The 288,358-nt window shown below is 44.4% G+C and overlaps 1 protein-coding gene across 1 annotated transcript; it reads right to left on the bottom strand.

The window, feature by feature from the left end:
* Window positions 1-17,953: 17,953 nt before the first annotated feature.
* Window positions 17,954-141,735, bottom strand: THEMIS (thymocyte selection associated). The gene is made up of 6 exons (XM_073575780.1): window positions 141,596-141,735; window positions 101,108-101,254; window positions 95,659-96,111; window positions 93,235-94,247; window positions 75,629-75,737; window positions 17,954-20,676 (listed from the first exon to the last, which is right to left on the bottom strand). Exons 1-6 carry the CDS (start codon window positions 141,687-141,689, stop codon window positions 20,654-20,656), a joined length of 1,839 nt encoding a protein of 612 aa, XP_073431881.1. The 5' UTR covers window positions 141,690-141,735; the 3' UTR covers window positions 17,954-20,653.
* Between the last annotated feature and the right edge of the window lie 146,623 nt (window positions 141,736-288,358).

The following is a 288,358-nucleotide window of genomic DNA, read 5'->3' on the forward strand; positions in this document are numbered from 1 at the left end:
TCAGGTTTTTGATAGATGATATAATGGAATGAAATCCTTAATTTAAACAGATTTCAAGCAGGAACTACTAGTTTATAAATCAGGAAAAGAATAATTGGAGCTCGATTCATCATTGTATTTTTGACAGTTTTTTGGCATTAATACCTCTCAATTGTTGACTTTTTCATTTGTGACCAATACATCAAACGGCTTGCACCTTTTTCGAAGTAGATTATTGTTGTTATGTTAGTGTTCTGATTTTTATGTCTATGTAGCTTATCCAGATATTTTAGACTGATTAATCATATGTGATTTTTTTTTTTAAATCTCAAAATTTGGAGCCAATGTGCTTCATGTCACCCCTCTTTCCCCCACCCCAGCACTGCTTTTATGTGTGCCAGAAATTTTGGCACAATTATTGCATCATTTTGTAAAACATATGACTTTTTGCACAAAAGTTGTTAAAAAAAAAAATCACTTTTTATTTGCTCAAAATTCAAGACCCACGTGCACCATATTGAAGACTTTGCCAAAAAAACAACAATGAAAACTTAAAGATGAAAAAGTAACTGAAAAAATGGAAATGATGAATCAGGGCCATATTGCTTGGAAAACACAAAACTCCTGTGGCTTAAAGGGAACTTGTCAAAAAAAAAAACTATTAACCTACCCGGCACTTAGCCAAATACTGCGTGGAGAAAATTAACTTAATTCTCCCTGGCAGCTTTCTGCTTGCAGCCAAGGGGCTGAAAACAGAGTCAAGGTTAATAAAGCTTTTAACCTGCAGATTAACCCCATATCTGAAGGTTGATGCACTTATTTCTAATGACAGGTTCCCTTCAATAGTACAACATTTGGGCCACTCCATGCCTCCAAACCTTCTTAAATCTCCATATTGCAAATTGCTCAATAATATTTTTACTACCTCCATTAGTTGTTGTGTGTTACCTATACTAAAATAATGTTGCATCAGATAGATCATGGCAATCTTTCCTTCAAAATGTATATAACAGCCATCATAAAAAATCTTCTATGCTTGCTTTAGTATGAAATCATAGGCATAAGAAGGTATAGTATAGCTCCATGGACATCTTTGAGTGCCATATTACAGCTAAATACAGATCATAAATTGTACAGTGCCAAAATCAGAATAATACATATCTGTCTCATTACTGTGTTTATATCCCTCACCTTACAGAGCACATCTCAGCATCTTAATAGCTCTATCAGCTGGTGCTTTGTAAAACCATTTATTAGTTTTCTGCTTGCTAGTACAAGTAAAATATATTCTTCTTCAGGTTTCTGCAGTTATTTCAAAGCTAATGGACAAACATCACAATATTTGATTACAGCTTAGATCCTTAGCTGTACACATTTTTTATTAAAATAGATGCAATACATCTTAAGAACTAAGGCCTGTTTCACACATCTGTCTTTTAGATCAGTTGTTAACCGCCAAAATGGCAGAAAATGGATCCGTCGTCGCCGGACTGACAGGAACGTGTGGCACCGGACCTTTATTCAGACGGATCCGGCGAAGGCTGAATTTTAAAGGAACCCTGCCCGGAAAAAAGGAGAGAGAGAATTTTTTTCAGCCGCCAGACCTCGCATTTAGGGTTAAATTTCCACCAGAGGCAATCCTTCCCGGCATGCGCAGTGTACAAATGCGGATCCGGCAAGCAAAAAAAGTTGCATTGTCCGTCCTGTCATGTCTGCAAACGCCAAAATTTTGGCGGATCCGTAAAAAACGGATCCAACGGATAACCATCCATCAAGATCCACCGATAATGCAAGTCAATGGGGAAAAAAACGGATCCACCAAGAAAAATGGCGGATCCGTTTTTTTGCAAAACGGCGGATTTTGACTGATGGTGACAGACGGATGTGTGAAAGAGGCCTAAGAAGTACAATACAGATCTATAACATATCCTGTTACTATGCCTCATAAGGCTATGAAGACAAGTATTGCAGCTTTAGATGGTTAAATCTTATAAAAAATGTATTTGCAAGAATCTCAAATGCATTATAATATTTTAATTAGAGATTAATGGATTTGTTAAAATTTAAATTTACCTGCGTCGTTGAATTTTTTTTCAAAAATTCGATTTGCAGTGAACAAATTCACTGTGAAACTCAATACTGCAAAACCTCTAATTGCTTGGAAAATATGTGTATAACAATCTGAGATCTCCTAGGATTGTATTGAACAACTTTTGAGCTCTTTAATGTAAAGCCTTAGCAATATCAGTGTGGCTAGGTTAAATCATTTAAAAACCATTCAATAATTATCCTTTTTTCTTTGCAAATTCCTGCCTTACAGGTGTTATAGAAAGAGATAAGCGAACTTTTCAAGGTTTAGTTCGGCAAATGTCTAGATGTTCGCCGAATGGTTCGTCGAACATACCAGTGTAAGGTTCAGCCAGAGCGGTAGTCGTGGCTGAAGTAAACGGCTCAGACATGCCCTGGTCTTCCCTCACATAGACATGACAGCACGTTGTCAGCACACCTGTAGCTCCAGGTCCAGCGCCTTCAGAGTCTCCTCTCTGCTGCAGGGGACTCTCTGCAGATGATTTCACACAAACTGAGGCACAGTTCATTGCAAATTTTAACTGGATGACTTTACTAGATTCTTTACACAGCACGTCCTTGTACTCCACAGTTTTTATCACAGGTTGCATAATACATATATCTTCATCTTTACCTGCACTTCTCTCATGGCTACTCAGTATGTACCCAGGTCGAACCGTCCCAGTCGGTCTATCGGCGTCCTCCCTGTTTGCCTCTGCCACGGTTAGACACTCCTTTATCTGTTTCGCCATATAGCAAGCGACCTGTCCTTCTGTACTGTCTTGGCTTCTCCTGAGGTACTTTCTATGGCTTCCAGTACATTGCTGGGGACTACAACCTTTAATGGTATTGCAGCATCCTCTCTGCTCACACACTGCGGTTGGGAACTCCGTCAGCCATTTAGCCCCAGTACCGAAGGCATCAGTCCATGCAATAAGCTGCCACTTCATGGAGTCTCCTGCATCCCTGCACTCTCCTGGCCTTTCCTTCAGCCTCTGTACCACACTGCTGTAGCCCACTGTAGCTCTATCTTGCTGTTTTCCTGGCCTGTTGTTGTCCTGACCTGTGCTAGGGATGGCTGGGCTCTTCCTTAAACGTTACCGGGCTAAGTGCCCTGTCAGGGCTACCTAGCCCAACTGACTAAAATGCCAGATGCTTCTTGGCTTAACCACAGTTAGCCCCTCCTACATTAACTATTTATATTCTGAGCATAACTATATCCCCATCTAGTGGGTCTATTAAGGAAATATGCTTGCCCTACATAAGTACAATAATAGCAAAGCATACAGAGCATTATACGGTGGACATTAATCAACATTAAATATACATAACATAAATAAATGGCACGTATATCATTGCTTTAGACATCCCTTACGCCCAGAACCCCATTAAATTAAATGGGAGGCAAAACCAAGTGCATAGACAACACCTTAAGGGTGGCCAAAAACATTCCCAATCAGCTGAAATTAGGGACAGACACCAGGAAAAGTGGCATCAATTGACCCACTGTACAAATAGTATAACTGCACAGTATGGATGCATGGGACAGGGCTTGAACCAGCATTTGAAGCTGAAACATTGATTAGTAATAGGTGGATGAGTGATAAGTGTAGGCCTGGTGCTCTGAGAGGTTTGCGAAATACAGGCAACACACATGAAGGAGACCCAATTTGGAGTCCAAATATTGCCTAAAATTAGAGGCAGACCTGAGGCAAAGTGACCTTAATTAACCCACAGTAGAAAGTTTAGAATGGCACAGCAGCAGTCAGCCATGGTCCATGCATGAGTTATCAGGGTTTGGTCCAGCTTTTAGAGCTTCGAATTGAAGTTTTAATTAAGACAAGGTGGATGAGGAAGCCATGTAAGCCTGCTGTGCTGGGAGCCCTGATATCATGCTACAGCTCAAACTGCTTTTTTGCTCAGCCACACTAAGGTGGCACAAATATCAGTTTGGTAGACCACAAATGCATAACATAGTAACATAGTTAGTAAGACCGTAAAAAAGACATTTGTCCATCCAGTTCAGGCTATAAAATTCTGTCAGAATAAATCCCCAGATCTACGTCCTTCTAAATAACCTAACAATAACTGTAAGATACAATATTGTTATGCTCCAGGATGACATCCAGGCCTCTCTTGAACCCTTCGACTGAGTTCGCCATCACCACCTCCTCAGGCAGGGAATTCCAGATTCTCACTGCCCTAACAGTAAAGAATCCTCTTCTATGTTGGTGGAAAAACCTTTTCTCCAGACGCAGAGAATGCCCCCTTGTGACCGTCACCTTCCTTGGTATAAACAGATCCTCGGAGAGATATTTGTATTGTCCCCTTATATACTTATACATGGCTATTAGATCGCCCCTCAGTCATCTTTTTTCAAGACTAAATAATCCTAATATTGCTAATCTCTCTGGGTATTGTACACTCACTGGCCACTTTATTAGGTACACCATGCTAGTAAGGGGTTGGACCCCCTTTTGCCTTCAGAACTGCCTCAATTCTTCGTGGCAGAGATTCAACAAGGTGCTGGAAGCATTCCTCAGAGATTTTGGACCATATTGACATGATGGCATCACACAGTTGGCGCAGATTTGTCGGCTGCACATCCCTGATGCGAATCTCCCGTTCCACCACATCCCAAAGATGCTCTATTGGATTGAGATCTGGTGACTGAGGAGGCCATTTGAGTACAGTAAACTCATTGTCATGTTCAAGAAACCAATCTGAGATGATTCGAGCTTTATGACATGGCGCATTATCCTGCTGAAAGTAGCCATCAGATGTTGGGTACATTGTGGTCATAAAGGGATGGACATGGTCAGCAACAATACTCAGGTAGGCTGTGGCGTAGCAACGATGCTCAATTGGTACCAAGGGGCCCAAAGAGTGCCCAGAAAAAATTCCCCACACCATGACACCACCACCACCAGCCTGAACCGTTGATACAAGGCAGGATGGATCCATGCTTTCATGTTGTTTACGCCAAATTCTGACCCTACCATCCGAATGTCGCAGCAGAAATCGAGACTCATCAGACCAGGCAACGTTTTTCCAATCTTCTACTGTCCAATTTCGATGAGCTTGTGCAAATTGTAGCCTCAGTTTCCTGTTCTTAGCTGAGAGGAGTGGTACCCAGTGTGGTCTTCTGCTGCTGTAGCCCATCTGCCTCAAAGTTCGACGCACTGTGCGTTCAGAGATGCTCTTCTGCCTACCTTGGTTGTAACGGGTGGCAATTTGAGTCACTGTTGCCTTTCTATCAGCTCGAACCAGTCTGCCCATTCTCCTCTGACCTCTGGCATCAACATGGCATTTCCGGCCACAGAACTGCCGCTCACTGGATTTTTTTTCTTTTTCGGACCATTCTCTGTAAACCCTAGAGATGGTTGTGCGTGAAAATCCCAGTAGATCAGCAGTTTCTGAAATTCTCAGACCAGCCCTTCTGGCACCAACAATCATGCCACGTTCAAAGGCACTCAAATCACCTTTCTTCCCCATACTGATGCTCGGTTTGAACTGCAGGAGATTGTCTTGACCATGTCTACATGCCTAAATGCACTGAGTTGCCGCCATGTGATTGGCTGATTAGAAATTAAGTCTTAACACACAGTTGGACAGGTGTACCTAATAAAGTGGCCAGTGAGTGTATATTCCCCATCCTCTTTATTAATTTTGTTGCCCTCCTTTGTACCCGTTCTAGTTCCATTATATCCTTCCTGAGCACCAGTGCCCAAAACTGTACACAGTACTCCATGTGTGGTCTAACCAGAGATTTGTACAGAGGCAGTATAATGCTCTCATCATGTGTATCCAGACCTCTTTTAATGCACCCATGATCCTGTTTGCCTTGGCAGCCGCTGCCTGGCACTGGCTGCTCCAGGTAAGTTTATCATTAACTAGGATCCCCAAGTCCTTCTCCATGTCAGATTTACCCAGTGGTTTACCATTCAGTGTGTAATGGTGATATTGATTCCTTCTTCCCATGTGTATAACCTTACATTTATCATTGTTAAACTGCATCTGCCACCTTTCGGCCCAAGTTCCCAACTTATCCAGATCCATCTGTAGCAGAATACTATCTTCTCTTGTATTGACTGCTTTACGTAGTTTTGTATCATCTGCAAATATCGATATTTTACTGTGCAAACCTTCTACCAGATCATTAATAAATATGTTGAAGAGAATAGGTCCCAACACCCACCCCTGCGGTACCCCACTGGTCACAGCGACCCAGTTAGAGAATATACCATTTATAACCACCCTCTGCTTTCTATCACTAAGCCAGTTACTTACCCATTTACACACATTTTCCCCCAGACCCAGCATTCTCATTTTGTGTACCAAATTCTTGTGTGGCACGGTATCAAACGTTTTGGAAAAATCAAGCTATACCACATCCAATGACTCACCTTGGTCCAGTCTACCTCTTCATAAAAACTGATTAGATTGGTTTGACAGGAGCGATTCCTCATAAACCCATGCTGATATGGCGTTAAACAGCTATTCTCATTGAGATAATCCACAATAACATCCCTCAGAAACCCTTCAAATATTTTACCAACAATAGAGGTTAGACTTACTGGCCTATAATTTCCAGGTTCACTTTTAGAGCCCTTTTTGAATATTGGTACCACATTTGCTATGAGCCAGTCCTGTGGAACAGACCCCGCCGCTATAGAGTCTCTAAATATAAGAAATAATGGTTTGTCTATTACATTACTTAGTTCTCTTAGTACTCGTGGGTGTATACCATCCGGACCCGGAGATTTATCTATTTTAATCTTATTTAGCCGGATTTGCACCTCTTCTTGGGTTAGATTGGTGACCCTTAATATAGGGTTTTCTTTGTCTCTCGGCATTTCACCTAGCATTTCACTTTCCACCGTGAATACCATGGAGAAGAAGGTGTTTAATATATTAGCTTTTTCCCCATCATCTACAACCATACTTTCCTCACAATTTTTTAATGGGCCTACACTTTCACTTTTGATTCTTTTACTATTGATATAGTTGAAGAACAGCTTGTGATTAGTTTTACTCTCCTTAGCAATGTGCTTCTCTGTTTCCTTTTTGGCAGCTTTAATTATTATTTTAGATAAAGAATTTTTCTCCTTATAGTTTTTTAGAGCTTCAACGGTGCCATCCTGCTTTAGTAGTTTAAATGCTTTCTTTTTACTGTTAATTGCCCCTCTTACTTTTTTGTTTAGCCACATTGGGTTTTTCCTATTTCTTGTCCTTTTATTCCCACAAGGTATAAATTGCTTACAGTGCCTATTAAGGATGTTCTTAAACATTTCCCATTTATTTTCTGTATTCTTATTTCTGAGGACATTGTCCCAGTCAACCAGATTAAGGGCATCTCTAAGCTGGTCAAACTTTGCCTTCCTAAAGTTCAGTGTTTTTGTGACTCCCTGACATGTCCCCCTAGCGAAAGAAAGAACCACGAAAGAATAGAGAGAGAGAAAGAAATAACAGAGAGAGAAAGAAAAAGGGGATAGAACAGAGAGAGAGAGAAAGAAAGAAAAAGAAAGAACAGAGAGGGAGAGAAAAAGAAAGAAAGAACAGAGAGAGAAAGAAAATAAGAGGGGAAAGAAAGAAAGTACAGAGAGAAAGAAAGAAAGAACAGAGAGAGAAAGAAGAAAGAAAGAACAGAGAGAAAGAAAGGGAGAAGAAAGAAAGAAAGAAAGAAAGAAGGGAAAGAAAGAACAGAGAGAAAGAAAGAGAACAGAAAGAAAGAAAAAAGAACAGAGAGAGAAAGAAAGAGGGGAAAGAAAAAAAGAACAGAGAGAGAAAGAAAAAACAGAGAGCACAAAAGAAAGTGAAAGAAAGAAAACAGAGAGAGAAAGAAAGAGGGGAAAGAAAGCGAGGAAAGAAAGAAAGAAAGAAAGAAGGAAAGAAAGAACAGAGAGAGAAAGAAAGAGGGGAAAGACAAAACAGAGAGAGAAAGAAAGAGGGGAAAGAAAGAGAACAGAAAGAAAGAAAGAACAGAGAGAGAGAAAAAAAGAACAGAGAGAGAGAAAAAAAGAACAGAACAGAGAGAGAGAAAGAAAGATTTGAGAGAGAAAGAAAAAAGAAAGATTAGAGAGAGAAAGAACAGAGAGAGAAAGAAAGAAACAGAGAGAGAAAGAAAGATTCTATAAAGATACTATAGCAGCCTGGCTCCCATTGTAGTGCCCACCTGAGCCTCCTGGGGCAGGAAATATGATGATCCGCTCACATGGCAGGCATCCCCGATTCTAAGGCGATCCCGCTGTCCGCACTGCCAGAGGAGGACACGGTGATGGATCTGAAGAATTCCCTGAAGTGCCTCCATGGTTCCGTCACAATCTCCTCTGAAAATTACCTCATTTCTGGTCAGCTTCCAACACATCACTTCCGGTGGGACGTCACATGCAAGTTTTAAAGTGCTCCTCGGGGCTCCGCCGTGTACTCCTGTGTCCATGGGAAAAGTAAGCTCCTGGCCGGGACAGTGGGGCAGACTCTCAAAATCGGGACTGTCCCGCTGGATCTGGGACAGTTAGGAGGTATGAATGCTCCCCACCATGCACCTTGTACACGCACGGCTCTGCACACCTCATACACACACATTTTAGCTTTGTATGCCTCATACACCCACGGCTCCACTCTGTACACCTCGCACACACACAACTAAACTCCGTAAACCTCGTACACACGGCTCTGTACATCTTGTACACACAGCTCCGCTCTGTACATCTCGTACACACACAGCTCTGCTACATCCACCCTGTAAACCCCTCCTGACCCCACACATAAACTTCCCCTCATCCAGCACCATGACAACCAGCACAGCAGAGTCCTGCATACACTGAGGCCCCTGATCATGTGACCCCTGACTCCTCCCCTCCTGTGACCTCATCACAGGTCCTGTGCATACAGAGCAGCCTAGTGACATCATTGCTGGGATTTATTATCAGTGAGTGGTTGTGGTGGGTCTCTCTGGGAGGGCAAGGAATGGATGGGGTTGGTACATTGGGTGGGCATGGTGGCTTATCAGTGAAGTGTGGGAAAAGTAAACTCCCGGCCAGGACAGCGGGGCAGGCTGAAAAAATCGGGACTGTCCCGCTGGATCCAGAATGGTTGGGAGGCTTGCAAATGTTATAAAAATTTAAGCATAGTAACACAATGAGTTGACTGATGATCAATTCACCCACAGTGGAAATTTTAGTATGGCACAGTGTTGGAATATGTTTTGTGTAACAACTCCATTCCTGTCTATGAGTGTTTAGTTGCTAGATTTGAATGCTGTTTATAAAGCTAGAAAAAAAACTCCCAGAGGATCACACAGGGAAAGCATGTGACTGTAGTTCCTGTTTTCCTGTGTCTGTGTGTGAGAGAAGCAGACTGCTGTAGATGCTGCACAGATAGAGACACACAAATGATTTATTCCTGATCTATTAAGCTGATCATATATTGTTCCTGTTTGTTCCTGAATAAAGAAGCTCTGGAGAGTATCCTGAATAATCCGTTGCCAACACACAGCAGCAGTCAGCCATAGGCTATGCATGAGTCCAGCATTATTAGTTTTTAAATTAAGTTTTTAATTTAAGTTTACATTAAGTTGAGGTGCATGAGGGACGGTGTAAGACTGCTTTGCTGGGAGCCCTGATAACTCAGGCAACAGCTCAAACTGTTTTTTTGCTCAGCCACACTCAGGTGGCACAAATATCAGCTTGATAGACCACAAATGTTATAAAAAATTTAAGGATAGTAACACAGGCAATTGACTGAAAGTAAGTGCAGGCCTGCCAGTCTGGGAGCCCTACTGCCACAGGCAGCAAACATAAAGGAGACCCAACTTCAAGTTCAAGCATTTCAAAAAATTAATGCCACACACCACTAAAGTGTCATCAATTTCCTCACAGTACAAATAGTACACTGGGCCTCTGAAACCCTTTAACTACGGGAAGCACATCAGATGGAGACCCAACTTGGAATCTTCATTAGAGTTGAGCAAAACGGGTCGGTTAATTTAAAAAATCGCCAACTTTCGCCAAAGTTGGGTTTCATGAAATGAAACCCGACCATAGCGTGAGGTCGGCCATGATGTCGGCGACCTGAGCGCCAAAGTTGCGTTTAAAATGATGCTTCCAGCGCCTTTTTTCAGCCAATGATGGAGGACGCACACTGTGGGCAGCGCGATGACATAGGCAGCGGCCACCATCATCTTAGAGAAGGGCATTGAAGTGATTGGCTGGCTTTGTGTGGCATCACAGTGGGTATAAAAGGCTGTGACCGCCGACTGCCATCTTACTTCTGCCGATCTTAACATAGGGAGAGGTGCTGCTGCTGATTCTGAATAGGGAGAGCGTTAGGCAGGGAAGAAGAAAAAAAACTGCTTCTGCTGATAGCGCTTTTCACTGAACAGTTAGTGTGCAGTGAAAGGGGAGGATTTTTGCCATTGTGCAGCAGCGCTGGTGGTGATTAGGCTGCATTGTAAGGCTACCTGCTAGCGGCAATGCTTTGTGCACACTGTTGTTCAAACTGCTTTTTTCAAAGCACTCCAACTTTTATTATTTTGTCCTGATGAGTTACTGAGCGTTCATTTTTTCACACACCGTATAGCGGTGTACGCTCCTCGCACACTACCGTGTACCAGCTGGTATCACGGACAAATAGAAGCTATCTGGGTGTGACTCTGGAAGAAAAAGCAGAGGAGTTTGTCCGTTTTTCCAGACCTACACCTTAGAGTGCTGTCCGCTTTTCAAACAGTTTCGTATATCTGCTGTTTGACTACAGTGAAAACTAGACAGAGACAGCGTGTGTCAGTCCCTATACAAATAGACAGAGATTGACAATTTTCCATACAGACACCGTGTAGCAGTGTACGATCCTCACACACTACCGTGTTCCGGCTGGTATCACAGACAAATAGAAGCTATCTGTGTGCTACTCTGGAAAAAAAAGCCGAAGAGTTTTTCCGTTTTTCCAGACCTTAGAGTGCTGTCTGCTTTTCAAACAGTTTCGCATATCTGCTGTTTGACTACAGTGAAAACTAGACAGAGACAGCGTGTGTCAGTCCCTATAGAAATAGACGGAGATTGACAATTTTCCATACAGACACCGTACCGTATAGAGCTGTCTAATTCTCAAACAGTATTGTATATCTGCCGTTCGCATTATAGTAACACCTATACAGAGTCATACATATACGGAGATTGTTAGTTACACAAAAAATGTATACAGCTGTACACTTCTGATACAGTTCCGTATATCTGCTTGTTGGATTACGGTCCAATACATACTGTGAGAGCGTCTGTGACTAACAAAATATATACGTAGATTTAATTTTTTTCTTACACCTTACACAGCTGGACGCTCCTCATACAGTACCATCTCTCTGCTGGTATTTTTGGTACATTTCCCCAAACATGAGGAAGTATGGTTTAAGAGTCCACGGACATGGGCAGGGGGGCGCAGCTGGTACTGATGGTGGTGGTGCATCGGCTGGTTCTGGCAAAAGCACAATAGCAGCTAAGGCAGGAAGTGTTGAGCCTGCGTCATCGTCTGGCCCAAGAAGGCCTGTAAGGTTGCCTTTTCTTGGAGTAGGAAAACCGCTTTTGAAGCCGGAGCATCAGGAACAGGTTTTGGCGTACATTGCCGAAACAGCCACCAGCTCTATTGCCTCCTCTTCTGAACGTTCGAAACCTGCAAGCACGGAGTCGTTAGTGCAGGGTTCTGGTCAGGAAAAGCATCTTTCCTTGTGTCCTTCACCCCCACCAAAAGTTAAGGATGCAGCAGCCCACACGTCAGATTACTCTATGGAGCTCTTTTCACATACTATGCCTGGGTTATCCAGTCAAGTCCAGAATTCCCGAGTCCAAGATGAATCTGACATGGAGTGCACTGATGCACGGCCACTGCTAGATGATTCTGCTGGTACATTGACCCAGAGCATTACATTGCCCTCGCAGTCTATTGAGCCAGAATCTGACCCTGATGAAACTCAGGTGCCCCTTCCCGCATAATATACCACCTTACAAGGTGACACAGAGGAAGGTAAAAAGGAAGGTGCAGATGACTTTGAAGAGGAGGTGATGGATGACCCAGTTCTTGACCCAGATTGGCATTCATTGGGGGAGGAGGGTGGCGCTGGCAATAGTTCAAATAAGGAGAAGATCCGCAGCAGGCATTGACATCTCAGCAGCGGTTATCTGGCAGGCCCGTAGCTGTCCAAAAACGTGGACCAAAAACTAAAATGGCTGCAGGACAGCTTGGCCAGACGGTCAACTTAGCACAGCGTGCAAAGCCAGAAAATGTTTACCATAGTAGGAAGAATGCAGTGTGGCACTTCTTTGTCCAAAATCCTACTGATGAGGCAAAGGTTACCTGTAAGAAGTGCGGAAGGACCTTTAGCCAAGGTAAACAACTCAGAAATTTGAATACCAGTTGCATGCTTAGACATTTAACCAACATGCACTTGCAAGAGTGGCCGGACTACAAAACCTCAGGTAGCACGTGTGCACCTGCTCTGACTCAAAGTAGCCAGCAACGCTCCATCGCTTCCCCCACTGTAAGACCACCGCCACTGTTAAGCACACCACCAGCACTAAATGTGGAGGTGTCGTCGCAAGGCCAAAGCACTCAGGGAATCACAACGGTTTTGCAACACAACACTGAATCTAGGCCATCACCACCAATACCATCACCAACTCCCTCTCACTTCGTCCGGTCCACCGCTTCTTCCCCCATATTCAGCTCTCAAGTCCAGCTCACCCTACCAGACACTCTGAGTAGGACTAGAAAGTACTCATCGTCTCATCCGCGTACACTTTGTTTGAACGCCTACATTGCCAAACTAATCTCATTAGAGATTATGCCCTACCGCTTGGTTGAAAGCGAAGCTTTCCGCGACCTCATGGCCTACGCTGTCCCACGCTATGACCTACCCAGTCGGCACTTCTTTTCTCGAAAAGCCATCCCTGCCCTCCACCGGCATGTGAAAGACCGCATTGTCCATGCACTAAAACAGTCAGTGAGTGGAAAGGTGCACCTCACAACAGATGCATGGACCAGTAGGCATGGCCAGGGCCATTACATGTCCATTACCTTGCCTTGCCCACAGTATAGGAAAAGTTTGGCTGTAGGCTTTTGCTCCTCCTCCTCCATCAGCGAAAGCTCGTCCACAGAGCACAGTCGCACGAGCACTCCATCTGCAGCTGGCAGTGTTGCACACGAGGTGTCCCACTATCGAACAGCTACTGGTAAGCGTCAGCAGACTGTGTCTTTGGGCGACAACAGACACACCGCGGAGGTGCTGGCCGACTACTTGCAGTGACAAGAAGAGTCATGGCTGGGCAGTCTACATCTAGAGGCAAGCAAGGTAGTCAGTGATAACGGCTGTAATTTTGTAGCACCCATAGCCCGTGCAAAACTCACACACATACCTTGCCTGGCTCACACTTTGAACCTGGTGGTGCAGTGCTTCCTTAATAATTATCCGGAGTTAACATCCCTGCTCCATAAGGTGCGAAGACTGTGCTCGCACATCTGTCGCTCGGCCGTACAATCCAGTCGTATGCAGAAGCTGCAGCAATTGCTCCACCTCCCCAAGCACCGCCTAATCATAGACGTTGCAACAAGGTGGAACTCCACCCTGCACATGGTTGAGAGGCTGTGCGAACAGAGGCAGGCTGTAATGCATTTGTGGGAGGATACACGGGCAGGCAGTTTGAGAGAAGACATGGAATTGTCGGGTATGCAGTGGTCAAAGCTGAAAGACCTCTGTAAAGTCCTTCAGTGTTTTGAGGAATGCACACGGCTGGTAAGCGCAGACGACGCCACCATAAGCATGAGCACCCCACTTATGCGTCTGCTCATGCAAAGTTTGACGCACATTAAGGATCAGGCGTCTGCAGAGGAGGAGGGAAGCCTTGATGACAGTCAGCCATTCTCTGGTCAGGGAACTGTACTGGACGAGGTGGAGGAAGAAGAGGAGGAGGATGACGGGATGATTATTTTGGGCAGGAGGATGCTTCGCAGGGGGCAAGAGAAATTGTTGGTGTTCCAAGGTCAGGTACAGCGACTGTAGGGATGTGGATTTGCCCGAAAGTGCTCCTCCACCCACCACTGGCAGTGCATCATTGACACCTGGAACATTGGCCCACATGTGTGATTATGCCTTGCGGATCCTAAAAAGGGACCCCTGCATTTCCAAAATGATGAGAGATTATGACTACTGGCTGGCCAGCATCCTCGATCCATGCTACAAAGGCAAGTTACACAACATCATGACACAGGAGAACTAGAGATAATATTGGCTAACAAATAAGCAACTCTGGTAAACAGGTTGTTTGATGCTTTCCCAGCACACAGCAGCGGTGCTGTTACTCCCACGAGCCGTAGGGGGCAAAATGGAAGAGGTGTTCGTGGTGCACACAGCCGAAGTGATGTTGGAGACAGGGATTTAATGACCATGTTGTAGAATGATTTCTCAAGTACCGCTCACATGACTGCTAATACTGCATCGATTAAAAGTGACAGGAGACAGCAGTTGTCAAATATGGTTACAAACTACTTCTCCCCCCATATCGATGTTCTCCCTCACAAGTCATTCCCCTTTGACTATTGGGCCTCTAAACTGGATGCCTGGTCTGAATTGGCACAATATGCTTTACAGGAGCCTTCAGTGCTGCTGGATCAATCCTGACAGAAAAAAGGACCCGTCTGTCTACCCAAAATGTTGATGATCTAACCTTCACTAAAATGAACCATGCATGGGTTGTAAAGGATTTTGTCCCACCTTCCCCTGATGACACATAGGTTCTCAGAAAACTGCCTCGCTTTTGTCCTCCTCTTCCTCGGACTTGCCCAATTCCGCCCTTTGCAGCAGCTGAATGTCCAGCCAACACATCAACGTATGCCATTTTTTAAACCTCCCTAAGTGGGCTGCCCACCCCCCCAATGGCTGGGATCACCACCTGGCGCACTCGGGCAAGTGCCGTTGCTCTGAACAGGTGGATGGGCCCACAGATGGCCGACAGCACTGGCACAGGGCCCCTCATAGTACAATACAGTGTCTCTGACAGTGGGGGGGCCCACTCACCGTCAGACACCCCAAAGTACTATGAGGGGCCATGTGCCAGTACCGTCGACCACGAGTGTGCCCCCCCTGCTTGGTCATGGCCACAGCACTTGCACGTTGCAATACTTACCTCTCTTTGCTCCATCTGGGCAGTTAAATTCTTCACAGGGGCGGCCACTAAAAATTTGGTGTATTGATTGATGATGGTTAAGATGTAGCTATGCCCTGTTCTGCTGGCCTCTACCTTCAGATGATCAATGGCTAACAATTGTAATGGACATCAACTTACAAGCGGATGCAGTGGTGCTTTATGATCACCTTTCACAGTTGTGATAGTCACAGACATGTGACATTCCTGCCACCACCATTTTTCAATGTCTCCTCTCATGCCAATCCAATAGAATCGCATACGGCCTGTGGCTTCTGTCTTTAGCACTCCAAAATGACCAGACACATCATGATAGGTAGTGAGGACCATGTGTACATCTCTCCCTGTGATCACAGTTTGATGGAGATGAGTAACGGTGATGTGATCCACGCTACTGCAATAAAGCAATCCTTTCTTCACAAAGAACCATTTTCGCTGTCTCCACAGACACAGTAATTGAGGGTCTGCATCGCCTCTGCAACATCTACCGGGAGGTTTTCCCGCAATGAGTAATTCCCAAATTTCTGATAACACTCGAATTTCCGTCTGTACTTGTATCCATGTAGTTTCCAGTAGCGGAGAGTCTGGACTGGCTTACTGAGATTGAAATATATGCAAAGATTTAAAAGTACCACAACACTGTATACTGTTGTACGCTTCGACTACCTTTCCCTTTTTCTACTTGTTAAATTCTGGTGTAATACATACTGAGCCTGTGTCTGACTCCAGAAGTATAGATGAAAATTTACAATTACCCCTAGACTGGATACACCTGGTATGTGCCGATACAGTACCTTTAGATAAGATAGAAGATAATATACACTTGTTATTTTTCAATCTTAATATAAGGATTATGCAGCCATTCTGATATGGATTTTCAAAGCAAATACACTAGCCTCATCCGGTCAAACACTTATTAATACAGTAGCATGCAAAAGTTTGGGTACCATTGGTCAAAATTACTGCTATTGTGAACAGTTAAGCAAGCTGAAGATGAAATGATCTCTAAAAGGTCTAAACTTAAAGTAGACACATTTCCTTTGTATATTAGATAAATATATACAGTATATACTATATATATATATAGATATACAGTAGAACAATATACCGCAACTCCAGAGTCTGCTAAATCTTTTTGGAGGTCTTTTGTAGTCAAGCGGGGATTTTGATTTGCCTCTCTAGCAGTCCTATGAGCAGCTCTCACTGAAATTTTGCTTGGTCTTGCAGACCTTATCTTGACACCTCCACTGTTCCTGATAACTGCCATTTCATAATTATGGTACATTTCGAACTGAGGAAAGGGCAACTTGAAAATTGTTTGCTATCTTCTTATAGTCTTTTGCTGCTTTGTGGGCCTTCACCATTTTCAATTTCAGAGTGCTAGGCAGCTGCTTAAAAGAACCCATGGCTGCTGTTTTTTGACACAAACTTAGATGAGGCTGGGTTTTCATAAAGTTAGGAAATTTGCATCACCTGGCTTTTCCTAATGATGATAATGAACAAGCCATACCCCTAATAGGCTAATTAAGATCTGAAACCTTGGTCAAAGCTTTCTGAGCATACAAATCTCCAAGGGTGCCCAAACTTTTGAATTTTCCTTTTAGTATTTTTTTATTCTGACAGAATTTTATAGGCTGAACTGGATGGACTAATGTCTTTTTTCGGACTTACTAACTATGTTACTATCTTACTATGTAAGTAATTTTGAATTTGCCTTTTAGTAATTTTTAAAATATAAAAAATAACTATCATTTTTGTGCCTAAAATACAAAGGAAATGTGTCATCTTTACCTTTAGTCCTTTGAGAGATCATTTGATCTTCAACTTGCTTAGGCCTGTTTCACACATCAGTTTTTTTGTGTCAGTTAAAATCCACCAAAATGGCGGAAAGTGGATCCGTTGTTAACTGATGTGAACGGATGCCACCGGACCGTTTTTTTTTACGGATCCGCCGAATGAAAAATTTTAAAGCAACCACTGCCTGGGAAGGAGAGAGAGAGAGAGAGAATTTTTCTGTCCGCCAGAATTGATTTCAGGGTTAAATTTCCGCCTGACTTCATTCCTCCGGGCATGCGCACTATAAAAATGCGGATCCTTCAGCACAAAAAAGTTGCAGGGTCCGTCCAGGCATCTCGGCGGATGCAAAAAAAATTGACGGATCCGCAAAAAAAACGGATCTAACGGATGGCCATCCGTCAAGATCCGCTGGTAATTCAAATCAATGGGGAAAAAAACGGATCCGCCAAAAAAATGGCGGATCCGTTTTTTGCAAAAACGGCGGATTTTGACTGATGGTCAAAAACGGAAGTGTGAAACAGGCCTTAACTGTTTACAATAACAGCAATTTTGACCAGGGGTACCCAAACTTTTACATGCCACTGTAATATATACAGTTTGCATCTTCAAAGCTGATGGCAGATCGTTTATAATAGTAATTATATAATCTTAATATGTTTTTATTTATATTGATTTTTGTATTGCAAACTGTGTGTTAAAGTATTCTGCAGTTCACTCCTTCTGTCATGTTTGGTTGTACATAAGCTTTGCACCAACTCTAATAAAAATGCCCTGAAAAGTGACTTTTAAAACCAAGAATAAAATAATGTGTTATGAATTAAAATAATACACATTGAATAAACAATAAAGCACTAAAGATCTTACCTATGAAGTAAAAAAAGTCAGAAAAGTTCATATATATTTTTATGGAGGGATATTTTTAATTATAAATACATGGACAACAAATAGAACAATAAAATATTATGTCTCAGGCATGTCTAAGTGCATACACATATAAAAAATGTAAAAAAAAAGTAAAGCGTTAAAGGCATCTCACAGTCATTAATGAGTAAAGTTCAAAGTGCTTATAAAAACTAGCAACTTTGTAATTTACCTCTTATTATAAATCCTCTTCATTCTCAGGAACCCTGGAATTTTTAATTCTATTGCGTACTGGTAGTTGCCTAGATTACCGGCCACTTCACAGTCACAGAGTGGCCGGTTGCCTTGGCAAGGACTGTGCACCATTTGCAGTAAGCATTAGTGCCTCCAAGAACTTCTCTGAAGCTGGATCTGTCCAGCTTCGGTGCTCCTGCCCTCCTTTGATGCTACAGAGGTAATGTTGCCTCTGCTAGCAGTATGGAAGAGTGCTCAGTTGAGACCAGTGGTGCAATCATTCTGCTACTCTGAATTTTCAAACTTTAGGAGCGTCCCACCACCCGGCAAACAAGAAGCAGGGGAACGGTGTACTCCTGGAAAAACAAGATTAGAGAATAACCTCTAAAGGTAAGTATATATATATAAAATAACTCAAGGTTATACCATCAATTATTAATCAATGGTAGTCCCAAACTTTCCATACAGTGATGATCACAGCACCACGCTGTCCAAGTAACTGTCACACATTCTTGTACACTGGAACAATGTACAATGTGTAGCAGGGAATGCCACGGTGCATGAGAAGAGTCTGTGGGAGTTAGAACATTTCCTGAAATTAAGAAAATCAAAAAAGGACAAAACCAAAAATAAAACTCTGAGTGCATTGTATAGACTATCTCTGCTTCTTCAGCTGCTCAATCTCTATGCCTTTTTGCTACTAGCTACTGAATTATTTTAATTATTTTTAAGTTGTGTATATAGGCCTGAATAAATGCCTACAAGATAAGCATAGAGGACAGTAAAATCAGTTTTCTAAACAATTTGTGCCTTATATTGAAATTGCATTTTTATAATTGTAGACACTTTACATAAATCTTTTCTAATAATTCGCTATAGTCATCCATAACATTTTAGCTCTGCCTAAATTGGATTGAATATATCCATGTAAAACTCTTTAGGGCTATGTGCACACAAAGTCTTTTAAACTCAATCGAACCCATCAAGGCCTTTCAAGCCGAAGATGCTTCAGGAAACTGTGGCACTGTTTTTCCCTGAAGCATCTTTTTATGTTGCTTCTTTTTAGCCATTTCCTGAGCATTTTTCCTATGGTTTTGGCAAGTGGCATTTTTTTGTGGACTCATTTTTACTATAATTTTCGGGTTGCTTTTATTTTTTCTCTCCATTGAATAATAAGGGAACCGCTAACATGGTTATTAAAGGAAAACTATGGCAGAACGCTCTATAAGACATCCGGGCGTCTTTTGAGCTTTCCCATTGATTTTTATTGTAAAGCACAGAGTGTCTTTGGAGCAGAAAATTCCAGATGAATTGGTAAGGACACATCTTTTAACTGCGTTGTGCTTTTTAGAAACCTGAAGACATTCAAAACCGTGAACATATGCACAGCAAGTCGTTGGCAGGGCTCGTGCAGACAATCATATTTTCGGATCACACTCAGACCAATGATATTCTATGGGGTCGGGCACATGTCCAATTTTTTTCCTAGGACAGAACTAGTCTGAGGAAAGAAAAATCACAACATGCTCGGATCGCACTCGACCATGCAAGTCAATGAGTCCATTGAGAACATTGGACTTGCTCTCAGATGACCAATGAATGAAGAAGATAAATTGTTCTTTTTCCATCTTCTCATCTGAGAAAATCGGATCCCAGTGTGATCATACTCTGATCAAACTCTTGGATGAGAGAAAATACACTGGTGTGACCAGAGCCTTACATAGAAATGCATATGTACATTTTTTTGAGTGTTTTCTAAAAGGTTTTTCAGGCGATTTTTGCCGTTGGAATCCTCCTGAAACAGATGTTGTGTGAACATACCCTTAAAGAAGTTTGCCATATCATAGTAAAAATATCAGGGGAAAGTCAGTTATATATATATTTTTTCTAGCAACTTTGTTGAGAGTTTGACATTTGTGCGGAAACTTGTGCAAGAGTGACAAATAATAGGAACTTTGACGTTTACTCTAACCAGGGCTGTGGAGTCAGAGTCATGGAGTCGGAGCCCATTTTGGTGGAGTCGGAATCAGAGTCGGTGTCATGGAAATTGAAGAGTCGGAGTCAGAGGTTTGGCTTAAGGACTCCACGGCCCTGGCAGGGCTGTGGAGTCAGTGTTGTGGAGTCGGAGCCCATTTTGGTGGAGTCAGAGTCGGTGTCATGGAAATTGAAGAGTCGGAGTCACAGGTTTGGCTTACCAACTCCACAACCCTGGCTCTAACTTCCCATTTAGTATCGAAAGTTCATTTTTAAATGTCGGACTGAAATATTAATAGCCTCTAACAGTTCAATTAACAGCATTACTACACAATACATTCTTACAAGACGGCCGTTGCTGCCAATGGGTATATCATTTTGTATCAATATTTAATACTATGAGTAATTTATTAATAGCAGATGAGAAGAGACATACATTATATATATGTACAGATGGCACAACCTATAGATTTATCAAGATGATGATATATTTTCAATGCCCCTCCGCTGGCAAAGATCCAGTTGCAATGTCTGCTTTCTGTCACAAAGTTGTCTCAATGTTGCTCTGAAACTTTATCTGAAAGAGAAATGATAAATAGAAAAGGGTTAAAGTTTCCTTCTGCAATTATGGCTGATGACAAGACTGGTTCATGGAAATTGTGGACTAATCACTTTCAATTTGCAAAGACATCTATTCAGAAAAGCCCTTTTTAATCTGTGTATTGACTTGTCATGGGGGATTCTAAAGTAATATCAGTACATGGACATAGCCGCATATATAAAGCCTATAAACCATTAGATCTAAACGATTGACATCTGCGTGTAATTACAAGATTATACACAGGAAGTAAAGCACTCACAACAATGATTTAATATAGTAATGCGTGGTGCGTGTGCTCTTTTTGTCATGAATCGGCTTGTTTTTCAATCAGCATTTCAACCTAAATGTAAAATATGCACCGTAAAGTCACCATTAAACAATAGTTTGCTTTCTGTTTAATCAAAATAGGTACAAAATTCAGTGCTGATCAATTTTTTAATATATCATTATATTGGAAATTGGCTTTTATGATGCAGATCTCGAAATATGCCGCATATTTACATTTTTTTTTATATATATTTAATACCTCTAGGCACCGGTAGAGAGAGCTTAATAGCTTATAGTGTACTATGATTTGCACACACCTAATTAGCATTAAAGGAGTTTTTGGGTGCAAAAAACTGATAAGTCTGCAGTCACTCTGTGTGACTGCAGACTTATGGATCCCCCCATCGCATGCACTGTGCGTTGCGGGGATTCGCCGGTTTCAGATCCGGGAACGGGAGGGTATATACCCCCAACCAGTAGGTGTGGCCTCGCTTCATACACTTGTATAGAGCCAAAGCCTCACTTCATAAAAGTGTATAGAGCGTGAGGCTGTGCCCACTGGCCAGGGGTATGTATAACTCATACATTCTCTCCTCCCCCTGTCCATAGAGGATAATGGGTTCTCCATAAAGGATAATGTGAGGCCCTTATATTATTTGGATGGTTATGAGGGGGTCATTATACTATTTATAGGACTTTTTGGTGGCCATTATACTATTTGGAGGGTTATATGGGAGCCATTATACTATTTGGAGGGTTATGTGGGAGCCAATATACTATTTAGAGGACTACATGGGTGCCATTATATTGTTTGGAGGGCTATGTGGGAGCCAATTATACTGCGTGGAGGGCTATGTAGAGGTAAGTAAAATGTTTGGAGGGTTATGTTGGAGGCATTATACTGTATGGAGGACTAGTGGGGCCAATTATACTTTGTGTGGGCCTATATACTGTGTGGAGGGTTGTGTGGGGCCATGATACTTTGTGGATGGATGGGGAGGGCATTATATTGTAGGGGAGGGCATAATACTGTATGGAGGGCTTTTATACTGTATGGAGGGCTGTGTGGAGGGCGTCATATTGTGAGGAGGGCTGTGTCAGGGTCATCACACTGTATGGGGATTGTGGAGGGCATCATACCATGTGTAGGGGACTATGGAGGCCATTATAATGTGGTAATATCATACTTTGAGGGAAAGGTGTACTATAAGGTCATCACACTGTGTGTGTGGAGCGTACTGTGCAAGAATTCACTGTGGAGGTATCAAACTCTATGTTGGATGACATTTTTGTTGGCACCATACTTTATGGGGGCCATTAAAGGGGTATCTTGTGTAATGAGCCCGAATGGGCTTCAATAGGAGCAAAATTACTTTGCAAGGGCTGCAAAATTGTGAGATTGCACTTCTATGAACCCACCAAATATTTTTTTTGTTGGGGGGGAGCCTAATTAAGACTTCTGCTATGGGTGTCTTGATTTCTATGTTTAACTACTGTATAAAAAGTGGTTTTACTTAACAGAAGATCTGAGATGCTAAGTTGTACTTCATTCCCCAGATAAAAATCTGCCTCTGTACAAACATGTTATATTATGCTACAATATACAAATCAACACACAGAAACCATAAAGGGGTGACCTAATTTCATAAGCCACTTCCAAAATGCCATTAAACCTATAAATTACAAGAAGTATATGCCAAATAAATTTAAAATTCAATCTTTATTAACATTATTGACAAACAATTGTTAAAAATTAATTCTATTAATTTAGTGGGTAGACACACAAATGGACCTGAAAAACCAGATCAATAATACCCAATTAATGAGCTAATGATCAAAGTAAATAAAAAAGAGAAAAAACATGAAAAAATAAATACTAATACAAAAAAGTACTATCTGGTACAATTGGTGCTTATATGGTTCAATGGATATTATTTTCCAATCAATGTGTGAATAATGGATTAATCCTAACGTTCAAACTGAACTAGAAAGCATCTATAAGATGTATCCATAATATATGAGCACTTATGCTAAATTACACTATAGACACTTAAATGAACCATAAGGATGATAAATTTATTTTCTCATGAAAGCTATAGTTTTTGTTATATAGAGCTCATAACAGCGTAGAAAATAGAATAATGTATTTATATATACCATTCCTCAAATAAGTTTCAGAAAAAATGACAGATAAACAAATGAATAAAATTCAATAGTGCTCAAAATGTCTTAGTGTATTCCTGACACAAACAAAATATATATGTATATGTATCTGCTTAAAAGATAATGCTATGATAAAGCCATAGTGTATAATGATAAATGTGCAAGTATGCTACTCAAATACTATAAAGAGTGAAACAGCATTGTGCAGAAGAGAGGAGGAGGATAAATTATATTCTAATTAAGAGGGTATACATGACCTGGTTGCAGGAGGGCTCCCTGGACGCACGTTTCGCGTTAGTTTCTTCTTACCTACCCCCAGGTATTACTGATCCTGTGTTTTCAGGTCCATTTGTGTGTCTACCCACTAAATTAATAGAATTAATTTTTACCAATTGTTTGTCAATAATGTTAATAAAGATTGAATTTTAAATGTATTTGGCATATACTTCTTGTAATTAATACACAAATCAATCACATCACCTGTAATTTCCCCAGGGATATTTATTTCCCATGCATAAGCCTATGTGGTAATTGCTGTTACTGTGATAATCTAATTTGTTCATTAAGTGCATGCATCTTACGACTTAGGATGCTATAAGTTGCATCGTAAGTGTTAAGAGCATTTCAGGTCTGTGCAAAGTTTTAGTACTAATTAACAAATTCCATCTATTCTTAGGTAGCCCTGAATTATCTTGTGCAGACAGGAATTTAATCAAATTCATATTAATTAATTTGATGTGCTTTTATTTGCGCAATCACAAATTATCCTTAACAGTGAAGTCCAGGGTCTGCACTTTTCAGACCTTGCTTCTCATCAAGCCTTGAAAATGGATTGTTTTAGAATGAAAAGTTCAATTCTAAGGAAAATAAAACCTTTTAATTAATTATTATGGCATTATAGAAAATCTTATAATCCATTAATCAAAACATTTCAAAAGTTCCAAAGCAGAAAATATGAAGGTAGACATCAATAAGTTTAGACTCTCACCAGTGGATTACATTTACGAAAGTGGAAACAAGTATTAAAGCACAAGAACAGCAGTTGATTGCCTTAATTTCTTTTTACGTCATAACATTTCACCATGTGCATGTTACTAAAGGGGTATCCCAAATCTCTACATGGTTATTGAACTTTTCTCCTGATATTAATAGGTGCAGCATGATTTATAATCATAGCAAGAGGAGTACAGATGTGTCTGCCCTTCACTTCCCTAAAATGGATTGAAAACTTCATTTTCTAAAATAAACAAATTCAATAAAATATGACTTGTTCACAAAACAATCTACGATTCAAATCACTAACACTGGTGGCTCCACATACACATATAGCGTCTACATCTTGTGACAGAATTTCACAAGATCAAGGGTTTTATCTTTAGTTGGTAACTGCGCACCACACATCCTAGGGTATGGTTAGGCAGCCGAAAAGGTATGAAAGGACACAATTGTAAATCAGCAATGTTTACTTGGCTTAGAGACATTGTTAACACTAGTTGTAATGTGTTTAAGCAGCACCTGCAGCGGAATTATGGGTCTGAGGCCTACCCTTTGCCTCAACTAGAGGGTCCATTTGCAGCTTTGGCGAAGATGCGCCTTGGAGTCCCTGCTGGGGAGCAGGACTTGCTTATACAGGCGGATGTACCCAGGCAGGTGGGAGGAGTTGGTGTCCCCATGGTGCTGCCTGGTGTTCCCCAAGGTGACGGGATACGTCCATGTAGTGAGCCTAAAGATTTAGTCCTTGGCACTGACGCCGAAACTTCGGTAATATCAGTGAAGCCGTGTCCCCCTGGTTGTGTGGTGGAAGATGACCTGGGAGTGTATATTTCCTCCTCGCCCTCAGAAGGTACTATGTCAGCAGAGGTGATGGATGGGGAGGTACCTGAGGGCATACCGGTGCTTGCTAACAGTGGAGCAGAAGTCAGTCTGCTGGATGCTCAGTTTGTCCAGACTCATGGTCTGAGGTGTGAGACGCCGGACAAACCCATTAGCGTCCAAGCCATTGACTCTGTCCCACTGAGCCAGGGGGGTTAAACCAAGTCGTAGAAGACATTGTGCTGCATACTGGACATCATGATGAATCCCAGTCATACTACATCTTGGAGGGAAAGCTAGCACCTATCGTTTTGGGCCCCCCCTTGGTCTAGAAAACACAACCCGGTCTTAGATTGGCGGACTAGGGAAGTAGTCAGCTGGGAGCAGTCGTGTGGGGGCTGCTGCTTAGGGGCTACTGTCTCTGCCGTCTCTCTACAATCGCCTCCTTCCTCTCCAGTCAGGGCAGCAGTGGTGCTGCAGGAGAGTAGGGGCAAGGCTCAACCCTCACCATTAGCCAACCCTGAGAGGCGCAGACCTCGTAGTAGGAGGGGTTAGGGGGTGGTGTTTCCCTTGGTGAAATGCGGGGGTGTGAGTGTGGTGACACAGGGGGACGCCTCTGTTGTCAGCTCCAGAAAGAGTTCACCGTATTGTGACAAACGAATGTGTGGCAATAAACGTTCAGGTCCACCTCTCAGGGTTGGATAATGGTGAGGGTTGAGGGTTGAGTTGCAGAGCAAGCCTAATCCACGTGCTAACGTCCCTGTGACGTGAACAGGGATTAGGACTTAGCGCACTTGGTACAGTGCCTCTCGGTGGAGTAACTGAGCTTGGTACTCGGCATTCCAATCACACTGTATGGCGTTAACACAGTGTGTTTAAAGTAACTCTCACTGTTTTGTTCCATCATTGTTCACACTAGCAGCAGGTTACGTCTCTGTACGGTGGACCCCGAGTTGCGATTGCACTTTAATTTATTATTTTATTTAGTGCAATACGTGAAACCTAACACCCACATAGTTCTCCATACAGAATAATAGAGCCGACATAGTCCTCCATAAAGAATAATGGCCCCACATAGTCCTCCATATAGAATTATGGCCCCACATAGTGGTGGAGATTTTGGTGTTGTGAGCCAAATATAACCACCCTGTAAGCCAGATTTGGCATGTATGCCTTAGGGTAATAATTCAAAATATAGTATATAGACAATCCAAACAGTGCTATGGCCAGAAATGGGGATGCACAAACATGAAAGGACAATAGGGAAGTAATCTGTTTAGGCTTGTAATGAGAAACTCATCCCAATTACTTCCCCATTGTTCTTTCATGTTTGTGGATCTCCATTTCTGGCCATAGTGCTGTTTGGATTGTTTAAATGCTTTATACATGCACTTTCCCAGGCAACAGATGGTAGCTATTCACCAAACTAGGCAGCTGGGTGGTTACTATAGTGTTTAGCGCCTATGATATATTGATTTTATCCCTCTTAATAATTCAAAATAGGAGAAAAAAGTTTAGGTAACACAACAACCATCACAATGAGAAATTGGTGGAAAGCAAATCATACAATTATATTATAACTAGTGTTGAGCTTTCCGATACCGCAAGTATCGGGTATCGGCCGATATTTGCCGTATCGGAATTCCGATACAGAGTACCGATACTTTTTTCGTATCGGATACCGGAATCGGAAGTCCAAAATGCAATGAGCCACTTTTGTGGCTCTGATTGGCTGCCGAAATGACGTCATCATGATGCGCTGTCTGTGCGCATCATGATGCGCCGTCAGTTCGGGCCTTTGGGGGGGCTGTGCCGACTGTCCGGGGGTCTGTACCGGCCTGCCGGTGGTCTGTGCAGGCTCCGGGGGTCTGTGCCGGCCTGCCGGTGGTCTGTGCAGGCTCCGGTGGTCTGTGCCGGCCTGCCGGGGGGCTGTGCCGGCCTGCCGGTGGTCTGTGCAGGCTCCGGTGGCCTGTGCCGGCCTGCCGGGGGGCTGTGCCGGCCTGCCGGTGGTCTGTGTAGGCTCCGGTGGTCTGTGCTGGCCTGTCGGGGGGCTGTGCCGGCCTGCCGGTGGTCTGTGCAGGCTCCGGTGGTCTGTGCCGGCCTGCCGGGGGGCTGTGCCGGCCTGCCGGTGGTCTGTGCAGGCTCCGGTGGTCTGTGCCGGGCTGCCGGGGGGCTGTGCCGGCCTGCCGGTGGTCTGTGCAGGCTCCGGTGGTCTGTGCCGGGCTGCCGGGGGGCTGTGCCGGCCTGCCGGTGGTCTGTGCAGGCTCCAGTGGTCTGTGCTGGCCTGCCGGGGGGCTGTGCCGGCCTGCCGGTGGTCTGTGCAGGCATCGTCCGATGGGACTACAAGTCCCATCGGGCGATGCCTGCTACCATGACAGTGATTGACACATTAGCCAATGATGGGACAGTAGTAGTCCCATCATCCGGCTAATGTGTTGAATGTAAAAAAAAAAAAACTTTTTACATGCTACATACATGCTACATACATACAACATGCATACTACATATATACTACATGCAACATGCATACTACATACATGCTACATACTACATGCATGCTACATACATACTACATACATACTACATATATACTACATGCATGCAACATACATACTACATATATACTACATGTAACATACATACTACATATATACTACATGTAACATACATACTACATACATGCTACATACTACATGCATGCTACATACATGCTACATACTACATACATGCTACATACATACTACATATATACTACATGCATGCAACATACATACTACATATATACTACATGTAACATACATACTACATACATGCTACATACTACATGCATGCTACATACTACATACATGCTAAATACATACTACATACATAATACATATATACTACATGCATGCAACATACATACAACATATACTACATGCATGCAACATGCATACTACATATATACTATATATACTACATGTAACATACATACTACATATATACTACATGCTACATACATGCAGCATACACACTACATGCTACATACATGCAACATACATACTACATACATGCTACATACATACTACATGCTACATACATGCAACATACATACTACATACATACTACATACATACCACATGCATACTACATATATACTGCATATATACTACATGCATGCAACATACATATATACTACATACAATACATACATATAGACATACAGTACATATAACATAGAGTACATACTTACCGTCACTTGTCACTTTGATCCCCGAAGCCATTGTCACCTGAGGGATAAATATCAAAATAAAAAAACACCAATATACTTACCCCGATCCGCAGAAGTCCACGAGTGTCCCACGTCCATCTTGCGTGGAGAACAGCAGCATCAGCTGATGCTACCGTTCTCTACCAGCTCCAGGAATACAATGACGGAAGGTAGGTATCCTTCCGCACTGTATTCCTCCACCACTTTTAAAAAAAAAAAAAAAAAGTCCCTAGTCTCACTTTATGCCATTGCTGCGTGGGAATTTGCTGCATATCTGTACAACAGTGATTAAAAATGCAATATGCTAGCATAAAAATTATATATGACTTTAAAATGTAACATTTGTCTGCAAATAAAATTAAAAGGAAGGAAATAAAAAGTCTGCTAGGATTGAAAAACCTTGTTTTGTAATATTTTCTTATCTTAATTGCAGACCAGGATTAGAACCTACCATCCTTGGAAACATGGTGGAAGTGAACGGACCTCAGGGAACAGACCTCTGAGCTATTCTGTTAATTGAGTCTTTGCGCTTAAAAATTTTTTGAATACCTAAAGAACCATTGATATTAGTAGTATAAAAATCAATTGCAATGTACCGTATATACTCGCGTATAAGCCAAGATTTTCAGCCCATTTTTTTGTGCTGAAAGTCCCCCTCTCGGCTTATACACGAGTCATATACCTGGGTGTCGTTGAGGAGGGGGAGCGATGCGTCTCTGCAGCCCCCCTCCGCTTCTCCCACAGTCTCCCTTCCTTCCTTCAGCGGTCACCCGGTACCGCTCATTAAGCTCATGAATATGTGCATATTCATGAGTTTAATGAGCGGTATCACGTGACCGCTGAAGGAAGGAAGGGAGACCATGGGAGAAGAGGGGGGCTGCAGAGACCGCACTAGGAGGGGGTAAGTATATTCACCTGTCCCCGGTCCATCGCTGCTTGCTGCTGTCTGCTGCATCCTCTGTCAGTGACGTTTAGGCAGCAGAGGGCACGATGATGTGGTTAGTGCGCGCCGTGCACTCTGCTGCCTAACAGTCACTGACAGAGGATGCGGCAGACAACAGCAATGGACCGGAGACAGGTGAATATCTCATGTGCTGGGTCTTGAGTGATCGGCGACACCGGCACCTGTTTCCCATAGCGCGCCAGTGTCTAAGCCTGCTCAGGACCCGATACCTGGCCTCCAGCAATGGAGAGATGAGTATGTCATTTTCTTTCAGCAACAGCGGCAGCAGCAGCATATGGGGGAATATTCTATGGAGCAGCATATGGGGCAGCATATGGGGGATATTCCATGGAGCAGCATATGGGGGCATATTCTATGGAGCAGTATATGGGGGCATAATCTATGGAGCATCTTATGGGTCATGATCTATGGAGCATTTTATGGGGGCATAATCTATGGAGCAGCATATGGGGGCATGATCTATGGAGCATCTTATGGGGGCATAATGTATGGAGCATCTTATGGGGCATAATCTATGGAGCAGCATATGGGGGCATAATGTATGGAGCATCTTATGGGGGCATAATCTATGGAGCATTTTATGGGGGTATAATCTATAGAGCATCTTATGGAGGCATAATCTATGGGGCATTTTATGAGGCATAATCTATGGAGCATCTTATCATTCAATCAATCAATCAAATTTATTATCGCCAAGTACATATTACATATATACAAGGAATTCTTTGTGGCAAAGAGGCAACATAATATATAACAACAGATACAACAAGTAACATCTAACAAGACAGATACAGTATATAGTCTACACATGACGATTTAATTGTTGAACAGAGAGTGGATAGAAGCTGTTCATATGGCGGTTGGTGCTGCATTTGGGGACTCTGAAGCGACGTCCTGAAGGGAGTAGTTGGAATGAGGATTGTCCCGGGTGAGAGGGATCGGATGAGATTTTCAATGCGTGGGATCGAATACTCTTATCATAAAGATCCTGGATTTTAGGCAGGGGGAACCTATAATTCTCTCTGCTGTTCTGAAAGTCCTTTGTAAGCGGAGTTTGTCATGCGCAGTGGTTCCCCCATACCAGACTATCAGAGAGGAACAAATCACAGATCTGATGACAGCAATAAAGAATAAGATCAGCAGATTCTTAGACAAACCATATCTTTTCAGCTGACGCAGGAAGAACATCCTCTGTTGTGCTTTTCTTATAACAGCATCCATGTTTTTCCCCCATTTAAGATCATGAGAGATGATAACACCAAGGAATTTGGTCTCTGTGACCATAAGAACCACTTCGTCATGGATGTAGATTGGAATTATCTCATGTTGATCTTTCCTAAAATCCACAACCATCTCAGCAGTTTTTTTAGTGTTGAGTACAAGATTATTGGCTTTACACCAGTCACATATTCTTTTCACCTCACTCCGATACAAGTCTTCAGCATTTCCCCTGATGAGACCAATCAGTGCCATATCATCAGCAAATTTCAAGATTTTTACTGAGTCTGCTGAAGAGATGCAATCATTCGTATAGAGAGAAAATAGTAACGGGGACAAAATACACCCCTGAGGTGCCCCGATGTTTGTGACCAAGGTGTCCGAAGTGAATGGTCCAACTTTTACACTCTGTATCCTGGCTGTCAGGAAGTTATAAATCTACAAGCATAAGTTGAGAGGGACTCCAAGAGCTACCATTTTCTTATGAAGTAAATTTGGATCAATGGTATTGAACGCTGAGCTAAAGTCCCTGAAAAGAATCCGGACATATGAGTGCAGTTCATCTGAATGATCCAAAATGTACTTCAGTGCCAGATTGACAGTGTCGTTTGCCGAACGATTCTCCTTATAGGCAAACTGAAGCGGGTCCCATAGCTTCTGCGTGAATTTTATCAGGTGGGACATCATTATTCTTTTGAAGACTTTCATAGCTACAGATGTGAGTGCTACTGGTCTATAGTCGTTCAACTCAGAGGATCCCACTTTCTTGGGGACAGGGATAATTGTGGAACTTTTCCAACACTGAGGTACAACGCACTCTTTCAGTGACACATTGTATATATTTGTCAGTATAGGGGCAAGCTGGGTAGCACATACTTTCAGACACATTGGAGATGCACCATCAGGGCCAGGTGCCATTTTGACCTTAAGTCCCTTCAGGATGCGTATCACCTCTGCCTCGGAGATCACTACTTGGATGTTGCACAATGAATGATCTTTATATGAACAGACTGAGGAGCTTAGAGATGAATAGCCACTGTGTGTAGAGCTTGCCTCAAATCTGCAGTAGAATTCATTTAACTCTGCTGCCAGACTTCTGCTGGGGTTCACTATAGTGGGGTGGCTTTTATAATTGATGACCTCTCTTAATCCTCTCCATGCAGATCTAGTATCTTTTGATGAGAACCTTTCCTCCAGAATCTTTGCATACTCATGTTTGGCTAACTTGATCTCTTTAGATAGCGAGTTCCTAAGTTTCTTGAATTTAGTAATATCGCCTGCTTTATAAGCCTCCTCTTTTCTCTTACGGATCAACCTGACTTTATTTGTAAACCACGGCTTGTTGTTTCCCCGAAAGTGGACAGATTTGGATGGAATAAACGTGTCTTCACAAAAACGAATATATGAGGACACTGCATCAACCCATTCATCCAGACCCGAGCATGTTTCCTGGAATACCTCCCATTCCGTGCATTCAAAGCATGCTTGTAGTTGCAATTTTGCCTCCTCAGACCATGTCTTCTTTGTATAAACTGTAGGTTTGGATGTTTTCAATCTTTGCCTGTAGGCTGGAATTAAATGAATTAGACAATGATCTGAAAATCCCACTGCTGCTCTCCTCACTGCCCTGTAGGCCCCTTTTATGACTGTATAGCAGTGATCAAGCGTATTGTTCTCTCTCGTGAAGCAGTTTATATGTTGAGTAAATTTGGGGAGATCCAGGTTGAGTTTTCCTTTGTTAAAGTCCCCCATAACGATCACAAATGCTTCTGGAGATCCTTTCTCCCATTCTGATATTTTGCAAGCTAATTCACCAATAGCAGCTGTAACAGATGCTTGAGGGGTAATATATACTGCAACCAGAACCATAGATGAAAACTCTCTTGGAGAGTAAAATGGTCTACAATTAAGTGCAAGGTACTCTAGATCTTGAGAGCAACCTTTTCCCAGTATGTTAATAACACAGCACCAACTAGTGTTGATGTAGAGACATACCCCTCCCCCCCTTTGTTTACCTGAAGCTACACAATCACGGTCAGCTCTGTAGATAACAAAACCAGGTAGATCCAGACTGCAATCAGGGATGGTGTCATTCAACCAGGTCTCAGTAAAACAAAGAGCAGCTGAATTGGCCATATCAGATCTCATGTTACAAAGTAAGCTCAGATCCTCCATTGTGTTAGATAAGGAACGGACATTAGCTAAGTGGAGTGAAGGAAGAGCTGTTCTGAACCCTCTCCTCCGAAGGCGTGCCAGGACGCCTCCTCTCCTACCTCTCTTGCAGTACACCTCCACAGGTTTCACAGAAGTAATGGATTTTATGTACTCAATTGTTGAATTAGCAATCATGCTCCAAGAAGGGGAGTCCATGAGAAATTGCGGATGATTCCAGAATAATAAATTGTCCCTTGAAATCATAAGAGTAGGTTTACAGAGTGCAGTGGCCATGATTACACTCAGCTTGTAGCTATAAAGACTGAACAGTCACAGCTTAGCAGAGTTAAATGTACAACTTTCCATAAAGGGTGCTCCCAGCACTGCTGGGGGGGAGGGCATGGGTGCAACAAGACAGGGACATCAGGGGACACGCCAACAGTCAGTCCAAACCTGCCCAGCTCACCCCTACAGCTCCACATGGACCACAAGATCTCCAGAACAACTCCAGCACCGCACACTCCACCAGGTTTCCTATCCTGGGATCATCTGCTTTCTGGAAATGGGTACAAGTTGTAGGAAAGTTGGCAGGCAGCCAGCAGCTTCACTCTCTCCCAGCTGGATCCAGGCACGGAGCTCCACGAGGACAGAAAGACACCGGTCCCAGCTGATCGCAGTCTACACACTACTCCCAGCTCTGCCGAATCCTGTAGCTACGCAATGGTGAGTGAACCAAAGGGAGAATTAACAATTAAACGGGGAAAAAAAACTAAAAAACTCAGGAGCCTCATGCCAGAGCAGCCATCTCTCGGCTCATCTGGGGCATATTCTATGGAGCATTTTATGGGGCATAATCTTTGGAGCATATTTTGGGCATAATCTATGGAGCATCTCATGAAGCATCTTATGGGGGCATAATCTATGGAGCATCGTATGGGGCATAACCCATGGGGCATTTAATGGGGCATAATCTATAGAGCATTTTATGGGGCATAATCTATGGAGAATTTCATGGAGCATCTTAAGGGGGCATAATCTATGGAGCATTTTATGGGGCATAATCTATGGAGCATTTTATGGGGGCATAATCTATGGAGCATTTTATGGGGGCATAATCTATGGAGCATCTATTTTTATTTTTGAAATTTACCAGTAGCTGCTGCATTTCCCACCCTAGGCTTACTAGCGAGTCAATAAGTTTTCCCAGTTTTTTGTGGCAAAATTAGGGGGGTCGGCTTATAATTGGGTCGGCTTATACTCGGGTCGGCTTATACTCGAGTATATAAGGTATATTGAATAAAATTCATTTATTAAAAATGTATGCAAAAAATAAAAATGTACATAATCTTTAATAATAAAAAAAATTTCCATACAATAAATATATATTTGAATTAACATACACATTGTAAATCGATTTAGTGAAGACCTTATTTAATGTGAATTTTTTTAAACTTTTTGAGTGTGTTTTGCTCTATTTATTATAAAAACCTTATAGAACACTATAGAAATACTTCTGATATTTCATTTAGCCCTTGTTGTTTCAGGGTGTTGAGTTTATATATCCAGAAAACCTCCTTTCTGTTGAGACATTGCATTCTATTGGAACTCTCATTTGGAATATGTTCCATGGGTGAGATTTTTATACACCCAAAATCTTGCTTATGGTGCATGCAAATATGATGTGACAGACCATGCTTTAGAAACCCAGTAACTGCATTGTGTCTATGGAAGTTCAGTCTCTTGTGGAGCTGCTGGGTAGTTCTACCCATATATTGTTTGGGACAGGTGCACTCTATAGCATATACAGTGGGGCAAAAAAGTATTTAGTCAGTCAGCAATAGTGCAAGTTCCACCACTTAAAAAGATGAGAGGCATCTGTAATTTACATCATAGGTAGACCTCAACTATGGGAGACAAACTGAGAAAAAAAAATCCAGAAAATCACATTATCTGTTTTTTTTTCATTTTATTTGCATATTATGGTGGAAAATAAGTATTTGGTCAGAAACAAAATTTCATCTCAATACTTTGTGATATATCCTTTGTTGGCAATGACAGAGGTCAAACGTTTTCTGTAAGTCTTCACAAGGTTGCCACACACTGTTGTTGGTATGTTGGCCCATTCTTCCATGCAGATCTCCTCTAGAGCAGTGATGTTTTTGGCTTTTCGCTTGGCAACACGGACTTTCAACTCCCTCCAAAGGTTTTCTATAGGGTTGAGATCTGGAGACTGGCTAGGCCACTCCAGGACCTTGAAATGCTTCTTACGAAGCCAATCCTTTGTTGCCCTGGCGGTGTGCTTTGGATCATTGTCATGTTGAAAGACCCAGCCACGTTTCATATTCAATGCCCTTGCTGATGGAAGGAGGTTTGCACTCAAAATCTCACGATACATGGCCCCATTCATTCTTTCATGTACCCGGATCAGTCGTCCTGGCCCCTTTGCAGAGAAACAGCCCCAAAGCATGATGTTTCCACCACCATGCTTTACAGCAGGTATGGTGTTTGATGGATGCAACTCAGTATTCTTTTTCCTCCAAACACGACAAGTTGTGTTTCTACCAAACAGTTCCAGTTTGGTTTCATCAGACCATAGGACATTCTCCCAAAACGCCTCTGGATCATCCAAATGCTCTCTAGCAAACTTCAGACGGGTCCGGACATGTACAGGCTTAAGCAGTGGGACACGTCTGGCACTGCAGCATCTGAGTCCATGGTGGCGTTGTGTGTTACTTATGGTAGGCCTTGTTACATTGGTCCCAGCTCTCTGCAGTTCATTCACTAGGTCCCCCCGCGTGGTTCTGGGATTTTTGCTCACCGTTCTTGTGATCATTCTGACCCCACGGGGTGGGATTTTGCGTGGAGCACCAGATCGAGGGAGATTATCAGTGGTCTTGTATGTCTTCCATTTTCTAATTATTGCTCCCACAGTTGATTTCTTCACTCCAAGCTGGTTGGCTATTGCAGATTCAGTCTTCCCAGCCTGGTGCAGGGCTACAATTTTGTTTCTGGTGTCCTTTGACAGCTCTTTGGTTTTCACCATAGTGGAGTTTGGAGTCAGACTGTTTGAGGGTGTGCACAGGTGTCTTTTTATACTGATAACAAGTTTAAACAGGTGCCATTACTACAGGTAATGAGTGGAGGAAAGAGGAGACTCTTAAAGAAGAAGTTACAGGTCTGTGAGAGCCAGAAATCTTGATTGCTTGTTTCTGACCAAATACTTATTTTCCACCATAATATGCAAATAAAATGAAAAAAAAACAACAGACAATGTGATTTTCTGGATTTTTTTTCTCAGTTTGTCTCCCATAGTTGAGGTCTACCTATGAAGTAAATTACAGACGCCTCTCATCTTTTTAAGTGGTGGAACTTGCACTATTGCTGACTGACTAAATACTTTTTTGCCCCACTGTATAAAATATTCTATGTCACTAGACATTGGAGTGGTTATTTTGAATTCTTCACCTGTAACTCCAGAGCTGAAGTTATCGGCAGTGTGTGTAATGGATTTACAGCACAAACAACCCCTTTTACCACATTTGGTAATACTACTTTTAGGGTTGCTCATGAGGCTGCCCCCGGATTTATCAGGGTCTCGTAATCTGCTGGGCGCTATTATGTTTTTTTTGTGATTGGGCTTTTCTAAATACAAGAGAAGGGTATTTAGGTAAAGCTTTTTTTAATAAAGGGTCATTTACCAAAATATGTCAATTTTTTTCTTAATATCTCCTGAATTTCTTTGTGTTGATGGTTAAAAGTGGTGATAAAATTACAACTATGTTCAAGGGTGTTGTCACTGCCTTTCTTGTTGGAACCAGATAAGGGGGAAATCTGGTCATTGTTCTCTTTTACATTTTTAAATGAATTATGGACCAGATTTTTAGGATATTTTTGTTTTAAAAATCTCTGTTTGAGAATATCCAATTGTTCAATAAAATCAGATTCAATAGTACAGTTTTTCTGATTCTTTGAAATTGGTTGTGAGGGATATTGTCCAACCATTTCTTGTAGTGCACATTGGTATAGTGACTATAACTGTTAGCATCAACTGGTTTAAAATATATTTTAGTGATAATCTGTTCATTTTTAGTGAAAATAGAGATGTCTAGAAAATTAATATACTCGTCATTAATTTCTGAATTAAAAGTGATACCTCAGTTATTGTTATTTAAAAATTGGATAAAAACTAGTGGGTCAATCATATCCCTGTCCAGGATAAAAAAAAAGGTCATCAATGAATCTTATGAAAAAAATAATACCATTGTTAAAAACCCCTCCATAAATAAAAACTTGCTCAAATACTCTCATAAAAAGGTTTGCAAAAGTGGGCACGACTTTCGAGCCCATTGCTGTGCCCCGGGTCTGATGTTAAGTTCTTTTTAAAAAATTAAATAATTATTTTTCACTATAAAGATAAACTTTCTAGAATAAAAGATTTATGTGCAGGAGATAGCTGATTATCAGTGGAGAGATAAAATTTGACGCATAAGAATCCAATTTCTAATTCAATATTAGAATATAAAGCAGTTACATCCATACTTACAAAAATATACGATTTTTTCCATTTCAAATCCCTGATTAAAGTTACTAAATGGCTGGAGTCCCATAAATAACTGCTTAATTTTTTGACATGTGGTTGAAGAATGATGTCCAAGTATTCAGCCAGATTGCAGGTGAGGAATCTGATGCCAGATATTATTGGTCTTCCTGGAGGGTTCAAAGGGTTTTTATGGATCTTCGGCAAATGATAAAAAAAATGACATCGATGGACTTTGAATTGTCAAAAAAATGTTCTCTTTATCATTGAGAATATTTTCTGTGAAACCTTGTGTAATGAGTTTTTTATAAATGGGTATTATTAATGGTAGAGGATCATGGAAAATCTCCTTATAATACTTAGCATCATTTAATATTCGCTGGGCTTTCTCAATATAGTCACAATAATTTTGGATAACAATGCCTTCCCCTTTGTCCCCTTTGTCCGCTGCTCTGATGACAATATTTATATTTGCCCTCAGATTATTTATTGCAACGCTTTCCTTTTTGTAAGGTTTTTGTTTTTTTTTGTAGTACGGGAGTCTCAATTACTTTCTTTAAGTCCTTCAATTACTTTCTTTAAGTACTATAGTGTAATTTCATAGAAAGTTTCAATCTGATGGCTTCTGCTTTCAACTAGATAAAATTTTGACTTACTCTTAAAATCAATGTGCATCGTAGCATTAAGTGAACAGACATGCATATCATTGCTGTCACATTTGTTAGTGTTTTCTGGTTTTAATATAAAATGTCTCTTTAAAGTCTTGAAGCACTGAATGTCCAGAAAAATATCAAAATCTTTAACTTTAAATGTTGGGCAAAAAGATAACCCTTCAGATAAAAGTAAAATTTCATCATTGTTTAGTGAGAGGGAGGATAAATTGAATACATTTGTTTTTTCTATGGGTTGATTCGTTCTTTGTCTTTGATTCTTTTTATGTTTGTTTCCTCCTCGGCAGCCTCTGTGGGACGTTTTCTTTTCCCTATTTTGTTGAAAATCAGTCTAAAGTTTCTTGTCCTGGGGCCACGGCCCGGGGTAAAAAAATAGTTATACTGGTGGTGTTACCCGATTCGGTATTATCAACCAAAATTTTTGGGGTTGGTTGATAATAAAGTTGTGCTATTTTTACCAACCGAAGAAACCTGATCATCCGGTAATGAAGGGGTGAAAGTCATAGGAGTGCAGTGCTGGGATAAATTCAATAAATCACATGTCTGTAAGCATTTGTGTTTGAAAAGAATCATCAATGATTAGGTTATTGGTAGCAGTGAGAGACTTTCTTTTTTCCTCTTGAATTAAATTTATCTGTGCCTGGATTTCTTCTAGAATTTTTTTTAGCTTTTATTAAAGTTTGGTAGGCTGTCAGTGGATTTAATACAGTGGATGGTTCAGTGGATGTGAGTTCAGATGAAACAGATTTATTGGTAAGTGGTGAGGACATCGTGCTTGGAGTGAGTTTGGAGTTGCTCATAGTCCTTGGAACATGGGTGGAAAGAGGGGATTCAGGTGCAGAGACAAGATTCACCTGAGCTAGTGAACTTTAGGAAGATAGTGGTGTCTAGGGCACCAGGTGTGTTTGACGCCCATTTTTTCTATGTCCAGCCCACCCTATATATGTAAGTAATACCATGTGGTTAGCATTGGCTATGTACCGGAGGAAGTGGACAGGACATCCACGAAACGCGTAGTTTTATAGCCCTGAATAAAGTATGCAACTCTTCTGAACTCTGTGATTCCCTTGCCTGATTTTGGAGGAGAGCGGAATTGTCAGCATCTTGAATATCCTATCCAGAATTGCTTAGCTCATATTACATCCAAGTAAAGAAATAAAGCTTATATATTATAGAAATCAATCTTTTTACTTTCTTCTTCCACTTCTCGCAATGCTAATATATTCAAGACAAATTTGACTTTATTTTAGAATAAAAATACAAATAAAATCCAAAGCCAACAGAAATGTATATGAATAATAAAGAAACATATAAATGCTGCTGCTTTGTGCCTTTGGTTGCAGGGGGAACACTTTGATGATTTCATGGGAGTTTTTCAAGGTATGTATTAATTTATAAAGTCTTAAAGTATGTCTCGGTATAAACCACAAACTAGATTCTTGCTACTCCAACCTTTAACCCAATTTTGCTTTTTCACATTTTGCCAATTGTTAAAGTCAATATAAATTCTGATATAATATGTGCTCTTACGTATATTTCTCTAGCGTCAAAAATGATATAAAATCTAATATTACTAAAAAAAGAATTCATTTTCAGTAATTAACTTTACATCTAGTTTCCTCAAGACTAAGAATGAATTGTAATGAAATGCAGATGCCAAATAACAACTCTGCAACAATAAGCAACTGACAAATGCACAATGAAGTGGAAATGTTATAATAAATCCCACTGACAGCCAGACACAGGCAGTTTTCACTTTTGCTGACTGTATCCTTGAAACCTCTTGCAATGTCATGCTCAACTATAAGAGATAAATTATGTGTAGGTCAATAAATACAAAAATAGATGATATAAACATAGAAAGATAGGTTAATATAAAGAGATAGATAAATACATAGATAAATTTAAAAAAAGGGCAGCAGTACCATAATTATACAATTGGTGCAGAACCTATTCAGCAGTGTCCAAACAACCGAATTAATAAATAAAAAAAAATAGGCAGCACTCCAAATTAAATGTGAAAAAAGTGGATACTTTACTGATCCTCAGGTGGCGACGTTTCAATGGTGACCCGTCTTTATCAAGCTTGATAAAGACGGGTCACCGTCGAAACGTCGCCACCTGAGGATCCACTTTTTTCACATTTAATTTGGAGTGCTGCATATTTTTTTTTATTTATTAGATAGATAGATATGTAATAGATAGATAGCTCCGTGCTCCTATTCTCAAGATGTCTTTACCTGTGAGCTGGAATTTCCTTTATTTCTATTGTCCCCTCATCCCTATCCTGGTATGCATGGCTCCTCATCCCTTTCCTTGTCTGCATGGCTCCTTATCACTATCCTTGTCTTTATGGCTGGCCTGAGAGAGACATGCTTTGTCCATTTAACTGTAGGCTGATACTGTAGCTCAAGAGAGGTATGTACAGTAGAACAGGGACCCATCAGAGGGAGGGCACCTTGCCACAGTTGATTGGCATACATGAATTGGCCAATTTGTGCACTAAGAACTTTCATTTTTGTAAGCTTATGACAGTCTTTTGTTATTTCTATGTTAGCTCTTTGATCAAGCACTCTGCCCTTCAACATGTGGTGGTTTTAATTACAGCAGGATCCTACCTACCCATAAATACAGGCTTTAATTAAAGAGGTGTCCACATTATCCCAGGAATTCAGACATCAGTTAAGAGAGGTATTCACATTGATATGTAGGTACCATCAGTTTTAAGACCACCTTGACGTTAGTTCATGGGCAGGCATGAATTGGACAAACTATGTGCAAAGCGTCTCATTTTTCCTAGTATTCAGAATTAATATTTCAAATATTTCACATTGACATGCTTTAGCACAATATAATGAAACTTTTTTGTAAATTTTATATGGAGGTGGCTGCTCCTAGTATGCAACTATTCACACTAGCTTGGATGTGCCAGTCAGTCTTTTGTTATTTCACATTTGAGGCAAGTTTCTGGGGTCTATATAGCAGAAAATACCCAAAAGTGCCAACCTTCTAAAAACTGCACCCCTCAAGGTGCGCAAAACCACATTCAAGTAGTTTATTAATCCTTCAGGTGCTTCACGAGAACTAAAACAATGTGGAAGGAAAAAATGAACATTTTAATTTTTTCACGAAAATTTTACTTTGGAACCAAACTTTTTTATTTTCACAGGGGTATCAGGAAAAAAAAAATCACAGAATTTGTTGTGCATTTTCTCCTGAGTACGCCGATACCCTATATGTGGGGGAAGTTCTCTGTTTGGGAGTATAGCAGGGCTCAGAAGGGAGGAAGCATCATTTGACTTTTTGAATGCAAAATTGGCTGGAATCAATGGCGGGCGCCATGCCACGTTTGGAGACCCCCTAATGTACCTAAACAGTGGAACCCCCCAATTCTAACTCCAACCCTAACACAGCCATAACCCCAACCCTAACCCCCACACCCCTAACCCTAATCCCAACCCTTACCATATCCCTAACCATAACCCTAACCACAACCCTAATCTAACACCACCCTAACCCCAACACCATAACCCTTACCCCAACACAACCCTAAGCCTTACAAAACCCTAGCCCCAACCCTAACCCTAGCGCCAACCCTAATTTTAGCTCTGACCCTAGCCCCAATCCTAACGCTAGCCCAACTCTAACCCTAGCCCAACCCTAATCCTAGCTCTAACCTCAACCTTAACCCTAACCCCTAAACCTAGCTCAAATCCTAACTTTAGCTATAACCCCAACCATAATCCTAACCCTAATGCTAACCCTAACCCTAATAGAAAAATGGAAAAAAAATACATTTTTTTAATTTTTTTTATTTTTTTTATTATGTTTACCTAACTAAGGGGGTGATAAAGGGGGGTTTGATTTACTATTTTTTATTTTGATCACTGTCATAGGATCTATCACAGTTATCAAAATGAACCAATAGGAAAAATCTGCCAGGAGCCAGCAGGCAGATCTCGGAGGGTGCACTGTGCATGCGCCCACCATTTCCTTCCTGAAAGAAGATGCTGAAGGCCGTGGTACAGGACTGGGGGATGCAGGACGTACTGGAGGTACCGGGGGGCCTCGGGGGACCCCATTTCTATCTCTTCTGATGTGCTAGACCATATCAGAGGAGAGAGAAATAAATGGGAAAAATGACTTCTTTTGCGGTCGCCGAGACCCTTGAGATTTGCCGACGCTGAGGGACACTATAACCTTATTTCTCAGCGCCTTTAAAAAGCAGCGCTGAGGAATAACTACCCTTAACTGCCACCGTTAAAAGGCGTATCAGAGGTCGTTAAGGGGTTAAACTATATATTACATCCATCACAATAGCCTGGCCTTGCAGAATAAGAGTTTGGGTGATGAACTGGCCACCATAAGTCCAGACCTTTCATCAATATTAATTATTTTATTTATTTTACTTATATAGTGCCATTAATTCCACAGTGTCATGGTTCCACCCCTCAGTGTGTCTGGGATACAGTTAGTGCTGTGGGGACATCTTACTTAGTGAAAGGCTGACATTGGGGGCCAGCATATTGAGTAAGGGGCTGTGGGAGCATCATACTGGGAGGCAATCATATTGTGTAGAGGGATGTGGGAACCATGATACTGTGTGAGATGCGTGGCTGAGGGCAATCATACTGAGGCAAGTGATCATACTGAGTGGGGACTTTGTGAGCATCATACTGAAGGGCTGTGGGAGCATTTTACTGAGAGGCTGTCATACTGTGTGACATCCTATGGTGCAATGATAATGTGTGGGTGTATTATACTGAGTGATGGCTGTAGATGTATCATACTGAGTGGAGGTCATTATACTGACAAGTGTGGGAGAATTATACTCTTTGTGTATGAGTGGTGGCATTTTTGAAAGCAACAAACCCTATAATGGCCATGAAAGGGATTTTGTGGGTGAGAACACTAAGGGATTTCAATAGGGGCATAATTTCTGTGCATGTGTGGCACCCCTGAAGGTCCAGTCACCACAGAGGTATTGCACCTCAGCCAGAGGTGTGATACTCCGCTCTCGGGTAAGGAGGGGGCACTACCCAGTACCGACACACTAGCACCCAACACTAGACCTCTTTAGGCCAGGGAGGAACTAGGTAGAGGGTGTGGGTGGAGGAAGTAGATAAGGGTAGGACAGCTGGAGAGAAATCAGTTGGGAGTTAAAAGTGGTCATGGTAACAGGAGACAGTTTGTGGAGGGAACTGAAGGAGTTAGGAGCTCGTCCCAGGACTGAAGAGTAAAGTGGAGTAAAGTGGAGTGAAGAAGGGATCCTAGGGGGCCACAGAAGTGAAGAATCCACCCGTGGCGCCCGAATCCACGCTGACCGTAGATGGATGGAGGGACCAGATCCAGACTAGTGGAGAGACTGTAGGACTCAGCTAGCAAACTGGAGGCTGAAGTATCTGTAATGCGACAGCCAAATCCACACACATTTGCGGAAAAGGCAGCCATATAGGGTCAAGAGGACCAGGAGACTATCGCCCGACAGGATCCGAGGCTGCTGGCTTGGGACACTGTGTGTGAGGGGCAGGAGAGGCGGGAGCCAGCACAGGGAGACTACCAGAGAAGGAACATAAGAAGCCGGTGTACCCCAAATTACCTGAGAGCTAGCTGGACCACCGACCCAGAGGACACAGCTGGGGATTGTAACTTGAAAGACCGTGACTAAAAGTGTGAAGACTGCACTCCGCTGTGTCCTCAGATTTATTTGCTGTGTCACCTACCCTGCACTACAACAATTACCATCACCTTTAACACTATAACTGCCCTGGGGCCTAGCTCTACCCGTTGAGGGCTGTACTAACTCTGCTGCACCACCAACTGCCCTAGTGGATCTGAACTGCAGCGTTGGTCATCTTCTTATTGCTGAACACCACGGGTGGCGTCACAAATTAATCCGCTAAAAACATTCCCCAAAACCATTTTATTGCAGGGCCATGGACCGGGTCATTGCTGCCGTGACATTGCCTGAAGAACTGTCCGACCCAGACAGAGTAGCTCCAGTCCTAGCGGGCGTCGCATATGTGCTGCATAGCATGTCCTTCTCCCTTTTTATAAAAGTTGGAAGATACACTGTGCTAATTTTTTTTAGAGGTATATATGTGTGTTTGTGGGGAGGAATTAAAATCTTTGTTATGGGAATGTCACGATTTCTACTCTGTTTTTGTCTTTTTGTTACTTTGTGTTGGCGCTGTCAGTCTGTGTTGGGTCTGTGCTGCAATCACCTGTGTTCATTTTCCTTAATATGGATTCTACTTAAGCATGCTAGTTCATCCCCCCAGTGTCAATCATACACTTGCTGTTGCCTGTGGAACATAGATCCCTCTGTGCTCTGTGACTGACCCAGCTTGACTTGATTCTCTTCCCGGACTCAGACCCTTTGCTTGTGACCTAACTTCGCTTGTGCCTGCTCCCTGTAAACTGTTTTGTCTCTAGCTTTCCTGACCTCGGCTCATGTATTGGACTTCGTCTCTGATTTCCCTTTGTTGTACTGCGCCATTTCCTGGACCTGACCTCAGATTGTTTGCCCTCCCTTTACTTACAGTAAGTAGTATATATATTTACCACTGTTACTTTCATCACAGGGTCACAGGGAACTGATAAATGATATGTACGCTTCTGCTACCACCATTTCCTAGATGAGTTAATATTTTGAAATGGAAAAATGCCTTTCAGCTTCTGAAATGTGTACAATGTTCTGTTTTTAATAAAATATGGCTATAATAGATTGCCCAATCATTCCACTCTAGTTTTCTTTATATTTTACACAACATCCCAACTTTTTTGAAATTGAGGATTGTAATATTTGAATTAGATTCATGATAGCAATATGAGTCAAGGTTAGCATCTTTCTGTACGTTTTACAGAAAAATTTACCTTTTTATGTATACGTTATCCATTTAAATTATGAATGATAAAAGAGAATCACTTTATGCAAATACTTGAGGGCAGATATTATATGAATGCATGGCGTCATTAGCAATAATGCAGCAATGATGATGGCACACATGTAAAGTATCCCACCATTAGGTTTTAAGTTGCTTAAAGGGATTCTGTCACCCCTTTTTTCGAATATGAGCTGCCGGCACCGATATCAGGGGCTTAACTATGGCATTCTGTAACGCTGTAGATAAGCTCCAGATGTAACCTGAAAGATAAGAAAAAAGAGTTAGATTATACTCACCCCGTCGTCCGGTGTGGCCCGATGGATGTCGCCATCCAGTCCGGCGCCTCCCATCTTCATACGATCCCGTCCTCTTATTTGCTGCCTGTTGTGGCTCCGGTGCAGGCACACTGATCTGCCCTGTTGAGGGCAGAGCAGAGTCATGCAGTGCGTAGGCCCCGGAAGAGGTCCGGCGCCTACACACTGCAGTATTCTGCTCTGCCCTCAACAGGGCAGAGCAGTGTGCTTGCGCCAGAGCCACGACAGGAAGGAAAGAAGAGGACGGCATCATATGAAGGTGGGAGGCGCCAGACCGCAACACACATTAGACCAAGACCGGATCGCCCCCCGGTGAATATAATCTAACTCCTTTTTCTTCTCTTTCAGGTTACATCGGGGGCTTATTTACAGCATTACAGAATGCTGTAGATAAGCCCCTGATGTCGGTGCCGGCAGCTCATATTCGAAAAAAGGGGTGACAGATTCCCTTTAAGCACTGTACTTCTCAGTTACCAGTAAGAGGTTATATGAATATAAAGTATATTCTAGTCGATGCTCTTTCTTCTATTAATATATATACCAGGGTGGACTCTGACAGCTTGGGGACCCTGTGCAAGAAATGTGTCTAGGCCTCCTCCCTGCCAGGTACATTGCTTATGATGAGGGCAATCTGGCATTGAGACCCCCTGGAGACACGGGCTCTGATAAACAAGCCATATTTCCATCATTATTACTGCCCTGCAAGCAGGGGTGTACATAGCAATCAGTCCTAGCAAAAGTCCTTCCCACACCTCTAAAAAATATGTATTTATATTTTTTCACTGAGATGGAGATATATATACTGTATGTACGTGTGATACATAAATATACTGTTTATCGGTTAGTTTTCGGTTCTGCTGGTTACAGCGCAGTCATACTTGCAGTCAGGTTGATATGGCACACAAAATGCGTGTGTCGTCATCTTAATTGTCTGTGGCTGAATTGGATCTCTGGCAGAGATTATACGTGCATGGAGAAAAGAATACACAAGACAAGGTATATCATGTCAAATGATTCTTCCCTACTTTTAATCAGAGATGTACAGTTTTTATAACAGAAATCGAGCTGTCTCATTGTATTACATCATTGTATTACATCAAATTACTTTTTACTCCAAATAGCAAGTTAGTATTGATCTCATATGATCTCATATGTACTATATAATCATTATGCAACTGATTATTGTTTCTGGCCTAGCCTAACCCAGTTTTGATGAGACTAGGTGGATACAGATACAAGTCTCAGAAAATCAGAAGTATCTTAAAGCTACATGATTCTTAAAGCTATATGATTCTAATATTTGAGCAAAAGTGTCCATATAGTGGTATAATTTTTGATTCTTGTATATATTCATATGCCATATATTCTCCCTTTAACAAGGTGACAACTAGTGTCAGTGAGGTTAGTGAATGGAACACTGCAGACGTGGCTGATGCTCTAGCTGACACATGACAGCAAGTGTGCAAAGCGCATCCTTGTGGGTACGTGATAACTGCTGGAACTGGCAAAGCCTGACCACGTATGTATTATACTACATTATATGTCTGGTATCTGTATCATCTGGTATCTGCTCTATTCATTGTTTATGGAACTGATGGAAATAGTCAAGTGCAGAGCTCAGCAGCTCTACAGATGATGAATAGAGCAGAGGCCAAGTATTAACAACACTGCTCTATCCAGGTCAAGACTGCAGACCCCTGTTCTCAGAATCTCTAGGGAGCACAGTGGTGAAATACCCAGTGATCAGCAAGTTATCCATGATCACACATACATCATACATATACCGTACAAACATACACACATACAACATACTGTACATACACACACAGATACACATACAGTCATGGCCAAAAGTATTGACACCCCTGCAATTCTGTCAGATAATATTCAGTTTCTTCCTGAAAATGATTGCAAACACAAATTCTTTGGTATTATTATCTTCATTTAATTTGTCTTAAATGAAAAAACACAAAATAGAATGAAGCAAAAAGCAAAACATTGATCATTTCACACAAAACTCCAAAAATGGGCCGGACAAAAGTATTGGCACCCTCAGCCTAATACTTGATTGCACAACCTTTAGCCAAAATAACTGCGACCAACCGCTTCCGGTAACCATCAATGAATTTCTTACAATGCTCTGCTGGAATTTTAGACCATTCTTCTTTGGCAAACTACTCCAGGTCCCTGATATTTGAAGGGTGCCTTCTCCAAACTGCCATTTTTAGATCTCTCCACAGGTGTTCTATGGGATTCAGGTCTGGACTCATTGCTGGCCACCTTAGAAGTCTCCAGTGCTTCCTCTCAAACCATTTTCTAGTGCTTTTTGAAGTGTGTTTTGGGTTATTGTCCTGCTGGAAGACCCATGACCTCTGAGGTAGACCCAGCTTTCTCACACTGGGCTCTAAATTATGCTGCAAAATTTGTTGGTAGTCTTCTGACTTCATAATGCCATGCACACGGTCAAGCAGTCCAGTGCCAGAGGCAGCAAAGCAACCCCAAAACATCAGGGAACCTCCGCCATGTTTGACTGTAGGGACCGTGTACTTTTCTTTGAATGCCTCTTTTTTCTCCTGTAAACTCTATGTTGATGCTTTTGCCCTAAAAGCTCTACATATGTCTCATCTGACCAGAGAACATTCTTCCAAAATGTTTTAGGCTTTTTCAGGTAAGTTTTGGCAAACTCCAGCCTGGCTTTTTTATGTCTCGGGGTAAGAAGTGGAGTCTTCCTGGGTCTCCTACCATACAGTCCCTTTTCATTCAGATGCCGACGGATAGTACGGGTTGACACCGTTGTACCCTCGGACTGCAGGGCAGCTTGAACTTGTTTGGATGTTAGTGGAGGTTCTTTATCCAACATTCGCACAATCTTGCGTTGAAATCTCTTGTCAATTTTTCTTTTCCGGCCACATCTAGGGAGGTTAGCCACAGTGCCATGGGCTTTAAACTTCTTGATGACACTGCGCACGGTAGACACAGGAACATTCAGGTCTTTGGAGATGGACTTGTAGCCTTGAGATTCCTCATGCTTCCTCACAATTTGGTTTCTCAAGTCCTCAGACAGTTCTTTGGTCTTCTTTCTTTTCTCCATGCTCAATGTGGTACACACAAGGACACAGGACAGAGGTTGAGTCAACTTTAATCCATGTTAACTGGCTGCAAGTGTGATTTAGTTATTGCCAACACCTGTTAGGTGCCACAGGTTAGTTACAGGTGCTGTTAATTTCACAAATTAGAGAAGCATCACATGATTTTTCGAACAGTGCCAATACTTTTGTCCACCCTCTTTTTTAAGTTTGGTGTGGAATTATATCCAATTTGGCTTTAGGACAATTCTTTTTGTGTTTTTTCATTTAAGACAAATTAAATGAAGATAAAACTACCAAAGAAATTGTGTTTGCAATCATTTTCAGGAAGAAACTGAGTATTATCTGACAGAATTGCAGGGGTGTCAATACTTTTGGCCATGACTGTACATATACCGTACATGCATACACACTTGTATACACATATAGTATAAACACACCGTACAAATACAGTATAGACATACACATATACTGTTCATACACACACATACATACACAGATATACACACATAGATAAACGCATATACTGTACATAGATACACACACATAGGTACACATATACGTATACCGTAAATACACACACATAGATGCACACACATAGATACACACACATGCATATGCTGATCAAACACACACACACACTAATTTATGACCTCAGGTGTTCAGATGAGCCATAGAGGTTGTCGGCCACATAGTGCAGAGATTAGCTGGAGAGGACTGCAGAAATGACTATGGGGGATGAGGACACAGAGCAGAGAGGACTGACATCAGCTCCCGAATGCTGTCCCGTGCAGTGAGCCTCCTCCCCCGATGTCTTCTCTGTGAGGAGATGCTGCAGCCTGCTGGGAATAGAACAGTGGAAGCAGCACAAGACACGCTGTAAGTCCTGTTCTTCCTCTACTATTGTCCCCTGAGTGCTATGCAGCCTGGATCCCTGACTACAGGAGAGTACTCCCCATTCACCATTGGGACATGCCATGCAGGAGGACAGAGATGGCAACCAGTGAGCGCGTTCCTTAGTCTGTTGGGGAAAGCATTCATTGGCCAGTGTCTCTCCCTGCATGACACACCCCCTTTTTGAACTCCTGCACTCTGGGCACCACTCTCTCCCCTCCTCTGGGTATTCGCATGATTAAAGGAGGGAGTGAGAGGGGCCCTCAGCTGCATGACACCGGGTGCCTCTTACTCCCGCCAGTAATCTTGACTCAGTGTCCCCATAGCAGCTACAAACTCTGAGGTGAGGATGCTACCTTTAGTAGCCATTTAAACCCATTTGTGTCAACTTCTGTGCATGTTATCAGGCCAAAATCACCAGAGTATGTGAACTTTTGATCAGGGTCATTTGGATGTTTTGGGTTGTCATTATGATTTAAAAAGAGAAAACATAGTAGTTTGACATTAAATGGCTTCACCCAACCACTAACCATGAGTGGAGAAAAAGTTTTGGTGTTATCATTCATATTATCTAAAAAAAAGGCCAAGAAAGCAGAAATTCTGCCAGGGTACGTAAACTTTTGAGCATAACTGTAAAAGAAATGTTACACTAATCCTACCTGTATGCCTCATATTAGTGGTCTTGTTGCTGAGAAAAGATATATTCTCTCTTTATTCTAATGATTTCTTCCAGGCTCCAGGACGTGCGGTACCTTGAAGGAATCCCTGCCCCCTATCCTTATTACAATACTATCCATCTCCCATGCATGTCAGTTATGGCCCTGAAATCCTGTGCCTGAGCCCTGCACTTCCTCAGAAATACATACCACATCCTCCCTCCTGTGGGCACTGTATTCAGGGATTTTCTGCGCCGGCGATTCATTGTGACCTTCGGCATGTGCACCAATAAGGTGCTCTCCAAATTTCCTCCCTACACAGTTACCACTATGACAATACATGGAGGAAGTGGGGAGAGCACCTTATGGGCACGCAAGCCAGAGGTCACTGTAGTGGAAGTTGCCGGCGCCTGCGCAGAACAACTCTTAATGCAGTGCCCACAGATGGGAGGAAGAGGTACGTATTGTGGAGGGATTGCAGGGTGCAAGCGTAGGATTCCAGGGCAGTAAGTGATGTGTATGGGTGGGTAGTATTACAATGAGGAGAGAAGGCAGGAATTTCTTCCAGTCACTGGACACCCGAGAGTTTGGAAGAAATCATTAGCATAAAGACATAATATAACATTTCTCAACAACAAGACCACTAATATGAGGCATAGAGGTAGGACTAGTGTAACATTTCTATTACCTGTATGCCCATATTAATAGGACAAATTCGTCCCGAGGCGTGACATATTCCCTTTACGGTTCTATTACACTCTGTTTAAAAATTCCTATATTTTGTATTCTTACAGCTTATATGCAACTTGTGTCTGTATACATAATAAATAATCTTATGATATTGTGTTTTTGCTTTAATTTAGTCTTGAACAATATATCAATTTAAAAAGTCAGATTGAATTTATATGAATTGCATTTGTCTATTTGAAGATCGTTTATACTGCATTGTATTTTTCATTTTTTTTGCTTAATTTTTTATAATGGTATATTATTTTTTTGCTATATGTTTATCTGTTTTTTTAGTGTACATCTAATGAAGGTCAGGGAGATTGAAACATCAGAAATCTTTTTAAACACAATTCTTGGTGTGAACAAATCACAATTAATTGAGTGCAAGATATTTTTTCTATCTATTTTGAAGGGTTGAGACCCTATCAGTGTACCTACCAATACTAGAGTGCCATACTTCCTCAAACATTTTATTAATATGGCTTTGTTTGCATTAAAGAGCAAAACAGGAGTTCAGTATAGTTCTGGGAGACCTATGTTATGCACTCTATTTTCTGGGCAATTAGATGTTTTGCATTATTACAATTTGCAGCAAATTTATTCGCCATGAATTGAATTTTGGGGTAAAATTTGGTGAAGCTGGTGAATTTGAATTTGATAAGATTTGCTTTAGAGATGAATGGATAAATTAGCAGACAATCGACTTTGAATCAATTTCCTGAAATTTGTGCTCTTACGAGAATTTGAAAATTTTGAGATTCTATTTGCGGTTCTCAAGAAAAAAAATCTTTCCCACTAGCATTTGCCACACTGCTGAGGCATCACAGAGCAGGCTAATGTCATTTGCATTGCTGTGGTAGACTCCACAAAACACCCTGCAGCCTTTACATCTTACAGCTTGTCATAATATGTAGGTGGTGGTCAGTACCTTGGCTATCACAGATCAACGGTTGCCAGTGATGCACAGTTTGTATGGCAAAGTCATTTCCCATCACCAGTGTCACTAGCTAATTCTCCCTCTTCTGTACAGTGTAAGTATAAGCAGGGTCCTCTCTCTCTTGTAGAGTGTAAGCTCTTAAGATCAGCTGGGTTCTCCCTCTGCTGTAGTCTTTAAGCTTTATGGTCAGCTGCGTCATCTCTCTCTGTTCTGTAGAGTGTAAGCTTTTTTGGTCAGTTGGGTTATGTCTCTTGCCTGTAAAGTGTGAGCTCTTATGGTCAGATAGGTTCTCTTTCTCTACTTTACCCCATGTATATTTTCCAAGAAATTATACCCTTTCCAGAATTGAGATTTATGCAAGATTATTCACTACAAATCAAATTTTTGGGGAAAATTTGTTGCACTCAACAAATTCAAACTTCACATTAGAGGCTCATCGCTAATCTGCTTGTTTCTTATCCCAGCCATTTAACAATAGAACTCTCCAAACATTACATGATTCATTTGGCTTAATTGCAGAGGAATCAGGGAGTTTCTTATTGTAGATTGCTACCAGACTTTGCAATTGTAGTGCCTGTAGTCCAGTTTCTATATGGTCAATTTTAGATCTTTTAGCGATTACACTGCACGGTGTGTTAGAACTCAGTGATTGATAGCTCAGCTGTCCAGTCTGGTGCAGGGGCGTGCTGAGCTGTCTGTGCAGTGACTGACAGCGCAGTCATTCAGCCTGGTGCAGAAGGATGCTGAGCAGTCTGTGATGTGATTGTCAGCTTCATTGTCATCTGGTGAAGGGGTGTATTTCAAAGTTCGGTTCGGATTACGATCGCCGAATTTGAAATATTCGACGATTAATTCCTCGAATATTTGCAGAACATAACTGAAATGCCATTCATGTCAATAGGAGGAAAAAACAAATGCATGCAAAACACCTTATTACGGCCCCAATGCTGCTAAAACACATGAAGTTAGAGGCAGACGCGAGGAAAGTGGCCTTAATTCCCCCACAATACTAATTGTAGCATGGCACTGCAGCAATCAGCCAGGCATGAGGTATCGGGGTCTGGGATAGCATTTACAGCTTCAATTGAATGTCACAGCAAGATGAGGTGGGTGAAGGATCAGTGTAGGCCTCCTGTGCTGGGAGCCCTGATACCACATGCAACAGCCCAACCTGCTTTCATACTCAGCTACACTCAGGTGGCACAAATATCAAATAAATTTCATAGACTAATATTGAGATTAACGCCTTAACCCCCAAGGGTGGTCTGCACGTTCATGACCGGGCCAATTTTTACAATTCTAACCACTGTCCCTTTATGAGGTAATAACTCTGAAACGCTTCCATGGATCCCGGTGATTCTGACATTGTTTTCTCGTGACATATTGTACTTCATGTTAGTGGTAAAATTTCATTCTAATAACTTGCGTTTATTTATGAAAAAATGGAAATTTGGCAAAAATTTTGAAAATGTCACAATTTTCCAACTTTGAATTTTTATGCCCTTAAATCACAGAGATATGACACACAAAAACTTAATAAATAACATTTCCCACATGTTTACATCAGCACAATTTTGGAACCAAAATTTTTCTTTGTTAGGAAGTTATAAGGGTTAAAATTTGACCAGCGATTTCTCATTTTTGCAACACCATTTTATTTTTAGGGACCACATCACATTTGAAGTCACTTTGAAGGGTCTATGTGATAGAAAATGCCCAAAAGTGACACCATTCTAAAAACTGCACTCCTCAAGGTGCTCAAAACCATATTCAAGAAGTTTATTAACCCTTCAGGTGCTTCACAGGAATTTTTTGAATGTTGAAAAAAAAATGAACATTTAACTTTTTTTTTACAAAAAAATTACTTCAGGTCCAATTTTTTTTTATTTTACCAAGGATAACAGGAGAAATTGGACTGCAAAAGTTATTGTGCAATTTCTCCTGAGTATGCTGAGACATGATATGTGGGGGGAACCACTGTTTTGGCGCATGGCAGAGCTCAGAAGGGAAGGAGCGCCATTTGACTTTTTCAATGCAAAATTGGCTGGAATTCAGATCGGACGCCATGTCACGTTTGGCGAGCCCCTGATGTACCTAAACAGTGGAAACCCCCCACAAATGACACCATTTTGGAAACTAGACCCCCCCAAGGAACTTATCTAGATATGTGGTGAGAACTTTGAACCCACATGGGCTTCACAGAAGTTTATAACGTACAGCCGTACAATTAAAAATCATATTTTTTCCACAAAAATTATCTTTTCACCCCCAATTTTTATTTTCCCAAGGGTAACAGGACCCTAAAAGTTATTGTGCAATTTGTCCTGAGTATGCTGTTACCCCATATGTGGGTGTAAACGACTATTTGGGCGCATGGCAGTGCTCGGAAGGGAAGCAGCGCCATTTCACTTTTTTGACTGGAATTGAGATCGGACACCATGTCGCGTTTGGAAAGCACCTGAAGTGCCAAAACAGTGGAAACCCCCCACAAATGACACCATTTTGGAAACTATACCCTCCAACGAACTTATCTAGATGTGTGGTGAGAACTTTGAACCCCCAAGGGCTTCACAGAAGTTTATAGCGTACAGCCGTACAATTTAAAAAAATCATATTTTTTCCACAAAAAATATCTTTTCACCCTATATTTTTAATTTTCCAAGGATAACAGGACAGCAAAAGTTATTGTGCAATTTGTCCTGAGTACGTTGATACCCCATATGTGGGGGTAAACCACTATTTGGACGCATGGCAGAGCTCGGAAGGGAAGCTGTGCCATTTGACTTTTTTGGCTGGAATTGGGATTGGACTCCATGCCGCGTTTAGAAAGCCCCTGATGTGCCTAAACAGTGGAAACCTCCCACAAAAGACACCATTTTGGAAATTAGACCCCCTAAGGAACATACCTAGATGTGTGGTGAGCACTTTGAACCCCCAAGGGCTTCACAGAAGTTTATAATGCCCGGTGTTGTGAACTCATTTCTGGTTTACCTCTGGCTTCTGGTGAGGGTGGTGGAGCTGACTGTGTTGACAGAGGAGTCATGAGTTCTCCATCTGGGCTCCCTCTAGTGGTGACAGTAGGTAATGAAGCTGATCTAAATGGCAGAGACCTGCCACCTGAGGAGGAGGACTGTGAGTGGACACCAGGAGTCTCTGACTGGATTTAAGTCAGCCGATTCCCTAATTTTGTGCTGGTGATTTTTTCCTGCCCTGAGGTTCTGGTTTCCAGGTCTGTTCCTGCCTTCTCAAGCTAAGTGTGCTCTGCTATTTTTTCACATGAGATTTTATTTGGTTTACTCAGTTTTTGTGGTCAGCCAGCCCCTGCTGGGGTTGTGCTGAATTTCCATTCTTATGTCTCTGTATATGCCAGTTTGCTTTATGTCCCTGATCAGATTGGTCTCTTTTTGCTCTGTCTTCAGAATATACCAGAGTGCTGATATAGGGAATTGAAGTCTAGCAACTTCAGGGTTTTTGTTATCAGAAAGTGTTGGACATTTTTGGCAGGGTTTTGTGCGTGATTGCAGACAGCATCTTTCCTTTCCTGTCCTTTCTAGTTAGTGTGGGCCCCATCGTTTGCTCAGCCTATTTTTCTATCTGTGTTTGTGTTTTCATCTTGTCTCACCGACAATACATGTTTGGGGGCTGTCTATTGCTTTGGGGTCTGCTCTGGGGCAGTTTAGATTTCCCCTTTTCTTGCTTTAGGCTTACTTAGTTCTCCGGCTGTGACGAGGCGTCTAGGATCATCGTAGGTATGCTCCACAGCTACTGCTAGTTGTGTGGATAGGATCAGGGGTCTGCAATCTGCTTAGTTACCAACCTCTCTGGTTTTCTGTGGCTTAGCTTTTTTTTGTTTTTCCTCCTGGGTGACTCATTCATAACAGGGTGCAACCAGGTGGCCTACCAAATTCCTACTTGGACAAGTGGCAGCAGGTGAAAACTGCGACCCAAGGAGGGACAAAGAGGTGGCACCAGGTGCTACTCCATGGCTGACCTACAGAAGGTGGCAGCTGACCCCCTACAGCGGGTATGCTGCTACGGCCCAAAGGAGGGATGAAAAATGCAGGCAGGGACTGTAGGGACTTTGGGACCATGGGTGCAGATGGGATCGGCTGAGGAGCAGAAAAGCACTGGCAGGTGGGGGCTGGACCAGGTGTTAGACAGATGGTAACTGGCAGGTACGATCTGGACTGGCTGATGGACAGAAGAGCACAGAAAGGTACAAGCAGATGGGCACAGAGAGGTAAGAGCAGATGGGTACAGGGTACCTGACAACTAGCAAGCATGCAAGGCAAACTAACAACGTAGCTCAGGCACCTCCATATTGGAGGAGAAGCCTTAAATAGAAGGTGTCGCTCAGCTATAGGCTGGAAATACCTTAGGTTGATGAGGACTGTCCACTTAAGAGGGAGGGAGCATGTGCGTGCACCCTCTAAGCATAGTTCCCGGTCCTACAACTGAACCTTGGTGGATACCGACACATAGGGGGCATGATGAGGAGGTGGTGTGAGCGGGAGACACTGAATGTCCGATTTGTTAGGTACGAGGAGATCCAACAAAGGGCCAAGTCTGTAATGTCAACAGATCGGAAAGTCTGTAGTAAGAGGGAATGGTCCACTGTGTCAAAGTCAGATGCCAGGTCCAGACCATCTCCTGATGAAGGCAACTTGTGTCGGGGTGTGCGCCGCACCTGGATCCGGGGACCACCACTTTACCACCACCAGGTAATGCTTTTCCTTATGACTTATATCATTATAGTTGGTGTATATTGGCATACTGTATATACCCCTTTTTTCTATTCTTTGACTCAGGCATTCGATATTGTATCTGGATATTTTTACTATGGGTTATGGACCTGTGTATTCAAATGATTTTTTCTTTGGGATATGATATTCTTATTTTGGAATGGACTTGATATCATTAGGGACCTTATCCATATGATTACCATGTATTTTTTAATGGGGATCTATTATTAATGACAGGAATATAGTCCTTTTATAACCCAATTTGTATGTGGTCCCCATTCTGTCTATATTAATGACTTACATGTGTGTTTTCTCCTCTTTTTAATTGTTTTTTATTTTATGTGTGTGGGCACTCTTGCTTATAGTGCCAAATTCTTGCCAAATTACTGTTAATAAAGGCATTTTATATTAATATTGTTTTCCCTATTTTTTATACATTAATGTTTTTTATATATTTATTTTTATATTTTTTTATAAAATCTCTCATTCATTGTATCCATATCCAGAATTTTTTGTTTAGATAAGAAAGTCTGTAGTAAGAGGGAATGGTCCACTGTGTTAAAGTCAGGTGCCAGGTCCAGGAGAAGGAGGAGGACAAACTCACGTCGCTTTCATTTGGCAGTTATTAGGTCGTTGGTGACTTTAGTCAGGGCAATTTCAGTGGAATCGTGCTGTCTGAAGCCAGATTGTAAGTGGTCAAAGAGTGAGCAAGAGGATAGGTGTGAGGATAGTTAAAAATTGACGTGTTGCTCCAGTAGTTTGGAGGCATAGGGGAGAAATAATATGTGGCGATAGGTAGACACAGAGGATAGGTCAAGGGTGGGCTTTTTGAGGATGGGTGTGATCGAGGTATGTTTCAATCAGAATGGAAGACATCAGTTGTTAGTGACAGGTTGAAGAGGTGGGATAGGCTTGTGATGAAGACTGTGGTTAAGTTTGGAATGAGGTGGGACGTTATTGTGTCAAGTTCACAGGTGGTGAGGCAAAGTATTCAGCTAAGATGAGAGAAGAGGGAGGGGAAGCTGTTGGACGCAGGAAAGAATTGAAAGTACTGAATAGCTGTTTAGGGTTGTGAGACAGGTATGACATGAGGGGTGAGAAGTCGGTTTGTTTTGCTGCAGTGAGAAATTGCGCAGCATTTTTACAACTTCTGCTACTGGATGGGCAACTCCAACCCCCTTTTTTGGCAGCCGTACAACAGTATGCTTTGTAGATGAGGGCCAGAATGAACATGTGCTCCAGTAGATGGCAAGAGCTGCATCAAGTGGCCTCTGCTCCTCTTCCTCCACCTTAACATCTCACACAGTACCAGTCCTCAGTGGTGGCACCCCAATTACCCTTTTTCCCCCCCACATCCCTACTCTCCAGGCACTCAATTGACTATTGGGAACCACAGATGGTTGAGTCTGCAGATCTTTTCACACATTGTATGCCATGGGCATAGGAAGTCTACTCTAAAGATTCACAGAGTCAAGAGGAGGAAATCATCTGCACCAATGGCCACATTTTTTTACACTTTGATCCATGGAAGGACGAAGTTTGGTCCAAGCATACACCAAACTCTCGTCGACAGACATTAACCCCATTGGATGAAGGTGATCCATTTGTGATGAAACTCAGATACTTTAGGCGCCCGTGGACTGTACTGTGCTGCCAAGGTAGGAAGAGGAAGATGACTCTCAGCATGAGGAGTGGGAGAACACACAGGATGACTATGAGGTAGTAGATCACACTTGGTGTAAACCCAGAGGCATGCAGCTGAGTAACTCAGCAGAGGAGGACAAGGGGGAAAATGAGGAGGTTACGTAGACATAGAGTTATGCAACCACAACAACCAATGCATCCTGAGCCCCAAATCTGGCAGTGGACAGCAGCGTTCGTGGTTCTGCAGTTGCCTATCTTGGATCTTTTTTTCAGACCGGCACTTTTTTTTACTATACTAGGTCTTTTTAAAAAAAGTTAACAGCTAAAGTGATTTTTTTAGATCAATAACAGGGTGGCTATGGGAAGTACAAGATCCAGGATCCAAGATCCAGGCTACAACGGTTACTCATTTACCCAACACCAATTACCAGAGAGCATTTGATGCTCGTCAGAAGATAGGTGTAACAGATGCGCGTCTCAAGCTAGACATAAAAGATGCCCGTGAGAAATTGGATCCGAAAGATGCACATAATCTAGAAGAAGCTGTATCACGTTTGTAAAAAAATAAAGTAAATTAATTTTAATGTCCAACAGCTCTGCGCACAGAACAATTTCAACGCCACTAAATGAAAAGGTTGGATATAGCAGGCTGTATCACGTTTATCAACAGAAAAAAATAAATATTTTAATGTGCTTGTCTTCTGAAGACAGCTTCATATCACTGCCATAAAATTACAATGTGAGATACAGCAGGCTCTATCACATTCAGCAACAGGAAAAATTATAGATTTTTTTAAAGCTCGTTAGGTCTGCTGACAGTATCATATCACTGCAACAAAATGACAAGGTGGGATACAGCGGGCTGTTTCACATTTAGCAACAGAAAAAATTATATAATTTTTTAATGCGTGTTAGGTCAACAGACAAGTTCATATCGCCACAAAATGACAACACGGAATACGACAGGCTGTATCATATTCAGCAAAAGAAAAAATATAATTTTTTTTTAATGTGCCTTAGGTCTGCAGACAGTTTCATATCACCACAGCACTAAATAACAAGATGGGTTACAGCAGGCAGTTTCACATTTAGCTAGTGAAAAAAATATTATTTAGAATGCTATGCTAGTGCATGGAGCACTATAGAAGCAGTGCACAATGCACTTGTAGGACATGTGCCCTGCTAGCTTTGTCTGTGGGCCTCAGTAATGGGCCAAAAAAAGGGCTGGAATGTAAATTTAACAGCCACATTGGACACTAGCTAGCTATACTATCTGACTGATATACAACTGCCTAGCTAAATAGCTAAATTCTTGCTGCTAACAGTGCCAGCATCAGGAGCAGCCGCTCTGCACTGTTACGGTGTCAAAATGGCGTTAAAACAAGATGTCCACTGTTTACATGGAGAGACATGAGATATCTGCAGCCAATGACACAAGCCGTTGTGTCAGGACATTGTGGGTGTTGTCCTAATTGGCTAGTCGCAATGTGCACACATAAAGTTAAGAAACAAAATTACTGTTTACAAGAACACCGGGCCTCTGAGCTCTGCAGACACCCTCCCCTCATCAAACACCTGCCAAATGTTCATGATACACCACCATTATGATTGCTAAAATGCTGAAAATACTTTTGTGGCAACGCACATATTTTCCCGCACTTTTAACCTAATGTTACTGATTTTTCTGATTTTATAAAATTTTGCTCGTGTTTCCGATCACAAATACGAATACGCCATATTCGTGCCGAATTTATGTTTGGCAATTGTTTTCTCAACAAATTCACTCATCACTAGTACTGAGCTGTCTGTGTCGGCCATCTAATCTGAATCTGGGAGATGCTGAGCTTCCTTCAGGTGTTCCCTGTTCCAGTGATTACTTAAAGTGGCCTTGCCATTTTTCGTGTTTCGCTTCCTCACAGCCTGAAATTTCACAGTTGTTTTTTTTTTTTTGAGGGTTTGCATCAGTTCATGTAAAGAACATTTGGCTTTCTTTTTATTGTCAAGCAAACAACAAATAGGAGAAAATTTCAGTGCATAACTATTAACCCCCCCTAAAGTTAGTACTTGTAGCGCCTACTTTTGTGCCAATTACAGCTGCATTTCACTTTGAACAAGTCTCTATGAGGTTTCCACATCTTACCACTGGCATTTCAGCCCATTTCTGCTTTTTCAAGTTAAATGGTTTCCTCTGGTGAACAGCAATCTCCAAGTCTGACCACAGATTCTCAATTTGATTAAGGTCTTGGCTTTGAGTAGGACACTCCAAAACCTTTTCCATGTCCCTACTGCCTAAAAACATCCCCACAGCATGATGCTGCAACCACCATGCTTTACTGTGGGTGTGGTGTTCTTGGGGTGATGAGTTGCGTTGGCCAGACATAGCGCTTACTTTGGTGGTAAAAAAATTAGTTTTTGGTCTCATCTGACCACAGCACCTTCCTTCATACATTTGGGGAGGTTCTCACATGTCTTTTGGAAACCTCAAAATGAGCCTTACAATTTTGTGTGTAAGTAAAGGCTTTTTTCTTCTCACTCATCCTTTATGAAGTGTATGGCTCATTGTGATCGTATGGACAGATACTCCAGACTCTCTCTGTACTGTGGTCTCACTGAACATTTTCACAAGAATGGCCCAACTTGTCCTCAGGCAAGCTAACCGTCAGAAGAATGTCTGGGTGATAGCAAAGGAGGCCACTCAGTCTCCCAAGTACCTTTGCTTCCCCTGATAACGTACTGGTGAATACAGGGTTATCCTTCAATGACCATGTGCTATTGTCGTTCATTAACTGTGGATCTGCTGCTAAACTTTATTTATTCAGGACTGGCTTTAACCCCTTCCCGACCCATGACGCCTATGTAGGCATCATGAAAAGTCATGCCATTATGACCCATGACGCCTACGTAGGTGTCATGATAGAAATCGCATACCTGCGGGTTGGGTAAAAGGGGTCACTGAAAGGTCATCCAACCCGCAGATACAGGAGACTTTGTACTTCACCCCTTGGTGAAATATTACAATCCAGCCATGGCCGATGCTGAAATATCATCGGCCCTGGTGGAGACCAAGATCTGCCCCCCCACCGACTGATGGGGGATGATCGGCCCCCACCACCGACTGACGGTGGTGATCTGCCACCATCGTCAGTATTTGCTTCCCCTCCCCTGCCCTCCGCTCCCCTCGCCTTCCGATTCTCCCCTATACCTCCTAGTTCCCGGTGTCCTTCCGTCTTCTACAATGGGTGCCGCCATCTTCCAAAATGGCGGGCGCATGCGCAATGCACCCGCCAAATCTGCTGGCCGGCAGATTCATTCATTCATTCCAGGTACATTTTGATCATTGTGATAAACTCTATCACACTGATCAAAATAAAAAAAAATTGTAAATAACACCCCCTTTATCACCCCAACAGTATTACGGTACTGCAGCACAGGACTAGGGAAAACTGACCTTGCACTGCAACTAGGCTGATACCCTATGATGGAGTGGGCAACCCATTCCTAGCGAATAGACCCACCGACGATCCTAGGTTAATCTCAAGCGAAGACCTATAGATAGGGGGAAAGGGATCCCTGAAAGATCTAAGGACTGAGTACAAAAACGGGTCACCTCCTAATGGAAAACAAAGAGAAGGCTACAGAAACAAACTGAAAACAGAAACTAATACTAGCAGAACCAGAGGTCCCAGCACTGCACTAATTAAACACACAGAAGGCAAACCAAGGCTCCAAGCCAGACTTGAAGCAGATTAACAATGTTGTCCAGCAAGGAATGGGAGACAGGTGTAGGTTAATAAAGGGTGATCAAATCACCTGACCCAAGACAAACCCAGCACCAGGGGAAAAAGACCATCAGCCAGAACACTACAAGAAAATGGTGGATAGTCACAAACTGAACAGATTCTAACAGTACCTCCCCTTTAACGAGGATCCCCAGGATCCTCTAGGCCAAGCCTTATTCAGAAATCTCCTGTGAAAAGCCTTAATTAATCTTGAGGCTGAGACGTCCACAGCTTCCACCCAGGAATTGTCCTCGGGACCGAAACCCTTCCAGGACACGAGATACTGTAAGCCTCCTCTGTGCCACCTGGAATCAAGAATGCGTGAAAGCTCAAACTCACAGTCCTCATCAATTGGAGGAGCAGATGGCATAGCCACCTTGTCAGGCGTGTCAACTTTCTTCAGCAAAGATACATGAAAAACTGAATTAATTTTCCAGGACGTAGGAATGTCCAATCTGACTACTGCCGAGTTGACAATCTGAACTACTTTGAAGGGTCCTACAAACTTAGGCCCCAACTTTTTAGAAGGGATCTTTAAACGCAGATTCTTAGAGGACAACCAAACCATGTCCCCAATCACAAACCTCGCCTCCCTTTTATTATTTTTTTATTATTATTATTTATTTATATAGCGCCATTAATTCCATGGTGCTGTACATGAGAAGGGGGGTTACATACAAAGTTATAGATATCGTTAACAGTAAACAAATTTACAATGACAGACTGGTACAGAGGGGAGGGGACCCTGTCTTTGAGGACTTACATTCTACGGGATAGTGGGGAAGAGACAGAAGGACGGGGGTGCAGCAGCTCTGGTGGTGATGAGGCGGCAGCTCAGGCGGTGGTGAGGCAGCAGAATGGTCATTGCAGGCTGTAAGCTTTCCTGAAAAGATGGGTTTTCAGGTTCCGTTTGAAGGATCCGAGGGAGGTGGATAATCGGACATGTTGAGGCATGGCATTCCAGAGGATAGGGGATATTCGGGAGAAATCTTGGAGGCGGTTGTGTGAGGAACGAATAAGTGTGGATGAGAGTAGGAGGTCTTGGGAGGATTGAAGATTATGTGAGGGAAAGATATTGGGAGATTAGTTCAGAGATATAGGGAGGGGAAAGGTTGTGGATGGCTTTGTAGGTCAGTGTTAGTAGTTTGAACTGGATTCGTTGGGGAATTGGGAGCCAATGGAGGGATTTGCAGAGGGGGGAGACAGGAGAGTAGCGAGGAGAGAGGTGGATTAGTCGGGCAGCAGAATTGAGGACAGACTGGAGTGGTGCAAGAGAGTTAGCAGGGAGGCCACAGAGGAGAGTGTTGCAGTAGTCAAGGCAGGAGATGATGAGGGCATGTACAAGAGTTTTAGTAGATTGAGGACTGAGGAAGGGACGGATTCAGGAAATATTTTTGAGTTGGAGGCGACAGGAGGTGGCAAGAGATTGGACGTGTGGTTTGAAGGACAGGGTAGAGTCGAAAGTTACTCCGAGGCAGCGGATTTCACGTGCTGGAGAAAGCGTGATGCCATTTACCATAATAGATAGATCGGGTAGGGAGAGAGATGGAGGAAAGATAATGAGTTCAGTTTTGTCTAGGTTGAGTTTTAGGAAGCGAGAGGTAAAAAAGGAGGATATGGCTGATAGACACTCCGGGATTCTGGACAGCAGAGAGGTGACATCTTGCCAGAGAGGTAGATCTCAGTGTCATCTGCATACAGGTGGTACTGGAAGCCATGGGACTTTATGAGTTGCCCTAGGCCAAGAGTATAGATGGAAAAAAGTAGGGGCCCCAGGACAGAGCCTTGGGGGACTCCAACAGAGAGGGGGCGGGATGAGGAGGTATTGTGGGAGTGGGAAACTCTGAATGTGCAGTCAGAAAGGTATGAGGAAATCCAGGACAGGGCAAGGTCTTTGATACCAAGGGAAGAAAGAATCTGTAGCAGTAAGCAGTGGTCAACTGTGTCAAAGGAAGAGGACAGATCAAGAAGGAGGAGGATGGAGAACTGTCTGTTAGCTTTGGCTGTGAGTAAGTCATTAGTAATTTTGGTCAGGGCAGTTTCAGTGGAGTGGTGGGGGCGGAAGCCAGATTGCAGGATGTCAAGGAGGGAGTTAGATGAGAGGTGGGAGGAAAGTTGAGCATGGACATGCTGTTCAAGGAGTTTGGAAGCAAACGGGAGCAGTGATATGGGGCGATAGCTGGGCAGAGCATTTGGGTCAAGGTTTGATTTTTTGAGGATGGGTGTTATGGTGGCATGTTTGAAGGCAGAGGGGAAGGTACCAGAAGTTAGGGATAGGGTGAAGAGATGGGATAGGGCTGGAATGGTCATGTTAGTGAGGTTGGGGAGCAGGTGGGAAGGGATGGGGTCAAGTGCACAGGTGGTGAGGCGTGATTTGGAAAGGAGATTAGTAAGCTCTCCTTCAGTGATGTTGGAGAGGGAGGTTATTAGGGAAGGTAGAGGTCTGGTATGTGGAGCAGTTGGGGTGGTGGAACTGTAAAGGTTTGCCTTGTTTGGTCAATCTTGTTTTTAAAGTAGGTGGCAAAGTCCTCAGCAGAGATGAGGGGAGTTGGAGGTGGCAGTGGTGGGGGGAGGAGAGAGTTGAATGTGCTGAACAGTTGTTTTGGGTTGTACTATAATGAAGATACAAGGTTTGTGAAATAGGTCTGTTTAGCAGAGGTGGGGGCTGATTTAAAGGCAAGTGTAGCTTGGTTGAAAGCAGTGAAGTCATCTGGCAGGCATGTTTTCTTCCAACGCCGCTCCGCGGCCATGGATGCTTGTCGAAGTTTTTTGGTGAGGTTGTTGTGCCAGGGTTGCCTATTGGTTTGTCGCACTTTGCCATGCATGAGAGGGGCGACTGAGTCTATGGCTGATGTGAGGGTGGTGTTGTAGAAAGTGGTGGCACTGTCCATGTTGTGGAGTGAAGATATGGAGGACAGAGGTAGAAGAGAGTCTGAGAGTCTGTGGATGTCTAGGTGTGCGAGGTTTCTGCGAGGATGTGCTAGTGGCTGGACATGGGGGCAGGTGAGAAGGACAAGGATGAGAAGGTGAGTAGATGGTGGTCAGATAGGGGGAAGGGAGAGGTTGTGAGATTAGATAGGGAACAGAGGCGGGTGAAGATGAGGTCTAGTGTATGTCCATCTGTGTGGGTGGGTGTGGAGGACCACTGAGTAAGTCCAAAGGATGAGGTAAGTGACAGGAGTTTGGAGGCTGCTGGCTGGTGGGTGTCAATGGGGATGTTGAAGTCCCCCATGATGATGGTGGGGATGTCAGAAGAGAGAAAGTGGAGGAGCCAGGTGGAGAATTGGTCGATGAAGGCAGTGGCTGAGCCCAGTGGTCGGTATATAACAGTCATTTGGAGATTAGAGGGAGAGTAAATACGGACAGAGTGAACCTCGAAAGAAGGGAGGATAAGGGAGGGTGGGGGTTGGATAGGGTTGAAGGAGCAGTTTTTAGGAAGGAGGAAACTCACTCCTCCATCTTGTCTGTTGCCAGGGCGAGGAGTGTGAGTAAAGTGGAGGCCGCCATAACTCAGTGCGGCCGGGGAGGCCATGTCAGGGGGTGTCAGCCAGGTCTCAATGAGGGCCATGAAGGAAAGGTTGGGGGAGGTAAAGAGGTTGTGGATCACGTGGAGCTTGTTGCAGATGGAGTGAGCATTCCAAAATGCTCCAGAAAGAGGGTGCGGGAGGGAAGGGGTCAGTGGCACAGGTTTTAAGTGTGAGGGATTGTGGTAGTTTCTCTTAGTGTGAGAAAGATAGGGGTGAGTATTAATGGGATATATGAGGCAGGGGGGACCAGGATTGGGGGATATGTCACCAGCAGTGAGAAGAAGCAGAGAAAGGGAAAGCAGGTGGGTGAAGGAGAGTGATCGTCTTGTATTGTATGTTAGTAGGAGAGGTCTGAGGTTAAGGAGTATGTCTGCAGATAAAGCGAGGTGGAGGCGTAAGAGAGAGGGGGAGATAGTTATTTGGTTCGAGGGTGCAGGGGTTTGGGGATAGCGAACGAGAGTGAAGAGTAGTGGAGCAAAAACAGTGATGGCAAATGTGAGCATGGTTAAAGAGCAGAGTGAAAAAAAAACCAAGTAAAGTAAGAAAGCAGTGGTTAGTCTTACCGTCTGATCAATTTCTGGACTATTTCTGGTATATTTCTTATTTATCACTTTAAATATGTCACTTCAAATGATGGCACATCTGACCCAGGTCATATCTGACCTTCTCTGTTCAACTTATACCATTCAAATGTCCATGAAATGAAGCCAGGTGAGTGAGGGAGGGAGGAGGAGGGGGTTGGAGGATGGTTCACAGCAGGGGGCAATTAACAGATTGCAGTTAATGGGACATTTGACTAGTATCAAAGTTGAAGAAAGAGCTGGGATAACATGGAAAGATGGAAGGTGTGAGGAGCATGGGTATATCAATATGCATACAGTCAATTTGAAGTATGATACATGGAATTAAAGTCAGGAGAAAAAACAGAGTACAGACGTATCAATTAAAAAACAGAGGGTGAACAATGCATGAGGGTTCAGGGGTTCAGTGAGTATTCTGAATCAAGAAGCGGGTTCAGCAGAAATACCAATTAAAAACAGAGTGTGAACAATGCATGAGGGTTCAGGGGTTCAGTGAGTATGGCAGCATGAAGGAGAGTATACCATGGTTTATCAATCTGGTATATTTCTCATGTATCACTTTAAATATGTCACTTTAAATGATGTCACATCTGACAAAGGTCATATCTGACCTTCTCTGTTCAACTTATACCATTCTTTTCTTGTCAAAATATTTCTTAGACCTCCTATTAGCCTGATTCAGATTATGGTGTACACTGGTTCAAACCCTTTCCAAATTTCCAGAAAAACTCTCCTCCTCAGGCACCGCTGCCCCAATCCTACAAATAGGACCGAAAGATGGATGCTTCCCAGAACAACCAATAAAAGAAGAACACCCAGCCGAAGAAGACGTATGATTATTGAGAGCAAACTCAGTTAATGGTAGATATTCCGACCACATCTCCTGATTGTCTGCTACAAAACATCTCAAAAACTGCTCAACGTCCTGGTTCTTCCTCTCGGTCTGTCCATTGGACTCCAGATGATAACCCGATGAAAATGACAAATGAACCTTAAGTCTGTCACAGAAGGCACGCCAAAATCGAGCCACAAACTGTGGTCCCCTATCAGAGACAAAGTCTGTGGGGACACCATGGAGTCTGACAATGTCTTTCACAAATGCCCTGGCAAGTGTCTTAGCGCAGGGTAATTTATTGAACGGGACCAGATGACACATCTTACTAAACCGGTCTACCACAACCCAGATGAAAGAAAAATCCTCAGAGAACAGCAGGTCGGTGATAAAATCCATTGCAAGATGCATCCATGGGGAACTAGGAATCTCTAATGGGCACAGCAACCCTGCCGCTGGAGCATGAGAAGCCTTAGACCTAGTGCACATGGTACACTGACGCACCCACTTCCCACTTCATGATTTCTAGTTTCGGCAATCCCTGGATGACCCGCCAAACAAGACTCATGACATTCCGTAAACAAAGCTCTCCTCAGGGCTTTAGGCACAAATAATTTATCATACAGAGTGTTGGTTGCTGCATCCTGGGCTTTAAGAATGCTATTTTCCAACTCAGAACCTAAAGCTGCCACCACCACCCCTTTCTGCAGAATAGATTCCTCCTTTTCAGTATTAACCGCTGGGGAGAAACTTCGAGACAAAGTATCAGCTTTAACATTCTTTGTCCCAGGTATATATGTCACAGAGGAATGGAACCAGGAAAAAAACAATGCCCACCTAGCTTGACGAGCATTCAAACGTTTAGCAGCATCCAGATAGATCAGATTGTTATGATCAGTAAAGACTTGTATAGGATGTCTATCACCCTCCAAAAAATGTCACCAATGCTCAAACGCAAGCTTAATAGCCAGTAATTCTCCATTCCCAACATCGTAGTTAAGCTCCACCTCCAAAAATTTATTTGAAAAGAACGCACAGGAATGTACCTCATTCTCTCCCTCCTGTGACAGAACAGCCCCCACTCCTACTGATGAGGCATCCACCTCTACCATAAAGGGCTTAGTCTCGTCTGTCTGAATCAAAACAGGAGCAGAGCTAAACTTCTCCTTGAGTTGCTCAAAGGCCTTAACAGCCTCAGGGGACCATTGGACAGTATTGGCACCCTTCTTAGGCAGATCAGTAATGGGGTTTGGCGATCACAGAAAAATTCTTTATAAATTTTCTGTAATAATTAGCAAACCCCAAGAATCTCTGAATTGACTTCAAGAATTCAGGTCTAGGCCACTCCAATACCGCCTGAACCTTCACTGGGTCCATCTCAAACCCATCACTGGAAGCAATGTACCCCAAAAAGCTATTTTTCTTACCGCAAACTTTAATTTCTCCAGTTTAGCAAAGAGTGTGTTTTCTCTCAGAATCTGCAGAACCTCGCGGACTCTGCCAATGCGACTCCAGATCGGGCGAGTAGATCAAATATCATCCAAATAAACGTTAACACTCCTACCGATCAACGGCCTCAGAATGTCATTAATGAAATTTTGAAAGAACACCGAAGCATTTGTAAGGCCGAAAGGCATTATTAGACACTCAAAATGACCTTCTGGGGTATTAAAGGCTGCCTTCCATTCATCGCCGATGAATATCCCCCATGGAGATCAATCTTAAGGGCCCGTCACACTAAGCGAGATCGCTAGCGATGTCGCTAAAGCGTCACAGAGTTTGTGATGCAGCAGCGATATTGCTAGCGATATCACTATGTGTGATACTTACCTCCGACCGGCTCCCCCGCTGGCTATCGCTGATCGTGCGAGAACGTCCTGGACCTGATAAAATCACTAGGACAAAAATATGCTTTATCTATGAAGTTTTCTGTGAATTTGTTAAAGTTGCTGCAGCATTAATTGTTCAAGGTAACATCTGTTTATGGTCATCTAATTGATATTTGACTTATGCAGTTGTAATGGCCCTTTCCCACTAACGTATGTTACAAAAATGCTCAATGAGTAAAAATGTTATTTACTTTGTTCCAGCAAACAATGTAAAGTTCAAAAACCTGTACATTGGTACACAAAATAATTGGGGAGTGTGTATTACAAAACCATAGCACTTGGGGATCAAATCATCCCCACTGGATTTTCTAGTGAAAAACTGCGGAAATGTCACAATTTTGTTGTGCAATTCGTAGATGCAAATTTAGGCATTTTTATACCAGTCCCAGCCAACTTTCTGAACTATGGTTGAAACTCGGTAGGGAGCATGGCCGCGCATGCTCAACAAACCATCATAATTTAATTGATTGTAATTAAGTCCTTAACTACCGGGCCAGTTTCCATTTTTGCATTTTTGTTTTTTTCTCCCCTTCTTCCAAAGCCATCATTTTCTAATTTTTTGTCAATATGGCCATATGAGGGCTTGTTAGTTGCTGGACTAGTTGAAATTTTGAACAACACCATTGGTTTTAACATATCGTGTACTAGAAAATGGGAAAAACTTGCAAGTGAATTGAAAAAAGTGCAATTCAACGATTGTTTTGTTTTGTTTTTTCACCATGTTCACTAAATGCTAAAAATGACCTGCCAGTATGAGTCTCCAGGTCGTTTTGAGTTCACAGACACCAAACATGTATAGATCCTTTTTTATTTAATTGATGAAGCAAAATACAAAATTTTTTAGCAAAAAAAATTGCGCTATATTCTGAGATCTGTAGCATCTCCATTTTTCATGATCTGGGGATGGGTGAAGGCTTATTTTTTTGTGCACCAATCTGCTATTTTTATTGAAACAATTTTGGGGGAAATACTATGTTTTGATTGCCTGTTATTGCATTGTATTGCAATGTAGCAAAAAAAACATAATTCTGGCATTTTTTTATTTTGCTTTCGTTGCGCCGTTTTGCAATCTGGTTAATCATTTTTTTATTTTGATATATCGGGCTATTCTAAACTTGGCGATACCAAATATGTGTATATTTGATTTTTTTTAATTGTTTTATTTTGAATGGATTAAAAGGGGGGTGGATTTGAACTTTAATATTTTTTAATTTTTTTAATATTTTTAAAAACATTTTAACATTTTACTATTTGCATGCTTCAATAGTCTCCATGGGAGACTAGAAGCTGCAGTACTTTATTCGACTCTGCTACACATAGGCGATAATCAGATTGCCTGTGTGTAGCAGAAATGCTTACTTGCTACGAGCGCTTACCACCGGGCGGTGCTCATAGCAATCTGGCAATGACAACCATAGAGGTCTGCTGGAGACCTCTAGTTGTCATACCGACCCATCAGTGATACACGATCATGTGGCGGGGTCACTGATCGGCAGAGCCAGTAACTCGCTTCCTGTAAGCACAAGTTAAATGCCACCATCAGAGATTGACAGCAGCATTTAACTAGCATCAGATGTGTAGATCAGATGCCATGTGCCTGGAAAGGTGTGGCTCAGCCCCTCAACAGGGGGGATTATGACATTTGTGTACTATTACATGTCGGAAAGCGGTTAAAGTTTACAAAAGTGACATACTGTATGACAGAAATATACTGGTCTGTGTCTGGTGTAAATTTCTTGGGAGGGCACATAACAGCTAAAATATATACCAAAATTCATTAAAGCATAACTAAGCCTTTAAAATATTTTTTCACATTTCATTACCCTAATAATTACAAGCTCAGGTGCACAACTCACGAGGCAGGAACAAAGCCTATTCTTTCTACAGAATCCGTACCGCACTCTATGTGCGCACGGATACAGGAGATGTGCGCTCCTCTCTTCTCAACTGTACTTCTGTTAGGGGAATTTTTCAGGGTTTCTTGTGGGCTCAGGACCTAGCACCCCATTAATCTGCATATAACTATTAGGCCAATTAAATGTGAAAAAAATAAAAACATTTCAAAGGTTTAGTTACTCTGTAAGAGATGTATTTGGTACATTTTACTCCAACACTCGTTTCATCAAGCCTGGTGTTCAAAAAGCCAATCTTGATGAATCTGTGCCTTTATGTCCCACTGTATGACGCCTCTGTGGGAGAAAGGGATGTATACAACTATAACACAGCATGCAAAGAATTTCTTTCACTTGGTTTCCAACATTAATCAGTGAGAAATTACCTTTGCTTGCTTCCATGTAAAGTCACAGGACAGCAGAGTATAAATCCACAGGAGTCTATGAGGAAGTATTATACAACCCAGAAATGTAATATGGCATTATGCATGAGACTTTAGTCTGATATTACATGTGCAAATTCAAAAATCAATGAGGCATGAGTTGGGCTGGCTCGTAAATATATTTTATTGCTCTCAGATTTTCAATAATAAAAAGTATTTTATTTAAATTTTAAATAAAAGAATGGAACATGCGCATAAAAATATCATAACACTGACACTAGAGAAAATGTAGAAGGTGAGCTACTTAATTATTGAAGCAACTACTAATCGAGCAAATGAAGGTGTTAAAAATGTCTAGAAAAAACAGATGCAAGATGGAAATAAATCAACAGCAAGTCTGCAGACAGGACAAGATGTCACTGTGGCTAAGGCCGTTTTCACACGTTCTGATATTTCCGGTACCTGAAAAACCGGCACTGGAGATATCAGTGTCAATGTGTGTACTATGTATGGCATGTGTGTGGCAATCATGGGTCACCCATGTGCCTTATCAGTACCACAAGGACTGCCGCCAGGGAAGAAGCGCTACTGTAAGTGCTGTTCCCTGACAGCAGGTGCTGAACATGGCTTTCATCCATTCTCCCCTGCTCTGCCACGATCAGCGTGAGCAGAGGAGAATGAATGAATGGAAAACTGACCTGCTGTACATCAGGACCAAGCTTGAACTGCCGTGAACTCATCACTTGCATTCTCCCAAGGTCCTGAGGTCACAGGAGTTCATGCTGGCAGCGAGCACAGACTCAGTGATTTCACCGCTAGTTACTGAGCCTGCGCCCGCTGCTTCTCATTTATTCACCAGTAGTTTACAGCTGGGGCTGTCACATTAGCACTGCTCCAATTGTAAATTGATTATTTCCCAGATATGGATTACGGCGTAGGACTGAACGCCGGACGAGTATGGTATATTGTTGCTTTATTATTTAAAATTTTATTACAGGAGATCGAGGGGGTCGCTTGGATTAGGAGAACAATAAAGATGGCAAAACTGTGTGGTGTTTATTTCATTAAAAGACTTTATTCATGCTGTGTGTTTATTTAACCCCTTCACAACTATAGGATTAGTAATGGAGAGGTGTCTTATTGACACATCTCCATTACTAAGTCAGGCTTGATGTCACCTTACAATAAAAAGGTGACATTAGCCCCCCATTACCCCACTTGCCATCTCTAAAGGGCAAGTGGGAAGAACCAGGCAAAGCTCCAGAATTGGCGCATCTAATAGATGCGCCTTCTCTGGGAAGCTGCGGGCTGCTGTTTTTAGGCTGGGGGGGCAATATTCATGGCTCCTTACCAGCCTGAGAAAAGCAGCCCACACTTGTGAGTTTTGCCGGGTTGGATCAAAAACATAGAGGGACCCCACGTCAGATTTTGCTTTCATTCATTCTCCTCTGCTTGCGCTGATTGCAGCAGAGCAGGGGAGAATAATGACAGCCGCGTTCAGCACCAGCCACAGGGGAACAGCGCTTACAGTAGCGCTACTTCCCATGTGGCCATCGGTACGAATGGAGGATATCAATGTGTGTTCTCCGTGGGCATGTGTGCGGGTCATTTTAAATGGACATGTCAGCGTGTTTTGCACACGGACACATGGTCCGTGAAAACACGCTGACATGTGCATAGACCCATTCATTTGAATGGGTCTACGTGTGTCTGTGTCTCCGATACGTGAGAAAACTATCACCACACGTACCAGAGACATGGATGTGTGAAAGGGGCCTCAAATAGTAAGTTAGGAATGAAATCTAGATGGCCATGGCTAGTAACATTGGAGCAGATAAAATGTAAAAAGGAGCACATAATTTTGATAAGGTAAGACATTGAGATGGTATAATTTGTGTAGGCTACTGTAAATGAAATTGTCTGTTATTTTAGCTTTTACTACTGGGGAGTTGTGTTCTATTTTTGGTGTAAGCAAAGGGACCTCATTCTGACAAAAAAGTGACACTGAGGTTCTAGCAGATGATAACATGGAAGAGTCTACAGTATGTGTAAAGCTATACATTCTCAAATAAAAGTTATCTACTCTAGGGTATGTCAACCCCATGGTAAACATGTCTCCAGGTAAAAAAGAAGTGGTGCATAAAAGCTACCAGGGTAAAAAAAATCTTGTAGGCGAATGCTAGAAAAAAAAATTGATCAAGTATTTTGATCTGGTCGGCCACAGGGTGTCACAAAAAGAAAATTCTTTGATAAATTTCAGACCCATTTCCCAAAACACTGATATACTGTATATGTGAGAAGTACAAGAGAAAAAGGGCAATGGAATGTTTTATACAAATATCTTATAAAAAGTGAACTGTGCAAAAAAGTGGAGTTCCCGGACTTCAGTTGAATATAGAACTTCAACCAACACCTATGAAAATTTTTAAAGGGAATCTACAGTATATGGGCATGTAGGATGAAATTTGAAAGTTGAATAAAATGATGCCTTGATATCTGAAATGCGATGTGTTATTCCAGAAAGGTCCATGTGTTTCTTATATGTAAATGAGATGTTAAGATCTCACAGACAGCCAGTGTGGGGGCTGAGGCACAACTAAGGATACCGTTACACTTAGCGATGCACCAGTGATCCCAACAACGATATGGATCGCTGGTGCATCGCTAAGTGGTCGCTAGTGAGCTGCCACACAGGCAGATCTCACCAACATAGCAGCAGTCGGGGGTCGCTACTTACCTGTCAGACGCGGCGATCCTGGCGTCCTCCCGCCCGCGTCCACGCGTCGCTCGTCGGCGCCACAGGAAGCGCCCGACAAGAAATGATCCAGGACGTTCTCACGCGACCAACGATGAGCAGTGGGGGAGCGGGTCAGAGGTAAGTATCACATGCAGCGATATCACTAGCAATATCGCTGTAACGTGACAAAATCGGTGACTTTACAGCGATATTGCTAGTGATATCGCAGTGTGTAACGGGGGCTTAAGAGCACTGTGAGAGAAGAACTACACCTGCAGATATGTTTGCAATGAGACAAAGTTCTCCTGCAGTCCCTTTCCCCACACTGACTGCCCGTGAGATGGAAGCTGAAGAAGTGTTAGATGTAACCAGGCACAACTCTGCAGCAGAGCTGATAACACTATGAGAGGACACCTGCAATTGTAGATGCGTTTGTAATGAGAAAAATATTAGTTCTGCTGATTGTAATTATGTCTAAAGATGGCCAGACAACTGGATATTCAGGTCCGGTGGGTTCAGCTGAACAGTTACAAAAAGTTCGGGTTCGGGCTCCAGAACAGTACCCAGACCCGAACCCGGACCACTTTCACTTGAATGGGGGGCCCGAAAATCCAGTGTTTGCCATGCTGTCACATCAATGACAGTGCGGCAAACACTGCTTCTGATAGGCAGTAAAATCATTACCGCTGGTCAGACAGCCACAGTTCCCACGCTGTCAAAAGACAGCGTAAGCGCACAGCTGTGATCGGAAGTATAAAATTTACCTCCGGCCACTCGTGTCAGCTGGTGGAACTACTGCTCCAATCATGCAGCACCCGAGATGTAAATAAATACTTTAAAAAATGGCGTTGGTTCCCCTGTATTTTTGATAACCAGCTAGTCAAAACTCACAGCTGGAAACTGCAACCCTCAGCTGTCAGCTTCAGCAAGGCTGGTTATCAAGAATAGAGAGGTCCCCATGCCGTATTTTTAATTATTTAAATAAATCATTTAAAAAAACGGCATGGGGTCCCAACATTTTTGACAACCAGCCTTGCAAAAGCAGACAGCTATGGGCTGGTATGCTCAGGCTGGTAAGGGGCCATGGATATTGGCTCCCCAAGCCTAAAAATGGCAGCCCACAGCCACCCAGAAAGGCACATCTATTAGATGTGCCTATTCGAGGGCTTTGATGGAATAGGCGTTAGGTGAGTTTAACTGCATTTGCTATTTTTAAATAACAAAGTAAAAGTGTGTTTTGTTTTATTTCAAATAAAGGACTTTATTCTGGCTGTGTCTTTATTTACCATATAGATATAGGATTAGTAAGGATAGGTGTCTTATAGGCGCCTCTCCCTTACTATGCCATAGGCTTGATGTCACCTGACAATACAAATATGAATCCCACTTGCCACCACTACAGGGCAAGTGGGAAGAGCCGGCATAGCGCCAGAATTGGAGCATCTAATATATGCGCCTTTTCTGGGCTGCTGCAGGCTGCTACTTACAGGATTTTGGGCCAATATCCATGGCCCCTTACCAGCCTGAAAATACGAGCCCCTAGCTGTCTGTTTTATCACGTCTGGTTGTCAAAAATGGGACCCCAAGCTGTTTTTTCAATTTATTTATTTAAATAATTAAAAAATACAGTGTGGGGACTCCTCTATTCTTGATAACCAGCCTTGCTGAAGCTGACAGCTGATGGTTGCAGCCCCCAGCTGTGAATTTTGCCTGGCTGGTTATCAAAAAAACAGGGGAACCCACACCGTTTTTTTTTAATTATTTATTTACAGCACAGGAGCTGTGTGATGAATACTCCTATCAGCCGCTCTTACTCTCACTGTTATTAACAGCAGCAGGTGTTGGATGATGGGAGCAGTAGTCCCATCAGCCGACACCAATGACCAGAGGTAAATGTTATACCTCCGATCATAGCAGCGGTGTCACGCTGTCATTTGGGAATCGTGAATATCTGACCAGTGGTGCTGATTTTACTGCTGATCAGAGCAGTGTTTGCATCGCTGTCATGCACATGACAGCATGACAAAACACCTGGTGCTAGGTGGCAGCCGAACCCAAACAGTAATACGGACGTCCTGGTGAAGTCCGTGTTCGGTGTCCGTGCCCAAACAGTAGGTGTTCTGATACGGACACCGAACTTTACTGTTCGGCTTCTCCCATCTCTAATTATAACTGTCAGACATTACATGTCCCTTTTCATTTAAAATAGGCTCTAGGGATAGTCTCTCATGGAGATCTATGTACACAATACACATGAAAAGCCACAACAAATCTGCCATATCTGATGAATATGGTATAATAAATTTATTGCATCATTCTTATAGAACCAACAAAAATTTTACAGATGTAATTAATATAAAACAATCATTTTAAGATAAATTACCTTTGCTGGGTGTTGTGCTCTTTAAGGAATTTTCACTGCATTCTTGCAGCCTGTCTTTCTGGTTTTCTAATAGGAAAGTTTCTTCAGCATATTCATTTTTTGGGAGCATCTAAGAAAGTGCAATATAACTTACTCAGCAATAATATCGATATTATATTTATAAAGAATATCACAAATTCATTCTGTAATGGTGTAACACTAGACACCCTCATAAATATAAATAATACTGGTAATAAACATCTGTGAGAGTAGAGGAGATACAGTAGCAAGGCATTTTTCCAACATCACTAATGTAGCATATGTAAAATTAACTTGAGCTGTCTGTTATAAAGTCTCTGTCAAAAGTGGAGGAGTCTTTAGGCTATGGTCATCCAATTTAATTTTCACTGCTTTTTTGCCGCAATTTTACCAAAATTGCAGTAAATTTGCCAAATTGTTACAACAAATTTGGAATATTGCAGAAAAAAATTAGCACAATCGCATCATGTGAACATGCCATGGACTTCAGGTTCTACATAATTAATATTAATATGAATGCTAATAAAGATGTTTATGAGATTAGAAACAGAGTTATTATGTTGTCAGAAACGGCTCCAATCGAGGCTGGTCACCAACCAAAAATGTGTGATCCAAAAACGATTAACTTCAGTGATGACGAAAGTATAATGTTTTTAATATACATGTGATGCAGAACAGCCATTTCCACAAAATTATGTTAGTTATAAATAATGTTAGCAATTTGCACCAGTTTCACAATTAGTGATTTATTCCCAGTATAACACTGAGGTTAGCAATAAAATAAACATGATTTCCCTACCACATTTGAATCATATTTTCACAAGGGAGCATGTTTTATTGCTAATGAATAAATTATAGCATGTATAGTTTTACCAGAGCAGAAACAACCAATTAAGATAAAAATAATTATATATTTTAAGACAAAAGTAGAACACAAATCTAACACAGGTCATACAGACTAAGCAGCATAAGCTGTTTGCTGACAGTGGAAAATTATAGTACTCTCAAGGTTTACCAAAAAATTGGAAAATCTGTCAGTAATTAAACGGATTTAATTAAACCAGTTAAGTGAAAAGTATGGAAATAGGATCATATCTTGTATACCCTTTCAAATTCTCCTAATATGTAATATGACCTCATCCACACACCTTAAAAGAGAAGAGAGCAATTTTGTGTTTTGTTGGAAAAGGTGGTATGCATCGGCAAACTTTCTTAACCCCTTAGTGACAGCGCCATTTTGCAGCTTAATGACCAGGCCAATTTTTACAATTCTGACCACTGTCACTTTATGAGGCAATAACTCTGGAATGCTTTAACGGATCCCGCTGATTCTGAGAAGGTTTAAGGCTAGTTTCACATTTACGCTTTATAGCGCTGCGATGGCCTGCGCACGGCTGCCGCTAAGCCCCGCCCCCTGCCGGCTCCCTGCCCGCCCCATCCGGTCATTGCCTCCTACTAGCGCACATGGACGCTTGCAATCTGTGCACCCTATCTTTAGCAGATCGTGCGCTGGCCATGTGCTAGCAGGATTTTGCCATGCTCTGCGCACTTTTGAAGGTGCGCTGTGCGCGCCGAAATGCAACATGCTGCATTCGGCGCACACGGGCGCACCTTCAAAAGTGCGCAGTGCACACCAAAATCCTGCTAGCGCACGGCCAGCGCACGATCTGCGCACCCTATGCTAAAGATAGGGTGCGCAGATCGCAAGCGTCCATGTGCGCTAGCAGGAGGCGATGACCGGATGGGGCGGGCAGGGAGCCGGCAGGGGGCAGGGCTTAGTGGCAGCCGTGCGCAGGCCGTCGCAGCGCTATAAAGCGCAAATGTGAAACTAGCCTTATCGTGACATATTGTACTTCATGTTTCACCTGATGAAGATGGTTTAACCATTGAAACGCGTTGTGGTTCAACACTAAAATCCTTTTCTTGGTCTCATTTCCAGCGCTCCTAGGGCCGTTATTATTTTCTACTGAAATAATAAAATGGAAATACAACTTTATATATTTGGTGTCACCATAGTTTCACTAACCCCCAGGAAAAGTTAACACTTTATTGATGCAGCACGGTGAACAGTGTAAAAAATGAAACTTAAGTAAAAAATGTCCGAATTGCTGTTGTTTTTTGTTTCTTCTTTTAAAAAGTTAATTAAAATTTATACGCTAAATATTCTAATAAAGCTGCATAAAAAAATGAAAATGTATGAGTCTTGGAAAGGGATTATAATGATATAAAAAAAAATTGTCCTGTAGGCTGAAAAAAGGTCGTCCTGAAGGGGTTACGGTCCAAAATACTTGTAGTGTTTAAGGGTTAAAGGCGGAATTCTTTCTGGTTTCATAGTGCATCACAAAAAAAGGATTATATCAACACATTGGTTAAGAAGTTTTTTTTGCTTGCAAATCTCTTGCAAGGGAAAACCACAGGTAGGTTACTTTGAGAATAAAAGTTTTAAGCTACCCAGAGATATGGTGCACGCCCCAGTTTTCTGCTCACCCACTTCCTGAATGAAGCTTTAGTTTGTCTATGATTCCGCTACTAGTAGTTGACTGAATTCTGATCTATTTCATACAGTAGTTCTAAGCAAAACCTTTTTCCTAACAAAGGGACTAGGGCCTAGTATTTGTAAGAATCTTTGTATTTAGTTACATTAAAAAGATACATAAAATGTTCTCCTAAAGCTACAAACAGGCACCTAGGCCCCACTATTGGAGGCGCATTGGCTGTACATGTGAGGCCATTCTCCCCTAAAGAAGCAGGACTAGTTTTGTCCTACCTTTAAACATAGAAAGTTTACTTTTATTTTTATAACATACATAAAAGATGAAAACATACATTTATATCACTACTTGATACATTTTGAAAGCATACATTAAATTGTATTAATTATTATTGAGTCAGATTTATCAACATATTTAAATCTATTTTCTTGTGTAGATCCATTAAAGAGAATCTGTCACCAGCCTTTTGCTACCTCATCTGAGATAAGCATAATGTAGGATAAGAGACCCTGATTTCAGCGATGTATCGCTTAGTTTACTCGGTGCAGCAATTGGGACATAAGCAGAGTTTTTAGATGCAGCAGAGCTCAAAAAGCTAACCCTGCCCACACCACTGATTATCATCTTTCTGTGTACACTGTATATTGATAGTAAGCTTCTAATCAGCCCTGGAGACATAGTTGGACAATGATGTACATGGGCATCTAGGTCGGCAGTAATAATTAGAAATGGGCGAACCCGAAAAGTAAAGTTAGGGGTCTGTACGGAACACATACTGTTCGGGCATGAACCTTCAAAACAGACTTTTTCTCACTGTGCTAGCAACACTCTCACCGAGGTCCCCGCAATTCAGGAGTCTGGCTGAGAATGCACCCTCAGTGACCTGCGGTAACTTCAATGACGTCACTGCTAACCATTGATGTTGCGCTCACAGCAGCATTGCTCAGTGGTTCTCAGCCAGGATGGTCACATCTTGGCACCGTCAAGGTTGAAAATTGCTTATCCCCCAAACATGGATTATGGCATGGGATAGAACAATGGACAGGTGAGGGATATGGTTGGTTCTTATTTTTGTTTTTTTACAGGAGACATGGGCTTCAGTGGAATAGGTGTTAGGTGAGTATAACTGTGCTTGTTATTTTTAAATAAATGTGTTTTTTTATTTCAAATAAAAGACTGTTCTGGCTGTGTGTTTATTTACAATATAACTATGGGATTAGTAATGGATAGGTGTCTTATAAACACCTCTTAATTAGTAATCCATGTTCTTGATGTCACCAGACATTACAAAGGTGTCATCAACCCCATATATATGAACTCCACTTGCCACCGCCACAATGCAAGTGGAAAGAGTCATGCAAAGTGCCAGAATTGGTGCATCTAATAGATATGCCTTTTCTGGGTGGCTGCATGCTGCTATTTTTAGGCTGGAGGGGTCAATATCCATGACCCCTCAACAGCCTGAGAATCCCAGCCCCCATATGTCAGTTTCAGCTTGGCTGGTTGTCAAAAATAGGGGGACCCCATGCCATTATTTAAATTATTTATTTAAATCATTAAAAAACAGTGTGAAACCCCTCACAAAATGGGGGCTGATATTTTTAGGCTAGGGGGCAATATCCATGGCCCCCTTACCAGCCTGAACATACCAGCCCCCAGCTGTCTGCTTTAGCAAGGCAGGTTGTCAAAAATGGGGGGACCCCATGCTGTTTTTTTTAATTATTTATTTAAATAATTAAAAAAATCAGAGTGGGGACCCCCCTATTCTTGATAACTAGCCTTGTTTAAGCTAACAGCTGAGGGTTGCAGCCCCCAGCTGTGAGTTTTGCCTGGCTGGTTTTCAAACATACAGGGGAACTCGCGCCATTTTGTAAAATAATTTAGAGCGCAGGCACTGGTTGATGATTACTCCCATCAGCCACGCCTGCTCTTGCTGTTATTAGCAGCAGCAGTTGAAGGTGTAGTAGTTCCATCAGCCTATGCCAGTGACTGGAGGTAGCTCTTTACCAGGTAGATTATGGACAATTATTCTATTTGGCAGCACTATATGGAATGAGAGCACTGCTCCACAACATTTTGTTATTAGCGACAATACATATTATGAGCGGCCTTTATGCTATCTTGCCAATATGTGCACATGTGACTATGGCGATTCCCCTATATGTCAATATTTTGGACAACAATAATAATATATAGTCCAACACAGCGCTGCATCACTATAACATCCCATTACTCTTTTCTCTATATATGGAATAGATATAAAAATATATATAACCATTGTACATTTAGCACATATAAGCTAACTATAATTATGACTATTCCTTTCAGCCACCCTTCTTGGGCACTTTCTTGGGGGAGTTCTACTCTTCCGTCTGCACCTTTTTCAATGATCGAACTTTGGATTAAGGTAATCCCTCTTTTTTCATTCTCAAAATGGTGCTAGTTCGCTAGGCTGTTTTTCATTATTATGTATTATTGTAACATGTATATATGTATGTTTCTATCACTATGACACTCCGGGACAGCTATTATTATTTTTGATGTTGTAAAAAAAATTTTTGCGGTGAATTAGATTATTCTGGATTTGGGACCTATTGCTCCATTGCACCTGCACCTCGCCATTAGACAAGAGTGCATGCTAAAATTCTATTTGAAAGTGACTGGAGGTAAACTTTTTACCTCATTTGACAGCGTGGGAACCGTGGCTGTCTGACTGATGGTAATGATTTTACCGCCAATCAGAGGCAGTGTTTACCGCACTGCCGTGCACATGACAGCGTGGCAAACACTGGATGTTCGGGCCCCCCATTCAAATGATTGGGGTCTGGGTTTGGATCCGGGTAACTGTTCTGGTGCCCAAACTTTTTTATAACTGTTCAGCCGAACCTACCAGACCCGAACATCAAGGGATCCGCCAATCTCTAGTGATAATCTCCTCTGATTAAACCTTCATTGTATTGAAATAACAGAAGACACCCTAAAGGTACTGTCACACTTAGCGATGTACCAGCGATCCCGACCAGCGATATGACGCGGTCAGGATCGCTGGTACAACGCTAAGTGGTCGCTAGTGAGCTGCCACACAGGCAGATCTCACCAGCGACATCGCAGGGGTCGGGGGTCGCTACTTACCTGTCAGACGAGGCGATCCTGACGTCCTCCCGCCAGCATCCACGCATCGCTCGTCTCCACAGCAGGAAGCCCCAAAAGGAAGCTGATGACGAGAAACGGCTCAGGACGTTCTCGCGCGATCAGCGATAACCAGCGGGGGAGCGGTCGGAGGTAAGTATCAGACATAGCGATATCGCTAGCAATATATTGCTAGCGATATCGCTTAGTGTGACAGGCCCTTAATAAGTAATGCATCACTGAAATCACAATACGTAGCAAAAACATGCTGACAAATTCCCTGTAAAAAAAAAGTTGGACCTCGTATTTATGAAGCTTATGCACCACCTTTTATAACATATGACATTAGAACTTATTTAGAAAAGTTTTCTGAAACTTTTCTATGATTTTTTTGATGAATCAGGTGCACATTGCATTAAAGAAAAGACAGGCATACCACTTATATGAAGCGTCAGTATTTATATATTTTCCCTGTTGTATTGATTTGGGGATCAAAAACCTACTAACTCTTATGGCTTATATAAATCTTCCTTTCAACTGACTCAGTCTTGTAAACACACACAACGCTAAAAATTCAGCCACATCAGAAAGTTCTGTATCATTTTGTAAAAGCCTGGAAGCAATATTCCATTTTATTACATTTCTCCTTGTTGAAATTCTCATTTTCTTCAAGTAAGTCGAATGTCAGTTTTATTTATTTTTTTTATTTTTAAAAACAATCAATCAAAATCATTTGGAGAATGTGCAAGCCTCTAGAAATGTATTGCCATTGTAAAGCAATAAAGAAATGCTCGATATTGTCCTCGTATGTGTTGTAAGCAGTGGAGCTTAGAAGGTAGCTGATAAAATAAAAATATAGCTTTGCATTGCTGAGCACAGAGGGTGATGATGCAGTTATACTTACTGGGGGAAATATAGAATAGTAAATGTCTTGATTGGCATTGCTATTCGCTGAGTAATTGGGAGGAAAATGGGTGTACCATTGTATATAACAAAGTAAGTAAATATAAGTAAAATAAGCTAAGAAAATTGCAGGATCTGTAATTGTGACGATTACCTTCTTTAACAATCGACGTCTAGCAACATTATTTTCAATATAAAGAACATAGACAAATGCAACAGAACAGAGACAAATAGATTTCTTGTGGTTTGAATAACAAATTGTTTGAGTGGAGCTGTTCGTAACATAATTCACGCTGGAAAAATAAGATATAAGCAGCTTTTTTACTATTTTATCTGAGAGCAGCATAATGTAGGAGCAGAGACCCTTATCCCAGCGATGTGTCACTCACTGGGCTCTCTGCTGTCATCTTGATAAAATCACTATTTTCTGCTGATCTACCAGTTCTCTGAATGCAGAGCCCTGTATAACTCAGGGCACACCGCTGATTGGCAGCTTTCTGTATGTACTGTGCAGAGGCAGAAAGCGGCTAATCAGTGGTGGGGTTACACAAACCAGGAGGATTACAAGGCAACTAGTCTCCTAGTGATAGTCTTGTGCTCATAAAATGCTGATTTTATTGAAACTATAACAAGCAGCACAGTAAATGACATATCACTGGAATCAGGGTCTGTACCCCTATGTCATGCAAAAGGCCACTAGGGCTATTTTATACTCATACTTCCTGCTCCTTACAGAAGACTTTTCAGAAGTCTCGCTATCAGCAGAGGCAGTATTACAATGACAAATGACACTTCCGTACACAGCTGATAACAGGATCCACTATTCACAGTAGATGATGCTTCTAATGGACATGTGAATTTCATGAATGAATGGGAGGTATGAGTTTAGAACTTTCCCTGTTTCATAGTGTGAAAATTACAAGATTTATATTTTATTTAATACTAGCTGAAGAGCCCGGCGTTGCCTGGGCATAGTAACTAACTGTGGTGTATTTGTTATAACAAATTATAATGATTATATTGTACATAAATTTTTGCTGCACATCATCTTCTCCTATATATAGTGTATATCTGTGAGTCATCTCCTCCTGTATATAGTATTTACCTGTATGTCATCTCCTCCTACATATAGTATATACCTGTATATTATATCCCCTGTTTAGAGTATACACCTGTATGTCATCTCCCCTGTATATAGTATATACCTCTATGTCATCTCCACTTTTTATATACACTGCTCAAAAAAATAAAGGGAACACTCAATTAACACATCCTAGATCTGAATGAATGAAATATTCTCATTGAATACTTTGTTCTGTACAAAGATGAATGTGCTGACAACAAAATCACACTAAAATCAACAATGGAAATCAAATTTATTAACCAATGGAGGCCTGGATTTGGAGTCACACTCAAAATTAAAGTGGAATGTAATGTCCTTAAAACAAGTCAAAATGATGCTCAGTAGTGTGTGTGACCTCCATTGGCCTGTATGACCTCCCTGTGCCTGTATGACCTCCCTACAATGCCTGGGCATGCTCCTGATGAGGTGACGGATGGTCTCCTGAGGGATCTGCTCCCAGACCTGGACTAACGCATCCGCCAACTCCTAGACAGTTTGTGGTGCAATGTGACGTTGGTGGATGGAGCGAGACATGATGTCCCAGATGTGCTCAATCGGATTCAGGTCTGGGGAACAGGCAGGCCAGTCCATAGCTTCAATGCCTTCATCTTGCAGGAACTGCTAACACATGAGGTCTGGCATTGTCCTGTATTAGGAGGAACCCAGGGCCAACCGCACCAGCATATGGTCTCACAAGGGGTCTGATGATCTCAGCTCGGTTCCTAATGGCAGTCGGGCTACTTCTGGCGAACACATGGAGGGCCTGGATGAGCTGTACTACCTGAGCCACTTGTGTGGGTTGTAGAGTCCGTCTCATGCTACCACGAGTGTGAAAGCACAACCAACATTCAAAAGTGACCAAAACATCAGCCAGAAAGCATTGTTACAGAGATGTGGTCTGTGGTGGTCCCCACCTGCAGAACCACTCCTTTATTGAGGGCGACTTGATAATTTCCATCTGTTGTCTATTCCACTTGCACAACAGCATCTGAAATTGATTGTCAATCAGTGTTGCTTCCTAAGTGGACAGTTTGATTTCACAGAAGTTTGATTTACTTGGAGTTATATTCTGTTATTTAAGTGATCCCCTTTATTTTTGCGAGCAGTGTATATACCTGTATGTCATGTCATCTCCCCCTGTATAGAGTATCTAGCAATGTTCAATCATCAGCCATGGCAACCATTATGACATAATGACATTATCTTTGCCATGGCAACCTATTATGACATCATAGTCACCATGGCAACCATTATGACATCATCTTCACCATGGCAACCTATTATGACATCATTTCATACATGGCAAAACATTACGACATCATCACCATGGCAACCATCACAACATCATCATCGATACACACAAACATACTAACACACATACCCACATACACTCGTTTTTATATTTGAGACTAGCTGAAGACCCCAGCGTTGCCCATGCATAGTAATTAACTCTGGTTAGTTATAACAAATTACAATGATTATCCTCCATATCATAGTCCAGTGCCCATATACCCATCATACATATCCACCATCCCATAGTCCCATGCTGATATCTATCCCAAAGTCCAGTGCCCATAAACCCATCACACATCCTTCATTCCATAGTCCAGTGCCCATATACCTATCAAACATATCCTCCATCCCATAGTCCAGTGCCCATATACCCATCATACATATCCGCCATCCCATAGTTCTGTGCCCATATACTCATTATACATATCCTCCATCCCATAGTCCCGTTCCATGGTGACTATGATGTCATAATAGGTTGCAACCATTCTGACATCATCGTCGTCATGTCAACCATTATGACATCATCTTCACCATTTCAACCTTTATGACATCATCGTCAATACACACACAAATACATACACATATACACACATACACTCGTTTTTATATACTGTATATAGACTAGCTGAAGAGCCCGGCATTGCCCAGGCATAGTAACTAGCTGTAGTGTGTTTGTTATAACAAATTATAATGATTATATTGCACATAAATTGTTTTTATTTAAAGATTTAATATTTGCGCTCAGAGATAGATCTGTATGAATGGTAAACTCCACCTAAAAATGAAGATGGAAAACTGAGTTCAAGACAAGACAAAGAGGCGTTAAGAATCAGGCACCGCCCCCTTGGCACTTTCACATACACATAAAAATAAAATATGGAGGAGTGTACTCAAAATTACATGCATACACAGCATATGGAAAATTCACTGTTGGACTGAATGAAAGAAACTATCCACAAGATAGTAAAGAAATTACCTTGAGATCAGCAGCTTTATAATAAAAGTGCTTAACAGCACAGGTCCTATGAAGGAGAGGTTCCAATGTGGAAATAGCGATATCCCGTATAAGGTCCAAGGATGTAGTCACCAGATGAAGAAAAGAAAACTGATGCTTTGGGTAATGGACGCTGTCCCGGCCGGAGACAAGCTTCCTGTCTGCAGTGCGCCCACTCAGCTTAGGAGCGGTAGCGTCGCACGCAGGGTGTAGCTGACAAGGTTCACAGGACCTTGCGTGACGTCACAGTCACGTGATAACTCACGTGACTAGCTATGGAGAGCGGGGAAGCTCAAAAAACCATCCAACGCATTTCTGAATCAACGGATTCCTTCTTCCCCGCTCTCCATAGCTAGTCACGTGAGTTATCACGTGACCGTGACGTCACGTTTCTTCATCTGGTGACTACATCCTTGGACCTTATACGGGATATCGCTATTTCCACATTGGAACCTCTCCTTCATAGGACCTGTGCTGTTAAGCACTTCACTATAAAGCTGCTGATCTCAAGGTAATTTCTTTACTATCTTGTGGATAGTTTCTTTCATTCAGTCCAACAGTGAATTTTCCATATGCTGTGTATGCATGTAATTTTGTGTACACTCCTCCATATTTTATTTTTATGTTTATGTGAAAGTGCCAAGGGGGCGGTGCCTGATTCTTAACGCCTCTTTGTCTTGTCTTGAACTCAGTTTTCCATCTTCATTTTTAGGTGGAGTTTACCATTCATACAGATCTATCTCTGAGCGCAAATATTAAATCTTTAAATATTATTTATTTGGATTAATTTTGTGGTATTGTCCTAATATTTTGCTGCTGAGTAGTCTGTAGCGCTAGCGCTGTCGGCTAAGATATCTATTTTTTGTTTACTTTTTTACCACATAAATTGTTGCTGTATGTCATCTTCTCCTGTATATATTGTATATCTGTGAGTTATCTCCTCCTGTATATAGTATATACCTGTAAGTCATCTCCGCTTTATATAGTATATACCTGTATGTCATGTCATCTCCCCCTGTATATAGTATATACCTGTATGTCATCTCCCCTGTATATAGCAATGTTCAACCATCAGCCATGGCAAAGATTATGACATCATCTATGCCATGGCAACCTATTATGACATCATAGTCACCATGGCAACCATTATGACATCATCATCAACATGGCAACCTATTATGACATCATTGCAGCCATGGCAATCCATTATGACATCATATTCGCCATGGCAACCTTTATGACATCATCGTCGAAACACACACATACACTTGTTTTTATATATATGGTCTTGTGCCCATATTCCCATCATACATATCCTCTATCCCATAGTTCCGTGCCCATATACCCAACACACATCCTCCATCCCATAGTTCCGTGCCCATATACCCATTATGACATCATCTTCACCATGGCAACCTATTATGACATCATCATTACCATGGCAATCATTATGACATAACTGTCATCATTGCAACCTATTATGACATCAGCGTCGTCATGGCAACCATTATGACATCATAATGTGGGGGGGCTTGATACATACACACATACACTCACTGGCCACTTTATTAGGTACACCATGCTAGTAACGGGTTGGACCCCCTTTTGCCTTCAGAACTGCCTCAATTCTTCGTGGCAGAGATTCAACAAGGTGCTGGAAGCATTCCTCAGAGATTTTGGACCATATTGACATGATGGCATCACACAGTTGGCGCAGATTTGTCGGCTGCACATCCCTGATGCGAATCTCCCGTTCCACCACATCCCAAAGATGCTCTATTGGATTGAGATCTGGTGACTGAGGAGGCCATTTGAGTACAGTGAACTCATTGTCATGTTCAAGAAACCAATCTGAGATGATTCGAGCTTTATGACATGGCGCATTATCCTGCTGAAAGTAGCCATCAGATGTTGGGTACATTGTGGTCATAAAGGGATGGACATGGTCAGCAACAATACTCAGGTAGGCTGTGGCGTTGCAACGATGCTCAATTGGTACCAAGGGGCCCAAAGAGTGCCAAGAAAAAATTCCCCACACCATGACACCACCACCACCAGCCTGAACCGTTGATACAAGGCAGGATGGATCCATGCTTTCATGTTGTTTACGCCAAATTCTGACCCTACCATCCGAATGTCGCAGCAGAAATCGAGACTCATCACACCAGGCAACGTTTTTCCAATCTTCTACTGTCCAATTTCGATGAGCTTGTGCAAATTGTAGCCTCAGTTTCCTGTTCTTAGCTGAGAGGAGTGGTACCCGGTGTGGTCTTCTGCTGCTGTAGCCCATCTGCCTCAAAGTTCGACGCACTGTGCGTTCAGAGATGCTCTTCTGCCTACCTTGTTTGTAACGGGTGGCAATTTGAGTCACTGTTGCCTTTCTATCAGCTCGAACCAGTATGCCCATTCTCCTCTGACCTCTGGCATCAACAAGGCATTTCCGGCCACAGAACTGCCGCTCACTGGATTTTTTTTCTTTTTCGGACCATTCTCTGTAAACCCTAGAGATGGTTGTGCGTGAAAATCCCAGTAGATCAGCAGTTTCTGAAATACTCAGACCAGCCCTTCTGGCACCAACAATCATGCCACGTTCAAAGGCACTCAAATCACCTTTCTTCCCCATACTGATGCTCGGTTTGAACTGCAGGAGATTGTCTTGACCATGTCTACATGCCTAAATGCACTGAGTTGCCGCCATGTGATTGGCTGATTAGAAATTAAGTCTTAACACACAGTTGGACAGGTGTACCTAATAAAGTGGCCAGTGAGTGTACAAACATACACACACATATACATACATACACACACATACACTTGTTTTTACTGTATATATGTATAGACTAGATGAAGAGCCCAGAGTTGCCTGGGCAAAATAACTAACTATGGTTAGTTATAACAAATTATAATGATTATCCTCCATCCCATAGTCCAGTGCCCATATACCCATCATACATATTCTCCATCTCATAGTCCCGGGCCCATTTACCCATCATACATATCCACCATCCCACAGTCCCGTGCCCATATACCCATCATAGATATCCTCCATCCCATAGTCCAGTGCCCATATACCCATCATACATATCCTACATCCCATAGTCCCGTGCCCATATACCCATCATACATATCCTCCATCCCCATAGTCCTGTGCCCATATACCCATCATACATATCTGCCATCCCATAGTCCTGTGCTCGTATACCCATCATACATATCCTCCATCCCATAGTAATATGCCATGGTGACTATCATGTCATAATAGGTTGCCACCATTCTGACATCATCGTCACCAAGGCAACCTATTATGACATCATCATCGCCATTGGCAACCATTATGACATCATTTTTGCCATGGTAACCTTTAAGATATCATCGTCGCTATGGCAATCTATTATGGCATCATAGTCACCACCATCACCATGGCAACCTATGATGACATCATCTTCTCCATGGCAACTATTATCGTCGCTACACACACACACACTCGTTTTTATAAATATATAGACTGTAGTAATATGAAAAATACAAAAAAAAATTTTTAAAAGTTTAAAAACGTTATGACCACTGTCCCTTTGTGAGGTAATAACTCTGGAATGCTTCCATGGATCACAGTGATTCTGATGTTCTTTTCTTGTGACAAATTGTACTTCATGAAAGTGGTAAAATTTCTTTGATATTACTTGCGTTTGTGAAAAAAACAGAAATTTGGCGGAAATTTTGAAAATTTCACAATTTTCCAACTTTGAATTTTCATGCCCTTAAATCACAGAGGTATGTCACAAAGAATACTTAATAAGTAACATTTCCCACATGCTTACTTTACATCAGCACAATTTTGGAACCAAAATTTTTTTTTGTTAGGAAGTTGTAAGGGTGCAAAGTTAAACAACGATTTTTCATTTTTACAACAACATTTTTTTTTTTATGGACCACATCCCTTTGAGGTGTCTATATGATAGAAAATACCCAAAAGGGCACCATTCTAAAAAACTGCAACCTCACATTTGAAGTCCCTTTGAGGGGTCTATATGATAGAAAATACCCAAAAGTGGCACCATTCTAAAAAACTGCAACGCTGAAGGTGCTCAAAACCACATTCAAGAAGTTTATTAACCCTTCAGGTACTTCAAAGGAATTTTTGGAATGTTTAAAAAAATGAACATTTAACTTTTTTAACCAAAAATTTACTTTAGATCCAATTTTTTTTATTTTCCAAAGGGTAACAGGAGAAACTGGACCCCAAAAGATGTTGTGCAATTTCTCCTGAGTATGCTGATACCCCATATATACAGGTAAACACTGTATGGGCACATGGAAGAGGTCAGAAGGGAAGGAGTGCTGTTTTACTTTTCAATACAAAATTGATTGGAATTGAGATCAGATACCATGTCGCGCTTGGAGAGAGCCTGATGTGCCTAAACAGTGGAAACCCCCCACAAGTGACACCACTTTGGAAACTATACCCCCAACAAACTTATCTTGATGTGTGGTGAGCACTTTGAAACCCCAAGTGCTTCACAGAAGTTTATAACGTAGAGCCGTAAAATTGAAAAATCATATTTTTTCCACAAAAATGATCTTTTCACCCCCCAATTTTTTATTTTCCCAAGGATAACAGGAGAAATTTGACCCCAAAAGTTGTTGTGCAATTTGTCCTGAGTATGCTGATACCCCATATGTGTGGGAAACCACTGTTTAGGCACATGGCAGAGCTCAAAAGGGAAGGAGCTCCGTTTTACTTTTTCAATGCAAAATTGGCTGTAATTAAGATCGGATGCCATGGCATGTTTGGAGATCCCCTGATGTGCCTAAACAGTGGAAACCCCCAACAAGTGTCACCAATTTGAAAATTAGACTCCCTAAGGAACTTACCTAGATGTTTGGTGCGCACTTTGAACCCCCAAGTGCTTCACAGAAGTTTATAATGTAGAGCCGTAAAAATAAAAAATCAATGAAATTTCGCCCCAATTTTTTATTTTCCCAGGGGTAACAGGAAAAATTTTACCCCAAGAGTTATTATGCAATTTGTCCTGAGTACGCTGATACCCCATATGTGGGGGTAAACCACTGTTTGGACACATGGCAGAGCTCAGAAGAGAAGGAGTGCCAGATTTTACTGTTATGGTTTGCAGGTGCTGTGACCCACTGGGCGAGCCCATGAGGTGCCATAACAGCAGACCCCCCTTAAGTGACACCATTTTACGAACTACACCTCTCAATGAATTCATCTAGGTGTGCAGTGATCATATTGATACCATGGGTGTGTCACAGAATTTTATACCATTGGGCAGCCATGCAGAGAGACTCGGGAGGAGCGGAGCGCTATTGCCTATTCAAGTGAATGGGTCTGTGCACATGTCAGTGTGTTTCCATGGACCATGTGTCCGTGGGCAAAACACACTGATACAGTGGGGCAAAAAAGTATTTAGTCAGTCAGCAATGGTGCAAGTTCCACCACTTAAAAAGATGAGAGGCGTCTGTAATTTACATCATAGGTAGACCTCACCTATGGGAGACAAACTGAGAAAAAAAAATCCAGAAAATCACATTGTCTGTTTTTTTTCATTTTATTTGCATATTATGGTGGAAAATAAGTATTTGGTCAGAAACAAGCAATCAAGATTTCTGGCTCTCACAGACCTGTAACTTCTTCTTTAAGAGTCTCCTCTTTCCTCCACTCATTACCTGTAGTAATGGCACCTGTTTAAACTTGTTATCAGTATAAAAAGACACCTGTGCACACCCTCAAATAGTCTGACTCCAAACTCCACTATGGTGAAGACCAAAGAGCTGTCAAAGGACACCAGAAACAAAATTGTAGCCCTGCACCAGGCTGGGAAGACTGAATCTGCAATAGCCAATCAGCTTGGAGTGAAGAAATCAACTGTGGGAGCAATAATTAGAAAATGGAAGACATACAAGACCACTGATAATCTCCCTCGATCTGGTGCTCCACGCAAAATCCCACCCCGTGGGGTCAGAATGATCACAAGAACGGTGAGCAAAAATCCCAGAACCACGCGGGGGGACCTAGTGAATGAACTGCAGAGAGCTGGGACCAATGTAACAAGGCCTACCATAAGTAACACACTACGCCACCATGGACTCAGATCCTGCAGTGCCAGACGTGTCCCACTGCTTAAGCCTGTACATGTCCGAGCCCGTCTGAAGTTTGCTAGAGAGCATTTGGATGATCCAGAGGAGTTTTGGGAGAATGTCCTATGGTCTGATGAAACCAAACTGGAACTGTTTGGTAGAAACACAACTTGTCGTGTTTGGAGGAAAAAGAATACTGAGTTGCATCCATCAAACACCATACCTGCTGTAAAGCATGGTGGTGGAAACATCATGCTTTGGGGCTGTTTCTCTGCAAAGGGGCCAGGACGACTGATCCGGGTACATGAAAGAATGAATGGGGCCATGTATCGTGAGATTTTGAGTGCAAACCTCCTTCCATCAGCAAGGGCATTGATGATGAAACGTGGCTGGGTCTTTCAACATGACAATGATCCAAAGCACACCGCCAGGGCAACGAAGGAGTGGTTTCGTAAGAAGCATTTCAAGGTCCTGGAGTGGCCTAGCCAGTCTCCAGATCTCAACCCTATAGAAAACCTTTGGAGGGAGTTGAAAGTCCGTGTTGCCAAGCGAAAAGCCAAAAACATCACTGCTCTAGAGGAGATCTGCATGGAGGAATGGGCCAACATACCAACAACAGTGTGTGGCAACCTTGTGAAGACTCACAGAAAACGTTTGACCTCTGTCATTGCCAACAAAGGATATATCACAAAGTATTGAGATGAAATTTTGTTTCTGACCAAATACTTATTTTCCACCATAATATGCAAATAAAATGAAAAAAAAACAGACAATGTGATTTTCTGGATTTTTTTTTCTCAGTTTGTCTCCCATAGTTGAGGTCTACCTATGATGTAAATTACAGACGCCTCTCATCTTTTTAAGTGGTGGAACTTGCACTATTGCTGACTGACTAAATACTTTTTTGCCCCACTGTATGTCTGTTTTTTAATGTCATGGGCAGCCCATTCTCAACCCCATTGAAAACCTCTGGAATGTAATCAAGGAGATGATGGATAGTCACAAGACATCAAACAAAGAAGAACTGCTTAAATTTTTGCACCAGAAGCAAGCATGCCAAGACGCATGAAAGGTGTTTTTAATAATCATGGTTATTCCATAAAATATGATTTCAAACATGTATGTTTAACTTTGTAACACTACAGCATTTCAAAGAAAAATATACTTTTTAGATTGGCTGGGGACCAGTCAAAAGGCCGGTCAAGTAACAAGTCAAAAATGGCTGTCCCCATCGGCTTCTCCCCACCCACTCTCTTTGAGTGACAAGTCTTTTCTGCATGCTTCTATAGGGAGAGACCTGTGACTCACTGGTAGCAGACAGGGAGAAGTCATCAAAGACCTGACTGTGTGACTAATCGCCTGTGTAGCTTGGTCCCTTGCAACCTTTAAAGTATGTTTGTTTTTTTTATTAAACATTGTTTTTGGATTAATTGGAAGATATTTAGTATATAGGTAGGAATTTTTTCAGCCCCAGTAAATTAGATAACTTTTGCTGCTTCAGTTTTTTATTGCTGAAATAGATAGATGTAAGCAAGAAAGAAAACAAACAAAAAAGTACCTCTTGCATGAACATTGGCCTGGATTTATTCACATACACTGGAGTCTTTGGTGGCCGTGGTGGTGGGAGCTGAACATGGTTTTCATATCTTCTCACCATATAATACTCCTCTTCATTAATTTCTTCTATGTTAGTTTTTGTTGGTGAAGAACATACTTTGCCATTAAACTGACCAACAACCTGAAAAGACATACTTATCCGGTAGACTGGAAGTTCCCAAACATCTTCAGGTTTGTCATATAAACTAACAAGCAAGTATGAGTCTGTAATCTGCTCTTCCAGGTTTAATACTGATGTATTGGCCAGTATATCCTCTCCCACAGTAAACAAGTCCCTCACTGAGATCTTTACATTCAAAGGAAGCTGAAAAAAATTGCAAAGTTCTGATAGGGAATATTGTTTGCAGTCATGCACGATCTCCATAAAGCCACCTTCTCCATACAAGGGAAGAATGACTTCTACAGAGTCACCATCTTTTGATTTTGTACATTCCAGGGAATCTACAATAGTTTTTGTTCCCTCACAGAGGACTTCATAAGACTTGAACTTCTTCACCTGCAACAGGTCTCCGACATTTAGAGAAGAAAATTCATCATGTACTGGATTAAATGATTTTGTTGCTACCACATATAAGTCAACCATTTCTCTCTTGGCGATATTTAGGTCATACACGGTGGGGAAGAAGCGGGGCCTCCTTTTGAATTTTCCCTTGTAGGTGGATGGGATAAGGAAATGTCTTTTTGGAGTATCACTTCGTGACTCTGAGGCAATAATTCTATCAGCTTGATATTTTTTGTGAACAACAATCCTCCTGCCACATTTCAGTACTTTATAAGCTTTGCAATGTTTTAATGGTCCTTCTAGAATTTCTACAACTAATGGAAATTCATTAGTAGTTTTTTCAAAGATATCTTGAATATTTAATATGGGGCTGAAGAGCTTTAAATCACAATGTTGAGTAATATCCAAAACTTCTACGTCCAGGTCTGATGAGAGGTTAAAAAACCCTCCATCTGAAAGAAGATAGAGAAAGCACTTTATTATTTAACACTTCCAAAATTATTGCTCTTCTTCATTTCAAACAGTAAGAGTTGACCCTTTAATTATGGCGCTTATTATATGCATAAACCATGAATGACATACCATATGTGCTACCAGTGCTACTGTCTGGAACAATGCAGGCCCACTGACATCTTAACATCTAGCAATATTTTACAGTCTAATAGATTACATTCAAGGGACAGTGTTATTGATCCTCATGACTTAAAATTACTGAAGGATTGACCTACTCCAGCTCAGACTAGCCGGCAGGGAACGGTGCATACCCTTGTTGGCCTCTGTACATCAGTGAGTTCCCCATTTCCTTATATGAGCAGTAGTGGGCACAATACACTTGATTCACTATGTACAGACAAAGCCAGCATCCCCTCATTCATTTAACAAACTGCCTAATTTATTATTCTATAGAAGCATAAGTAACTGTGTGAATGAGGAGTAGCAAAGTCAGGTAGGACTGGGTTAAATCCTAGCACTGCAGGTCTTAATTAGATGCACCTGCCAAGGTTTAGCTAAGAACCATGGCCTGTGTTCACTAGGAGTGTCCGACTGCTGGATGAGTCTACTGTGCTGAAGCTGGTGAGTGTCCAGCCAAAATGTGAGCTGTAGCTGAGAGAGAGACAAGCCATGGTCTCTGTGAATGGAGACTGCATGAGTCAGCTAAGAAAGATGAGCAATCTGTGTGCTGGAGCTGCAGGCAAACATGTGGAAGCTGAAGCCTGTTCAGTGGGAACTGTGACCGGAGTTGAACACTTCTGTTTGTCACTGGGAACTGCTGGAGCTCCAGATACAGACTGATGGTATCATGCCTCTTCTGTGTATAAAATTTGCTCCTGGAGAAAGAACAGTAATCTGTTTAGGTGAGCCCTCACTGACATATGTGCCTGCTGAATGAGCTGTTTATTTGCTATGATACCTTTGTGCCCAGAAGAGGATGTTTTTTCTTTTTTCATCCCTTGCAGTTTTATGAAAGCAATAAAGCTGCACCTGTCTGGACCAAACCGCATTGCCTGTATGAACGCTATCTAATGCCTACCTGAGAGTGAATCCCTACAGAGGGTAATGTAATATTTGTATGTAGCTACTGTGTTAGCCCAGAGTCAATGTTACTGGTGGGCGTTTGGCATCTCAATCCAAAACTGTATCTTCCAGTGAGGGATTCTGGCTCTCCTTAGGTTGACTGTTCGACTGGAATAGGGCCATAGACTGTTCTTGCACTGGGACCTTGTGCTTTCCACAGTCTCCCCAGGCACATTGCTATAGTTATGTATTATTATTTAAAGCTATACATTCAAGTCAAATAGTACATAAGAATTTAAGGGAATAATGCTCAATAGATTAAACAAAATACCTCTCCACCACACTTACATTGAGTCAGGGTCTTTACTTCGTAGACAGGCTTTAGAACCATTCCTTTGGCACTGCAGAAAAGGTTTTGACTTCTGCAATTGCCTATAATTTCTTTAAGTATCACCATCCTAGTCCTGTTCTTTGGAATTTTCCACTCCACAATCTCTTTGAGTGTATAAATCCTTTCATCCTGGCACTCATAAAACTCTCCAGTATGAGACAAAGGTAAAACAACTGAATGGTTTATTCCGTCTACTGTCACTTTACATGATACGGACGTGACTTCATTTACGTCTTCTACAGAGTTAAATATGATGGCTTTGCCTTTATCAATGACTATGCCTCCTACTTCAAGTTTAGAATGGCTATAAATGGTGGGCTTGCCAAACGGTAAGGAACCGATATGTAGTGTCTGTACAATTTCTTCAATGGAGTGATAAGGGTTCTTATCAGCTACTATTGTGAACAAACCTACAAAGAAAAAAAAATATATACAAAACATTTATATATGGCAATGTTGTAATGTCACAATATTAATTTAGTCTTTATGACAATCTTGCTCCCTACCTTTGTCGTTCTGAAGCTATTCCACTGTCTGTTGTTGGACTGGTTGTCGAGCCAAACCCACCATACGCGGGGCCGAACCAAACCGGGAGCACCATGCTCTGAGCAGCCTACAGCTTCCCACCGGCGCGCACACCACATGACAACTCCTTTCTGGTTGGGCTAGGTCCACCCGGACTACTCTACGGGTGCGTACCTCCCACTGCTCTCCCCTTCCATTCGGACTGCCATGACCGAGGCCCTAACCTAACAGGTCATCGTCAGCGTCCTCCTATCCTTTTTGGGGTGTACGTGGTACTCGGGTCTGACCTATGGACCACTGTCTGTTTCTATTCCACTGGTCTCTTAGTCCTGTTAAATTTAAATGGTCATGGTCGGCGTTTTTCTTCACACTAAGTACCCGTGACCTGTTGAACATTTTCATACATTTTTTCAACAGGTAACATTCTAAACCTACTATATTTACTATACATAGTTTAAATTATACTATTTGCGATAGGTACAAAAATTACCTCTTTTCTTACAACATTCTACCTTAATTATCAAGCTAATATGCTATATTTAAACTATTTACTAGTTCTGTTACCCGCCTACTAACAGATTAATTTTATCTACATCCATCACTACTATGTAACACTCCAAACATTATCAAAACATTTTTTCCTTTTGTTAGTAACGGTGCGCCCCCTTCCTTTGTGGGAAGTATTCCCATACATCCCTGCAATATCAAGAGGTGGGGTGTCTTACCCCAAAGGGACGTGGAACACTCCCTATGCTGTGCAACAGCACACAGCAGTCCCGGTAGTCCATATTTCCATTGGTACTCCAGGTCCTCTCCTGAGGGCCGTTGTTCTGCCAGTAGCAAGGAATTCATCAGCTGTGGAGCTCCCGGGATGTCTCGACTGTTCCTGGGCCCCGCGTGTTCTTTTTGCCCAGGGCTCAGGGGTCATCTCCCTCCTGAGAGATGTGTCAAAAGGGGTAGAAGGGGCCGAAGGTAGTTCCACGGCACGCATCTTGCTCCCTCTCTTTACTTAACAGCCAGGCCCTGGCATGGGCTGAGAAGAGCTCCGCTGCAGCATCTTTGAGCAGCAGGGGCGTGCTCATCTCCGGCGATGTGATGGCTCCTCTTCCTCCGGGCCCCAGCCCCCGTAGATCCAGCTACAGGTGCGGCGCCGGGGATGTCGGCCGGTGTGAGGCAGAGCGGGGAAGCTGGGGCCTGATAATGTGGATGGCAGTCTGCCCCGCATAGGCCGCAGAGCCCGGCGACCCAGCCACAGGCCCAGCATAGGCCGCAGGGCCAGGTGACCCGTCCGAAGCCGCGATCTGGAGTGGGGCCGGAGCGGCCGCGGACCTTGATGGGCAGGCCGCAGCTGGAACTGTGAGTGAGGCAGGGGCGGCCGCGGGTGCTGCCGGGTAGGCCACGGACGGCGCCGCGGGTGGACCAGAGGCGGCCGTGGAGCAGGCCGCAGCCGGGGACGAAGTAGCAGCAGCCGCGGAGGTCGAAGGGTAGGCCGTGGAGCCTGGCAGCCTGGCCGCCGCGACGTTCCAGAATGGGGTCGAAATGGCGGCAGGTCTCGGATAGGCCACCACTGGAAGATGGAGCGCGGCAGGAATGGCCACGGGTCGGTTCCGCGCCAGCGACGCGGGATGTGGCGCCACCGAGCGGGGTGGCTCGGGATCGTTGGCAAAGGCGTCGGTCAGCCAGGCAGGGGCCGTGGAGTCATCCGGAGTCGGGGTCACTGGAGAGCGGGAGGCCAAGTGGGGAGGCTGAGGGCCGGTGTCGGGGCCCTGGGGCCGGTCTCGTGCTCGGGACGTGCGGCGCCACCGGCTGTGCCAGAGGTACTCTCACCTTTCCCGGCGCCGCAGCTTTCTGCAGGTTGTTCCTCCGCTCTCCCAGAGTTCGGTCCGGGGTGTAGCTGGCCTCCGCTGCTCCTCCGCAGCTCCCACTCCCATCATCTGGTGTCCACCGCTGCACTTCATCCTGCCCTTTGGCAGGACCGGCCTCCAGGCCTGATGGGTCAGCAGGGATGATCAGCCACAGTTCCTCCAATGGCTGCTCCTGGTAGTCCACTCCAGCGCCAACCTCCTCCTGACCGGAGGTCAACAGCGCTGGGGAGGTGCAAAGTCTCCTTTGGGTTTTCTTTGGATGGGTCCAGCCACAGTCCAATTTGTATTCCACTCGGGCACCATCTTGCAAAATTTTCCTTTTCAGGATCTGCTCGAGAAAAGCCATCGATCCACAGTCCAGACTTCGTAATCCACAAGGAAAAAATCTTCAACCCACTTAGCTTGGGTCCTTTGAATCTTCGAGGCAGGTTTACCGCAGAAGATGGTGTATTGGCGGCAAGTATCCTGCCGACTACGCCAAATGTAGGTACGTGAGCCGACCGGGGGGTGGTCCGCTTTAAACTGCGAACAGACTCGAGACGGAGACAGAATTGCGTCCAACAGGTCTTCTTTATTGGCTGTCCTCACGACAACCATAGCAATACACCGCAGCAACTTCACAGTTCTCCGTACACAGGCCTGGGTACCTGCTCCTTTCTTCCCTTTAGTAGTGGCGTCCCTCGCGGCTCTTCCGCTGTGGCTGCCCTAGGCCTATCTACTGCCAGCATCTCACCAGTCCGAGTACGTCGTCCGTCTGGTACCCCCGGGGCCTTGTCTGTCCTGCGGTACTTCTTGTCGGGCCACCCCCCCTTGAACGTCTGTTCTCCTCAGTCCCTTCTAGAAGCTCTCCTCCGTTGTCCGTCTTGTCTCTCTGCCTCCTCTCTTCTAGAGCTCCTCTCCCTGGACTGGAACCCTCTGGAACCCTCTCTCTCCTTTTTATCCCCTCTCTCACACTGGGGATTCCCCTCTCAAGTTCCTGTAACCCCACCCCCATGACTGTGCAGTTTCCTAAGCCCTAAGCTGTTGTTTAGCCCTGTTCTCACAGCTCTCTCCTGCCATCTTGTGGTCAAACCCTGGTATTACACTCATTCTCCACTTTTCCCAGCCATTCCCCTTCTGCTAATACAAACATCCATCTAAAGTGCACAAACCACCTCTTCTTCCTACAGACAAGTTCGTACGTCAGGTCACCTTCCCTACACAGTCACAGTTGAATTCCTGAGAATTGCTTATGGCGCCTAAATTATGACACCGTGGGGGGTCTGAGGCAGTCTGGAGGAAGACAGTGTCCTGTATCTTACGATGGTGGTGTTTCCCATTGTTCCTGACATTGGTGGTGCTTCCCGATAATCCTGACGTCGACGGGGATTCCTTGTGGTCCTGAGGCGGGCATTGGGCACAGCAGTTGCGGAAGCAGGGAGTCCAAAAATGCCCTTATTATAAGCTGTGATTGTCCCACCATAACAGGGGTACGCAGCACTGTCAAGGCACAGTTCACAACCAACAGTCCGGTTCATCGTTCTGTAAGGGTTCGTGCCTGCATCCCATACACCGACCTTGTCACCCTAAGTCAGTGATCTCGGCGAAGTCAACAGTGGCAGCTGTGGCAGCGGTTTCCATAATGTCAGCGATGTCCGCAGTGTTAGGGAAGTCGGATCAGAAGTCCGTCGACAGTCTCTAGTCCTCTCACTATTTCCTCTCAGACTCCGACCTAAATCACCTCACCGCCTCACAGCTTGAGCCTCTTCATAGGACCCCCGCTTGCTTGAAGTTTCTGCCCTAACTGCCTGGTTACTCGTGCGCTGCAGCCCCGTCAGCTTAGCCACGCCCCCTCTTTTCAAATACAGAGTATGAACTCAAGATCTCAAGTCTCAAGCTTTCTACCCTGCAATATAGGTGACAGCCCCAACAGTTCTGGACCCGTCATGGAGGGGGCACGCCTTGCTGAGTTCTTCTCCTTACATTTACTAGACCTTCAGTAATAATCTCCTGCTGACAAAATAGTAATTTTATCAAAACTGCAGCAAATAGCTTAGATTAGGTGGCAAAGACTTGGTGAAAGATTGCTTTTTAACTTATGGATTCAGTCAAAATTTTATTTTTTTTTCCTTTCTTTAAGAGGTATTTCACATAGAAGAGTTTAGTTCATCATCATCATCATCATCATCATCATCATTTCTTTTTAGAGCACTATTGGTTCCATGGGGGTGTACATGAGAAGAGTCTAAATACAATACAAAATAAATTACTGAGAACAAACTAACAATGACAAACTGGTACACAAAGGAGAGGGCCTTGTCCTTGTGGGTTTACAGTCTACCGGATAACGGGGAATGAGTCACAGAATTCCAGAGGATGAGGGATACTCAGGAGAGGTTTTGGAGGAGATTGGGTGAGTAACGTGCTAGTGTGGAGATGAGAGAGATGTCTTGAAAGGACCAGATATTACTTGTGGGTAGATATTGAGAGATTAGGTTGTAGATATATGGAAGATACAGAGTATGGACGACCTTGTAGGTCAGTGTAAGTCGTTTGAACTGGATTTGTTGGGGAATTGGGAGCCAACAAAGGGATTTGTAGAGTGGATAAGCAGAGAAGTAGCGAGTGAAGAGGTCGATTAATTGGGACAAAGAATTAAGGACTGGAGCCATGTGAGAGTGTAAGCAGGGAGGACACAGAAGAGTATATTGCAGTAGGCAAGCCAGGAGATGATGAGGGCATGCACTAGCATTCTGGTAGATTCAGGGTTGAGGAACAGATGGAGTTGGATGTGGCAGGACGTGGTAAAAGCTTGGATGTGCGATTTGAAGGACAGGGCAGAGTGGATGGTTACTCCGAGACAGCGAAATTCCCATACAGAGGACAGTGTGACATAATTTATTATGATAGATAGAGTAGTGGGGTTATGTTAGCAGTCCTTGTTACCAGTTCAGACAATCAATATACACCAGGTGATATTAGAAAACCTTGCAGTTCGGATAATAAAATATATCAAATGACTATGATTGTAAGATACCTGGGAAGTCAGGGGGAAACTCTGCTGCAGGCAGCCTGTTGTATTCGTTGTAAGTTGCAATGACTTTCTTGACTTTTATCTCAGTGATTTTGATAACATCTCCAGTTGAAAGAGAGCATTCATTTCCAGAGAGTTCATAATGGGAACCTACATAATTACAAGTGCAATACAATCAAATTTAATGTTAAAAATTGCCCTAAATAAAAATTCCATTCTACATATCTGCCGCTATATTACTTCCGTTACAACATTACTGAGTGGTAAGATTATCAAGTCGGGCAACTTTGTATGAATCTAAATGTGTATGTACAGTATATATAAGATGTATGCTCACATTGAATACATGAAATTCAGACTGCATTACTGCTATATACCGTTGTTATAAAATGAAGGTACTTAAAATTGGCCAATTCATGAGAGACAACTAGCTGGGTTAAGGATATCCTTTTTTGATGTGACCTCAAACCTAATATTTATCAAAAATGCTTCTCCTGGACTATATGCCTATTAATTTAAAGGGCAAGTAGGATCAAAAACAAATTAAAAAACAGACTTAGGCTCATGGGAAGAGTGCACAGTCAGAAAAGAAGGCAATCGCAACCTCCAATAGTAAGCTAAAAAAAAAAATAAAAAGCTGACCAGCATCTCTGAACAGAATAAAGCAACTGTGAATAGGTGCAAGCTGCCATGACTGCATAATATACAAACAAGAGAATACAGCATCACACTGTAAGCCCTAAGATGTATGCAAACATAGAATATATGACATTTGGATGACATTACTGCTATATAAAATATACTTATAAAATGAAGATACTTAGCACACTAACTGGCTAATTCATGAGAGCCCACCAGCCTTGTCAAGTCATGTCTTTCTTTGATGAGAACCTAAACCTAATATTTATCAATCATGCCTCTCCCAGGTTAAAAGCCTACAAATTTAAAGAACAGTTAGAATCCAGCTTTAAATATAGCCTTAGGTTAGTAAATACTAGTGCATTCTAACAATTCCAGCCATCTTCAGTACAGTGCTTACAATCTCAATAGAAAAGAGCTTGTAAGCACTGCAAACAAGTCTAGCAGTGATAGCTGGATCCTTTGCTAATTAGTAGTAAAAAAAAACTGAATTATTAGGGAAAAGAAGGGGGATTTTATTAAGTAGTAAATGATAAAAGTGATTGTTTTTCCATGAACTTGCCACCAATGCCCATGGGAATATCCATTTTAATTCTGTCCCACCTTATTAGTTAGCTAATTGCAAGGTCCATTTTTTTATGCAAAAAAAGTTCTCTTTATGAGACAAAAACTATTAACCACCAAGTTTTTTTAAAAAAACAATGTGATTATTTTACAAATTAAATGAGGAAATCGCCAATGATGGATTTTGGCTAGCACTGACATGTAACCAGTCACTGAACTAGGACACTGCCGAGGGTGCATTTAAGATAATACATTTTACAAGAATTTAAGACTACGTAAAACTGGGTCTTTATTGACAAGAATATGATATTTATTTGTCTCCTAAAGGACAGATATAACTGATAGAACTACTATCTGTCTTAAGAAGTGATAGCTTATCTCTGCATCATGACAGAAAAATTAGATACCTCATATATGACACACTTTCTACAAGTAGATTAGTTCAGAGGATTTTAACTTGTTCTAGCCTGTTATATAAGAATATATAGTCAGAGAAAAGAGGGAGACACAAAAGCGCAAATAGGGTCTTATCAAACTTTACACAGAGTTGCCCACCAAGAGAACTACAGTACTCACCTGGTGAGAGTGAAGGAAAGACTTATATTAATGGCGGCTGTTGCAGATCCACAGGTCAGTGCAGGTCAGTTGAAGCATACACTTAGGTAGGAAGGAAGGATCATCCCCGTGCTGCCGCAAGAAGAATTCCAAAAATTGTAGAGGTTTCAGCGTGGTTTATTCTGCGCGTTTCAGGGTTCAGGTGACCCCTTCACCAGGACATACCACAAATATTGTACAAGAGTCATAGGCATACAGGGTTTAAGTACACATCAGCCTTTGAAAATGATGTCCAATGGATCAGATGACACCCAGTGTCAAAGTTCAGGCTCATCAGAAAGTTCACATGAAGATTAAAATTCATCAGAGAAATACAAATTAATATCTTACACATTTAACCTTATTTTTGTTTGTAGGATAACAAAATTGAAAAAGAGAGATATCATGGAAAGAGAAAAAAAAAAAGTGGAAACCTCTACAATTTTTGGAATTCTTCTTGCGGCAGCGCGGGGATGATCCTTCCTTCCTACCTAAGTGTATGTAAGAATATATAAAATGACGCTTTCCTGCACATATAGCTAGAGAATTGAATTAGACAACTCCATTCTTCACAAATACTTCACTAAGGCTAGTTTCACACTTGCTTTTTTTTGCAGCGCGTTTTTCCCGCAAAAAAACGCATTAAAAAAACGCATGCAAATGCATACAAACGCTGCGTTTTTTTCAAGCATTTTTATGCGCATGCAGGAAAAAAACGCAGCGTTTTTGCGCGTTTGTATGCGTTTTTTGTGCGTTTGCGTTTTTTTACAGATTTTGGAAAAACCCCACAAAAATGAAAAAACAACCATTCAACAACACACAAGACCAATGGGACTTCATTGTGGGTGTGGTATGTTAATATATAGACCCTGTCTACAGTATTCTTCACATTTGCTTGATTCTTCTCGTGACCATGGATCTGCGCTGGAAGAGTTTTCACTTCAACTTGGATTTGGACATCGCGATGGCTCAGGCGTATGCAGTTGCTTGCCATGAACAAAGGAAGAGAGAGAGGCAGCGAAGACGGCGGCGTATGTGGATACATCCGATTGTTGAACTCCGGGAGAGCCGTGGGGCATACCACACCCTCTACAGCGAGCTACAGGCAAACCCGGAGAAATTTACAGATTATATCAGGATGTCCCACGAAAGTTTCATGGATTTGCTTGCTCGTGTCCAACAATCCATCCGGAGACAGGACACACAGCTCCGTCGTGCGATTCCTCCTGAGGAACGGCTACTGGTGACATTACGGTATGTTTTAAAAACCAAGGGGTGCGGTCTGATGTTTTTTTTTTAAATTTAGTATTCAAAACCTTGGGTAATTAGTTTTCGTGAATGTACTAATATTTTATTTTATAGTTTTTTAAAATAATATACATAAATATTAATTTTACTTCTTTGTCTGTTCACAGATTCCTGGCGACTGGAGAAACCCTATCTTCACTACACTTCCAGTACCGTATTGGAATCTCTACCTTGTCTGGAATTGTTGCTGACACCTGCCGGGCTCTCTGGAATGTTCTTTGCCCACAATTTATGCCCCTGCCCACCGCTGAAAAGTGGATGGAAATTGCTGACAAATTCTGGACAGTATGCAATTTTCCCAACTGTTTGGGAGCTGTTGATGGTAAACACATACGGATCATCAAACCCCAAAGAACGGGATCTGAGTACTATAATTACAAAAAGTACTTTTCAATAGTACTCATTGCGATTGCGGATGCCGGATGTATGTTTGTAGCAGTGGACATTGGAGCATTTGGCCGTGGTAATGACTCACAGGCTTTTAAAAACTCAGACATGGGCCGGAGGTTGTATGGCAACCAATTTAATTTCCCTATGCCACGGCCTCTTCCTCACACCGAAGCTCCGCCACTGCCCTTTGTAATGGTTGGCGATGAGGCTTTTCAAATGTGCGGAAACTTACTGAAACCCTACTCCAGCCGGGACTTGGACCACACCAAAAAAATATTTAATTACAGGCTGACCAGGGCCAGAAGAACTGTCGAGTGTGCTTTTGGGATTCTTGTTTCCAGATGGCGAATTCTGGGCACGGCCATTAATCTTAAACTTGAAACAGTCGATGAGGTGGTGAAGGCCTGTGTGGTTCTACATAACTTTGTGATGGCTAAAGAGCACCCGACCTTTGAACTGGACGATGATGCTCCTAACCCATTGCCTGAATTCACTCAGCACACTCTCAGGTCATCCGTTGAAGTTGGCCAAATGAGGGACCAATTTGCGGCCTACTTTATTTCTGATGTAGGACGGGTGCACTGGCAAGATGAAATGGTGTAATGTTTTTGTTTGTTTATGGTAATAAAAAACCTTATTTGATACCATTACTGAGTGCACTATATTTTTTAAACTCCAATTAAATAAAAAACTTCCCATGTATAACTGAATTTTTTGATGTTCACACACCTGGGCAGGTAAATACACATATGAGTTAAAATGCAGCATTGCTAGTCTGCGTGAAATATATTGGAACGAGCAAAGCTGCAGGCCATGAATCAGGAAACCATTTTTTTTCAAGAGAAAATTGTGCAACTAGTTGAAAACAAAGTATGTGATTTTCTCAAAACACAACCCTCAAAACCCAACCCCAATGAAAGTAAATGGGGAATACAAGTCAGCATTGAGTGGATGAATGTAATCTGCTCCATTCCAACTTAAAAGTTATTACACTAGGCCTTGGAATGACTATACTAGGCCGTGGTATTTCAAATATGAGTATAGTAGGCCTTGGGCCTACTAGTATAGTAATATGTGAAATACCACGGCCTAGTATAGTCATAACAAGGCCTACTCGATTTTTGCCAACTAGGATCTTGTTTCACGAAAAACAAACGGGTGAAACTTGACAAGTTTCAACAGTTTGTTTTTCATGAAACCAGATTCTAGTTGGTAAAAATAGAGTTATTACACTAGGCCTTGTAATGACTACACTAGGCCGTGGTATTTCAAATATGAGTATAGTAGGCCTTGGGGCTTGTAGTATAGTAATATGTGAAATACCATGGCCTAGTATAGTCATACCAAGGCCTACTCGAATTTTACCAACTAGGATCTTATTTCACGAAAAACAAACTGGTGAAACTTGACAAGTTTCAACCTTTTTTTTTTCATGAAACCAGATTCTAGTTGGTGAAACTAGAGTTATTACACTAGGCCTTGTAATGACTATACTAGGCCGTGGTATTTCAAATATGAGTATAGTAGGCCTTGGGGCTAGTAGTATAGTAATATGTGAAATACCACGGCCTAGTATAGTCATACCAAGGCCTACTGTAATAACTCGATTTTTAACAACTAGCATCTTGTTTCACAAAAAACAAACTGGTGAAACTAGAAAGAAACTTATTTTTAAGACAAGTTTCAACAGTTTGTTTTTCATGAAACCAGATCCAAGTTGGTAAAACTCGAGTTATTACACTAGGCCTTGGTATGACTATACTAGTCAGTGTTATTTCACATATGACTATACTAGGCCTTGGGTTGGTTTTTAACATGTATTTACCCATCAGTGTGTGTGAGCGGCGCAAACAACATTAATGAAACTTAGTAATGGTGAACCACAAATGTAAATTTATTTTTTATCACAAAAATAAACCAAAAAATTATTTTTTCCGGCGTTTGGGGGCAGATGGTTTCAATTTGGGGGTGTGCAGGGAATATGCAACACTTGCAGTTGAAGACGGTGTTTGAGGGGAAGGGGCAACAAAACTTGTGGGGGAAGGTAGTCCAGTTAAGGGAATTAAACTAGGAACACTTGGAGGAGAGGAAATCTGTTCAGGTACATTAGTTGTAATGGCATGTCGCCGTAGGCTTGTGTGCCTGGACCGACTTTGGCCCAATGCCCGCCTTGATAGATTTCGCCTTGAACTAGGGGCAAATATTGAATGTAGGTCCCCTGTCTGCTGGTATGGCTGCTGCTGCTGAGGTGGCGGCTGCTGCTGAGGTGGCGGCTGCTGCTGAGGTGGCTGCTGCTGCTGAGGTGGTTGCTGCTGCTGAGGTGGTTGCTGCTGCTGCTGAGGTGGCTTCTGCTGCTGCTGAGGTGGCTGCTGCTGCTGCTGAGGTGGCTGCTGCTGAGGTGGCTGCTGCTGCTCTTCGTTGTCAGTGCTCGTCCTTGCAGGAGGACTGGTGGCGGCAGTGATGGTCCAGGTTTGCAGAGTGGTGGTGGCAGGGCTACTACATGTTGTTGTAGCGGCAGGGCTGTTCCATGTTTGCCTAGTGGTGGCTGAGCTCCACGCATGCATGGGAGTGGCGGTGGTGCTCCAGACAGGAGCAGCGCTTGCCATGGTGGTGTCGGTGAAGTGACCAGCTGCACTCAGACTTGTGGTGGTGTAACGGTGGGTGTCCTGGCTTTGAATAGAGGTGTCCGTGCAGTGGTATGCAGCACAAGTCGGTAGTGAGGTGAAGCGAGTCAATGGTGGCACAGGTGGAAAGGACACCACTGACTGCTGACCGTACCGATTATGCTGCATAGCCTGCAAGAAAGCATTGTTGCAGGCCTGCAGCACATTCAGCTGTTGATCAGGACTAAGGTGTTCCGCCATGCCCTTTTCAATCTTACTAAAAAAATGGTGTGCTGGTCTGTTGAGGTCGGCCTCCAGACGGTCAAGGCGCTGTTCTACAGAATTGAAGCGGTGTTCAAAGTGGTTAAAACCACGTTCCATGAGTGCAAAACCGCTTTCAACTCTGTCGGACAGTGACTTGAGGCTGGAATTAAATGTCTCGCTCAAATGCATAAACTCGGGCAAGACATTCCTGTCCAAGGCCCTCTGCCGCTGGCAGGTAGTGCCCGCATAACCAGTGGCAGAGACCTGGGACAGGGGAACACCTGATGGCCCAGCTTCCTGGTCACCAGCTGTGTGTGTGGTTGACCTGCAAGGTGCTTCCTGGCTGTCGGATGGCTGGGACGGGTCAGAGGACGTCCGAGGAAGGACCGCTCCAGGGCCAGGTTGCAGGGTGCTGCTCCAGGTGCTGTTGAAGAAAGGAAAATCATTACTACCATGCCTTTACAAGAAGCATCAGCTGTGGATTAGAAAAACACAGATTAATAAAAATAAAAACCCAAAATTTATAATACTTACGATCTCGTGGCAAGGACCGGTCTTAGGAACTGCAACGCGTGATAGTGACGGTATCTAGTTCTGGTCCTTGACGCAGATCCACTGCGAACCTGGCCCTCAGCACGAACATCACTGTTGAAGCGGTCCTTGATCGAACGCCAACGTGTTCGGACTTTGTCCACTGTTGATAAAAAAAAAACAGTGCCGTCAAGGACAACAGTCACTGCGGCACAATGTAGCAATACAATACTCAAAGCAGTCACTGTAGACCCCGATGACACTGTTGGGTTTCCTGCTAGAATACACCTAGCACGAAAACCAACAGTGCCGTCAAGGACAACAGTCACTGCGGCACAATGTAGCAATACAATACTCAAAGCAGTCACTGTAGACCCCGATGACACTGTTGGGTTTCCTGCTAGAATACACCTAGCACGAAACCCAACAGTGCCGTCAAGGCCAACAGTCACTGCGGCACAATGTAGCAATACAATACTCCAAGCAGTCACTGTAGACCCCGATGACACTGTTGGGTTTCCTGCTAGAATACGCCTAGCACGAAACCCAACAGTGCCGTCAAGGACAACAGTCACTGCGGCACAATGTAGCAATACAATACTCCAAGCAGTCACTGTAGACCCCGATGACACTGTTGGGTTTCCTGCTAGAATACGCCTAGCACGAAACCCAACAGTGCCGTCAAGGACAACAGTCACTGCGGCACAATGTAGCAATACAATACTCAAAGCAGTCACTGTAGACCCCGATGACACTGTTGGGTTTCCTGCTAGAATACACCTAGCACGAAACCCAACAGTGCCGTCAAGGCCAACAGTCACTGCGGCACAATGTAGCAATACAATACTCAAAGCAGTCACTGTAGACCCCGATGACACTGTTGGGTTTCCTGCTAGAATACGCCTAGCACGAAACCCAACAGTGCCATCAAGGACAACAGTCACTGCGGCACAATGTAGCAATACAATACTCAAAGCAGTCACTGTAGACCCCGATGACACTGTTGGGTTTCCTGCTAGAATACACCTAGCACGAAACCCAACAGTGCCGTCAAGGACAACAGTCACTGCGGCACAATGTAGCAATGCAATACTCAAAGCAGTCACTGTAGACCCCGATTACACTGTTGGGTTTCCTGCTAGAATATGCCTAGCACGAAACCCAACAGTGCCGTCAAGGACAACAGTCACTGCGGCACAATACAGAGCAGGGAAATACTCACTAAACGCCTTTTTGGAGGATGCTGTGGCGCTGTCCCAGCCATCCATCAACGCTGCGGCCACCTCATTCCATAGCCGCCGGGTCACCACAATGTCCTTGTGCAGCCGGTCACGGCTGTCCCACAACGGCGAACGCTCCTGGACCAGGCTGATGAGCTGCTCATTATCCAGGTAGACGTCTTCATCCCGTTGTGGAACCTAGACAAAACACATTCATTAGAATAATCAAATTTAAATTGAATAAAAAGTTACAAAAAAAGAAACATAAAAAAGACTAAAAATAGAAGATAAAAAATAAAGAACATTACAAATCATTTGATACTTACATTCCGTATCACCACCGGGACTTGGCTTCGCTGCTCCTGCTCTTCGCCCTCACTAGTCCCGTCCGCAGAAGATGATGATGACGATGTCTTAAAAAAGTTGAAAAAAACGTAAGAGATTTGGAGAAGCAGCAGATATACTTACCAGATGCACGAAAATAATCACCTCACGGTCTGCTTGCGCCAATTCCTGCCGCGATGGGGAATACTCTGATTCTGAAGACATACTGCATGTAAAAATAATAAAAATCATTAGTACATACATAATTTAAAAGGACAGGCATATAATGTAATATACTCACATTCTTCGCTGATATAATGGGTTCTTGGTTGACTGTCTGCTCTTCAATCTGTCAGTGTAGTAGTGGCAGAGTTTTGGCAGGCACCTCCTTTATATAGACTTTTTTTTTTTTACTTTAGAAGATTATAACTAGGACAACAAGTGGACACCACCAAAAAAACGCAGCGCTAAAAAAACGCATACCTGCGCATGCCAGTGCGCACGTATGCGCATCCATAGGCTATAATGGCCATTTTTAGCGCAAAACGTGCGCATACGTGTGCATGCGCTTTTTTCCAGGGCCAAAAAATGCAACATGCTGCGTCTGGAAAATACCAACGCACACCCCAAAAAAACGCAGCGCATGAAAATCGCATACATGCGCTTACCAGCGCGCAGGTATGCGCACCCATGTTAAATATAGGGGAAAAAACGCATGCGCACGTATGCGTTTTTTTCCAGCGCAAAAAAACGCAAATGTAAAACCAGCCTAAACCATGCAAATTGTCTCTTCAGAGTAAAAGAGGACTGAACTCTATGGCCACTTATAGGAAGTAGTAATTGTGGTGCCCCTAAGGGTCCAGTCACCACAGAGGTACTGCACTTCACCCAGAGGTGTGGTATCACACGGCCAGGTAAGGTGGAGACACCCGACCACATTCCATAGAAAGCTCCCTGAAGGGAAAATGGTTCTTCCAGAGGTACGGGTAAAATATGCTCCCCGTGGGTCTTGTTCCACGCTGACCGACGTCAGGTGGAGGAAGGAACCAGGTTGCAAAAGGGTCTCAGTCCCTAGCCTAGCGGAGTGTACATCGAACTCAACTAGCAAGCTGACAGTTATGGTCACTTTATGGGCCACAGCAAACTACACAGTTACTCTCATCAGAAAGGCAGCTATATAGGATCAAAGAAGCGGATTGTACCCTACGTCTGACAGGATTCGCTGCTGCTGGCCTGGGACATTGACTGTGAAGTGCTGGAAAGGAAGGAAAGTGGAAAGCAGCATTGTGGAGACGGCCAGGGACGGTACATACTGACAGGGAGTGCTGGAAGGGTGTACTTCATCTTGCCTGGAAGTTGGCTGGACCCTTCACCTGGAGAACATAGCACTGAAGTGGGCATCTGTACTGCAGACAGAACTGTGAGTAAAGTATTAGAACTGCATTCAACTGCGTTATCTGCTTTCTTCCTGCATCATCAACCCAGCCCTGCTACATCCTTTTCTCCACACTACATCATTATCTCTAAATTCCTCTCAACTGCCCTGGGACTACAGCTCTGCCTGTGGAGAGCTTTACCAACTCTGCTGCATCTTATCATCTGTCCCAGAGGATCTGCACTGCAGCGCTGGTCACCACTGACCAGATACCACAGGTGGCGTCACGACTTATACATAAATTTTATTCCTATTCAATTCCCTTAATTTTACATGAATGCCTGGGGCCACGGACCGGGTCACTGCCACTGCGACACATCCCTTTAAAAACACCGGCCCGGTACCGAGTAACCCACGGCCCCTGGGGCACTTCATAATCCTAAAAGCAAATATCGCCCCTTTAACGAACCTTTTCATATGACTTAAGATAAATCCTAACCATATCAGTCTCCTTACACTGGCATGCCAGGCATGTCACCCTACACACAGAAAAATGTTACCCCTTAGACTTTTACTAAATCATATACTCTTCTTAATCTCTTTTTTTTCTGAAAATTACTCTATATTAGTCAAATAAGTGCACAAGTGCAAGAGGACAGGGTCTATTACATGCAAGGCAGAATGTGAGGCTGCATTGCTGGAAATATGAAGCCCAAAAAGAGCATGAATTGATGAAAAAGAAATACTTCCAATATTTTTTATTAGCTAAACCTGTGTAATTGTGTACGTAATGTAGTGGAAGTGTGTTAATATACACACCAATTTTCTCAGGTTTGCAGCACATTGCCGTTACGGACCTCTTCTCACTTTCTTGACTTCTGTTCCAACTTGCCGGTTAACACTGGGGTATGTGTGTGAGCCAGAAGTCGTTTTAAGCCACGTTCACATGTTCAGTATTTGGTCAGTATTTTACATTAGTATCTGTAAGCCAAACCCAGGAGTGGGAACAATCAGAGGAAAAGTATAATAGAAACATGTCACCACTTCTGTATTTATCACCCACTCCTGGTTTTGGCTTACAAACACTGATGCAAAATACTGAACATGTGAATTTGGCGTTACAGTATAAGCCTATGGAGCATCAGAACAAGGCTCCATAGGATGACATTTGAAAAGCACCTAGACCCTAGTGTGAACCGACAAATCAGAGTAGCCATCATGGGACACAGAAGAGGACTGGAGCGGCACTAGAAACCAAATAAGACAAATATGGGTGAGTAAAATAACACATTTACACTGCATTACATACACTTTTGCACAAGTTTAGTTTATAAAAAAAATATTTGGGGAGCTTCTTTATTTACGGGCATGGTACAGTAAGGTCAGGAGATGGAACATTATAGCTAGCTAGGGCTGTGTAGCTACAGACAGATTAAAGATTCCATGCTGACCCTTGTTAACGGCCATAAATGTCTACTGTACAGAGGAGATGTGAGTATCAGAACTGAAGCATGCAGCAACTGATGAAGGACTTCTTGTTTACAACACTCAGGCTGGATAGTCAGAGAAGAGATGGCACCAGGATCATTATGGATAGAAAGCCAGCTGTCTACGACAATGTGAGGTTCTGAGCAATGCTAGGCAATGGCATGCAGCAAAAACTTGGAACTTGACTATCATGTGAATGTTACTTGAACAGTTTCACTTACTATATCAATGTTGCAGCCAAGTAAACCCCTTAATGGCAGTGATTTTCTTGATTATTATTATTTTTATTATTATTAATTATTATAGCGCCATTTATTCCATGATGCTTTACATGTGAAAAGGGGTATACATAATAAAAACAAGTACAGTAATCTTAAACACTACAAGTCACGACTGGTACAGGAGGAGAGAGGACCCTGCCTGCGAGGGCTCACAATCTACAAGGGATTGGTGAGGATAAAGTAGGTGAGGGTAGAGGTGATCATGCAGTGGTTTCGTGGATTGGTGGTTACTGCAGGTTGTAGACTTGTCGAAAGAGGTAGATCTTCAGGTTCTTCTTGAAGATTTCCACGGTATGCGAGAGTCTGATATGTTGGGGTAGAGAGTTCCAGAGTAGAGGGTAGTAGGCAGTGACCTCTCTCAGCAAGATAATGCAAACTTGCACTCAGGAAAAAATAGTCTGTAATAGTTTCCTACCCCTGAAGACAACAAACGAGCCATGTAAATACTGTCGTACAGTTTTGTATGTAAAAGTAATGTGCATCCGATGTAATGTATTATGGTGATGTACAGTATGTAAAGTGTTAATGCATAATGTGAGTATAGCACAAGGATGCGCTTTGGACAGTATGGGGTATAGAATAAGGATAATAGATCTAGCATGTAAAATAGGAAATGGTTAAAGGGGTTGTCTGGGCTTTTCACATAATCTCAGTACATATCTGGGCTGCAGAATTATGACAATAAGTAATTTACTTTCTGTCACTAGTTTGCACGGTTTTCTAGATATTCTGAACAGAACGTCCAAGGGGGGGTGTTATGGCATTGAAATGAGAACTGGTCGTAACCTCCTACTCTACTCCAAACATGCCCTCTATAGCAACAACCCCACCCTCCATGGCTACAGGCCCTCCCCGTCCACATGAAGAAGCCCTCATCACACAGTAACAAATCCTCCCCCTGTAGCAGCCTCACTGCAGAGAGCAGACCACCCAGCTGCTCCTCCCCCAGACACACGCTGAACAGTGATCTATGGAAAGTAAAACTACTGAGGAGGGAAAATCGTCCTGTATTCTGGGCCACTCCATGATTACAATACATAACTCATTATCAGTAATTCCTTCCCTCACTGTCCCAGGCTGCTGGCAGCAGTGAGAACAGACTGTGTGATGGCCAGTGATGGGGGTCTGCAGCTTCTAATCTGCACAGGGGATGGCAGTCACTGATGTAATCTGTTGTGTGACTTAGTCTCTGCTGTGTGAATAGGACAGCTCTGTGTCACTGATGTCTTCACACAGCAGCAGATTTGGTGCAGTGTATGTGTGAGCACTGTGTCTCTAATGAAACAAATACTGATGGGAGCAGCCTGTCCCAGAATACAGGACGATTTTCCCTCCTCACTAGTTTCACTTTCCATAGATAACTGTTCAGCGTGTGTCTGGGGGAGGAGCAGCTGAGTGGTCTGCTCTCTGCAGTGAGGCTGCTAGAGGGGGAGGATTTGCTACTGTGTGATGAGGGCTTCTTCATGTGGACGGGGAGGGCCTGTAGCTATGGAGGGTGGGGTTGTTGCTATAGAGGGCATGTTTGGAGTAGAGTAGGAGGTTACGACTAGTTCTCATTTCAATGCCATAACACACCCCCCTTGGACGTTCTGTTCAGAATATCTGGAAAACCGTGCAAACTAGTGTTGAGCGACTTTTGGTTTTTTAGGGTCGAGTTTCGTTTCATGAAACCCGACTTTTCCAAAAGTCGGGTCGAGCAAAATCGGCCGACTATAGGGAAAAGTTGGGGTCGTCACGAAACCCAATGTAAGTCAATGGAGAATTAAAGTCGGCAGTGAGAGGAGGACAGGAAACACACCAACAGTGCCCATTTGAATGCCAAAAGCATAAATTCTTGTTACTGAAGCTTGTCAACATTAATTAACTTCATAATACTAGTTACGCACTGAAAAATGGGGGTTATTTAGCAACAGTTGTGGGGGGGGAGGGCTGGCTCCAGGTTTTCGTGGGCCCAGGGCCAAAGAGCGCCCCTTTAACACATACCACAACTCATGATGCTCCGATACGGCAGAGAAATAGCAGTATAGTACAATGAAACATACTTCACTTCTTACATCTCATGACTGATATCCATTTTAAATTCTCCAATACCTCCAAAAACGGACAGTATATATCTCCATACAGTATTATGGCCAGCGCTTAGTGCGCTATACAGAGTAATGAGGCCCATATATTTCTCCTTACGGAATCATTATTCCCATATAATGTTTCAAACCGTATATGATGAGCTCCACATAATGCTACAGTATATGTTGGTCCCAATGGATGAAGCTCCACTGTCTTATGGGCCCAAATAATGCTCCATATATAATGGGCCCCATTTCTACTGCTCTAGTGTATAATGGGCCCTGTAAATGCTGCTCCAGTGTCTGATGTCCACCTTTGGAATGCTCCAGTGTATGGTGGGCCCCATATATCATTCACCAGAGTATAGTGCTCCCCAAAAATTGCTGTCCCAACATTGAAAACAATTACATAAGTCTCCTTGCTAGGGAATCCCTGCACTACTCTGAACTCCTTGTCGTCCCCATCTTCCATCTCACTGCACTTGGCTATTTAGGCCCTCACACCGGCAGAGACACTTTTGCATACTATGCGGTGCCCTGTGCCAGTGCCATCGCCCATGAGTATGCCCCCCACCTGCTCAAGGAACCTGCACTTTCATCTGCACCTTCCTCTTTGTCACCGTGTAAGGTGGTACAGTATGCGGGAAGGGGAACCTGAGTTTCCTCTGGGTCAGATTCTGGCTGTGTAGAGTGCGAGGGGAATGTAGTGGTCTGGGTCAATGTACCAGCAGCATCATCCAGCAGTGGCTGGGCCTCAGTGTACTGGTGGCGTCCCCAAGAGTACGGTCGCCACTGTGGCATTGCCTTTCTCCTAGGGAGTGTGTTCTCAAGCTTGGGAGCAACGAAGGATCTCTCTAGCAGTGAAACCAACACACAACACATTTCCCACTCCAGGCCAGCAGGGAGACCTCTGAACCTGACTGCTGAGGAGCTGCTCTCTGTGGTCGGGAGGAGGTAAGTTAGGGCACTCTGTGCAGGGAAGGGGAAGTGTGTAGACGTGAGAAGGGGAGCTGGAGGATGAGCAGAGTTAAGGCTCACTCCTAGCTGGAGCGCATGGTCCGGATTCCGGTCTCCGAGTTTGTAGGGACACTGACGTTCCTGCAGCAGAAACCGGGGGAAGTAGCAGCTATAAATGCTCTGTACCCAACTAAGGCTCGGAGGCCCCAGCATCGACGTGTGCGAGGCAGAAGGAAAAGGCTACAGCTGTCTGCCATACAAGTAAAGTCTGAGGAACATCTGTTAGACAGGAGGCGTTTCAGTGAACCACGGTCCTGTGAGTGCTTCCCCCACAAGCGCTAGAAAGGAGACGTTCAGGAAGGTACATGTTGGCGGAGTGTTGGAAGGGAGCTTTCCCTTCTGGTCCCGGAGGTTGGCAGAGGTCCTAACCCGGAGGACACAGCACGGAGGCAGGCATCTGTGTAACCTGCAGACTGTGAGTAAAGCTTTGGAACTGCACGCTCTGGTGTCCTACAGTTATTCCAGCACCGCTACATCTGGGTACCAGCACCTACACCGCCTGTGCCTTTCCCCCATCACTACATCTACACTTCCCTGGGACTCCAGTTCCACCTGTAGGGAGCTTCACCATCTTTGCTGCACAACACCATCAGTCCCAGAGGATCTGCATGCAGCGTCGGCCTAACATCTATGTTGCCGAACACCACAGGTGGCGTCAAACTATCTATATAAACTCTTTACCATTATACCACGCCATTTACATGGGCGCCCAGGGCCACCGTCCGGGTCACCGCTGCTGTGACACATCCCACTGACACCGGCCCGGTACCGAGTACCCCACAGCCCTGGGAGGGCGACCCATATGCCGACTGCTGATCGGGCGGCGTTATTCCTACGAACCTCCAAACAGCGTCCCTGAAGGCAAAGTTTTTGGTTTCCGGGGGCAGTATGATTGCAAAGCTGAACATTAAAGGAATGTCCAAAAGGGCACCACCAGGAGTGGAGCCTGTGGCTTAATTGGACTGCACCCGGGAAACCACTACCATACAAGCTACAGAAAAGATGGACAGATTGCAAGCTTTGTCGATTCTGTGTGTGGCGTGGTATGTCCGTTTTTAGTTGTGCTAGCGATTTCTCAGCTTTATTCCGTTAACGACCGAGACTCCGGCATGGCCCCGCGGTACGCGTCAAGCTTACTAGAGGGATACGCGAGGCTGTGGCACGTGAGATCGAGCAATAACAGGTCTAGCATTCTAGTACATGTCCGGGGCTGCATGCACGCTACACTGAAAGGACCAGCTTTTGTCGCTTACAGGTGCAGATAACCTGCTGAACTCCGTTAGTGATGGGGATCTGGGATTCAGATTATTCCCCGCAAACGATGATTTCCCAGTAAGTTCAGGTCAACCGCAATTCCGGAGTTAGGCCTAACCGTCATTCCTGAAAAAATTATGTGTCCAAACCACAGGTGCTGTAGCTTGCTTAACAGCTCGGCAGCCGTTCTCAGGCCCAGTATAGATTCAACAACATTGTAGAAAGTTGATAAAGGGTACAGTTTCACTGGATAACACGTATATATGTAGCCTAGTTTACACATTAAAAATATATGTCTATAGATCAGGAGGCAGACTCAGATGTTCTCAGGCCCAGTATGGATTTGACCAGATTGTACAAAGTTGAGAAAGGGTACTTTATCACTGGATAACAGGTATATATAGCATAGTTTAAACATGTAAAATCTCCGTGTTCTCAGTATGGATTACACAGCAATCTAAAAAGTGGAAAAAAGGAAATGCATTTGAGGCGTACACAACTATATACTTTTGGTGTTATTTTTAAATCTTCATATATATTTCTGTCTCAGTAATACAGTCCAGCCTCTCCGCAATAGGAAATGAGATGCATACAATTAGTGACATAAAAGCTATTGATTGCAGAAATCTAGGAATTTTTATTCACGGGAAAAACTTCCGTCACAATTCTCATAGGCGACGCTGACCCTCAATTAATTTGTGTGTTGAGACAGTGAAAACATTTTTTTGTGAATAAAGTCTTGCTGTATCGCACTTCCGTTGATTCCATCACTGTTACTCATCTCAATCCAATTTTTATCACAGGGAGCGATGTAAACATGGTGCTCACTGGCTATCATGATCTGTCACGTAACTTTGGAGTGCAAAAGACAGAAGCCACAGGCCGTAGGCGATTCTATTTGATTGGCATGAGAGGGCACATTTTGAAATGTGCGCCGGAATGTCACACGTTTGTGAGTAGGATAACTGTGAAAGCTGATGATAAACCACCACTGCATGTAATTCTGAGTCGACGTCCATAAGAAATGGAAGCCACTGATCATCTGGAGCTAGAGCCCGGCCAGCAGGACAGGGCATAGCTACATCTTAACCATCATCTTTCAGTTCAATCAATTTGTAGTGGCAGTCCCAGTGAAGGATTTGACAGCCCAGACTACACAGCGGAGGAGCAGGGAGGGGTAAACATTGCAAATGCTGGGTCCCTGCCCAAGCAAGGGGGGCACACTCGTGGGCGTCGGTACTGGCACTGGGCCCCTCATAGTACGGACGTGTGTCTGACGGCGGGTGTGCACCTCCACTGTCAGAGACACTTGATTGCACTATGAGGGACCCTATGCCAGTGCCCGCGCCCAAGAGTCGGCCTACCCACCTGTCCAGGGCAATGGCACTCGCACGGTTTTGTTCGCTAGGTGGTGACCCCGGCCATGGGGGGGCTGCCCACTTAGGGAGGTTTACAAAGTGGCATATGTAGATGTGGGTCATTCAGCTGCTGCAAAAGGCAAAATAGGTCAAGTTCGCGGAATAGGAGTTGGACCAAAGCAAGCCATTTTTCTGGCAACCTATGTGTCATGAAGGGAAGGTGGGACAAAATCCTTGGAAACCCATGCATGGTTCATTTTAATGAAGGTTAGATCATCCACATTTTGGGTTGACAGACGGGTCCTTTTTTCTGTCAGGATTGATTCAGCTTCACTGAAGACTCTTTCCGATAGCACACTTGCAGCTGGGCAAGCGAGCTCCTGTAAGGCATATTGTGCCAATTCAGGCCAGGTGTCCAGTTTAGCGACCCAATAGTCAAAGGGGAATGACCTGTGCGGGAGAACATCGATATGGGAGGAAAAGTAGTTTGTAACCATAGTTGACAACTGCTGTCTCCTGTCACTTTCCATCGATGCAGTATTACCAGTTGTGTGAGCGGTACTTGAAAAATCAGTCCACAACATTGTCATGAAACCCCTGTCTCCAACGCCACTTCTGCTGTGTGCACCACGAACACCTCTGCCAAGTTGCCCCCGGCCCGTACGGCTCGTGTGAGAACCATCACCGCTGCTGTGTGCTGGGAATGCCTCAACCAACCGGTTAACCAGAGTTGCTTGTTTAGTAGCCAATATTAGGTCAAGGTTCTCCTGTGGCATGATGTTTTGTAATTTGCCTTTATAGCGTGGATCCAGGATGCTGGCCAACCAGTAGTCGTCATCGTTCATCATTTTGGCAATGCGTGGGTCCCTTTTTAGGATCTGCAAGGCATAATCTGACATGTGGGCCAATGTTCCCGGTGTCAATGATGCACTGCGAGTGCTGGGTGGAGGAGCACTTTCTGGCAAATCCACATCCCTCCACTCACGCACAAACCCTGTACCAGACCTTGCCACGCCAACATTTTCACTTGCCCCACGAGATGCATCCTCCTCCCCTAAGTAATCATCCCCATCATCATCCTCCTCCTCCTCTTCTTCCTCCACCTCATCCAGGAGAGGTCCCTGAGCAGACAATGGCTGAATGTCATCAAGGATTCCCTCCACCTCTTCCTCCTCGTCAACATTGGCTGCAGACGCCTGCTCCTTAAGGTGCGTCAAAGTTTGCATGAGCAGACGCATAAGTGGGATGCTCATGCTTAGGATGGCGTCGTCTGCGCTTACCAGCCGTGTGCATTCCTCAAAACACTGAAGGACTTTACAGAGGTCTTTCAGCTTCGACCACTGCACACCTGTCAACTCCATGTCTGCTCTCAAAGTGCCTGGTCGTGTATCCTCCCACAAATGCATTATGGCCTGCCTCTGCTCGCACAGCCGCTCAACCATGTGCAGGGTGGAGTTCCACCTTGTTGCAATGTCGATAATGAGGCGGTAGTTGGGAAGGTGGAGCAATCGCTGCAGCTTCTGCATACGAATGGAGTGTACAGGCGACCGGCGGATGTGCGCGCACAGTCTTCGCACCTTCTGGAGCAGGGCTGCTAACTCCGGATAATTATTGAGGAAGCACTGCACCACTGCACCACTGTGAGCCAAGCAAGGTATGTGGCTGAGTTTTGAAAGGACTATGGCTGCCACAAAATTACGGCTGTTATCACTAACTACCTTCCCTGCCTCAAGATGTACACTGCCCAGCCATGACTCAGTTTGTCGCTGAAAGTACTCGGCCAGCACCTCGGCAGTGTGTCTGTCGCCCAAACACATCATCTGCAACACAGCCTGCTAACGCTTTCCACTAGCTGCTCGATAGGGGGACACCTCATGTGCAACAGTGGCAGCTGCAGATGGAGTGCTCGTACGACTGCGCTCTGTGGACGAGCTTTCGCTTCTGGAGGAGGAGGAGGAGGAGGGTCGAACGCCTACAGCCAACTGTTTCCTATACCGTGGGCTAAGCAGCACTGTCCCACCACCGCTGTCCCCTGTGGACCCTGCATCCACCACATTAACCCAGTGCGCAGTGATGGACACGTAACGGCCCTGGCCATGCCGACTGGACCATGCATCAGTTGTGAGGTGCACCTTTCCACTCACTGACTGCTTGAGTGCATGGACAATGCGGTCTTTCACATGATGGTGGAGGGCTGGGATGGCTTTGCGAGAGAAGAAGTGGCGACTGGGTAGGTCATAGCATGGTACTGCATAGGCCATGAGTTCGCGGAAAGCTGCGCTTTCCACCAACCGATAGGGCATCATCTCTAACGAGATTAGTTTGGCAATGTGGGCGTTCAAACCCAGTGTACGCGGATGAGAGACTGAGTACTTTCTTGACCTACTCATAGTGTCTGGGAGGGTGAGCTGGACTTGAGAGCTGCATATGGTGGAAGTAGCGGTGGACAGGGCGGACTGAGAGAGGGTTGATGATGGTGATGGAGTTAGTGTTCTTTCTGATGGCCTAGATTCAGTCTTTCATTGATATAACAGTGGGATTCCCTGACTGCTGTGGCCTTGCAACGACACCTCAACATTTGCTGCTGTGCTAACCGGTGGGCTTACAGTGGGGGAAACAATGTAGCGTTGCTGACTACCTTCTTTGTGATCAGTTGCACATGTGGTACTTGAAGTTTGGTGTTGTGTCCACGCTTGCAAGTACATGCTGGTTAAATGTCTAAGCATGCAACTGGTATTCAAATTTTTCAGATTTTTCCCTCGGCTGAAAGGTCTTTGCTCACTTCTTACAGATAACCTTTGCCTGATCATGAGGATTTTGTTCAAAAAAGTGCCACACTGCACTCTTCCTACTTTGACAGACATTTTGCGGCCTAGCACGCTGTGATATTTTGACCCTCTGGACAAGCTGTCCAGCAACTCTTTTGATTTTTGGAACCTGTCTTTGGAGTGCTCCGGGCCTGCCAGATAACAGCTGTTGCGATGTTGATGTCAGCTGTGGATGCTCCTCCTCCTCATCTGAGCTATTGGAAGCAGCACCCTCTTCCCCCAATGGATGCCAATCTGGGACAACAACTGGGTCATCCATCTCCTCCTCTTCAATGTCATGTGCACCTTCCTCTGTGTCACCGTGTATGGTGGTATAGTGTGCGGGAAAGGGCACCTGAGTCTCATCAGGGTCATAATCTGGCTCTGTACACTGCGAGGACAATGTAGTGCTCTGAGTGAATGTACCAGCAGAATCATCTATCAGTGGCTGTGCATCAGTGCACTCCATGTCAGATTCATCTTGGCCTGGGTAATTCACCATTTCACTTGATAATCCAGGCATGGAATGTGAAAACAGCTCCATTGAGTAATCAGTAGTATGGCCTGCGTCATCCTTCAATCTTGGTTGGGGTGAAGGACACAAGGAAAGGTGTGGTTCATGAACATGAGCCTCCAATGATGACTCAGTGCTTTTATTTTCTACAACTTCAGAAGAGGAGGCGATAGAGCTGGAGGCTGAGTCAGCAATGTAAGACAAAACTTTTTCCTGAAGCTCTGGCTTTAAAAGCGGTTTGCCAACTCCTAGAAAACTAAGCCTTCGAGGCCTTGTGGAGCCAGACGATGACGCAGGCTCAACACCTTCTGCATTCGGTCCTATTTTGCTTTTGCCACTACCATCAGATCCACCACCAACACCATCATTACCAGCTGCCAACCCCCACCCAATTCCACGGCCTCTTCCACCAGCCTTCCTCATTTTTGGTAGAAATGTAGACAAAATCCAACAAACTATATAGTATTGTAAAACAAGGTACAAGGTGTATATAGGACAGGGGAGATTTTGAATTTCTGCACACGCTTGTGGACACTGGACACTTTTGGATTGTGTGAGGCCCACTGAATATCACAGCACTATGTCACATGTGAAAAATGAGGATGAATGAACTCATGGAGATCAACATCCAACACTGCGGAGACACCATCACATGTTTCTCAACGCAGTGATTCTAGAGCAATGCTCCCATCCCTTATTGGAAATATGCAAAAACATGCAAAACCGTGGAGACACCATCACGTGTTTCTCAACGCAAGCAATGACTAGCCAGGTCTTTCCCCGGGAAGGAACAACCACGGGAAGGGCAGTCTCCAATGAAGGAAACCACCTATGCCAAAACATGGTATCCATCCACAGACAGCTGTTTCGGGGTATTGCCCCTCATCAGTGTGGAGTAGGAAACTGGCTAGTAGGAGCAATCCCTAGTAAAAGACTGTGAAAAATGAGGATGAATGAACTCATGGAGATCAACATCCAACACTGCGGAGACACCATCACGTTTCTCAACGCAGTGATTCTAGAGCAATGCTCCTATGGGAAAAATGTCACTAGAGGATAACGGAGATTTTGAATTTCTGCACACACTTGTGGACACTGGACACTTTTGGATTGTGTGAGGCCCACTGAATATCACAGCGCTATGTCACAGGCTCGATGTCGCAAGTGTGAAAAATGTCACTAGAGGATAACGGAGATTTTGAATTTCTGCACACACTTGTGGACACTGGACACTTTTGGATTGTGTGAGGCCCACTGAATATCACAGCGCTATGTCACAGGCTCGATGTCGCAGGTGTGAAAAATGTCACTAGAGGATAACAGAGATTTTGAATTTCTGCACACACTTGTGGACACTGGACACTTTTGGATTGTGTGAGGCCCACTGAATATCACAGCGCTATGTCACAGGCAGAAATTGGCTAGTGTATGACAAACTACAAGGTGTATATAGAATTGGGCAGAATAGGAATCTCCCTAGAGTGTAGGTCTGTAAGAACGGAACAAGTCCTCGACTTATCCTTACAGAGCGACACACAGATAGCTTCACTGTGGCCGTGATAACAGCACGGTACTGAGAGAGGAGCGTGCACGTACACGGCTGTCCGGTGTACGTAAAATTGTCAAGCTCGGTGTTTTTTAAGTATACAGACTGACACACGCTGTCTCTCTATAGTTTTGAATGTGATCAAACAGCAAATATATTTAACTGTTTGAAAACTAGACAAAACTAGAAGGTGCAGGTCTGTAAGAAAGGAACATGTCCTCGACTTATCCTTACAGAGCGACACACAGATAGCTTCACTGTGGCCGTGATAACAGCCGTTACACGGTACTAAGAGAGGAGCGTGCACGTACACGGCTGTCCGGTGTACATAAAATTGTCAAGCTCCGTGTTTTTTAAGTATACGGACTGACACACGCTGTCTCTCTATAGTTTTGAATGTGATCAAACAGCAAATATATTTAACTGTTTGAAAACTAGACAAAACTAGAAGGTGCAGGTCTGTAAGAACGGAACATGTCCTCGACTTATCCTTATAGAGTGACACACAGATAGCTTCACTGTGGCTGTGATAACAGCCGTTACACGGTACTGTGTGAGGAGTGTGCACCGCTGTATGGTGTGAAAAAATGCACGCTCAGTACCTCACCAGGGCAAAAAAAAAAAAAATTGGGATTGCTTTTAAAAAAGCAGTTTGCAGAGCAGTCGGTAAACAGCAATGCAGCCGTCAGGAAGCCTTAGAAGGCAGCCTAACAACCAACACCGCTGATCCAGCAAAATATAGCCTCCACTTGCACTGCACACACAGTGACTGGTGTGTTGTACAGGCAAAATCGCTAGCAGCAGAAGCAGTTTTTGGTGTCTTCTTCCCTGCCTAACGCTCTCCCTACAAAATCATCAGCAGCAGCAGCTCTCCCTATTCTGAGATCAGCATGAGTAACATGGCGGTCGGCGTGCACGCCCTTTTATACCCCCTGTGACGCCCACCAAAGCAAGCCAATCACTTGCATGCCCATCTGAAAGATGGTGATGACCCCTGCCTATGTCATCACGTTGCCCACAGTGTCCGTGGATCCTGATTGGCTGAAAAAGAGCGCAAAACAAACTTTTGAAATGCGACTTTGGCTCTTAAGTCGCCGACCTCGTGGCCGACCTCATCCTAGGGTCGGGTTTCGTTTCATGAAACCTGACTTTGCCAAAAGTCGGCGACTTTTGAAATTTCGACCCGTTTCGCTCAACTCTAGTGCAAACTAGTGACAGAAAGTAAATTACTTATTGTTATAATTCTGCAGCCCAGATATGTACTGAGATTATGTGAAAAGCCCAAACAACCCCTTTAAGGATAGAACTAACCCTGTGGGTGGCCAATAGTGATGATAAAAGGCGGGCAGCAAAGCTTTCCTCTAGACTGTACAGCTCTTTGGTGCACAAAATGACAAGAGATGAAGGTGCGTATGACCACTCCTGTCCATCAGTTTTTTCAGGTGGAAGAGGCTGATGGACATGTTTGGTCACATGTTTAGTCAGTCATTTTAAGAACAAGAGATGTGTCGTTTGTGAGAAAAGCTGGAATAACAAGTGCAGAAGGAGAACCTGTAATAATTATTGTGGAGAAACAGGGTCAGTGGATGCTCTCTTTCGCTGGCCCGGCTGTCTTTAGAGTACAGTATGGACCAATGCTCATCCCACTGAATGCCCAAACTCTTTTCACATGTGCAGAATACTAATCAGACAACACAGGGTGAAGGAAAAACAGGGTAGCAAAAATGTATTGATCCAACAACAGACTATAACCTATAGATCAGTCCTAGCAAATACCCAAAATAGTGCAAATTACAGAATCTCACCTTTCGACTGGCTCACAGTGATTGGGGCAGCTGCGACTTTGGGGCTTCTAGAGCTGACTACCCCTACCAGCGGCATCCTGCTTTTGGCTGGAAACCACAGAGAAGAGGTAACAACAAATTTAGGAAGCTGATGGTCTATTGAGGTACATGGCCAGGTGACCTGATTATCCCCACCTGGATTCTGCAAACGTCTTTGACGGTTCATTGGTGGTCAATGGAGCAGATCTACAGTATATTTTTCAAGCTAACGCAGTGGTCTATTATGCTGGCATCCTGGTGAATGGTTCTGAGAACAGAGGCAGATCCCCTTTTATAGTTCACAACTGTCCTACAGGCATCATTCACAGGTCAGGAAGGAGGTGGGATGGGATTCATTCTCATTGTTTGAGTATTTAATCAATCTGCATAGTTTGACCTCCTCCATTTTGAAGGTAAACAAACTAGCTGGTCTTAAGGCCCCGTCTCACATAGCGATATCGCAATAGCGATCTCACCTGTGATCTCGCTACATGTGACACGCAGCAGCAACCGGCCCCCCTGCTGGATATCGCTGATCGTGCAGGAATGTCCTGGGCCATTTTTTCGGCGTTGGCGTCCCGCTGGCCAGCATGCATCACTGTGTTTTATTGCTGGATCGTTGCTGTGTCGCTGAAGTGATGTCTGTTTGACAGCTTACTAGCGATCATTTAGCGACACACCAGCGATCCATACCAGGTCGTATCGTTGTCAGGATCGCTAAGTGAAACGGGACCCTTATACAATGACCCTATGTCCCTGTCCTCCAAAGATAATAGTACAATAAACTGTAGGAGCTGATAAAAGAAATAAACAGCAGTCATTCATAAATTCACAAACATTAATTCAAGAGTTCAGAGTCATATGACAATAGTTCATGTCTCCTAGCCTACTGAAAATATCTGACTGGCACAATTAAGATTTAATGCTGTGTTGTCACATTTATATATTAAAAAGCGTCACGAAACAATGTCTACAAAACATCTGTAAAATAAACAGATAAAAGGAGTCAACCATTGTAAAGGTTTCTGCCTGTCCAGAGGCTGGACAGAGATCTGTGAGGTGGTTTAGTGAATCCTACATTGAGCATGTGGTTGGATACACTGACCCTGGAGGTCTCTTCCAACTGTAACATTCTATGATTCTATGTAAAAAAGGCCTATCCCAATATTGAAACATGACTTAAAGAGAATCCTTTTCTTCCATTACTTCATCTAATAATTTATGAATAAATTAAAAACTGTTTTTTATTACCATTCCCCTTATCAAAGGGTGTTTCACTTCAGAATCTGGCTCTGTCAGGTACCCCCAACTGATAGCACCTAGTTGTCTATTTATTCATAAATGATTAGCAGGAATAATAGAAAACTGGCATAATTTCATAAAGAATACAATAATTAAAAAAACAGAACTCAGGAGTAGTAACGGGTTCCTTTTAAAGGTCCTTGGGCTGAATGCTTAGTGTCAGATACACCAATACACCTTCAAGTATTGTAAAGTCTGGAGCTCAATGGATTTAACTTTAGTGGCAGAAGGTGGTCCCACAAGTTTTTAGACAGTTGTGTTGAATGCTATATCTGTTCAATGTAGACATATGTTGTTATATCTGCAAGTATCACTTCCAGCATTTGTAAGGACATTTTTCAATACAAGACTTCATTTCTACTTTGTCAGTGTTGCAAGAAAAAATAATGAGAGAATGGAATGATTCAAAATTGTATCTATTGTGTTTTTCTTACTCCTTGAAACATCATTTTTCTTGTTATCTTGTTTTCTATTTGTGATGCTTCTGTACAAATAGCTGCAAGGGCTTTTATATATTTTCCATTGTTCAAGATTCACCTGAGAATTTCTGTTTTACCGACTCATCAGGTAAGGTAATATGATTCTAGGATTCTAGAAACAGTTGATAAACATGAAAAGTTACCCTAAAGCAATGTTTCTCAGTCTGTGTCTGGCTAGTTTATAGCTCTCAGGAAAATAAGGGAATAGTACATTTGAAACAACTGGAGAGCTACAGATTGGGGAACACTGCATTAGAAGATGATAATGTATAGTTTGGCATTATTTTACTGTTTATATATCATGTCATATCATATCTACACACTTGCAATAAAGATTGACTTTCCTTTTTAGTAAATACTTACAATCTCCATAAAATATGCCAGTGTTGTCGAACCTTTTAGAGACCAAGTGCCCTAAGTAGAGTTGAGCGAAACGGATCGAAAAATTTCAAAAGTCGGCGACTTTTGGCAAAGTCGGGTTTCATGAAACGAAACCCGACCCTAGGATGAGGTCGGCCACGAGGTCGGCGACTTACGCGCCAAAGTCGCGTTTCAAAAGTTTGTTTTGCGCTCTTTTTCAGCCAATCAGGATCCACGGACACTGTGGGCAACGTGATGACATAGGCAGGGGTCACCACCATCTTTCAGAAGGGCATGCAAGTGATTGGCTTGCTTTGGTGGGCGTCACAGGGGGTATAAAAGGGCATGCACGCCGACCGCCATCTTACTTCTGCCGATCTTAGCATAGGGAGAGGTTGCTGCTGCTAATTCTGTAGGGAGAGCGTTAGGCAAGGAAGAAGAAAAAAAAACTGCTTCTGCTGCTAGCGATTTTGCCTGTACAACACATCAGTCACTGTGTGTGCAGTGCATGGGGAGGCTATATTGTGGTGGATCAGCGGTGTTGGTTGTTAGGCTGCCTTCTAAGGCTTCCTGACGGCTGCATTGCTGTTTACCCCCTGCTCTGCAAACTGCTTTTTTAAAAGCAATCCCAATTTTTTTTTTTGTCCTGCTGAGGTACTGAGCGTGCATTTTTTCACACCATACAGCGGTGCACACTCCTCACACGGTACCGTGTAACAGCTGTTATCACAGCCACAGTGAAGCTATCTGTGTGTCACTCTAAGGACAAGTGGAGGACTTGTTCCGTTCTTACAGACCTACACTCTAGGGAGATTCCTATTCTGCCCAATTCTATATACACCTTGTAGTTTGTCATACACTAGCCAATTTCTGCCTGTGACATAGCGCTGTGATATTCAGTGGGCCTCACACAATCCAAAAGTGTCCAGTGTCCACAAGTGTGTGCAGAAATTCAAAATCTCCGTTATCCTCTAGTGACATTTTTCACACCTGTGACATCGAGCCTGTGACATAGCGCTGTGATATTCAGTGGGCCTCACACAATTCAAAAGTGTCCAGTGTCCACAAGTGTGTGCAGAAATTCAAAATCTCCTTTATCCTCTAGTGACATTTTTCACACCTGTGACATCGAGACCTGTTATTGCTCAATCTAACGTGCCACAGCCTCGCGTATCCCTCTAGTAAGCTTGACGCGTACCGTGGGGCCATGCCGGAGTCTCGGTCGTTAACGGAATAAAGCTGAGAAATCGCTAGCACAACTACAAACGGACATACAACACCACACACAGAATCGACAAAGCTTGCAATCTGTCCATCTTCTCTGTAGCTTGTATGGTAGTGGTTTCCCGGGCGCAGTCCAATTAAGCCACAGGCTCCACTCCTGGTGGTGCCCTTTTGTACATTCCTTTAAGGTTCAGCTTTGCAATCATACTGCCCCCGGAAACCAAAAACTTTGCCTTCATGGACGCTGTTTGGAGGTTCGTGGGAATAACGCCGCCCGATCAGCAGTCGGCATATGGGTCGCCCTCCCAGGGCTGTGGGGTACTCGGTACCGGGCCGGTGTCAGTGGGATGTGTCACAGCAGCGGTGACCCGGACGGTGGCCCTGGGCCCACGAAAACCTGGAGCCAGCCCTCCCCCCCACAACTGTAGCCAAATAACCCCCATTTTTCAGTGCGTAACTAGTAATATGAAGTAAATTAAGGTTGACAAGCTTAAGTAATAAGAATTGATGCTTTTGGCATTCAAATGGGCACTGTAGGTGTGTTTCCTGACCTCCTCTCACTGCCGACTTTTATTCCCCATTGACTTACATTGGGTTTCGTGTTTCGGGACGACCCCGACTTTTCCCTATAGTCGGCCGATCTTGCTCGACCCGACTTTTGGAAAAGTCGGGTTTCACGAAACGAAACTCGACCCTAAAAAACCAAAAGTTGCTCAACTCTAGCCCTAAGTGCAAGTGGAAAAGGCCGGACATGTGGTTTGAAGGAGAGTTCAGAGTCAAGGGTTACTCCGAGACAGCGAACTTGCTGGACTGGGGAGGGTGAGCAGTCATTGACTTTGATGGATAGTCTGTTGGGCTGTTTGAGTGAGATGGGGGAAAGATGATGAACTCTGTTTTGTCCATGTTAATCTTTAGAAATATAGCAGAGAAGGATGAAATAGCAGACAGACATTGTGGGATTCTGGTTAGTAAGGAGGTGATATCAGATCCAGAGAGGTAGATCTGTGTGTTGTCAACATAGAGAGGATACTGAAAGCTGTGGGCCTATGAGCTGTCCTGGGCCAAAGGTGTAGACAAGAGCAGGGGTACTAGAACTGAACCTTGGAGGAAACCAACAGATAGGGGTCCAGATGAAGAGATGGTGTGTGAGTGGGAGATGCTGAAAGTCCAGTCAGTGTATTTATGAAGAGATCCAAGATAGGGCCAAGTCTGTGATACCAAGAGATGAGAGAATCTGTAGTAAGAGGGACTGGTCCACTGTGTCAAAGGCAGAGGACAGGTCCAGATTTAGGAGGACAGAAAAGTGTTGCTTAGCTTTGGAAGTTAGTATTTCATTGGTGACTTTAGCATGGGCAGTTTCGGTCAAATTATGTGGTCAGAAGCAAGATTGTAACTGGTCAAGAGGGAGCAGGACGAGAGGTGGCAGGACAGTTAATATGGACATGCTGTTCCAGTAGTTTTGAGGCACAGGGGATAGGTAGATCGCTAGACACAGGGGATCGGTCAAGGGAGGACTTTTTGAGGATGGGTGTGATCGAGGCATGATTGAAGCATAAGGGGAAGACACCATTTGTTAGTGATAAGTTGAAGAGATGGGTTAGGGTTGGAATGAAGACTGTGGTGAGGTTTGGGATGCGGTGGGACAGGATTGCGTCAAGTGTGCAGGTGGTGAGATGTGATCTGGAGAGTAGAGAGGAAAGTTGATCTTCTGTAATGTTGAAGAAGCTGGTTTTGGAGGAGGAGGGCTGAGTAGTTATAACTAAGGGGTGAGGGAACTTTAGGCCAAAGCTTTGTCTGATATTATCAATCTTCTGCTTGAGCAATGAGGCAAAGCCTTCAGCTGAGATGAAAGCAGAGGGAGAAGGGGTTGGGGGATGGAGGAAAGAATTGAAATCTGGTATAATGTTCCTTGTGCTGGTACTATGCCCCCAAAGCTGGCATAATGTTCCCCATGCTGGCATAATGTCCACGTTCTGGTATAATGTCCCCCATCTTTGTCCCTTCCATTTTAGTCCAGCACATTTTAGAAAGAAACAAATGATTCTACTCACCTTCCCCTGTTCCTACACAGCGTGTAGCTAATGCAGGAGCCGGAAACTGATTTTAGCATGCCATTATGGGCAGCGGAAGACGCCACTGCCAGACTATACGCATGGGACAATTTATTACAGATCAATCAGTGCAGATCTTTAAGTGAGGGTTACATTTGCAAACAAGCTCTAAGACGACCATTGCTTGATAAATATTTACCAATCAGCAGTGTTTAACGCCACTGGTCAGTTTGTGCAAACTCTTAGAAAACCATATTGTGCTGTTCATCTGTTATTCTTCCCAAATATGCTGACAACTGAGTGTCACCATTCTCCTTGATAAAGTGGAGTGTCTGTACACAGTCTGGCACTGTCCAATCTATATTGACCATGTTGGACTGTGGAGAGATGCAACTTATGGGTAATGAATGATTTGTTGTCAATTAAGTATTAGTAATTCACACATTTTCATTAGAAATAGCAAATTAACAGCATATTACCCAATATCATACTGATCATAATTTGTCTATGAAAACTGTCAACAAACAGTAAAATAGTGGAGTTTCATCCTGGGACAGTGAAAGTATGGTATATAAAACACATGACCCAGTTCCCCATATAGCAGAGTTTTTGCCAGGCAAAGATTTAGAAGGCTATGTGCACATGTTGTATATTTACAGTAAACTTTTCTCCTACAAAAACCTGAGTGTTGGCAGGAAAAAAAATGCTGCATAAAATACACATTTTTTGCATGCATTTTTATTTGCGTTTTTACTTGCGTTTTTTCCCCTATTAATTTGAATGATTGAAAGATGCTGCAAAAATGCTGAAAGAACTGACATACTGCAGAATTAAAAACATGCTATAAAGGTTCAAAATAGTAAGTATGAAATAAGCAGCATATGCCAGAGATTTCAGGGATCTCATTGACTTTGTTGGTATTGTGAAATGCTGAGCTTTTTCTGCGGCAAAAATGCAACTTGTGAAAAAGCCCCAATGTGGTCGAAGTTCTCATAGATTTGGAATCATCTTCACTTTGAAGACTCAATAAAGAAGCACATTTCATTTGCATCCCCCACTGGCTCAGCTTTATAGGATGTAGGCAATAATTCACGAGGTTTGATATTCACAGAAAACGCATTCATACAATGAAAGATGAATCATATCAAGTGGGAATTCTATTAGGAGATTTCCATTAGCATTACGTGTAAGCTTTATAACAGATCTGATAAATAGGATTTTAATAAAGCTGTCCTCAAAGCTATGAATGGCAACTAACAATTCTGAAATACAAATAAGTCTATGTTACACTTCTATAAGTCATAATACATCCCAAAATCAGATTAAAAAATAATGGTTACAAGAATAGTTGCTAAACCAGCATAAGTGTGACTGATTGCAATAGAAATTTTAAAATTTTATAAATAATGGAAATAATTTGTGTTAAGGCCCCATCACACTAAGCGATCTCGACAACGACACGACCTGGCAAAGATCGTTTGCGCATCGCTACATGGTCGCTAGTTAACTGCAGATCTCCTAAACGACGCAGCAGCGATCAGCGATCTGTATAATGACCTCGGCGGTCGTTGGGACCTTGTCACACAGCATGTAGTGTTTTAACGATTCAACCTAGTCCCGCCTGCGCCGCAGAGATATGGGTCGCCAATGAGGTCGCTCGTCGTTTATAAAGGGTGTCAAACTCAGCGATTCAGGCGCACCAGATGCCAACGATCAAAAAACGGCCCACGATCAGCGACATCGCAGTGGGGGCCACATCGCCGTTGCATGTCACTGTTGCGTCATCAAATCTGTGACGCTTAAGCGATCTCACTAGCGATCTCGCGTAGTGTGACGGAGCCTTTAGTTAACTTAGGGCACACACAAGATTGGTATATGGGTAAGAAAATCTGGACCTAATAAGCTATAAAGAATAGAAATATGTTCTAATAAACTGGCTTTCATGCCTATTTCTGTACCTAATTTCAGAAGCAACCTTTGGCACTCAAAATATGACACTTCATATTTCCAACAGTTCGGCATTGAAATATATCACCAGACACTAACTGTCCGGTACGAACACCGAACTTTTAATTTAAGGTTCTCTCATCTCTAATTATGGATCAATCATATACACTGAGGTTCACTTTCTTCTAAGGCACATGTCTAGGTGCATAAATAGTAAAGAAGGTCAGAGGTTTTTGCACTCCTGTGTGAAGATGTTGGTACTCAGAAGGAATAACAGTAGTAAATTTCAGAAGCTACTTTCGGCACTCAAAATATGACACTTCATGTGTAGATGAATATACTGAACATTTTAATTCACAAAAGTTGACCAGCGATTTCTCATTTTTGCAACACAATTTTTTTAGGGACAACATCACATTTGAAGTCACTTTGAGGAGTCTATATGATAGAAAATACAAAAAGTGACACCATTCTAAAAACTGGACCTCCGAAGGTGCTCAAAACCACATTCAAGAAGTCTATTAACCCTTCAAGTGCTTCACAGGAATTTTTAGAATGTTTAAAAAAATGAACATTTAACTTTTTTTCACAAAAAATTTAATTCAGATACAATTTGTTTTATTTTACCAAGGTTAACAGGAGAAATTGGATAGCAAGTTTTGTTGTACAATTTGTCCTGAGTATGCTGATGCTCCATATATGCAGGTAAACCACTGTTTGGGCGCACAACAGAGCTTGGAAGGAAAGGAGCGCCGTTTGACTTTTCAATGTAAAATTGACTTTAATTGAGATTGAAATGCCATATCGCATTTGGAGAGCCCCTGATGTGCCTAAACAGGGGAAACCCCAACAAATAACACCATTTTGGAAAGCAGACCCCCTAAGGAACTTATCCAGATGTGTGGTGAGCACTTTGAACTCCGAAGTTTATAATGTAGAGCCATAAAAATAAAAAAATCATATTTTTATTCACAAAATGATATTTTCGCCCCCAATTTTTTATTTTCCCAAGGGTAAAAGGAGAAATTGGACCCCAAAAGTCATTGTCCAATTTGTCCTGAGTATGCTGATACCTCATATATAGGAGTAGACCACTGTTTGGGCGCATGGCAGAGCTCAGAAGGGAAAGAGCCCCTTTTGACTTTTTCAATGCAGAATTGGCTGGAATTGAGATCAGACGCATGTCACATTTGGAGAGTCCCTGATGTGCCTAAACAGTGGAAACCTCCCAATTCTAACTCCAACCCTAACCCCAACACACCCCTAAATCAAATACCATCCCTAACCATAACCCTAACACACCCCTAATCCTAATCCCAAATCTAACCCTAATTCCTAACCTAAAGCTAACTTTAGCCCCAACTGTAATTCTAACTTTAGCCCCAACCCTAACCCTAACTTTAGCCCCAACCCTAAACCTAGCTTTAGCCCCAACCCTAACCCTAATCCCAACCCTAACCCCCAAAACCAACCCTAATGGGAAAATGGAAATAAATACATTTTTTTATTTTATTATTTTTTCCTAACTAAGGGGGTGATAAAGGGGGGTTTAATTTACTATTTATAGTGGGTTTTATAGCGGGTTTTTATGATTGACAGCTGTCACACAATAAAAGGCGCTTTTTTATTGCAAAAAAAAAAAATTTCATCACCTCATTTTGAGAGCTATAATTTCTCCATATTTTGGCTCACAGGATCATGTGAGGTCTTGTTTTTTGTGGGACGAATTGACTTTTTTATCGGTACCATTTTCTGGCACATGACATTTTTTGATTGCTTTTTATTCTAATTTTTGGAAGGCAGACTGAACAAAAACAAGCAATTCATGAATTTCTTTTGAGGGGGCATTTATACCATTCAGCGATGTCTCATTTATATCTTTTTATGTTTTAGCAGTTTTATACAATAAAACTATTTTATAGAAAAAATAATTATTTTTGCATTGCTTTATTCTGAGAGCTATAACTTTTTTTTTGCTGATGATGCTGTATGACAGCTTGTTTTTTTGCAGGACAAGATGACGTTTTCAGCAGCACCACGTTTATCTAAATCTGTCATTTGATTGCGTGTTATTCCACTTTTTGTTCGGCGGTATGATGATAAAGCATTGTTTTTTTGCCTTTTTTTAATGGTGTTCACTAAAGGGGCTAACTAGTGGGACAGTTTTATAGGTCGAGTTGTTACGGAAGTGGCGATACTGAATATGTGTACTTTTATTGTTTAGTTTTTTTATTCAAATATTGATTTAATGATAGAATAAATATTGTTTTATTATTATTTTTTATTATTTTTTTATATTTTTACAATTGTTTAGAAAAACATTTTTATTTCATTCTTACTTTTACGCTGTGTCCCGCAATGGGACACTAATTTTGTGCAGGTTGATCGCTTATATGGCATGTAGAGCTGCATGCTATAGAAGCTGTCAGCGCTGCAGTTTCTGTGCACAGACCTTAGAGACTTCCTGACATGCACTGTGCATGACAGGAGTTCTCTCAGCTCTGGAAACCTGGATGTTGTCATGACAACATTGGGTTACCATGGGAGCCATCGGGACCCCTGCGTCATGCCGCGGGGTCTCTGATTCACAGGTAGAGGGACTGCCAGCCCCTCTGCCGGCTCCAGAATGCTGTGATCATGTTTGATCACAGTGTTCCAGGGGTTAAAGCGCCGGGAGTGGTCTGTGACCACTCCTGGCACTTAGTGCCGGATGTCACCTGTGAGAATCAGCTGACACCCGGCCGTGATCAGCCGCACTCCCCCCGTGAGCATGGCTGATCGCGTATGATGTACTATTCTGTACATGGGCACTAAGTCCCAGGGCACAGGGACGGAATAGTACGTCCATTGTCATAAAGGGGTTAAAGGTTTTTTTGTTGTTTATTCGGTTCCCCAACATTTCTAAGACCCTACTATATTTTCTTTGCTTTTTGTGAAGTTAGAAAGAAAGCATTTTCCAGCTCAAAAGTTTGGGTCCCCATTCATTCAATTGGGGTTTGGGTTGAAGTTCAGATAAAGTTCTGGTACCCAACCGAACGTTGGAATTAAGTTGGGGTCGAGTACCAGAACCTGAACTTCCACGGGTCCGCTCATCTCTATCCATATTATTTGCATGTTTGATAAATCTGGGATGTTCTTAACGGGACATCAAACTAAATTATGGTAGGGCCAATCATTTAATTTCACCTTCCACCTGCTTGTTTTCCATCTATCTCCACCCCCCTCTTCTTGATTGACAACTTTCACTTAATAGAGCCATATAAGGGCTGAGATCGATGGAAAACAAGCTGGTGGGCTAATAAATGTGTCATTTTATTAGCAAAAATCTGAAAAAATTATGTGTAGTCTTCTCGCCCAGAGCAGCATGATTGACAAATCAGTGTGTGCAGAGAAGAAGAAAAGAAGTTCCTCTTCTCTTCCTCTCTACTCCCTTTGGGTTTCAATAATGTTAATATGGGAGTGATACCAGCAAGCTGAAGGGATGACTAGACCAGGTGCAAGTGCACCGGGATAAAACATTATTTCACAGACTACAACAGTTAGGTTCAATAAAGGGATCATTAAAAATGTTATTAAGAGGCAGATAGAGCTTTCCTTATACATTATAGGGGAGAATAACTAGACAGGTTCTCTTTAATGTTAACATAGCCCTACACCATTTTTAATCCAGAAGGAAGCAAAACAATCATTTTGACCAATTATTTCCTTTTTTTTTCCCTTAGGATGGAAAAAAAATCCTGTCCCATACAAGGGAGTAAGGTATTTTTCCTACATAAATCAACATTATCATTTTATTTACCACTTTATATAAATGTCCAGCCCGTTTAATGCTTTGGTTGTATCTACCACTGGATATTTTAAGGTTTGACAACAACTATGAAAAACAATTTCTTATTGAATGCTATTTCTCCCCTGTAGAGAACGTCCCCTGGTCAATTGTACAATTCCCAGAAATTAATAAATCATGTGCCAATTCTTTGTGCTATTTCCTACATTCTAGATTAATAATAAAAAATACAAAATTGAGAGTCCACAAAATATCCTTAGCCTATCAAATTACCTTATCCATATAATTAGATCAGACTAGCAAATCTGAACACCTACAATACAGTATATGAATGTATTACTTATATTCCTTACTTTGAGCAGAAATATAAAAGTAGAAAAGTTCCAAAAATATATCCATTAATGGGGAAAACATGAAAATTAAAGATAGATTCTAGTGAAATTTCATAGAAATAGCAATTTGTCACATGCTGTAATTAATATGTATTTTGCAGAATAATATAATGAATTCCAAAAACCCTTTCCAGAAAGATGACGGACAGTGGATGACAGGGAACATTAATTGTTGCGGAAGACAGATGCTCGTACCGGCAGCGCATAGAGAGATTTTTCTGCATGGTAGATAAGTAATAGAATTTCTTTTTTCAGGACATAATCATTAACTAGGTTTAAAAGAAGTTCAGATACAGCAAATGCCACCTGCAGTTTTATTAGTGTAGAGAGTAATAAAGGGATATTCAATCCAGGGAATTTTTCAGAATATGTTCATCCTGTCAGATAAAGTTGAATAAGCTCATCCATAATAATAGTAATAAAAGTGAGCCAGTACATTACATGTATATCTGTAATCATAATGACGCTCCGTACTAGGAGGTGCTTTTTTTTCATATATATGTAACTAATACATCTTTATTAGAATGACTTGTATTATTGTGCGTTACAGTTTAAGGATCCATGATTGCTCGTTACCTTGCCATGGTTTGTGGTTTTTATTATTTAAAGTTGGCGGTACAGTCATTGGAGCAATAAAAACAAAACAAGTAAAAGGTAATAATGAAGCTTTAAGTGTCTAGATTGCTACCACTGCCTCACTAACTGCAAAATAAGAGTATTCCCGAGTCACCTCCAATGGACGCTTCATTAACATGTCATTGAGTGACTTTTTACATGACACATATGATGCAGTAGTACAAAGTAAGGCACATTCCCTTACAGTGTGTTGGTTCTGACTATCAATTCCTCATAAAAAACACACACTCGCAACAGATATAGATTAACCGTCACCAATATGTTGGTGTTGACATTATGCACTAAATTCATAAAGGAATATATAATTGGTGCTAATTACATAAAGTTATTACCAAGAATTGTAAAATGTTGACTTTAATTTACAGCTGACTGCGACAATAGGACAAGTAACTGACTTTCAGAAATTTGTCTATATACAAGGTGGGATTTGTGACACAATTGTGCTCAAAAGTTTGCATTCCTCCACAGAATTTTTGCTTTCTTGGTGTTTTTTTCAGAGAATATGAATGATAACACCAAAACTTTTTCTCCACTCATGGTTAGTGGTTGGGTGAAGTCATTTATTGTCAATCTACTGTGCTTTCTCTTTTTAAATCATAATGACAACCCAAAACATCCAAATGACCCTGATCAAAAGTTCACATACCCCATTTCTTAATACCATGTATTACCCCCTCTAACATCAATGACAGCTTGAAATCTTTTGAGGTAGTTGTTTATGAGGTTTTTTATTTTCTCAGATTGTAAAGCTGCCCACTCTTCTTGGCAAAAAGCCTCCAGTTCCTGTAAATTCCTGGGCTGTCTAGCGTGAACTGCGTGCTTGAGATCTCCCCAGAGTGGCTCAATGATATTGAGGTCAGGTGACTGAGATGGCCACTCCAGAACCTTCACTTTGCTCTGCTATAGCCAATGGCAGGTTTACTTGGCCTTGTGTTTTGGATCGTTGTCATATTGAAACGTCCAAGTATGTCCCATGCGCAGCTTCCAGGGTGATGATTGCAAATTTGTCTCCAGTATTTGCTAATAACATGCTGCATTCATCTTTCTGTCAATTTTGACCAAGTTTCCTGTGCCTTGGTAGCTCACACATCCCCAAAACTTCAGCGATCCACCTCTGTGCTTTACAGTAGGAATTGTGTTCCCGTCATCATAGGTCTTTTTGACCTCTCTCCAAATGTAAATTTTATGGTTGTGACCAAAAAGTTAAATTTTGGTTTCATCGCTTCAAATTACCTTGTTCCAAAAGTTTTGAGGCTTGTCTCTGTGATGTTTTGCGTATTGTAGGCAAGATAATTTGTGGCATTTGTGCTGTAATGGCTTTCTTCTGGTGACTCGACCATGCAGCCCATTTTTCTTAAGGTGTCTCCTTATTGTGCATCTTGAAACAACCACACCATTAGTTTTCAGTCCAGTATTTCAGCTGATATTATTTGTGGGTTTTTCTTTGCATCCCGAACAATTTTCCTGGCAGTTGTGGATGAAATTTTTGTTGGTCTACCTGACCATAGATTTGTCATTACAGTGCCCCTGATTTTCCATTTGTTAATCACAGTTTGAATGCTGCTGACTGGCATTATCAATTCCTTAGATATCTTTTTGTATCCCTTTCCTGTTTTATACAGTTCAACTGTCTTTTCCCATAGATCCAATAACAATTCTTTTGCTTTCCCCATGACTCACAATCCTGAAACGTCAGTAGCTGGATGAAAGATGCAAGAGTCTGTCTGGATCCCAGAAACTCACCCATCTTATATGCACACACACTGATTACAAGTAAACAAGTCACAGGTGAGGATGTTACCTTTAGTTGCCATTCAAACCCAATTGTACCAACTTCTGTGCATGTTATCAGGCCAAAATCACCAAGGCATGTAAACTTTTGCTCAGGGTCATTTGAATGTTTTGGGTTGTCATTATGATTTAAAAAGAGAAAACACAGTAGTTTGACAATAAATGGCTTCACCCAACAACTAGCCATGAGTGCAGAAAAAGTTTTGGTGTTATTATTTATATTTTCTGAAAGAAGGCAAAGAAAGCAAAAATTCTGCCGCGGTATGTAAACTTTTGAGGACAAATGTACGTTACTCAATTTTTAAGACACTGGAAATGAAATATTCAAAATCAAATCAAATCAAATTTATTATCGCCAAGTACATATTACATATATACAAGGAATTCTTTGTGGCAAAGAGGCAACATAATATATAACAACAGATACAACAAGTAACATCTAACAAGACAGATACAGTATATAGTCTACACATGACGATTTAATTGTTGAACAGAGAGTGGATAGAAGCTGTTCATATGGCGGTTGGTACTGCATTTGGGGACTCTGAAGCGACGTCCTGAAGGGAGTAGTTGGAATGAGGAGTGTCCCGGGTGAGAGGGATCGGATGAAATTTTCAATGCGTGGGATCGAATACTCTTATCATAAAGATCCTGGATTTTAGGCAGGGGGAGCCTATAATTCTCTATATAATTCCTAGAACAATGACATTTTCCCAGTGTAACTTTTTTAGTACATTGCATTACTAACATTTATCCGGGTCAAACAATCACCCTTCTCCAGCAGTAATATACATTTCTATCACTTTACAAGATGATGATATCTACACATGTAAACTCCCCAAAATGTTAATCTTCTGACATGTCTACAGAACATTTATGAAAATGGAAATCCTTGGTACTATATAAAATTTGTAAACTGGTAGAGCACATCGCGTCTGAACAATCCAATAACTTTATTCGCTATTCTTAAACATGCTCACTTACAGACAAAAATATACATTTATCTATTACCATGACAGAACCACTTTACGATATACTGTAGGAGAACAAAGATTTATTGTAGTCAACAAGATGTATACTTTCACTACATTAATGGATTAGTCTGTACGGTACATTAGGTGACCATTCCATGATAGAGATATATATAGACAGGGATGTATATCTATCTCTCTGTCTCTCTTTACATAATTATTACATGTCTTTTTTGTTTAATGGGCTATAATGTTGAACTTGACATGTATGACCTTGAGAATATATAAATATATATAAAACATTAATATATAAAAATAAATTCATTTAGCCTATTGCCCATGTGGAATGAAATGTTAATTTAAATTATTTTATTAGTTTCTTGAACTCCAAAAAAAGTCTTTATTTTGCTTATAATACACCATACTTTGTAACAAGGTACTATCCTATCAGTATGGGTGGCAAAAATTATGTTATTGATGGTCAACACATTTCTTTATAGCTTTCATAAACATTTAAAGAAAAAAAAAAACAGAAAACGTGCCACTGGTAAGATGAAATCTGCCAATTGAATACAATAGAAAGAATTCCTGTAAATAAGCACATGGAAAAGAGGAAGTTTCTAGTGATGAGCAAACATGCTGAGATAAGGTGTTATTATCGCATGCTCTGGTGCTAACAGGATAGATTCAGCATGCTCGAAAAATATGTTTGCGCCCCCACGGCTGCATATCTCATGGCTGTTTGACAGCCGCAACACATGCAGCAAACAGAAGCGAGACAAGCAGCCGAGGGAATCGAACATAGTTTTCGAGCACGCCGAATCTACTCTGTTAGCACCTGAGCATGGTCGCTCAACACTAGAAGTTTCCAAATTAATTCTTCTTCTAATCTGGGTTGTTAATCTAATGTATTCAATTCTATAAGAAGAAACAAATGAAACAAACCAAAAATAATATATACATACATATTGTTATATTTAATTTATTCTGTAGTTAAAAATGTATTTTTCTTTTTTTCAGTATATAAATATTTGAGCAGCATGGTAACTCAGTGGTTAGTACTGCAGTCTTGCAGCGCTTGGGTCCTGGGTTCAAATCCCACCAAAGAGACTGTTTGTTCTCCCCGTGTTTGTGTGGTTTCCTCCCACCCTCCAAAGACATACAGATAAGGAATTTGGATTGTGAGCCCCAATGGGAAGAGCAATGATAATATCTGTAAAGCGTTGTGGAGTTAATAGCATTATATTAGCAAAGCATAATAATACTAATAACTCTTACATCCCCAAAAAACATTAAATATTATCTCAAAATGAAATCCTGGACATGTTCCCTATTTTATCATTATACAGTAAAATGAAGCCAAATACCAAAGGAGACAGTGACTGATCAAGTTACTGCACATAACCATTGAATAATCCTTAGATCTTACATTTCTGGATTAATTGTCATTTTTGTAGACAACAAGTATAAATTGACTCCCAACTTCTAAATTAAACTGCATTAATATGATATCCATTTGTCAGTTACTGTACTTAAACCATATTTTTTGGAGCTTAAAGAAAAACTAATGGATTTGCAGCTTTACCTCCATGATAAAATCCAGATTGTACCTGCAGGACCCGGGGTAAAGTTTTGGGATCCAGGGACTGGACAAAAGTCTGAAGCGTCGTAGTCATCATCTAAGGCAAGACATACAGTCAGCTAGGAATGTTTGAACTGATGTGACTATGGTGAGGTGCACAATAACCAGATATAGAGTTAACCTTTGTTTTTTAGCGATGCAGACAGGAAGAGGCTTTGGTGTCAGATATCGATGTATAGTTCCTGTTCTTGTGCACTTCACAAACAGAGAAATGAGTTCAACCAACAGCTCATCATTGCTAGCATTTCTTAAATGTCTGGTTAAAAAACCTTTGTGATAAAAGGAGCATTTTCACTTCCAAGTTCCTACAATACATGCTCACGGCGAAAGCTGGGACACAATAGTGATGCAAAAACACGTATGGAGGATTATAAATTTTAAATTTTCTTCCTTTCTAACATACTGTATTTCATATTTTTATTGCTAGTATCTGTCAAAAGCACAGTCAGGTGAGTTGTATCATTTTATTTGCTGCTCAAGAGTAGTCATTGTTGTGTTTCAGAGCGGTTCACAGACATAATCATACATGTGCAGTCAGGTGACAACATCGCTCCCAACCTTTCCAGATTCAGCAGGGGTTTTATCCTGGCTTCTAAGGCCGGGATCACACTTGCGAGAAACTTGGACTTAATAGCCGGCACTGCCGCTGGCCCTCGGGAGTGGAGCGTGAGGCTGCATAGAAATACATGCAGCCGCATGCTCCACTCGCGAGTGCCGGCGGTAGTGTCGGGAATTAAGATGCGAGACTCGTCCAAGTTTCTCGCATGTGTGATCCCGGCCTAATACGTACCTGCACCTCTTTCCTACTTAGTTCCATTGCTCCTCCTCCTTCGGGAGTGGGGCAGCATCTCTCTGCTCAGAGCATAAATTAAATTATAACATTCATCTCTCTCCTGTGATCAGGTCTCCCCAGGACTCAAATTCACATATTTAACATAAATAACTGCAATCAATCGCTTCCTATAACTATCAACAAGCTTCTTACACCTCTGAACTCAAATTTTGGACCACTCTTCTCTTGCAAACTGTTCCAGGTCTTTCATATTTGAAGGGTGCCTTCTCACATCAGCAATATTAATATTTCTCAATTTTTAGTAAACAGCAGAATGATGTGCTTTTCCAAAAAGCTCAATATTAGTCTCTTCTCCCCAAATGACAATTTCCCAAAAGGATTTTTGCTTACTCACATACATAAATCAACAGTGGGGTTCGCATGGGTCTCTTGCCATACCATTTCATTTCATTCAAATGTCAGATAGTTCGCACTGACACTGATGCACACAAAGCCTGCAGGACAGCTTGAATTTCTTTGCAACTTGATTGGGGCTGGTCATCCACCATCCAGACTATCCTGCATAACAACCCTTCATTCATTTTTCTCTGCCATCCACATCCAGATTAGCTACAGTGCCATGGGTTGTAAACTTCTTGATTATCAACAAAGGAACACCAAGAACTCTGGAGATGGACTTGTAACCTTGAGATTGTTGATATTTTTCAACAATTTTTGTTCTGAAGTCCTCAAACAGTTCTCTTATCTTCTTTCTGTTCTCTATGCTCAGTGTGGCACACACAGACACACAATGCAAAGATTGAGTCAACTTCTCCCATTTTTATCTGGTTTCAGGTGTGATTTTCATATTGCCCACACCTGTTACTTGCCACAGGTGAGTTAGAACAAGTATCACATACTTGAAGCAAAGTTGTTTACCCACAGTTTTGGAAAGGTGCCGACAATTTTGTTCTCCCTTTTTGGGAGTTTGTGTTAAATTATATCCAACTTGCCTTTTTTGCTCAGTTTTTTTCTGTTGTTCCAATACACACAAATGAAATATACATGGGTATATCAAGACATGTGCAATTGTAATAATTTTCTGGGTGAACTGCATAATTTTCTGAAACCATTTCAAGGGTGCCAACACTTTCGGCCATGACTGTATTACCACCACAAAGTGACTGAATAATACTTAATGATGCTGATCATTAAAAAAATAAAGACTGTAATAAGCCAAATATTAGCCTCATACTCATACAGTGACTATTTAGAATTGGATTACCAGCTCTGTAGACCGAATTAGTATACACCTTATAAATATATTGATAGACTCAACAGTGATATCTCCAATGAATTGAAGCAATCAATTTTCTATTTTCCTCTTAATTTGCTGGAGACCACAATAGCTACTTCCAGCAATGACTTGTCTCTGCAGAATGTAGCACACAGACAATTATGACTGATCACTTCTAGATCACCCTCCCCATCATTTCCATGGGTTAGACCACCTTTACTCATGATACAAGACACACACTGTAAAGAATACAATAATGACCTTTCTTTAAATTCAAATTTGTACAATTAAGATACATCAAATAATGCAGTGCAGTCATTATAACCTTAAAAATATTACTAAACTTTCCATTTGTGGCCCCCACATTCATAATGTCCCAATTTGTAGCTCTATACATTACCAATGTCACCTTTGTGGCCCACAGATTACCGTATTTTTCAGACTATAAGACGCACCCGACCATAAGACGCACCCCAAATTTTGGGGTGGAAAATAGCAGAAAAAAAGTCAGAATTTAAGGTATCTTACCTGAGGGCCGGCAGTGGCAGAAGTGGGGCAATGCTCCAATCCCAGGGTGCGATGCTGCGGGTCCGGTGTCGGCGGTAAGTCAGAGCATGGAGCAGGGTCCCTTCCTCAGGATGCCGGCGGCAGCAGAAGTGGGGCAATGCTGCAGTCCCGGGGTGCAATACTGTGGGTCCGGTGTCGGCGGTGAGGCAGAGCATGGAGCAGGGTCCCTTCCTCAGGATGCTGGTGGTAGAAATGTGGCAATACCGTGGCCCAATGTCCATGGTGAGCAGAGCCGAGTGCATCACCGGTTTCTCGGCAGCCATCTTCCTGAGGCCGCGCGTGCGCAGATTGAGATCTCGGTGTCCCTCGGCTTTAGGAAAATGGCTGCTGAGATCTCAATCTGCGCATGCGCAGCCTCTGGTGTTCCTTTTTTTGAAGCTGAGGGCCACAGAGATCTTAATCTGCACACGAGCTGCCTCCAGCGGCCCCCGGCTTCTGGAATATGGCCGCAGGGAAACCGGTGATGCACTGTTTGTTGGGCTCTCCATGCATGTGCTGTGACTATGACACAGCCAAAACACATGCAGCTGCAGCACCGCTCAGCTGATCAGCCAGTGCACTTCATGTATCCAGGTTCCCTCTGCAGCTTATTCGGTAAGAGCTATAGCTTGCCAAATAAGAGAGAACACGAACAAATTTGCTCAACACTAGTAATTATGCCCCAGAGCCTCCCTTATATAGTATAATGCTCCCTGAGTTTCCCCATATGTAGTAAAAACGCCCTCTGAGTTTCCTAATACAATAATGAGGCATAATCATTTTAAGCGCTTGACAAATTATCAACAATCCTTTACATACGCAAACAATACAACAAGCATAGATGAAATGAAGGACTTATTACAGAGTGTCAAGATGGAAACTTTGGCACAGGACTCTTACTCAATACAAGGAAGACAAAGATATTGACTACTTCCATGTATGACCAGTACACATTTACACTCGGATCAATGATCACTAAAGATGCAGCCACAACATTGGAAGTCAATAGGAGAATAGTTAGGGGAAAATCAACAATGAAATCACTGACGTTGGTCTTCAAATTGAGGAACATTTCGCTGGCAGTGATGACACGGCTTGTACATAGTCCGGTCTTTTCTGTAGTAACATATGGATGCGAAACCTGGACGATAAAGTAACAAAGCAGTAGAATAATCATCACTTCTAAATGTGGTGCTGGAAAAGAATGTTATCAATACTATGGATGGTGTGGCGCCCCCAGGAGTATGGTCGCCACACTGGCATTGCCTTCCTCCAGGGAGGGTGATGTCAGGCTTGGAAGCGATGAAGGGTCTCTCTAACAGTTAACCATGTCATGCAACACCGTTCCCACTCCAGGCCAGCAGAGGGATCTCTGAACCAGAAATGGGTGAGGAGTGCTCTCTGAGGGCCAGGAAGGGAAATTAGTTAGTGTGAGGAGGGCAAAGAGTGTAGACATGTGGAGAGAAGCTGGAGGTTGAGCTGAGGATAGAGAGCTCCCTCCCAGTGACAGTGCATGATCTGGAGCCTGGTCTCCACGGTTGTATGGATACTGAAGGTCCTGCAGCAGAAACCAGAGGAATAGGAAGCTGTAAATGCTCTATTCCCAACTAAGACTCGGAGGCACAACAGCGAAGGGTGAGCCAAGAGAGATAGAAGGCTACAGCTGTCTGCCATACGAGGTAGATCCAAAAGGGAAGAAGAAGGAGGAACTTCAGTGTAACACTGTACTGCATGTACCTCAAGTAAGCGCTAGAGAGGAGACTACACAACCCATCTGACAGAGAAATTCCCAAGTTGCTTCCAGGCTAATCATCTCCTGTGCCATCTGTAATCTGGACCCTGGACTGCACTTACAAGTAAAGGTAAAGAAACTACATTCCGCTGTGTCCTTGTCTTCTTCCTGCAACTTCCTCAGCACTGCTACATCTCTGTGCCAGACACTGCACGCTCTTCCCCAACACCTATCTACACTGCCCTGGGACCAACAGCCCTGCCTGTGGAGGGCTACAACATCTTTGCTGCACTACACCATCTGTCCCAGAGGGTCTGTCTGCAGCGTCGGCTTAACACCTTCATTGCCGAACACCACAGGTGGCGTCACGAATCACTCATAAACTTTATTTCACCACTCAAACCCCTTTTTACATGGGCGCCCAGGGCCACGAACCGGGTCACCGCTGCTGTGACATTCCCCTCTGAAGGACCAGCCCGGTACCGAGTACCCCACTACCCTGGGAGGGCGACCCAATGACAAGAAGAACAAACTTCAATTTTGGAACAAATCAAGCCAGATATGTCACTAGAAGCAAGGATCACCAAGCTTTGTCTTGCCTACTTTGGACACATCATACAAAGAGAGCAATCACTCTAGAAGGACATCATGGTCGAAAGAATAGAAGGAACAAGATGAAGAGGAAGATTAGCAACTCGATGGCTTGATACAATCAGGCTATGTGCACACGTGCAAAATTGCCACAGAAATTTCCCCGGCAATTCCGCAACTTCCTGCCGTGGGAAACACACGAAAAATCCACATGCGTAATTCCCACGAAAAACTAGCATTTTGCAAGCGTAATTAGCTTGCAGAATACTAGCGTTTTCCAAGCGATCTGTAGCATCGCTTGGAAAACTGATTGACTAGTTGGTCACACTTGTCAAACATAGTGTTTGACAAGTGTGACCAACTTTTTACTATTGAGGCTGCCTATGCAGCATCAGTAGTAAAAGATAGAATGTTAAAAATAATTAGAAAAATAAAAAATCATGATATTCTCACCATCCAGGGTCTCCCACAGCCTTACCGATCCTCGTGATGATCCCGGCAAGTCCCGTTCCCAGTGTTGCCTTGCGACAATGACCCCAGATGACGTAGCATCATGCAAGATCGCTACGTCATCACATGTCATTGTCGCAAGGCATCCCAGGGAACGGGACTTGTAGGGAGCATTGCTGAGGCCTGGGAACGCTGGGGGGGACGCCAGAAGGAGAGAATATCACGACTTTTTATTTTAATTCTATTTTTTACAGGGATATGATACCCAGAGCCTGGAGGATAGTCTCCTCTCCTCCAGACCCTGGGTACCATCCGCACATTTTCCGCTTACTTTGTGCATGGTGGGCATAGCCACATGCGGAAAGTAAGCGGAACAATGCATTCCTATGTATGCGGAATTCCCGTGATGCCGCAAAAAGAATGAGAATGCTGCGTATTTTTCCACGGTGCGATTCCGCTGCAGAAAAATACGCAGCATTAGCACAGCATGTGCGGAATGCCATGGAATTCAATGGGTTGCTTATTTTATGCATTTTCGCAGTGTTTCCGCGGCGAAAAAATGCAGCAAAAACGCATAAAATCTGTGGGAATTCCACACGTGTGCACATAGCCTCAAGATAATGTAGAAGAAAACCATGGTGGACCTATCTAGGCTTGCAGAAAATCTTCTTACAGGGCGTTCGTCCAACAAGTTGCCATGTCTTGAGATCCAGCTGAAGGCTGTTAATAGTAATAATAATAATAATAGTAATAATAATAAGAATAAGAAGAATAATTAAGTCATGAAAGACACGACGAATAATAGATGTTAGAATGAAACCAGTGGAAATCAATAGAATTGATACAGCTAACATTAAAGAAAGTTCAGAAACAATAATTCTTTCTTGGGAATTTCTTTCATAGATCCACACAAAATATTTATCAAAGGAGCACTCTGATTTTTTAAATTTCTCCCTTTGTGTGCAATCATATCTATGTGTAATGAGTGTTGTAATATTCTCACCGGTTGGCATCTTCTACTGTTTACAACAGTGTTCTGGTCCACGCATGCATCTCGTGGCCAAATTGGTGACTCGTTAAATCACACAGAGTCTGCTCTGTGGAGTAAAGGTCATTTTTGGAATTTTTCCAAAAACTGACCACTCACTGCTGCTGTGACCTGCCAAATTTCACTATGGAGGAGAGTTCGAAGCTGTAAATGGCAGAACACGGTGACTGGTGAGTATGTTTCTGCACACATTGCACATATACTAAGGGGAAAGCTAAGGGAAAACTAAGGGGAACATTTTAAACAAATTCACTAGAATGTTTATTTAAGAAAACGTCTTTCATGTGTAGTGCAGTGGTAACAGACTTATGCAGTGATGAGGCAGTGACCCAGCAAAGTTCAAAGCAAATCGTCTCTTTAATGCTCAGCTCAGCAAAACACAGCACACGATATCCTTTGGATCACAGCCAGGAAACAAATCCTCTGGATTAGGCTAGTTTCACACTAGTGTTTTGGCCCGCATGCGCACGGCGCCGCTAAGCCCTGCCCCCTGCCGCGCCCCCTCCGGTCATCTCCACCTAGTATTGCACATCGCTGCATGCGATCTGCACACCCTATCTTTAGCATAGGGTGCGCAGACCGTGCTCTGGCCGTGCGCTACTTTGATTTTGCATGCGCTGCGCCCTTTTGACTGTGCGCTGATGTGCGCCGAACGCACCATGTTGCATTTTGGTGCACTTGGTGCACCATCAAAAGGGTGCAGCGCACGCAAAATCCTACTAGCATACAGTCTGCACACCCTATGCTAAAGATAGGGTGTGCAGATCGCATGCAGCGATGTGTGACACTAGGTGGAGATGACCAGAGGGGGCGTGGCAGGGGCGGGGCTTAGTGGCACTGTGCGCTGCGGGCCAAAACGCTAGTGTGAAACTAGCCTTACAGTCACTAAACACGCCAGTCCTCTTTTGACCGGTTGCCGTGAGCGACTGCACCGCCGTGTTAATGTGCTACTCACAGCTTTACAAGGTACACGATATCCTTCAGTTTACAGTAACTAAACACGCCAGTCCTCCTCTTGAAACCAGTTGCCAAGAACAACTGCAAGACGGTGTTAATGTTCTACTCACAGCATTACACAGTACATGATATCCTCCGGATCGCAGCCGGTAACCATATCCTCCAGTTTACAATCACTAAACATGCCAGTCCTCCTTTGGTACAAGACAGTCTACCTCTGGTTCACCACCCTGCACAAGACAGTCCACCTTCGAGACCAGTTACCATGGGCAACTGCACCACTGTGTACACTGTTGGTGCCAGGCCCCTGAGCTGCCCTGGCTGCTCTAGCTCCACTTGTCCATGTTGTCTCACACAGATATAATACAGCAGAGCCGACTACTCTGCTCTCTAACACACACCAGACTGACACAGCCTGACACACCCAAACCCTATACTGCAGGGTTTTTAATTAGCAACCTGTGGCCTTGGGCCACATTGAAAGCCCAGGCCAGGAATGAAACGGACTGCAACACTACCATCTGCAGTCTGTTTCAAAACACCAAAAACCCAGAGCAGGTTTTCAATAATTCTGCCTTTTACAACTAGCCTGTCCAAGACCTATACTCACTTTAGTCTGCATTGCAACCACAGCCATGCCTGTCACTGCAATACCCTCTTTTGACCTCAATACGCCTCCGTGCACATCTTGGGGGAACATACAGTGACCCTCACATGTAACAACAGTCACTGCCTCATACATGGTGTGACATTCATTCTCAGTTAAAATAGGCTTTGTGCACTTTGTTTTAATATCTGAATATATCGGACCTGGGTAAGAGGGAAAAACAATGTAGTGGTTTTCAACTGTTCATTAGTTTGTAGGTCTGAGGAGAGATTGTTGTGAATGCCTCCTCAGACACCCAGACTAATGAACACTCTATGGGCAGCAAGGATTCAGGTACCTCCAGTGACTATTTGCATCTGACGGTGCACTTCTATTGCTCCCTGCTTTATCAGGACCTAGCTATTTTAACAATAGCCAGTAGCTATTTCAACAATCTATATGTACTTGATCCTTTTACCAGTGTACCTTATTTAGCATTTATTGTTTCATATTTGCATTGCTTTGAAAACACTATGTTTTGTGTATACAATACAACCCATTTACTATTATATAAATTGCACCTTACTTTATTTTGTGCACAGTGTTCACCTAGCAATTTTTAGACTCCTATCTAAGGATTTCTTATTAGAGTCAACAATTGGTTTCTGCTTGCATATCTGGTTTTGCATTTATTGTCCTTCTTTACAGTGGTATTTCCAAACAGTTTGTGAGATCCTCAACTTTCAGGATATCTTTGCATCTGGAGGTCCCAGCCATCATATTTCCTATAGCAATTTTACCTTTCTATAGAAATGAAACATGGCATGGATAGCATCATCCATTGCTGATATTAAGTTGGAGGGATTAGAATGGCCTTACGGTGTTGTGAGTGAATATGTTATGTTTGTCCTGTCATTGTGATGCCTAAAATGTATCTCCCATAAATAACAGATAGATGCAAACCTCAATATTCATCATTGACCACTGGCCTCAGAAAGCATGGGGATCAGTGCTTTGATCAGAGGAAACTATTTCAATGGAGGTTGAAGTTTCATATCTTTCTCACTTCCCCAATTATAATTAATCCCATATGTTCAATGTTATTGTGATATGTCCTCTCTCCAGAGATGTTTTTATGGATTTTAATTTTTTTGTATGACAGCACGCTATATCAAAAGAAAACATTTTTTAAATTTTAATGAATCTACTCCAGCATGGCAGGCAGCAGTAACAATGCGGCAGAAGTATAATTATACAAATTCAATTTATTCTTGGTTTCTTATTAACCTGATGAGCTCATCAGTGCTGTCATCAGCACTGCTGCCTATGTCGCCACAAGAGAGTGCCATCGGTCCTGGCATCTCTGAGCTTCGCTTGGTGCTGCTTACAACCTGAGCGCCAAGCAGTGTTCAACAGTCAGTCTGCAGCGTGCTGGTGCAGATTCATTCATTATTAAACAGCATACTGACTCTCTCTGACACAGACTACAGCACACACTGGTTTAGTTAAAAGAAACAAAATGTGACAGGCCAGTGGTATTTCCGGTCTGTGGACACCCTGGAGGTGTCACTAACAGGGAATCAGACTTAGGCTACCGCAACACTTAGCGATGCACCAGCGATCCCGACAACTATATGGATTGCTGGTGCATCGCTAAGTGGTCGCTAGTGAGCTGCCACACAGGCAGATCTCACCAGCGACATAGCAGGGGTCGGGGTCGCTACTTACCTGTCAGACGTGGCGATCCTGATGTCCTCCCGCCCGCATCCACGCGTCGCTCGTCGGCACCACAGGAAGCCCAGCAGGAAATGCCCGACGAGAAACAGTCCAGGACCTTCTCGTGCGATCAGCGATAACCAGCGGGGGAGCCGGTCGGAGGTAAGTATCAGACATAGGGAAGTAGTGATGTTTTGGAATGCAGACTTTGATGGAATGGTCTGCGGGTGTCATGTTGTTTTTGGAGAGCCCCTGATGTACCTAAACAGTGAAAACCCCCCACAAGTGACCCCATTTTGGAAACTAGACCCCCTAAGGAACTTATCTAGTTGGTGTGGTGAGCACTTTGAACCCCCAGTGCTTCACAGAAGTTTATAACGACCAGGCGTGAAAATAAAAAAATCGTATTTTTTCCACAAACATGATCAATTAGTCCCCAATTTTTTCTTTTTCCCAAGGGTAACAGGAGAAATTGGACCCCAAAAGTTGTTGTCCAATTTGTCCTGAGTACACTGATACCCCATATGTGGGAGAAAACTACTGTCGGGTCTCGGAAGGGAAGTAGTGACGTTTTGGAATGCAGACTTTGATGGAATGGTCTGCGAGTGTCATGTGCGTTTGGAGAGCCCCTGATGTACTTAAACTATTGAAACTCCCCACAAGTGACCCCATTTTGGAAACTATAGATGCGAAAAGGAGATGAATCCAGCGAGCCAGGTTTGAAGTACGTAAAAAATCTTTTTCTTTATTTCAAACGTAGATTAAAAATGATAAAAGGCAATGATAAAGGTTTAGCCGAAACGCGTCTTGCCGTGCGCTTTACAGCAGTAATTTTTCCTATCTCTGCCTATATTCATAATATGCTGCTATGGATAAATATTTTTAATCTACGTTTGAAATAAAGAAAAAGATTTTTTACGTACTTCAAACCTGGCTCGCTGGATTCATCTCCTTTTCGCATCTATTGTTGGCAAGAGCTCCTGTCTTTTATCCGCTGCTGAGAGCCTATACAGTATAGCAGCTTATGGTTTGAACCAACTGGGTAAGCTGGCATTTTTTCCTTTTTTTTCATTTTGGAAACTAGACCCCCCACGGAACTTATCTAGATGTGTGGTGAGCACTTTGAACCCCCAAGTGCTTCACAGAAGTTTATAATGCCTGGGCGTGAAAATAAAAAACTCATTTTTTTCCACAAAAATGATATTTTTGCCCCCAATTTTTTATTTTCCTAAGGGTAACAGGAGAAATTGGGCCCCAAAAGTTGTTTTGCAATTTGCCCTGAGTAGGCTGATACCCCATATGTGGGGGTAAAACACTGTTTGGGCGCATGGCAGAGCTTGGAAGGGAAGGACCACCATTTGACTTTTTCCACTCTGAATTGGCTGGAATTGAGATCAGACGCCATTTTGCATTTGGAGAGCACCTGATGTGCCCAAACAGTGGAAACTCCCAATTCTAACTCCAACCCTAACCCCAACCCTAACCCCAACACACCCCTAACCCTTATCTCAGCCCTAACCCTAGCCCTAACCCTAACCCTAGCCCTAACCCTAGCCCCAGGGCCGGATTATAGGCAGGGCAGGCGGGGCTTCAGCCCCGGGGCCCCCACCACAAGAGCTTCTAAGGGGGCCCCCACCACATTCCTGCTGGCTGCTGCAATGGCACTCCATCTTCTCCCCACCTAAAAGTGAGTGACCGTGGGGGCGGCATTATGTGCTCTGCTACCAGCAGCATCTACAAGTAGCCTGAACGCTGGTGCTGCTGGTAGCGTGCAAAGGCTTGTGATGAGATCACAGGAGGTAAGGTGTCAGGGCCCCCGATCATGTGACCCCTGTCTCCTCCCCTCCTGTGACCTCATCACAGGTTCTGTGCGCATAGCACAGAGCACTGAGAGCAGCCATGTATGTGGAGTGCGGCTCTGCGGGTGGAGGTCGGTGCTGGAAGCTCCATTATTCTCTATGTAGAGTGCGGCTCTGCGGGTGGAGGTCGGTGCTGGAGGCTCCATTATTCTCTATGTGGAGTGTGGCTCTGCGGGTGGAGGTCGGTGCTGGAGGCTCCATTATTCTCTATGTGGAGTGTGGCTCTGCGGGTGGAGGTCGGTGCTGGTGGCTCCATTATTCCCTATGTGGAGTGCGGCTCTGCGGGTAGAGGTCGGTGCTGGAGGCCCCATTATTCCCTATGTGGAGTGCGGCTCTGCGGGTGGAGGTCGGTGCTGGTGGCTCCATTATTCTCTATGTGGAGTGCGGCTCTGCGGGTGGTGATCGGTGCTGGAGGCTCCATTATCCTCTATGTGGAGTGCGGCTCTGCGGGTGGAGGTCGGTGCTGGTGGCTCCATTATTCTCTATGTGGAGTGCGGCTCTGCGGGTGGTGATCGGTGCTGGAGGCTCCATTATCCTCTATGTGGAGTGCGGCTCTGCGGGTGGAGGTCGGTGCTGGTGGCTCCATTATTCTCTATGTGGAGTGCGGCTCTGCGGGTGGAGGTCGGTGCTGGTGGATCCATTATTCTCTATGTGGAGTGTGGCTCTGCGGGTGGAGGTCGGTGCTGGTGGCTCCATTATTCTCTATGTGGAGTGCGGCTCTGCGGGTGGAGGTCGGTGCTGGTGGCTCCATTATTCTCTATGTGGAGTGTGGCTCTGCGGGTGGAGGTCGGTGCTGGAGATTCCCCATTACTGGGCAGAGGGGGCAGTAACCTTTTCAGAGCTGAGACTATCTTGGTGCTTTTTTGTTGTCACTTTCTAAGAATCATAGCATTTTGTTCCTTGTACATGTGACCCAAGTATGGAAAACAGGAAGTAACAAAACACATATTGCAATGTCCCTTTCCTGTCCCCACATACAGTTTAATGTTCCCCACTACCGTCACCCCCACATACAGTACTGCCATCCCCCACACAGTATAATATTCACACAGTATAATGTTCCCCCAGTACCGCCATCCCCCCCATACACAGTATAATGTTCCCCCAGTACCCAGTATCAGCCCTTGGTTTATGCAGGACTCTGCTGTATGTGTTGGTTCTCATCGTCCTGGATGAGGTGAAGTTTGTGTGGGGTCAGGGAGGGTTTACAGGGTGGATATAGCAGAGACGTGTGTGTGCAAGGTGTACGGAACGGAGCCGTGTGTATGAGGCATAAAAAGCGGAACCATGTGTGTATGATGTATGCGGTGCCATACGTGTACAAGGTGTATGGTGGGGAGCATTCATACCTCCCAGCGAGACAGTCCCGATTTTGAGAGAGATACTTCCCCGGTTGGGAGCTTACTTTTCGTGCGGACACAGGAGTACACGGCGGAGCCCCGAGGAGTACTTTAAAATTCGCATGTGACGTTCCACCGGAAGTGACGTGCTAGAAGCTGACCGGAAACTAGGTAATTTCGGGAGGAGATTGTGACGGAACCATGGAGGCACTTTAGGGAATGCTTCAGATCCATCACCATGTCCTCCTCCAACAGCGCGGACAGCAGGATCGCCTTGAACTTGGGGATGTCGGCCATGTGAGCGGATCGTTATATTTCCTGCATCGGGAGGCTCAGGTGGGCACTACAGTGGGAGCCGGGCTGCTATAGTATCTTTATAGAATCTTTCTATCTCTGTTTCTTTATCTCTCTAATCTTTCTTTTCTCTCTCTCTCTCTCTCTGTTCTTTCTTCTTTCTTTTCTTTCTTTCTCTGTTCTTTCTTTCCCTTCTTTCTTTCTCTCTCTCTGTTCTTTCTTTCTCTGTTTTCTTTTTTCTCTGTTCTTTCTTTTCCTCAGTACCAGTCAGCGTGCCCACAGTACCAATAGAATAAGGGGGGTAGGAAACTAGGTGGCACTGGTCACTTTGAGCCTCTCATACTTTTTACTAGTGTATAATCATATGCCCTGAGCACCCCCATAAAGAGGGCCAGCCCCAGACAACAGGCAACAAATCACTATTACCATCAGTCCAAGTGGACAATTATATACGTAAAGTTAATGATGTCCCTGTGCCAAGCAGTGCGGAGGATCAGAATACACTGAGGAGACTGAGTAGCGGGGTTTGGGGAGAAGAATTATATGGGGCCCATTATGCTGTATGGAGCATTGTATGGGGCCCATTATACTGTACAAAGTAACATATGGGGCACATAATACTGTATGGAGCATTATGTGGGGATAGGGGATGACTTTCTGTTTGTTGTGGATCTGACCGCTGGGACCCCCATGATCCTGGGAAACATAGCTTTGAAGAGCACCATGTAAATGGAGCTGTGGTCGATCATACGCACTGTGGTGCCATTCACATGTGGCTCTTCAAATAACTCCTTAAAGAGAGTGATGAGGAGACGACAAAGTATAGCAAAAATTCACTGATCAGGGTGAGGAGTGTAAAAGTTTGTGGGCTGGTGGTGGGGTTTGTGTGGCAGGGCTGATTTTTTGTCCCATTCCGGCCCTGGTAGGCAGCGACCGCCATTTTATTAATGCAGCGCGAGGAATCGGATAAATATTAGACGGCGTCACGCTGAGAAGAGCTAGGTACCGCCTCCTCTCCTGTCACGCCTCCTGTCCTGTGGATCTCCTCTGCCTGCTCGCCGCGTTCACGAGCATCGTGCGCCCGCCGCCTGCTGTGTACCCGCCAATCAACTGCAGCGCCACGGTGATTAACCCCCTTGCCTCCAGGCTCCAGCTAGCTATATATTGATCGGGGGAGCTGTATGCGCGAGAGGGGAGCTGTACACTTGGGCCTGTATACCTGGAGGAGGGAACTGTATAAAGACGAAACATTGGAGAACTGTATAACCTTGGGGGGGGGGAGCTGCCTGTATACCCTTGTAGGGGGCAAGAGCTGTATTATACAGCTCTTGCCCCCTACAAGGGTATACAGGCAGCTCCCTCCCCATGGGAATAAAGCTCCCCCCCACGCAAGGGTATACAGCCTGTATTCCCATGGGGGGGACAGCTGCCTGTATACCCGGGCAAGAGCTGTATACCCGTGGGGGGGAAAGCTGTACTCCCATGGGGGGGAGAGCTGCCTGTATACCCATGTAGGGGGCAAGAGCTGTATTATACAGCTCTTGCCCCCTACAAGGGTATACAGGCAGCTCCCCCCATGGGAATACAGCTCCCCCCCACGCAAGGGTATACAGCCTGTATACCCCTGCGTGGGGGAAGGGGAGCTATATTCCCATGGGGGGGAGATGCCTGTATACCCTTGTAGGGGGCAAGAGCTGTATACCCTTGCGTGGGGGGTGGTAGCTGTATTCCCATGGGGGGGACAGCTGCCTGTATACCCTTGTAGGGGGCAAGAGCTGTATACCCGTTGGGGGGGAAAGCTGCCTGTATACCCTTGTAGGGGGCAAGAGCTGTATACCCTTGCGTGGAGGGGGGAGAGCTGTACTCCGGAGATAATACTAGTAGAGAGCATATTGTTATACAGTAGTTAGCAACAATTGCTGCCGGTGAAAACTTTCCCTTTCTGCATTTTTATTATTCCTTGGCTGTCTTAACATTGGGTTCAATAAAAAAAATGTGAGTAACTCTTTCTGTCTATAATTGGACTGCTTTGAGTTATCCTGGACTGTATCTCTATTGTAGTACTGTAAATCTGAATGTGGCAGAACAAGAGGATAAGATTAGATTGTACATCTGAGTGCTACTGTTCGCGCTCTACTGTTATGGCTAAAATGTTAATGATATGGGGGCCCCCACCAGATTTTCTGCCCAGGGACCCCCACCAACCTTAATCCGGCCCTGCCTAGCCCTAAACCTAGCCCTGACCCTAAACCTAGCCCTAGCCCTAACCCTAATGGGAAAATGGAAATAAATACATTTTCTTTTAATTTTATTATTTTTCCCTAACTAAGGGGGTGATAACGGGGGGTTTGATTTACTACTTATGGTGGGTTTTTATGTTTGGCAGCTTTCACACGCTAAAAGACGCTTTTATTGTAAAAATAGTTTTTGCATCACCACATATTGAGAGCTATAATTTTTCCGTATTTTGACCCACCGAGTCATGTGAGGTCTTATTTTTTACAGGACGAGTTGACGTTTTTATTGGTACCATTTTCGGGCACGTGACATTTTTTGATCGCTTTTTATTCTGATTTTTTGGGACGCAGAATGAACAAAAACCTACGTTTCATGAATTTCTTTTGGGGGGGTACGTTTACACCGTTCCGCGTGCGATAAAATTGATAAAGCGGTTTTATTCTTCGGGTTGGTACGGTTACAGCGATACCTCATTTAGGTCGTTTTTTTATGTTGTGTCGGTTTTATGCAATGAAAACTTTATATAAAAAATAATTATTTTTGCATCGCTTTATTCTGCGAGCTATAACTTTGTTATTTTTTCGCTAATAATGCTGTATGGTGGCTCGTTTTTTGCAGGACAAGATGACATTTTCAGTAGTACCATGGATATTTATATGCATCTTTTTGATTGCGCGTTATTGCACTTTTTGTTCAGCGGTATGATAATAAATCATTATTTTTTGCTTCGTTTTTTATTTTTATTTTTTAAGGGGTTCACTAAAGGGGTTAACTAATGGGACAGTTTTATAGGGCAGGTCGTTACGGACGCGGCGATACCAAATATGTGTACTTTTATTGTTTTGTTTTTTTAATTTCCAAAAAATGAATTAATTGGGGGAATATTTTTTTTTTTTCTAATTTATTTGGCGATTTTTTTTAAATTATTTTAACACTTTTGTTTTATTTTTTTAACTTTATTACATTGTCCCAGGTGGGACATCACTGTCCTGTGACAGATCGCTGATCTGTCACATCACAGATCACTGTGACAGATCTGCGATCTGTCACAGGCAGTGCAGCAGGCTTCCTCATGCCTGCGCTTTGCAGGCACTGAGGAAGCCGACTCCCTGCAGGCCCCCGAAGGTCCCCGTCGCCATCTTGAATTTGGGGGCCTGCAGGGAAGGAGCCCTCCGCAGCAGCGCTGCACATTGCGCTGCCTTGGGGGGCTCAGGGAAGCACGGAGGGAGCCCCCTCCCTGCTGATGCTTCCCTTTAACCCGCGGGAAACCGCGATCGTGTTTGATCGCGGTGTGCAAGGGGTTAACGTATCGGGGGCAGTCCGTGACCACCCCTGACACATTGTGCCGGGTGTCAGCTGTGATAATCAGCTGACACCCGGCCGCGATCAGCGGCGCTCACCATGTGGGCGCCACTGATCGCTATGACGTACGTTCCCATCCCTGGGAACGGGATAGTACGTCATATGGGATTAAGGGGTTAAGCAACCAAGATGTGAACACTTAGGCTATGTGAACACTTAGGCTATGTGCACACGGATCCGCAGCGGATTTGGCCCTGCAGACCCGCAGCGGTGTACAGTACCATGTCAGCCTATGCAAAACAAAAACCGCTGTGCAGATGCTGCGGATTTTTCTGCCCGGTTTTGACGCGGATTACAATCCGCAGCATGTCAATTGTTTGTGCGGAATCCGCAGCGGTTTCACACCTTATCCTTATGAGGTGTGAAACCGCAGGGCAAAACCGCAGACTAATCCGCAGATAAACCGCAGGACTTTTGTCCTGCGGATTTCACCAAATCTGCACGGAACAATCCGCAGATCAATCCGAAGCGTGTGCACATAGCCTTAATCTAAAGAGTAAGTTAACTACATAGAAATAAGGTCACCATAAAAAGATGTTAATCAATAGTACAACATTTATTAGAAAAATACTTACAATATATTTAATAATAGATCATTACAATAATTGTGAGAGCTGATACATAATATGAGACAACATAACAGGAACAACTGGGACTACAAAATAGAAGCATAAACCTACTGGGGTTCAATAGAAATATGACTGGTTTGCTAATACACAATTCCATATAGTAAAACAACCAGATCAATGAATAAAAAAAAACCCAGCCACCCATCCTATCCTAAAAGGATTTTATAATGCCAAAAATATACAGCATACAGGTTAAATGGTAATGTGGCTACCACAAAAATTTTATGTGAAGCAATTAGCCTATTCTCATTTAATAAGTGGCAACCTATGCTATAATGCAAAAAAACCCTTTAGAAAAGGGGAGAAGGTATACCTGAAGTCATTGTGTTAGCAGGTGAAGGTAGGTGCCCCTACAGGAGTCCCACTCAGCAGCCTCGACACGTGTTTCGCCAAAAGCAGCTTCGTCAGGAGGTGTGGCTTGATGATAACATGGGTGTCTTATATAGCAAATGTGGATAGGACGATATGGAACAGCTGAGAAAAAGCACAGCCAGTATATGTTAGCCTTAGGGTGTCGTCCTAGGCTGCAATCAACATGCAATCCTGTACAGCTGCACAGATGTATAATTAATTACCTTAGATGAAAGGTGAAGGAGCTTGCTATGGCATGTGAACGCTGGGTACATCAGTCGGCGAGTGTAGCCATGATGCCACTCCCCCGACGCTGACATAGGCGGTCGGCACCCCATGTGACCGGGGGGAGGATGTTATAAACGTTTGGATTGTAATCCAATTAATACATTTAAGAATTCACTAAGGGACATTCTAGATGAGGGATTTGAAAAGGGGATTATCACAATCAAATTAAGAGATTCACTGCTCCAAGAATGCCCCATAACACCCACCTTTTATCTACTTCCGAAGGTTCACAAGGACCCCCTTAACCCACCAGGCAGACCTATTGTCTCGGGAATCGGGGGTCTTTGTGAACCTATATGTAGATATGTGGATTTCTATCTTCAGAAATGTGTAGAAACCTTGGCCTCATATATCAGGGACACAACTGATATGCTAAAAAAATTAGATGGGGTGCATTTAGAGGATGACATGATAATGGCCACATGTGACGTGGAGTCCCTGTACACCTCGATAGACCATGACCACGGGATGAGAGCTGCCAGATTTTTTCTTAAGACGATGAATCTTGACTATGAACTGATGGAATTTGTCATTACCTTACTACATTTTGTTCTAACACACAACTTTTATGTGTTTAAGGACCGTCCATTCCTACAGCTCCAGGGAACAGCTATGGGGGCTACTTGAGCGCCCTCATATGCTAATCTTTTCCTGGGGCTGTGGGAAAGGGAGGTGGTCCTTGACACACCTGATTATGGCAGCCTCATCTCGTGGTCTCGTTATATTGATGACATATTCTTTATCTGGCAGGGCTCCACGTCATGTCTTGACACCTTCCTTAATGACCTTAATACTAATGACCTAAATATTAACCTTACTTGGAAATATAGTGAGAACAGGATGGAATTCCTGGATATCCTGATTTCCAAAGGACTAGATGGTAAGGTAACCACTGATATCTATCGTAAAATCACGGCAACTAATGCGCTACTGCACGCAGAGTCATCCCATCCCCCCAACTTATACGATCTACACCAATAGGGCAATTCCTGAAGACCTGTCGCATTTGTTCTGACAGTCATACATACCATAAACAAGCCAAAAACCTTTCAAATAGGTTCCAAGAAAGGGGATACAAACTCAGGGATATCCAGAAAGGTTACAACAGGGCTACCAAAACAGATAGGCAATCCCTTCTATCATATAAGTCCACTCATAATAGACCAGAAAATCTAGATATGAATCCACGTTTTATATCTACTTTTAACTCCAATTGGAGACAAATTAAAAATATCCTTTCTAAAAACTGGTCCATCCTTTTGACTGACAGGGATTTGAAACATCATTTGTCCCCTACTCCATCCATCACGTGGAGGAGATTGCGTAATTTGAGCGATATGTTAACCAAAAGTCACTATGTTCCACCTAGAGCAAGTCCTTTCCTTTTTGGTAGTAAGGGACCACCATGGGGATCTCTTCCCTGTGGCTCTTGCTCCATATGCAAATTTATTCCAAGAAGCACACAATTTTTGAATGACAAGGGTGATAGGACATATAATATTGTCCAACACATTACCTGTAATACAGAGTCTGTTATATATCACCTCACGTGCCCCTGTGGTTTGATCCGGTATCTAGGCTGGGCGCCTGGTTGCCTGGTGACCCGGGGGGATGACGACACGTCCTCCTCCTGATCACACGGGATGACGACTGCCTATGTCAGTGCCAGGGGTGAGGCATCACGGCTATACACGCCGATTGATGTACCCAGCGTTTACATGCTATAGCAAGCTCCTCTGCTTTTCATCTAAGATAATTATATAGCTATGCATAAATGTGAATCGAGACATATGTAATTGTTTAATATGTTGATTTCTTATATGTCTTGTTTTGTATAAAGTTAATAAGTGCCCATTGTAAGAAATGACCAAAATTGTAAGACATATACTGATATTTGTTGTGGCGCTTGATATCTAGGCTTATTTGGGCTAGAACCTGTACACATTGTGTCCTATTTTCAAGAGCGCTGCTTGTAGCTGGCAGCTCCATCCAGACATGTCATTCCAGTGCGTTGCTGCGGTCCGGTATCTGGACTGGGTGTCTTGATTGCTTCGATGACAGGGGAATGATGACACATCCTCCTCCTGATCACATGGGGTGCCGACCGCCTATGTCAGCGTTGGAGGCGTGGCATCATGGCTGCACACGCCGACTGATGTACCCAGCATTCACATGCTATTGCAAGCTCCTTGACCTTTCATCTAAGGTAATCAATTATACATCTGTGCAGCTGTACAGGACTGCATGTTGATTGCTGCCTAGGACGACACCCTAAGGCTAGCATATACTGGCTGCGCTTTTTCTCAGCTGTTCCATATCATCCTATCCACATTTGCTATATAAGACACCCATGTTATCATCAAGCCACACCTCCTGACGAAGCTGCTTTTGGCGAAATGCGCGTCGAGGCTGCTGAGTGGGACTCCTGTAGGGGCACCTACCTTCACCTGCTAACACCATGACTTCAGGTATACCTTCTCCCCTTTTCTAAAGGGTTTTTTTGCATTATAGCATAGGTTACCACTTATTAATTGAGAATAGGCTAATTGCTTCACATAAAGTTTTTGTGGTAGCCACATCACCATTTAACCTGATTATTTATCTGATATGCTGTATATTTTTGGCATTATAAAATCCTTTCAGGATAGCATTTGTGTCTGGGGGGGTTTATTCATTGATCTCGTTGTACTATATGGAATTGTGTATTAGCAAGCCAGTCATATTGCACTGTCTTTCTATTGAACCCCAATAGGTTTATGCTTCTCTTTTGTAGTCCCAGTTGTTCCTGTTATGTTGTCTCATATTATGTATCAGCTCTCACAATTATTGTAATGATCTATTATTAAACATATTGAAAGTATTTTTCTAATAAATGTTGTACTATTGATTAACATCTTTTATGGTGACCTTATTTCTATGTAGTTAACTTACTCTTTAGATTAAGTGTTAACATCTTGGTTGCTTGATTAAAGGCTGTTGTGAATTCTCTCTCTGGCTTCCCTCTGGTGATTACTGAAGGTAGTGGAGCTGATCAGATTGACAGAGGGGTTGCGAGTTCTCTTTCTGGGCTCCCTCTGGTGGTTACTGGAGGTAGTGGAGCTGATCTGATTAACAGAGGCTTGCCACCTGATAATGAGGAAGACGATTGGAGATCTGGGGTTTCAGATTGGGATTTAAGACAGCCGACTCCCTCTATCCCTGCTGGTGATTTTCTTCCTGTGCCTCCTGAGGTCTGATGTCTCTGCTTTGTGCGGGTCAGCCAGCTCCGGCTGGGGCTGTGCTGAATCACCGCCCATATGTTACTGCTTGTGCCAGTTTGTTTTGTTCTGTTATATTGGTCTCCTTTTGCTTTGCTTTCAGAATATACCAGAGTGCTGATGTAGTGGGGGCGAAGTCGTGCGACTTCAGTGTTTTTGTGCATCAGTCGTGTTGGACTTTTGCAGGTTTTTTTGCGTGATTGCAGACAGTGTCTTTCCTTTCCTGTCCTGTCTAGTCAGTGTGGGCCCCATCGCTTGCTCAGTTTATTTTTCTGCCTGCGTTTGTGTTTTCATCTTGTCTCACCGACAATATATGTTTGGGGGCTATCTATTCCTTTGGGGTTTGCTCCGGGGCTGTTTAGATTTCCCCTTTCTTGCTTTAGGCTTAGTTAGCTCTCCGGCTGTGCCGAGACGTCTAGGATCATCGTAGGTACGCTCCACGGCTACTGCTTGTTGTGTGGGCAAGATCAGGGGTCTGCAATCGGCTTAGTTACCAACTTCTCTGGTTTTCTGTGGCTTAGCCTTGGCCTGCTATCCTCCTCAGGGACCCATTTATAACAGAATCACCAGCCTAACTGTAGACTCTAGGGTACTCTAAAAAAGGAAAGAATTTAAAAAAAAAGTCAGATTTTTTTTTATTCATATATTTTTTCCCCTTTTTTCTCTGAGGCTGTAGTAGGATATTTTTTGTCTAAATGGAGACTAAGCAATTGTCTGATCGTGTTGAGCAGCTCGCTGCTGAAGTGCGGGGAATTTCTGCCTATCTCGCTCAATCATCTGCTGTTGAACCAAAAATCCCTACTCCTGATGTGTTTTCTGGGGATTGGTCTAAAGTTTTGAATTTTAAGAATAATTGTAAACTATTTTTTGCTTTGAAATCTAACTCATCGGGGAGCTCTGTGCAGCAGGTTAAAATTGTCATCTCCTTGCTGCGCGGCGATCCCCAGGATTGAGCCTTTTCTTCGGCACCCGGAGATCCTATTCTGGCTAATGTGGACGCGTTTTTTCAAGCCTTGGGGTTGTTGTATGATGAACCTAATGCTTTTGATCAAGCTGAGAAAACCTTATTGGCATTGAACCAGGGTCAGGATTCTATTATATTAGAAGTTATATTGTTAAAAATTCCAAAAGTGGGCGGTCCTTACTAAATGGAATGACGATGCTCTAGCAGCTCTCTTTCGGAAGGGTTTGGCAGAAACCATAAAAGATGTTATGGTGGGATTTCCTGTTCCCACTGGTCTTGACGACTCTATGTTATTGGCCATTCAAATTGATCGATGTTTACGTTAATGTAAAACTACACGAGAGGCGTTGCCGCCTTTCGAACGAACTTCTGAACCCATGCAATGCGATAGGGTTTTGTCTAGGGTGCAACATCAGGAGTTTAGAAGGCGTAATAAGTTGTGTTTTTTCTGTGGGGATGCCTCTCATACGATTGCTGTCTGCCCTAAACGAGAAAAGCGTTTTGCTCACACATTTGCGGTGGGCATTGTACAGCCTAAGTTCCTTTTGACGATTACCCTGATCTGCTCCTTGTCTACATTCTCCGCTAAGGCTTTTGTTGATTCAGGAGCAGCTTTGAATCTGATGGATTTGGACTATGCTAAACGTTGTGGTTTTCCCATGATACCCCTGCGGACTCCTATCCCTTTGAGGGGTATTGATGCTACTCCTTTGGCGGAGAATAAACCCCAGTTTTGGACCCAGGTGATAATGCGGTTCGCCCCGGACCACTAAGAAAATTGTAAATTTTTGGTGTTGCATAATTTGCATGATACTATTGTCCTGGGTTTCCTTTGGTTGCAAACTCATAATCCTGTTTTAGATTGGAAATCTGTGTCTGTGGTGAGTTGGGGTTGTCAATGTGTTCTTAGTGACATTCCTGTTTTCTCTATCTCTTCCCAGTCTCATGATATTCCTGACTATTTGGCTGATTTTTCTTATGCATTCAGTGAGCGTAAGTCTGCGTCTTTGCCTCCTCATAGGAGTTATGACTGTGCAATTGAGTTAATGCCTGGTGTAAATTTCCCAAGGGTCGGCTTTTCAACTTATCGGTACCCGAACATGATGCTATGCGATCTTATGTCAAGGAGTCGTTGGAGAAGGGTCATATTAGACCATCCTCTTCACCTTTAGGTGCTGGTTTTTTGTGGCCAAGAAAGATGGTTCATTAAGGCCATGTATTGACTATTGTCCCTTAACAAAATCACTGTTAAATATCAGTACCCGTTGCCCCAGATTTCTGATTTATTTTCCAGAGTTAAAAGTGCCTGTTGGTTTACCAAGCTTGACCTCAGGGGGGGCGTATAATCTTATTCGCATCAAGCACGGGGATGAATGGAAGATGGTGTTTAGTAGAGTTGAGCGAAACGGGTCGAAGAAATTCAAAAGTCGCCGACTTTTGGCAAAGTCGGGTTTCATGAAACGAAACCCAACCCTAGGATGAGGTCGGCCACGAGGTCGGCGACTTACGCGCCAAAGTTGCGTTTCAAAAGTTTGTTTTGCGCTCTTTTTCAGCCAATCAGGATCCACGGACACTGTGGGCAACGTGATGACATAGGCACGGGTCACCACCATCTTTCAGAAGGGCATGCAAGTGATTGGCTTCCTTTGGTGGCGTCACAGGGGGTATAAAAGGGCGTGCACACCGACCGCCATCTTACTTCTGCCGATCTTAGTATAGGGAGAGGTTGCTGCTGATTCTGTAGGGAGAGCGTTAGGCAGGGAAGAAGACAAAAAAACTGCTTCTGCTGCTAGCGATTTGGCCTGCACAACACACAAGTCACTGTGTGTGCAGTGCAAGGGGAGGCTATATTGTGGTGTATCAGTGGTGTTGGTTGTTGGGCTGCCTTTTAAGGCTTCCTGACATGCTGGCATTGCTGTTTACCCACTGCTCCGCAAACTGCTTTTTTAAAAGCAATCCAATCTCCCTTATCCTCTCGTCACTTTGGTCACAGGCAGCTGTGCCATCGAGCGTGTCACATAGCGCTCAGATATCAGTGGGCCTCACACCATCCACAAGTGTCCAGTGTCCAAAAGTGTACGCAGAGATTCAAAATCTCCATTATCCTCTCGTCACTTTGGTCACAGGCAGCTGTGCCATCGAGCGTGTCACATAGCGCTCAGATATCAGTGGGCCTCACACAATCCACAAGTGTCCAGTGTCCAAAAGTGTACGCAGAGATTCAAAATCTCCATTATCCTCTCGTCACTTTGGTCACAGGCAGCTGTGCCATCGAGCGTGTCACATAGCGCTCAGATATCAGTGGGCCTCACACCATCCACAAGTGTCCAGTGTCCAAAAGTGTACGCAGAGATTCAAAATCTCCATTATCCTCTCGTCACTTTGGTCACAGGCAGCTGTGCCATCGAGCGTGTCACATAGCGCTCAGATATCAGTGGGCCTCACACAATCCACAAGTGTCCAGTGTCCAAAAGTGTACGCAGAGATTCAAAATCTCCATTATCCTCTCGTCACTTTGGTCACAGGCAGCTGTGCCATCAAGCGTGTCACATAGCGCTCAGATATCAGTGGGCCTCACACCATCCACAAGTGTCCAGTGTCCAAAAGTGTACGCAGAGATTCAAAATCTCCTTAATCCTCTCGTCACTTTGGTCACAGGCAGCTGTGCCATCGAGCGTGTCACATAGCGCTCAGATATCAGTGGGCCTCACACAATCCACAAGTGTCCAGTGTCCAAAAGTGTACGCAGAGATTCAAAATCTCCATTATCCTCTCGTCACTTTGGTCACAGGCAGCTGTGCCATCGAGCGTGTCACATAGCGCTCAGATATCAGTGGGCCTCACACAATCCACAAGTGTCCAGTGTCCAAAAGTGTACGCAGAGATTCAAAATCTCCATTATCCTCTCGTCACTTTGGTCACAGGCAGCTGTGCCATCGAGCGTGTCACATAGCGCTCAGATATCAGTGGGCCTCACACAATCCACAAGTGTCCACTGTCCACAAGTGTGTGCAGAAATTCTAAAACTCCCCTGTCCTATAGACACCTTGTACCTTGTTTTACATTACTATATAGTTTGTTGGATTTTGTCTACATTTCTACCAAAAATGAGGAAGGCTGGTGGAAGAGGCTGTGGAATTGGGCGGGGGTTGGCAGCTGGTAATGATGGTGTTGGTGGTGGATCTGATGGTAGTGGCAAGAGCAAAATAGGACCGAATGCAGGAGGTGCTGACCCTGCGTCATCGTCTGGCTACATAAGGCCTCGAACTCTTAGTTTTCTAGGAGTTGGCAAACCGCTTTTAAAGGCAGAGCATCAGGAAAAAGTTTTGTCTTACATTGCTGACTCAGCCTCCAGCTCTATCGCCTCCTCTTCTTCAGTTGTAAAAAGTAAAAGCACTGAGTCGTCATTGGAGGCTCATGTTCATGAACCACACCTTTCCTTGTGTCCTTCACCCCAACCAAGATTGAAGGATGACGCAGGCCATACTACTGATTACTCCATGGAGCTGTTTTCACATACCATGCCTGGATTATCAAGTGAAATGGTGAATTACCCAGGCCAAGATGAATCTGACATGGAGTGCACTGATGCAAAGCCGCTGATGGATGATTCTGCTGGTACATTCACTCAGACCACTACATTGTCCTCGCAGTGTACAGAGCCAGATTCTGACCCTGATGAGACTCAGGTGCCCCTTCCCGCACACTATACCACCATACACGGTGACACAGAGGAAGGTGCACATGACATAGAAGAGGAGGTGATGGATGACCCAGTTGTTGACCCAGATTGGCATCCATTGGGGGAAGAGGGTGCTGCTTCCAATAGCTCAGATGAGGAGCATCCACAGCAGACATCGACATCGCAACAGCTGTTATCTGGCAGGCCCGGAGCACTCCAAAGACAGGTTCCAAACATCAAAAGAGTTGCTGGACAGCTTGTCCAGAGGGTCAAAAGATCACAGCGTGCTAGGCCGCAAAATGTCTGCCAAAGTAGGAAGAGTGCAGTGTGGCACTTTTTTGAACAAAATCCTCATGATCAGGCCAAGGTTATCTGTAAGAAGTGCGCAAAGACCTTTAGCCGAGGGAAAAATCTGAAAAATTTGAATACCAGTTGCATGCTTAGACATTTAACCAGCATGCACTTGCAAGCGTGGACACAACACCAAACCTCAAGTGCCACATGTGCAACTGATCACAACGAAGGTAGTCAGCAACGCTACATTGTTTCCCCCACTGTAAGCCCACCGGTTAGCACAGCAGCAAATGTTGAGGTGTCGTTGCAAGGCCACAGCAGTCAGGGAATCCCACTGTTATATCAACGAAAGACTGATTCTAGGCCATCAGAAAGAACACCAACTCCATCACCATCATCAACCCTCTCTCAGTCCGCCCTGTCCACCGCTACTTCCACCATATGCAGCTCTCAAGTCCAGCTCACCCTCCCAGACACTATGAGTAGGTCAAGAAAGTACTCAGTCTCTCATCCGCGTACACTGGGTTTGAACGCCCACATTGCCAAACTAATCTCGTTTGAGATGATGCCCTTTCGGTTGGTGGAAAGCACAGCTTTCCGCGAACTCATGGCCTATGCAGTACCACGCTATGACCTACCCAGTCGCCACTTCTTCTCTCGCAAAGCCATCCCAGCCCTCCACCATCATGTGAAAGACCGCATTGTCCATGCACTCAAGCAGTCAGTGAGCGGAAAGGTGCACCTCACAACTGATGCATGGTCCAGTCGGCATGGCCAGGGCCGTTACGTGTCCATCACTGCGCACTGGGTTAATGTGGTGGATGCAGGGTCCACAGGGGACATCGGTGGTGGGACAGTGCTGCCTAGCCCACGGTATAGGAAACAGTTGGCTGTAGGCGTTCGACCCTCCTCCTCCTCCTCCAGAAGCGAAAGCTCGTCCACAGAGCGCAGTCGTACGAGCACTCCATCTGCAGCTGCCACTGTTGCACACGATGTGTCCCCCTATCGAGCAGCTAGTGGAAAGCGTCAGCAGGCTGTGTTGCAGATGATGTGTTTGGGCGACAGACACACCGCCGAGGTGCTGGCCGAGTACTTGAAGCGACAAACTGAGTCATGGCTGGGCAGTGTACATCTTGAGGCAGGCAAGGTAGTTAGTGATAACGGCCGTAATTTTGTGGCAGCCATAGCCCTTTCAAAACTCAGCCACATACCTTGCTTGGCTCACACCTTGAACCTGGTGGTGCAGTGCTTCCTCAAAAATTATCCGGAGTTAACAGCCCTGCTCCAGAAGGTGCGAAGACTGTGCGCGCACATCCGCCGGTCGCCTGTACACTCCGTTCGTATGCAGAAGCTGCAGCGATTGCTCCACCTTCCCAACCACCGCCTCATTATCGACATTGCAACAAGGTGGAACTCCACCCTGCACATGGTGGAGCGGCTGTGCGAGCAGAGGCAGGCCATAATGCATTTGTGGGAGGATACACGGCCAGGCACTTTGAGAGCAGACATGGAGTTGACAGGCGTGCAGTGGTCGAAGCTGAAAGACCTTTGTAAAGTCCTTCAGTGTTTTGAGGAATGCACACGGCTGGTAAGCGCAGACGACGCCATCCTAAGCATGAGCATCCCACTTATGCGTCTGCTCATGCAAACTTTGACGCACCTTAAGGAGCAGGCGTCTGCAGCCAATGTTGATGAGGAGGAAGAGGAGGAGGGAATCCTTGATGACATTCAGCCATTGTCTGCTCAGGGACCTCTCCTGGACGAGGTGGAGGAAGAAGAGGAGGAGGAGGAGGAGGATGATGGGGATGATTACTTAGGGGAGGAGGATGCATCTCGTGGGGCAAGTGAAAATGTTGGCGTGGCAAGGTCTGGTACAGGGTTTGTGCGTGACTGGAGGGATGTGGATTTGCCAGAAAGTGCTCCTCCACCCAGCACTCGCAGTGCATCATTGACACCGGGAACATTGGCCCACATGTCAGATTATGCCTTGCGGATCCTAAAAAGGGACCCCCGCATTGCCAAAATGATGAACGATGACGACTACTGGTTGGCCAGCATCCTGGATCCACGCTATAAAGGCAAATTACAAAACATCATGCCACAGGAGAACCTTGACCTAATATTGGCTAATAAACAAGCAACTCTGGTAAATCGGTTGCTTGAGGCATTCCCAGCACACAGCAACGGTGATGGTTCTCACAAGAGCCGTACGGGCCGGGGGCAGCTTGGCAGAGGTGTTCGTGGTGCACACAGCAGAAGTGGCGTTGGAGACAGGGGTTTCATGACAATGTTGTGGACTGATTTTTCAAATACCGCTCACACAACTGGTAATACTGCATCGATGGAAAGTGACAGGAGACAGCAGTTGTCAACTATGGTTACAAACTACTTTTCCTCCCATATCGATGTTCTCCCACACAGGTCATTCCCCTTTGACTATTGGGCCGCTAAACTGGACACCTGGCCTGAATTGGCCCAATATGCCTTACAGGAGCTCGCTTGCCCAGCTGCAAGTGTGCTATCGGAAAGAGTCTTCAGTGCAGCTGGATCAATCCTGACAGAAAAAAGGACCCGTCTGTCAACCCAAAATGTGGATGATCTAACCTTCATTAAAATGAACCACGCATGGGTTTCCAAGGATTTTGTCCCACCTTCCCCTGATGACACATAGGGTGACAGAAAAATGGCTTGCTTTGGTCCACCTCTTCCTGGTACTTCACCTATTTCGCCTTTTGCATCAGCTGAATGTCCAACATCAACATATGCCACTTTCTAAAACTCCATAACTGTGCTGCCTCCCCCCCCATGGCCGGGGTCACCACCTACCGCACGACACCGTGCGAGTGCCGTTGCCCTGGACAGGTGGGTAGGCCGACTCTTGGGCGCGGGCACTGGCACAGGGTCCCTCATAGTGCAATCAAGTGTCTCTGACGGTGGTGGTGCACACCCGCCGTCAGACACACCGCTGTACTATGAGGGGCCCAGTGCCAGTACCGACGCCCATGAGTGGGCCCCCCTTGCTTGGCCAGGGCCCCAGCATTTGCAATCTTTACCTCTCCCTGCTCCTCCGCTGTGTAATCTGGGCCGTCAAATCCATACTGTGCCTGACACCGTCTGAGCCTGCCTCCTGAGACATATATTTTGAATGTGTACGCTATCCATACATGTTATCCAGGGATACGGTACCCTTTCTAACCTTTGTGCAATGACGTGCAATCCATACTGGGCCTAACACCGTCTGAGTCTGCCTCATGCTGTATAGACATATATTTTGAATGTGTACGCTATCCATACATGTTATCCGGGGATACGGTACCCTTTCTAACCTTTGTGCAATGACGTGCAATCCATACTGGGCCTAACACCGTCTGAGCCTGCCTCATGCTGTATAGACATATATTTTGAATGTGTACGCTATCCATACATGTTATCCGGGGATACGGTACCCTTTCTAACCTTTGTGCAATGACGTGCAATCCATACTGGGCCTAACACCGTCTGAGCCTGCCTCATGCTGTATAGACATATATTTTGAATGTGTACGCTATCCATACATGTTATCCAGGGATACGGTACCCTTTCTAACCTTTGTGCAATCACGTGCAATCCATACTGGGCGTGAGAACGGCTGGCGAGCTGTTAACCAAGCTACAGCACCTGTCCAGACAAGTACAGGGATTCCCTAGCGAGGAGACTTATTTGATTGTTTTCAATGTTGGGACAGCAATTTTTGGGGAGCACTATACTCTGGAGAATGTTAGATGGGGCCCACCATACACTGGAACATTCCAAAGGTGGACATCAGACACTGGAGCAGCATTTACAGGGCACATTATACACTAGAGCATTAGAAATGGGGCCCATTATGTTTGGAGCATTATTTGGGCCCATAAGACAGTGGAGCTTCATCCATGGGGACCAACATATACTGTAGCATTATGTGGAGCTCATCATATACTGTTTCAAACATTATATGGGACCAATGATTTTGTATGGAGAAATAGATGGGCCTCGTCATGAGATGTAAAAAGTGAGGTATTTTTCATTGTACTATACCGCTATTTCTCTGCCGTATCGGAGCATGATGAGTTGTGGTATGTGTTAAAGGGGCGCTCTTTCGCCCAGGGCACATGAAAACCTGCAGCCAGCCCTCCCCCCCACAAATTTAGCCAAATAACCCCCATTTTTCAGTGCGTAACTTGTATTATGAAGTTAATTAAGGTTGACAAGCTTAAGTAAGAAGAATTGATGCTTTTGGCATTCAAATGGGCACTGTAGGTGTGTTTCCTGTCCTCCTCTCACTGCCGACTTTTATTCCCCATTGACTTACATTGGGTTTCGTGTTTCAGGACGACCCCGACTTTTCCCTATAATCGGACTATCTTGCTCGACCCGACTTTTGGAAAAGTTGGGTTTCACGAAACGAAACGCGACCCTAAAAAACCAAAAGTCGCTCAACTCTAGTGTTTAGTACTCCGTAGGGACATTTTGAGTACCTGGTGATGCCTTTTGGGCTCACTAATGCCCCTTCTGTCTTCCAGTCTTTTATGAATGATTTTTTCCGGGACTTTGTGGATAAGTATTTGATCATTTATCTGGATGATATTTTGATCTTTTCCTGTGATTGGGATTCTCATGTGGAACTTGTCTGGACTGTGTTCTGGATTTTGAGGAAAAATTCTCTGTATGTTAAGGGATCGAAGTGCCTCTTTGGTGTACAGAGGATTTCATTTTTGGGATTCATTTTGTCCCCGTCTGCTATTGAAATGGACTCGGCCAAGATACAGGCCATTTATGATTGGGTTCAGCCCACTTTTTTGAAGGCTCTCCAGAAGTTTTTGGGTTTTGCTAATTTCTACCGTAAATTTATAAGTAATTTTTCTGGTATTGTTAAACCACTGACTGATTTGACCAAAAAGGGCGCTGATGTGGTGAATTGGTCTCCAGAGGCAGTTTTGGCATTTCAGGAGCTTAAGCGAAGATTCACTTCTGCTCTGGTTCTACGGCAACCTGATGCCTCACTTCCATTTCAGGTGGAGGTAGATGCTTCTGAGATTGGTGCAGGAGCCATTTTGTCCCAAAGACATCCGGTGACTTCTAAGATGAATCCCTGTGCCTTCTTTTCTCGAAAATTCTCCCCATCTGAACGTAACTATGACGTGGGGAATCGGGAATTGTTGGCCATGAAATGGGCATTCAAAGAGTGGAGACATTCGTTGGAGGGAGTGAGACATCAAGTTGTGGTCCTCACCGACCACAAGAATTTGATTTATCTTGAATCAGCCAAACTCTTGAATCCTAGACAGTCTAGGTGGGCCTTGTTTTTCACACGTTTTAATTTTGTGGTGTCTTTTCTTCCGGGCACTAAGAATGTTAAGGCGGACTTCCTTTCTAGGAGTTTCTTTGCGGATTCTCTTGATGTGACCGAGCGTACTACCATTCTAAATGAGGGAAAATGAGGGTGTAGTTCTTTCCACCACCTCACCCGATTTGAGACGTGCCCTGGAGGAATTTCAGGAGGACAAACCTGAACGTTACCCTATGGGAAAAGTGTATTTCCCTGACCAGTGGAGGAAAAGAGTAATGTCTGAAATTCATTGCTCCGCATTGGCTGGTCATTGAGGTATTTTTGGTACCAGAGATTTGGTGAGTCTGTCTTTTTGGTGGCCCGCCTTATCTCGTGATGTCAGGAATTTTATGCAGTCCTGTGGGACTTGTTCTCGGTCCAAGCCCTGTTCTCGTTCTAGTGGGTTGTTTGATGCCCCTGCCGGTGCCCAGGAGGCCATGGACTCATATTTCAATGGATTTTATCTCTGATCTTCCTGTCTCTCAGAGGATGACTGTTATCTGGGTGATCTGTGATAGATTTTCTAAGATGGTCCATCTTGTACCACTCCCAAAGTTGCCATCTTATTCTGAGTCGGTGCCCTTGTTTTTACAACAGGTGGTTTGGTTGCATGGGATTCCAGAGAACATTGTGTCGGACAGAGGAGTCCAGTTTGTTTCCAGATTTTGGAGAGCTTTTTTTTCCAAACTGGGAATTCAGTTATCTTTCTCCTCTGCATTTCATCCTCAGACCAATGGGCAGACTGAGAGAACAAACCAGACTATGGAATCCTATTTGAGATGTTTCATATCTGCTGATCAGGATGACTGGGTCTCATTTTTGCCCTTGGCCGAATTTGCGCTAAACAATAGTGACTTTGATGTCACCCTTTTTCTGTAACTTTGGGTTTCATCCTCGATTTTCTTCAGGGCAGGTGGAATCTTCGGCCTGCCCAAGTGTGGATTCTGTGGTAGAGAGAATGCAGCAGATTTGGGGCCAAGTGGTGGATAAGATGTCTCACTCTCAGGAAAAAGCCCAATGGTTTTCCAACCGGCATAGGACCATTGGTCCCCGGTTTAAAGCGGGTGATATGGTTTGGTTGTCTTCAAAGAATATTCCTATGAAAGTTGAATCTCCAAAATTTAAGCCAAGATTCATTGGACTTTGTAAGATTTTGGAAATCCTTAATCCCGTTTCTTTCCGTTTGGCTCTTCCAGTTACGTGTAAGATTCATAACGTGTTCCATAAATCCTTGTTGAAGAGGTTTGTAGAGCCAGTAGTTCCGAAGGCGGTGCCTCCTGACCCTGTATTGGTTAAAGGTAATTTGGAGTATGAGGTAGAGAAAATATTGGATTCTCGTTTGGCTAGACGGAGACTCCAGTACTTGGTCAAATGGGAGGGATATGGCAAGGAGGATAATTCTTGGGTCTCTGCTTCAGACATTCATGCCAAAAGATTGGCTCATGCTTTTCACCAGGCCCATCCTGACCGGCCTGGTGGCGTGGATGAGGGTTCGGTGACCTCTCCTCAAGGGGGGGTACTGTTAAGAAGTCTCTCTCTGGCTTCCCTCTGGTGATTACTGAAGGTAGTGGAGCTGATCAGATTGACAGAGGGGTTGCGAGTTCTCTTTCTGGGCTCCCTCTGGTGGTTACTGGAGGTAGTGGAGCTGATCTGATTAACAGAGGCTTGCCTCCTGATAATGAGGAAGACGATTGGAGATCTGGGGTTTCAGATTGGGATTTAAGACAGCCAACTCTCTCTATCCCTGCTGGTGATTTTCTTCCTGTGCCTCCTGAGGTCTGATGTCTCCTGCTCTTTCCCTGCATGTTCAGCTAAGTTAGAGATGAGCGACTTTGCCTTTTTTCGGGTCGAGTCGGGTTTCATGAAACCCGACTTTTTAAAAAATCAGGTCAAACGAAATCGGCCGACTATAGGAAAAAGTCGGGGTCCGACTGAAACACGAAACCCAATGCAAGTCAATGGGGAAGCAAAGTCAGCAGGGAGTGGAGGACAGTAAACACACCTACATTACCCATTTCAATGCCAACAACATCAATTCTTATTACTTAATCTTGTCAACCTTAATTTACTTTATAATAATAGTTACTCATTGAAAACTGGGGGTTGTTTGGCTAAAGTTGTTGGGGGGTAGGGCTGGCGGCAGGTTTTCGTGTGCCCTGGGCCAAAGAGTGTCAGTGCGCCCTTTTAACACATACCACAATTAGTGTTGAGCATTCCGATACCGCAAGTATCGGGTATCGGCCGATACTTGCTGTATCGGAATTCCGATACCGACTTCCGATATTTTTTCAATATCGGAATTCGGCATCGGAATCGGAAGTTCAGTTGATTGACAGCCTGACGTCATCATGATGCGCGGTGTGTGCGCATCATGATGCGCCGTCATTTCGGGCCTTCCGGGGGTCTCTGCCGGCCTGCCAGGGGGCTGTGCCGGCCTGCCGGGGGGCTGTGTGGACTGCCCGGGGTCTGTACCGGCCTGCCGGGGGGCTGTGCCGGCCTGCCGGTGGTCTGTGCACCCTGTGGGGGTCTGTACCGGCCTGCCGGGGGGCTGTGCCGGCCTGCCGGTGGTCTGTGCACCCTGTGGGGGTCTGTACCGGCCTGCCGGGGGGCTGTGCCGGCCTGCCGGGGGGCTGTGCTGATGTCCGGGGGTCTGTGCAAGCATCGTCCGATGGGACTACAAGTCCCATCTGGCGATGCCTGCTACCATGACAGTGATTGACACATTAGCCAATGATGGGACAGTAGTAGTCCCATCATCCGGCTAATGTGTTAAATGTTAAAAAAAAAAAAAAAAATACTACATACATACTACATGCATGCTACATACATACTACATGCTACATACATAATACATACATACTACATACATACTACATACATGCTACATACATACTACATACATACTACATGCATGCTACATGCATGCTACATGCATGCTACATACATACTACATGCTACATACATACTACATACATACTACATACATACTACATGCTACATACATACTACATATATACTACATGCATGCTACATACATACTACATGCTACATACATACCACATACATACTACATACATGCTACATACATACTACATGCATGCTACATACATACTACATATATACTACATGCATGCTACATACATACTGCATGCTACATGCATGCTACATACATACTACATACATACTACATGCTACATACATACCACATATATACTACATACATACAATACATTCATACAATACATACATAGACATACAGTACATATAACATAGAGTAACATACTTACCAATACTTGTCACATTGTTCCCCGAAGCCATTGTCTTTTCCGGAATAAATATTAACATAACAAACCACAAAAATACTCACCCACGATCCGAAGCAGTCCACGAGTGTGTCCCACGACGATCTTGGGTAGAGAACTGCAGCATCAGATGATGCTGCCGTTCTCTACGGGCTGCAGGAATCCAATGACGGAAGGTAGGTATCCTTCCGCACTGTATTCCTCCGCCACTTAAAAAAAAAAAGTCCCTAGTCTCACTTTATGCCATTGCTGTGTGGGAAATTCCGGTGGTCTGTGCCGGCCTGCCGGGGGGCTGTGCCGGCCTGCCAGGGGGGGCTGTGCAGGCTCCGGTGGGCTGTGCCGGCCTGCCGGGGGGCTGTGCCGGCCTGCCGGGGGGCTGTGCAGGCTCTGGGGGGCTGTGCCGGCCTGCCGGGGGGCTGTGCAGGCTTCGGGGGTCTGTGCAGGCATCGTCCGATGGGACTACAAGTCCCATCGGGCGATGCCTGCTACCATGACAGTGATTGACACATTAGCCAATGATGGGACAGTAGTAGTCCCATCATCCGGCTAATGTGTTGAATGTAAAAAAAAAAAAATTACATGCTACATACATACAACATGCATACTACATACATGCTACATTCATACTACATACTACATACATGCTACATTCATACTACATATATACTACATGCAACATACATACTACATATATACTACATGCAACATACATACTACATATATACTACATGCATGCAACATGCATACTACATATATACTACATGCAACATACATACTACATATATACTACATGCAACATACATACTACATATATACTACATGCATGCAACATGCATAATACATATATACTACATGCAACATACATACTACATATATACTACATGCAACATACATACTACATATATACTACATGCATGCAACATGCATACTACATATATACTACATGCATGCAACATGCATACTACATATATACTACATGCTACATACATACTACATATATGCTACATACATACTACATATATACTACATGCATGCTACATACATACTACATACATACTACATATATGCTACATACATACTACATATATACTACATGCTACATACATACCACATACATACTACATACATACTACATACATACTACATGCTACATACATACTACATATATACTACATGCATGCTACATGCATGCTACATACATACTACATACATACTACATGCTACATACATACCACATATATACTACATACATACAATACATTCATACAATACATACATAGACATACAGTACATATAACATAGAGTAACATACTTACCAATACTTGTCACATTGTTCCCCGAAGCCATTGTCTTTTCCGGAATAAATATTAACATAACAAACCACAAAAATACTCACCCACGATCCGAAGCAGTCCACGAGTGTGTCCCACGACGATCTTGGGTAGAGAACTGCAGCATCAGATGATGCTGCCGTTCTCTACGGGCTGCAGGAATCCAATGACGGAAGGTAGGTATCCTTCCGCACTGTATTCCTCCGCCACTTAAAAAAAAAAAGTCCCTAGTCTCACTTTATGCCATTGCTGTGTGGGAATTTCCCACACAGCAATGGCATAAAGTGAGACTAGGGACTTTTTTTTTTTTAAGTGGCGGAGGAATACAGTGCGGAAGGATACCTACCTTCCGTCATTGGATTCCTGCAGCCCGTAGAGAACGGCAGCATCAGCTGATGCTGCCGTTCTCTACCCAAGATCGTCGTGGGACACACTCGTGGACTGCTTCGGATCGTGGGTGAGTATTTTTGTGGTTTGTTATGTTAATATTTATTCCGGAAAAGACAATGGCTTCGGGGAACAATGTGACAAGTATTGGTAAGTATGTTACTCTATGTTATATGTACTGTATGTCTATGTATGTATTGTATGAATGTATTGTACGTATGTAGTATATATGTGGTATGTATGTAGCATGTAGTATGTATGTAGCATGCATGTAGCATGCATGTAGTATGTATGTAGCATGCATGTAGTATGTATGTATGTAGTATATATGTAGCATGCATGTAGTATGTATGTAGTATGTATGTAGTATGTATGTAGCATGTAGTATGTATGTAGCATGCATGTAGTATGTATGTAGTATTTTTTTTTTTTTTTTTTTTTAACATTTAACACATTAGCCGGATGATGGGACTACTACTGTCCCATCATTGGCTAATGTGTCAATCACTGTCATGGTAGCAGGCATCGCCCGATGGGACTTGTAGTCCCATCGGACGATGCCTGCACAGACCCCCGAAGCCTGCACAGCCCCCCGGCAGGCCGGCACAGCCCCCCGGCAGGCCGGCACAGCCCCCCGGAGCCTGCACAGCCCCCCGGCAGGCCGGCACAGCCCCCCGGCAGGCCGGCACAGACCACCGGAGCCTGCACAGACCCCCTGGCAGGCCGGCACAGCCCCCCGAAAGGCCCGTACAGACCCCAGAGAGGCTGTACAAGGGCAGGAAAGGGTTTTTCTTATTCCGATACCGGAAGTCCCATAGACTTGAATGGGACTTCCGGTATCGGAATCGGCGATACCGATACTTTTTTTAAAGATCGGCCGATACCATCCGATACGATACTTTGAAGTATCGGACGGTATCGCTCAACTCTAACCACAATTCATAATGCTCCGATACGGCACAGAAATAAAAGTATAGTACAATGAAAAATACTTCACTGCTTACATGACATGACTGATATCTATTTTAAATTCTATAATAGCTCAAAAAACGGACAGTATATTACTCCATACAGTATTATGGCCACCACCTAGTGCGCCATATAGAATAATGAGCCCCATATATTTCTCCATACAGAATAATTGGTCCCATATAATGTTCCATACAGTATATGATGAGCTCCACATAATTCTACAGTATATGTTGGTCCCCATGGATGATGCTCCGCTGTCTTATGGGCCCAAATAATGCTCCATAGAGTCCATATATCATGGGCCCCATTTCTAATGCTCCAGTGTTTAATGGGCCCCGTAAATGCTGCTCCAGTGTCTCATGTCCCCCATTTGGAATGCTCCAGTATATGTTGGTCCCCATGGATGATGCTCCAGTGTGTTATGCGCCCAAATTATGCTCCATATATCATGGGCCCCATTTCTAATGATCCAGTGTATAATGGGCCCCGTAAATGCTGCTCCAGTGTCTGATGTCCCCCATTTGGAATGCTCCAGCATATGTTGGTCCCCATGGATGATGCTCCAGTGTGTTATGGGCCCACATTATGCTCCATATATAATGGGCCCCATTTTTAATACTCCAGTGCATAATGGGCCACATAAATGTTGCTCCAGTGTCTGATGTCCCCCATTTGGAATTCTCCAGTATATGATGGGCCAAATGGATGATGCTCCAGTGTATGATGGGCCCCATATATCATTCTCCAGTGTATATTGCTCCCCAAAAAATGCTCCCAACATTTAAAAAAAATTAAATACCTCTCCTCGCTGGGCACTGCTCTACTCTGGACTCCTCAGCATTGCCATTTTAAAGCTCTCTGCAGTTGTACTGTTTCGGTAGAGGGCATACAGACATGATGTCATCACGCTCTGTAACCTGAATGTCACTATCAGGAAAGGCGGAAGACGTCACGGCGGTGGAGCATGGAGAGGTAAGTATTGCAAGTGCTGTGGCCCTGAGCAAGCATGGGGGGCCCACTCGTGGGCGACGGCACAGGCACAGGGCCCCTCATAGTACGACGGTATGTCTGACAGCGAGTGGGCCCTCCCACCGGCAGAGACACTTTTGCGTACTATGAGGGGCCCAGTGCCACTGCCATCGTCCACGAGTAGGACCCCCCCATGTGCTCAGGGAACTGGCACATTCATCTGCACCTTCCTCTGTGTCACCGTGTAAGGTGGTATAGTATGCGAGAAGGGGCACCTGAGTTTCATCAGTGTCACATTCAGGCTCTGTAGAGTGCTAAGGGAATGTAGTGCTGTGGGTCAATGTACCAGCAGAATCATCTAGCAGTGGCTGTGCATCAGTGCACTCCATCTCCGATTCATGTTGGACTGGGGAATTCAGAATTTCACTTGATATCACAGGCATGGCCTGTGAAAAGAGCTTCGTGGAGTAATCTGAAGTGTGGGTTGCCGCATTCTTCACTTTTAGTGGGGGTGAAGGAGACAAGGAAAAGGGTGGTTCCTGACCAGAGCCTGCACTGACAACTCAGTGCTTGCATTTTTTTAAACTTCAGAAGAGGAGGCAATAGAGATGGAGGCTTTTTTGGCAATGTAAGGCAAAACCAGTTCCTGATACTCCAGCTTTAAAAGGAGTTTACCTACTCCCAGAAAAGGGAGCCTTAAAGGCCTTCTTGTGCCAGCTGATAACGCAGGCTCAGCACCTCCTGCCTTAGCTGCTATTGTGCTTTTGGCACTACCAGCAGATGCACCACCACCACCACCATCAGTACTAGCTGGCCCCCCCACACCCACGTCCGCTGCCTCTTCCACCATACGTAATAATTTTTGTGAAAATGGACTCAAAATACCAGCAGATATATGGTACTGTTTCAGAAGCGGACAGCTCTATACAGTCTAGGGATAATTGTAAATCTCCATATATATTTCATGAGTCAGACACAGATGGTCACAGGCTCAGTATGGATTAGACAACAATATAAAAATTTGCAAAAGGGTACAGTATCACTAGATACAAGGTATATAGTATAGTTTAAACAGACTAAATCTCCGCATATATTTCAGGAGGCAAACACAGACGCTCTCAGGCCCAGTATGGATCCAACAACAATATAGAGAGTTGAGAAAGGGTACTATGGCACCCCTGAGTGTACGGTCACCACAGAGGTTCTGCACCTCATCCAAAGGTGCGGTATCCCACCCTCAGGTAAGGAGGGATCACCACTCAGGACTCCTAACCCTGCACTCAACACACACACACTAGTTAGTCAGTGCTTTCTGTGTGTACCCGGCGGGATGATGGCCTTATCCCAGACTGACTAGGAAAGGGTGTTAGGGGTTAGTGTGGAAGGTAGGTACAGAGGGAGGAGCTTAGGTAGTGGAGTGATTGTGGGCATCCAATCAGAGAGAGCAAGCTGACAGTTGATGGGTGGAGCTAGTCTGAGGTAAATGGATCTTTCTAGAGAGTTGTCAGTCGGTGACAGGACAGAGTAAGAGCAGGATTGCTGTGAGAGGGCTGAGGGTCAGAGAAGAGTGAAGAATCTTCCTTCTAGCTCCTAGACTAGAAGGAAGGGGTCCTTGGGGCACGGGAAGTGTAATAAGCCACCTGTGAAGCCTGTTTCTGGAGAAGGAAGGACCAGGCCTCGTTGGGGAAGGTGGCTCCTGAAGGTAGTGGAGAAATACAGGGCTCAGCTAGAAAGACAGAAGCTGAGGTATCTTTAAGTGCCTCAGTCGCAGCCACATTCAATACACAAAATGGCAGCAGTTGGAATAAAAGACCCCGGAGCCTGACCCACGTCGCCCAGTGTGATCTGTGGCTGACGGCTTGGGACACAGTTTGCGAAGGCGCACAGCAGGAAGGAAGGGAGAGATCAATGCAGAGACACGGCCTAGAAAGGATACACAAGGAGGAGTCTTGAGCAGGTGTTCCTGATCTACCTTGGAGTTTGCCGGTCCCCTCCCTCGGATGACACAGTACCAATCGGGTCATCTTGCGCACAAACCTTTTGAGGAAAAACTCAGAAACTGCACCCAACTGTGTCTTTGGTGGCTTTTACAAACTTGCCTGCTACACACGCTACACTCACCATCACCGTCAACGGCTCACAAACACTATCTCAACTGCCCTGGGATACAGCTCTGCCTGTGGTGAGCTTCATCATCTTGGCTGCTTTAACACCGGCCCAGAGGATCTGCATTGCAGCGTTGGCTACCCTAGCCGAGTACCACTGGTGGAGTCACGATCCCCCTTTTCCAAATTAATTATCATACCATCTTCCCCCTCATCTGAACTGTCATCTTCTTTATTGGACACCCAGGGCCACGGACCGGGTCCCAATCACAACCGTGACATATTTCCCCATTAAAAGAGCCTGAAAGACCCGGTACTGAGTAACCCCCGGCCCTGCGTGGCATCTCATTTGAACACCAAGTAACAGGGATATATTGTATAGTTTCAACATTATAAATCTACGTATATATTTGTGGAGGCAGACGCTGTCATGGCCAGTATGGATTCGACAACAGTCTAAAAAGTAGAAAAAGGGTACAGTATCACCAGATACAAGGAATATATAGTATAGTTTCAACATTCAAAATCTCCGTATTTATTTCAGGAGGCAGTCACAGCCGCTCTGATGCCCAGTATGGATTACACAACAATATAAAAAGCAGTAAAAGGGGAATGGATCCCAAGCGTACTGCTGTATACAGTGTTGGGGTCATTCGGCGATCTACATATATATTTCAAGAGTAAGACACAGCCTCTCACAGGCTCAGTTTGGATCACATCATAATATAAAAAGAAGATCCGCAAGAAATAATCACACATTTGGGCCAATGTTCCAGGTGTCAATGATGCACTTTGAGTGGTGGGTGGAGGATGAATTTCGGGCACAAAGGGTACTGGATCAACAGATACAAGGAATATATAGTACACTTAAAATACACAAATATCTCTGTATGTTTTTCAGGAGGCAGACACATGCTCACACGCTCAGTATGGATTTAACAATAATGTAACAAGTTGCAAAAGGGTACAGTATGACCAGATACAAGGTATATGTAGTATAGTTTAAACATTCTAAATCTCCGTAGACATTTCATGAGGCAGACACAGATGCTCTCAGTCCCAGTATGCATTAGCCAAGAATATAAAAAGTATAAAAAGGTTACTGTATCACCAGGTACAAGGTACATATAGTATTGTTTAAACATTATAAATCTCCTTATTTTTTTCAGGAGGCAGACACAGACGCTCTCAGGGTCAGTATGGATTACACAATATAAAAAGCAGTAAAAGGGTAATGGATCAGAAGTGTACAGCTGCATACAGTGTTGGAGTAATTGTAAATCTCAGTAGATATTTTCAGAGTCAGAAACAGACTCTCACAGGCTCAGTATGGAATACACGAGAATATAAAAACTTGAAAAAGGGTAATGTTTTACAAGCGATCAGCTGCATACAGTGTTGGTGTCATTTTAAATCTCCTTATATTTTACCAGAGTAAGGCACAAACTCTCACAGGCTCAGTATGGATTACACTCGAATATACAAAAGAGAAAAAGGGAAAAGTATTCGAAAGGTACACCAGTAAACAGTGTTGGAGTACTTTGAAATCTTCGTTTATATTTCAGTGTCAGTCTGCCAGTCCAGACTCTCCGCTAGAGGAAGGTAGATGGATAAAAGTAAAGACGTAAAGTCGAGTGATTTTAGATGTTTTTGAATTAGTAATCACGGGAAAACCTCCTGGGAGAATTCGCAGAGGCGATGCTGACCCTCAATAACTTTAACTGTGGATACAGCTAAAACACAAATTAGTGAAGAAAGGGTTGCTGTATCGCAGTAGCGTCGATCCCATCACCGTAACTCGTCTCCATCAAATTGTGATCACAGGGAGAGCTGTAGACATGGTCCTCACTGCCTATCACGATCTGTCTGGTCACTTTGGAGTGCAAAACACACAAGCCACAGGCCATAGGGGATTCTATTGGAGAGGAGAGGAGACATTGAAAAATGGTGGCAGGAATGTCACATGTCTGTGACTATGAAAAGTGTGAAAGGTGATCATAAAGCACCACTGCATCCGGTTGGGAGTTGACGTCCATTACAAATGGTAGCCATTGGTAATCTGAAGGTAGAGGCCAGCAGGACATAGCTACATCTTAACCATCATCGATCAGTACACCAAATTTGTAGTGGCCGTGCCTGTGACAGATTTAACTGGCCAGACTACACAGCGGTGGAGCATGGAGAGGTAATTATTGCAAGTGCTGTGTCCCTGAGCAAGCAGGGGGACCCATTCGTGGGCACTGGTACTGGCGCAGGGCCCCTCATAGTACGCCAGTGTGTCTGACGGCAAGTGAGCCCCCCCACCGTCAGAGACACTTCATTGTACTATGAGAGGCCCTGTGCCAGTGCCGTCGCCCAAGGGTGGGGCCACACACCTGTTCAGGGCAACAGCACTTGCCCGGTTGCGGCAGGTGTTGACCCCGGGCCTGGGATGGGGGGGCAGCCCATTTAGGGTGGTTTAAAAAATGGCATATGTTGATGTGTAGGCTGGACTTTCAGCTGCTGCAAATGGAGGAATTGGAGAAGTCAGAGGAAGAGGAGGACAAAAGCAAGCCTTTTTTCTGGCAACCTATGTGTTATCAGGGGAGGGTGGGACAAAATCTTTTGAAACTCATGCATGGTACATTTTAATGAAGGTTAGATCATCAACATTTTGGGTCGACAGACGGGTCCTTTTTTCTGTCAGGATTGATCCAGCAGTACTGAAGACTCTTTCAGATAGCACACTACCAGCAGGGCAAGCGAGCTCCTGTAAGGCATATTGTGCCAATTCAGGCCATGTGTCCAGTTTTGAGGAACAATAATCAAAGGGGAATGACCTGTGAGGGAGAACCTCGATATGGGAGAAGTAGTTTGTAACGATAGTTGACAACTGCTGTCTCCTGTCACTTGCAATCGATTCTGTATTAGCTGTCGTGTGCGCGGGACTTGAGAAATCAGACCACAACATGATCAGGAAATCCCTGTCTCCAACGCCAGTTCGACTGTGTGCACCACGAACACCTCTTCCATTTTGCCCACTACTGCTCGTGGGAGAACCAGCTCCGCTGCTGTGAGCTGGGAATGCCTCAAACAACCTGTTTACCAGAGTTGCTTGTTTGTTAGCCAATATTAGCTCTAGGTTCTCCTGTGGCACGATGTTGTGTAATTTGCCTTTATAGCATGGATTGAGGATGCTGGCCAACCAGTAGTCATCATCCCTCATCATTTTGGCAATGCGGGGGTCCCTTTTTAGGATCTGCAAGGCATAGTCACACATGTGGGCCAATGTTCCAGGTGTCAATGCTACACTGCCAGTGGTGGGTGGAGGAGCACTTTCTGGCAAATCCACATTCCTCCAGTCACACACAAACCCTGTACCTGACCTTGGCACGCCCACATGTTCTCTTTCCCCCTGAGAAGCATCCTCCTCCCAAAAAAAATCATCCCCCTTGTCCTCGTCCTCCTCCTCATCTTACTCTTCTTCCTCCACCTCGTCCATGCCAGTTCCCTGACCAGACAATGGCTGACTGTCATCAAGGCTTCCCTCCTCCTCCTCCTGTTGCTCCTCAGCTGCAGACACCTGATCCTTAATGTGCGTCAAAGTTTGCATGAGCAGACACATAAGTGGTATGCTCATGCTTATGATGGCGTCGTCTGCGCTTACCAGCCGTGTGCATTCCTCAAAACACTGAAGGACTTTACAGAGGTCTTTCAGCTTTGACCACTGCACACCCGACAATTCCATGTCTGCCCTCAAACTGCATGCCCATGTATCCTCCCACAAATGCTTTACAGCCTGCCTCTGTTCGCACAGCCTCTCAACCATGTGCATGGTGGAGTTCCATCTTGTCACAACGTCTATGATTAGGCGGTGCTTGGGGAGGTTGAGTGATCGCTGCAGCTTCTGCATACGACTAGATTGGATGTTTGAGTGACGGATGTGCGAGCACAGTCTTCGCACCTTATGGAGCAGGGCTGTTAACTCTGGATAATTATTTAGGAAGCACTGCACCACCAGGTTCAAGGTGTGAGCCAGGCAAGGTATGTGTGTGAGTTTTGAAAGGGGTATGGCTGTCACAAAATTCCGTCCATTATCACTGACTACCTTGCCTGGCTCAAGATGTAGACTGCCCAGCCATGACTCAGTTTGTCAATGCAAGTAGTCGGCCAGTACCTCCGCGGTGTGTCTACTGTCGCCCAAAGACATCATTTTTAAAACAGCCTGCTGCCGCTTACCACTAGCTGTTCGATAGTGAGACACCTCATGTGCAACACTGACAGATGTGGATGGAGTGCTCGTGCGACTGCGCTCTGTCGACAAGCTTTCGCTTCTGGAGGAGGAGGGTCGAACGCCTACAGCCAACTGTTTCCTATACCGTGGGCTAGGCAGCACTGTTCCACCGCCGCTGTCCCCTGTGGAGCCTGCATCCACCACATTAACCCAGAGCACAGTGATGGACACGTAACGGCCCTGGCCATGCCTACTGGTCCATGAATCTGTTGTGAGGTGCACATTTCCAATCACTGATTGTTATAGTGCATGGACAATGTGGTATTTCACATGCCGGTGGAGGGCAGGGATGGCTTTTCGAGAAAAGAAGTGCCGACTGGGTAGGTCATAGCATGGGACAGCGTAGGCCATGAGCTCTCAGAAAGCTTCGCTTTCTACCAAACGGAAGGGCATCATCTCTAATGAGATCAGTTTGGCAATGTAGGAGTTCAAAGCCAGTGTACGCGGATGAGAGGAAGAGTACTTTCTTGTCCTTCTCAGAGTGTCTGATAGGGTGAGCTGGACTTGAGAGCTGCATATGGGGGAACTAGCATTGGACATGACAGACTGAGAAGGGGTTGGTGATGGTGAGGGTGTTGATGGCCTAGATTCAGTGTTTCCTCACGAAAATATTGTGATTGCCTGACTGGTTTGGCCTAGCGACGACACCTCAACATTTCTTGAGGGTGGTGTGCTTAGCGGTGGCCTTACAGTGGGGGAAGCGATGGAGCAATGCCGGCTAACTTCAGTCAGAGCAGGTGCACATGTGCTACCTGAGGATTTGTAGTCCGTCCACGCTTGCAAGTGCATGTTGGTTAAATGTCTAAGCATGCAACTGGTATTCAAATTTCTTAGATTTTTCCCTCTGCTAAAGGTCCTTCGGCACTTCTTACAGATAACCTTTGCGTCATCAGTAGGATTTTGTTCAAAAAAGTGCCACACTGCACTCTTACTACTATGGTACAAATTTTCAGGGCTTGCACGCTGTGCTAATTTGACCATCTGGCCAAGCTGTCCTGCAACTCTTTTAGTTTTCTTGCCAAGTTTTTTGACAGCTATGGGCCAGCCGAATAACTGCTGCTGCGATGACGATGCCTGCTGCGGATCCTTCTCCTGTTCTGACCTATTGTCACCAGCACCCTCTTCCCTCAATGAATGCCAATCCGGGTCAACAACTGGGTCATCCATGACCTCATCTTCATTGTCATCTGCACCTTCCTCTGTACCTTCCTATGTGTCACCATGTAAGGTGGTATAGTATGCGGGAAGGGGCACTTGAGTTTCATCAGGGTCTGATTCGGGCTCAGTAGACTGCGAGGGCAATGTAGTGCTGTGGGTGAATGTACCAGCAGATTCATCTAAAAGTGGCTGTGCATAAGTGCACTCCATGTCAGATTCATCTTGGACTGGGGAATTCAGGATTTGACTTGATAACCCAGGAATGGTATGTGAAAAGAGCTCCATGGAGTAATCTGAAGTTTGTGCTGCAGCATCCTTCACTTTTGGTGTGGGTGAAGGACACAACGAAAGGTGTTGTTCCTGACCAGAGGCCTGCACTGACGACCCTGTGCTTGCAGTTTTTGTAACTTCAGAAGAGGAGGCAATAGAGCTGGAGGCTGTTTCAGCAATGTAAGCCAAAACCTGCTCCTGATGCTCAGGCTTTAAAAGCGGTTTACCTACTCCTAGAAAAGGGAACCTTAAAGGCCTTCTTGTTCCAGACGATGACGCAGGCTCAACACCTCCTGCCTTAGCTGCTATTGTGCTTTTGCCAGAACCAGCCAATGCACCACCATCACCATCATCAGTACCAGCTGCGCCCCCCCGCCCACGTCTGTGGCCTCTTCCACCAGACTTCATCATGTTTGGGAGAATGTACCAAAAATACCAGCGGAGAAATAGTACTGTATGAGTAGCGTACAGCTGTGTAAGGTGTATGTAAGAAGTGAAATCTTCATATATATTTTGTGAGTCACAGACACCCACCCAGTATGTATTTCACCGTAATCCAACAAGCAGATATACAGTACTGTATTAGAGGAGTACAGTTGTGTACGTTGTTGGTGAAACTGTCAATCTCTGTATATGTATTTACAGAATGTCACACACACACGCTGAATCTGTGTAGATGTGACCTTAATAAGAACACCAGATATCCGATACTGTTTGAGAATCGGATAGCTCAATACGGTGTATAGAGAAATGGAAATGTCCATACATGTATTTACGGAGTGTCACACACACACGCTGACTCTGTGTAGATGTGACCGTAATAAGAACACCAGATATCCGCTACTGTTTGAGAATCGGACAGCTCAATACGGTGTATAGAGAAATGGAAACGTCCGTATATGTATTTACGGAGTGTCTCACACACACACGCTGACTCTGCAGATGTGACTGTAATAAGAACACCAGATATCTGGTACTGTTTGATAATCGGACAGCTCAATACGGTGTATGGAGAAATGGAAATGTCCGTATATGTATTTACAGAGTCTCACAGACACACGCTGACTCTGTGTAGATGTGACCGTAATAAGAACACCAGATATCCGATACTGTTTGATAATCGGACAGCTCAATACGGTGTATGGAGAAATGGAAATGTCCGTATATGTATTTACAGAGTCTCACAGACACACGCTGACTCTGTGTAGATGTGACCGTAATAAGAACACCATATATCCGATACTGCTTGAGAATTAGACTGCTCAATAGGGTGTATAAAGAAATGGAAATGTCTATATATGTATTTATGGAGTGTCACACACACACGCTGACTCTGTGTAGATGTGACCGTAATAAGAACACCAGATATCCGATACTGTTTGATAATCGGACACCTCTATACGGTGTATGTATGGAAAAATGTTAATCTCCGTGTATTTTTTTACGGAGTCACACACATATAGCATGTATTTGTCCATGATACCAGCCGGTACCCGGTAGTGTGTGAGGAGCGTACACCTCTATACGGTGTGTGAAAAAATTTACGCTCAGTATCTACTGTGCAGAAAAAAAGTAATAAAAGGATTTTTGCTTTTAAAAAAGCAGTCTGCACAGCAGTGTGCAAACAGCAATGCAGCTATCAGGGAGCCTTATAAGGCAGCCTAATAAAAAACAGAGCTGCTGCACACAAATATATCCTCCCCTGTCACTGCACACTATACTGTTGTGTTGTACAGTGACATTCGCTATCAGCAGAAGCAATTTATTTTTTTGGCCTGCCTAAACACTCACCCTATTGAGAACGAGCAGTAGCAACCTCTCCTTATGCTAAGATCAGCAGAAGTAAGATGGCGGTCGGCAGTCACGGCCTTTTATAGGCAGTGTGACGCCACACAAAGCCAGCCAATCACTTGAATGCCCTTCTTTAACATGGTGGGGGCCGCTGCCTATGTAATCGCGTTGCCCACAGTGTGCGTCCTTGATGATTGGATGAGAAAAGGCGCTGGAAGCATTGTGGGTAATGCGACTTTGGCGATCAAGTCGGCGACCTCATGGCCGACCTCACGCTATGGTCGGGTTTCGATCGTCAAAATCCGACTTTAGCCAAAGTCGGTGGATTCTGAATTTGGCCGACCCGTTTCACTCAACTCTAGTGCTAGGTAATTGATCACAAGTCATTTTTCAATGGGGTTGTCTTATGATGCACCCTTGTGGACTAATATACTGCAGTGCCTGAATCCACATTTTCTATTACAATAGTGGTCTATTCTGAACCATTTATTCCAGAAGGAGCTATAATTATTGTGAAACATTGTAAAGGTAGATACAGAGAACATTAAGATAAGTTCTTAAAATTCAGAAGCAAGATGTTAAGAAACCAATATAGATGAAGAAAGGTATGATGCGGTGTATAGCTGGTTACATACTATTTACACAATTGAAACAGAATTTTCACTTTTTTGCCATAGAACAACACAAAGCAGACCTATTACAATCAGATGCGAGAAACTTCATTACTACCTACTGTTTCCAGAATGCAATCCAGAAATTTATTGAGACAGTGAACAATATAATCTAATAGCCATTGCTAGCCTGAAGTTACAAGCTCTTATCTGTATTGAGTTATTCTCTGTCCACTAATATGTGTCACAGCTCCATAAAACAGCACAGCATCCATTTTTAAAGGCACAAATCAATTTATATATCTGCTATAAAATTCTCTTATGCTGCTAGTTATTGTTGCCATCATAAAGGAGAGAAATAGCAGGACAGACGTTACAGTTCCCACACTAATGACTCAAGCCACACGCTGACAGAAGGTGAATACATTTACACCAAAACCAAGAGAGCGGCCTTCTCCCAAAGAGGTCAATACAGCTGTAACTGAGCAACTCGTGGCAAACATTTATATCCTGCAGATTAAGCCAAGGAAAGAGAATCAGTGATTTTTTTTACTTAAAACAGTTTACTATAAACTTTCTCTCATTCTCAAAATTGTGGCTTGATTCTTCAACTAAAATAAAAATACATTTCCTTTGTAGATATGTTAAACAGTATTTTTTTATATACTGCAAATGTAATTTCAGAAATGCTGAGTTAATTACCCCATTTTGCCTCCTTCTGGAAGAAAATTCATGCAAACGTGCGATAAAAAACTGTCCAAATTGTTCATTCCTTGGAAAGACTCCTACATCATATCCAGGTAAGCTGTGCAGCCTGCCAAATCCTGACATCTATAACTAGATACTAGAAGACAATATCACCATGCTGATTATTAGCTAAAACCACGCTACTGAAACTCATATTACCACCATATTGTGGCCATATAATGGTACATTTCAGTTCTACACCAGTGCTCTGCATTTTATACAGTGGGGAAAATAAGTACCGTATTTGATAAACTGCCGAATGTCAAGCTCGGGATGGGAAAGTCCGGCGGAGGGAACAACACAAACAACAAGATGGAAAAAGGGAGAGGAAGGCCCTAACAGTAGGGAGTGAGGGATGGGGCACCTCCTAACAACAACATGTGCCTATCCCTAAGTTTCTCTAATGCCCTATGCGGGCACCTTAGCTGCCTCCACCGAAGAAGAAGGGGTAGATTCGAGAAGGACGGCAGAGACCGTAGCTCCCAGGCAACACTTTTTGCAAGACTGGTCCCAAATAACTACTTCCCTGGACCACCAATCTATGACAAGATTGTATATCTTCAGCCAGGGAAAGCCTAAGACAATGGGAGTTGTCATACTCTACAAGACGTAGCACGACAGGGACTCTTCATGAAGAGTTCCTGGGTCGCCCTCACACCAAGGGCTGTGGGGTACTCAGTACCGGGCCGGTGTCAGGGGGAAAGTATCATGACAGCTGTGACCCGGTCCATGGCCCTGGGCACCCAATGTCAATGGTGGTGTGTGGTTAATGGAATTGAATAGTTCGTGATGCCACCTGTGGTGTTCGGCAAGGGAGATGTTAAGCCAACGCTGCAGACAGATCCTCTGGGACAGATGGTGGGATGCAGCTATGGTGGTATAGCCCTCCACAGGCAGGGCTGTTGTCCCAGGGCAGTGTAGATGTGGGGACACCTGATGGTGTAATGTCTGGCTCAGGGAATGTAGCAGTGCTGGCAGACGCAAGAAGGAATGGAGGACACCAGGGCTTGCAGTTTCAACGCTTTACTCACAGTTCTTGGTAACCACTGGTGCCCGCTTCCATGCCGTGTCCTCCGGGGCAGAGACTCAATCAACCTCCCGGGCAAGTTAGGCTTCTCCTCTCCAACACTCCGCCAACATGTACCTGTCCTGAACAACTCCGCTATTGCGCCTTTTAGTGTGAAGCACTCCTGTACCGTGGTTACTCTGAAGTTCCTCCTGTCAGATGTTCCTAACAACTCTACTTGTATGACAGACAGCTGTAGCCTGATCAGGGACCTCCTGGATCCCGGCTCTCTATCCGTGTTGCTGTTGTGTTCCAAGACTTGGATGGGAGTAATGCATTTACAGCCAACTACTCCACCGGTGTCTACTGCAGAACCATAAGTGTCCATACAACCTCGGGGACCGGGCCCCGGCCTTGCGCTGAGAACCTATAGGCAGGGTTCCTCTTCCAACCCACAACTCCTCTCTGTTCTCCTACTCCTTCGTTCCACGCTGTTCCTTATCTCTCTTATGGAAGCTTAGGTTGCAGTTCTACGTCTTTCTCCTTCTGTTCCTTTCCTAGGGAGCTCGTTCCACTAAGACCAGTCCTCAGCCTCCCCTGACTGACTGTCTTCCTCCGCCTTGAGCTCCACTCAGGCTGACCTTCTGTCAGCCTGCTCTCAGCCCCTCCTCCAGACTGATCTGAACTGAACTCCAATTCTAAACCTTCTCACTCTTTTATATCTAACTCCACCCACCTCCCAGCACATCTCGTGTTACGAAGCAGGGACCCAAGAAAGGTGCTCTGCTACCCTCTAAGCATGGAGCCGCAATCTGGTCCATTGCTGAACTATCCTGTGTGTGGGTGCAGGTGTTGGAGTGTGGAAAGGAGTTCCCAACTTACCTAGTTGGTGGGGCACTACACCTTAGGAGAAGGTGCAGTTCCTCTGTGGCCACTGAGCCTCAGGGGCGCCACATTCCTATAAGCAGGTTTATATTGTTTACGACTTAAGTCAGACTCCTCTGTCTGAGAGGGACAGAGTCATTCGCATGAATGGAAATGGGTCTTTCCAGCATCCTACCAACCAGACCATAAGTCGGAACAAAGTGAGAATTCACCAAATTGACCCTAGCTCCACTATCCACAAGAACCGGTACCATCTCAGTCTCCCCATTAACCACCACTTCATCAGAAATGGAAAACTGAGATGTGAAGGTGGAGGAAATGGACACACCCTGGTCGTCCCCCTACATATGACCAGGGGAATGCGGCTTTAGTGATGAAGTACCAACATTTGCGCGAGATGGGCAGATATTGATGTAATGATCTGTAAGAGACCACAGTAGAAACATGCCCCCATCCCATGGCAAACCGCAGGCAACCTAGAAGAGACTCCTCCCACCTGCATAGGTTCGCCCATCTGCACCAGTGTGTCCTTGTGTCCTCCTCCCTAGAAAGAACAACAGGGGGTAGATTGAGTTTATGTCTCTCCCTGAGGCGTCTATCCACCTGGATAGCAAGGGCCATGGTGGCCTCCAAAGACTAACAATGACTAATTGATTGCATGTAGCATGTCCTTTATTGTATTTAACATGGCGTATATTGTACGCAATCCCCCATGGATCCTCCATTCGGGAAAACCGGCGTACCATGCCACCACCATACCTGCCATATTGGTAGGTTTTATTTTCCTTACAAAAACCCTATTCACATTATCTGTTGCTATTTTCCGGTTGACAGATCTAGTTCAGTGGTCTCAAACTGTATTCCTCAAAGGCTGCAAACAGGTCATACACATTAAAACTTTTTCACTACATATAATAGAGTGTGCCCGGTCTTCTATACTACATTTCACTGTTTGGGAACCTAGTGGAGGCACCTCCATCACTGGCTGTGCTAGCAGTTTTTCTTTTGCACATCATAACAGTGACCCCTCTTTGTGTCTACACAGTAATAATGTTTCCTCTATACTTCCTCAAAATAATAATGCCCCCCATGCCTCCATACACTTATACAGCACCATATTGAAATAATAGACCCCCGTGTCTCCTTATAATCCACACTGTTCCTCCTTTAATAATATTCCCCCATCACCCCTTATAGTAACAATAAAGCTGTACCTCCTTATAATAATAAAAGCACCTCACTGTGGTTTCTTATAATAATCCCCGCTGTACCTGCTTTTATTGTAATAATGCTCCATTATGAGTCTTATAATAACACCTTCATATTGTATTCCTACAATAACGTCCTTACTTTACCTCTTTACTATAATGCAGACAGATAACAGAAGGAATTCTTTTAAGGTCTCCTTCAAACGTCCTGATCATTACAGTACAGGAAAAACCAGTACTGGTGAGATCCATGGTCCGTGTCCATGTGCCATCCATATGCACATATGTGACATCTACTGTATATATCCGTTTGCTGTTTGTGTGTCCCTACCCATGTAGCATCCATGTGAAGTCCGAGTGTCTGCGTAGCACGTATCGATGCCTGGGAAAAGCATTACAGTTCACGCTGAAGGCAGCTCTCATCATTGTCGCCTGGCCTCCCAGTGATAGCGCGACCAGGCAACAATGATGAGAGTTGTATTCGGCACCCGCTTTGTACATCGTGTGTAAAATAAAGAATTGATTTTAAAAAATGGTGTGGGATCCTGCATAATTTTGATAACCAGCAGAGGAAATGTCCACAGCTGGGGGTTGATGTTACTAATCTGGGAAAGGGGACAATGTCCAAAAAGGTTCATAAGCTATTAATAGCAGCCCACAGCTGTTTACTTAGCCTTTATTGGTTAGTTTACTGGGGACCCCAGAAAAAGATGACGTATGGTCCCACTATAAATTCTAATCAGCAAATGCTAAACAGACATCTGTGGATTGATATTAATAGCCTGATAAGGGGCCATGTGTCACGACTGCAGCCGCAGATGCGGCCCAGCAGGCGCCTCCATGCCAACGGCGAGGGGGCGGGCGTCCCCCGGGGACACAATTTGGACCCTCTATACCACAGAGGAGGACCCGAGCTTACCCAAACTAGGGAAGGGCAGCGACCGGGATTCTGTGGCAGCTGAACATGTGGACAAAGAAGACATGTAGGACTCGATAACACCGCACAACTTTAGGTATAAAGAACATAAAGTTTACTTAAAGTAAAGTCACAGTACATAGACAATACAGGGCTATGCCAGGCTCCCGATTCCACAACTCCCTGAAGGGTACCACCCAGTGGACCCCAAGGCACCAATGGATCACCGAGGCACACAGGCAGGACAAAAGGGTTCATAAGGACACCAGAACACAGGCTGGACATCAGGGTACACGAGATCATCAGCACATCAGAGTCACCGGCAGACATCAGACAGGAGTCGTTCGGTTCCTGACATCCAACACAACTTACAGGCACCACTGCAGTCATCAAGCTCCAGGCTCCAGGCAGCGGTCATCAGGTTCCAGACTGTGGTCATCAGGCTCCGGGCATCAGACCTAGGAAGGAACTCAAGCATGATGGTGCTAGAACCGCAGGATTGCTGGGCCTGCATGGAGCTAGCACAGCATGGTAGTCAGAGCACAGGGTAGTAGATGCTCAGCAGGGACACCGGATACAAGAGACTCAGAGTCACTGGGTGCGAGGCTCCAAACACAGAGGGACTCCAGAAACATAACAGCAGACACAGTTCAGACAGGGTCAGGTACAGGATCAAGGATTCAGGCCTGGATATAACGCCTCCAGGGCAGGGCGAGGGAACAGGACAAAGCAGGAATCAAGGCAGGGACTTTGGTGCCAAAACATAGACCAGGAACACACAGTGCAGACAGGGTCAGGTACAGGACAGGTACAGGATCAAGAACTCAAGCCTGGATATACCACCTCCAGTGCAGGGCGAGATAACAGGACAAAGCAGGAATCAAGGCAGGGACTTTGGTACCAAAGCAAAGGCAGGAGAGGTCCAGGGACACAGACACAAGACACACATGGCAAAGTTCAGGAGCTTAGTGTGTTGTGAATAGTTCTGGCCCCGCCCATAGGGCAGGGTAAGTTTATAAAGGAGCTTCCCCTCGGCGACTGGCTGGGGACAGCATTTCAAGTACACACACCAACCCTGATAAAAGCAGGGAAGATGTGGCCGCGCACGCACTAAGCACAAACAGAAACCATTGCAGCACCGTCAGTGCAGGAACTGAGGCTTAGAGCACCTGGCATTGTCTGCAAGCCTAGACACACGTGGAAAGTCATGCACCAGCTGTAAATGACTTTGCAACCCGCAGACAGCTTTCACAGCGGTAACCAGAGACCGCATATGCAGACGGTCAAGCAGCAAAGTCACTGGGTGCGAGGCTCCAAACAGAGGGATTCCAGAAACATAACAGCAGACACAGTTCAGACAGGGTCAGGTACAAGATCAAGGATTCAGGCCCGGATATACTGCCTCCAGGGCAGGGCGAGGGAACAGGACAAAGCAGGAATCAAGGCAGGGACTTTGGTACCAAAACATAGACCAGGAACACACAGTTCAGACAGGGTCAGGTACAGGACAGGTACAGGATCAAAGACTCAAGCCTGGATATACCGCCTCCAGTGCAGGGCGAGGGAACAGGACAAAGCAGGAATCAAGGCAGGGACTTTGGTACCAAAACAAAGACAGGAGAGGTCCAGGGACACAGACACAAGACACACATGGCAAAGTTCAGGAGCTTAGTGAGTTGTGAGTAGTTCTGGCCCCGCCCATAGGGCAGGGTAAGTTTATAAAGGAGCTGCCCCTCAGCGATGGGCTGGGGACAGCATTTCAAGTACACACACTAACCCTGATAAAAGCAGGGAAGGTGTGGCAGCGCACGCCCTAAGCACAAACAGAAACCATTGCAGCACAGTCAGTGCAGGAACTGAGGCTTAGAGCACCTGGCATTGTCTGCAAGCCTAGACACACGTGGAAAGTCATGCACCAGCTGCAAATGACCTCGCAACCCGCAGACAGCTTTCACAGCGGCAACCAGAAACCGCACATGCGGATGGTCAAGCAACAGAGCAAAGACCAAGCAACACATGTACGGCTATGCAGCAGAGCAGGAACTGAACAGGCTCCATACAGGTAACAGCCAGCAGTATCCCAGCTCAATTAGGGGGAAAGGAGTAAAGGGTTAAAGCAAAGACATGCATTGTCACGCCGACAACCAGGTACAGACAGAACGGATATTGCCCTCCTCAAAGCCTACCAACATCAGCCCTGAGGCACCCCAGAAATGATGCATCAATTAGATGCACCAATTCTACTACCGCTTAAGGGATCGTTACACGTAGCGATATCGCTAGCAATATCGCTGTAACGTCACTGGTTTTGTGACGTAGCAGCGATATTGCTAGCGATATCGCTACATGGGACACTTGCCTCCGACCGGCTCCCCCGCGATGATCGCTGATCGCGCGAGAACGGCTTGGGCCATTTCTCGTTGGCCGATTCCTGCTGGGCTTCCTGTGGCGCCTACGAGTGACGCGTGGATGCGGGCGGGAGGACATCAGGATCGCCTCGTCTCACAGGTAAATAGCGACCCCCGACCACTGCCATGTCGCTGGTGAGATCTGCCTGTGTGGCAGCTCACTAGCGACCACTTAGCGATGGACAAGCGATCCATATCGTTGTCGGGATCACTGGTGCATCGCTACGTGTAACGGTACCCTTAGCCTCGCTCTTCCCACTTGCCCTGTGAAGAAGGCCTCAAAAGCATGTAATTTTGTGTGCCTGATTCAAGGACCAATCTAGCACTGGATAAAATATAACTTTTAATCAAAAAATTAAAATGTAATTGACAAAACAAAACCCTTGTGAACAGTCGCACCAACAACCACAAAAACGCAAAGACATACAGATCGCAGGATATTCCTGCCTTTAAGTTGAGTATGAGGCTTCAATACCAATAATGGAACCCTTTTTTTTCTTAAAGTGGTCACTGGATGGATCGAAAACAAATACCTAAATGCAACAGGCTCTCACTAGAGCAAAATGCCAATGTTACACGGATAAGGTTAAACCATCAAACCTATAAAAACCACCAAGATTATTGCCATAAAAATCTCCAAAAAGTGCTCTGTGCATATCGCTAGGTTTTATTAACCTTCAAATAGAGGTTAGACTATTTAAAGTGCTTTAGAAAAACATCACATATCCCTTGCACATAAGTGCTTAATGCATACAGAGAATTGCAGATTTGGCTAGCCAGTATGTAATACACACAATAATGCAGCTTATAGAGGGAGGCAAAGGGGAGAAAAAATTGCACATTAGTCACATCATAAGAACCGTGCTGCCTCACTAAATCAGTGAGCGTTCATAGTGACCGATTTGCATAACGATATCAATAATGCTGTTTTGTATACTCTATTATGGCTTTTTGCATAGTCAGATCTCACCCAGCATGGAGGAATCCAGTCTCTCCAGTACACTTTACCGTGACACTAAACCCATGTCATATTGGTAATGCGGTGTTGCCTGCCTCTAGGGTTGCGTCTCCCGATGTGTTTCGTTATAATCTACTCATCAGGGGAGTCTCAGCAAAAACGTCCAGCTGCCTTCCCGCAGTCCCCCGCTCTCGTGGTTAAAATAGCCGTTACTGGAAGCCGCATCACTAGAAGACACGCCCTCGGCATGTGACGCGCTTCCGGTGGGCGGACACTATTACTGACATCACACCTAGCCGGCCTGTGAAGCGCCCCTGTCGCTATCGCTATGGTGATGAAAATGGAGTCTGAAAAAAAAAACTCCACATTGCAATACATTACCTAGCGGCGTTCATAAACATCGTGCCATCTACCTAGTTACCTTGTCAAGGTTTAGGAGTCACTATGAGAAATAGTACAACTCCAAAAATGCAGACCATAATAAATTTTGCTCAAAATAGGTTTATATGTCTGCGCATACCCCCCACTTAAATGTATATTTTAATTAATGGGGAAGAAAAAATCCAAAGTGGTATAATTCAGGAAATCCCACAGCACAACGTAGCAGCCACCATGTGCATCATAACCAGGCCAATGTGATAAAAATATATTGAATCAGACGTTTATTTATCAGAAGAGGAAAGGAGGAGAAAAAGAGGAATAAAAGGGGGAGGAAAAATATTTTTTCTTCATAAAATAAAAGAGATTATGGGATTTTACTCGTCATATGAAGAAGAGGTATTAAGGAGTGGATCCCTGGAGTCATGTGGTGGGAAAAATGGGCGAGCGGACCGCATGATGACCACTCCCTATACAGGGAGTGTGGGGGGCAGGCCCAGAAAACCTAACCCACATGACAAAAAATCCAAGAGAACGGCTCCATATTATTACTTGAAATAGAGAATATTCCTGGAAACCGAGGTTCATGAGAAGTTAACCACTATAGCCTAAAAAATCACATAAATGGATGTCCTTAAATAAAACAACAGTAGGACAATTGCTCATTTAAACCATGTGGGTGCATTGTTTTCATTTGAAAAATCTATTAGCTTTCTTTTTGAAGTATCATTTTATTCCAATCTCCTCCTCTCACTGGAGGCTCAATTTTATCAATACCAATAAATGAGATTGCTTTGGGGTCACCTTGATGGTATGTGTTCACATGGTTAGCTACTGGTGTGTCTCTTCTGTTAAAGATGTCTCGTACGTGTTCTCCCACCCTCCTACAAAATTCTCTTCGTTTAACCAATACATTCAATGCCGCAGCAACACGTGGCTTTGTATATCACACCACTGGTGCGGCAATTGATAAAATGACGTATAGGATACGTAGTGCCAGTCACGTTGCTCAAGAAGTTTTTAGATTGTGTAAGCGATGTACAGGCCTTACATCTACCGCATTTGAAACAGCCTTTTGGTTGGTTCAATAAAAAATTCCCATTCTCTTTTGATTGAAAATGGCTATGAACCAATCTGTCCTGTAAGGAAGTACCCCTTCTGTAGGTAATTTGGGGATTTTCAGGGATAAATTTGGTAATAATATTATCCATCCTTAAGATTGGCCAGTGTCTTTGCAATATGGACCTTATTCCTTCAGCTCCATTGGAAAATTTCGTGATGAAGCGAACAACATTATCATCCACCTTTTTTGGTTTAGGAGCTAGTAGTTCCCTCCTGTCCTTGCCCGCTGATTCTTTGTAGGCCTTCCGTAAGACTCTGTTGGGATAGCCTCTATCCAAAAACCTCCCTTGCAACTCTTTTGCTTGTATCTCAAAATCTACTGGTTCCGAACAGTTCCTGTGTATCCTTAAATACTGACTTTTCGGTATGCCTCTCTTGAGGGCTACTGGATGATTACTCTCTCACTTTAGCAGAGAGTTCGTTGCCGATTCTTTCCTATGGGTTTTGGTACAAAGATAACCATCAGCATTTTTGGTTATACAAATATCAAGTAAATTCAAAGTATGGGAGTTGGCTTCATGAGTGAGACGTAAACCGACATTGTTTGTATTAAGACCATCAACAAAGGTCCCAAAATCAGCCATGTTTCCCCTCCAGATGACCAGGATGTCATCGATGTAGCGTAGCCACATGACAATCCTGTCATCTGGACCCCAGAAGTAGAGTCCCCAAAGATCACTTCTTCTTCCCACCAACCCAGGAGCAAGTTTGTATACAAAGGCGCACAAGGGCTACCCATCGCAATGCCCCTGAGTTGGTGGAAATACTTACGATCAAACATAAAAACGTTTTTTGTAAGACAAAAATCAAGTGCCTCCAAAACAAACTTGTGTTTGGAAAACTGAATGCCTCTTGTACACAGGTAGTGTTCTACTGCTCGCAAACCCTTCACATGAGGGATAGAGGAGTACAAAGATTCCACGTCTATTTTACCCAATATCATATCTGTATCAAGGCATATACCGTCCAGTTTTCGTAATAGATCCATGGAGTCTCTCACAAAAGAGTTCAACGATATCACAAAGGGTTTTAAGATTTTATCCAAATAAACCCTCATTTTTTCAGTCAGGCTATTATTACAGGATACGATTGGTCTCCCCTTCAAAGGATTAGTACCTTTGTGTACCTTTGGGAGACAGTAAAAAGTTGGTATCACAGAGTGTCCTGGGACTAAAAAATCTCTTTCTTCTTTACCCAACACACCTTCAGAAAAACCTCTTTCCACCAATGATCTCAAATCAGTCATAAATTGTGAGGTGGGATTCTTTTCAATAATCTCATAATCCCCTTCTTTTTCCAAAATTGCGAGACACATCAGTCGATAATCAGAGCTATCCATAACCACTATATTACCCCCTTTATCAGAAGGTTTTATCGTTATATTGTTGTCATTTTCAAGATTACAGAGGCATGTTATTTCGTCCTTAGTAAGGTTATGATGATGTCTCAGATCATCGGCTGCTAATTTCAACAAATCTTCCGTCACAAGGGTCAGGAAAATATCAATTGAGCCCCTATCACCTCCAGGCGGAGGCATTCTGGAACTCTTGCTTTTCAAATCCGTAAAAGGACCTAATCTCTCAGAATTGGGATCAGGTTCACTTAAATAATACAAGAACTGAATATCATGTAGTAGATCATCTAGTACCCCCAATTCCTCACATTTTCTTTTTTCCTCCTTCAAGAAGAACTTCCTTTACTGTTTCAAATACATCCATATCAGAGGTTGGTACAAATGACATTCCCCTATTTAGTAATCCCACCTCTTCTGGTTTTAAAGATCTAGAGGACAGATTGATCACTTGAGGTCCTAAGTTGGATTGTGGGGAGTGGTGCGGTTTCTGAGAGGATAATTTAGATCTAAAAAAACACTTTCTTGGGGGGGTCTTCTATTATTACCCCGTCCCCTATTAGATCCTCTCCCTCTACCCCTCCCTCTGGGGTTGCTAAGGCAGGTATCACAATCTGACGCTTCCGCCTCAGAAGATGATATATCCGTCTCAGGTTTCCTAATTGACCTTATAGTGGAGGAGTATGCTTTATTTTAATTAAATTCTTGTGTATCCCTTATAAAGAATCTATGTTTTTTCTCTTTGAGGTGATATTGAAACCTCTTTACTGTATTTTGCAGTTGTGTCTCTTTCTTACTAAAATCTTGTTCAGAGGAAAAAATTTTTGTTATTTCTATTTGCTCCTTTATGTTAGGCGTCGGATTCCTGGCACTGCACAGCGGGAATCCAGAGCCAGACATCCTGCAGTCTCCCATTCTCCCTCGACCGCTCCGGGTGTTGCTCAGCAAACACAGCGAGCCAGGCTTGCTGCTCAGACTCGCTCTGGCAGCCTGGATGTTGCTGCCACCTCTGGTGCAGCAATGGCAGTGCAACCTGCTTTGCAGGGAACCGCTCCTGAGGCTAAGTCCTCATGCCGTGCTACTGGGCATGCCCGCAACTTGACCTCTCACTGGAGAGCAGGGGTCACATGCTCAGGTCCTGCGTCGGATCTGATTGGTCCTTCCCAAGCTAATGGAAGGTTCCGGAAGCGCATCGCTATAAAAAGCCCACAGGGCGGCTCGGCGATGCGCTAGTGTAGACTTATCTTGCTATGTGTGTGAATGGTGACGGATGCATGGACTGGTGGCTGACTCATTATGAAACCCCTTCCCTCGGATAATACGATTGGTGACAGAGTGTGTTCTTAGGTCAGCACCAGGTAGAGGCAAGCTACGCCACAGTGCTCCTTCGCCTACACTAGCGTCCGTCGGTGCCCGGTCCTCGGCGCCGACGCTTGCGGCTATAGTTGCCGCTGCGCTGCATTAACAGCACCTATTGGTGTTCGCGGCTGCGACGCCACACGCTGACTCCTGTGACGATAACAGGGCCAGCACCTTTGTATATATTTCTGGCAAGCGACTCTGTGTCTGAACAGAGCCGCTCCTAGCGTTCGGGTGACGTTAACCCATGCGCACTACTTCACCTTCTGGTGCATCTGCCATTGCCCAGCAGTGGTCTTACCAACTACCGCACGGTGGACCCCGGGCGGCGAACGCACCTCTTATTATTTTATATCTGGTGCGTTCCGCCGACCATAACATTACACTAGCGCCAGGGTCTGGCTGACAATGGCAGACGTGCAGCAGCTGCAGCGCTACATTCGGCAGCTGGAGAGCAGGTTGGCGGCTATCGAGAGCACCAACTCAGCTGCGAATGCTGCGCTAGCTGCCGCCCAGACGGTCGCTGAGGCCGTCTCACGTGTACCCACACTCTTGCCCTCGCCGACAATCTCTTCCCTCCCGCTCCCCGATAAGTTTTCGGGTGAAAGCGCCACCTGTAGGGGATTCGTCAGTCAGTGCTCCATTCACCTGGAGTTGCTGGCTGCACGGTTTCCTACAGAGCGGGCTAAGGTGGGCTTCATTGTCTCCTTATTGTCTGGCCGGGCATTGCAGTGGGCCACGCCATTGTGGGAACGTGTTGATCCTGTGGTTCAGGGGCCTGCTCAGTTCCTCGCGGCTCTGAAGCAGGTCTTCTTAGGACCACGGGTCACGCACGATACGGCTCTCCAACTGTTGTCGTTAACACAAGGGTCACTCTCGGTTAGCCATTATGCTGTCCGGTTTCGGACATTGGCTTCCGAATTGGAGTGGCCGGACAAAGTATTAGTCCCAGTGTTCTGGAGAAGCCTAGCTGAGCACGTCAAGGATGCTCTAGCTACCTGAGATATTCCCACAACTCTGGAGGAATTGATCGCCGTCTCCACCCGTATTGATCTCCGGTTCACGGAGCGCGGGTTGGAGAGGACTCTATCCAGACGTAAAATTAACCTGGCTCCCACCTTTACCGAACCGCTGAGCCATTCCGCACAGGAGTCTCCCTCCACCGAGCCCATGGAGGTATCTCGCACCGGCACTAAGCCACGTCAGGTGCGGGGCTCTGTGCGCTGTTATCACTGCCAACACTTTGGCCACACGGCTGGCACATGTCCTCAGCGGCCGAAGGGACGACCCTGTTCCATGGTTGTAGGTGGTGGCCAGTCCCAGATGGAGTCCTTTTCGCCTAAGCCGGTATTCCGGGGTACCCTAGATAACGGTTCCTCCACCTGGGAGGCAGAGGTCACTCTGGATTCCGGGGCCGAGGGGAACTTTATGTCCTCGAGTTTTGCCCAGAGTCACACTATCCCTCTGGTATTACTCCCACAACCTCTGACCATCAGGGTGGTGGATGGGGCACCATTGCCGTCTCGAGTGACCCATCAGACGGTCCCACTCGGTCTCGCCATGTCCCTCTCACATCGGGAGACCCTGTCCTTGCTTATTATGCCTCATGGCATCGATCAGGTACTCCTTGGGGTTCCCTGGCTTCGTTGTCACTCCCCTCACATTGATTGGGCTTCGGGGAGAATATTGGGCTGGAGCAAGGACTGCGAGGGTAGGTGTCTCAGGGACAGTCTTCAGGTAGCGTCTACGGAGCTGCCTACAGACCTCTCCACGCTCCCTGAACCTTACCATCAATATGTGGACGTCTTCTCTAAGAAGTCCGCGGAGACACTCCCGCCGCACCGTCCCTATGACTGCCCGATTGACCTCCTGCCAGGCACAGAACCTCTTCGAGGTTGTGTTTACCCATTATCTCTCCCGGAGACGGAGGCAATGTCCCAATACATCCGGGAGAACCTGGCACGGGGCTTTATCAGGAAGTCGGTGTCACCGGCCGGGGCAGGCTTCTTCTTCGTTCAGAAGAAGAGCCGAGAGTTACGCCCTTGCATCGACTACCGGGGTCTCAATGCCATCACGGTAAAGAATAAGTACCCTCTCCCATTGATCTCCGAGTTGTTCGACAGGTTGCGTGGGGCGCGACTCTTTACTAAGCTAGATCTACGAGGGGCATACAACCTGATCCGTATTCGCGAGGGAGACGAGTGGAAGACAGCTTTTAATACTCAGGATGGCCATTATGATTATCTGGTCATGCCCTTCGGCCTTTGTAATGCGCCCGCTGTCTTCCAGGACTTCGTCAACGACGTCTTCCGTGACATGCTTTCTACCTCGGTGATGGTCTATCTGGATGACATCCTCATCTTTTCGCCAGATTTGCCCACCCACCGGAAAGATGTCTGCAGGGTATTTGACCGCCTACGGGCGAATTCCCTGTTCGCCAAGCTGGAGAAGTGTCAGTTCAAGCAGGAGTCCTTGCCATTTCTGGGCTACGTCATCTCGGCCCAGGGGTTGGCTATGGATCCGGCCAAGCTGCAAGCGGTTATGGACTGGCAGGAACCCCATTCTCTTAAAGCGGCGCAGCGCTTTTTAGGGTTCGTTAACTATTATCGCCAGTTTATACCCCACTTTTCCACCCTGGTAGCTCCTTTGGTTGCTCTCACGAAAAAAGGAGCTAATCCTAAGGCGTGGACCGAACAGGTTTCTAAGGCCTTTTCCTCCGTAAAGTTCCACTTTGCAGGCGCTCCCATTTTACACCGTCCCGATGTGGATAAGCCGTTTATCCTTGAGGTAGATGCTTCTTCCGTCGGTGCAGGAGCAGTCCTTTACCAAAAGGATGCTCAAGGTCGGAAGCATCCCTGCTTCTTCTATTCTAAGACCTTCTCACCGGCGGAGAAAAATTACTCCATCGGCGATAGGGAGCTGCTGGCCATGAAATTGGCTTTTTCCGAGTGGAGACATCTCCTGGAGGGAGCCCGGTTCCCCTTTCAGGTCTTCATGGACCATAAAAACCTTGTCTATCTTCAGACGGCCCAACGCCTGAATTCCCGTCAGGCCAGGTGGTCGCTCTTCTTTTCTCGATTCCGCTTCACCCTACAATACCTCTCCAGGGAGAAGAACGTCCGAGCAGATGCCCTCTCACGCTCGGTGGTCTCAGCGGAGGAGGGAGAAGCGGAGCCTCGGTTAATTCTCCCTCCGGAGAGTTTTACGACCGTGGCTCCTATCGCTCTCGAGTCGGTACCGCCAGGCAAGACCTTAGTGCCCCCTCGGCTACGGCCAGAGGTTCTTGCCTGGGCACATGCCTCCAGGCTAGGTGGCCATTTTGGTAATAAACGGACCACCGAACTCCTGGCAAGGTCATATTGGTGGCCGCATATGGCTCGAGACGTCAAGGCATACGTGAAAGTATGCGTCTCGCGTGCCCGGAACAGGCCCTCTAGACAGAGGCCGGCGGGGTTCTTGTTTCCCCTGCCAGTAGCGGATAGACCATGGGAAATGGTGGGCATGGACTTTATAGTTGGCCTGCCCAAGTCCAGTGGCAGTACGGTCATCTGGGTGGTTACCGACCATTTTTCCAAAATGGTACATCTGGTGCCACTCGCACGCCTACCCTCCGCCCGAGGTCTGGCCGTCCTGTTCATTAAGCATGTATTCCGTTTACATGGTATGCCGGACAAAATCGTAAGTGACCGAGGTCCCCAGTTTGCGTCTCGTTTTTGGAGGGAGCTCTGCAGCTTACTCAGCATCGAGCTAAATCTGTCTTCCGCCTACCATCCCGAGACGAATGGCTTGGTCGAAAGGGCCAATCAGACCTTGGTCACCTATCTACCACATTTTGTCTCTGCCAGGCAGGATGACTGGGCATCCTTGCTGCCTTGGGCTGAGTTTGCCTTAAACAATGCGGTGGCCGATTCCACTGGTCAGACGCCCTTTCTCCTAAATTATGGTCAACACCCTCGCGTCCCTGTCCCAATGCCGGTGTCCTCCGCTGACTCCAGGGTGGCAGACTGGGCAGTGGAGGCCCGGGACATTTGGGATCGCACGCAGGATGCTATCCGGGCATCTAAAGAAAGGATGAGGGCGTCCGCCGACACGCATCAGTGACCCGCACCAAGCTTCTCCCCTGGCGACATGGTGTGGCTCTCCACCCGGAATATCAAACTGCGGGTCGAGTCTCCCAAATTCGCACCACGTTACATTGGACCGTTCAAGGTCCTCGAGCGACTTAGCTCAGTGGTCTACCGCCTGGCTCTTCCTCCACATTTGGCCATATCGGACGTGTTTCATGTGTCCCTCCTCAAACCAGTTCACATGGTCCGGTTTTCTGAACCATCCACCGGGTCGTCTGACGAGTTTGAGGTTAACGCCATCGTGGGGCGCAGGTTTGTCCGTGGCAAAAAGTTTTATTTGGTGGACTGGAGGGGTCATGGTCCCGAGGCTCGGACCTGGGAGCCGGTGGAGAACATTCATGCACCGCTCCTGATCGCGGCTTTTGAGCACAGTGAGGCTCAGAGGGGAGGGGGCCCTAGGAGGGGAGGTAATGTTAGGCGTCGGATTCCTGCCACTGCAATCTAGAGCCAGACATCCTGCGGTCCCCCATTCTTCCTCGACCGCTCCGGGTGTTGCTCAGCAAACACGGCGAGCCAGGCTTGCTGCTCAGACTCGCTCTGGCAGCCTGGATGTTGCTGCCACCTCTGGTGCAGCAATGGCAGTGCAACCTGCTTTGCAGGGAACCGCTCCTGAGGCTAAGTCCTCATGCCGTGCTACTGGGCATGCCCACAACTTGACCTCTCACTGGAGAGCAGGGGTCACATGCTCTGGTCCTGCGTCGGATCTGATTGGTCCTTCCCAAGCTAATGGAAGGTTCCGGAAGCGCATCGCTATAAAAAGCCCGCAGGGCGGCTCGGCGATGCGCTAGTGTAGACTTATCTTGCTATGTGTGTGAATGGTGACGGATGCATGGACTGGTGGCTGACTCATTATGAAACCCCTTCCCTCGGATAATACGATTGGTGACAGAGTGTGTTCTTAGGTCAGCACCAGGTAGAGGCAAGCTACGCCACAGTGCTCCTTCGCCTACACTAGCGTCCGTCGGTGCCCGGTCCTCGGCGCCGACGCTTGCGGCTATAGTTGCCGCTGAGCTGCATTAACAGCAGCTATTGGTGTTCGCGGCTGCGACGTCACACGCTGACTCCTGTGACGATAACAGAGCCAGCACCTTTGTATATATTTCTGGCAAGCGACTCTGTGTCTGAACAGAGCCGCTCCTAGCATTCGGGTGACGTTAACCCGTGCGCACTACTTCACCTTCTGGTGCATCTGCCATTGCCCAGCAGCGGTCTTACCAACTACCGCACGGTGGACCCCGGGCGGCGAACACACCTCTTATTATTTTATATCTGGTGCGTTCCGCCGACCATAACACTTTAGAGTCTCATTTAGAGTAGACAAATTTTGTTTTTCCTCTTCCAGTAATAACTTCATCAATCTAATTGAACATTCAGTGGCCTCTTTTTCCCACCTTGTAATCAGATTGGAATCCTTTTACGGAAACCCGGTGAGAGTGTGATTCTTAAGTGTCTTGGTACTATGCCTGATTTGATGTAATTGTCAAGACTTTGTACCTCCCACCATGAAGCAATCTGATCCTTGTATATTTTAGTCAGTTCCTTAAAGGATGCATTGAAGGAAGGTACATACTTTTTCTGGGTGAATGTGCGATCTGAAAACACATCCCTGGCTTCTGATACCCATTGGTTGGTGTCAATCCCAGTTGTGAGAAACCCTGCCATACCACAGATGAATAATAAATTAGCAGGATTTGTATCCAAAATAATTACCAATCTAGCAATGGATAAAATATAACTTTTAATCAAAAAATTAAAATGTAATTGACAAAACAAAACCCTTGTGAACAGTCGCACCAACAACCACAAAAACGCAAAGACATACAGATAAAACGATATACTCGCAGGATATTCTTGCCTTTAAGTTGAGTATGAGGCTTCAATACCAATAATGGAACCCTTTTTTTTCTTAAAATGGTCACTGGATGGATCGAAAACAAATACTTAAATGCAACAGGCTTTCACTAGAGCAAAATGCCAATGTTACACGGATAAGGTAAAACCATCAAACCTATAAAAACCACCAAGATTATTGCCATAAAAATCTCCAAAAAGTGCTCTGTGCATATCGCTAGGTTTTATTAACCTTCAAATAGAGGTTAGACTCTTTAAAGTGCTTTAGAAAAACATCACATATCCAATGCACATAAGTGCTTAATGCATACAGAGATTGCAGATTTGGCTAGCAGCATGAAGCCAGCATGTAATACACACAATAATGCAGCTTATAGAGGGAGGCAAAGGGGAGAAAAAATTGCACATTAGTCACATCATAAGAACCGTGCTGCCTCACTAAATCAGTGAGCGCTCATAGTGACCGATTTGCATAACGATATCAATAATGCTGTTTTGTATACTCTATTACGGCTTTTTGCATAGTCAGATCTCACCCAGTATGGAGGAATCCAGTCTCTCCAGTACACTTTACCGTGACACTAAACCCATGTCATATTGGTGATACGGTGTTGCCTGCCTCTAGGGTTGCGTCTCCCGACGTGTTTCGTTATAATGTACTCATCAGGGGAGTCTCAGCAAAAAACGTCCGGCTGCCTTCCCGCAGTCCCCGCTCTCGTGGTTAAAATAGCCGTTACTGGAAGCCGCATCACTCGAAGACACGCCCTCGGCGTGTGACGCGCTTCTGGTGGGTGAACACTATTACTGACATCACACCTAGCCGGCCTGTGAAGCGCCCCTGTCGCTATGGTGATGAAAATGGAGTCTGAAAGAAAAAACTCGACATTGCAATACATTATCTTGCGGCGTTCATAAACATCGCGCCATCCTCCTAGTTACCTTGTCAAGGTTTAGGAGTCACTATGAGAAATAGTACAACTCCAAAAATGCAAACCATAATAAATTTTGCTCAAAATAGGTTTATATGTCTGCGCATACCCCCACTTAAATGTATATTTTAATTAATGGGGGAGAAAAAATCCAAAGTGGCATGATTCAGGAAATCCCACAACACACCGTAGCAGCAACCATGTGCATCATAACCAGGCCAATGTGATAAAAATAAATTGATTCAGACGTTTATTTATCAGAAGAGGAAAGGAGGAGAAAAAGAGGAATAGAAGGGGGTGTCATGGCCCCTCCCTCGAGCGGATATCTAATAATTGGAGACGTACGATTACCATCAGATAATGGATAAAATTAAGTTTTGCTCCTTTAATGTTAAGGGGCTGAACATACCCGAGAAAAGGAGACAGGTCGTGACCACAAATAATAGGCAAAAGGTCTCAGTTTTAACGCTTCAGGAGGCCCACTTTAAAACTGGTGCTATACCACAATGCGTTTCAAAACATTACCCCAAATGGTACCATAGTTCTAACCCATATTCTAAGTCCAAAGGAGTCTCAATAGCCTTTAATAAAACTTTCATGCCTGAGGTTCTAGACTCTGTAATAGACCCGGAAGGCAGATATATCTTCTTGTTAATATCATGCGCAACCCGCAAACTGGTTATAGCTAATGTATATTTCCCTAACCAAGGACAGCGGAAATTTGGAGCAGAATGCAAGAGACGCCTTCAGGACTTCGCTGGCTCCTCTCCTGTGATATTAGGGGGGACTTTAACATCCCCATGAACCCCTCTTATCCTCTGTTAATCAAATTAAGAAACAGATGTGCAGCATGAGGTTTGTGGACATTTGGAGGGTCCTCCACCCTGACATTAGAGACTATAGTTTCTTCTCACAAACTCACAACATTTACAGTAGAATAGATTATTTTTTTATACCACACAACTTGCTAGATCTGCCGGTGGAGGCGGATGTGGGGTCGATACTATGGTCAGATCATGCCCCAATATTTTTTTCCATCATATTACACTCAAATGCAAAATCGGGGTTCTCATGGCGCCTGAATGAGAATTTACTTGTGCAAATCAGAGGCGGAACGATCAATATCCAATTTTATAATTGATCAATGTGAATATCCCACATTCCCTCCTATCAAGTGGGAAGCTTTAAAAAGTGTTGTGAGGGGGGTATTTATCTCACATGGTGCTCGACTGAAAAAAGAGAGAATCGCAGAGTTATCCAGTCTATCAGATCAAATTTACAAACTAGAAAATAAACATAAACGTGATCTAGATCCCGCTACATTTGCACATCTCTCTATTGCCAGACAAAAAATGTTGGCTTTACTGGGCCAGAAATCACGATGCTTTAGGGAACGGCTCAAGAATCGTTTCTATCAACTTGGAAATAAAAGCGGCAAGTTACTGGCCTGAGCTATACACCCGCGTGACTTAAACACTTATATACCCTTTATCAAAACAAGGGGGGGAAAGAAGGTACACAGTGCCGGGGATATTCTTGTGGGCTTCAGTGACTATTATAAAACTTTATATAATATAGCTGGTCACTATAGGGATCTACCAGTACAGTCACTTCACAATAAAATTAACGTGTACTTATAACAAAATAGTATTCCTCCCATATCGGAGGACAAACTGACAGACTTAGAAAAAGATTTCACATTGGAGGAGGTGTCTGAAACAATTAAATAACTAAAACAGGGAAAGAGTCCTGGCCTGGATGGGTATACAGCTGTTTTTTATAAGTCATTCTCCGACTTGTTGAGCCCAATGCTCCTCGCAATGTGTAATTCTATTTCCTCGGGAGGATCCTTTCCTTCCCAGGCTTTGACCGCTCACATCACGGTCTTACCTAAGCCAGGCAAAGACCCTTCTTACTGTAACAATTACCGGCCAATATCCTTAATAAATCTAGATATTAAAATTTACGCAAAAATTATCGCAAAAAGATTGGGACCCCTTCTTCTGAACATGATAAATCAAGATCAGGTCAGCTTTGTTCCAGGGCGGGAGGCGAGAGACAATACCATCCGGACTATATCATTGATAGATAGGGCGGAGAGGGGGACCCTATGTGTATCCTGTCGATTGATGCTGAGAAAGCCTTCGACAGGGTACACTGGAATTTTATGTTTCAAGCTCTACAAGGAATTGGCTTGAAAGGAGTAATGCTCCAGAGGATCTCAGCTTTGTATACATGTCCTAGCGCACGAGTTAAGGTGAATGGTGCTCTCTCAGACACATTCCCCATTAGGAATGGTACAAGGCAGGGATGTCCACTCTCCCCCCTTCTATATATATTAACAATGGAGTACCTTGCCACTGCAATACGAAATAACCCTTCAATCAAAGGAGTTAAATTGAGTTCAGAAGAACACAAATTGGCACTTTTCGCGTATGATGTTCTCTTGTTTGTATGTCACCTCCCCCACAATAAGCTTACCAAACATTATTTCAGAGCTACATGAATTTGGCCTATTAAGTAATTTTAAAATTAAATCACATAAATCTGAGATTCTGAATATATCATTACAACCCTCCGTGGTGGAAAAGTTATGCACCTCCTTCCAATTTAAATGGCGTTCTGACTCTATCACCTATTAGGGAATCAAAATAACACCTAGAGTGTCCAGGCTATATGACACCAATTTCAAGCCTGCTTTACATACAGCAGAATCGGACCTAGAAAAATTGCACAAACTCCCGTTATCATGGTTTGGTAGAGCCAATGTAATTAAAATGGACTTATTGCCACGCCTTCTTTATTATTTCCAAACGATCCCCATATAGCTACCTGCCTCCTTTTTTCCCGCCTTAAAAAAGCGATTTCCTGGTTTGTGTGGTCCCATACACGGGCTCGAATATCATACCACCTATTAAGTTGTCCTAAAAGAATGGGTGGAGTTGGCCTACCGGACCTTCTAACTTATAGCCGTGCATCATTGTGAACTTGTATTCTAGATTTATATCATAGCAGGGATAGTAAGAAATGGGTCAATTTGGAAAGTGATCTTAATGGTAGTGATCCTCAAATTATACTGTGGTCCACGGGGGGTGGGGGGAAGGGGGGAGCCACCTTGCCGTTCCTGACCAGGAACATGATCTTATTTGCTAAACAGAGTCACAGGGCTCTTCAGACCTCAACATCTCTTGGGCCACTGACTCCTATTTATGATAACCCTAATTTCCCTACTGGTTTTAATAGGAAATTTTATCTACATAAGTGTAGGAGTTCACGTCCTATTGTTTATGATTTCGTGGATCGATCTTATATGATGTCATTAGATGAGATATTTCAGGGCAGAGTACCACTCACAGTTGCATAGTTCTTTTATGAACAACTAAGAAGTTTTATAACTGCTATATCCAAACAAAATGATATCAGGATACCTTTAACTCCCTTCGAGGAGCTCTGTGTCACGGGGGACCCTCCGGCCCAAACGGTTTCCTTGCTGTACAGTCTTTTTAAAAAAAATCAGACTCTGACACGTGACTTCCTATTATTTTTCTCAAAGTGGGAGCATGACTTGGGGAGATCCCTATCTCAAGAGGAGAGGGTCAGGGTGCTTCTATTTACATTTAGAACGTTGTTACACTCGGTATCACAGGAGAGGAGCTATAAGATTTTAACAAGGTGGCACCGGTGTCCCTTTATGGTGCATTCTATGTTTCCGGTGATTCCAGACACATGTTGGAGATGCTTACAGGATAAAATAACATATGTTCACATATGGTGGGACTGCCCGCCTATAAAGAAGTTGTGGTTGTCGATTTTTGATCTCTACAACAGGCTATCAATATGTCAAATTCAACCTACAGTGGAACTTGCACTTTTATCTTTATGTCATATGTCGATTTCCTGGTTTAAGAAGAATCTCCTCAAGCACTTTCTCACGGCTACTCGGAATCTGATCCCCCGGTTTTGAAAGCAAGAGAAATACCCTTCTCGCTCTGAATTTGTTGCAGAACTCAATGATATTTATAGAATGGAGTATTTGCCGATTCAAACCACAGGGAACCCTGACAGACTATATAACACTTGGGCCTCCTGGCTAGCATTCAGGGAAACCCCGGAATTAGATATCTCGCTATCGGGACCTTGATTCATATATAGGATAGCATCAGAAATATTCTGTACACTTTAGATCTTGTTCACTTGGTTTGACCTGTTTGTCTTTGGCTTAAAATGGTCTTGACCAACTTATTATCTCCTCCGTATGGAATGGAGGACACAAAAGTGCTCGAGGGGGGTCTGGATTACTTGACCCTCTACTTATAACCTTCTCCTTACCTCTACTTCCCCCTTTTTTTCTCTCCCCCTCTCTTTCCTTTTTCTTTTCTTCCCTCTGACTTCTTTTTATTTTTTTTTTTCCTGTTATTTTAATGTTGTTCATCAAACTTCTATTTTGATTTTCATGAGAATACACAATACAGAGGTTGTTTTGTGTATGACAATTTTCTGGACTGAATGGTATTAATAGTTGTTATCCCAATTAGAAGATAATATTGGTGTTAAGTACGCAACAATGGAATTAATATGCAATTTGTTTTTAATTCAAGAACCAGACATGATATTGTTGAAAGCAATGTTTTATTTTAATATTGTTCATTCAATAAACATGATTTACACAAAAAGTTATATTTTATCCATTGCTAGATTGGTAATTATTTTGGATACAAATCCTGCTAATTCATCATCCTGATTCAAGGACCACAGCTGAAAAGTTCATAGATACAACATGTGATAAAAAGTTATAAATAGTTGCTATACTGCAAATATATTAATATAAATACTGGAAGAGGTGGCAAGTAGAAATGAGGGAAATATATTCGATTTAAATTGAATTCTCGAAATGTATAGATATCTGCATTCACCAAAATGTGGATTTTTTAAATTTTGCTTCCACATGGATTCTGAACCATAAAGGTTCATCAAAAAGTTAAAGAATAAAAAAAATCCTAACACTCACATCACCAATTATCCCTCTTGGCCCTTTTACTCCTCTCCCTTACCCATTCAGCTCTTTCCACATCTTCTTATCACCTCCACTGGTGCTGAACTTCCCAGGACTCTCACACTAAGCTCTTCTGGCTCTGATGACACCTATGAGGGTTCTGGGCTTGCGCATTCATAAGGTAAAGGCGCATGTCATGGCTTTCACACATACGCAGAACCCTGCTGGGCCATTTATTTGGTGTTTTCAATGAGACTGATGCTGATAAGATGCAGAGAGGACTGGACAGGTAGCAATAAGTAGCAGAGGAGCCAGAGAGGTGAGTGGTAAGGTGAATATAAGAGATTTTTTACGTTTCTTACAACATCTTACATTTATTATGTTCTGGGTCTGTGAATTAAAATTGTTCTTGATCCACTAATCTCTAGTGCAGGTCTGTATAACATGTGGCCCGCGATAGATGTAGTGAGACCTGCAGAGCTGTCAAGGAAATGCCGCTCCGCTCTCCTTATATTCAAATGTATTCGCATGTTTCCGAATGGTTAGACGAACATACCTGAATCACATTGATTTCAATGGGAGGCAAAACCAAACGCATAGACAATACCTTCAGGGGGCCAAAAAGCTGACAAATCAGCTAAAATTAGGGTCAGAGACCAGGAAAAGTGTCATCAGTTGGCTCAGAGTAGAAATTTGCAAATGGCACAGCAGCAGTCATCCATGGGTCATGCATGAGGTATCAGGCGCTAGCCCAGCATTTACAGCTTGGAACTGAAATTTCATTGAGGACCTGGTAGTTAAGGGAGCGATGTAAGCCTTCTTAGATGGGAGACCTCACACCTCATGCAACACCTCCATTTTTTTTTATTATTATTTCAGCCACACTTAGATGGCTCAGATGGGTTGCAACCCACAGCTGTCAGTTTTGCTTGGCTGGTTAGCAAAAATACAGGGGAATTCCACATCATTTTTTTTATATTTATTTATAGTGCAGGCAGCGGCTGATGAATACTCCCATCAGCCGCCGAGTACTCTTGCTGTTAACAGTTGAATACAACTCTCAACATTGTCCCCTGCTAGCGCTGATGACTGCACAAACAGGGGACAGTGATGTGAGTTGTCTTCTTCAGCACCCGGCACCGAGAAACAGCGTGAACAGTAGCACTGATTCCCAGGCACCGGTATGTGTCACACTGAAGACACAGGGATGTCATCTGTGTGCACGATGATTTGCAGCCCATTCTGCTACTGGAAACACTGATGCATGAAAGAGCTTTTACCGAACTCAGTCATTTACCGAATTTTGGCCGACTTTTGCTGATTTTTAGGAAAAAAGCTCGGGAAGCCGAACACAAATCCGAATGTGCGACATTCATGGAGAATTTGAGATTTTCAGAACAAGTTTGCTCATCTCTAATTACAATTGTGAAAGTGGGCACAGTTTTTTGAGAGGTAGTGGTGGTCATAGGGTATTTTGTTCAGAGGAATAGTGTAGGGGATATTTTGCAGAGAGGCAGTGTGTGGGGGATATTTTGCAGAGGGGTAGTGTTCTGGGGTAAATTTTGCAGAGGAGTAGTGTGCAGGTGCCATTGTAAAAGAAATTCTGGGAGTTGTAAGTTCATGTGATACAATTTAATATGGAGCTGACCTGATATTGCAATTGATCACTGTACTAAGCTTGGTGATTTATTAATTTACAGATGGTGGTTCTGGTGCTGCATTCACTTACTGACAGTAGTTCTGGTGCTGCATTCATGTACTGATGGTGGTTTTGGCAGTGCATTCATGTACTGACAGTTGTTCTGGTGCTGCATTCATGTACTGATGGTGGTTCTGATCTTATACACATGCACCAATCCAAAAGGTGCTTCATGGCTATGTTAAAACTTCAAAAACCACAAAAGTTAAAGTTTTGATATTACAATGATTTGGTGAGATTCTGCTCAGTTTCTGCTCCAAAAACTCAGTGTCAGCCATCATATATTCACAATTATTTTTTGGAGCAGAAACTGAGCAGAATCTCTCCAAATCTTCCTCAAATACTCAAAACTTGGTTCTGGTGACTTGTAGCCTTGTAACCTTGAGATTGTTGATATTGTTCAACAATTTTGGTTATCAAATCCTCAGACAGTTCTCTTCTCCTCCTTCTGTTCTCCATCCTTAGTGTGGCACATACAGACACACAATTTAAGATTGAGTCAACTTTTCCCCTTTTTATATGGTTTCACGAGGGATTTTCATATTGCCCATACCTGTTACTTGCCACATGTGAATTTGAACGAGCAGCACATGCTTGAAACAAAGTTGTTTATCCACAAATTTGGAAAGGTTCCAATGATTTTGTCTGGCCCATTTTGGGGGCTTTGTGTGATATTATGTCCAATTTGCCTTTTTTTCCCTCAGTTTTTTTGTGTTGTTCCAATACACACAAAGGAAATAAGCATGTGTATAACAAAACATGTGTAATTGCAATAATTTTCTGGAAGAAATACTTAATTTTCTGGGACAATTTCAAGGCTGCCAACACTTTTGGACATGACTGTGTATTAATTATTAAAATCCTGATTTCTTGAGCTAGATCTCAATGCCCTAATATTCTCTCGGTCGGGGATACTTTCTATTGCATGTTTAAGACAGCTACTTGAGACCTCCAGCATTGTGTTTCTGGCCATTGATTTTTTTTATAAAAGCCTGTATTAATTTTGTCTAATTTCACAACTTCATCCAGTTTCAGATCTGGAAAGACATACGATACATTTCTTTTGGAAACAGATGTAAATCTCAATGTTCATGTCATTACTGTTTAAAAATTATATGAAGGCTGGCACGGACGACTCATGACCCTGCCAAACAATCAATAAATCATCTATGAATCATCTGTACCAGCCAATGTTTGTTAAAAATGGATTATGTTCAGATAATAAATAATGTTCCTCCCACAGTGCCATTTAGAGAATGGCTAAAGTGGAGGAGAAACAAGCACCCATAATACCTATTGTGAAAGTAAAATTAGTTATGAATCATTAGGAAATGAGTAATGTGCAAAAGGTTCTTCTTGTGGTCACTATTATAATTGCTGTATTTGGCCAGATGAAAATCAAGTGCCTTTAAAACAAGGTCATGCGAGTTGGTTAGATAAACATTAGAAATATAAGTCCTTAGTTAACATTTTTTGCTCAAAAAATGCAACACCCATTAAACCATGTCATTGTGTGCCTAAATATAGATAGTTGCTATTAGTGTTGTCCTACCCTTCCATGTGCCAAACCAGGCCTCATCTGAACTGAGGATGTGAAAGGAAACCAGTTGTAGCTTGCAATTGAAACCTTGCCTAGGACAGATTGGTGGAGCCCTTAACACTAAAATGTCAATTAACAAAGCCCTCCCATGAACTTTTTATCTACATATGTGTACAGCTCTGGCAAAAATTAAGAGACCACTGGAAAATTTTCAGTTTGTCCGTCTTTTCTCTTTATAGGTATATTTTTGAGTAAAATGTAAATTGCTCTTTTATTCTATGAACTACTGACAACATGTCTTCGAATTTCCAAGCACTAAATTTTGTATTTATTTTCAGGAAATGAGAAATGGTCAAAATAACAAAAAAGTGCAGTGCTTGCAGATGTCAAATAATGCTAAGAAAACAAGTTCATAATCATTTAGAAACAGCAATACTAATGTTTTAACTCAGGAAGAGTTCAGAAATCAATATTTTGTGAAATAACCATGATTTTTAATCACAGCTTTCATGCATCTTGGCATGCTTTCCACCAGTCTTTCACACTGCTTTTGGGTGACCTTTGCCACTCCTGGTACAAAAATGTATGCAGTTCTTTGTTTGATGGCTTGTGACAAACCATCTTCCTCTTGATTACATTCCAGAGGTTTTCAATGGGGTTTAGGTCTGGAGACTGGACTTGCCATGCCAGAGATTTGATGTAGTGGGCTTTCATTCACACATTGATTGACCTAGCTGTTGTGAGTTCATTTTCCCCTTCATCATTGAGGTCTGATGAACTCCCTCTTCTGGTGAAGGAAGGTAGTGAGGCTGATTACCAGGCATCTGGGCAGGATGATGATGACTGGGTGACGGGAATTGCTGACTGGATATAAGGCAGCCGACGCCCTTCTGCCTTGCTGGTGATCTCTCTGAGGGATTCTAGGAGACCAGTCTGATTCCTGCTCCTCAAAAGCTAAGTTTTCTGCTCTACTTTTTGCATTTGTGTTTTGGTTTTGTTTTGCATTGTTTTCCTTGATTTCTGCCATTCCCTGCTGGGGTGGGCTGAATTCCTTTTTGCTCTGTCTTCAGAAAATACCTGAGTACTGATATAGTCTTTTTGAAGCCTAGCGTCTTCAGGGCTTTTTTCCCTATCAGCTGTTGGCTCTTGTTTTGATAGGGTTTTGGCGGATTACAGACAGCAGCTTTTCTATCCTGTCCTATCTAGTTAGCTTGGGCCCCATCATTTGCTCAGCCTTTCTTTCTATCTGTGTGAGTGTTTTTTCATCTTGCTTCACCGTCATTATATGTTGGGGGCTGCCTATTGCTTTGGGGTCTGCTCTGGGGCAGTTTAGATTTCCCTTTCTGTCTTTAGGCTATGTAGTTCTCCGGCTGTGATCGAGGGGTCTAGGGCACCGTAGGAACCCCCCACGGCTACTGCTAGTTGTTGTTGATAGGTTCAGGGGTCTGTAATCCGATAGCTGCCAACTTCTCTGGTTTTCTGGACTTAGCTAGTATTTCTGTTTTTGCCTCCTACAGTGACGCATTCATAACAGAATCACCAGCCATACCGCAGATCCTAGGGTACTCAATAACAGGAAAGAATATTGTAAAAAAAAAAAAAAAAAAGTGTGTATATTTTTTCCTCTATATCTCTGAGGCCGTAGGGGGAATTTTTTTTTCTCTCAATAGAGATAAAGCAATTGTCTGATCGTGTGGAGCAGCTCGCTGCGGAAGTGCGGGGAATTTCCGCCTACCTTGCTCATTCACATGCTGCTGAACCAAAGATCCCTACTCCTGATGTGTTTTTTGGGGATCGGTCTAAATTTTTGAATTTCAAAAATAATTGTAAATTATTTTTTGCCTTGAAGCCTAACTCGTCAGGGAGCTCCGCGCAGCAGGTTAAAATTGTCATCTCTTTGCTGCGCGGCGATCCCCAGGATTGGGCATTTTCTTTGAAACCAGATGATCCTATTCTGACTAATGTGAACGCATTTTTTCAAGCCATGGGGTTGTTGTATGACAAACCTAATACTATTGATCAGGCTGAAAAGGCCCTGTTGGCATTGAGCCAGGGTCGAGATTCTGCAGAATTGTACTGTCAAAAATTCCGAAAGTGGGCAGTCCTTACTACCTGGAATGATAATGCCTTGGCAGCTCTCTTTCGGAAGGGTTTGTCAGAAGCCGTAAAAGATACTATGGTGGGATTTCCTGTTCCCTCTGGTCTTGACGATTCTATGTCATTAGCCATTCAGGTTGATCGGCGTTTACGTGAACACAGGAATGCTCAAGAGGTGTTGCCACCTGTTGAACAAGTGTCTGAACCTATGCAATGTGATAGAGTTTTGTCCAGGGAGCAACGTCAGGAGTTCAGAAGGCGTAATAAGCTGTGTTTTTTTTGTGGAGATGCCTTGCATATTATTTCTGTCTGTCCTAAACGAGAGAAACGTTTTGCACACACGTTTTCTGTGGGTGGTGTTCAACCTAAGTTTCTTCTGCAAATTACTCTGATCTGCTCCCTGTCCACATTTTCCGCCAAGGCTTTTGTGGATTCGGGAGCAGCCCTGAACCTAATGGACTTGGATTTTGCTAAACGTTGTGGATTTCCTATGACACCTCTGCGGATGCCTATCCCTTTAAGGGGGATTGATGCTACTCCTTTGGCGAAAAATAAACCTCAGTTTTGGACTCAGGTGGTAATGCGGATCGCCCCAGACCATCAAGAAAATTGCAGATTTTTGGTGTTGCATAATTTGCATGATACCATTGTTCTGGGGTTTCCCTGGTTGCAAATTCATAATCCAGTTTTGGATTGGAAATCTGTGTCTGTGGTGAGTTGGGGTTGTTGGTGTGCCCTTATTGAGGCTCCGGTTTTTTCCACCTCACCTCAGTCGCAGGATGTTCCTGACTATTTGGCAGATTTTTATGATGTATTTAGTGAGAATGAGTCTGCGTCTTTGCCTCCTCATAGGAGTTATGACTGTGCAATTGAACTGAGCCCGGGGTGTAAATTTCCCAAGGGTCGGTTCTTCAATTTATCTGTACCCGAGCACGAGGCTATGCGATCCTATATTAAGGAGGCGTTGGAGAAGGGTCATATTAGACCATCCTCTTCACCCTTAGGTGCTGGGGGGTTTTTTTGTGGCCAAAAAGGATGGTTCATTAAGGCCTTGTATTGATTATCGTGCCCTCAACAAAATTACTATTAAATATCAGTATCCGTTACCCCTGATTTTGGATCTATTCTCCAGAGTTAAAGGTGCTTGCTGGTTTACCAAGCTTGACCTCAGGGGGCGTATAATCTTATCCGTATTAAGCATGGGGATGAATGGAAGATGGCGTTTAATACTCCGGAGGGACATTTTGAGTACCTGGTGATGCCTTTTGGGCTCACTAATGCCCCTTCTGTCTTCCAGTGCTTCATGAACGATATTTTCCGAGACTTTGTGGATAAATTTTTGATTATCTATCTGGATGATATTTTGATCTTCTCCAAGGATTGGGATTCTCATGTGGAGCATGTTCGGACTGTGTTCCCGATCTTGAGGGAGAATTCCCTGTATGTCAAAGGTTCGAAATGCCTTTTTGGGGTACAGAGGATTTCTTTTTTGGGATTTATTTTGTCTCCGTCAACTATTGAAATGGACCCGGCCAAGGTACAGGCCATTTATGATTGGGTTCAGCCCACTTCTTTGAAGGCCCTCCAGAAGTTTTTGGGTTTTGCTAATTTTTATCGGAAATTTATAGCAAAATTTTCTAGTATTGCCAAGCCATTGACTGATCTGACTAAGAAGGATGCTGATGTGTTGAATTGGTCTCCGGAGGCTGTTTCTTCCTTTTAGGAGCTGAAGCGAAGATTCACTTCAGCCCCGGTTTTGCGGCAACCTGATGTCTCACTCCCGTTCCAGGTAGAGGTGGACGCTTCTGAGATTGGTGCAGGAGCTGTGTTGTCCCAAAAGGATCCTGTAACATCTAAAATTAATCCCTGTGCTTTCTTTTCCCGAAAGTTCTCTCCACCTGAACGTAACTATGATGTGGGGAATCGGGAACTGTTAGCCATGAAATGGGCATTTGAGGAGTGGAGACATTGGTTGGAGGGAGCTAAACATCAAGTCGTGGTCCTCACTGACCACAAGAATTTGATTTACCTGGAGTCGGCCAAACGCTTGAACCCTAGACAGGCTAGGTGGGCCTTGTTTTTTACACGTTTTGATTTTGTGGTCTCTTTTCTTCCTGGCACTAAGAATGTCAAGGCTGACGCTCTCTCTAGGAGCTTCTTTGCTGATTTTCCTGTGGTGACCAAGCCTGCTACCATCTTAGGTGAAGGGGTAGTTCTTTCTGCCATCTCGCCTAATTTGAGACGTGCTCTGGAAGAGTTCCAGGAGGACAAACCTGAGCGTTGTCCCAGTGGGAAGTTGTATGTTCCTGACCAATGGAAGAAGAGAGTGATGTCTGAAGTTCATTGCTCTGCATTGGCTGGTCATCCAGGTATTTTTGGTACTAGAGATCTGGTGAGTCAGTCTTTTTGGTGGCCCGCCTTGTCTCGTGATGTCAGGAATTTTGTGCAGTCCTGTGGGACTTGCTCCCGGTCTTAACCTTGTTCTCGCGCTAGTGGGTTGTTGATGCCTTTGCCGGTCCCCAGGAGGCCATGGACCCATATTTCAATGGATTTAATCTCTGATATGCCTGTCTCTCAGAGAATGACTGTTATTTGGGTGATTTGTGATAGGTTCTCTAAGATGGTTCATCTTGTACCACTCCCTAAGTTGCCATCTTCCTCTGAGTTGGTGCCCCTGTTTTTGCAACAGGTGGTTCGCTTGCACGGGATTCCTGAGAACATTGTATCCGACAGAGGAGTTCAGTTTGTGTCTAGATTTTGGAGGACTTTCTGTTCCAAGCTGGGAATTCAGTTGTCCTTCTCCTCTGCTTTTCACTCTCAGACCAATGGGCAGACGGAGAGAACAAACCAGACCGTGGAGTCGTAGTTGAGATATTTTATTTCCGCTGATCAGGATGATTGGGTTTCATTTTTGCCCTTGGCCAAATTTGCTTTAAATAATAGAGCTAGTTCTGCCACTTTGATGTCACCTTTTTTTTGTAGCTTTGGGTTTCATCCTCGATTTTCTTCAGGGCAGGTGGAGCCTTCTGCCTGCCCAGGTGTTGACACTGTGGTGGAGAGAATGCACCAGATCTGGGAACAAGTGGTAGATAAGTTATCTCTCTCCCAGGAAAAGGCCCAGCGGTTTTCCAACCGACATAGGACCATTGGTCCCCAGTTTAAGGTTGGTGATATGGTCTGGTTATCATCAAAAAATATCGCTATGAAGGTGGCTTCTCCTAAGTTTAAGCCTAGATTTATTGGACCTTACAAGATTTTGGAGATTATTAATCCGGTCTCTTTTCGTTTGGCTCTTCCTGTCACATTTAAAATCTATAATGTGTTTCATAAGTCCTTGTTGAAGAGGTTTGTTGAACCAGTAGTTCCGGGGGTGGCACCTCCGGACCCTGTATTGGTTGAAGGTAACATGAAATATGAGGTAGAGAAGATACTGGATTCCCGTCTGGCTAGACTGAGACTCCAGTATTTGGTTAAGTGGAAGGGTTATGGTCAGGAGGATAATTCCTGGGTCTCTGCTTCTGATATTCATGCCAAAAGATTGGTGCGTGCCTTTCATCGGGCTCACCCTGATCGCCCTGGTGGCGCGGATGAGGGTTCGGTGACCCCTCCTCAAGGGGGAGGTACTGTTGTGAGTTCATTTTCCCCTTCACCATTGAGGTCTGATGAACTCCCTCTTCTGGTGAAGGAAGGTAGTGAGGCTGATTACCAAGCATCTGGGCAGGATGATGATGACTGGGTGACGGGAATTGCTGACTGGATTTAAGGCAGCCGACGCCCTTCTGCCTTGCTGGTGATCTCTCAGAGGGATTCTAGGAGACCAGTCTGATTCCTGCTCCTCAAACCTAAGTTTTCTGCTCTACTTTTTGCATTTGTGTTTTGGTTTTATTTTGCATTGTTTTCCTTGATTTTTGCCATTCCCTGCTGGGGTGGGCTGAATTCCTTTTTGCTCTGTCTTCAGAAAATACCTGAGTACTGATATAGTCTTTTTGAAGTCTAGCGTCTTCAGGACTTTTTTCCCTATCAGCTGTTGGCTCTTGTTTTGATAGGGTTTTGGCGGATTACAGACAGCAGCTTTTCTATCCTGTCCTATCTAGTTAGCTTGGGCCCCATCATTTGCTCAGCCTATCTTTCTATCTGTGTGAGTGTTTTTTCATCTTGCTTCACCGTCATTTTATGTTGGGGGCTGACTATTGCTTTGGGGTCTGCTCTGGGGCAGTTTACACTCCCCTTTCTGTCTTTAGGCTATGTAGTTCTCCGGCTGTGATCGAGGGGTCTAAGGCACCGTAGGAACCCTCCACGGCTACTGCTAGTTGTTGTTGATAGGTTCAGGGGTCTGTAATCCGATAGCTGCCAACTTCTCTGGTTTTCTGGACTTAGCTAGTATTTCTGTTTTTGCCTCCTGCGGTGACTCATTCATAACACCTAGCTGTGTGGCATGGCACATTGTTCTGCTGGAAAAACCAGTCCTCAGAGTTGGGGAACATTGCCTGAGCAGAAGGAATCAACTATTTTCCAGGATAACCTTGTATGCGGCTTGATTCATATGTCTGTCACAAAGATTAACCTGCCCAATTCCAGCCTTGCTGAAGCATCCTCAGATCATCTCCACCAAATTTCCACAGTGGGTGCAAGACTCTGTGCCTTCTATGGCCTCTCCAGGTCTCCGTCTAACCATTAGATGACCAGGCGTTGGGCAAAGCTGAAAAGTAGACTCATCAGAGAAGATTAACTTACTCCAGTCCTGTATGGTCCAATCCTTATGGTCTTTGGCAAACTTCAGCCTGGCTCTCCTTTGCTTCTCATTGATAGGTTTTTTTCTAGCTTTACATGACTTGAGCCCTGCTTCTAGGAGTGTGTTACAAACTTTTTTTGCCATGCACTTCACCCAAGCTGCCCTTTGCCATTCCTTTTGTAAATCACTTGATGTCATCCTGTGGTTGCTGCGTGACATTCGCATAAGATGACGGTCATCTCTGTCAATAGACAGTCATTTTCGCCCTCTGCCGGTCTGTAGCTTTGCTGTCCCCAATGTCTGCTGCTTGACCTTGTTGTAATGGACTGCCGTATTAGAAATTTTAAGGATGGAGGCAACATGACGCTCACTGTATCCCTCTGCTACTAAATCCAGAATTGAGCCCTTCTTTTCCTCACTCAGTGCTAAGTATGATCAATAGGTTGTTGTCCAGACACTTGCATCACAATTACCTGTGTGATTAGCATCCTATGTGTGCATTTATTCTACTAGGCAGCCAACCCCTCCATTATTAGGGAAGTGGTTGTTCTCATCAGAGTGCACCTGTGCTGCTCCAGCCTTTATCAGTGGGGGCCTGCTGCGTCCTGCTAGTGCATTTGTCATTTTGTAAGAAGATGAGCCGAGACAGAGTCAGCGGCGTTCGGTGCCCTTTAGGGCCGGAACTACCGGGACTGTCACCACTGTTGGTGGGGGAGGTTTCTTCTAGGAAGGAGAGACCTTTCTGTTGAACAGCAGGGGGTGCGGGGTATATATGGAGACCTGAGCATGGGAATGGGCCAGACTTGGTAGGAAGACAACAGGAGACAGTTGACTCCCTCCGCTGCTCGCACTGACAACTCCACGTCACCCAATCCTCAGCGTGCTGACCTTAAGAATTCCTTTGACGCTATTAATTTACCGTCTGAACCCATACTTTTGGATACCCCTGTTTTGACTATGATAGAGGATAAACTGCTTAGAGACTACTCCATAAGACCGCCAGTTGCAGCGGACTGTAAGCTTGCCCATGTCTCATGTCCGGCGCCATTGCTGAGGAATCCACATAAAAGGACTGTTTCCACATTCTGGCACACTCAAGTCAAGCAGGACCGAAACCATCAGCACCATCGGGAGACATTGCTTCTCATATCTCCGTACCAGAGCCAGAGACTTTGTCCACGATTTGCAACGCCGTCAGGAGATTTTCCAGCCTTCCCCCTGCAAGAACTGCAAGCGATAAGTTACCGTGGATCAATATATCTTATTTCTGAGCATTATGTTTGTATGTAATTTTCGTTGCTTCTTTACTGGTCTTGCCTCCCTGCGTGGAGTATTACTTGTTAAATTGCCTTTTCAGTAAACCCTTGTTAACCCCTCCTCTGTCTCCGGCTATTCAATGCATCCAACGGACCTCTCTTCTTTACAATTTGACAAGGTTTTGGTGAGGATATTTTTCATGATGTGTTTTTTTGAGTTTCCCTATGTTAGCTGTTTTGAAATTAGTGTTAAAACTCGCAAGTTAAAGGGGACCCTTGGCATTGGGTTGCAAGCTTATATCTTTTGGCAAAAATTGTAACCAATACCTCATTTACTGTACTTATCATATGCATTATTTTTTTCATCTTTTTATCGCACTTTTTATCATTTTTTGCAGGATGCAGCTAGGCCCCTTTATGTTTGCTTGGTTTTCTGTGTGGTGCATATATAGTGCTGAACAGCCCACCTGCAAATACTATGGGTGTGATCAATAGGCTGTTATACAGACACTTTGCATCACACATACCTGTGTGACTAGCATCCTATGCAAGCCCTATGTGTGTGCATTTTTTCTACTAGGCAGCCAACCCCTCCATTATTAGGTGAGTGGGTGGTTGTTCTCATCAGTAGAGTGCACCTGTGCTGCTCCAGCCTTTATCAGTGGAGGCCTGCTGCATCCTGCTAGTGCATTTGTCATTTGACAAGGTTTTGGTGAGGCTATTTTTCATGATGTGCTTTTTTGCGTTTCTCTATGTTAGCTATATAGTATTGTGTCAATATGTTACTATACTCCCCTGCCTCCTTCTCTGGTATCCAGCTCTGTTCCACTCCTCTTCTGAGTGATGTCACTGCTCTTCTTCAGACTCTCCAGGTCACACTTCTACACAGTCTTTTTTACAATGTAAGTCTATGGAGCATTGTTCTGACTAGTGGTGTAGCTAGAGTCCAATGGGCCCCAGTGCAAAATTTGGACCTGAGCCTCCACCTGCATGTTGGACAGATGTAAGGCAACTTTCTGTGATAATGTCCCTCATCATGAGTCTCTTCCTGTAATAATGTCCCCTATCATTGACCCCTTCCAGTAATAATGTCCCCATCCTGGTATAATGTCCTACATCCTGGGACCTTTCATGTAATAAAGTTCCCTATCATGGACTCCTTTCAATATTACAGTTCCCCATCCTGGGCACCTTGCTTGCATATTGTTCCCAATCCTGTGCCCCTTTCAGTAATAATGTTCCCCATCAGTAATAATGATCCTCATTCTAAGTCTCTTCCTGGTATAATGTCCCCCATTCTGGGCCCCTTCCAGTAATAATGTCTCTTATCCTGGGCCACTTCCAGTAACAACGTCCTCCTTCCTGGGCCCCTTTCAGTAATAATGTCCCCAATCTAAGACCCATTTACGTAACAATGTCCTTCATTCTCAGATGCACATGTAGGTAAAATAGGTGTTGATGTCAGCAGGCTCTCTTCTCGCATGGGCACTGTCACGGTCGCACCCTATGTGAGCATGATCATTATGCCGTGGTTCTGACACTCTATAAGCTTACATTGAAAAAAACACTTTCAGGTCACAAATAGCACAGTGTGATTAAGAGAGTTTGAAGAGCTGGGACATCACTCAGAGGAGCAGGGCGTCTTTTAATACTTGAGAACAATGTGATAGGTGAGTATATTGGTCAGGACACTGGCTTATTTGTTAGCACTGCCATTTTGCAATACTGAAGTCCTGGGTTCAAATCCCACCATGGACAACATCTGCAAGGAGTTTGTATGTTCTCTTGTGCTTGCTTCGGTTTCCCTTGGTACTCCAGTTTCTTCCCAGAGTACAAAAACATATTAATAGAGAATTTAGATTGTGAGACCCAATGGAGACAGTGATGCCATATGAAGAAAAAAGACAACATAGTGCCGCCCTGCACAGTAACAGTACCTCCCTTTTGTCCCCCCCATGGAAAACAGTATTCAAAAAAGTAAATTATATTACAGCAGTAATGTTCCCTTATTGCCCCCTATGGTAATTATGTCCATGAACTAGCCACCAATAAACTAATAATGTAGGTTCCTCATTTTGGCCCCCATACAGTAATTAAGTCCTTCAAGCTTTGATTAAAAGTTTACCCTATTTTGGTCCCTCATGTCCCTGGCCTCCATATCTCTGGTCCCTGGACCCCATGTCCCTAGCCGCTATGTCCCTGACTCCTATGTCCCTGGTTGTCATGACTCTGGTTCCCATGTCCCTGACCCCGATGTCACTGGCTCCAATGCCCATGGTCCCAAAGTCCCTGACCCCTGGCTCTCAAGTCCCTGGCCTCCATGGCTTTGGTCCCCATGGCTCTGACCCCTGGCCCCCATGGCCCTGGTCCCTATGTCCCTGACCTTAACCCCCATGTCCCTGGACCCCATGACACTGGCCCCATGTCCCTGACCCTAGCCCCCATGTCCCTGGCCCCCAGGTCCCATGTCCCTGGTCACCATGTTCCTGGCCCCTATACTTCTGTTACATGAGACATTGACTTCTGTGGACTGGGTCATGACGTGAGTATGGTTTAATTTAGAAATATTAAAGAAGTCTGTGTCATTCTTTCAACTAAAGGACTTATACATGCCTCTCTATTACAAACCTGTGGGCTTGATGTCACCGGACAATACAAAGGTGACATTATCCCCACAAATATGATCCCCACTTGCCACCGCCACAGGGCAAATGTGAAGAGCTAGGCAAAGTGCCAGAATTGGCGCATTAATAGATGTGCCATGTCTGGGTGGCTACGGGCTGCTATTTTTAGGCTGAGGGGCCAATATCCATGGCCCCTTACCAGCCTGAGCATACTAGCCCCCAGCTGTCAGCTTTAGCTTGGCTGGTTGTCAAAAATGGGGAGACCCCAAGCTGTTTTTTAAATTATTTATTTAAATCATTAAAAAACAGTGTGAGATCCCTTTATTCTAGATAACAAGGCTTGCTAATGCTGACAACTGAGGGTTGAAGCCCACAGCTGTCAATTTTGCCTGGCTGGTTATCAAAAATACAGAGGAGCCAACGTGATTTTTTTTAAATTATTTATTTATAGCGCAATTGATAAGTCAATTTATGCAACTTTTCCTGGTGACTGCCCCTAATTTGCGCTGTTTTGGCAGCTTTTGGGCCCCCCTGAAGGTGTTGTCTCTCCATTTGGTTTTGCCTCCCATTGAATTGAATGGTGTTCGGCTATGATCGGCGCACTGTTCGTCGAACATTTTTGGCAAACATCGGGAAGTTGGCGAATATAGCTGAACCGGACCTTAAAATGTTCACTCATCTCTACTGCCTAGCACTGTGAAAATGAAAATGGTGGAGACCCAGAAAACAAGAGAAGGCTATAAGAAGATAGCAAAGCGTTTCAAGTTACCCTTCCCTCATTTTGAAATGTAATTAAGAAATGGCAGTTAACAGGAACAGTGGAGGTCAAGATAAGATTTGGAAGACCAAGCAAAATTTCAGTGAGAGGTGCTTGTAGGATTGCTAGAATGGCAAATCAGTACCCCCACTTAACTGCAAAAGACCATCAGAAAGATTTAGCAGACTCTTGAGTTATGGTAAATTGTTGTACTCTTCAGAGACACCTGCACAAATATGGCCTTCATTAAAAGTCATCAGAAGAAACCCTCTTCTGCATTCTCACCATAATATTCAGCATCAGAAGTATGTGAGAGAACATCTAAACAAGCCAGATTCATTTTAGAAAGAGGTCCTGTGGACCTATGGCATTAAAATAGAACTCTTCGGCCACAATGATCAAAGGTATGTGTGGAGAAAAAAGGGCACAGAATTTCAGGAAAAGAACATCTTGCCAACCATTAAGAATGGGGATGGATCAATTATGCTTTGGGGTTGTGTTGCAGCCAAAGGCACGGTGAACATTTCACGGGTAGATAAAAGAATGGATTCTATGAAACTGGAACAAATTCTTGATGCAAGTATAATACAATATGTAAAAAAAAGCTGAAGTTGAAAAGGATGGATTCAACAAATGGATAATGATCCTAAACATAGTCAAAAATCTACAATAGATTACATCGAAAGATGCATACTTAGGGTTTTACAATGGCCCTCACAGTTCCCTAATTTGAACATCATTAAAATTCTGTGGCTAGACCTAGAAAAACCAAGTGCATGCAAGACAACCCAGGAATTTCACAGAACCAGAAGAATTTTTCAGCGAAGAATGGATGAAAATTCCTCAGACAAGAATTGAAAGATTCTTGGATGGCTGCAAAAAGCGTTTGCAAGCTGCAATAGTTACCATACAGGGTGGCCAAACTTTTGCATTGGCCCATTTTCCTTTTTGCAATTTTAACCCCTTCATTCCCTAGCCTGTTTTCACCTTCACGACCAGGCCAAATTTTGCAATTCTGACCAGCGACATTTTGTGTGGCAATAACTCTGGAACGCTTCAACAGATCACACCAATTCTGAGACTGTTTTTTTTCTTGAAATATTGTACTTCATGAAGGTGGTAAAAGTTGTTCGATATGACTTGCATTTATCTGTGAAAAGAATGGAAATTTGTCAAATATTTTTCAATTTTCAAAATTTTTAATTTTTATGCCCATAAATCAAAAACTAAAGTCACACAACATAGTTAATAAATAACATGTCCTACATGCTTACTTTACATCAGCAATACATCAGCACAAGTTTTGAAACATAATTTTTTTGTTAGGAAGTTATAAGGGTTAAAAGTTGACCAGCAATTTCTCATTTTCCCAACAAAATTTACAAAACCATTTTTTTTAGGGACCACATTACATTGGAGTAACCTTGAGGGGTCTATATGACAGAAAATACACCAAAATGACACCATTCTAAAACCTGCACCCCTCAGGGTGTTTAAAACTACACTCAAGAAGTTTATAACGCTGAGTTGTGAAAATAAAAAAAAATCATATTTTTCAAACCAAAATGTTATTTAAGCTCCAGTTTTTTTTTCACAAGGGTAATGTCTTTGTTGTTCCATGTGTGGTAAAATTGATAAGGCAGCTTTATTCTGTGGGTCAGTACGATTACAGCGATACTACATTTATATCATTTTTTCATGTTTTGACGCTTTTATACAATAAAAACTATTTTATAGAAAAAAATATTTTTGCAGTGCTTTACTTTGAGAGCTATAATTTTTTTATTTTTTGCTTATGGAGCTGTATCATGGCTTGTTTTTTGCGGAACAAGATGACGTTTTTAGAGATACCAAATTTATTTACATTCTTTTGGATCTCATTTTATTCCTCTTTTTGTTCAGAGGTATGATGTTAAAGCATTGCTTTTTGCCTCGTTTTTATTTATTTTTTATGGTATTCACTAAAGAGTTTAATTAGTTGGACAGTTTTATAGGTCGAGTCATTCTCGATGCAGCGATACCAAAAATGTGTACTTTTTTATTTTTTGTTTTTTTCCATAAAAATATTTATTTATGGGTACAATATATATATTTATTTTTTTATTTTTTTTATATATATATTTTTACAATTTTTTTTAACTTTCTATTGCTTTTTTCACTGTGTCCCGCTATGGGCCTTTCACTTTTTGTCATAAAAAAGACAAACTTGCTATACCATGATCTGAGCATGATCTAGCAAGTTTTCTAGCAAGTCATGACGACATCGGGTCACCATGGCAACGATCGCCCCCTCGCGATGGCGTCGCTGGGGCGCAGATTGGAGAGCAGAGCGGGCTCCCTCCCTCTGAAAACCTGCCTAATGCTTTGATCGATATTGATTGCAGCATTTAGTGGGTTAAAGTGTCGGGATCAGTGTGGGCACAACTACTTGCACTGAATGCCGGGTGTCAGTTGTCAGAATCAGCTGACACTCGGTGGCGGAGATTGCCCATACACATGTAAATCAGATAAATGGATGCAGTAAGGCAAAGGTGCAGAGCAAGGGTTAACAGGAGTGCGTTTTAATTAACAATAATGAACTCTTTGCAGGGAGATAACAGGGGGGAGACAGGTTAAACAGGATAAATGTGGTTCAACACAATAGTTTCTCTATAAACTTTAACTTATCGTGATTCACTGTCTTTTAGTTACCTGTTGTCCAATACATTAGATGAGGTAATGCCAGTGGGGGCCGACACTGCGTCTTCAGGCTTTCCTGCCCAACAAACGGTCACGCTTCTGGTGGAAGCGGCCGGTCACCGGTTCTGCCAGCTGAGCCCCTATTCCATTCAACAGTAGAGCAGAATTGTGAAGCTCCACACAAGTCTCTCCTCGGCGTGTGCTCCACTGCACACCCGCCAACAATTGGATGCACGCACCACGATGTCTCCCTTGGCACTAGTCCCTTGGTACATCCACTGGTACCTGAACACCTACACCGCGCTACTTTACCTGGTGCCCATCTCTCTATGCACCCAATGGTACCCGGGAGTCCTCACTGGCCCCCTCCTGGCTCTCTGCTCTGCGCTTCAACTCGCTCCGCAGTGTGCAGCCGGTCCTTGCTCTCTCTCCCCTTCGGCGGGAACCTTTCTGCCTTTCCCCGCGCTCGACTCTCTGTCTTCCCCCAGCTTACCACGCCTTTCTCTCTAGGTCAGAGGTCCTGTCCGGTCACCATTTCCTTCATCCCTGCAACACTGGATGTTGGTTCGGCAGTATCTGACCCAGCGTCTCAGAGGTACCCATAACCCAGTCCTCTTCCTTACACCCCCATTCTCCTTTAACTTGCCATTCCACAGGCGAGAACTCCTTCACCAGGCGTTCGCACTCTTTCACTCCTTGAATGATTCTGTGCCAGATGAATTGATCCTGAGCATAACAGGTGGGAGGCACTCCAGCTGTTGTCCGCTTCGATCGACGTAATCCAGGTTGTCTAATAGGAGGCAAGGGGATATTTTGGTCCAAGGAACCTGCCAGTTCTGTTGCTTCAAACGGAGGCACCTCAGTGCTCAGTTCCCTGGGGGCGGTACACAGTACCTCTTCCATAACTCAATTTTGGAAGCAAGCGCCTTGGTCAGAATAGATCCTTTTTGTGCAACCGTACACCCTTATGAAGTCTCCACAAATGGCCTGGTGCAGCAGACTCAGCAGTCTGGTCCTGGGTCGGAGTCACTACAGCGAACTTGGTGAAGTGGTGGGTCATCACTAGACAATGTTCATATCCGAGATGTGACAGGCCCACAGCTAAGTGGTCAATTATCAATATCTCCAAGAGGGCAGAAGTCACAATGGTGTGCATTGGGGCCCTTTGCGCTGGAGTTTTAGCTAGTTCACAGCTCTGACATCTTTGACAGGCCTCCTCTACTGCAGTCCTCAATGACGGGTGATACAACAGTTTCTGTAGCCACTGGAATGTCTTCTCCAGACCGAAGTAAGCCCCTCTCTCATATGCCTCAATAGCCACCACACTGAACACCTTCTGCCTCCAATTCTTCATCTCTGTCGCGTTCGGGCCACTCGTAAGTCACTCTCAAGAGAGAGTGTCAGCGTGTGTGTTCTCAGGTCTGGCTCGGTAAGTGATCTTGTATCGATATTTCACCATGCGGGCCACCCATCATTGTTCCAAGGCCCTCAGTTTTGCATTTTCCAGTCCATTCAATGGCAGAGCCGAATTGTGAAGCTCTGCACAAGTCTCTCCTCGGCGTGTGCTCCCCTGCGTACTTGTCAACAACTGGATGCACACCTGCCGGTACCTGAACAACTGCACCATGCTGCTATACCCGGCGCCTGTCTCTCTGTGCTCCCAACGGTACCTGGGAGTCCTCACTGACCCTGTCCAGGGTCTCTGCACTGTGCTTCAACTTGCTCCGCAGTGCACAGCCGGACCCTGCTCTCTCTCCCCTTCGGCGGGAACCTTCTGCCTTTCCCGTGCTTGACTCTCTGTCTTCTCCCAGCTTACCACGCCCCTTCTCTCTAGGTCAGGGGTCCTGTCCAGCTCCCATTTCCTTCCACCTGCAACACTGGACGCAGTTCCAGGCCCGGCGTCACCTAGGTACCCACAGCCCAGTTCTCTTCCGTACACCCAGTCTACTGTGCGCAGGCGATCGCCATGATGTATATATATTGCATACTGTAAGTCGGAAAGTACTTGCTACTAAACTTGCTTAACTGTGCACATTAACATTATTTTTGTCCAAGGGTGCCTGCCCTGACTTTACATGCAACTGTGCATCAATACAAATAAATTAGTTCCTACAAATCACATTGCATAGACCTATAAGACTCAATGTGGAAAGAGAGTACATTTATTTTTTATTTCAGAATTTTATTTTATTTTTATTTCAGAACAGAAATGATAGGTTGAGATTGATTAAATACGTGTTCTTTAGCTAAAAATAGGATATTAGTACATTGGCTGTTGAAGGGCAACAGAGCTGTGAAGGGGCCACTGTTGCTGCTCTAAGGATTACTCCAGTACTAACTGCTTCCAGGCTAGTGGTAGTTACTGCTGGATGCAAATATATTTGGAGCTGTTTTTCATGGGCCCAGGTTCATAACAAACAAAACATTTTTTCTTTTCCACTAACACAGGACAAGAGCCCAAAGAGAAAGTATCATTAGAAATCCGAGAATACTTTTACTAAATACAGAGCATACAATAAGAATACATAAAAACCCATCTAAAATCTTACATTCTGCAAAACAGCAAGATAGTTGCTTGAAATAGAATCTCTCTACACAGGGGCGCTTTTCTTCTGGTTAGAAAGTCTTATCTCAAGCAGATACTAGAAAGGCATAAAACTGATAACGCTACATTTGTAATATTTTTAATTGGCTTGAAATTACTCTGCTCTGCGAGGATAAATGAAACCATTTTCTCCTTCGTATAACACATTAAAAAACATTCAATTCTTTACAACTGTTTTAACTGAACTGTCTCCAAGCCTTTCATTAAATGGCACTTGTCTATTAAAGATTTACTGTGGAAAGGAAAATTGCTTAATATATCATGAAAAGGCAGAGAAAGCAGACTGAAATATGTTTGACATATCTAAAGTGCATTTCTGACAGCTGGAGGTACAATGAAGAACTTTTCAAATTAATTTTAAATACCACTAACTCCTTGGTGGTTTGTTGAGCTCTCCTTGGTGTAATTCATGTTTAAAAGTAGCGCAGGTGCTGTTCTGAATAACTGCTTTTAAAGGAAAACATACCTTTAATCTACTTTGGAGATATTATTCTGACAAATTAGCATTTTCACACAAAGTTCAAGTTATTTTGCCGAGGCAATTTACGAACCGGTTTCAGCCAAGATTTCAAAGCCATGAAAAACAGAATTCACTCATGAACATTTTATTACCAGGATTTACTAGCAATTGTTATACAGTTTACATTCGATTTAAAAGACTGTCTAGAATTGCACCCTGATGCAAAAAAATCCCAAACTGGCCATACACATTAAACTAATGTGTATGGCCGACAATGTAACGAGCTCGACTGTCCACTAACAGCAGAGGAAATAGGAAAAGAATAAGACATTTGTATTCTAACATGCTCAATACTTTGTAATAGGGTAGATAAGCCGCTGACAGTGGTGTCTGCCAGCAACTTACAACCTTCTTGTTATGCCGAAAAAAAGGAATGCTCAGCTGATTGAAGCATGGATCTGTATGGGTTTGTTGGGAGCCGATAGCTATCTAAGGTGTATTATATGTGTTTTGCAGCTCTCCTTCAAGGAGGGGGTGCTCAAGAACACTTCCACTCTGTTAAGATGACTATACAGTATAAAGGTAGTTGGCACTAGAGATGAGCTAATTTGTTCGGATTTTGGCCCCATATCTGATTTTGACATATGCGTGCCATATGCGAACACTATTTGGGCCAAATATATGTCTTATGATTGGTTCTGAACATATTCGGTAATTTCAACTCCCATTGACCCTAATGATGTTCGGCTGTGTTCGACGAATATTGTAAAAACAACATTCGATTCCAATTGTAGTTGGAAACGAATCCGAACAAATTCGCTCATCTCTACTTGGCTCTCCTCCAGTAGACGGATATATGTGCAAATTTTATTGTGAGGCAATCCAAAAGGCACAGTAGTAATGTTTCGTTTCCAAAACATGGACCTTCTTTAGTTACGGATTGCTGTAAAATACAGAGAAGTAAAGCTAACACTAGAGTGGGTGGCCGTGGTCACAATATGTTGAGCTACACTCACTGGCCACTTTATTAGGTACACCTGTCCAACTGTGTGTTAAGACTTAATTTCTAATCAGCCAATCACATGGCGGCAACTCAGTGCATTTAGGCATGTAGACATGGTCAAGACAATCTCCTGCAGTTCAAACCGAGCATCAGTATGGGGAAGAAAGGTGATTTGAGTGCCTTTGAACGTGGCATGATTGTTGGTGCCAGAAGGGCTGGTCTGAGAATTTCAGAAACTGCTGATCTACTGGGATTTTCACGCACAACCATCTCTAGGGTTTACAGAGAATGGTCCGAAAAAGAAAAAAAATCCAGTGAGCGGCAGTTCTGTGGCCGGAAATGCCATGTTGATGCCAGAGGTCAGAGGAGAATGGGCAGACTGGTTCGAGCTGATAGAAAGGCAACAGTGACTCAAATTGCCACCCGTTACAACCAAGGTAGGCAGAAGAGCATCTCTGAACGCACAGTGCGTCGAACTTTGAGACAGATGGGCTACAGCAGCAGAAGACCACACTGGGTACCACTCCTCTCAGCTAAGAACAGGAAACTGAGGCTACAATTTGCACAAGCTCATCGAAATTGGACAGTAGAAGATTTGAAAAACGTTGCCTGGTCTGATGAGTCTCGATTTCTGCTGCGACATTCGGATGGTAGGGTCAGAATTTGGCGTAAACAACATGAAAGCATGGATCCATCCTGCCTTGTATCAACGGTTCAGGCTGGTGGTGGTGGTGTCATGGTGTGGGGAATTTTTTCTGGGCACTCTTTGGGCCCCTTGGTACCAATTGAGCATCGTTGCAACGCCACAGCCTACCTGAGTATTGTTGCTGACCATGTCCATCCCTTTATGACCACAATGTACCCAACATCTGATGGCTACTTTCAGCAGGATAATGCGCCATGTCATAAAGCTCGAATCATCTCAGATTGGTTTCTTGAACATGACAATGAGTTTACTGTACTCAAATGGCCTCCTCAGTCACCAGATCTCAATCCAATAGAGCATCTTTGGGATGTGGTGGAACGGGAGATTCGCATCAGGGATGTGCAGCCGACAAATCTGCGCCAACTGTGTGATGCCATCATGTCAATATGGTCCAAAATCTCTGAGGAATGCTTCCAGCACCTTGTTGAATCTCTGCCACGAAGAATTGAGGCAGTTCTGAAGGCAAAAGGGGGTCCAACCCGTTACTAGCATGGTGTACCTAATAAAGTGGCCAGTGAGTGTATATAGCACTAACCTTACTTCTCTGTACTGCAATTCTTTATATAAAATTAGAACAATTGGAGTCATGAAACCTGTCTTCAAGGTATATCAAAGTTAGTTTATTTAAACATAGACATGAAGTATAGATAGCAATAAAATCACTAAAATACTAGGTACACAAGTATTACTTAGGTAGAATTTTATGCGAAGGACACAGAACAAAAAAGGGGGTCTGGAAGACAGCACTACAATGAAAGTATATGACTAGTAGAACCAAGTTCTTGAAAACACTAAACCATAATTAACAGTGTGCATGGGCCTTTAAAAGGCAAACAGTACAGTAAATTGTTCAAAATTGCTCCTCACCCATATCGGTCACAGTGTTGTCATCAGACTGCCCCCGAATAAGCCTACGCAAAACGCACGTAGGGGCTGCCAGTCATACATTGTATACATTGAATATTGCTCTGATTTAATTCATCTACAGTAATTCTTGTCTGATAAAGGTCCATGTCTTGGGACCAAAACTTTACTGCTGTTCCTTTCGGATTGCCTCACAATAAAATTTGCACATACAGTGGAGAAAATAAGTATTTGATACACTGCCGATTTTGCAAGTTTTCCCACCTACAAAGAATGGCGAGGTCTGTAATTTTTATCATAGGTATACTTCAACTGTGAGAAACAGAATCTAAAAATAAAAAAAAGAAAATCACATTGTATAACTCATGTTCATTTTGTTGCTTGAGATACGTATTTGATACAATAGGAAAACAGTACTTCATATTTGGTTCAGAAACCTTTGTTTGCAGTTACAGAGGTCAGATGTTTCCTGTAATTCTTGACCAAGGTTACACACACTTCTCCACACAGATCTTCTCCAGATCTTTCAAGTTTAGGGACTGTAGTTGGGTAACATTGAGTTTCAGCTCCCTCCAAAGATTTTATATTGGGTTCAGGTCTGGAGACTGGCTAGGCCAGATCTGTGCCCTGCTACAATTCTGTTTCTGAGCTCCTTGGCCAGTTCCTTTGACCTCTTGACTCTCATTTGGTCTGACATGCACAGCTCTGCACTGTGAGCTGCGAAGTCTTATATAGACAGTTGTGTTTCTTTACAAATCAAGTCCTATCAGTTTAAATAAACACAGCTGGACTCCAATAAAGGAGTAGAACTAAAGTCAAGGAGAATCAAAAGGAAATGGACAGCATGTGACTTAAATATGAGTGTCTAACCAAAGGGTCTGAATACTTATGACCATGTGATATTTCAGTTTTTCTTTTTTAATACATTTGCAAACATTTTTACATTTCTGGGGTTTTTTCAGTCAAGATGGGGTGCAGAGTGTATATTAATGAGAAAAAATATGAACTTTTTTGAGTTTACCAAATGGCTGCAATGAAATAAAGAGTGAAAAATTTAAAGGGATCTGAATACTTTCCGTACCCACTGTAAGCACTCCCAAAGTATGTTTCCCCCATCATGATTCACGGTTGGGAAGGTGTTCTCGTGGATACACTTCAACTGTGAGAGACAGAATATAAAAATAAAAGCCAGAAAATCACATTGTATGATTTTTAAATAATTAAATTGTATTTTATTGCATGAATTACATATTTAATCACCTACCAGCCAGCAATAATTCTGGATTTCACAGACCTGTTAATTTTTCTCTAAGAAGCCCTCCTACTCTGCACTGATTAACTGTATTAATTGCATCTGTTTGAACTCCTTACCTGTATAAGGCTGGGTTCACATTACGTTATGGCAGTCTTTTAAATGCACTGCATTACACCGCGGCATTAACGAGATGTAACGCATCTGTTAACGCTGTCATAGACTACCATAACATGGCGCATTGCTAATGCATGTCAAAATTGGCATGCATTAGCGATGTGCTGTCATGCTGTGACGGACCCTCGGACGCGGTCTGCAGCGTTCAAGGGTCCGTCACAGCTAGCGCAGATAGAGAAGTTGCGCTAGCGTAATTGCTAAACGCAATCACAATATGACAGTAGCATTAACGCAGTCCGTCAATGCTATGCATTGAACGGACTGCATTAACGTAATGTGAACCTAGCCTTATTAGAGCTATAGCAGCTTACTTCCTCTCTGATGCTGTTGGAGGAAGTTTGGTGTTATTTCTCTGGAGTCTGCTCAACCTAAGTTGCTTCCCCCTTGTTTGTCTCCCTTCTTATCTTTAGTGTACAGTGGGGACTGACCAGTGCTCATACCCCCTTACCTATTCAGGGCCTAACTCTAGGGATATACATGGCGTAGGTTCCTGCTCGGCGACTGGTGTGGAACCAATATAGGGACAGTAGAGGAGGCAGAGTGCTATCAGATCTGCCTAGGGATCACCATTCCCCCTTTCCCTAGTGTTTGGGCTTCCTTCCTCTTTTCCCCTCATGTTGCACTTAGTCTTCCCACACTGCACTGTGCATGACATTATCACCGGCCGTGAATATATAAGGGAAAAAAAACTGACACGTGTTTTATTTGTGTGTCTTTTTTTCCCTTGAGTGTGTTTTTTTTTCTTTTCTCCTTTGGTTATGGATCCGGTTGCAGGGCTGGCAGAGCAGCTATGCTGTCTGTTTCTGGAGGTGAATGACCTCCGCTATTAGGTTCGGCAGTAGCAACAGCGGCTGCAGGTTGCTGATGTTGGGGCCTCTGCAGGTAGGCCAGTCCAACTGGAACCCAAGGTTGCCCTCCCGGAAAGGTTTTACGGAAGTAGAGACAAATTCTTTGTGTTCAAGGAAGCTTGCAAACTGTATTTTAAACTTCGTCCTCACTCCTCCTCTTTAGGTTTTTGGATGGATCCGGTGAAGGTTCATGCTGTCTGTGACTGGGACCATCCCGAGAACCTGAAGGCTTTACAAAGTTTTCTGAGCTTAACTTATTTTTACCAGAAATTCATCCAAAATTATTCTGAAGTTGTGAAACCCCTTACTGACATGACAAGGAAGGGGTTTGATGTTTCCAAATGGTATGATGCTGCCCTGCAGGCTTTTTCCTCCCTAAAAGCTGTTTTAACATGGCCCCTGTACTCAGTCAACCCGATGTTTCCCAACCTTTTGTTGTGGAGGTTGGTGCTTAGGAGGTGGGGGGTTTGGGCTGTGTTGTTTCGGGGTCCGTCCCCTTCATGCGCTTTGTTTTCTAAGAAAATGTCTTCGGCTGAGAGAAATTATGAAGTGGGCAATAGGGAACTTTTGTAGATTAAATTGGCATTTGAAGAATGGCGAAATTGGTTGAAGGGGGATGTTCATCCCATTACAGTTATTACTGACCATAAGAATCTCTCATATCTTCAATCGGCTAAACTTCTCATACGTAGACAAGCTTGATGGTCCCTAGTTTTTCACTAGGTTCATTTTTTTCTAAAAACTTATTAGTTTTAAACAGTACATATCAAACCAATAAGATGTCATAGAATCCATGTCAAGTTGTCTTTTCCATTCTGTTCAATATAACATTATCGTCAAAACAATAAGCTTATCCAAACTCTACCTATTCTGTAATCCCTCCCCTTAATCCCCCCCAACTCTGCGTACATCCATAAAGATCTAGAGTTTATGGAATCGGGATATATCCATCAATATATTTAAGGAGATACCATCTTGTGTCCTTCAACTGGGTTCTCAGTCTATCTTTAATAGCTGGTGATATTGTAGGAATAAGAAAAGAGCAAGTCGTGAGAAACTTCCCTGTTAGTCTCTCTCTGTAGGTTAATATTTCCAACCAATCCATTTTTAATAGGTACATCATATTTGTCTGTATTAGTGATTGGGATGGTATATTAGTATTCAACCAACGGTGGAATATGCTATTCCTAACTGCCGAAGCCCATATTACCAAAATTGCTTTGATATGTTCGGGCAGAGATTGCTAGAATTTTGAAGATTGCCCATTGCGGTGTAAGTGGAAATGTAATGTGAAAGGTAGTCTGTAGTTCTACATGTATCCTATGCCACAGATCTTGTATTCTTGGACAACTCCACATGCGATGGAGGATGTCTGTGTTGTGTGTTCCACCTTTTGAGCATGTATACAATGTTGTCGGTGTCATTTTGACCTGCATTGACGGAATGATGTATGCCCTATGGAGAATCAATAAAGCCAAGTCCGTGTAACTACTATAGGGAATAAATTTCTTCTGTGACATCGTAGCATCCAAAAAAGTCCCCAACTTCAAACTCTGGGATATCTCTCATCAATCTAGAAGGTCCGGTGTCTTTCCCCTCCCAAGACCAACATTGACGTAGTATGGAGTATATTTTGCTCGTTGAAACATTCTGCAACCTTGAGGTTTTAAGAAAGACCTACATGTTATTCATCCGAGCTGTGTCTTTCCTACCACTAAAATAATTTTGGGCTAGGCTATGTGTCTGAAGGAAGAGGAATGACCTGTGTCTAAAAAAAGGAAAGTGCTGTGTCATTGTTTTAGAAGATAGTAGGGAGAAATTCTGATCCAACATGTCAGCCACCATGGTGCATCCCTGTTTTGCCAAGGTTACTGGTGGACAATTACTCATAAATTTAGGGTTGCCTAGAATTGGCTGAAAGGGAGACAGATCGCCTGTCCTCCACAAATTTTTCTCCGTTTCCTCCATGTCAAAATAGTTTGCCACAAAACCAAGTGCTCTCTAATATTAGCAGGGAGCTCATCATTACCCAGATGGATTAGAGCAGTTAGTGACACCTGAGGGCTCAACTGTTGCTCCAATTGTACGTTGGCAAAATGGGAGACCCTGTGAATCCAATCCACAATATATATAAAGTTAGCTGCCAGATTGTATCTTCCGATATCAGGAAAACGAATTCCTCCCTCTCTTTTGGGCAATTGTAACTTGAGCAATCTATACGCATTTTTCCCTTCTCACCCCATATCAACCTCCTAAATGCTGTATTTGTTTAATATCTGGTTGTGACAATATCAGCGGCCGAGCTTGGAATAAGTATAGCAACTTTGGAAAGATGACCATTTTATTCAAATAGCATCTACCTGAAAAGAATAGTGCAAAATGTCTCCATGAGTGTAAAAGACCAATTATCAATGCTATATGTGGTCTAAAATTAGTTTTATATAACTTTGAAGGGTCTGCTGTGAGTCGAATGCCCAAATACTTAATGGATTTCTCACTCCAGTGGAATGGGAACGCTGCAACTTTTATCCTGCCCGATCGGAACAGCGCTAGAGCCTTCAACTTACTATAGTTTACCTTGAAGCCAGAATTTCCTCCAAATGAGTCCAGGATCCTCATCATGGCTGGGATGGCTTGAGCCAGGTTAGCAATAAACAACAATATGTCGAAAGCAAAGGCTAGTAATTTAACTGATATATTTCCCACTGTAATTTCTTGGAAAGCAGGTAAATTTTGAAGGGTTCTGAGGAGGGGGTAAAATGCTAGGTTGAATAATAATGGGAAATAGGGAATAGGGGGCAGCCCTGTCTCGTACCCTGTTGTATTTGAAAGGGTTTGGAAAATGTATTGTTTATGTAGAGTCGGGATGTGGGGTTTTTATATATTAGCTTGACAGCCTCGCAGAACCGTGGACCAAAATTGCGAGTTTCTAGCAATTTATGCAAGTAGAGCCAAGATACTCGGTCAAAGGCCTTGTCTGCATCAAGGTTGACCACAATGCTTTTTCTTGTGTCCATGCATTTTGCTAGAGGATATCACCCCTATTGCTGTCCTGATATTATACGTAATAGATTTTCTGTGGATAAATCCCATTTGTTGCAGCAATATTAAATTAGCAATCATCTGTTGGATTCTATGTGCCAAGACTTTTGTAAAGATTTTAAAATCGGAGTTGAGTAACGAGATTGGTCTATACCAGGGGTGGGCAATTAATTTTCCCGAGGGGCCACATGAGAGACCATGACTGTTGTGGAGGGCCGAACCAATAGCTTGAAATTAATTCTACTTAATATTAATTTATTAATATTAATTGTCTCAGTTAATATTGAGCAGAATTAAGTATGCTGACACCCCCCTATATATCTTTAAACCCCCCACAGTCCCTTATATACAGCATGAGCCTCACACAGCCTACTACATCTGTGGCATGAGCCCCACACAGCCTCCCTATATACAGCATGAGCCCCACACAGTATCCTATGTACTGCATGAGCCCCAGTTTCCCCATATACTGCATGAGGCCCCACACAGCCTTCCCATATACTGCATGAGCCCCACACAGCCTCCCCATATACTGCATGAGCCCCACACAGCCTCCCCATATACTGCATGAGCCCCACAAAGCCTTCTTGTATACAGCATGAGCCCTACAGTCTCTCCACATACTGAATAAGGTCCCCATATACTGCCTGAGGCCCCCACAGCCTCCCCATATACTGAATAAGCCCCACACAGCCTCCCCATATATTCCATGAGCCCCACAAGTTTTCCCATATACTGCATGACAGTATACAGCCTTCCCATAGCCTCCCCATGTGCTGCATGTCACCCCCATAGAATCACCATGTGCGGCATGCCACCCCCATAGAATCACCATGTGCTGTACCTCACCCCCATAGAATCCCCATGTGCTGTACGTCACCCCTATTGAATCCCCATGTGCTGTACGTCACCCCCATAGAATCCCCATGTGCTGCATGACATCCCCATAGAATCCCCATGTACTGTACATCACCCCCATAGAATCCCCTTGTGCTGTACATTACCCCCCATAGAATCCCCATGTTCACCCCCATAGAATCCTCATGTGCAACATGTCACCCCCATAGAATCCCCATGTGCTGTCACCCCCATAGAAGCCCCATGTTCACCCCATTAAAAAAAAAACACCATATACTCACTTCAGTCCCGTTCTCAGGCGCCCTGCTTCTGACTCTCTGGCGGTAAACAGCTGACGCGATGACATGACGTCATCGCGTCAGCTGTTTCACATGCTGATTGGTGGAGGAAGTGGCCGGAGGCTCCTACTCCACCAATGATGACTGCGGGAGACAGCGGGCAGGCAGGAGATGGCGGGTGGGCAGGGTGCGGCCCACAGACCTCAGGTTTGCAGCCCCACGGCCAGAGCCAGATGTGGCCCACGGGCTGCAATTTGCCCAGGTCTGGTCTATACCCATCGACCAGCAGGAGGTCTTTACCCGGTTTGGGCAACACAATAATATTAGCCTCATTAAACCGGTCAGGTAATTGACCATCTCTCACTATTCCATTGAACACCTCACATAGGTGTGGGCGTACTGTAGCTCCTAATATTTTGTAATGCTCATTACCAAACCCATCCGTTCCTGGAGCTTTAGATATACTGTACTTAGAGTATTAATGGTTTGCACCAACTCCGTTGAAGTTATGAGTGTGTTAAAAGCTATTCTTTGTTATTCTGTGAGTGTAGGGGTAACGTTGCTCCGGAAAAAACACGAGTCATCGTACACCCTCCTCATATAAGGAGCTAAAAATGTCTGGAACTCGTCCACTATCTCCTCATTTTTAGATGTTGTTTGGCCACTTTTTTTGTAAATCATATTTATCCTAGTTTGTGTTCTGAAGGATTTAGTAAGGAATGCTAGCAACCGTCCTGGTTTGTTACCCCATTTAAAATACTTATGGTTTTTATAGTCTAAATTATGCATTGCCCTTTTGTGTGCCAATGTGTCCGCTACTTCTATCGCTTCCAAGAATTTTTGTTTGTTAATGGGAGTATTGTTGGATTTAAAGTTCTTATATGCTAGTGTCAGCAACCTTTGTGTTTCTATGCTGTATTCCATTAATTTCTTCCTTTTATTACTTACCGTATATACTCGTGTATAAGCCGAGATTTTCAGCCCATTTTTGGGGGCTGAAGGTCCCCCTCTCAGCTTATACACGAGTCATATACCTGGGGGTCAGTGGGGGAGGGGGAGCAGGGGTATCAGAGATCATACTTACCCCCCTGGCGCTGTCTCTGCAGCCACCCCACTTCTCCATGGTCTCCCTTCCTGCCTTCAGCAGTCACGTGGTACCGCTCATTAAACTCATGAATATGCACATATTCATGAGTGTAATGAGCGGTATCACATGACTGCTTAAGGCAGGAAGGGAGACCGTGGAGAAACGGGGCTGCAGAGACCGCGCCAGGAGAGGTCAGTATAGCGATATTCACATGTCCCGGGTCCATTGCTGCTCACCTGTGTGCTGCATCCTGTGTCAGTGACATTTAGGCAGCAGAGAGCGTGATGGCGTGGTTAGTGTGCCCTGCGCCCTCTGCTGGCTAAACAGTCACTGACACAGGAAGCGGCAGACAGTGGTGAGCAGCGATGGACCCCAGAGAGGTGAATATCTCAAGTGCTGGGTCCTGAGCAGGAGAGGTGAGTATGGCATTTTTTTTATTTTTTTGCCACAGCATATGGGGGCATAATGTATGGAGCATCTTATGGGGTAGCATATGGGGGTATATTCTATGGAGCAGCATATGGGGGTATATTCTATGGAGTAGCATATGGGGGCATATTTTATGGGGCAGCATATGGGGGCATAGTCTATGAAGCAGCATATGGGGCATAGTCTATGGAGCAGCATATGGGGGCAGCATATGGGGGCATATTCTATGGAGCAGCTTATGGGGGCATATTCTATGGAGCAGCATATGGGGGCATATCCTATGGGGCAGCATATGGGGGCATATCCTATGGGGCAGCATATGGGGGCATATTCTATGGGGCAGCCTATGAGGGCGTATTCTATGGGGCAGCCTATGAGGGCGTAATCTATGGAGCATCATATGGGGCATAATCTATGGAGCATCTTATGGGGGCATAATCTATGGAGCATCTTATGGGGGCATAATCTATGGAGCATTTTATGGGGGCATAATCTATGGAGCATCTTATGGGGGCATAATCTATGGAGCATTTTATGGGGGCATAATCTATGGAGCATCTTATGGGGCCATAACCTTTATGGAGCATTATATGGGGCATATTATTCTATGGAGCATCTTATGGGGGCATTATTAACCTTTGTGCAGCATTATATGGAGTGTATTTTGTATGGAGCATCTTATGGGGCCCATCATGAACTGTATGGAGCATTATATGGGGCTCTTGATTCAATATGGATATTCAAAAACATTTAACCTACTGATGTCTCAATTAATTTTACTTTTATTGGTATCTATTTTTATTTTTGAAATTTACCAGTAGCTGCTGTATTTTCCAACCTAGGTTTATACGCGAGTCAATAAGTTTTCCCTGTTTTCTGTGCCAAAATTAGGGGGGTCGGCTTATACACGGGTCGGTTTATACACAAGTATATACGGTATATAGGAGATAAGTTGTCCCCTTATCTCAGCCTTGGAGGCTTCCCAAACTAAACAAGCATTTTGACTCTGCTCCCGATTGTCATTCTTATAAGTGTCCCAAGAGGTTTGCAGGAATGCTCTGAAGTCATCTGATTTACATAAATATGCAGGAAATCTCCAACTTCTCTCCCTCTTCATTGGGCTCACCAAGCGGGATCTAAAAGTCACAGGGGCATGATCTGATATATGGTTATTCAAAATATCTGATTGGAGCACCAATGGCAGCATAGATGTGCCCAGCAACCAGCAGTCCATCCCAGCATGGGAGTCGTTGTGTGTGAGAGTAATATCAATAATCCCACTCTATGGGGTGTTGCAGTCTCCATATGTCAGTCAATCCCAGATGATCCAATAGTGACTGTATGTAACACCTCTATGATGACTGGTGTGAGGTGTGGGGGTTGGATCTATCCAATAGCACATCAGTGGCCTCAATGAAGTCCCCCCTACTATTAAATTGGACAAATCCCAGTCGGGTATACTTGCCATTAATTGCGCCTGAAATTGAGGATCAAAAGCATTAGGTATATACACATTGACCAAACAGTAAGTAACCTCTTCTATGTTAGCTTTAACCAACAGAAATCTTCCTTGAGGATCTGCCACAACATCTAATATCTCATGGTTAATACCTTTGTTAAAGAGTATAGCTACTCACCTTTGTGTTTTTACATAAGAGGCCTCCGCACATACCGTATATCTTTTGCTAAGGAAAGAAGGATGGTTATTCTTTACTCATTCCATTTCCCGCAAGAAAATAATATGGAAGTTTGCAAGTTGTAAATAATTCAGGATTTTCTTCCTTTTTTACAAGGGACTTAAGCCCATTTATGCTCCAAGAACACCAATAAAGTGATTGTGTTATGGATACCTCTGAGTTGGCTGTATCAACCATTAACCTATCCCTGAGCACGGAAACAGCCATGAAATTATCAATATTTGTATTCCAGCTCCCCACTCATCCCAGCGAGTAAGTGTTGGAGCTGCTGAAACCTGTAAGCTGTATAGGAGCACGCAGAGACCCTCTCCCTCCCTTGTCAACAATAATTCTTCCCACAAATTATCATAACTTTAAAAAAATAAAAACAACCATAACATAACGGTAATGTAAAACGTGTGAAAATAGCCACTGCCTTTAAAATTCAGTGACATCACAGAAATGAGTAAGCATGGTGACCCCGCGTGTTCAAGTGTCACCCAGATCTCGAGGTGATGACTGGATCTCAGAACGTAGATAATTTAGGGCCTTTGCTGGATCATCAAAAGCCCAATTCTTTCTGGATGTGGTAAAATGTAGGACAGCCGGGTATTGTAGTCCGAACCAAATGTTGGTATCCACCAGGATTTTGTATGCTGGGTTGAAGGCTGCTAACATAGAAAAAATTCAAAAAAACTCACACAACAAGATATGGCCTTACCAGAACCTTGTCTGATGACAAATGCACATATAGCAGGATGCAGCTGGCCTCCACTAATAGAGGCAAGGGCAGCTCAGGTGCAAACTACTGATAGAAACAACCATCCCACACCTAACAAACCATGGTGGGGTTGGCTGCCTAGTAGGAAAAATGCACATAGATTAGGCTTGCATAGGACTGCAGTCACACATATATAAGTGTGATGCAAGGTGTCTGGCTTGCAACCTATTAATGACGCCCATAGTATTAGCAGGCGGGCTGCTACAGCACTAAAATATGCAACACACAGTGACAGACGCCCCAATAGACCAAGCCAACAAAAAGAGGCCAGACTGCATCCTGCAAAAAATGATGTAAGTGCAACAAAATTAATGCATACAATGAGTACATTAAATGAGGTATTTGTTAATATACTAATAATAATATCAGTGTTAGGGACCTGCAATAGCATGAGGAGCCTTGACGTTGACTTGCAGGCTATATCTATTTTGGCCAAAGCATTAACCAATACCTCATTTAATGTACTCATTGTATGCATTAATTTTTTTGCACTTACATCATTTTTTGCAGGATGCAGTCTGGCCTCTTTTTGTTGGCTTGGTCTATTGGGGCGTCTGTCACTGTGTGTTGCAATGTCTTCGACATTGTCCAATAGAAAAGAAGTCTCTTTTTCTTTGGCCTCTAGTTTTCCTGTGATGTCCTTTAGGCTGTTTAGGCACGTTGAGGTATAGATGTGGATCCGCAGCATTTTTGGCCACACGTATTCGCATCAAATCCACAGTGTAGTGCACAGCCAATGTTAGTGAATGGGAAATTTGGGTTTGTTGTGCACATGCCGCTGAGAAATCTGCGCAGATTTGCAGCATTTTTTCCACAGCATGTCAATTCTGTTTCAGATCTGCAGCGTTTCTGCACCCATTGACTTCCATTGAGTCAGGCACATCCGCAGCAAAACTGCAGATGTAAAAAAGATCTGCGGATTTGTTGCCGATGTTGGTGAGAGAAACGCTGCAGATCAGGATGAGGTAAGTATGTGGGCAGAGTGTAGGCAGAGACTATGTGCACGTATGTGTGTGCGGGGGTCTGCATGTATGTGTGTCTGTGTGCATGTCTGTGTGTTTGCATGTGTCACTGTGTGTGTGCGGGTCTGTGTAAGCAGCCATTGTCTGATGGGACTACTGCTCCCATCCGGCTATGAATGCTCACAGTGATAGCATTGCCGATTATAGGAATGTAGTCCCATTAGATAATGCATATGTTCAGTAGTAAAAAAGAAAAAGCATACAGAACATACAAAAAAGCCAAGAAGCCAGCGCTGCCTATGGTCAGCATGCAATACATAAAGTGCACATGCACATATTAGTTTCTAACTGTACTTTAAAATGAGACATTTAGCAAACAATTGATCAATTCTTAGAGCCACCCCGCCACGCCAAGGTATTCTCTTATGGGGCAGTCCTACTCTACGTTTTTTATATTCGCTGTGCCATTACAGCCTCCTAAATGTATTGAAAGCAAGACTGTATAAAATGCAAACATACCAAAAGCATTTCTGAATCACTCCCGTGGCACCAGATGGGCAAGCGCAGATAAAAGACGACTAGGTCCAGATATGACACCTGGACATTTCAGACCTGACCTCCACACTGCCAAACTAGCAACCATAGATGAAGGGTGAAAAAGGCCCAGACACAGGTACATAATCAAATAGAGCATAGGGGAGGGGAGGGCTGCTGTATGTGTGTACAGCAGCCTAGATCAATCACAATAAAGACAGAATGGCGTGCATAACCCAGCACGCAGGGCAAAAAATGGTGGTCAGCCTATCTATAGATAGATATATTTGCAGATATATATATATCTATCCATATATCTATCTATATCTATCTATATATCTATGGATACATATATCTATAGATAGATCTATCTGTGGATAGATAGATATCTATCTATAGATCTATCTATCTATCTATCTATCATCTATCTATAGATCTATCTATCTACCTATCTGTGTGTGTAAACATTATTCTTCAATGGAGTATGCAAAATAAGAGGTTGGACAAAGAAATGACATCACAACAGATCTTTATTTATCTTACAAAAACGCATACAAATCCGAATGAAAAAAACGCATCAAAAACTTGCTGATGTATTAAACGTTTCACAGCCACTCTCCAGTGCCTGGAAGAGAAGTTATACAGATGATTCATTGTTCATATATCCTGTCTCTGGGTATGATTCACTGGAGCAGGCACTTGATAAGGGGGTTTCAGAGGTGTTAAGTGTGCTGTTGTCTTACTATCTCCTCTGAGTTGTGGTTGGTGTTACATTACATTCCCCACCCAGGGCCACCATCAGGGCATTACTGCCCTGACTGGCATATGGGGCCTGATCAGCAGAGGGGGCCTGCATCAGGCCCCGTCAACTCTACCCATCTGGCCCCAATGCCTCATCCCCAGCTGCAGGATTCTGTCGATCAAATAACTGAACCTGCATCCAGGACGCAGGCAATAGGTAGCGAGCCCACACGGCAATAGTTAAAGTTGCCAGCCAATCGGAGACCGGCAGCTGACGTCAGCGTGCAAGTCGCCGACGTCTGAAATCATTGTCTAGTCTCCGGCGAGTGCGCGCTTCCTCGTTGGGGTACAGTTCGCTCGCCGCTAGAGCGCGGCAAGGTAAGGTTTTTTTTCAAATTAGTATTGAAAGTGGCAAGGCAAGCTCGGCAGAATGAAGACAGGGCAGAATTGGGGGCAGGATGGAGACGGGGCAGGATGGAGACAGGGCAGGATTTGGGGCAGGATGGAGACAGGCAGAATTGGAGACACAGGGGGCAGGATGGAAACTGGGCATGATTGGAGATACAGGGGGCATGATTGGAGACACTGGGGGCATGATTGGAGACACAGGGGGCAGAATGCAGACATTGGGGCCAGAATGAAAGACATGGGGGCATGATTGGAGACACTGGGGCAGAATGAAAGACATGGGGGCATGATTGGAGGCACAGGGGGCAGAATGGAGATACAGGGGGCATGATTGGAGACACAGGGGGAGGATGAAAGACATGGGGCATGATTGGAGACACTGGGGGCATGATTGGAGACACTAGGGGCATGATTGGAGACACAGGGGGCAGGATGAAAGACATGGGGGCATGATTGGAGACATTGTAGGCATGATTAAGAAACTGGGGGTATGATTGGAGACAGTGGAGGCAGGATTGGAGACACTAGGGGCAGGATTGAAGATAGAGGGGCAGGATTGGAGACACGGGGCAGAATGGAGACACAGAGGGCAGGATTGGAGACACTGGAGGCAGGATGGAGACGGGGCATGATTGGAGACACGGGTTGTTAGGCGTTGGATTCCTGCCTCTGCACAGGAGGAATCCTGAGCCTTGCCTTCTGCGGTCTCCCATTCCATCCCGGCCGCAGAGGAGGCTGCTCAGCAAAGACGTCATTCCCGGCATCTTGATCAGGCCAGTGCTGTCAGTTCAGTTGCTGCTGCCATCTCAGGGTCAGCGATAGCAGCCTGTACTGGTCAGCAGCAAGCAGCTCTTGGGACTAAGTCCTTCTTTTAGTCTACTGAGCATGCCCGTGGGACGACCTCTCATTGCAGGTCGGAGGTCACATGCTCAGATCCTCAAGCAGCTCGGATTGGACCATAGGGAAGGTCCCGGAAGGACGCTGCTATAAAAGGTTCACATGGCTGCTCGGGCATGCGCTAATATAGACTCTGATGGTTAGTTGTGTGTGATGATGGATGTATGATACTGGTGACTGACTCATTATGAAACCCCTACCCTCGGTTGTGTATGAGTTAGGGTTTAGGGAGATAGAGCCAGCGCCAGTAGGGGCATAATGTATGTGACACAGAGCATCTCGCTCTCCACACGAGCGTTAGCACCAGATAGCGCAAGTCAGCACAAGGCACCACTTTACCGCCTGTGCAGCAGCATTCCTCGCAGCAGTGCCATGAGCAAGTCAAGTGCTTACCTCCCTGCTCTGGGTGGTTAGTGGCAATTACATATAACTACCTATATATAATTAGTGTTCACCTTGCCGAGCCCTGTGAGGTTAACAGGCTCTGGCACTTGCGTTCTGCGCCTCTGTGCAGTAACAGAGTTCGCTCCTGTGCACACTGGGTCAGCGGTTACCCCGCCGGTGTTAAGTCAGTGTTCGCCAATACCGAGCAGCAGTATACCATCTCTGCACAGTGGACTCCGGGTTTGCGAACGCACCTTATTATTATATTTTATTTGGTGCGTTCCGCCACCCCAAACAGTATATTAGCGCCAGAGTCAGTCTCTAATGGCGGATGAACAGCGACTCCGTGCGTACATCTATACAGCTAGAGCTGCTGGCTGCATAATTCCCCTCCGAGCGGGCTAAACTGGGATTTGTTGTCTCCCTCTTGTCGGGCAGGGCTTTGGAGTGAGCCACACAGCTGTAGGAGCGTGGTGATCATGTGGTGCAGAGTGTTTCTCTGTTTTGGCCACTCTGAAGCAGGTCTTCTTGGGACCGCAAGTCACACATGACACCGCGCTACGGCTGCTGGCTATGTCATAGGGTTCGTCCATGGTCAGTCCCTTCGCCATCTAGATCCGGACGCTGGCCTCTGAGTTGGAGTGGCCAGATAAGGTCCTCATTCTGGCTTTCTGGAGAGGCTGCCACACTGGAGGAGCTTATCACCATCTCCACCCGTACAGACCTTCGCTTCTCTGAGCGAAGGTTGGAGCGGTCCCATTGTAGGCAGTTTAGATTGGCACCCAGTTTCGCTAAACCTCTGGAATCTCCTGATTGGGTGTCCGAGCCGCGGGGGGCTCTTCGTGTGGGATCCAGGCCCCGGTCCGCTTGAGCACCTGTGGTATGTCATGTTTGCCGGCAGTCTGGTCACCTTGGCAAGCGGTGCCCACAGCAGTCGGGAAAACGCTCGCCTAGAGTGGTCATAGAAGGGGGCTCACTTGAATCAGCGGCGTTTTCCTCCAAGATGATATTTAAGGGGACGCTTGGGTTTGGTTCATCCAATCTAGCGGTGGAGGTCTGCGTGGACTCCGGAGCGGAGGGCAATTTTATGTCTTCTGCCTTCGCTCAACGGCACACAATACCCCTGGTTATGATGGCCAAGCCAGTTACCGTCAGAGTGGTGAACGGTGTGACTCTACCCTCACAGATTACCCACCAGACTACCCCTTGATACTCTCGGTGTCTCCATCACATCAGGAGATGATATCCTTCCTAGTCATGCCCGATGGTATCGACCAGGGTTCTCTGGTTACAGTTCCACTCTCCCCATATAGAGTGGTCCTTGTTCTCGGTTGGGGTAAAGCCTGTGAGGGTAGAAGTCAGAGGGAGTGCGTTCAGGTTGTTTCCACTGAAGTCCCCGCAGATCTTTCCTCTCTCCCCAAACCCTATCAACAGTATGCAGATGTGTTCTCCAAGAGGGCGACTGTCCTATTGACCACTTGCCTGATGCTGAGCCTCCTCGAGGTCAAGTCTATCCCCTTTCTCTGCCGGAGAAAGAGGCCATGTAGATCAGGGAGAATCTGGCAAGGGGATTGATTAGGAAGTCGGTGTCACCAGCAGGGGCGGGATTCTTCTTCATCCAGAAGAAGAACAGAGAACTGCGTCACTGCATCGATTACAGGGGCCTTATCGCCATCACCGTTAAGAATAAGTACCCTCTGCTCCTGATATCGGAGCTGTTTGATAGGCTACAGGGAGCAAGAGTGTTTACCAAACTTGATCTGCGGGGGGCTTACAACCTGATTCGCATCCGCGAGGGGGACGAATGGAAGACGACATTTAACACCAGGGATGGGCACTATGAATACCTGGTGATGCCCTTCGGGCTCTGTAGTGCCCCGGCCGACTTCCAAGACTTTGTGAATGATATCTTCCGGGATATGCTTACCTCCTCGGTAGTAGTCAATCTGGATGATGTTCTCATTTACTCTCCAGATATCGACTCCCACCGGGGAGATGTTTGCAAAGCTTTTCACCTCCTGCGGGCAAACTCCCTCTATGCCAAGTTGGAGAAGTGTGTGTTTGAGCAGGAGTCCTTGCCTTTCCTGGGCTATATCATCTACACCCAGGGATTGGCCATGGATCTTGCCAAGCTACAAGCGGTGATGGATTGGCAGGAGCCCAGTTCTCTCAAAGCGGTGCAGCACTTTACGGGGTTCATAAATTACTATCGCCAATTCATCCCCCACTTCTCGACTTTGGTAGCCCCCTTAGTGGCCCTCATCAAGAAGGGTGCAAATCCCAAGTTGTGGTCGGAACCTGTCTCCAAGGCCTTCTCCTCCATTAAGTCCCATTTCGCTAGCGCTCCCATTCTATATCGCCCCGATGTAGATAAACCCTTCATTCTGGAGGTGGATGCCTCTTCCGTCGGTGCTGGAGCGGACTTGTTTCAGAAGGACACGCAAGGTTGGAAGCACCCATGCTTCTTTTTCTCCAAGACCTTCACACCGGCGGAGAGGAATTATTCCATCAGGGACAGGGAGTTGCTAGCGATGAAGTTGGCCTTCTCGGAGTGGAGACACCTCCTGGAGGGGGCTCGCCACCCTTTCCAGGTGTTCACCGACCACAAGAACTTGGTGTATTTGCAGACAGCCCGGTGGCTAAATTCTCACCAGGTCAGATGGCCCTAGTTCTTCTCCCAGTTCCACTTCACCCACCATTTTCTCTCCGGTGAGAAGAATGTCCGGGACGATTCTCTCTCCCACTCCGTGGTGTCATCGGGGGAGGAGAAGCCTCGGCTGATCGTCCCATCCGAGAGCCAGAGGACCGTGGCTCCGGTCGCCCTTGAGTCAGTACCTCCGGGCAAGACATTTGTCCCTGCCCATCTGCGACCAGAGGTCCCCTCTTGGGCTCACTTGTCCAGGGTGGGTGGACATTTTGGGACAAAACTGACCTCTGAGCTTCTGGCAAGGACGTACTGGTGGCCGCATATGGCCCGTGATGTCAGGGACTATATTCAGGCGTGCATCTCTTGCGCACAGAATAGGTCTCCTCGGCAGCTGCCCGCTGGGTTACTTTACCCCCTGCCGGTAGCGGACAGGCCCTGGGAGATGGTCGGTATGGACTTCGTGGTGGGACTGCCCAAGTCCAGTGGCACCACGGTCATTTGAGTTGTCACCGACCATTTCTCCAAGATGGTGCACCTGGTACTTCTGTCCAGGTTACCTTCTGCATGGGGCCTGGCGGCGTTGTTTATTAAGCATGTTTTCCGCCTGCACGGCAAGCCGGACAAGTTTGTCAGCGACCAGGGTCCCCAGTTTGCGTCTCGGTTCTGGAGAGAGCTCTGTAGCCTGCTCAGCATTGAGCTAAATCTCTCCTCAGCCTATCATCCTGAGACGAACGGATTGGTAGAGAGAGCCAACCAGACCCTGGTCACATATCTACGACATTTTGTCTCGGCCAGGCAGGATGACCGAGCATCCTTGCTGCCGTGTGCTGAATTCGCTTTGAACAATGCTGTGGCCGACTCCACTGGTCAGACCCCATTCCTCCTTAATTACGGCCAGCATCCACGCGTTCCTGTGCCCATGCCCGTGTCGTCCACTAGGGTGGCAGACTGGGCGGTGAAGGCACGTGACATTTGAGACCGCACTCAGGATGCCATCCGGGCCTCCAAGGAGAGAATGAGGTCCTCCACTGACGCACACCGGTGCCCCACTCCCACCTTTGCTCCCGGCGACTTGGTGTGGCTCTCCGCTCATAACATCAGGCTGCGGATTGAGTCCACTAAGTTTGTGCCTCGCTTTATAGGTCCCTTCATGGTCCTTGAGCAGGTTAACCCTATGGTCTACCGTCTGGCCCTTCCTCCACACCTGGGAATCACTGATACCTTCCACGTGTCACTCCTTAAGCCCGTTCACATGTCCGGGTTTTCGGAGTCATCTACCGAGACATCAAGTTTGTCCTTGGACAAGTACGAGGTGAACGCCATCGTGGGGTGTAAGGTGGTACAGGGCAAAAAATATTATCTAGTGGACTGGAAGGGTCATGGCCCTGAGGATAGGACCTGGGAACCTGTGGAGAATATTCGTGCTCCCCTGCTCATTGCGGCCTTTGAGCATAGCGAGGCACAGCGGGGAGGGGGCCCTAGGAGGGGGGTAATGTTAGGCGTCGGATTCCTGCCTCTGCACAGGAGGAATCTCGTGCCCTGCCTTCTGCGGTCTCCCATTCAGTCCCGGCTGCAGATGAGGCTGCTCAGCAAAGACGTCGTTCCCGGCATCTTGATCAGGCCAGTGCTGTCGGTTCAGTTGCTGCTGCCATCTCAGGGTTAGCGATAGCAGCCTGCACTGGTCAGCAGCAAGCAGCTCCTGGGACTGAGCATGCCAGTGGGATGACCTTTCATTGCAGGTCGGAGGTCACATGCTCAGATCCTCAAGCAGCTCGGATTGGACCATCAGGAAGGTCCCGGAAGGACGCTGCTATAAAAGGTTTGCATGGCCGCTCGGCCATGCGCTAATATAGACTCTGATGGTTAGTTGTGTGTGTGATGACAGATGCATGATACTGATGACAGACTCATTATGAAACCCCTACCCTCGGTTGTGTATGAGTTAGGGTTTAGGAAGATAGAGTCAGCGTCAGTAGGGGCATAATGTATGTGCCACAGAGCATCCTGCTCTCCACACAATCGTTAACACCAGATAGTGCCAGTAAGCACAAGGCACCACTGGACCACATGTGCAGCAGCGTTCCTCGCAGCAGCGCCGTGCGTAAGTCAAGCGCTTACCTCCCTGCTCTGGGTGGTTAGTGGTGTCCGCTGAACTGGTGCAGTGCGAACATTGTGCGATTATATTACTTTGTTCAGGCATCGCAGTTGCGGTGTGTTACACTAGTGGGACTAGAGGGACTCTAACCCTGTGTCCTTGGGGCAGAGTCATGTGTCTCTTAACTAGTGTTCACCTTGCCGAGCCCTGTGAAGTTAACAGGCTCCGGCACTTGCGTTTTGCGACTGTGCAGTAACAGTGTTTGTTCCTGTACACACCTGGTCAACGGTTACCCTGCCGGTGTTCAGTCAGTGTTCGCTATTACCAAGCAGCAGTATATCATCTCTGCACAGTGGACTCTGGGTTGCGAACGCACCTTATTATTATATTTTATTTGGGGTGTTCCACCAACCCTGACACAGGGGACAGAATAAAAGAGACACTGGAGGCATGATTGGAGACACTGGGGGTATGATTGGAGACACTGGGGGCAGGATTGGAGACACTGGGGGCGGGATTGGAGACACTGGAGGCATGATTGGAGACACTGGGGGTATGATTGGAGACACTGGGGGCAGGATTGTTGACCCTGGGGGCAGGATTGGATATACAGGGGCAGGATTGGAGATACAGGGGCATGATTGGAGACATGGGGCAGAATGAAGTCAAAGGGGGCATGATTGGAGACAAGGGGCAGTGTTGTGAGTTCATTTTCCCCTTTGTCACTGAGGTCTGGTGAACTCCCTATTCTGGTAAAGGAAGGTAATGAGCCTGATTATCAGGCACCTGAGCCTAATGAGGATGACTGGCTGAGTGGAGTCACGGACTGGCTATAAGGCTGCCGACGCCCTTCTGCCCTGCGGGTGATTTCTCTGTGGACTTCTAGGACACCAGTCTGATTCCTGCTCCTCTAAAGCTGTTTTCTGCTTTGCCTGTTAGCATTTATGTTTTGTTTTTGTTTTCCTTGCTTTTCTGTATTCTGCCATTCCCTGCTGGGGTGAGCTGAATCTCTTTTTGCCTGTAGCTCTGTCTTCAGAATATTCCTGAGTACTGACATAGCTTTTTTGAAGCCTAGCATCTTCAGGGCCTTTTTTACTGTCAGTCTGTTGGCTCTTATTTTCATAGGGTTTTTCACGGATTGCAGACAGCAGCCTTCCTGTCCTTTTCAATCTAGTTAGCGTGGGCCCCGTCTTTGCTCAGTCTATCTTTCTGTCTGTGTTAGTGTTTTCATCTTGCTTCACCGTCATTATATGTTGGGGGCTGCCTTTTGCTTTGGGGTCTGCTCTGGGGCAGTTTAGATTTCCCCTTTCTTTCTTTAGGCCTATTTAATTCTCCGGCTGTGATCGAGGGGTCTAGGGCATGGTAGGAACCCCCCACGGCTACTGCTAGTTGTGTTGATAGGTTCAGGGGTCTGCAATCCGATAGCTGCCAACTTCTCTGGTTTTCTGGACTTAGCTAGCATTTCTGTTTTTGCCTCCTACGGTGACTCAATCATAACAGAATCACCCGCCATACCGCAGATCCTAGGGTACTCAATAGCAGGAAAGAATTGTGTTTAAAAAAAAAAAAAAAAAATGGTGTGTGTATATTCTTTCCTCTATATCTCTGAGACCGCAGGGGGAATTTTTTTTCTCTCTCAATGGAGATAAAGCAATTGTCTGATCGTGTGGAGCAGCTCGCTGCGGAAGTGCGGGGAATTTCCGCTTACCTTGCTCGTTCGCATGCTGTTGAACCAAAGATCCCTACACCTGATGTATTTTTTGGGGATCGATCTAAATTTTTGAGTTTCAAAAATAATTGTAAATTATTTTTTGCCTTGAAGCCTAACTCGTCAGGGAGCTCCGCGCAGCAGGTTAAAATTGTCATCTCTTTGCTGCATGGCGATCCCCAGGATTGGGCGTTTTCTTTGAAACCAGATGATCCTATTCTGACTAATGTGAACGCATTCTTTCAAGCTTTGGGGTTGTTGTATGACGAACCTAATGCTATTGATCAGGCTGAAAAGACCCTGTTGGCATTGAACCAGGGTCGAGATTCTGCAGAGTTGTACTGTCAAAAGTTCTGAAAGTGGGCGGTCCTTACTACCTGGAATGATAATGCCTTGGCTGCTCTCTTTCGGAAGGGTTTGTCAGAAGCCATAAAAGATACTATGGTGGGATTTCCTGTTCCCTCTGGTCTGGACGATTCTATGTCTTTAGCCATTCAGGTTGATCGGCGTTTACGTGAACGCAGGATTGCATGAGAGGTGTTGCCACCGGTTGAACAGACGTCTGAACCTATGCAATGTGATAGAGTTTTGTCTAAGGCGCAACGTCAGGAGTTCAGAAGGCGTAATAAGCTGTGTTTTTTCTGTGGAGATGCCTCGCATATTATTTCTGTTTGTCCTAAACGAGAGAAACGCTTTGCACACACGTTTTCTGTTGGTGGTGTTCAACCTAAGTTTCTTCTGGCAATTACTCTGATCTGCTCCCTGTCCACATTTTCCGCAAGGCTTTTGTGGATTCGGGAGCAGCGCTAAACCTAATGGACTTGGATTTTGCTAAACGTTGTGGATTTCCGATGACACCTCTGCAGACGCCATCCCTTTGAGGGGGATTGATGCTACTCCTTTGGCTAAAAATAAACCTCAGTTTTGGACCCAGGTGGTCATGCGGGTCGCCCCAAACCATCAAGAAAATTGCAGATTTTTGGTGTTGCATGGTCTGCATGATGCCGTTGTTCTGGGGTTTCCTTGGTTGCAAATTCATAATCCAGTTTTGGATTGGAAATCTGTGTCTGTGGTGAGTTGGGGTTGTCGGTGTGCCTTTAGTGAGGCTCCGGTTTTTTCCACCTCTCCTCAGTCGCATGATGTTCCTGACTATTTGGCAGACTTTTATGATGTATCTAGTGAGAATGAGTCTGCGTCCTTGCCTCCTCATAGGAGTTATGACTGTGCAATTGAACTAAGCCCGGGGTGTAAATTTCCCAAGGGTCGGCTCTTCAATTTATCTGTACCCGAGCACGAGGCTATGCGGTCCTATATTAAGGAGGCGTTGGAGAAGGGTCATATTAGACCATCCTCTTCACCCTTAGGTGCCGGGTTTTTTTTTGTGGCCAAAAAGGATGGTTCTTTAAGGCCTTGTATTGATTATTGTGCCCTCAATAAAATTACTATTAAATATCAGTATCCGTTACCCCTGATTTCGGATCTATTCTCTAGAGTTAGAGGTGCTTGCTGGTTTACCAAGCTTGACCTCAGGGGGGCGTATAATCTTATCCGCATTTAGCAGGGGGATGAATGGAAGATGGCGTTTAATACTCCGGAGGGACATTTTGAGTACCTGGTGATGCCTTTTGGGCTCACTAATGCCCCTTCTGTCTTCCAGTGCTTCATGAACGACATTTTCCGAGACTTTGTCGATAAATTTTTGATTATCTATCTGGATGATATTTTGATCTTCTCCAAGGATTGGGATTCTCATGTGGAACATATTCGGACTGTGTTCCGGATCTTGAGGGAGAATTCCCTGTATGTCAAAGGATCGAAATGCCTTTTTGGAGTACAGAGGATTTCATTTTTGGGATTTATTTTGTCTCCGTCAACTATTGAAATGGACCCGGCCAAGGTACATGCCATTTATGATTGGGTTCAGCCCACTTCTTTGAAAGCCCTCCAGAAGTTTTTGGGTTTTGCTAATTTTTATTGGAAATTTATAGCAAAATTTTCGAGTATTGCCAAGCCATTGACTGATCTGACTAAGAAGGGTGCTGATGTGTTGAATTGGTCTCCGGAGGCTGTTGCTTCCTTTCAGGAGCTGAAGCGAAGATTTACCTCCGCCCCGGTTTTGCGGCAACCTGATGTCTCACTCCCGTTCCAGGTAGAGGTGGATGCTTCTGAGATTGGTGCAGGAGCTGTTTTGTCCCAAAAGGATCCTGTAACATCTAAAATGAATCCCTGTGCTTTCTTTTCCCGAAAGTTCTCTCCTTCTGAACGTAACTATGATGTGGGGAATCGGGAACTGTTGGCCATGAAATGGGCATTTGAGGAGTGGAGACATTGGTTGGAGGGAGCTAAACATCAAGTTGTGGTCCTCACTGACCACAAGAATTTGATTTACCTAGAGTCGGCTAAGCGCTTGAACCCTAGACAGGCTAGGTGGGCCTTGTTTTTTACACGTTTTGATTTTGTGGTCTCTTTTCTTCCTGGAACTAAGAATGTCAAGGCAGACGCCCTCTCTAGGAGTTTCTTTGCTGATTCTCCTGTGGTGACCAAGCCTGCTACCATCTTAGGTGAAGGGGTAGTTCTTTCTGCCATCTCGCCCGATTTGAGACGTGCTCTGGAAGAGTTCCAGGAGGACAAACCTGAGCGTTGTCCCAGTGGAAAGTTGTATGTTCCTGACCAGTGGAAGAAGAGAGTGATGTCTGAAGTTCATTGCTCTGCATTGGCTGGTCATCCAGGTATTTTTGGTACTAGAGATCTGGTGAGTCGCTCTTTTTGGTGGCCCACCTTGTCTCATGATGTCAGGAATTTTGTGCAGTCCTGTGGGACTTGCTCCCGGTCTAAATCTTGTTCTCGCTCTAGTGGGTTGTTGATGCCTTTGCCGGTCCCCAGGAGGCCATGGATCCATATTTCAATGGATTTAATTTCTGATATGCCGGTCTCTCAAAGAATGACTGTTATTTGGGTGATTTGTGATAGGTTCTCTAAGATGGTTCATCTTGTACCACTCCCTAAGTTGCCATCTTCCTCTGAGTTGGTGCCCGTTTTTGCAACAGGTGGTTCGCTTACACGGGATTCCTGAGAACATTGTATCTGACAGAGGAGTTCAGTTTGTGTCTAGATATTGGAGGACTTTCTGTTCCAAGCTGGGAATTCAGTTGTCCTTCTCCTCTGCTTTTCACCCTCAGACCAATGGGCAGACAGAGAGAACAAACCAGACCTTGGAGTCGTATTTGAGATGTTTTATTTCCGCTGATCAGGATGATTGGGTTTCATTTTTTCCCTTGGCCGAATTTGCTTTAAATAATAGAGCTAGTTCTGCCACTTTGATGTCACCTTTTTTTTGTAACTTTGGGTTTCATCCTCGATTTTCTTCAGGGCAGGTGGAGCCTTCTGCCTGCCCAGGTGTTGACACTGTGGTGGAGAGAATGCACCAGATCTGGGACCAAGTGGTGGATAAGTTATCTCTCTCCCAGGAAAAGGCCCAGCGGTTTTCCAATCGACATAGGACCATTGGTCCACAGTTTAAGATTGGTGATATGGTGTGGTTATCATCAAAAAATATTGCTATGAAGGTGGCTTCTCCTAAGTTTAAGCCTAGATTTATTGGACCTTACAAGATTTTGGAGATTATTAATCCGGTCTCTTTTCGTTTGGCTCTTCCTGTCACATTTAAAATCCATAATGTGTTCCATAAGTCCTTGTTGAAGAGGTTTGTTGAACCAGTTGTTCCTGGGGTGGCACCTCCAGACCCTGTATTGGTTGAAGGTAACATGGAATATGAGGTAGAGAAAATACTGGATTCCCGTCTGGCTAGACGGAGACTCCAGTATTTGGTTAAGTGGAAGGGTTATGGTCAGGAGGATAATTCCTGGGTCTCTGCCTCTGATATTCATGCCAAAAGATTGGTGCGTGCCTTTCATCGGGGTCACCCTGATCGCCCTGGTGGCGTGGTTGAGGGTTCGGTGACCCCTCCTCAAGGGGGAGGTACTGTTGTGAGTTCATTTTCCCCTTCGTCACTGAGGTCTGGTGAACTCCCTATCCTGGTAAAGGAAGGTAATGAGCCTGATTATCAGGCACCTGAGCCTAATGAGGATGACTGGCTGAGTGGAGTCACGGACTGGATATAAGGCTGCCGATGCCCTTCTGCCCTGCGCGTGATTTCTCTGTGGACTTCTAGGACACCAGTCTGATTCCTGCTCCTCTAAAGCTAAGTTTTCTGCTTTGCCTGTTAGCATTTATGTTTTGTTTTTGTTTTCCTTGCTTTTCTGTATTCTGCCATTCCCTGCTGGGGTGAGCTGAATCTCCTTTTGCCTGTAGCTCTGTCTTCAGAATATTCCTGAGTACTGACATAGCTTTTTTGAAGCTTAGCATCTTCAGGACCTTTTTTACTGTCAGTCTGTTGGCTCTTATTTTCATAGGGTTTTTCACGGATTGCAGACAGCAGCCTTCCTGTCCTTTTCTACCTAGTTAGCTTGGGCCCCGTCTTTGCTCAGTCTATCTTTCTGTCTGTGTTAGTGTTTTTATCTTGCTTCACCGTCATTATATGTTGGGGGCTGCCTTTTGCTTTGGGGTCTGCTCTGGGGCAGTTTAGATTTCCCCTTTCTTTCTTTAGGCCTATTTAATTCTCCGGCTGTGATCGAGGGGTCTAGGGCATCGTAGGAACCCCCCACGGCTACTGCTAGTTGTGTTGATAGGTTCAGGGGTCTGCAATCCGATAGCTGCCAACTTCTCTGGTTTTCTGGACTTAGCTAGCATTTCTGTTTTTGCCTCCTACGGTGACTCAATCATAACAGGACAGAATGGAGACACAGGGGACAGGATTGAAGATGCAGGGGGCACAATTGGAGGCACAGGGGGCTTGATTCGAGACACAGGGGGCATGATTGGAGGCACGGGGCAGAATGGAGACACATGGGCATGAATGGAGGCACAGGGGGCATGAATGGAGAGACAGGGGGCATGAATGTAGACACGGGGGGGCAGGATGAAAGACATGGGGCATGATTGGAGACACTGGGGGCAACATTGAAGACACTGGGGGCAGGATTGGAGACAGCTGGGGCAGGATTGGAGACAGATGGGGCAGAATTGGAGACAGATCATGCAGGATCATGGGGCAGGATGGATATAATGGAGACAGAAGGGGCAGGATGGGGACATCATATGGGGCAGAATGGATACTCATGAGGGCGGGATGGAAGAACATATGGCTGAAGCCAGGAAAGAGACACACGGGGGCCAGGATGGGGGATATTATTACCATAAGGGCTAATTAAGGGATATTATTACTGCAGTGATGTATTTATTTTATTTTTTGAGTATACTGTTTTAAATGAGAGGGTGGTTCTGTTTGGAGACACTGGAGGCATGATTGGAGACACTGGAGGTATGATTGGAGACACTGGAGGCATGATTGGAGACACTGGGGGTATGATTGGAGACACTGGGGGCAGGATTGGAGACACTTGGGGCAGGATTGGATATGGGGCATGATTGGAGACACGGGGACAGGATTTGAGATACAGGGGCATGATTGGAGACATGGGGCAGAATGGAGACAAAGGGGGCATGATTGGAGACAAGCGGCAGAATGGAGACACAGGGGGCAGGATTGGAGAGAATGGGGGCAGGATGGAGAGAGGGCATGATTGGAGACATGGGGACAGGATTGGAGATACAGGGGGCATAATTGGAGGCACAGGGGGCATGATTGGAGGCACAGGGGGCAGAATGGAGACACGGGGCATGAATGGAGGCACAGGGGGCATGAATGGAGACACAGGGGGCATGAATGGAGACACAGGGGGCAGGATGAAAGACATGGGACATGATTGGTGACACTGGGGGCATGATTGAAGATACTGGGGGCAGGATTGGAGACAGATGGGGCAGAATAGGAGACAGATGGGGCAGGATTGGAGACAGATTGTGCAGGATCATGGGGCAGGATGGATACGATGGAGACAGATAGAGCAGGATGGGGACATCATATGGGGCAGAATGGATACTCATGAGGGCGGGATGGGAGAACATATGGCTGAAGCCAGGAATGAGACACACGGGGGCCAGGATGGGGAATATTATTACCATAGGGGCTAATTAAGGGATATTATTACTGCAGTGATGTATTTATTTTATTTTTTGAGTATACTGTTTTAAATGAGGGGGTGATTGTGTTACTGTATAGAGTGATACTATGTTGCCTGTTATGAATGGGTCACCGAGGAGAAAACAAACAAAGCAAGCTAAGCCACAGAAAACCAGAGACGTTGGTAACTATGCATATTGCAGATCTTTGATCTTACCACACAATTAGCAGTAGCCGTGGAGCGTGCCTACAATTTTCCTAGACGCCTCGTCACGGCCGGAGGACTATATAAGCCTAAAGCAAGAAAAGGGAAAACTAACTGCCCCAGAGCAGACCCCAAAGGAATAGATAGCCCCCACACATGTATTGACGGTGAAACAAGATGAAGGCACAAACACAGGCATTAAAATAGACTGAGCAAATGATGGGGCCCAAACTAACTAGACAGGAAAGGAAAGGCAAGTCACTGTCTGCAACCTGCAAAAAACCCTACAAAAATAATGTCCAACACTCCTGATAGCAAAATTAACCCTGAAGTCACTAGACTTCTCCCACTATATCAGCACTCTGGAATATTCTGAGACAGAGCAAAAAGAGACCGAACTAGTAAGGGACAAAAAGCCAATTGGCAAAACACTGATAAATAAGAGTGGAAATTCAGCTCAGTCCCCAGCTGGGGCTGGCAGACGACACAAAAAACTGAATAGACCAACAAAACCAAGTGTGAACATTAGCAGAAAAAACTTAGCTTTAGATGACTGGAACAGAGCTGAAAACCAGAGATGTCAAGCCAGAAGGAATCACCAGCTACTGAATAGGGCGTCGGCTGTCTTAAATCCAATCTGAGAATCCTGAGATCCAATCATCATCCTCATTCTCAGGTGGCAGATCTCCACCGATCAAACCAGGCGCACCACCTCCCGAACCAGAGAATGAACTCACAACAGTTGCCTTTTTTTCTTCATGTGGTATAATGTAGAAGTTGGGAAAAAAATAAGTTATGTGTTCTGCAAGTGGAGATCTAGATAACTGTGTTATTTCCTGCAGAGATGAGCCCTGGCTGGAAGAAGTGATGGTGGTCTGTGCTGGATGAGAGATGAAAAGCAAAGATGAAGGATTTCACCTAGAGACCTCACTGGTGAGTCAGTGTGTTACCTATACACTGACACTATACACTGTATACTATATACAGAGGTCCTGTGTATAATGTCACCAGTGATCACTGTATTACCTATACAGTATATACAGAGCTCCTGTGTACAATGTCATTGATCACTGTGTTACCTGTACATAGACACTGCATACTAAGTACAGATCTCCTGTGTATAATGGCACTTATGGTGATAGTATTGTGTTTTTTTTTATTACTGATCAGTATTGTAGTATTCAGTCACTACGTGGTGGTAATATGTGGTCTGGACATGGTGTAGAGGTATTTGTCCCTTGTATGGCTATTATTTGGTCTCTTTGTGGTGGTAATATGTGGTCTGGTCATGGTGCGGTGGTATTTGTTCCTTGTATGTGATATTATTCAGTCACTGTGATGGTAATATGTGGTCTGTTCATGGTGTGGTAGTATTTGTTCCTTGTATGTGATATTATTCGGTCACTGTGATGGTAATATGTGGTCTGGTCATGGTGTTGTGGTATTTGTTCCTTGTATGTGATATTATTCGGTCACTGTGGTGGTAATATGTGGTCTGGTCATGGTGTGGCAATATTTGTTCCTTGTATGTGATATTATTGGTCATTTAAAAAATTGAAAAAGAAATAAAAATATACCTAAATTGTATTGCACATTTTAACAAATATTTAATAGGTTACAGTAGAGTAGAGCTCGGCCAAAAGTGTCTACCGTGTTATGGTGGCGGCTTAAAAAATCTTTTGGCCAAAACAAGAGCTGCTGGCTATATGTGTCATCTGGTAATAGGAACTGTTAATGTGTGATTGGTGAGAAGTGGAGTTTTTCCAAGAGAGAGAGATGGTACTGTGGAGAGTTCGAGGCGTGGAGGCAGGGCTGGGGTGGAGCCTCGGCAGAGTCTGAAGGGGGCCCCAAAAATTTTGCCAGTATGGGGCTCAGAAATTCCTAGTGGCAGCCCTGTCCCCACCTCGGGGTAGTGGTGTTCCCTGGTCACAGAGTCTCTCCCAGTCTCTAGCACTCAAACACATTCATGTGCCAGCTCAGGGGGCTTCCCAGCCTGAAACACTAATGTCCCAAACTATCTTCAATCAGAGGAGCCTCAGGGCTCATTTATCCTGAATCATCCAGCCTTTATCTATTCCAGTACTGCTCACTCACGATTCAGGAGGGGGAGGGGGGAGTGGTGCCAACTTGCCTCCAGCACTCACCACCGTTCACCTTGTCGTCTCGGCCTCCGATTTCCTCCCGCCTTTCATGCTGCTTCCAGGCACCCACAGATAGATACCAATCCGGTCCGCAGCCCTTGTGCTCTTCTCAAGACCCAGACAGTAGTGTGGTCCTCTGCGTTCACGCTCCCTCCTCTGGAGTTCTGCTGCTCCGGGTCTTGGGAGAGCTGGGTCTGTTAGTGGAGGCCCTTGTCCAGTCCTTATCCCAGCTTATTGATGCCCCAGTGAAGGGGATGGAGAGGGATTTTTCTCCACAGCCAGTGAGCTCTGTTAGAATGCAGCCATTCCTTGGCTTTGCTTCCCAGAAGTCAGGTCACTAGGCTCAATTTTGTTGTCACTTTCCATCCAAGGGTCAAAAATGTCAAGGCTGATGCTTTGTCCCGGTGCTTCCCTAGTGGTGTTGTGGTGGTGACAATGAAAACCCTGCCTTGAGTTTGCAGAAGGGGGTAGGCATTTCGGCATTGTACCTTGAGCTGGAGGATGAGGTGCTAGAGGCCCAGGGGGATGCCCAGGCATCCTACCCTTCAGGAAGGTTATTTGTACTATCTAATCTGCACCTCAAAGTAATTAAGGAACACCACAGCTCTGTGCTTGCTGGTCATCCAGGTGGTAAGGCAACTGTGGACCTCATTTCTCACTGTTTTTCTCGCTGTTTTTGTTGGCCAGGGTTGCATCAGGATGCGGTTGAACACGTATTTGTTTGTAGTATCTGCGCACGTTCTAAGGTATCGCATACCCGTCCATCTGATACCCTTCTTCTGCTACCTATTCCTAGCAGGCCATGGATTTTATTACTGACCTACTGGTATCTGCAGTTAAGACTGTGGTTTTGGTGGTTGTAAATAGGTTCAGTAAGATGGTTCATTTTCTCGCATTCCAGGCACTTCCAAATGCCAAGACTCTTGCTCAGATGTTAATAAAGGAGATTGTGAAGCTTCATGGGGTTCCCTCTGATATGGTGTCAGATCAAGGGACCCAATTTGCTTCCAAGTTCTAGAGGGCATTTGGTTCTCGACTTGGGGTGCAGCTGTCCTTTTTCTCTGCCTTGCATCCCCATTCGAATGGACAGACCCAGCATGTTAGAATTTGGAGACTTACCTCAGGTGTTTTGTCTCCAAGAACCAGGAGGATTGGGCATCCTACTTATCTCTGGCAGCATTTGCTATTAATAATTGTCAGGAGTCTACCGGCAGCTCAACGTTCTTTTGTGTGGACTGTGGACGATTACCATCCACAGTTTGGTACTTTTAGCAGGGGAGGGGCTTTGGAAGTTCCTGAGGAGGAACGTTGTGCTTCGTCACTCTCTTTGGGGTGGCAGGGGATTCTGAGTAATTTGAAGATCATGGGAGACAGGTACAAATGTATGGCTGACAGAAAATGCTTGCAAGGTCCAGACCTGAATGTGAATGACCTTGTGTGGTTGTCTACCAGGAATATCAAGTTGAGGGTTGTTTCCTGGAAGTTGGGTCCTAGATTTATTGGCCCTATTAAATATCTGCCGTCATTAACCCAGAAGTGTCTTGTCTTGAGCTACCCCAGACCCTTAAGCTCCACAATGCCTTTCACAGGTCTCTGTTCAAGAAATATGTGGAACTTCTTGAGTCCTCACCTCTGCTGTTTCCCCCAATAATGGTTGATGGTAATCTAGAGTTTCTGATTTCAAGGATAGTAGATTCTCACTTCCAATGTCATTCCCTACAATACTTGGTGCACTGGAAGAGTTATAGCCCAGAGGAAAGGATGTAGGTTTCAGCAACAGAGGTGAATGCCCCCAGGCTGGTTTGTTCATTCCACACCTCTTATCCTGAGAATCCTGGTCCTGAGTGGTCAGAGGCCACTCGTAGAAAGGGGGTAGTGTCACCGGTGTGTCAGATGCTACAGACTGTCGCTCTGATTCTGGTTGCAGAAGGTCTCTGCGTTAGGCATTGCAGACGCCTGCTTAATTCTTCTGACTTTTGGACACAGTGGCAACCTCCCTCTGGCTCTAATTGACACACCTGTACTTGGATGTTTGTAGACTCTCAGTCTGCTTCATGTAGTCACCGGTGATATTCACATTTTCCCCTTGTGAAGGGCTTGGAGCTATAGTAATCAGCTTACTTCCTCTGTGATGCTGTCGAAGGACATTTGGTGTTATCTCTCTGGAGTCTGCTCAAGCTTTTTTCCCCCTTGTTTGTCTAACTTCTTGTCTTTAGTGTACAGTGAGGACTGACATCCCCCTTCCCTATTCAAGGTTTAGCTCTAGGGATAAACAGGGCTTAGCTTCCTGCTCGACGAATGGTGTGGAACCAATATAGGGAAAGACCGGGAAACAGGAAACTATTAAATCTGCCTAGGGTTCTCCATTCCCTCTTTCCCTAGCATTTGGGCTTCCCCTCTTCCCATGATGTTGCACTTAGTCTTATCAAACTTCAACATCTCCACCATGGCCAAGAACTTTGTAGATCTGCACAAGGCTTGGATGGGCTACAGGACACTAGGCAAGCAGCTTGGTGAGAAGGCTAAAAGTGTTGCCACAATTATTACAAAAGGGAAGAAACACAAGATGACTGTCAAAATTCTGGGGCTTGCGTTGTGGGGTAAGGATGATTCTGTGAAGGGTCAGGAATCAGCACAGAACTACATGGGAGGACTTGGTCAATGACCTGAAGAAAGCTGGGACCACAGTCTCCTTGGTCACACTAGCATATGTCCAGGCCCATTTGAAATTCGTCAATGACCATCTGGATGATCCAAAGGAGGCATGGGAGAAGGTCATGTGGTCAGATGAGACCAAAGTAGAACTTTTTGGTATCAACTCCAATTGCCGTATTTTGAGGAAAAAGAAGGACGAGTACATCACAAGAACACGCCCCAACCGTGACGCATGGTGAAGGAAACATAATACTTTGGGTGGTGGCTTTCTGCGAAAGGAACATGATGACAATTTTGAAGGGAGGATGGATGGGGTCATGTATCATGAGATTTTGGCCAACAACCTCCTTCCCTCAGTAAGAGCTTTGAAGATGGGTCGTAGCTGGGTCTTCCAGCATGATAATGACTCAAAACAAACAGCCAGTGCATTTCAAGGTCCTTTTCCAATAGAAAATCTTTGGAGGGAGCGGAAACTCAATGTTGCGCAGGGACAGCCCCAAAACCTGAAAAATCTGGAGAAGAACTGTATGGAGAAGAGGGCCAAAATCGCTGCAGTAGTGTGTGCAAACTTGGTCAGGAACTACAGTAAACGTCTGATCCCTGTAATTGCAAAAAAAATGTTTCTGTTCCAAATATTAAGTTGCTTTTCTATTGTATCAAATACTTATGTCATTTAATAAAATGCAAATTAATTAATTAAAAATTATGCAAAGTGATTTTCTGTTTTTTATTTTTAGATTCTGTCTCTCACAGTTGAAGTGTAACTACAGTAAAAAGTATAGACTTCTCCATTGTTTGTAGGTGGGAAAACTTGCAAAATCGTCAGTGTATCAAATGCTTATTGTGACGGAGTCAGCTATCGCTGAGTCATTTTCTAGAGTGGACCCTCTGGGCCGTGGCACCTACCCACCGAGGGCGAGCTGACCTTGTGAGGAACCACCCCCTATACAGGGAGTGTCAGGGGCAAGACCAAGAGGGTGAGCCACCACAACTGCTGGAACTAGACGGCCGGCTCAGGTAGACACAATGTGTGAGTGTCTGACGACAAGGGACGTGCAGGAAACAAGACAAGACAAGGCGTGGTTTCAAGGTATCTTCATTAAGGCGAACTCAAGGTAACATCGGTATAGACCGATGGGCCAGACTAAGGCGAGCACTGCTGAAGCACAACAGGCGGACACAGCTAAGTCACTGACCGACGAGCACGGCTGAGGCACAAGCAGGCGGGCACGGCTAAGGCGGGCACGGCTGAGGCACAAACAGGCAGGCGAGGGAAGGCCAGGTGCATGCAATGGGCACGTGAAGAAGCAAGGCAAGACAAGAAACAAGGCAAGGCAAGGCTAGGCAAAGTACAGAACAAGGAGCGGAACATAGGCCGAAGCCCAGAGCCGGGTCCAGGGAGAACATTGAGACTAGCTAGGAAATGTTCTAGAGGGCACCATAGGACAGAGTCTAGCAGCGGAGTGTAGGCCGAAGCCCAGAGCCAGGTCAAGGCAGAACCTTGAGACTAGACATGGAATGTGCAGAGCACCAGAAGACAGAGAAGGAAAACCAGTCAAGGACAGGGAACGAGGAAGTACTACAAGGCTCAGAATAGCAAAGACAAGACATGGCGAAAACAGGCAAAGGCAGAGAACAGAGGAAGTACTACAAGGCTAAGGATAGCAGAGACAAGACATGGCAAAACAGGCAAAGGCAGAGAACATAGGAAGTACTACAAGTCAAAGAATAGCAGAGACAAAACACGGCACAAAAAGACAACACAAGACATGGCACGAGACAAGAGGCAGGATACAAGCACAGAGCGTGTGCAGATATGCACAACAGGGCAGAGTGCAGGGGCACAGAACACAGGGATCGACTGAGCAGACCAAGCAGCCATGCAGGGAAGCAACACGATACTCAGGCCCCGACCATAGGAAGGGGGCAGTCTGATATAGGGCATTAGCACCTGAACTTGCGGGTCAGGACCAGGAGAGGACTTCTGGTTCAGAGCCTCCAGGATCATAGAAAGGATAGGTGGATCACACTGTGCTGGACCATAGAGAGGGTCACATGGTCAGGTCCTCCAGGACCATAGGGAGGATTGCTGGATCAGATTCTGCTGGACCATAGAGAGGGTCACATGGTCAGGGCCTCCAGGACCACAGAGATGATTGCTGGATCAGATTCTGCTGGACCATAGAGAGGGTCACATGGTCAGGGCCTCCAGGACCATAGAGAAGATTGCTGGATTAGATTCTGCTGGACCATAGAGACGATCACAGCAGACAGAGCAGAGACGGGGGCGCACACAGCAACGGCATGCAGCCATGAGCTGAGGTGGGCATGCACACTGCTCCAGGAGTGACGCAGCACAACATCCAATAGGTGCATGTGCATACTGCTCCAGGGATCATGCAGCATAATAGTCATGAGGTGCATGTGCACACTGCTCCAGGGGTCATGCAGCATAACAGTCATGAGGTGCATGTGCACACTGCTCCAGGGGTTATGCAGCATAACGAACATGACAGATATGACAGTGAGGTGCGCATGCACTCCTCTCCAGGAGTCATGCTGCATATCAGACATGGCGGGCATGACAGTACTCCCCTCTTTAAGCCCCCTCTTACCAGGGCTGGAAAAAACATTTTTTTGGCAGAATCTAGTTTTAGTACAGGCCACTCCTCACAACACTGATCCGCCATCTTGAAACGGACACCTGCATTGGTTAAGATACAGGAGCCGCAGACGAAGACATGTGTATCCAGCGGGAAGGGCTGTGAGTAGACAAGGAAGTCTTCTTTCTCTGCCTGCCACAATTTTCCAAGCGAGGTCAGAGGACATAAGCCAGGTCCGATTCTTCAGCAGGACAGTGACCGAGGTACCAGCGGAGTCCATGGCCTGAGTATTCTGTGATGGAGTCAGCTATCGCTGAGTCATTTTCTAGAGTGGACCTTCTGGTTTGTGGCACCCACCGAGGGCGAGCTGACCTTGTGAGGAACCACCCCCTATACAGGGAGTGTCAGTGGCAAGACCAAGAGGGTGAGCCACCACAACTGCTGGAACCAGACGGCCGGCTCAGGTAGACACAATGTGTGAGTGTCTGACGACAAGGGACCTGCAGGAAGCAAGACAAGTCATGGTTTCAAGGTATCTTCATTAAGGCAAACTCAGGGTAGCATCAGGTGCAAGACGTGATGACAAGGAAAACACAGCAAGGTGCGTGCGTGGGCATGCCAAGGTCCAAGGCATGGTACGTGCCAGGTGGCACGCCTGGGTACAGGCAAAGGCTCGATGGCATCGGACTCCAGACAGCTGGCAACGATCAACAAGATCAGGGCATCAGGCTGCAGAAATCAGCTCCAGACATCAGGCCATAGTCGTCAGGCTTACGATCTCTGACAGTGATCGACAGGTTCCGGGCATCCGGCAGGCAAACCAGGGTTCAGGCAAGGAGGCACGACAGAGCTCCAGACATGGTGCGTGTTAGGGAACACGCCAAGATACAAGGCAAAGTTCAAGGCAGGGTGCGTACTAGAGACACGTCAGGGTCCAAGGCAAGGTGCAAGGCAGGGTTCATCACACTAGGCATGGTGCACGTTTAGGGGACACGCCAGGGTTCTAGGTCAAAGGTCCTGGGCATGCTAGAGAAGCCACCAGGATTCAGGATTCAAGGTCCTGCGCGTGCTAGAGGCACGCCGGGGCACGGTACAAAGAAAGGTCCTAGCCGTGCTAGGAGGCACACCAGGGTACATGGTTAACAGCAGGTTCCCACACATGCTAGGGAACACATTGGGCTTTGAGATTCAGGACATCGTCCTGCATGTGCAGAGGGGCACGCCGAGGCTCAAGCTAAGGTCCTGCACGTGCAGAGGGGCACGCCAGGGATCAGGCTAGGGCAAGGGCCTGCGCGTGCTGGGAAGCATGCCAGGGTTCAGGCTAAGGCAAGGGCCTGTGCGTGCTAGGAGGCACGCCAGGGTTCAGACTAGGACCTGTGCGTGCAAGAGGGCACGACAGGGTACATGGCAGGGCCTGCGCGTGCTTTTAGAGAAGCACAGGGAGGTATGCCAAGGAGCAGGCTAGGGCCTGCACGTGCTAAGAGGGCACGCAATGCACAGTGTGGGGGCAGCGTGGCTGCAAGGAAGCACTGAGCACGGCTGGGGCACTGGCTAGCTGGTCGGGTTGATGCTCAGACCGGTGGGCCAGACTAAGGCGAGCACGGCTGAAGCACAACAGGCAGACACAGCTAAGTCACTGGCCGACGAGCACGGCTGAGGTACAAGCAAGTGGGCACGGCTAAGGTGGGCATGGCTGAGGCACAAACATGCAGGCGAGGGAAGGCCAGGCGCGTGCAAAGGGCACGCAAAGAAACAAGGCAAGGCAAGAAACAAGGCAAGGCAAGGCTAGGCAAAGGACAGAACAAGGAGCGGAACGTAGACAGAAGCACAGAGCCGGGTCAGAGAGAGTATAGGGCTAGCAGAAGAACGTAGGCCAAAGCCCAGAGCCGGGGCCAGGGAGAACCTTGAGACTAGCCAGGAAATGTGCTAGAGAGCACCATAGGACAGAGTCTAGCAGCGGAGCATAGGCCGAAGCCCAGAGCCGGGTCAAGGCAGAACCTTGAGACTAGACATGGAATGTGCTACAGAGCACCAGAAGACAGAGGAGGAAAACCAGTCAAGGACAGGGAACGAGGAAGTACTACAAGGCTAAGGATAGCAGAGACAAGACATGGTGAAACAGGCAAAGGCAGAGAACAAAGGAAGTACTACAAGTCAAAGAATTGCAGAGACAGCGGTATTCGGGTCGGTGCTCAAATTATCTTGGATCTTCCTCTGTCACCTTCCTTGGGGATGCCCCTCATGGCCTGAGGGGTCTGCGATCTATTTTGGACTTTTTTTCACCGTGCACACTGCCCTAGAAGATCTTGCTGCAGACTGCTGTCTCCTCCTGCTCCCCGGCTTCTCCTCCCAGGCTGGTGACATCATCGCTGTCAGCAATATCCGTGTCGGTGCTCAAATTGTATCAGAACATCCTCTGCTGCCTTCCTTGAAGCTGCCCCTTGTGTGCTGAGGGGTCAGGAGTTGGATTTAGCTTCGTTTTCATAGGGCACACCGCCATGGAAAATCTGCTCCGAGACCACTGATTTCTCCTGCTCTCTGGCTTCTCCCCTGCTGGTGACGTCGTCGCTGCCTGTGCTCACCTCCTGCTTTGTGAAGACATCTGCAGCTGACTTAAGGGCCCATTACACTAAGCGATATCGCTAGCAATATTGCTATAACGTCACTGGTTTTGTGACACAGCAGCGATATTGCTAGCGATATCGCTATGTGTGATACTTACCTCCGACAGGCTCCCCCCGATGGTTATCGCTGATCGCGCGAGAACGTCCTGGGCCGTTTTTCGTCATCTGCTTCCTGCTGGGCTTCCTGCTGTGGCGACGAGCGACATGTGGACGCGGGCAGGAGGGCGTCTTCATCGCCTCGTCAGACAGGTAAGTAACGACCGTCGACCGCTGCTATGTCGCTGGTGAGATCTGCCTGTTTGGCAGCTCACTAGCGACCACTTAGTGATGTACCCGCGATCCTGACCGGGTCATATCGTTGTTGGGATCGCTGGTGCATCGCTAAGTGTAACGGTATCCTTAGTGCAGAGTTGCCAGAGAATATGGGAAGCAAGGTGTGCCACAGTCCGCGCTGCTGAGTCCACAAAATCACCTGGGATGCAAGATGTTGTAACAAAGTACTTCTTTATTCCTTCCTATGCGTTTCGGCACCCTTCCTGGCACCTTCCTCAGGGATATCCTTAATGTGTAGATTTACCCTAACAGACATCAAGTTCCTCACTCACAAAATGTTATTGTTCATGCACTTGCATAATACTGGATATTGTTAATTCTTGCCTTGTTAATCAATATGGCCTCTCATGATTCGCTACTCAATGGCTAATTATTCATGAAATATCATTTTTCAAGAATGATACCACAATTAATTATCTTATTGTATTAGCAATAATGTTAAAAGAACTTATTTTAAGCTAAGATTTGTGTAGGTGACACAATATTCACACCAACAGGTCTCTCGCTGGAAATGCCTCTCAGGAAACTACATTTGACAATTGTTAAAGTAAATCTACACAAGAAACTTTCTGATGAGCTAAGGGAATTTCTGGTGATGGGTTGTTTATTATTAATATAGACTAGCTAGGATTTATAACTTTGGGATTATACGAAATTTCAGAACTAGGAGAATGATGTTTGAGACTGAACCATGGTTAAAACAGCTTAAAACAGTGCCTATTACTATAATACTGCAGTCATGGTTCATCACTTCATCGGGCCACTGCCTAGAGCAACTCAATGCATGCAATTTCCAAAACAATAGCCTCATCGACCATCCTGGATTGGTGAAATGGAAAGAAGAAAGAGCAACAAGTAGTCATGTACAGTTGTGGCCAAAAGTATTGACACCCCTGCAATTTTGTCAGATAATATTCAGTTTCTTCCTGAAAATGATTGCAAACACAAATTCTTTGGTATTATTATCTTCATTTAATTTGTCTTAAATGAAGAAACACAAAAAGAATTGTTCTAAAGCCAAATTGGATATAACTCCACACCAAACATAAAAAAGAGGGTGCACAAAAGTATTGGCACTGTTCGAAAAATCATGCGATGCTTCTCTAATTTGTGTAATTAACAGCACCTGTAACTTACCTGTGGCACCTAACAGGTGTTGGCAATAACTAAATCACACTTGCAGCCAGTTGACATGGATTAAAGTTGACTCAACCTCTGTCCTGTGTCCTTGTGTGTACCACATTGAGCATGGAGAAAAGAAAGAAGACCAAAGAACTGTCTGAGGATCTGAGAAACCAAATTGTGAGGAAGCATGAACAATCTGAAGGCTACAAGTCCATCTCCAAAGATCTGAATGTTCCTGTGTCTACCGTGTGCAGCGTCATCAAGAAGTTTAAAGCCCATGGCACTGTGGCTAACCTCCCTAGATGTGGACGGAAAAGAAAAATTGACAAGAGATTTCAACACAAGATTGTGCGGATGTTGGATAAAGAACCTCGACTAACATCCAAACAAGTTCAAGCTGCCCTGCAGTCCGAGGGTACAACAGTGTCAACCCGTACTATCCGTCGGCGTCTGAGTGAAAAGGGACTGTATGGTAGGAGACCCAGGAAGACCCCACTTCTTACCCCGAGACATAAAAAGGAAAGGCTGGAGTTTGCCAAAACTTACCTGAAAAAGCCTAAAACGTTTTGGAAGAATGTTCTCTGGTCAGATGAGACATAAGTAGAGCTTTTGGGGCAAAGGCATCAACATAGAGTTTACAGGAGAAAAAAAGAGGCATTCAAAGAAAAAACCACGGTCCCTACAGTCAAACATGGCTGAGGTTCCCTGATGTTTTGGGGTTGCTTTGCTGCCTCTGGCACTGGACTGCTTGACCGTGTGCATGGCATTATGAAGTCTGAAGACTACCAACAAATTTTGCTGCATAATGTAGGGCCCCTCAGAGGTCATGGGTCTTCCAGCAGGACAATGACCCAAAACACACTTCAAAAAGAGCTAGAAAATGGTTTGAGAGAAAGCACTGGAGACTTCTAAGTTGGCCAGCAATGAGTCCAGACCTGAATCCCATAGAACACCTGTGGAGAGATCTAAAAATGGCATTTTGGAGAAGGTACCCTTCTAATATCAGGGACCTGGAGCAGTTTGCCAAAGAAGAATGGTCTAAAATTCCAGCAGAGCATTGTAAGAAACTCATTGATGGTTACCGGAAGTGGTTGGTCGCAGTTATTTTGGCTAAAGGTTGTGCAACCAAGTATTAGGCTGAGGGTGCCAATACTTTTGTCTGGCCCATTTTTGGAGTTTTGTGTGAAATGATCAATGTTTTGCTTTTTGCTTCATTCTATTTTGTGCTTTTTCATTTAAGACAAATTAAATGAAGATAATAATACCAAATAATTTGTGCTTACAATCATTTTCAGGAAGAACCTGAGTATTATCTGACAAAATTGCAGGGGTGTCAATACTTTTGGCCACAACTGTATGTGGAAAATGCTGCAGAGCAGTAATCGCGAACTAGCTGCTGTCCTGTCATGCTCTGGCACTTTACAGGAAAATTGTGTGGGTCCTGGCTGGGTGTTGATGTTGGTGTTGTGTGGGCCTTGTGCCTACGCAGACCACCTTTAGCCAATGGTATTGGTTGGCCAGGATCACGACTTCCATGGATCAATGAAGGAGACTTCTGTGCAAACAAGGGAATTTTACTAAACTTAATATGGGTTATGTACAAGGAATAGGGAGTAGACTTTAAGTAGACTTTAAGCACGTTTCATTCACAGCAAGAAGACTTTTCACAGATATTGTTTCCTTCCACTGTAGTCTACTCCATGGCTAGTATCGCACATTGTTCTTCCCTACTTTGTCACAGACTAGCTTGTCGCCACAGTACAGTTCAGAAAGTCTCTCTGCACCCGCTTATTGGCTCTACATTCTATCACTATGGATCCACCACTCCAAACCCTCACTAGTCCCACAATCTAAGTACTCCTTTTGTCTGTACCTTCAGCGTTTATCAAGCTCAGGGTTTCTCGTGACACATAGTCCTATCCAAGGACCCCTTTAAAGTGGACAGCCACTCTATATCTTCTGTCAGTTCCTGTCTCCTTCTAGCTGTGGATCACCCTTTGGCAGCACTGCACACTTGTTGCTCTCCAACTTCTCACTGCCTTTATTCAGGAAGTAGGAACGAGGAAGGACCGTGAGCTACAAACTTGACAGTTGAAAATTCTCCAGGAGTAATGGAAATCCTTGCAGAGGGTGCCGATTCAGCTAGTGCACACAGCCACAGTAGGAAAGACTAGGGATTTTACCAGAATGGTTGTACCGGATTAAATTGCTTTTCCCTATTCAGTAAGTAATCTGCCTTCCCTGGCAATAGCTGTTCCCATTGTGGGCTATTCCCAAACATTAACTTATCATAACTCTCCATGTCTCTGCCAGCTACCTGTGGCTAAGCCTATTACACTTATAATGCTTATCCTACACTATCATATCCTGTACTGTGCATTGCTTATATTACTACACTAGATGGAGGCCCGATGCTATCGCATTGGGAGTGCAGTAATGTCATGATGGGGGCAGGCTTTGCAGCGTTGAGAATCTCTCCCCCCATATGCTCACCCACCTATCCACTCTCTCTTTTCCCATTTGCTGACATCTCCCGTTTGTGCTCTCTTCTTTGACCTGTCTACCCCATGTGCTATCCCCCTTGTCTGCTGTTTCTCTCCTTCCTGTGCTGTGTTCTCCCCTCATGTGCTGTTCCGTTTGAGCTGTCTCCCCCTGTGCTCTGTCTCTCTCACCCCTGTGTCTGACCATGTACAGAATATACCACAGCTCCTGGGCAGGGGAGGAAGCAAAAGACAATACTGACATTACAGCAGGAGATCACTGAGGATGCATTTTGTGAGGTAAAATATTGTTTAAAAACAGTCAGTGAAATATTTTACCTCAAAAAACGAATCCTCTGTGATCCCCTGCTGTAATGTCAGTATTGAGTTTTGCTTCCTCTCCTGCCCAGGAGATGTGGTATGCTCTGTACATGGTCAGACGCAGACAATTTTTAAAATTAACTTTAGTTAGTGGGAAAACCCCTTTAATGTGACCGGCTTTCTCTGCCTGTAACACGTCATGCATCTGCCGCCGGGATCAGCCGAATGATTCACTGTGCCTGTGCGGAATTCGTGCAGGCGCAGTGCGACGGTGTTCCACTGGTGGTACCGCGCAAGAGGCTGCGTGAGTGTGTAAGTTTGTGAGTGTGAGAGTGTGCGAGTGTGTTAGAGTGTGAGTGTGTGTGTTAGAGTGTGAGTGTCTGAGTGTGAGTCTGAGTCTGAGTGTGAGTGTGTGTGCGAGTGTGAATGTGAGAGGGTGTGAGTGTGTGGTGCATACGGCGCATAGTGTGAGTGTCTGTGTGTTAGTGTGTGTGTGAGTGAGTGTGAGAGTGTGTGTGGTGCGTATGGCATATAGAGTGTGTGAGAGAGTGTGTGAGTGTGAGTGTTAGTGTGTGAGTGTGTGTGATTCTGAGTGTGTGAGTCTGCATGTGTGAGTCTGAGTGTGCGAATGTGAGTGTGAGTGAGTGTGTGTGTGTGGTGCGTACGGCATATAGAGTGGGTTAGTGTGAGTGTTTGTGAGTGTGTGTGTGTGTGAGTGTGTGTGGTGTGCGTACAGCATATAGAGTCAGTGTGAGTGTGACTGAGTGTGTGAGTGTGCGAGTGTGTGTGGTGCGTATGGCATACAGAGAGTGTGTGTGAGTGTGTGAGTGAGTAAGTGTGTGTGAGAATGATTCTGAGAGTGTGTGAGTGTGTGTAAGTGTGTGTGGTGCGTATGGCATATAGAGTGTGTGAGTGTGAGTGTGTGTGTGAGAGTGTGTGGTGCGTATGGCATATAGAGTGTGTGAGTGTGAGGCTGAGTGTGAGTGTGTGAGTGTTAGTGTGTGAGTGTGTGTGTGTGTGTGTGTGTGGTGCGTACAGCATATAGAGTGTGTGAGAGTGTGATTGTGAGAGTGTGTAAGTGAGAAAGTGAGTGTGTGTGAGTGTGATTGTGAGAGTGTGTAAGTGAGAAAGTGTGTAAGTGTGAGTGTGAGTGTGTGTGTGTGTGTAAAGGCCCCGTCTCACACAGCGAGATCGCCAGCGAGATCGCTGATTTTGTGACGCCACAGCGATATCGCCAGCGATATCGCTGTGTGTGACATGTATCAGCGACTGGCCCCCCTGCCGGGTATCGTTGATCGCGTTCGAACGTCCTGGGCCATTTTTGAATCGTTGGTCTCCCGCTGGCCAGCACGCATCACTGCGTGTTGCAGCGGGAGAGCAACGATCAGTGACGCTGGGAGCTGGTTTCCAATGTAAACAGCGGGTATCTAAGAGCTGCGTGGCTCTTAGTTACCCGCTGTTTACATTGGAAACCAGCTTGCTCGCTGGTCCTGATCGCTGGTGGGTCTGTCTATGTGATAGCTCACCAGCAATCAGCTAACTATGTCCCAGCGATCCCATCCACGTCGGATCGTTGGTGGGATCACTGGGACATTGATGCGTGTAACAGGGCCTTTAGTGTGTGTATGTGTGGTGCGTATGGCATATAGAGTGTGTGTTAGTGTGTGAGTGTGTGTGATTTTGAGTGTGTGAGTCTGCATGTGTGAGTTTGAGTGTGTGAGTGTGCGAATGTGAGTGTGTGAGTGTGCGTGTGTGGTGCGCACGGCATATAGAGTGTGTTAGTGTGAGTGTGACTGTGTGTGAGTGTGTGTAAGTGTGTGTGTGTGTCTTGCGTATGGCATATAGAGTGAGTGAGTGAGATTGTGTGTGAGTGTGTGTAAGTGTGTGTGTGTGGTACGTATGGCATATAGAGTGTGTGTGAGTGTGACTGTGTGTGTGACTGAGTGTGTGTGTGGTACATATGGCATATAGAGCGTGTGAGTGTGACTGTGTGTGTGACTGAGTGTGTGAGAGTGTGTGTGGTACGTATGGCATATACAGTAGAGTGTGTGAGTGTGGTGAGCACGACGTATAGAGTGTGTGTGTGTGTGTGTGTGGTGCGACGGTGTTCCGCTGGTGGTACTGCGCAATAGGTTGGTACCAGCAGCAGTTTCCATATTGAGACATCCATCATTATTCAAATTCCACATCACATTATACACAGCACTGATGTCATCAAGGAAAGCAGGACAATATATCCATCTTCTTACATATACTGTACAGGGATCATGAAGAGGGACTAGGTTCCTCTGTTGGTGCTGGGTCACCCTTATTAAGGCGGGGAACCAATTTATGATGATGGTGAGGAATTGCAAAGAGATAGAGTATGGTTTGAATATGAATACCGCTGGACCAGATCAGAAGTCAGCTAGCTTCACCACCCTAATGTACCTCATGCAGAGAGCATGAAAAATGAGATTTTTATATATAAAGTTGATTTTGTTTTGTTTGGTACAAATTGACTTTGCACTTTATTCAATTAATGAGTTTATTACCATGTTGTTACTATTTAAAGAAGAAAAGCTACGATTTCTCACACTCCTTGACATGTTTTAATAATATTTCATATTAAGTATCACATTAAAAATGTTTTGCCCATCAGAATAAATGAAATTGCTTTATAAACTTTTTTTGCTATCATTGTGTATGCAGAGCAAATCTTGGAATGGAGGATAATCAAAATAAATGAAGGATACATAAATAAATGTATTTATTGGATTAATATTTTTACATCTATTTCCATTTTTTGTATTTTAAAAAATATTTTTGCAATTTTTATTAACTTTTTTTTTTTTCACTATCCCAGGCTGGAATATTAACTGCATAATGGCAGATCGCTGATCTAATACTCTGCAATGCTTCTGCGCTGCAGAGCATTAGTGCAGCGTCTGACATGCAGGGAGGAGGTGTGTCAGCTGGTGCTCTCAGCATGAGCTGACAGGCCACCATCCCTGTTTGACCCCACAGCCATCTTGGGACCCGAAGTCACCATGGAGACCATCGACACAACGTGATCACATCGCGTTGTGCTGATGGGAACACAGAGGGAGCTCACTCTATCTGCGATGCCCCGCAATCTCACTGTCATTATTGGCAGCAGCATCACAGGGGTTAAATGCCCGCGATCGGCGCTAGCACTGATCGTGGGTGTCGCTGCAGAATGTCAATTCTCACATAGAGCTGACACCTACACTCGATCACGGCGGCGATCAGCATGAGCCTGCGCGATCACAGCGCCGTATCTACAGGGTGGTTTGTGGGAATGCAGCTCCCGCAGCGCCGTGTATATATATATATATATATATATATATATATATATACAGCGCATGTCGGGAGGGAGTTAATTATAATTTTTTTTTTATATTACTATTAATTATATCACTTAATATTGAGCAGAATGATGTATGCTGACATCCTTCTACTGTATATACAGTACCATACTAGCTGAAGAGTCCGGCGCTGCACGGGCATAGTAACTAACTGTGGTTAGTTATAGCAAATTATAATTATCCTCCATCCCATAGTCCCGTGCCCATATACCCATAATACATATCCACCATCCCATAGGCCCGTGCCCATATACCCATCATACATATCCTCCATCCCATAGTCCCGTGCCCATATACCCATCATACATATCCACCATCCCATAGGCCCGTGCCTATATACCCATCATACATATCCGCCATCCCAGAGTCGAGTGCCCATATACCCATCATACATATCCGCCATCCCAGAGTCGAGTGCCCATATACCCATCACACATCCTCCATCCCATAGTCCCATGTCCATATAACCATCACACATATTCGCCTTCCCATAATCGAGTGCCCATATACCCATCACACATCCTTCATCCCATAGTCCCATGCCCATATACCCATCATACATATCCGCCATCCCATATTCCAGTGCCCATATACCCATCATACATATCCTCCATACCATAGTCCTGTGCCCATATACCCATCATACATATCCGCCATCCCATAGTCCCGTGCCCATATACCCGTCATACATATCCTCCATCCCATAGTCCAGTGCCCATATACCCATCACACATCCTCCATCCCATAGTCCTGTGCCCATATACCCGTCATACATATCCTCCATCCCATAGTCCAGTGCCCATATACCCATCACACATCCTCCATCCCATAGTCCCGTGCCCATATACCCGTCATACATCCTCCATCCCATAGTCAACCATTATGACATCATAATGAGCGGCGGGGCTTGATGACAACAGTGTCGCCATGGCAACCATTGTGACATTATAATGAGGGGCGGGGCTTGATACGCACACACTGTTTCCCCATTATGTAGATAGGGGCATTATGACATCATAATGAGGTGCGGGGCTTGACGCGCACACACTTTTTGCCCATTATGTAGACAGGGGCAAAATTGTTTGGTGAATTGGAACGCGCGGGATTAAAATTTCACCTCACAACATAGCTTAGGACGCTCTCGGGGTCCAGACGTGTGACTGTGCCAAATTTTGTGGCTGTAGCTGCGACGGTGTGGATGCCTATCCCGGACATACACACACACACACACATACACACATACATACATACATACATACACACTTTGAGCTTTATATATTAGATACATGTCTGTATGTGGAGAAATATATATATTCACGTCTTTATGAGGAGAAATATATATACACGTCTGTATGAGGAGAAATATATATATACACGTCTGTATGAGGAGAAATATATACTTACACATTTGTATGAGGAGAAATATGAGATGGAGGATGTGTGATGGGTATATGGGCACTGGACTATGGGATGGAGGAAATGTATGATGGGTATATGGGCATGGGACTATGGGATGGAGGATGTGTGATGGGTATATGGGCACGGGACTATGGGATGGAGGATATGTATGACGGGTATATGGGCACGGGACTATGGGATGGAGGATATGTATGATGGGTATATGGGCATTGGACTATGAGATGAAGGATGTGTGATGGGTATATGGGCACGGGACTATGGGATGGAGGATATGTATGATGGGTATATGGGCATTGGACTATGAGATGAAGGATGTGTGATGGGTATATGGGCACTCGACTATGGGATGGCAAATATGTATGATGGGTATATGGGCATGGGACTATGGGAAGGAGAATATGTATGATGGGTATATGGGCAAGGGACTATGGGATGGAGGATATGTGATGGGTATATGGGAACTTGACTATGGGATGGGGGATATGTATGATGGGTATATGGGCACGGGACTATGGGATGGAGGATAATTATAATTTGTTATAACTAACCACAGTTAGTTACTATGCCCGGGCAGCGCCGGGCTCTTCAGCTAGTATATATATATTTTTCTCCTTATACAGACGTATATATATATTTCTCCTCATACAGACGTGTGTGTATATATATTTCTTCTCATACACACGTGTATATATATATATTTCTCCTCACACAGACGTGTATATATATACCGTATTTTTCGGACCATAAGACGCACTTTTTTCCCAAAAAATTTTTGGGGAAAGTGGGGGGTGCGTCTTATGGTCGCAATGTTCCTACCTCCAAGGCTGGTGCAGGTGCCGCGGGGCTCTGTAGTGCGGTGGTGGCAGCGGGCTGTGCTCCGGTGCAGGGGTAGAGGCTCTCTGTGCTCCGGTGCAGGGACAACGATCTCCTAGAACAGTGACATCTATAGGACCTTCAGTGACACACTGACAGGAGACAATGGCTCCTGCAGTGCATCACTGAGAGGTTACTATAGTTCACTGGTCTCACTTTATGGCAAAAGCTGCGTGGGAACTTTCTCACACAGCAATGCCAAAAGTGAGACTAGAGACTATTTTTTTACAGTGGCGGAGGAATACAGTGCGGAAGGATACCTTCCTCCCGTCATTGTATTCCTGGAGCCCCTAGAGAGCGGTCGCATCAGCTGATGCTGCTGTTCTCCATGGGAGATCGTCGTGGGACACTCGTGGATTTCTGCGGATCAGGGAGTATATTGGTTGTTTGTTATTTTAATATTTTTTACAGATGACACTGGCTTCGAGGATCAAAGTGACAAGTGATGGTGAGTATGTACTCTATGTTATATGTACTGTCTGTCTACATGTATGTATTGTGTGAATGTATTGTATGTAGTATGTATGTAGTATGCATGTAGTATCTATGTACAGTTGTGGCCAATAGTATTGACACCCCTGCAATTCTGTCAGATAATACTCAGTTTCTTTCTGAAAATGATTGCAAACACAAATTCTTTACTGTATGTAGTATGTAAATACTGTATGTAGTATGTATGTAGTATGCATGTAGTATGTATGTATGTAGTATGTATTTTGTGGTTTTTTTTTACATTAAGCACATTAGCCGGATGATGGGACTACTACTGTCCCATCATTGGCTAATGTGTCAATCACTGTCATTGTAGCAGGCATAGCCCGATGGGACTTGTAGTCCCATCGGAAGATGCCCGTACAGACCCCCGGCAGCCCGCACAGACCCCCAGCAGGCTCATACAGACCCCGGCAGCCCGCACAGACCCCCGGCAGGCCCGCATAGACCCCCGGCAGCCCCGCACAGACCTCCGTCATGCCCGCACAGACCCCCGGCAGGCCCGTACAGACCCCCCGGCAGCCCGCACAGACCCCTGGCAGGCCCGCACAGACCCCCGGCAGGCCCGTACAGACCCCCAGCAGCCCGCACAGACCCCCGGCAGGCCCGCTCAGACCCCCGGCAGCCTGCACAGACCCCCGGCAGGCCCGTACAGACCCCCAGCAGCCCGCACAGACCCCCGGCAGGCCCGCTCAGACCCCCGGCAGCCTGCACAGACCCCCGGCAGGCCCACACAGACCCCCAGCAGCCCGCACAGACCCCCGGCAGCCCACACAGACCCCTGGCAGGCCCGCACAGACCCCCGAGAGGCCCGCACAGACCCCACCCGCACACACAGACACGCACAGTCTCCGCTCACGCACTGCCCACACTCTTCCCCCCTCCCGAACTGGATGTGCAAGGAAAGAAAGGGTTTATTTTTATTCCGATATTTGTGCCCCATTTACTTGCATTGGTTTCCGGTATCGGTGGATACCCGATATTTTTGGGGTATCGGTCCGATCCAATCCGATCCGATATTTCCCGATATTGGAAGGTATCGCTCAACACTAGTTACCAGAGTAACCAGGTGTAGACTAGAAAAGATGAAGTTGGCCATAATCAAAGCAACTACCGCCCAGCGCTGGAGCAAGGACAGGTGAGTAACTTTACGATTTAGACAGGAAGTATGTATGCAGAATATATCAGTAATATTCCATGTTTTCTTTAAGTCTGAAAAATAAGGCATCTGAACAAGTTTTATATTTTTTCCTTTCAGTTTTTTTTTTTATTAATAACAAATAAATATTTACTTCTATTGTTTTACCTGTTGAAATTTCTATTTTATACAATAAAATTAATAAAGTCCAGGAAAACTGAAATACTGTTTAGCTTCTCAGAGAAGTGACCCAAATGAAAGATATGGAATTCTTCCTTGCCGTGCTTGCAGCTTTGCCTGGAAACTAAACTGACTAGTCAGAAACTTTTCTTTAAAAAGTTTAACAATAAAATAACATTGTGCGCACCGACTATTTTTGTGGATTTCAAAACCATTATGTTTTCTAGTGGAAACCACTTCAGGAAAGGCTCAATCTTTGGGGAGTTTTTCTTTTTCTGAAACCTTATCTGAAGCAATTTAAATATTTTTTTTACACTTTGTTTTCCTTTGAGGGTTATTTTCCTGAAGCATTTTTTCTCCAACCTGTTAACTTGACAGGACCTAAATTGTGCTTGACTCCATCCATAGCAAATCAAACAAGTGATAGTCAGGGTTTTTCCAACAGCTGTTTTTGAAAACCTGAAAACATTCTCAGAACACGAAACAAGTGAAGAGAAAAGTGATTTTATAATACAAAACAATAGGAAGAGTATTAAAGTATTGTTTTAATGATTTTTTTTCTGTGAACATTCGACAAAAACTCCATTTGTAAATATTCTAATACGTCAATGCTGTGTAAACAAATCCTATTATTTTTTTTTTACATTTCAGATAATTTGCCTGTGGTAATTACGTTTTCCTTTTGAACTATATTTTGAATTTGTAGACAAATTAAAATCAGAAAATCTCAGCTACACAGGTTAAATTATATGGCTCAGACTTTTTACTGGAAGGCAATTTATTCATTTGATCCTACCTACCCTTTAACCCCTTAATGACCGGAGCTTTTTTCGTCTTTTCTTTTTCGTTTTTCGCTCCCCTTTTTCCCAGAGCTATAACTTTTTTATTTTTCCCCCAATATGGCCGTGCAAGGGCTTATTTTGTGCGGGACGAGTTGTATGTTTGAACGACATCATTGGTTTTAGCATGTCGTGTGCTCAAAAATGGGAAAAAAAATTCCAAGTGCGGTGAAATTGCAATCCCACACTTGTTTTTTGTTTACGCGGCGATACCTAATATGTGTATGTGTGATTTTTTTTTTATTGTTTTATTTTGAATGGGGCAAAAGGGGGGTGATTTAAACTTTTAATTTTTTTTTTTACTTTTTCATATTTTTTAAAACATTTTTTTTAATTTTGGCATGCTTCAATAGCCTCCATGGGAGGCTAGAAGTATCCACTACTTGATCGGCTCTGCAGAATTACAGCATTGCTATGAGCAACGACCACCGGGTGGCGATCATAGCAATGCCTCATCAACAACTATAGAGGTCTCTAGAGACGGGGGTTGGCCATGCGTGTACTTCTGGCCCGGTGGCCGGAAGCGCTGGTTAAATCCTGCTGTCAGAGTTTGACAGAGGGATTTAACTAGTTAATAGGCGCGGGTGGATCACAATTTCACTTGCGCCTATTGTGGGCACATGTCAGCTGTTGAAAACAGCTGACAAGTCCTGGCTTTGATGCGGGATCACCGCCGGAGCCCTCATCAAAGCAGGGGTACTGCCATTGGGCGTACTATTGCGTTCAGTGGCAGTAAGGGTTTAAATTTGTTGGTATTTTTGACCCAGGAGAGGCATATCTGATAGAAATGTTACTGTCCCCATAGAGAAAGGTCACCTTGTCATGACTGGTGGGCACACACGATTTGGCTAATTTGTGTGCTAAATACCATACTTTCATTTTATGAGTATATTAGCCAGTTTAATTGGTCAAATTGGCATGACATGACTGGGCCTGAAGTGTCAACTATAATATACACTCAGCACACACAAATGACCCCACAGACACAGCCCCTA

This window comes from Dendrobates tinctorius, unplaced genomic scaffold (genome assembly GCF_039654945.1).
Source record: "Dendrobates tinctorius isolate UK_male_01 unplaced genomic scaffold, ASM3965494v1 ptg000046l, whole genome shotgun sequence".
NCBI classification, from domain to species: Eukaryota; Metazoa; Chordata; class Amphibia; order Anura; family Dendrobatidae; genus Dendrobates; species Dendrobates tinctorius.

Bases quoted from the DNA above. Each gene is read 5' to 3' on its own strand.
- THEMIS (XM_073575780.1), bottom strand. From the start codon at position 141,689: ATGATGACTACGACGCTTCAGACTTTTGTCCAGTCCCTGGATCCCAAA. The intron at 101,255-141,595 runs GTAAAGCTGCAA...GTAATTATGTAG, and splicing joins ATCTGGATTTTATCATGGAG to GTTCCCATTATGAACTCTCT. The intron at 75,738-93,234 runs GTACTTTTTTGT...GCACTTTCTTAG, and splicing joins GGCCAATGTTCATGCAAGAG to ATGCTCCCAAAAAATGAATA.